This window comes from Dermacentor andersoni, chromosome 11 (assembly GCF_023375885.2).
Source record: "Dermacentor andersoni chromosome 11, qqDerAnde1_hic_scaffold, whole genome shotgun sequence".
Taxonomy (NCBI): domain Eukaryota; kingdom Metazoa; phylum Arthropoda; class Arachnida; order Ixodida; family Ixodidae; genus Dermacentor; species Dermacentor andersoni.
The window spans coordinates 70,722,926-71,011,283 of NC_092824.1; the positions used below are offsets into that span (position 1 = coordinate 70,722,926).

At 45.2% G+C, this 288,358-nt stretch overlaps 6 protein-coding genes, 1 long non-coding RNA gene and 1 other non-coding gene across 8 annotated transcripts; 1 reads left to right on the top strand and 7 right to left on the bottom strand.

Annotated features, from left to right (window-relative positions):
• Positions 1–204: 204 nt before the first annotated feature.
• On the top strand, positions 205–367 carry LOC126518407 (U1 spliceosomal RNA). Its single transcript, XR_007596379.2, has one exon. It is a non-coding gene; the product is annotated as a U1 spliceosomal RNA (small nuclear RNA).
• Positions 368–7,854: 7,487 nt separating this feature from the next.
• LOC129381533 (uncharacterized) lies at positions 7,855–25,535 on the bottom strand. Its single transcript, XM_072285207.1, has 6 exons — positions 25,138–25,535; positions 21,731–21,807; positions 20,765–20,891; positions 13,897–13,970; positions 13,043–13,169; positions 7,855–8,176 (listed from the first exon to the last, which is right to left on the bottom strand). Exons 1-6 carry the CDS (start codon positions 25,365–25,367, stop codon positions 7,855–7,857), a joined length of 957 nt encoding a protein of 318 aa, XP_072141308.1. The 5' UTR covers positions 25,368–25,535.
• A 4,931-nt stretch (positions 25,536–30,466) lies between these two features.
• LOC129381531 (uncharacterized) lies at positions 30,467–234,960 on the bottom strand. Its single transcript, XM_072285548.1, has 14 exons — positions 234,745–234,960; positions 231,304–231,374; positions 227,541–227,667; positions 223,480–223,556; positions 218,755–218,881; positions 216,293–216,366; positions 214,570–214,711; positions 213,357–213,430; positions 76,233–76,368; positions 41,728–41,804; positions 38,908–39,034; positions 37,043–37,116; positions 35,833–35,959; positions 30,467–32,634 (listed from the first exon to the last, which is right to left on the bottom strand). Exons 1-14 carry the CDS (start codon positions 234,864–234,866, stop codon positions 32,091–32,093), a joined length of 1,899 nt encoding a protein of 632 aa, XP_072141649.1. The 5' UTR covers positions 234,867–234,960; the 3' UTR covers positions 30,467–32,090.
• Positions 45,359–54,684, bottom strand: LOC129381536 (uncharacterized). The gene is made up of 5 exons (XM_055064475.2): positions 54,504–54,684; positions 52,707–52,783; positions 51,130–51,256; positions 47,819–47,892; positions 45,359–45,577 (listed from the first exon to the last, which is right to left on the bottom strand). The coding sequence occupies exons 1-5, from the start codon at positions 54,623–54,625 to the stop codon at positions 45,411–45,413; spliced, it is 567 nt and encodes a 188-aa protein (XP_054920450.2). The 5' UTR covers positions 54,626–54,684; the 3' UTR covers positions 45,359–45,410.
• Positions 115,043–122,808, bottom strand: LOC129381646 (uncharacterized). The gene is made up of 3 exons (XR_011891100.1): positions 122,735–122,808; positions 120,168–120,309; positions 115,043–115,168 (listed from the first exon to the last, which is right to left on the bottom strand). It is a non-coding gene; the product is annotated as an uncharacterized lncRNA (long non-coding RNA).
• Positions 141,450–155,983, bottom strand: LOC129381532 (uncharacterized). The gene is made up of 6 exons (XM_055064470.2): positions 155,862–155,983; positions 152,871–152,947; positions 148,244–148,370; positions 146,924–146,997; positions 145,350–145,491; positions 141,450–142,875 (listed from the first exon to the last, which is right to left on the bottom strand). The coding sequence occupies exons 1-6, from the start codon at positions 155,981–155,983 to the stop codon at positions 142,566–142,568; spliced, it is 852 nt and encodes a 283-aa protein (XP_054920445.2). The 3' UTR covers positions 141,450–142,565.
• Positions 172,835–186,089, bottom strand: LOC129386606 (uncharacterized). The gene is made up of 5 exons (XM_072285511.1): positions 185,592–186,089; positions 181,624–181,700; positions 177,702–177,828; positions 174,746–174,819; positions 172,835–172,983 (listed from the first exon to the last, which is right to left on the bottom strand). Exons 1-5 carry the CDS (start codon positions 185,771–185,773, stop codon positions 172,835–172,837), a joined length of 609 nt encoding a protein of 202 aa, XP_072141612.1. The 5' UTR covers positions 185,774–186,089.
• A 32,009-nt stretch (positions 234,961–266,969) lies between the features above and the next one.
• On the bottom strand, positions 266,970–283,231 carry LOC129381530 (uncharacterized). The gene is made up of 5 exons (XM_055064465.2): positions 283,095–283,231; positions 275,102–275,254; positions 272,894–272,964; positions 271,205–271,340; positions 266,970–267,723 (listed from the first exon to the last, which is right to left on the bottom strand). Exons 1-5 carry the CDS (start codon positions 283,223–283,225, stop codon positions 266,970–266,972), a joined length of 1,245 nt encoding a protein of 414 aa, XP_054920440.2. The 5' UTR covers positions 283,226–283,231.
• Between the last annotated feature and the right edge of the window lie 5,127 nt (positions 283,232–288,358).

A 288,358-nucleotide genomic window follows, 5' to 3' on the forward strand; every position in this document is an offset into this window, starting at 1 on the left:
GTTCTCACTTGAAGTTTAGCCAGGAGAGCACTGCTCTAATTTAATTTAAAGGTTTGTCAGCACGATGATCTTCTGTTCGATACGTCACTTTAAACATCTGTTGCGGCTTTGCCGCCTTCCCAGATTGGCTTTCCATTGACTTGTTTCCTTGTACCACATGCCATCGTTTCAGGCATGGCGTCGTTTTTCGACTGCGATCCCTGCATACTTACCTGGTACTGGGCTTGCGGTGATCACAGAGGCCACGGCCCCGTGTGGAGGCCACTCCATTGCACTACGGTTGGCTGAAGCACGCCACTTCCCCAAGTCGGGGTAGCTGGAGCATGCAATTTTTGGTACTGGGGCTTGGCGTGCGCGCCAGCCCCCATTATGAAAATCAAAAGGAAGATATGGTGTAGCGTTAAGCACGCGTCTGTTCCAAGAACTAGCGTAGTAAAAAAAAATGGCTGTGGCTTAGCTAAGGTTAAGCCCAGGATGCGAAGCATGCTAGCCTTTATTTTAGTTGTTGAACCACTGTTTAGCCTGGTGAACTGCTGTTGCTTGGCTATATTTGGTTCGGTTAGACGAAGAAACCACTCATGCGTTACTCTGCTTCGCCTTCAAAAGTGGAACGCAGTAGTAGTAGTAGTGATTTTAAGATAAAAGGAAGAGAAAAGTGCAGTGCCGTAACTGTCTCTCAAGGGAGGGCACCTCAACAGCACTGCACGGGGTAAGGGGAGTGGGGAGAAAAAGATTAGAGAGAGAACGAAAGAGAGCGAGAAAAAAAAAACAAAAAACAAGAAGGTTAAAGAAGAAGCAAAGCGGGGCTTACAGCCGCGCTCTCAGCTGAGTCTCGTCACAAAAGCCAAGGAGGGCAGCAAGCGCTCTCTTGGCGATGGCGGCGGGGGCTGCGGGAAATAGATCACCCTCCGTGCTGCACGGTAGTCCGACTCGGCGATATGAAGCACAGAGCGCGGTGCGCTCAACGTCGAAGGATGGGCAACGCAGGAGAAGGTGTTCCAGTGTCTAAGAGTGGAACGCGACAGCGTTCCCGTCGACCCGCCAAGGGGTGTAAGACAATGGGCTACGGCGCAGCGACTACGCGCCCCGCATTGGACGCGGTGAGCGTCGAGCAACGCAGCGTTCGGCGCGGCAACGAAATGTGCGCCTGAGCAAGCGACGCACGCCTGAGCCTTAGAAACAGCTCGTTTCTAAGGCAACACCGCATTCACTAGAGGCGCTTTTGTACCGCTTTGAAGCATCGTACTCGTGGCTCAGTGGTAGCGTCTCCGTCACACACTCCGGAGACCCTGGTTCGATTCCCACCCAGCCCATTTTGCAAGAGTTTAGCCAAAGCCACCTAGAAACAAGCGCAGCTGCTTATATACCGCCGCGAGCGACGGCGCGAGTTGGAGCCCCGTTTCTCCTTTGTCGTGACGTCACGGTGTCACGTGGTATTGAAGGCGACACCGCCGCGCCTGAGGAGCTGGGTTGAGCTCTAGTAATATGCTTCGTATAACAAGCAAAGCCAGTTCCGCGCTGTGAAGACATCCAAAACAGCGAAGCTGGCGGTCATTTTCTGAAATTTGAAATCGTTGTTAGCGCGATTTTCAGGAGTCTTTTGTCTCGTTCCCGTCGTTTTGCTGGATTCGAGCTTCGATTCCGGATTGCGCACACTTTTCAGTTGTGTGAGGTCGTGGTCAAACCACAGTCTCTCACACACCTTGCAACTGTGGCCGCCCTCACGGTAGAGGAATTTTCTCTTGAACCATCCGTCGGCATCCTCCTTGAGAGGAATCTGTCAGCGTCGACACCTTTGCTCGGCCTCCTACTCTCGAAGTTGGAGGGTTAGCTTGCCTCTATTAACGATCGGTTTGGGTTGCCTTCTCTTGAAAGTGGGCGTTGGCTTGCCGCCACCAGCGCTTGTCTTGCGTTTCTCGCTCTGGATGCTTGGGGTTTGCGCGACGTCGGCGCTGCCGCTCTCATGCGAGCTCCGGCATTTATTGTGCACTTCATCATCATCATCTGTACATTATCATCATCGCGTATGTGCCCTTCATCTTCATCGCGCGTGTGGGCGCATTGTCAGCGTGGACTGAGCCGAGGGTCCTTTGCCGTGTATCTCGGGCTCTATGAAGGTAATGGTAACGAAGAACGCCAGAAGAGAAAGAAAAGGACGATAATGGCAAGTAGGATAGAGCAGTAGTGGGTCAGGAGTTGCGGAGCCGGCCCCCCCTGCGTGACACTGGACAACGGACGGCGAAGGTTCGACTTAGAACAGCTCCACGGTAAAAAAAAAAAAGAAAAAAAGAAGAAAGAACATTTAGTGTCCATTTAGCGGTCAAGGCAACGTAGTTCCAGAATTCATTAGCCATGGTAGAATGATAAAAGCACATAGCGTTAGGGGCGTGAGTGGCACCGCTGTGATTGCGTGCCGCCCGGCACTACCTCATAGCCGCGTGCGCACATTTGTCGAATTTTCTTGTAGAGCCCCAAATAGCGTAGCTTTTAACTCAGTCTACGTCGGCTTATCGGGGTTTAAATCAAAACACCATCGCCGGGCTGGTATTTCGCAAAGCGTCATCGAAGATTGTAGCGTCGGTTGTCCGTCCTTGGCTTGCGCTTGAGGCGCAGGTATGCGAGTTGCGATTCTGCGGCGCGCTGCAGAAAGATGGCGCCGTTCAGATGCTCTTCGGCGGTGACATGCTGTAGCATGTTGAATTGTTGCATGTGGAATCTGAATTGTTTCTCGCACTGTGGTCCGCTTACAGCTACTTGACTTGGGCGATATGGTTCGCCTTAAGTGAATCGCTCGTCCTGTTTTGTCTGTTTACAATTGTTCTCTTCATCTTCTTCGCACTGCTTCAAGTTTTACTCGCGAAGGTTACGTACGGGAAGGGTGGCATCCCACTTCTTGTGTTCGACGTCCGTGCACATTCCAGCCGGCGTTATCAGGTTACCTCCAGCTGCCCGGATCGAGAACCATGTCGAGGTTGGTGGTTCGCGGTCTTGCGTTAAAGTTATTTCGCGACGTCGGATCATGGCTATTACGTCGCGTCGTCATGTCTTCTTCGGGCGGCGAGTTTTTTCCGTCTGAGTTTCGTTGAAATGGCAGTGTGCCGTTGCTTCATCGTGGAGGTTGATCTTGCGTCGGCGCCAGAGGATTTTCGGTATTTCAACGAACAGCAGCCGCACCTCCATCGTTTGCTGCTTTTAGTTTAGTGCGAATTGGCTCACAGACCGTCCACGGATTGGACAAGCGTAATGTAGCACTGCAGTAACAGGTTGTGCATTGGTGACGGCGATCTGGAAACCCGTCGGGGTCTCAACTGAGTTGCAGTCAAATAGACAGATTTCATGTGCTCACTCGCCTTGCTCCAGACGCAGAGAGTTGACAGCGAAACCTGGTAGTCCTACTTAACACTATGGGCATCGGCAATAGACGTGGCCGGCTTCCCCGCAGTGGTAGCCGAGCGGGCGGTGTTTGGGTGCACACCATACGTCTGTCTTTCTCGGGGCCTTGCGTGGCATGATGAGCGGGTGCGTTGGCGGCGGCAACTAGTGGCAAAATTGCCCAGTCACTGCCCTTTGGTGTGGGCGCGGAGGGAGACGCGGACGACGACGACGACGACGACGACGAATGTCATAACTTCCGGTTTCAGCTGCGGCGAATAAGAGATTCAAATCACTGCTGGATCTCCTCTCCGAAGATGTGCGCGATAAAGGTTACTCGAGGCTGCGTCGACGAGAACATGTCCCGCAGTTCTACGCTTACAACAGCGCTGATGGTCTTTCGGAGATTGTCGGAGCCTTGTCAAAGGATTTCTCACTTTTGCGAAAGCACTAGGCGGCTATGTTGCCGAATTTGCATTTCCAGCATCTGTTCGATGCCCTTGGCTTCCTTCAGAAATTTCGCACGGCATTGGCCGGCTTACGAATTAAATCCACCGTAAAGCTCTTGCTTCAAACCGCGCATGAGGAAACACGTTTTCTTCTCAGGCATGGTATAGTCGACCTAGCTGAAGAGACGGTTAGTCTCTTCCGTAAAGACCGCGGTATTCACATTCGGTAGCTGCGCACCTGTTTCGAGCAGAACTTCGACTCACTTTAGGCGCACGACGAATATTTGTAGGAAGACGCTGCGAATCCGCTTCCACGATATTAGGCTGGACTCTCGGTTCCCGAACCACGTCCTGGCGATGTCTTCCAATGAAATAGTCGTGCCGCAGCTTGTCGTCACACTTTCAATTGTTAACGTGGCGTCTCTAGCGCAGGTTTACAGCCACGATTCCGGATCTTCAAATGATGATCCGTGGAAGATCGGTGGCTCCCTTGGTTTTAACGCGAAAGCGTCAAGGAGCCGTGTCACAGAAAATCCGGCATTCCGCGTCGGCGTCCAACGTCCGACGCCGACGCAGGCTCTTCATGTGACGCAAGGAATTCACTGAAGTAATTGAATTTCGCAAGCTTAAATACGTGGAAAAACCGTAAACGACGACTTACAACCTACAAGTACGCTAGCTGTCGGATTGTAATTTGAATATAGGAGAAAACAATTTTGTTATGCGAAAACACAAACCCCTTTTCGAGCATTTCTACAAAGCACAGACAGGAGACGGCATCCACTATTGGCGCACACCGGCGCGTAAATATCTCAGAGTCCACGGAGCAGCGCGCCGGCTTCTTTAAGGGACTTCGAGATGGTGCTCGTCTCCGCCGAATCGCAGCCCCTACAAGAGGCCGCATTTGACCAGAAAGTCCGGCTTCGGGCATAGCGTTCACCAGAGCGTTTCCTGGCAAACGTTACGGTTACATACGCTGCAGTTGCCGGGAAGCGTGAGAAGTAGTCAGGACCTTTGAATGCTATCGCATTCCACTCTTAAAGCGAAGCTTAAGCGTCCTTCAATTTCTTGCAGAACGGTCGTTGCCGGCAACATGGGGGCCTTCCATGGAACTGCTCACTGGGCCATGATCTTCCCAGTCTTCTCGAGCACACGTCCGTACTCTTTCGGTAGTCGTAGGTTTCGGCTAGCTCGCTGGCCTATGGCGACGTTTACAGTGTTCGCGGCTTGAAAGGTGTATGAGGTAACAGCGAAGCACCTCTACGAGATTTCGCGTTGTAGGGACGGTAAATAACACAAGAAGAAGAATGGTGTGCGACGAAACACTTTATTAGGCAAAGCGCAACTCGGAGAAGAAGTTACACAAAGATAGTTTGGATCACATGAGTCGATCGTCCAGGAAGTGATTTACGGCTAACGAGCATTTCGCATATTCCTACACGATTCATGGAAGATTTAAGCGTAATCGTTGGTGCTTTCATGCCTTCCACAATGCAGAACTGTATTCGCGTTACGCGTGCAATTTGTTTACACGAGGTTCCACTACAACGTAGAAAAGGATATATAATCGACGAGAATGACAGAATGTTCTCATAGACGCTGACGCATCATGCGCTTGGCGGTAACTTAACATTTTTTAGCTGGTGAAACGCATTCACAAGAATATACACAAGTACGCATGTCAATATGTCTCAAAACTGCATCTCAGTTTTCCTGTCATTGTTCGCTCAGATGCGTTTGTCACAAATGGCTAAAAAGGTTCTACAGCTGTATCTAGAGAAAAGGGCTAGTCATAACAGACTGCTTCCTAGTGGATAAAAGACTGCCCTTTAAAACATTAAACACAATAAAACAACTAAAAACTTTGTAATGGGAGAACGTACGATACAGTGAAGCGCCAAATCATTTAAATACCGATGCAGTCTCACTACTGTCCTCAGCTTAGTTTATGGTATACAACCAAGATTTTCGGTAGGAATACACGAGCCAAACACAGAACGAAAACAGTAAATGCATTCAATAAATTTTAAAGGAAATAAGTTTTCCCACGCGTACAATGTGTCTATATGTTGTCGTAAAAACTGTCTCTGGGAGGAAAGAGGGCGTAAGGGCCTTATTTAATGACAGATTACTTTCGAGTTGCCAAGCACACAGTGCCTCTTTTTTCAAATACTTTTCAATGACACATGTTCCCTTCTATCCACGATGAAAAATCATGAAGCAGAGCGACCATTAGAGCTTGTTTACTAGCCCACTGGCAAAATGCGTGAAACAAAAAAATTCTCGAACAAAACGGGGAGTAAATGATCTCTTGCGGGCATTCTGACATTTCACTTACACAAAACACAAACTTGTAGCTCATGAGAGTTTGTCTCGGAATAACTTCGCTAAAGCTGCGTTCGCGAACAACACATGCAGTTATGGAAGCAGTAAGCGCTGGCTTCCCTGATGCGAGTTTAGCTGTGCCGATCTGCCTGCGATGGCGTCCAGTCTGTAGTGTTATATTTAATACGTAGTGATCGCTGCCCAAGTTTCCGAGTGTGTTGAGCCATTTGGCTCGCGTAGTGTGTGTGGTGAAGACGAGGTCGGCAGTGGTGTCGCTTGTTACGCTCTTCCCTTCCCTAGTCTCTATTGAGATGTGTACTTGTATATCTCTATCGGGCTACTACGTTTTACCGCCTAACAGTGTTATCGAACAGCCCAAGAATCGCCTGCTTCTATCGGAAGTTTCTCGAACGTTGTCGACGGTTCTATCCGCTGTCTGTTTTTACCGAACCTTGTGTTATCTGATTTCATAGCGTGACGCGAATCGTGTAGAACATTGTGGAAGACACACGGGTCCCAACGATTAGTCTGGAACATTCGACGACTGATGTATAAAAGCCGACGCACTTGACCCGCTGATCAGATTTTGACGTCGCAGACTGTGCTCGCCGATCTCGTTGTGCTTTAAGTGTAGCCTGTTTTCGTGGTGACAGGTCGCGCAATGAAACTTGGTTTCGTCTTTCACAGTATTGCTACTGTATTCTTTATACGTCACTAACACGTGACAATATGTTTGGGTCTGTGATGAATGTGAGGTGACACAGTTAAGTTAGCGTTTCTAGATGGAAATCCTTCCAGTTCGGCCTCTGGTACCCCCACAGCGTGTTCTGAGCGTTGAAATCGCCTATGATTACCAGGGGGCTGTCGTGTTCATGATGAGTTTGTCTATGTGTGCCCGCATTTGGCTTGGGGGGGGGGCGGTAAATGTTTAGGACAAGGCGCTATGTTTCTGGTTGCCTTTGTAGACGAGTTCGAGGAATACATGTAGTACGTCCGGGTCGTCTATGGTTTTGTGTTGTATGGTTGTGACGTTTCTGTCTACTAGTGTGGCTACCTTCCACTTGTCTTGACTTCTGTGGTATTCTTCGTAGCCATGCAGTGTTGGTCGGGTACCGGGCTCTTGTAGGACTGAGCCCCTGTGGTTTTGAGGATTGAGCGATCAATTGTGTCAGCCGCCCTTTTTTCCTTCCGTACCCGTGGCAGTTACATCGCCAAATTTCTAAGTTTTCTTTGACTTGGCTGTATGGTCTAGGTATTGTTGGATGTGCTCGGTGATGTTATGATGTGGCGTATTTGGTTCGGTCCTACCACAGATGTGGCCTTGTAGAGGTTCTGCCATAGTGTCTTTCGAATTTTTATACAATGAAGCTGGTCCTTAAGCTTGCTGTCTAGAGTGGCTTCCATGTGCTTTACTGCTGCCTCTGTGTGTTGTATTGCAGTCGGTGTTATTTGTTCCAAATGGGCGCGTGTAGCCTCCATGTAGGCTTCCATCTGGGTGCGAATGGCATAGAGATGGGTTTGTAGGTCAATGTCTGTCTTGTGTGGTGCCATCTCTTGTATCTGTGTGAGCTGTATCACTTGTTTGAGTTGTCTGTTTTCTTGTGTGAGTGTATCTGTGCGCGCAGGGTCGCGAGTTCCTGTTCAAATTTCATAGATAGGGTGTCTGTGCTTTTTTATACAAGGCGGAGGCTACTGCTGACCAGGTTACCTAATTTTCATTGGTCTTAGTCCTCTTGAGTGAGGCTTCCTTGGTCTTTCGTTGGTGCTGCTGGGGACCTCTGCCTTTGAGTGCCGCGGTAGTTGGTGCTGCCTGCTGATCTTTCTTAGGCGTCGACCGAGATCGCCGTCTGGGCGACCGAAAGTGAGGCTGGGGGCGAGAGCAGGAGTGGGATCTGGACCTTGGGTTGGGACCGGACTGGGCTCCGTAGATGCTCGAAGACAACGAGTAGTCAAATTCGGAGTCATCCCGCTGAGCACAACCACCACGGGTGAAGGTCAACCGCCTTGGTCGACTGAGTGACCGGGCGCCACTGTCGTTGGGTTTTTAGTGTGGTGTTGGAGTCAGGTTTACATCTGGGAGGAATGCACTTCGGTACACAAGTGTGTCCGGCGTCTGGGTTAAGGTGGTTGCCGACGTTGCACGCACAAACCATTGGGTTGGGTCAGACGTCCGGTTGGTGGCCGGTGGTTCTGCAGATGCAGCAGAATTGCCTTGCCGACTGGTTGTCTCGCCAAGGCATATCCCCTCCGTAGAAGTGAACAACACAGTAAGAGGAATCGTGAGACGAGAAACTATCTCTTTATTGGGGGGAACGTGAACCCACAAAATAAGTTACACTCGGGCAGAAAGATAGTTCCATGCACATGCATCGATCGTCCAAAAATTGATTTACAGCTAACGAGCGTCGCATATTCGTACGTGATTCATCGAAGATTCTAGCGTAATCGTTTGTGCTTCCATGCCTTCCAGAGTACACAACTGTATTCACGCTAGTCGTGGAATTTGATTACAAAAGGTTCAACTACAACGTGGAAAAAAATTGGAATCGACGAGAAACTTCGAGAATGTTCTGATGCATGCAGGCGCGTCATACGATGAGTGGCAACTTAACATTTGTTAGCCTGCGAAACGCATTCCCAAGAAGATACACAAGTATGCATGTCAATATGCCTAAAAAGTGCATCTCGGTGCATCTAAAAAGTACATCTCAGTTTTCCTGTCATTGCTCGCACAGACGCGTTTGTCACATCAGCCTAGAAAGATTCTGAAGGTGTAACTGGAGAACAGGGCGAGTCATAACAGACGGCTTCCAAGCGGATAAAATACTGGCCTTTAAAACTACAAAGGCACCACAATAAAAACTAAAAATGTTTGCACTCGGAGAACACATGGTCCATACAGTCAAGCTCCAAATTATTTGAATCTAATAGTCACTACTTCCATCAGCTTAGTTTATGGTATACAGCAAATACGTTCGGTACGAATAGAAAAGCCAGCGATAGAACCAAGGCAGACAGTGAATTCAAAGAATTTCAAAAGAAATAATATTCCCATGCGTACAATGTGTATATATTGTCGTCTCTGTCTCTGGAAGGCAGCAGGGCGTAAGAACATCAAATAATGGCAGAGATTACTATTTAGTTCACTAAAAATCAGTGCTTCCTTTTTAAAATGACTTCCAATGGGAGATGTTGCCTCCTATCCAGACTGGAAAATCGTTTACGAGAGCGTCCATTAGAGGTTGTTCACTTGAACAGTGAACAACCTGGGAAGAATATAGTGAACAACTTGGGAAAAATATATTCTCTAACGAAACCTGGAGTCAGGCACCTTGTGCGGGCATTTCGACCTTCTACTTACACAAAACACAAAATTGGAGCCCATGAGGTTTTGTCTTGAAATAAGTTAGCTAAAGCTGCGTTCGCGAAGAACACATGCACTTAGGCGAACAGTAAGCGCTGGCCACGATCTGCAGCACACTTCGACAATGAAGCACCCCAAATACTTCTGGCTACTACGTCTTGTCCCGTAATTTCTAAATGCTAGATGAGTACGTCAGCGTTATTTTCCTACGCGGCTTCACTCTCGCGTTGGTAAGCAAAATCTGCGGGCGAGATACTTGCGCACTCGTCAGAATACTACCGCTCACGTCACGCTATGCGTCACGAGTTGTGCAGTCAGTTGAACCTCGTCTCCAAGTGAATCTGAACCTAACTGGCAGACATTACTCTGGCACAGGTGTTCATCGAATGTTTCTTTCTCTGCGAAACGAAATCCGCACCGAGCACACTGAAACGGCATTTTATCCCCGGGCATACTTTGGCCGGGACGACTGAGACTTGAGTTGTACTTTAAGGAGCGATCGCAAATTTCGCAAACGAAAGCTTTGTCGTTACTATGCCAGTAGAGATTGAGTGCTTTCCTACATATTTCACAGACGTGGCGTTTTTCGTCGGCGTGAGTGAGCTGGTGTTTACGGAGATTTGCCAGCCGCGTGAATGACTTACTACACGTTTTGCAAATGTAGGGCTTCTCGCCTGTATGCGTGCGTATATGGTTATCTAAATGAGTAGACTGTCGGAACGATTGATCACATAATTCACATTTGTAGGGTCTCTCGTCTGTGTGCGTGCGGTAATGCGCCGCTAGATGATCAGCCCGGTGGAACGTTTTACCGCAGGTTGCGCATTTGTGGTTTTTGCCTTTTGTCTTCCGGCAGTGTTTTACGAATTCCGAATTATTCACAGAGTCACTTGCTTTGCAAGTGTGGACTGTATCACCAATGTGTTTGTTGGCGTGCCCGCGTGAGGCATCCTGTCTGCTGGAAACATATAAACGTGCACCGTACAACTCTTGCGGTTCCCTTCCTCCTGTTCCAGTAGCATTCCTGCAAGTGGACGTGAAATGGGGCTCAAAATGGGCGACTCTTGCTACCGGATGACAAAAACACATTTTTGCCAATTGAGAGTTAGACAGACTAAATCGCTCGTTGATAGTAAGGCGATTAGCACAATCTGAGCGCGAACTTGCTACATTAATATTTAATGCTCGTTTAGGCCTCTAGATTGGCAGAAATCGAACACTGGAGTTATTGGTGGTCTACAATGTTAAACTTGAAAACACGAACTATGGTCGGTGGAATGAATATTAATAAAAAGTGCTTTATTTATTACATTATATAGAGCCTAAATGTTAACCTGTGCAGGCGAGTAGAGCTATCTGAAAACAAAGGTTAGTTAATAAACTTACATGCTCTAAAGATTAAAAATAGTTGCACGTCTTGGATACGCTAACGAGGAGCATTCAGTCATATGTCCAGAGATGTGCCCTCGGAAGTGAGACGTATGGCACTAAAACAGATCGTATTGCTGAGCTAAAACAGGTTTCCTTTTTATACGAGCCCTTGTAGGTAAGGAGGAGTAACATAACTGCAAATGCTTAAAAGGCGTACTGTACTACTTGCGTTATCTATGACAAATACAAAATGGGGGAGGGGGCTGACTCCTCGTCGGACATATGTCAATACACACATATCAAATTCATATCGAATAATACGAGATATTTCAGAGTCTTCAAGCACAATGGATAAAATCTGCTGCCGAAGAAGTTTTTTTTTTAATATCCTATTGTGCAAATATACAGTACAAAGCTCATTGCAAAATTAATCAACGTAACATAAAACACCTGTATTTCTTTCTTTTGGTTCCTTGGCCATGAGATTTGTGTTCGTTAATTTCATGAAGTTTTCATGCCTAGAGCTTCGGAATTGTTCGCGCGCCATTGTTCCTACCGTTTAAGGCCGAAATGCTGAAAAAAAGAAAAAATTACAGACAGAACAGCACACGTGCACAAGTGCCTCGTGTGTGAGTTCTCTCCTGTCTGTTGTTTTTTGAAGTTAATGCTGTATTTGTACTGGATTAACATTCTTTGCTACATTGCTGTTAACATGCTATTTATTCGTTCACCTAATTTTATTCTAGTCATTGTTCACGTGACTCATGGAATGTTATGGTCTCCTTCAACTCATGTGGTGTAACATTGCACGTTTTTTCGAATCGTGCTCGCTTGGCCCGTATCTAGACCAGATTACGTAGTTAATTTTTACATTGAAAAAAATTTTAGGTGATTAAGTAAAAAAAGAAATGAATAGGTAAATAATTTCTTGAGTAGGGATAACTGGCCACAGCAGCGGCAGCACCGTTTTCAGAGGACCGGTCTTAGGCTGAAGAAAAGAGTTCTTCATTGACTTCCGTTTGAATTTAAGCCTAATTCATGGTATTTGATTGAAAAAGTTGAGTTCCAGCAGTTGCATCAATCACAATTTAGATCTAGGTTGTCAACTGGGAGTGAGTGAGTGAGTGAGTAAAGACTTTATTGAAAAACAAGGTATTGACGGATCTTGGCCTGCAGGTCAGGGTCGCAGCTGAGCAACACGGCCTCCCACTGCTCAGTATTACTTATTTCGTGATTTGTGTGATTTTCGGCTGGGCACGACCACATAATATGGAATAGATCCGCTTTTTGCTTACAATGCTTACATGTATTAGGGTATTGGTCCGGGTAGTAGTAGTGATAGGCTACAGGGTTGGGGTAGGTGTTCGTCTGAAGTCGTCTCCAAGCTACTTCTTGTCGCTTGTTAAGCGATTTGTGTGCTGGCGGGAAAAAATTTGAAGTCGCTATGTTACCAGAACAAAGAAAAGTTTTATTAAGTTAACTACACAAGATATATATATATATATATATATATATATATATATATATATATATATATATATATATATATATAGAGAGAGAGAGAGAGAGAGAGAGAGAGGGAGAGAGAGAGAGCAGATATTTTAGCTGCACCTTTTTCAGAATCCGTAGTGGACACCGTGCGTTGTGTATGTGTACATTTGCAGCTTGCGGGAGGTTTAGGTTGGGGAGGATTTTCAAAGCATCTGCTCATAAGATACTTTACCTCAAGGGGCTGAGTAATAAAGCAGTTTTGAGCACATTAGCTGTGTTATTAGGTGCGGTCTAGAGAATCGCTGCGTGAGCTCTATTGCGAAATTGCTTAGTAATTTTTTAGAGTTACGACGTAAATAGGAAACGGAATTCCTAAGAATATTATTGAATCTTTTTTCTTTCAAATGCCAGAAACTTGAATATTGGTGCAGTGTGTTGTTGACCAAATTGTTTTCTCATTTTAAATGTACTTAGGTCCTGAGCTAAAGCTTCCTGTTTGCGCCAGCTGCTTATTGTGTTAAGTGCAGATGGCAATTGGAATTTCAGGCGACAACACTTCCATCCGTCACACAACTTCGTTAGTTCAAGTAAAATTGAGCCGTAGACATCGTTCCGTGTCGTCTCAATGAGTTTCTCCATCGAAAAAAATTCATACAAAGGTTTGGCTCACCGAGCATCGTTCCCAAAAATGTCCAATGGTTCCAACATGCGCGCGTAGCATGTACTTGCCAGAAGGCTGCTGCTGTAGACCGGAAGTGTGAAACCAGTGCGTCCTGTTTCTGTGTTGTGTGTATGTCCTGAAAGCAGAGTCGCCGATTTCCCATTGTGCGACAACGAGGCTGGAGAATTCCATGACAGGAATGCGCAGGAAGCTCTGCAGCCGTCTGAAGTGATTTTCTAAATTCAAAGAACAAAGGTCGGAAGCCCCCCCCCCGTGATGTTACGAAAAATTTGTATTTATTTATGATGAAATCTGCACATCCTGGCAAATTTTATGGATGATCCGCTTGTCATTGCTGAGCCAAAGGACATTAGCAAAGTACGTTAGCAGAGCAGGGCCTCGAGGTACGAGCGAATTCGTGCTGGCTAAGCTTTCAGTGGATAAGGGCGGTTGGACTCTAGACTTGTGGGTGGAGTTTGCACTCCACTCTTAGGAGTTCACACTATGTTGGATGAGGCAAAGAATGCTTAGCAATAAAATGAGTTAAACGAAGCAAGAAAAGTTTAGGTCAACCGAATAACGAAAAGTTCTATGAACGACATTTACTCAACCACACCTCAGACAGCGGCGGGGCTGTTTAACATTGGTGGCACGTTGAAAGTCCTCTGGTGGTCAAAATAAATCCGGAGTCCTTTACTACGGTGTGCCTCATAATAAAATTGTGGGTTGGACACGTAAAACCCCAGAATTCATTCATTCATGCTGTTTAAATGCATTGTGCGCGATAACAAACGTTAGCTTCCTCAATCACCTTGACGGCAAGGCATGGTATACCCAGTGACAGAAAACCTTCCCGCACCTACCGGAGACGGTGGGCGTGCCATTAGCCGAGTAGCACTGCGTCTTCCATTGGTCAACACAGGTTGTCTCTGGAATTCTGCAACGCAAGACATATTCACATGGACACTGAGGCAATAGCGGTTGAACAAATATTCTAGCGGAAGCCAACGTTTCGACTAGAGGACACAACAGAACAGGTCAAGTTCCTTTGTGAAAACGTTTGCCTCGAAAATCCTTAAGGCACACAGGCATATAGCATTGAAACAATATGCTGCTATCTGTGACATCGGAATGAAAGAGGTCTCGTGCCAATATAGACGCAGTCTTCGCAGAAGGGCGAAGCTAGAGCATCTATAGCATGATATTAAAACAATAAGGAAACAAAGGCTAGTAGTATTTAGACAGTGTACATTCTAGTAACGGCTCACGTATTAACGAAACACATGTTATACCACGTGCCCAATCACACGCATAACACGTGACCTGAAGACCTCTAACATGCCCAGCATAAAAGATGGCGTGATGAGGAGGGCCGGTGAAGGAGACTGTAGGAGCCTTTCCCAAAGCGAACGTTTCCTGATGCCGCTGGCCTTTGCACGTGATTTCCGCCGCACAGATCAAGAGAGCGGGAAGCATTGCGTATCAAGGCGTCATAATTCTCTGCTCGCCGTCTCTTGGCAACCTCCCCCCTCCTCCCACCACGCGTAGAAGTCCACGTGACTTCCAAAAGTCACGTGGACTTCACGTGACTTTTGGACGCCTGTGCACGTGCAGTCACGTGCACAGGCGTGACTGCCTGTGCGCCATTTGTGCTGTGAAACTTGAGATTGAACGGTGGTGGCGAGCATGCGAGAGTGCCTTGAGATTTCCTGTCATGATCTTTCTCACATTATCACCTAGAGGGATATTTGGCGCCACCATCTATGCGACCTTTCTAATAGGCATCGTGCTACCATGGTAATGCCGAGGTACGGGTGTCCGAGGAGCCCTCTCTAAAGTGGCATGGCTTGAAACGTGGTCATGACTTCATAGACACAATTAATAAAATGAAATATCCGTGTAAATGTTTTCATTCAGCGGCACAACATTTTTTGGTAACGTTTAGTCACGTACAGTAGATAAGCGTACGCTAGAAAAATGTTGCCATGCTTACGCAAATCTTTTGTGTTCCTCAACTTCACTGGCTCGCAGGCACTCTATAGATTTAATATAATTGTACACATAGAGTTTCTCACCATAATACCTAGAGGGAAATCTGGCGCCACCGTCTATGGGAGTTTCTTAAGGGGGCACCGTGCCGTCATGGGAATGACGGTATATGTGTCTGCGAGGCTTGTGTTGGCTGGTGTAGTAAGAGGCTTCGTCTAAAACGTGGATATGGCTACACAAATAACACGTTCTCAAAGTAAAATCTTCATAAGATGTTTCCATTCACGCACATTACAGCTTTACTCACCTACAATGCATGACGAAGGGAACTAAAGCAAGAACAGACAGCAAACTGTTTCAAAGCGAGAGTGAATCTTGTCGTCTGTCCTCCAACTTTAGCGGCCCACTGATACTTCTTACGTAACACATAGTTGTACACGCAATAACAAGTTCTCATAGTTAAATAAAACATGTTTTCGCGTAATAATAAAGCTAATACTGTTGTTGACGTGCTGTTTTAGTAGGAAATGAATAATTGTGACAGACGGAACGGTACTTGCCAAGCGCGTCTTCAAAGTGTCCTGTCTCTCCGAGAACGATGCCAATCCGAAGTCACAACATACCGGCATTCCCATGCATACCACAGCGCAGCAGCGCCAGATTTCCCTCTAGGTAATGTAGTGAGAAACTATGATTGTACATCCAAGGACAAGCGCTTATGACTGAAAATAAAAAACAATTATTGTGTAACAATAAATAAAGAACAGTTCATTACGCACTATTTTAGCAGAAAAATTAAGCGTCATGAAAGACGAAGCGGTGCTGGCCACGAGCGGCTTCGAGATGTCCTGGCTCTGCGAGAACGATGCCGATTCTGTCTCCACATCCCGCATTCCCATGCATGCAACACAAAGGCGCTGCAGAAGTTTTTCTTCTACGTAATGTACTAAAAACCGATGCAGCTCCCGTATTTGCAAGCAATAGAGAACTTGGTGTCTTAAGCGCCTACTGAGATTTGTATCTCGCTAAAATAATCCGTTTACACAACTTACGCATACGGGAAGATTGGCCGACGCAGGCGCTCTTAATGCTATACATATTCCGTGGATGTGTGGCGCAAGGTATACAATGTATTAGTCGTATCGGAGAGTTGTGCTAATGCAGAAGCCATTGTTAAAGGTGCATACGGTAAGGAAACCGCAACAATGTGTACCGAGTGACGTTAGAGGCAGGGAAGCCAAATAATGTTGCCTGGCATGCAGCAACTAGCCAAGAATCCAATATTGGACATTGAACACTGACCTGGAACTTGACAGGCTATTTGTAATGTTGGGCCGCAGATCTCATAAGGTTGCGAAACAACATAGTTACGCTGGTTGTTCAGCGAGTATTAATTACGGATACGTGCACAGCCGTTTAACTATCTGGGAAACGGTAGCGTCACTTCTCAACGCGGCTCAACCCACCTGCGAAGGCCCGTTTTGCCACTCTTCGGCAAGCTTATTCTTTGTTGTGATAGCAAGTATATGGACACTCCAGACGCAGTTGTGCCGTCGGCGTCGCGATCGCTGTGTTCCGTATAAATTCCAAGGGCGATACTGCGGTCTCCGCTCCCACGACGCTGTGTGTGCGAGTGTAAGCGCGCGTTTATTTAACTGGTCACGCACATCTTTGAAATCATACCAGTGGCTTTAATGTGAGAATAATGGATGCGTAAGCCTTCGAACAATTCTGGCATCGGGCACACTTCTGCAATTTTACAATATAGCGTTAGTTTCAACCGGACCGCCAATCATTGTCGTATGACCAAGTGAATCAGTGAAACAATTGAGAACGCGCGATGATGCATAAAGCATAGCCCGGAACAAGCGTGCTCGGCGAGGCTTTCCTGCTTGACAGATTCTTTCCGTGCTACCTTGTACTGTTTTATGCTTTCCTGTCTTTTCATATTTGTGGCGAAGTCTTACACTGATAATTGCTTTAGGCCACGTCTTGTGGTGAAGTTGTTGGCACAGGCGAAGTCGAGACAAGCAAATTGACGTAGCTTTTACTATTTATGTCTTGCCCTCTCAGTGTAAAAAAAAGAAGGAAAAGCGAATTCGGACCAAAGTGGGTGGACTGGACTGGTCAGGGTGCTGGCACTTCTTTACACAAGCACTGCAACACGCCGTATTATCGGTACAGGACTCGCTTCTGCAGTTGGCCTAGCGGTTGACGTATCATAGCTACGTATCGATCAAGGTGAGAAATCATCCTCAATGACATGCGGAAGTACGGCAGGCTAAATTTGAAACAACAGGTACTTTGACATCATCAACGATAGGGAGGGCTTAATCACCAAAAGAAAAGAAATGGTAGGATTACGCAGTAGTTTCCTTGAAATTTTGACAGTTCATGTTCACGTACTGAGATATCTGCTGCTCAGCAACTGCTTAAATTACGGTTACTTAATAACGGTCTTCTTATGGCCTTTGATACGTTTTGTGGAGGTAAAAATACTAAACATTCAAAAACTGAAGTCTGTGGTTTTTATGAGGCAAGCCGGAGTGTGGAAGTACGGATTAATTTGGACCATTTTTCTTACCGCCTGCGTAGCCACCCTACATTGCCTCGGTAAACTTTGACATCCTCTGTTTCATTTTGAGAGTTTTCTTTTAGATGAACATGTTCCTCTTCATTATGTTCGTATATTTCACAGGGGGGAGTGAGCAAACAAGGTAACCAACGTGAACAAGGGCCGTCACATCTAACAGAGGTGAAACATGCTGCACGTTTTTTTTTTACTCTGTATGTCCAGTCGCGCCCTTGCAACTAATACGTATGTCATGGCAAGCTACGCCTCCCGAACGCTCAAAACTGCTGATGCAGTGCCTGTTTCAAGCATGAGAGCTAGCCCTTGCCGGGAGAAGTTAGGGAGTACAGGCATGATTTTTCCACGGGTAGCCATTCCTGCAGACGGTTAGTTTCTTTGGAATTGACCTTTTCTAAACGTGGGCTCATTCGGCGATGCCTTCTATAATGGCTGATGCTTGCTCCATGCCTGTGCGGCTTGTGCTGGGCGTTACGTGATCAATGCTGCTGCAGAACCCCTGGTGCAGGTAACTAGCTGTACCATTGTCAATGACACCTGTACGGTGCAAAAGTACAGTAAAGGTGTTCCTTCGGTGCAGTGCAAGGGATTCATACTAAATGAGTTATTCCTCCTTAACGACGGTGCGACGCAAGATGCTTTTAGTCGTGGAGGAACCGTACTGCACTGCTGCCGGAGTCGATGCTTTTACTATCTGCAACTATGTCTTGAATCAACGCAAGAACTTCGTGGCGATGGGGATGCCGAGCACGATTTTAATCCTTCTGAAGAATAGTAAGCTCTATCTCATACCGCGGATACAACATGAAAGTGTTGGAAGCAAAGATAGGACATGTCAATTTCCTGTGCGTGAAACCCTTGACCAAGTATATTTGCTGGATTATCTAGTTATAGGCGCATTAGATACGTCCTGGAGCTCTTGCCTTTAGCTAAACTATTACGAGTATTAGAGATAACTCGTTACAGACGAGCACAAAGAAAAATGGAGAGGAGAGATTTCTACCGAGGGATTATAATTTTTTTGTTTGAAGCCTGATCAGAGATTCTTGACCTCGTATAGTAAATACATTGGTTTGCCAACGACGTAGTCGCCTTTCAGAAAGTGGTTATTCGAACCCCATTTGGTGACTCCTGTGGCTGAAGTTCCTAAGCACAGGCGGTAAGCAATGTATATTTAGCAACTCATTAAGAAATCGAAAACGGTTGTCCTCGCCAATGTTCCTGTGTGTGCCATCAAATTAAAAAAAAAAAGATTGCTCATTGCGTTTATCTAAGCTTCGCGTTGCAGAAAACTTATCAGCTTGGAATAAAATACGGCAGCGCTATTTCACGGGGCAATGTCACTAAACGGTGCAACGGAAAGCGTGAAAGTGCATTAGAAGTGTGGGCTGTGTGGATAGCGCTGCAAGGATTGTAACTAGTGGCACATTTTTCCTATGTTCGCAGAAATTGCGTGTCATTGAAAAGAAGAAAAACGGGAGAGATTAAAAGGCGAGAATACGGCAGAACCCTCGTCAGGATGGAAGGAGGTTCCCTACAAGACAATGTAGGGACACACCGTATTGCGGAATACACCATTATTTTCAATCTGGATTGGAGAAAACCGGCTAAGAATGGCAATCGCATTATTACACCCCCGTGCCATACTGTCTACGCCTTCGTACGTCACAAAAAGCATTGAACGCGGGTTCCCAACCAGATCACTTTGACTTCCAACGAAGTACAGCTTGATTTAATAGGCGTAATTTAAAAAGCTCATTTTTATATTCTAGCATACTCACTTTTGCTAGTCACGCCGTTAAACCCACAGCGTGCATTAGTCCGTGTTACGAAAGAGGTTGCACAGATACCGGCAGAACTAAAAATGCTTGATGTATCCATAGAATGCTAATCACAGAAAAGGGCATTCAGTTTGGAAGGCCGTTGTATCAGCCAGGTGTTAACTTTCTTGTTAACACAGCAGTATCATTTTCAGCTGGTGCCACGCTAATTGGAAATCGTTGGGTATGGCGATTCTTAATCTATCAACGCCATTAAAGCTTGTTAAAGCTTCAGAAGCATATGGCGGGGATACTTGGTAAACGTTTGTACCAACATAGTGAAAGAACTAGCAAATAATTTTGTCTTATTACGTTTTGATTAAATTTGTAATGTTTACGCTGCAGTTGTTGCTTGGCTTCCTGGGCATAAAATAAGATCAGTATAAATTGATTTGGGCTGCCCCAAATTGTATGCTGTCTCTTCTCCATTTGGCCGCAGCGGGATGTATCGGTTGCTCGTAGCATGCTGTAGGTGAACAATTGTCACACTGTGCCGAAAGCCTAACACCGTTACGACCATCCGGTACAGACATCTTAAACGCCGCCATAATTGCACATTGTAGTGCAAATTGCACTGCAATGCTGTCAAAACATTCTTTTTCTCCACTAAGTTTGATCGGTTCAAGGGATAAAGTGTCATGGTAGTAGAGCAACGAACCCACTGAGATTCTGCTTGCTAAACAAAATTGTAGGTAAGTTGTTAATCGATGATGCCAGTGACGAGTGAATTGATTATGGCATGGAACGTAGAGTCACGGCTTCTGACGCGACGGCCTAGGAGCGTGCGTTCACAATTCACCGATATGAGGAGAACTTTGTACAAAAACTGGAACTGCATGAATTTCGTATAGATTTTCATGTATTCACATCAGTGCAGACAGCGACAGAGAACAACGACAGCAAAGGCAGGGAGGTCAATTAGACGAGCACCTGATTTGCTAACCTACAGTGAAGGTGAGGGAAAGGGGAAACATTTCTTTCTAAGAACAGTGGTGAAGCGGCTCATGAGGATACCCTCTTGGCGCCGCTGGTAACATGCCCCTTTATACGAAATACGTGCACCACTTCTACGGAACACGTTGGGGCTATCTCCCACGTTTTCGGTAAAAACGAGTGACCATCGCCTACGTAGCGTCGACGTTGCAAGTCCAGTCAGTTATTGGCCTGTGCTGCGTGTTCCATTGGTTACGCCAGGCGTGCTCAGAAATCCTGCAAATATAGCTGTTGGTGCTGGACACTTGCAGCTGTCGCAAAAGACTTGAAATTATTGTTTGTTAAAACAAAGTTTGGAAAAAGCAAAGTACTGATTTGTAAATAAAAATATAGTCTTACGTGGCACCGTCTTCTATTATGGCTGTTGATTCCTCCATGCCAGCGTGGTTTGCACTGAGCCTTTCATGATCGATACTGCTGCTGGAGCTCAGAAGCAGGTAACTAGTGCTTGCATTGTCAGTGGCACCTGTAAGGCATGAAAGTACAGCAAAGGCGTTCATTCGTGGCTGTGCAAGGGCAATTATTATGAAATGAATATTTCATTTTTATAGATGGGTCATAGCAAGTAGAATATAGTGGTACGGGAACCTTATTCCATGTGCTTGCGTATGCGGTGCTTTTTATTTCTGAAACTCGGTCTTAAATGCACGCAAGAACTTCGCGGTCTTGACGGAGCCGAGCGCGACCAAGATGGCGCAATGTTGAATTCTTGTGAAGATTATTACGCTCTATCTCATACCACGGACGGCTCACAATATGTCGGTTTCTTCTGCGTGCAACCCTTGACACAATATATTGGGCTGGATCAGCTAGTAATAGGCGCATTAGATACCTCATTACGTTCTGGCTTTTTGCTCAACTATTCCAAGCAGTCAACATAGCACGTTGCAGGAGAGGGCAAAGGAAATTTGAGAGGACGCATTTCAACCTCGGGAATACAAATTTTTGTTTGAAGCTTGCCCAAAAAATTTTCACCTCCTATGATACATACGTGCGTCATCCAACGACGTACTTGTCTTTCAGAGACGTAAAGCGCGAGCATTTGAAAATGCCGTAGAATACGGCTGAACTTTCCTCCAGATGGCCATCGACCTTAGTGTAATTAGCATTAAAACAACAAAGCTTATATTGTAGTACGTAAAATGTGTATATGTATATTACGTGTATTGTGTATTGTAATATGTAATAATGATTATCACATTATTACACCCATACGGCACAGTCTACACCCTCGGAAACCACAGATACTTTTATTAAACGCGGCTTCCCCACCGTAAAAAAGGCAAGTGACCATCGCCAACGTACCGTCGACGTTGTAAGTCCCATCGATTATTGGCCTGTGCTGTGTGTTCCACTGGTAATGCCAGACGTCGTCAGAAATGCTGCAATTAGCAAAGGCATTTGTGTTAGACACTTAGACTCGTGACAAAAAAGTTGAAATTATCGTTTATTAAAAGAACGGTCAGAAAGAGCGAAGTTCTGCTTTGAAACTACGCTAATTGCATAATTTCGTTCAGTAAAGGTACACCCTGCTGATTGGCATAGCAATAACTAAACACGGGGAAATATGTGGTGCAGGGCTCTAATCCACCATAGTCGAAAAGCTGGTTGACCTTGACTGGCACGAACACTGTTAGCATAGCTGTTAGAGTACTTACAACAAGTATCATGCCTCCTTATGTAGTTTGTTATACGTAATGCGTGCTCTACTTGCCACCGTGACAGAATCGCAACAGTAATTTTGGAAAAAAAATGTTTTGCTCCATGGAGCATTTTTTTGCAGTACGAAAACAGGTTTAAGTATAAGAATGGCACTGCATATGGTTTCTGCATTTATGATGCGAACCAGCGCTCATATAAAGAAAATTCCCCTTTGTACCCGCATGCTGTGGTTCGGCGTGGCCTTGGTGAGTGTATACCGTTTTCACGCTGATTACATTCATGACTCATGGATCCCGGTGACATTGGCTGGCCAAAATTACCAACGGGCAATGGAACCCCAATGTTTCAAAACTGCACAAATCAAACATTTGCTACCCAAAATCACATTCTTTGGGGATGCGAGGGCTTAGCCCCTCCCAGGTCACTACCTGCGAGCTTCCTCAAAACAGACGTGGGAGGAGCTGCTCAGAACGCCGGATCAAAAACTACAGTAAGCCCTCGTTGCCTGGGCCGAAAGGGTCGCTCCTCGAGAGGGGCCATCCTAGGACTCGGGCCTGCCAGATCATAACTGAGCAGAATCTCAATGAAGTTGTTACCACCACCGCCGATGCTATGAGGAATGGATCGTATTTTAGGTGATATTTGAAGTTATGGACTTAAATGACCTGTCCTGTATACAGATTTCTGTCTCTTAGGCAAGTCTTAGTTTAAACAATTCAGAACGAAAAGATGAGTTCGCATGAATTCAGGATCTACGACGATCGAGTTTATAAATATTTATCGGCAAGTGCCGATACGTTTGTGTCTACAATGCCTCTCGCTGCAGCGTATCCAAAAATTCCTTCAAGGGGTGCAAGTTTATTGTGAGAACAGCATGACAAAAAAGGACACTCACTTTCGCCTACGCCAAAGAGGGTCAAGGCGAAAGCGTGCGCGTTCGAGAGACATCCATCGAACTATTAGACAGTCTCATTCGAATGCGTTCTTACTTCTTATTACTTGTTTTTTTTCCCACTAAAGGTCGTGGGATCGAGCGTCCAACTAGAGCTACCTTAATCAACTGTGCCTTCATCAACTTCGCCCTAATTAAGACCAAAGGTCATGGGTTCGCCTCCCACCAGAGGTCGTGACTCCTAGTGCCTTAATTAACCGTATTTTATTTACCTGTGCTTTTCTTGCTTTATTAGCAGCAACGATGTGGAAGAATATGACAACGAACGCACGAGCAGTGGCACCCGCATTCCTATTTTCTGTACAATCGCAACGCAACCTTGAGGCAGAGGTGTACGGCATTCGCCTCGAAAATGTCCGATGATAGAATGCACAGCATGCGCGTAGCTGAAAGGCGACGTGCCACTGCGATTGTTCACAAGTGGTAGAATGTATGTAGAATACCATGACGTTCCACTTCTTTGTCGCTGTTGTATACAGTCGCCCAACATTGCTCTATTAAAAACGATTCGGAGCCCTGTCAGATAAATGTCACTGTTAGAAGAACCCTTAAAAATACAAAACCAGAAGTGGCCTCATCGACCAAATCACTCCGAGAGGGAAAAGGATCCGCTTGGGCCACAGCGCGTATGGTCTACGTATTATCGCGTATGTTAATACGTATTGATCGCCCTCAGGGAACACAGGCAAACGGACAAGCAGTCCTTTTAAAACAACTGGCTTTTCCTCCATCGCGCTTAGAAACTACCTACACGGTCACACTTTCTTTTTACGAGGCAAACTGCGGCATTTTTGTGCACATCTGCGTGTCGTCCAGAAAGTGCTATCGTGAGCAATACGACCAGGTATGTACAGAACAGCGCATGTCGGATAGCCACGAACTCTGCTATATGGGCGATACGCGGCTGCCGCTGTCGGAAAGTGCAAAGGAGGACGATGTTATATTAACTGTTGGCACTCCCACCGTGCGTCTCTTTATACAAAGCGCAGAAATTCACACGTCGCCAGCGCGCATTGATGAAGCTGTTTGATACTGTGTTTGCTGATAACTTTGTGCACCGAAGCGTGGCACATAGCAGCACTGTTCTGACGCGTAAGCAATCGAGAGCTACTTCGCTGGGAAATCTTGTCTGACTGTAACGCGTGAAACTATGCGCTCCATAACATATGCGTATGCATATGATATGCATATGTACTGCATATGCATATGCAGTATATCTGAAAAAAAAAAAAAAGTACCCCTACGCTAAACGCAGGAGCGGGCGCCTGTGAGCTGCGCTCTAAATATAGAAAAGCATGCGAGAAAACAATGACCTGCTGTAAGTCACTGCGACACATAACAGTCTTAACGGCTGTCGGCGGCCAGTTAAATGCCGTCTGCGACCGTTTTCGAAAAAAAAGAAGGTGTAGAGGGAGTGCCAACAGCTCGCGCAAGAGTGTCCGCCCCTTCCCTTTGTTTTCGACCGTGCCATCCGCGTATCTCGCTCTCGATGCTATTTGCCACCCGTTCGCGTGTTCCCACTCATACTGCTCACGATATTACTCACCAATTCGGCAAATAAAGTGAGGTAGTGCGCGTAAAACTGACCAATTCTTACGTTTTTCGCGCGAGATCCAGGACCTGATAAAACGCATGCCACAGTGGAAACTGCATTTAGACTTTCACCACCGGGGCTTGTGTAACGAGCACGTAAATGCAGGTGGGCACGAGCCTTGTTACAGTGCGCTTTCATCGAAATACGCCGGTCACATCTCGAATTGTACCCGGGGCTTCGAGTTACAACACCCTGTGGCGGGTGTGCAGTGCAATAATCATACATGAGCGCAAACTATTTTCTTCGTTAAATAAATTCGTTTAGCGGTGTGATAAGTTTTATTCCGAACGCGAAACAGCCGTCCTTGCGCTGTACATGACAATATTTCCGCACCGCCCGTTAATCGAAGCGTCTATATGTAAGTCCCCGATTGAAAAGCTCAAGTTGGCCGTCAACAAAGACCCGGTATAGGTGGGAACAAATGTAAAGATGTAGAAGCCTATTACCTGGGCCGTGTCTAAGGGTAACAGCATTCAATGAAAATTGACAAGTGGTAGAGCTCACGTTGGGTAGGCACCCGAAGATGCGCCCTGGTTGTAACTGCTTGCAATTGGGGCTGCTTCGTCGGTGAGGCTGAACACTGGAGGCGTATATTCGTTGCTTCTTTCGTAAGCCATGCCTGATGTTTCAGTGGCAATGAACTGGCGTGTATTCACGAATACGCGATGTTGAAGCTCCGCGCATGCGCACTCAATGCCTAAAACTAAGGGGAGCAAATAAAGCTTTTGGCACATGGGGGTTTAGAATAAATTGACACCGCCTATATGGAAAAATCGTGATGATAGTGGGCGCCGTTAGGTTGATGCAAAAGCAAAAATTGTTGAATAATAACAGAGGCACCCCCATTACCCGTAGTATCTTTCCGGTGAAACATCTAACCAAACTAACACTCATTTCCAAAAAAAAAATCGCGTTCATGTGATGACATGATTGCTCTTTTTCATGCTCTTGTCAAAGTGAAGTGGACAGCTTGCAGCGGAGAAGTTACTCGTGTAAGGACTGCTGAAAGCGTCGGAGGTGTACAAGTTAAATTAGCCATAACCAGTGGGTGATCACCAGACGCGACAATTCTGCTGATTATCAGGTTCTATACAAATGAAATAGATAGTTCGTATCACCGGACTAGGGACGCTCAATTTATTCGGTTATCCACAAAGTTCAGTGCTGGCCTCGCTACCACCTAGCAACAAGGAACTGCAGTTGCTTCACAGTTCCCATGCTTCTTCGGTGACGAACGCTCGTGGGTCGGGCATAGCTGTTGCACAGTCAGGCCTTGCACACTGGGGACAGTTTCGCGTCCCGGTCATTGATTGGGCCACAGTCGGAAATTGCGTTTCATGTCGACCACGATGAGCGCTGTAGTCGTTAAAGGAATTATGCTGCTGCCCGCTCCGAATCCCATAGATATGTGTCGCAAAAAGTTAATCAAATATGGTATACAACGAATCAAGCGAGACCGCTTTCATCATCATCATCATCATCATCATCATCATCATCATCATCATCATCATCACCATCATCATCATCATCAGCCTAGTTACGCCCACTGCAGGGCAAAGGCCTCTCCCATACTTCTCCAACTACCCCGGTCATGTACTGACCGCTTTATCACGCTGCAAATAAAATGCCACATGATGACAGAGCCGCTAACAGAAACGAGCCTAGTGTGTTGTCCAGCCACTTTTCGCTGTGCTCTGGCCGTGTGCGTTTTCAAACCTACGGATATCTCGCCATCGTTTGAACCACAATTGGGGCAGGCTTCATTTACTCGAACTTTCAGAGCATCATGAAAATGGTGGCGGTTTAAAAGAATTCCCGCCGCATAACACACGAATGAATTGTCAGAACAAGTCGAGGCAAGATGGGACGTTGATCATATGAAGTTTGTTGTACATCACGCTGGCTGTGGCGTGCCATTTCTATTCGCAGCAGCTACCTAATGCTGCATTAGAAATACACTATAGTGAGCATCAACACGTAATTTGAACAAGCTTAAGGCTCAGACCATGCTTATTTACTTACATCCGGTGCATGGGTTGAAAAAGCTCACTAAATAAAGTTTTTCATTTATTGATTATTTCATGTCGGCAATCACGTCTACCTTTACTGCGTAAGGAACAATAAAAAGTACACCACAGGCGCGACACATCGCTCGCAGTCTACATCCGGCGCACTAGGAAAAGTCACGCAGGTGACATCACGAGCGAAAAGCTAGCAGACTTTCAGCTATATCACGTAGGTGTGGCTTTGCCCACGAAAACAGTTAGGCAGACGGCTGAAAGAACTGCCTTATACTCACCAAGAATGCTTCGCATTAAAATACAGGTGCGCCATTGCATCCCTGGCTCCTGTTTCGCGTTGCCGTAAGTGCTGGGGGAACTGTCGACGAGCGAATTCCTGCACGCATAGATCATAACTTAACCGCCTAATTTGTGCCCAGAAAGATGCGCCCTAGGAGCTTGATTATCAAGAAATAGAGCAGCACAGTGAAGGTAGTTGCGACGCTTTAAACTGGAATGTCTGTCTACAGGATATCTTTCCAGCCCGAGTAAGAGCCGGTCTCACGGCACTGATACAGCCTCTGAGCCACATGCAGGGTTATGCTTTCGACCATCATTCGCGAGAGCTAGTCGCTGTTGCGGTATGTGTGCTGATTGTCGTCGCACGCGACTCAGACGGTGCATCGCATTGCTCGCCTACGTAAGTCCTCTTGGCGAAGCACGTGACCCGATGTATTTGCAAGTCGGACCTACGGATGCAAATTCGACTGCAGAGGTTGCAGACCAATCACTGGTCCCCTTGGCCTTCCCTGATTACTGCAATGCTCCTAGAAGTAAATTGAAAACGGCCTCCTAATGCGCAGACAGGTTACCGTTACAGGGGGGTGTTTTGTTAACGCTTTCCTCTCGGTGCTCTTTCTAACCCCTATCTCCCACCCCACTGTAGGGCAGCAAACACGAGACTGATATCTGTTTAAACTCTCTGCCTTCCCTCTTCATCCCTCTCTCTGGTGAAAGTGAAGTGCACAGTTTGCAGGGGATAAAATGTTCGTGTAAGGACTCGTGAAAGAGTAGAAGGTATACAATTTAAATTAGCCATAAGCAGCGGGTTATTGCCAGATACGACAATTTTGCTGACTATCAGGCTCTGTTCAAATGAAGCAGACAGTTCGTATCGCCGGACAAGGGACGCTCTGTTATGCATAAATTGCAGTGCTGCTTTCCCAACACCAAGCTATAAATAACTGCAGTTGCTTCGCAGTTCCCGCGCTACCGGGTCTCGGTAGTGTCGTGTTGATAATTTTCACGTGCCCCTTGTCGATGCAGGACATGAGCGACATGGGTTTGAGGGTTTCAATTGCCAATTTCTTGCCCGACTTGGGGATCATGATAATTGGGTCGTGTTTCCACATCGCCAGCACCGTACCCTGTTCCCAGTGTTGGTTGGGAAAGGTCGTGAGCGTGGAGATAGACTTGTCGCTCAGGTTTCCGATCATGGAGTTCGTGATGCAGTCCGTGCCCGCCGCTGTGTTACTGGTCGTGGCTGCGATTACTGGTCTCATTTCGTTTACTGTGATATGTTCCTCCATTAGTGGGTTTGTTTGTCCTGTGTAGGGTGTTGTACATGGTTGTGTGGGAGCGGCATCTCAATAGCATTTGACATTGACAGCATAGACGAGGTCTTGTTGGCTACCTGGGTAGGTGTGTAGTAACCGCTCCAGTGCCGTGTGTCCTTTGGGTTCGGCGGGGCCCAGGATGATATTAAGGATGTGCCAAGTTTTGGCCGTATCCAGCGTGCCACCGAACGAGTCGTAGAATCTATACCAGTCTTCTGCTTCCGCTGTGATTTGTGCTATACGTGTCCTTATTTTCCTGTTGTTCTTTTGGACTTTACGGCAGCGGGTGAGGCCCCTTTTGGCATACCACAGGTGTAGTAAGTGGGGACTCACGTCTGGGGTCTGCTCCGTGCTGTCGACTTCCTTTGTGTGGTGTTGTGTATGCCGACAGAGGTTGTCGCACCAGTATTCCAGGTTCATGATTGTGCCTGCGTCCTGTTCTTAGGCTTCCTTGATGAGAGTTTAGCTGTGCCGATCTGCCTGCATAGGCGTCCAATCTGTAGTGTTATATTTAGTATGTAGTGATCGCTGCTCAAGTTTTGGAGTATGTTGAGCCATTCGGCTCGCGTGGTGTAATGAATAGGAGGTCGGGAGTGGAGTCGCTTGTTACGCTGTTCCCGTCCCTAGTTGGTATGTTTGGGTCTGTGATGAGTGTGAGGTGACACACTCCTGATAGTGTTCCTAGCAGGGAAACCTTGCAGCCCGGCATCTGGTACCCCCACAGCGTGCTCTGAGCTTTGAAATGGCCTATGATTTCCAGGTGATTGTCTTTACCGAGGCGGAGGGTGTCCGTCAAGAGTTTGCGTTTGCGCGCCTTCGGCTGGGGGGGGGGGGGGGGGGACGCATGTTTAGCACGAAAGCTCTGTTTCTGGTTGCCTTTGTAGACGAGTTCAAGGAGTACATGTAGTAGGCACCCGTCGTCTATGGGCTTGTGTTATATGGTTGTGATGTTTCTGTCTACTAGTGTGGCTACCTTCCACTTGTCTTGACTTCTGTGGTATTCTTCATAGCCATGCAGAATCAGTCGGCTACGGGGTTCTCTAGGGCTATGAGCCCCGGCGGTTTTGAGGAATGAGCGACATATATTGTCATCGCCCTTTTTCCTTTGGTACTCACCGCAGTTACATCGCCGTGGGTAAATTTCAAAGTTTTCATCGACTTGGTTGTATGGTCTAGGCATTGTTAGATGTTTAAGGTGATGTTACGATCTGGCCCTAGCTGTTCGGTCCTGCCACAGCTGTGGCCTTGCAGAGGTTGTGTCGTAGTGTCTTTTGAAGTTTTATGGAGTGAAGCTGGTCCTTAAGCTTGCTGTCTAGAGTGGTTTCCATGTGCTTTATTGCTCTCTGTGCGTTGTATTGCAGTCTGTGTTATTCGTTCAAACTGGGCGCGTGTAGCGTCAATGTAGGCGTGCATCTGAAAGCGGATTGCATCGGCATGGGTTTGTAGGTCAGTGGTGGCCTTGTGTGGTGCCATATCGTGTGGCATTTGGGTGAGCTGTATCACTTGTTTGAGTTCTGTTTTCTTGAATGAGTGTTTGCATCTGTGCGTGCATGCGCGCGAGTTCCTGTTCAAATTTCACAGATGCGGCGTCTGTTTTTTTTTCATACGAGGCGGAAGCTACTGCTGTCCAGGATACCTCGTTTTCTTTGGTGGTAGTCCTCTTGAGTGAGGCTTCCTTTTTCTTTCGTTGGTGCTGCCTGCTGAGCTTGCTTGGGCGTCGACCGAGATCGCCATCGGGCGACCGAAAGTGAGGCCGGGCGCGAGAGCAGGAGCGGGATCTGGACCTTGGGTTGGGACCGGACTGGGATCCCTAGACGGTCGAAGACTCCGCGTAGTCTAAGTCGGAGTCTTCTCACTGAGCTGAACCACCACGGGAAAGGTCAGCCGCCTTGGTCGACTGAGTTACCGGGTGGGGCTGCTGTTGGGTTTTGAGTGTGGTGGTGGAGGCAGGTTTCCCTCTGCCAGGAATGCGCTTGGCTTGTTGCACACGGTTGCGGCCATTAAATGGGCCCCTCCGCAAAGAGCGCACTTCGGAACTCAAGTGTGTCCGGCGTCTGGGTTAAGGTGGGTGCAGACGTTGCACGCACAACCATTGGGTTGGGGCCGACTTCTGGTTGGTGTCCAGTGGTTCTATAGAAGTAGCAGAATTTCCTTGCTGACTGGTTGTCTCCGCAAGGCATCTCCCCTTCGTAGAAGGGAACAACACAGGAAGAACCGTGAGACAGGAAACTACCACTTTATTGGGCGAACGCGAACCCACAAAATAGGTTACACTCGGACAGAAAGATCCGAGCACATGCGTCGATCGTCCAAAAATTGATTTACAGCTAACGAGCGTCGCATATTCGTACGTGATTCATCGAAGATTCCAGCGTAATTGTTGGTGCTTGCATGCCTTCCAGAATGCAGAACTGCATACGTGTTGCGCGTGCAATCTGATTACAGAAGGTTCGACTACAACGTAGGAAAAGTGTATAATCGACGAAAAACATCGAGAATCTTGTGATAATGCAGTCGCATCATGCGTTCAGTGGTAACAAGCTTTGTCGCCTGCGAAACGCTTTCCCAAGAAGAAGATATACAAGTATGCGTGTCAATATACCTAAAAACTGCATCTCGCATATCCTGTCATTGCTCGCACAGATGCGTTTGTCACATCAGGCTAAAAGGATTCTACAGCTGTTACTAGAGAACAGTGCGAGTCTTAACAGACGGATTCCAAGTGGATAAAAGACTGGCTTTAGAAGCTCTAAGCCACCACAATAAAATAGCTAAAATTTTCGTAGTTGGAGAACACACGATATATTGAAGCTCCAAATTATTTTGATCTGATGCAGTCTGATTACTGTCATCAGCGTAGTTTATGGTATACAACAAAGATTTTTGGTATGAATGCAGGAACCAAAGGGAACAAAAACAGTGAATGCATTCAACAAATTTTAAATGAAATGTTTCTCATGCGTAGAATGTGTCCATATATAGTCCTAAAACTTGTCTCTGGAAGGCAACAAGGCGCAAGGACCCTAAATAATCGCAGATTACATTTTAGTTGGGAAGAAAAGAGTACCTCATTTTTAAATGATTTCCAATAGGAGATGTTCCCTTCTATCGACATTGGAATATCATAAAGCATAGGGATCATTAGAGCCTGTTCACTACTACGCTGTCAAAACACCTGCAAAGAAACTGACAGAACAGGGAGTCAAGGATATTGTGAAGGTATTTCAACCTTCTACTTACATAAAACACAAACTTGCAGCCCATAAGGATCTGTCTTGAAATAAGTTTGCTAATGCTGTGTTCGTGAAAAACAAATGCAGTTATGCAAACAGTAAGCGCTGGCTAGGATCTGCCGTATACATCGACATTGAAGCAATCCAAATATTTCTGGCGACGACGTCTTTTCTCATAGTTTGGAGAAACCAGATGACATCGTTCACATCGCTCATTTTACTAGGCCGCTTAGACGTCAAAAGCAGCTGGCTTATACACACGATGCGTTCAGTTAGCTCCTGGATCCTCTGAAAGAATATCAGCGTTGCTTCCCCGCACTGCTTCACTTTGACGTTGGTACGCAAAAGCCGCGGGCGATTTGGTTAACTTGCGTCCTAGTCAGACTATTATCTCTGGACACCCCTATGCGTCACGATGTATGTAATAAGTTGATAGTCGTCTCCGAATGCATCTCTACATAATTGGCAGGTAATATTCTGGTACAGCTGTCCATCAATGGCTTTCTGTGTGAGAGCGAATGCGCCCTGCGTACACTAATACGGGTTTTCATCCATGCATGTACCTTCGACGGTGACGATCGAGAGCCGAGTTGTTCTTGAAGGATGAATTACATATTTCGCAAACGAAAGCTCTGTCCCCCACAACACAAGTTGTGATGATGTTTGAGGTTTTTTTTGGTTCTGAATGGTTTAGAACACTTCTGACAGAGATGGGGTTTCTCGTCTGTGTGAGTGTAGATGTGCGTACGGAGATTCCACGAGTGCGCGAATGATTTACCACATGTTTTGCAAGTGTACGGCCTCTCGCCTGTATGTGTACGTTTGTGGTTATCCCGGTGATGAGATTGCCGAAACGATTTATCACATATTTCGCATTTGTAAGGTCTCTCGTTTGTGTGCGTGCGGTAATGTGTAGCAAGGAGTCTAGCCCGGTGGAACATTTTGCCGCAGGTTGCGCATTTGTGGTTTGTGCCTGTTGTATTCCGGCAGTGTTTCACTGAATTATTCACAGAATAACTTGCTTTGCAAGTGTAGGCTGTATCGCCCGTGTGTTCCTTGGTGTGCCCGTGTAAGGCATCCTGTCTGCTGGAAGCATTGAAACATGCACCGGACAACTCTTGCTGTTCCCTCCCTCCTGTTCCAGTAGCATTCCTGCAAGGAAACGTACAATGGGGCTCAAAATGGGCGACTGCTACGGGATGATAAAAAGACATTTGCCAATTGAGAGTTGGACAAACTAAATCGCGCGTTCATAGTAAGGCGATTCGCACAATCTGAGCTGGAACCTGCTACATTTATATTTAACGCTCGATTTGGCGTCTAGATTTGCAGCAATTGAACACTGGAGCTTTTGTTGCGTCTATTTCGTTAAACTTGAAAACATGAACGATGGTCCGTGGATTGGATATTAATAAAAAGTGTTGTTATATTTATTACATAATAAAAAGCCTAAATGTAACCTGTGCAGACGAGTAGAACTATCTGAAAAACGAAGATTATGTATGAAACTTACATGCGCTAAAGATTAAAAATAGTCGTACTTCTTGGACAAGCTAAGCAGGAGCATTCAGGCAAATGTCCAAAAGTGTGCCCTCGGAAGTGAGACGCTTGACACTGAAACAGACCGTATTGCCCGAGCTAAATCAGCAGTTTGCTTTTTATACAAGCCCTTGTAGGTAAGGAGGAGTAACATAATTGCAAATGCTTAAAAGGCGTACTGTAGTACTCGCGTTATCTCTGACAAGTACAGGGGGGGAGGGGAGGGGGCTGCTCCTCGTCGGACATATGGCAATACACAAATTTCAAATACATATCGAATAATATGAAGTGTGCCAGAGTTTTCAAGCGCCGTGGATGAAATCTGCTGCGGGAGGGTTTTTTTTTGAAGATCCTATTCTGCAAATATACAGTACAACGTTCATTGTAATGTTCGTCAATGTAACATGAAAAACCTATTTCTTTCTATTCATTTCTTGGCCATGAGATTTCTTGTGCGTTAATTTCATGAAGTTTGCATACGTGGAGTTGGCATTGTTGACGCGTCATCATTCCTACAGTTTAAGGCAGAAATGCAAGAAAAAAAATAGGAACAGAATACGAGACATGCACAAGTGTCTTGTATGCGTTCTCTCCTGCCTGCTGTTTTTTGAAGTTACTACCCTGTTTGTACTGGATGAAAATTGTTTGCTATGTTGCTGTTAATATGCTATTTATTCGTTTACCTGTATTTATTCTAAAAAAAAATTAAGTTATAAGCGGTTTACGTGCCAAAACCACTTTCTGATTATGAGGCACGCCGTAGTAGAGGACTCCCGAAATTTCGACCACCTGGGGTTCTTTAAGGTGCACCTCAATCTAAGCACGCGGGTGTTCTCGTATTTCGCCCCCATCGAAATGCGGCCGCCGTGGCCTGGATTTGATCCCGCGAGCTCGTGCTCAGACGCCCAACACCACAGCCACTGAGCAACCACGGCGGGTTATGTTTATTCTAGTCATTGTTCATGTGACTCATGAAAGGTTATGGTGTGATTGAATTTATGTGGTGTAACTTGGTACCTTTTTTCTAATCGTGCTCGCTCGGCCCGTATCTAGATCAGATTACGTACTTAATTTTTACATTGTAATCATTTTTTAGGTAAGTAAATAAATAAACAAATAAATTATAAATTTAGTAGTTGGGATTGCTGGCCACCATAGCGGGATTTGCGTTTTCAGAGGACCTGGTCTAGGCTGAAGAAAATATTTATTCAGTGACTTACGTTCGATTCTAAAACTAGTTGGGGGTATTTGATTTAAACAGTTAAATTTCAGCAACCGCATCAGTCACAACTTTGATCCATATCCATCCATCCATATCCATCCATCCATATCCATCCACATCCATCCATCCACATCCATCCACATCCATCCATCCACATCCATCCACATCCATCCATCCACATCCATCCACATCCATCCATCCACATCCATCCATCCACATCCATCCATCCACATCCATCCATCCACATCCATCCATCCACATCCATCCATCCACATCCATCCATCCACATCCATCCATCCACATCCATCCATCCACATCCATCCATCCACATCCATCCATCCACATCCATCCATCCACATCCATCCATCCATCCACATCCATCCATCCATCCACATCCATCCATCCATCCACATCCATCCATCCATCCACATCCATCCATCCATCCACATCCATCCATCCATCCACATCCATCCATCCATCCACATCCATCCATCCACATCCATCCACCCATCCACATCCATCCACCCATCCACATCCATCCACCCATCCACATCCATCCACCCACATCCATCCATCCATCCACATCCATCCATCCATCCACATCCATCCATCCATCCACATCCATCCATCCATCCATCCACATCCATCCATCCATCCACATCCATCCATCCACATCCATCCATCCATCCATCCACATCCATCCATCCACATCCATCCATCCACATCCATCCACATCCATCCATCCACATCCATCCATCCATCCATCCACATCCATCCATCCATCCATCCACATCCATCCATCCACATCCATCCATCCACATCCATCCATCCACATCCATCCATCCACATCCATCCATCCACATCCATCCATCCACATCCATCCATCCACATCCATCCACATCCATCCATCCACATCCATCCACATCCATCCATCCACATCCATCCACATCCATCCACATCCATCCATCCACATCCATCCATCCACATCCATCCATCCACATCCATCCATCCACATCCATCTATCCACATCCATCTATCCACATCCATCTATCCACATCCATCTATCCATATCCATCTATCCATATCCATCTATCCATATTTGCGTGAAGTTTGGGTTTCCAAGAATTTCCTCAGGATCTGCTCCTAAAATAGTATATTTCAGGGTGCTGCGTAATACATCTATTTCGTGCACTTTAGATGTGGTATTAGGTGCAGTTTAGAGAATCACGGCGTTCGCATTATTGTCGAATTTTTTCCGAATTTTTTATACGTGCGAGGCAAATCAAAACTGCAATTCCTTACAATATTATTAATATTTTTTTCAAATGCAGAAACTGGAATACTTGTACAGTGGGTTGTTCAGCAGATTGATCTCTCATTTTCAATGTACTTAGGTCTTGAGCTAAATCTTCCTGTTACGCCAGCGCCATATTGTCTTAACTGCAGATGACATTTGGCATTTCAGGCAAAAACGCTTTCATCCGTCGCACAATTTCGTCAGTGGAAGTAAAATTGAGCCATGGGCAGCGTTCCGTGTCGTGTCACTGAGTTCCTCCATCGAAAGGAATTCATACAAAAGTTTGGCTCACCAAGCGTAGTTCCCGAAGATGTCCGATGGTTCCTGCAGGCGCGCGTAGCTTGTACTGGCCACTGGGCTGCTGCTGCAGACCGGAAGTGTGAAACCCATGCTTCCGGTTTCTGTGTGGCCTGTATGCCCTGTAATAAAGGTGCCGATTTGCCATTGTGCGACAACAAGGCCGGAGAATACCGTGGTAAGAGCGCACAGGAAGCAAGAAGAAACCCTGACAACGCTGCGGCCATGTGAAGTTATTCTCTAAATTCAAACAACAAAAGGGGGAAGCCACAACGTAACGTTACGAAAAAGACCCACATGTGCTTCGGGAGTTCATTGCTGCATTCCTTCGTCTCTTCTGCATAGACGGGAGCTCGGTTGACCTTGCAAGGGCTGATTTTTCTTCTCTCGCTTCTTGGCGCGCTTTGATAATGGTTGTGCTCTTTGATAAGCAACACAGCGGCAGACGACGGTGCTGCCTGTCATACAAGAATATGGTACATGCAAATGCATGTACGGAACGATGGCTGCATAGTAGGTTGCTGCTGTTATTGAAAAATAAAGTGAAGTAAACATTTCGTATTTTACCTTTAAAATCTCTAGAACGATATTGGGCATATAAAAATATCAGTGAACCGCGAAATGCGATAAATGGTTCTAGAAAAAATTTGTCATTGGTTACGATGAAACCTGCACATCTTCGCAAATTTTATGGGTGATCCTCATATCAGCGCTGAGACAAAGGACATTTGCGTTAGCAGAGCAAGGTCATTAAGGTTCGAGCAGATTCCAGCTGGCTTGGCTTTCAGCGGGTAAGGGCGGTTGGACTCGGGACTTGTGGGCGGACCTTGCACTCCATTGTCACAGTATATTTTATGAGGCAAAGAAAGCCTCGCTATAAAATGACTTAACCGAAACAAGAAAAGTTTGGATCAACCAAATAACGAAAAGGTGCATGACTGAAATTTACTCAACCATACCTCAGACAGCGGCGATGATGTTTAACATTGGTGGCACGGTAAAAATCCTCTGGTGGTCAAAATAAATCCGGAGTCCCTCACTATTGTGTGCCTCATAATAACATCGTGGTTATGACACCTAAAACCCCAGAATTCATTCATTCGTGCTGCTTAAATGTATTGTGTACCATAGCGAACGTTAGCTTCCTCAACCACCTTGACAGCAAGGCATGGTATGCCAGTGACCGAAAACCTTCCTGCACGTACCGCAGTCGGTAGATGTGCTATCAGCCAGGTGATACTGCGTGTTCCATTGGTCAACACGGGTTGTCTCAGGAATTCTGCAACACAAGACAGAAATTCACATGAACGCTGAGGCAATAGTGGCTGGACAAAGATTGTAGCGGAAGCCAACATTTCGACTAGGGGACACAACAGATGAGGACAAGTTCCTGTGTGGAAACGTTTGCCTGCAAAATCCTTAAGGCACACAGGCATATTGCACTGAATCAATTTAGTGCGATCTATGATATCGCAATGAAAGAGGTCTCGTACCAATGTAGACGCTGTGTTCGCGGAAGGGCGAAGGTATTGCATCTACGATATGACACTAAAACAATAACGAAATTATGGTTATTAGTATTTAGACAGTATATTCCAAGACAAGCTCACGTATTAACTAAATCAGTGTTATACCACGTGCCCAATACACGCATAACACGTGATTTAATGACCTCTAACATGCCCGGTCAAAACGATGGCGTGATGAGGAGCGCCGGCGAAGGATACTGTAGGTGCTTGTCCCAGTGTGAAACAATCGCGAACGCGCAAAGCAGAGCGCAGAGCAATTGTGCTCGGTCAGCATTTCCCGCTTTATGTTTTCATGCCTTCATTTTTTGGGGAAGTCTTACACTTATAGTTGCATAACGCGACGTTTTGGTGAGAAGTCCTTGAACAGAGACGAAGTCGAGATGAGCATATTCACGTAGCTGTTACCATTTATTTCTTATTCTCTCAGTAGAAAGAATGAAGGAAAGGCGAATTCTGGGCAAACTGTGTGCACTGGGCTGGTCAGGGTGCTTGCACTTCTTTACACAAGCACTGCAACTTGCCGTATTATCGGTACAAGACTCGCTTGTGCAGTTGTCCTAGTAGTTGACATATCATAGCTACGTATCAATCAGAGTGAGAACTTCCTCCCAATGACGTGCGGAAGTAGGGCAGGCTAATTTAAAAGAACATCTACTTTGATATCATCAACGATAGGTAGTGCTTAATTACAAGAAAAAAGAAATGGTGAGATTACGCAGTACTTACCATGACATTTTGACATAATTCATGTTCTCTTGCTGAGATATGTGCGGCTAAGCAACTTATTCAATAACCGTTACCTAATAACATTCCTCTTATGGCCTTTGAGGCGTTTGGTGAAGGGAGTGATATTAAAAATAAGAACTGAATTCTGGGGTTTTTATGCACCAAAACTACGATCTCATTATGTTGCAGGCTGTATTGTGGGAGCCCGGATTAATTTCGACTGCTTTGCTTACTACCAGCGCACCTAAGCTACATTGCCTCGGTACACTTAGAAATCCTCTGTGTCATTGTCCGCGCTTTCTTTTTGATGAACATCTTGCTCCTCACTAGGTTCATCGCATCTCATTATGAGGCAAGCCTTAGTGTGGAAGTTCGGATTAATTTCGGCCACTTTTCTTACTGCATGCGTACCTACCCTACACGGCCTCGGTAAACATAGATATGCTCTGTTTCATTTTGACATCTATTTCTTAGATGAAAATCTTCCTCCTCATTAAGTCCATGTATTTCACAGGGGGGAGTGAGTCTCCAAGGTAACCATCCTGAACGCGTGCCTTCATGTCTAAAAGGAGTAACATGCTGCCTGTTTTTTTTTACTCTGTCCGTGTCCAGTTGCGCTCTTACAACTATTACGTATGTCATGTCAAGCTCCGCATGCCGAACGCTCAAAGCTGCTGATGCAGGGCCTGTTTCAGGCATCAGAGCTGGCCCTTACCGGGAGAAATTAGCGAGTACAGCCATGATTTTCCCCCGGGTAGCCATCCCTCTTGCAACTGAGTTTCTTTGGAATTAAACTTTTCTAAATGTGGGCTCACCTGGCGCCGCCTTCTGTAATGGCAGGTGCTTGCTCCATGCCTGTGCGGCTTGTGATGGACATTGCGTGATCAATGCTGGTGCTGGACCCCAGGGGCAGGTAACTCGTGTTACCCTTGTCAGTGACACCTGTACGGTACAAAAGTACAGCAAAGGTCTTCATTCCTCGCTTTGCAAGGGCAATTCATAGAAAATGAATGCTTCATTATTATCGAGGGTGCGAGGCAAGAAGCTTTAGTGGTGGGGGAGCCCTACTGCAGGGCTACCGGAGTCTATGCTTTTCCCATCTATAACTATGTCTTGAATCGACGCAATAGCTTCGTGCTCAGTGATGGGGATACCGAGAACGAGCTTAATTGTTCTGAAGATTATTACGCTCTATCTCATATCGCGGACACAATAGGAGAGTGTTCGAAGGAAAATAGGACATGTCGATTTCTTGTGTGTGCAACCCTTGACCCACCATATGTGCTGGATTATCTAGATATAGGCGCATTAGATACATGGACTTCTTTCCTTTAGGCAAACTATTACGAGCACTACACTTAACGCGTTACAGAGGAGGACAAAGCAAAATTGAGAGGGCACATTTCCACCGAGGGATTATAATTTTTTTTAAGCCTCATCAGAGATTCTTGACCTCCTATGACACATACATGTGTCACGACGTACTCGCCTTTCAGAAACTGGTTATCCGAACCCAATTTGGCCACTCCTGGGGCTGAAGTTCCTAAGCTCAGGCGGTAAGCAATGCATATTTAGAAACTCATTAAGAAATCGAAAAGGCTTGTCCATACCACAGGCCTTGTGTATGCCATCAGTAGACTATCAACGGAACATCAACAACGATTGGTCAATACGATTATCTAAGATTCGTGTTGCAGACAGCAGATTAGCTTGGAAAGAAATATGGGAGTCTTAATTCACGGGTCGATGCCATTAAGTGATGCAACGGAAAGCGTCAAATTGCTTTAAAAGTATGGGGTGTGCGTATAGCGCTGCAAGGACTGTAGCTTGTAGCGCATGTTCCCAAAGTGCGCAGAAATTGCGTGACATTAAAAAAAAGAGGGAGAACGGGAGAGATTAGAAGGCGTGAATACGGCAGAACCCTCGTGAGGATGCGAGGAGGTTCCCTACAAAACAATGAAGGGCACACCTTATTGCTGAATACACCTTTATATGCAATCTGATTTGGAGAAAGCCGGCTAAGAATGATAATCGCATTACGGCACCCAATGCCATAGTGTCTATGGCTTCGTACGTCACAAAAGCATTAAACGCCAATTCCGAACCGGATCACTAAAGATTTGAGTTGCATTATCTTCGATTTCCAACGAACTACAGTGCGATTGATTAAACGTAATTTAAGGAGTTCATTTTTAAAGTCCAGCACACTAACTTTTGCTAGTCACGCCGTTAAACTCTCAACGTGCATCAGTCAGTGTTATGAAATAGGTTGCACAGATACTGGCAGAACGAAAAATGCTTGATATATCCATAGAATGCTAATCAGCGCACAGAATAGAACATTCAGTTTGGAAGGCCGTTGTATCGGCAAGGTGTAGACTTTCTTGTTAACACAGCGGTATAATTTTCAGGTGGTGACACACTCATTGGAAATCGTTGTGTACTGGGATTCTTAGTCTATCGATGCGATTGAAGCTCGATGAAGTTTCAGAAGCATATAGTGGTGATACCTGGCAATGATTTATGCTCACAGTGCGAAATACCTTGCAAATAATTTTGTCTTATTGAGTTACTGTTTCATTAATTTTGTAATGTTTACGTTGCAGTTGTTGCTTTCTTTGCGAGTATAAAATAACAGTTTCAGTAAAAATTGATTTGGGCTGCCCCAAATTGTAAACTAACTTGCATGCAGTGGGATACGACGGCTGCTGATAACATGCTACACGTGAACAATTCTCACGCTCTGCCGAGAACGTTAGAGCACCGTTACAACCCTCCGCTATATTAGACACCTTAAACGCCACCCTAAATGCAAATCACACGCTGGGATGGTATCAAATCACTTTGTCTTCTAAGTTTGATCGGTTCAAAGAAAAAAAGTATCCAGTGGTAGCGCGATGGACCCACTGAAATTCTGCTTGCTAAACAAAATGGAAGACCAATTGGCATGCACTGGTTCGAGTGGCGAGTGAATTGATAATGGCATGGAACGTAGTCTCGGCTTCTGACGCGACGGCCTATAGGAGCGTGCGTTCCCAATTTCCTGATATGAGAAGAAATTCGTTCAAAAATTTCAACTGCATAGATTTCATATGAATTTGCATGTATTCATATAAAAAAAAATTAAATTATGGCGTTTTACGTGCCAAAACCACTTTCTGATTATGAGGCACGCCGTAGTGGAGGACTCCGGAAATTTCGACCACCTGGGGTTCTTTAACGTGCACCTAAATCCAAGTACACGGGTGTTTTCACATTTCGCCCCCTTCGAAATGCGGCCGCCGTGACCGGGATTCGATCCCGCGACCTCGTGCTCAGCAGCCTAACACCATAGCCACTGGGCAACCACGGCGGGTGCATGTATTCATATTAGTGCAGGCAGTGAGAGAATGCAAGGACAGGAAAGGCAGGGAAGTCAACCAGACGAGCACCCGGTTTGCTAACCCAGACTGGGGGTGAGGGAAAGGGGACACACATTTCTTTCAAAGGTCATTGGTGAAGTGGCTCATGCGGAAACAGTGTTCGCGCCGCTGGTAACTTGTCTTTTTATACGCAATAAGTACACTTCTGCCACGCAGCATTTTGGAGCTATCTTCCATGTTTGTTGTAAAGGCGAGCGACGATGGCCTACGTACCGTCGACGTTGTAAGTCCCGTCGGTTATTGGCCTCTGCTGAGTGTTCCATTGGTAAAGCCAGGCGTCGTCAGAAATGCTGCAATTATTAAAGGTGTTGCTGTTAGACACTTACAGCTGTGGCGAAAAAGTTGAAATTACATTTTTTTAAAACAAAGTTCAGGAAAGGTAAAATGCTGTTTAGTAAACGGGCTACTTGAAATGTGTCGCACTCACTAAAGGTACACTGCGCTGGCTGGAAAGGCACAAACTGCACACGGCACAACATCTGGTGCAGGACCCTCATCCACCATAGTCAAAACGGCACCTACCTTGACTTGCACGAACATTGTCAGCTTAATGGTCAAATTACAACGGGTATCATGCCTCCGGGTGTTGTTCCCTACATAACATGCGGGCTCCATTTGCCACTGTGACAGAATCTTAACAATTCCGGAACAAAACGTTTTGCTCTATGGAACATTTTTATGCAATAATAATAAAACAGGTTGGGGCATAAAGAAGACACTGTGCAGATGGTTTCTGCAATGCTGATGCAAAGCAGCGCTCTTCTTCGAAAAATTTCCCTTTGCACCCGCATGTTGTGGTTCGGCACCGCCGTGGAGAATGTAGTGTTTTCGCGCTAATTAATTTACGACTCATGTATCCCGGAGCTCTAAGAAATACAGCGCATTAGGGGCTTAAATACCTTGCTCTTAATACAAAACAGATTTTGTCTCATAGCCAAGTGTTAATTTTAGCAGTTCAGAATGAGAGGATGAATTCGAATGAATTGGGCCTCAACGAAGATAGCGTTCATAAATATTTCTTTGCAAAGATACTAAGTTTTCTTCTGGTATGCCAGTCGCAGCTGCTTATCAAAGAATTTATTGAGGGATGAACTTTATTGTGAGAAACGCATGAAAAAACATGACAGTCACTTTAGCGTACGCCATAGATGGTGGAGGTAAATGTCTGCGCGCTCAAGAGAGCCGTCGAATTACTCAACATTTTCGTTCGAATGCTGTCTTTCTTCTTATTACTTTTTCCCAATAAAGGTCGTGGGTTTGAGTGCCCTAATTAGGCTACCTTAATTAACTGTACCTTAGTCATACTCACCCTAACTAACACCAAATGTCGTGGATTCGACTCCTATCAAAGGTCCTGAGTTCAAATGCCTTAATTGACTCTACAATAATTGACTGTTTTTTATGGCATGGTTAGTGGCGTCGATGTGGCAGCGATGTGAAATACGACGACGACGAATGAGCCAGTAGTTATACAAGCACTCCAATTTTCTGTGCGATCACAACGCCACCTTGAAACAGAGATCTAAGGCTTTCCGTCTTAATAATGTCCGATGACGGATACACTGTACAGATGAGCGTAGCTGAAACGCGACGTACTATGCGATTCTCAAATGGTAAAGAGTACCGCAGCATATGGTGACTTTCCACTTCTTTATCACTGTAATACAAAGTTGCATAGGTTTGCTTTTTTAAAACTATTCGGAGCCCTTTACTATAGATTTCAGTGTTAAAAGAACCCTTAAAGACAATACCAGAAGTGGTTTCATTGGCCCAACTACTCGGAGCGGGAAAAGGGTCAGCTTGCCCAGCACTTTGTTTTCACATCAAAATACATTGGTCGCCCTTAGGCAACAGGCAATACGACAAGTAATCGTCCTAAACCAAACTATTGCGTTTGCTCCACCGGCCTTATGTTTAAGTTACCGGACTTTAATGTATCTGTTATATTTGTATCAAGTTGGTTAACACTGACACACATGCGTACAATTTATCTCTCCCGCACAGAACACGCAACAACCGACATGCGCATAATCTATTGCATCATTCAGCACCTGCGCGAATAGGTTAAATTCAAGTACGTTCATGTTTAAAGGCGCAGTGGATAAAATACGCCGACAATAAAATTTTCTGCTTCTTCAATCTCAGTCTTCAAATCTGCATTTCAACACTGCTTGCAATCTGCTTTACTGTAACATAGATAACCTGTATTTTTCTTTATTTCTTTTGCTTTCGTGGCACATGCTTGCTTTTCTTCATTAAAATAATGAACATTTCCAGCTATAAATCCTAACCTCTATATTTTATAAATTTGTATATGAGCAGTAGGAACAGTTGGGCGAGTTTATGTGCTAACATAAATATAAATCTGCCCTTGAGAGGCAGCGCGCCGTCCCTTGTTTCTTTTCCCTGTGTGCGCCCCTGGCGCTGTTTTCGAATTAGGTTTGTGTAGTGGCATTTATTCTATTACTTTTGTTGACGCGACTCAGCCAAATATGTGCGACGAATAAACCCACGTGACGTTCCTTTGTAAGTCTTCCTTAACTCTACTGGCTTATGTGGTTTCTATATCGCAATATGTAGTTAGTCAAAGGAAGTAAATAAACCACTCAATGTTAATCGATAAAATTAAGTAAATATTTATCATTTTGTAAAAAAAATAGAAATTTTTACTCAGGAAATATATAAATTAACATTTAGCCAGAATTCTTCGCACGATGAATGACGACCCTAATTCGATCAAAAGCACTGGTTCCTCGTCTGGGGTAGAACAACATAGAAACCTAAACTCTTTATCTTACAAAAAATTGCACCGACTATTTTAATACTTCCGAATGCCTAATTTGAGCCCAGCTATATACGTGTTATCATTTCCCGATATATTGGCTGGCGCGGACTGTTTCTCGTGCGGCATGTTGCAAACGGAGCCAAGTGAGGCGCGACTGCCTCGGTAATCAGGAGATCACGCCAGGTAGCGTTATTCACAGCAGCCGCCGCAGTCGTCACTTCAGTGTCGTAATCCCATTCAAACATTAAAAGTAAATTATGAGGTTTTACGTTCTAAAACCACGGCCTGATTATGAGGCACGCCGTAGTGGGGGACTCCGGAAATTTTGACCACCTGGGCTTCTTTAACGTGCCCCTAAATCTGAATAAACGGGTGTTTTCGAATTTCGCCCCATCGAAATGGAGCCGCCGTTGCCGGGATTCGTTCCGGGGACCTAGTAATATCATTCCTTCTTATTCCATCATCATTGCGTTAGCGTCATACAGTCATCATGCCTCCAGGCTCATAGGTTACCTTGGTTTGCGAAAGTCTTAACAAAGCGGTAGAATATTTGAGCATTTGGCATATAGTCGAATCCTCGAATATCTAAGATTTATCGCTGCACTCTAAAAGGAACGTCACTTAAGCAATATGGGCCATCACTGCCTTGCTCGATTGCTTTAGACACCCGCCGTTGTTACTCGGTGGCTATGGTGTTAGGCTGCCGACCACAAGGTCGCGGGATCGAATCCCGGCCATGGCGGCCGCATTTAGGTTGGGGCGAAATGCGAAAACACCCGTGTAACTAGATTAAGTGCACGTTAAAAAACGCCTGGTGATCGAAATTTCTGGAGTCCTCCACTACGGCGTGCCGAATAATCAGAAAGTGGTTTTGGCACGTAGAACCCCATTTGTTAACTTTATTTTGTCTTGAGACGGATGCCTTTCTCTTTACTAACTTTGCAAATGCATATGGCGTATTACGTATGCATTTGGCAAACTTGCAAGAGTGCGAAGCATGAGAAGCATGTTAGCACCACCTCCACCATCAGAGCTCTCCTCCATAGAAAAAGTTCGACAGTGGAGGCATAGTTGCACCACGGGTAGCATTACGCACCGTCTGTGATTTGCTTTATGCAAGGACATTTTTCCAAACGTGGGCGCACCTAGCAAGGTTTTCCAGAATGGCCGATGCTTCCATGCTAGCGCGGTTTGTACTGGGCTGTGCGTGATTGATGCAGCTGCTGGACACCATAGGTGGGGAACTGGTGATTCCGCTTTCAGTGACACGTGTATGACCTGAGAGAATAACAGGGGTGTTAGCTCGTCACTGTGCAAGGGTCATTCAACGAGCGTATTTCGTGCTGAAAAAAAAAAAAAAAGAAGAACGCGGAGATTTAGTTGAGGTTTAGTGATAGGGTAACCTGACTTCAGTGCTTCCATATGCGGTGCTCTTTCTGTGAATATGCTTTCAATACTTATGGCGAAATAGACATACTTGACGTAATTTTTGCAATGTAGAATTTCCCCTAAAATAAGTGCTGTGTTTAGTACACCAGAGCAGAACACAACAGTGTTCCATGCTGAAGATGAGATTACGCATTTTTACCGCAATAGCACTACGGGCCTCGTGTCACAGCTAATTCGGTGTCTGCGTCCGGCGCCGGCGTTCACCGTCTTGTGAGCAAAAACTCATTCCGAATCAGGCATACCGAATCACGCAGGCCTTCCATGTAGCGCGAATGCGTTACTGAAATAAATGAGTTTAATTAAAATGCGTCAGAAATATAGTAAAGTTCGAGTTACACACAACCTACTGACATGATAGGATCAGATTGTTATTTGAATATACGAGAAAACATTCTTTTACGCGGGAAGTCAAGCACAAACCAATTTTCCTGCATTTCCACCACTCTTGTACCACGGGCACTGGCGTACCCATTTCCGTGCAAAACCATCCAGATGGCGCTCGCCTCCGAGCATAAGCCTCCCACGCAAGAAGCCGCGTTTCAACCAGAAAGCTCGCTCTCGTGCATAGTGTATGCGGCCAGCGTTTCCCGGTAAACATTACGGTTACACAACATGCAGTTATCGGGAAGCGCGAGAAGCAACCAGGGATCTTTGAATGGTATCGCGTTCCACTCTTAAAGGCGAAGCTAAAGCGTCCTGCAAATGTCGTGTCTATAATCAGAGTCAAATCTGTGCTCTACATTTCCAGCAATAAGCTTATTTCAGGCTTTACTAAGGTGCCCATGGAAAAAATGCAAAATTCCGGAAGTTAGCTTTTGCACAAACCTATCCTCCCTTAAGCATAAAGGCCACGTTCTCCTTATAGTAAAGCTCCTTATTAGCGCAGAAAACTAAAGTTAAGCTCAGCGGATTCTGTCTAAATACATGACAAATACGCGGTAACTATTGCACTAAATTTGCTGATGTCTTTGCACTTAAAAGAAAACGTTGAATTATAGGGACTAGAGCAAAGTAAGTTTTGTTTTGCCTGTGAATGTTTTATAAAAAAAATTCAAAATGGGAGAATTTGTAACATATGAGCAATATCAAGCTTTCATATCTAATGGAGCAATAAAAAGGATAACACAGTTTTGGAAACACCTAATAATATATCTAAAGTGGTCAAAATGATATATTACGCGGCCCTCTGAAATATACTGTGTTGTGGGCAGGACTTTGAGAAACGCTCGTAAACATTCAAAATTTTTGTAAATCGGTAATTCATGAACCAATATTGGCCGCCTTAGGTGCTCTAGCACATGCAGTTTTAAAGAACAGCGATAAGTTTTTTGGCTGGGGGCAGACCTACGAATTTGTAAACTACGTCCTTGTCAGTTGTGTCGTCCAAGTATGGCTATCACCCTGTATGGCTTGCACGCACCAACTTTCCTATCAGCTACCGTTTTAATTCGCATTGGGGCTGTTCGTATGGGAACAGACACGGTGACGCTGGTAAAGTGTGTTCCCTTCTGCAGTCAATGCACCGCTGCCATGATCTATGTAAATGTTCTTTCCGTTGAGGGTTGTTAAGCGTCTTCGCGAGTGGTATCGATGGTCGAAGGCCTTGCCGTACAAACCCGTGACATCCCTGGCATCGTTGTGGCTGTGGGTAAGGGTGGTTGAACTCGGGTCATGTGGACGGAGCTTGCGCTCCATTCTTACGTTGTCACAGTATATTGGATGAGGCGAAGAATGCTTAGCAATAAAATGTCTTAACCGAATCAAGAAAAGTTCAGATCAACAGAATATCGAAATGCTGTGTGAATGACATTTACTCAACCATACATCATACAGCGCCGATTCTGTTTAACAATGGTGGCAAGTTGAAGGTCCTCTGGTGGCCAAAATAAATCCGGAGTCTCTCACTACGATGTGCCTTATAATAAGATCGTGGTTTTCACACTAAAAACTCCAGTATTCATTCATTCCTGCTGTTTAAGTGCACTGTGTGCGATAACAAACGTCAACTTCCTGAATCACCTTTATGGCGAGGCATGGTATAGCAGTGACCGGAAACATTCCCGCACCTACCGCAGTCGGTAGATCTGACACCAGCCGTGAGGTACTGCGTGTTCCATTGGTCAACACGGGTTGTCTGAGAAATTCTGCAACACAAGACAGATATTCACATGAACACTGAGACAACAGTTGTTGAACAAAGATTGTAGCGAAAGCCAATGTTTCGACTAGAGGACACCGCAGAACAGGTCAAGTTCCTTTGTGGAAACGTTTGCCTTCAAAATCCTTAACGCACACAGGCATATGGCGATCTACGGCATATGGCAATATACGGCGATCTATGACATCGGAATAGAAGAGGTCTCGTGCCAATATAGACACAATCTTCACGGAACGGCGAAGCTATTACATCTATAGCATGATATTATAACAATAAGGAAAGTAAAGCTAGTAGAATTTTTGTGTATTCTAACAACGGCTCACGTATTAACCACATCAATGTTATAACACGTGCCCAATGACACGCATACACGTAACCTAACGACGTCTAACATTCGCGGTCAAAAAGATGGCGTGATAAGGAGGGCCGGCGAAGGAGACTGCAGGTGCTTGTCCCAAAGCGAACGTTCCCTGATGCCGCGACCCTTTACACGTGATTTACGCCGCACAAATTCAGAGAGCGGGAAGAATTTCGTATCAAGGCGTCAGAATTCTCTGTTCGCCGTCTCTTGGTCACCTTGTACCCCCCCCCCCCCCTCCCTTACGCGTAGAAGTTCACGTGACTTCCGAAAGTCCGCCTGGGCGACACATGTGCAGTGAAACTGAGGATAGAATGGTGGTGGCGACGATGCTAGAGCGCCTCGAGATTTCCTATCATAATCTTTCTCACATGATCACCTTAAAGGCAAATTTGTCGCCACCATCTATGCGAGCTTTCTAATAGACATCGTGCTGCCATGGTAACGCGGGGATACGGGTGTCCGAGGAGCCGTCTCTAAAGTGGCATGGCTTGAAACGTGGTCATGACTTCATAGACACATATTTATTAAAATGAAATATTCCCAAAATGCTTTCATCCAGCGGCACAACATCTTTTGGTAACGTGTATTCGCCTACAGTAGACAAGCGTACTCTAGTAAAATGCTGCCATGCTTACGCAAATCTTTTGTGTTCCCCAACATCACTGGCTCGCAGGCAGTCTATAGATTTCATACAATTTTACATCCAAGCACAAGCGCTCATGACTGAAAATAAGAAATTATTGTTTAAAATTAAAGAAAGAACTGATCATTACATACTATTTTACAGAAAAACAAGCATCATTAAAGACGAAGTGGTGCTGGCCATGCGCGTCCCTCGAGGTGTCCTGGTTCTGCGAAAACGATGCCGATCCTATGTCTCCATGTCCCGCGTTCCCATGCATGCAACACAAAGGCGCCGCGGGTGTTTTTCTTCAACGTCCTGAACTAAAAACCGATGCACCTCCTGTATTTGCCAGCAATAGAGAACTTGCTGTCTTAAGCACCTTCTGCGATTTGTATCTCGCTAATATGGTTATTTACACAACTTACGCATACGGGGAGACTGGCCGACGCAGGCGCTCTTAATGCTATACATATTCCGTGCATGTGTGGCGCAAGGTATACAATGCATGATCCATATCAGAGGGTTGTGTCAATGCAGAAGCCATTGTTGAAGGTGCACGGAAACCCTCTTTGATTACGGTAAGGGAACCGCAACAATGTGTACCGAGTGACGTAAGTAGCAGGGAAGCCAAATGATGTTGCGCGGCATGCTGCAATTAGCCAAGAATCTAACATTGGACATTGAACACTGACCTAAAACATGTAATGTTCGGCCGAAGATCTCATAAGGTTGTGAAACAACACAGTTACGTTGGCTATTCAGCGAGTGTTAATGGCGGATACATGCGTACCCGTCCATCTGTGAAACGGTAGCGTCATTTCTCAACGCGGCTCAACCCACCTGCCAAGGCTTGTTCTGCCGCTATGCGGTCAGCTTATTGTTTATTGTGATGGCAAGTATATGGACAATCCAGACACAGTTGTGCCGTCGGCGTCGCGATCGCCGTGTGGCTCCGTATAAATTCCAAGGGCGACAGTGCGGTCTCCGCTCCCACGACGCTGTGTGTGCGAGTGTAAGCGCGCGTTTAACTGGTTACGCACGTCTTTGAAATAAGATCAATGGCTCTAATGCGAGAATGGACGCGTAAGCCTTGGACGAATCCTGGTATCGGGCACACATGCACTGTTATAATATTGCGTTAACGTCAATCGGACTGCCAATCAGTGCCGTATGACTAAGTGAATCAGTCAAGCAATCGAGAACTCGCTCGGATGCATAAAGCATAGCCCGGAACAACTGTGCTTGATGAGGCTTTCCTGCTCCACAGTCTTTCCATATCGCATTGTACTGCTTTATGTTTTCCTGTCTTGTGAGTCACGTGCCATTTTTGTGAAGTCATGCACTGAAGATCGCTTAAAATCGTCTCGTTGTGAAGTTCTTCCCACAGGCGAAGTCAAGACAAGCTTATTGACTTAGCTTTTGCTATTTATTTCTTGTCCTCTCATTGTAAAGAAGGAAAGGCGAATTCGGACCAAAGTGGGCTGACTAGACTGGTCAGGGTGCTGGCACTTCTTTACACAAGCACTGCAACATGCCGTATTACTGGTACAAGACTCGCTTGTGCAGTTGGCCTAGTGGTTGACGTATCCCAGCTACGTATCGATCTAGGTGAGAAGTCGCCCTTCGAGACATAAGGAACTACGGCAGGCTAAATTAAAAACAGGTAGTTTGAAGTCATCAACGATAGGGAGGGCTTAATTACAAAAGTAAGAAAATGGTAGGATTATGGAGCACTTTCCTTGACATTGACATATTTTGTGTTCTCGTACTGAGATATCGTCGACACAGCAACTGCTTAAAGTACGGTTACCTAATAACGTTCTTCTTATGGCCTGTCATACCTTTGGTGGAGGTAAAAATATTAAAAATTGAAAAACTGAATTCTTGGGTTTTTATTTGCGAAAACGACGACCTCACTATGATGCAAGTCTTAGTGTGGAATTCTTGCTGCCTGCGTAGCCACCCTACGCGGCCTCGGTAAACTTTGACATCCTCTGTTTCATTTTGATATCTATCTTTTATATGAACATCTTCCTCCTCACTATATTCATATATTTCACAGGGTGGAGTAAGTAACCAAGGTAACCATCCTGAAAGCGTGCCTTCACGTGTAACGGGATTCAGAGCTACCCCTCCCCGAGAGAAATTAGTGAGTACAGGCATGATTGTTCCCCGGGTAGCCATCTCTGTTGTCTCCGAGTTTGTTTAGAATTAAACTTTTCTAAATGTGGGCTCACCTGGCGCCGCCTTCCACCATGGCTGATGCTTGCTCCATGCCTGTGCGGCTCGTGCTGGGCGTGGCGTAATCAATGCTGGTGCTGAACGGCTGGTGCACGCAACAAGTGCTACCATATTCACTGACACCTGTATGGTAGAGAAATACAGCAACGGTATTCATTCGACCGTGTGCAAGGGCGATTCATAGGGAATGAATACATTATTATAGACGGTGCGAGACAAGAACCATTTAGTAGTGGGGGAACCCTACTGCACTGCTACCGGAGTCGATGCTTTTCCTTTCTGCAACTTTGTCTTGAATGTACGGAACAATGTCGTGGCGATGGGGATACCGAGCACGATTTTAATCCTTCTGAAGATCATTACGCTGTATCTCATATCATGGGCACAACAGAACAGTATTCGAAGGAAAACAGGACACGTCGATTTCTTGTGCGTGCAACCCTTGACCCAGCGTACTTGCTGGATTAACTAGTTATAGGCGCATTAGAAACGTCGGGAAGTTCTTGCCTTCAGCGAAACTATTACGAGCACTATACATTGCACGTTACAGACGAGAAGAAAGATAAATTGAGAGGACGCATTTCTACCGAGGGATGATAATTTATTGTTTTAAGCCTGATCAGGAATTCTTAACCTCCTATGACACATACACGTATTAGCCGAAGACGTACTCGCCTTTCAGAAACTGGGTATTCGAAGTCCATTTGGCGACTTCTGTGACTGAAGTTCCTAAGCGTGGTTGTTACCAAAGCGTTATAATTTGAGATCGTGGCACACTCAGCGGAAATTGCTGTGTACTATGACTGTTAATCTGTCAACAAGAATAATTTGTCGAACTTTCAAAAAGGGTTTGATTTGGTTAGTAGCTAAAGATTTATGCTAACAGAGCGCGAAGAACTGGGCAACAATTGTGTGTCTCATTGCGTTACATATTCATTAAATTGGTAAACTTTATGCTGCTGTTGTTGCTTGGCGTTATATGTTGCAGCGTCAAATGGTCGGTTGCTCGTAACATGCTATGCGTGAGCAATCTTGACTCTGTGCCGAAAACGTAACAGTACCGTTGTGACCGTCCGGTATATGCATCTGAAACGCCGCCCTAATTGCAGATCACTATGTGCATTGGCATGAAAACATTACTTTGTCTACTAAATCTGATCGGTTCAAGGGAAAAATTACGGTGGTAGCACGACGAACCCAGCAAGATTTTCTTTGGCAAATAAAATTGTATGCCAATGGTCGCGCACTGATTGAAATTAATAGTGGTTAAATGATCAGGGCATGCAACGTAGTAGGGGTCTCTGTTTCTGACACGACAAGCTAGGAGCGTGTCCTCGCAGTTTACCGATGAGAGAATTCCCTCGGAAAATTGAACTGCCTTGCTTTTGCATGAACCTGCTTGTGTTCACATTCATGAATACTATGGGCAGTGATAAGGTGGTTCATGTGGGAAAGTGACTTGTTGCCACTGGTAACGTGCCTCAGTACACGCAATAAATGCACAGCTGCCACAATGGACGTACGGGCTATCTCCCATGGTCGTGGTAAAGGCGAGAGACCATCGCCCACATACCGTCGACGTTGTAAGTCCCGTTGGTTATTGGCCTGGGCTGAGTGTTCCATTGGTAACGCCAAGCGTCGTCAGAAATGCTGCAATTAATAAAGCCGATGATGTTAGGAACTTACAGCTGTGACAAAAAGTTGAAATTATCGTTTGGTAAGAGAACGTTTAGAAAAGGCGAAGTACTGCTTTGTAAGACGCTAATTGCAATATTTCGTTCTCAGTAAAGACACACTGTACTGGCTCGCATAGGAAATGCTGCACGAGGCGCTATGTCTGGTGCAGGGCACTAATCCAGTATATTCGAAACGGCACCTACATTGACTTGCACGAACACTATCAGTTTAACTGCTAGAGTACTTACAACGTCAACGATTCTTACACGTGTAGTGGGGTATATAAAATGCGTACTCCAATTTCCGTGGTGACAAAATCCGAACAATTTCAGAATAAGATATATTGCTACATGGAACATTATTTGGATTAATAAAACAAGGTGAACGATAAAAATGACACTGCGGAGATGGTTTCTGTGGTTCTGATGCAAGCCCACGTTGATACTAAAAAAAATATATCACTCGTAGGAGCTTCCACCCCCCCCCTCCCCCCCCGGTCGGTCAACGCACGCGTGTTAGCCGGCGTGTCAAGGGCTTCTGACAACGCCGGCAGAGAAAAAAAAGGAGAAATGGAAAGGAAAAAAAAAGGGGGGGGATACGCCAATAAATCAAGCTAAGTGTTGTTGTCTATAGCTTGAAGTTTAGCATAGCGAATACATTCTAAAGCTCCCGTTGAAACGCTTATGCCTATTGGTTGCAATGTCTTGAACTTATGGATAAGGTATGATTCTCTGTATTTTCTTTCTCGTTCAGAACGGAAATTTCACTGTAAGATGTAGAGTTTAAGTTCTTCGAAGTTATGACCTGGTTGGTTCAAATGCTCGGCGACGGCGTCGAAACGTTGGCTCCTGCATTCACCTTGTTCACGTTTCGAATTTCCATCTCCCGCATTCCCCGTGTTTCAGCTGGAAGTCAGTGCGACACATAACCGTCTTAACGGAAGACGGCGGCCAGGGAAGTGTAGTCTGCTATCATTTTCGAAAAAAAGCAGGCGTATACTGGGAATGCGAATAGTTGGCGCGAGAGCAAGCACCCTCTCTCCTCTATTTTCAACAGCGCCATCCGCGTATCGCTGTAGCTTGGTTTCGAGGCTATTTGCCACCCTTTTGTGTGTTCCCACTTACATTGCTCGCGATAGTGCTCACCAACTCGGCAAATAAAGTCAGGCAGTACGCGGTAAACTAATAAATTGCGACGTTTTAGGGGCCAGAAACAGGACCTGATAAAACGCGTCCTACAGTGGAAACTGCATTTAGACTTTCACCACCGGGGCTTCTTTAACGAGCACCTAAATGCAGGTAAGCGCGAGTCTTTTTACAGTGCGCTCTCATCGAAATACGGCGGTAACATCCGGGAATGTTGCCGGGACTTGGACCTACAGCACGCAGTGCCGGGTGTGCAGTGGGAAAATCGTGCATAAGCGAAAAATATTTTATTCGTTAAATAAATTAGCTTCTCTTTGTGACAAGTTTTATCCCGAACGCTAAACAGCTTTGTCCTGAACATAATATTTACGCACCGCCCATGCATCGAAGCCACCTATATGCAAGTCTCCGATTCAAAAGCTCAAGTTGGCCGTCAACAAAGACTCGGTATAGGTGGGAACATCTGTACAGATGTAAAAGCCTATTACGTGGTTCATGTCTAAGGGTAACAATATTCAATGAAAAAATGATAAACGATAAAAGCTTACGCTGGGTAGGCGCCCAAAGAAGACGAAGCAGCCCAAGTGTTTTCACGGTTTGCGCTTGGGGTTTCTTCTTCCGTGAAGCTGAACACAGGAGGCGTGTATTCGTTGCCTCTTTCTTCAGCCATGCCTGATGTTCAGATGGCAACGAACTGGCGGTGTGTTCACGAATGTGCGATGTTGAATCTCCACGCATGCGCAGCCGATGCCCAAAACGAACGGAAGCAAATATTGCTTTTGGCAGTTCGGGATTTAGAATAAGTTGACGCCGCATATATGGGAAATTCGAGACGATAGGGCGCGCCACTAGGTTGATGCTGAAGTAGAAATTTTTCAATGATAGCAGAGGCACCACGATTACCCGCGACATCTTTCCGGTAAATCATCTAACCAAACTAACCCTCACTTCGCCCCAAAATTAGTGTTCATGTGATGACATCACTGCTATTTTTATGCTCTTGTCAAGGTGCGCCGTGGAGACGCCACTCTTTTGTATCGACTGTGGTTGGGCGTTGCCTTTACCAAAGCCTATGCATACCGCATTGAGATGATCGACACCGCTACCTGTGACCACTGCGGCCGTGAAGAATCGATTGACCATATTTTGTGCGCCTGCCCGCGGTACAGTCCAGAGGGAATGCCTTCGCCATGAACTTGACCAGCTGGGCAACCAACCGATATCGGAAAAAAGAATTTCACACCATCGAAAGGGCCTAACGTCACAGAAGAAGGCTGTGCAAGCACTATTGCGCTTTTTGCGATCTACTGGCCTTTGTGAACGTCTTTAACTGGAACACCTTTTGTGTGTGTGTGTGTGTGTGTGTGTGTGTGTGTGTGTGTGTGTGTGTGTGTGTGTGTGTGTGTGTGTGTGTGTGTGTGTGTGTGTGTGTGTGTGTGTGTGTGTGTGTGTGTGTGTGTGTGTGTGTGTGTGTGTGTGTGTGTGTGTGTGTGTGTGTGTGTGTGTGTGTGTGTGTGTGTGTGTGTGTGTGTGTGTGTGTGTGTGTGTGTGTGTGTGTGTGTGTGTGTGTGTGTGTGTGTGTGTGCGTGTTTTTTCAACGCTTTCTTCTCTGTCCTCTTTCCAACCCCTACCTCCCATCCCCACTGTAGGGTAGCAAACAGGAGACTGATATCTGGTTAACCTCCCTGCCTTCCCTCTTCATCTCTCTCTCTCTCTTGTGAAAGCGAAGTACACGGTTTGCAGGGGATAAATTGTCGTTCGTGTAAGGACTCGTGAAAGTGTAGAAGGTATACAAGTTAAATTAGCCATAAGCAGCGTGTTATTACCAGATGCGACAATTTTGCTGACTATCAGGCTCTGTTCAAATGAAGCAGAGAGTTCGTATCGCCGGACGAGGTACGCTCACTTTTCTCTGCTATCCATAAATTGCAGTGCTGCTTTCCCAACACCAAGCAATAAGGAACTGCAGCTGCTTCGCAGTTCCCGCGCTTCTTCGGTGACGAACGCTCATGCGTTGCGCATAGCCGTGGCTTAGTCAGGCCTCGCGCACTGGGGACATTTTCACGTCCCGGTCATTCATTGGGCCTCAGTCGTAAATTGCGTTTCATGCCGACCAGTATGAGAGCTGTAGTTGTTAAATCTAATATGCTGCTGATCACTCCCAACGTTATACATATGTGTCGCACAACATTTGTTCAAATATGAGATACATCGAACCAAGGGTGACCGCTTTATCACGCTTTGAATATGATGAAACATGATGACGGAGCCGAGCAGGAACAAGCCGAGTCAGTAGTCGAGTCAGTTTTCGCTGTGCTCTCGCCGTGTGCACATTCAAACTCATTTTTCTCGCCGTCGTTTGAACCACGAGTGGGACAGGCTTCATTTACTTGCGCTTTCAGTGCAATTTGAAGATGATGGCTGTATAACAGAATTGAAGCCACATCAAACACGATATAATGCTTAGAACAGATGAAGATGAGACGCTGATCGTTTGAAGCTTGTTCTGTATCGCGCAGGCTGTAGCATGCCATTTCTATTCGCAGCAGCTACATCATACTGCATTATAAATACACTAGAGTGAGCATCAGTACGCGGTTTCAACTCGCTCATGGCTTAGGCAATGCTTATTTAATTCCATTCGGTGCCAGCAACAAAAAAGCTCACTAAATGAAGTTTTTTATTTATTGATTATTTCATTTGGGCAATCATGTATGTTTTATTGCGAAAGTAACGGTGAAAGGTATACCACAGGCATGACATGTGATGACCCCAAAAGGTAGTGTTCCCAAGACGGCGCTTTGTAGTCTACTTCCGGCGCACTAGCACAAGTCACGCTCGAGACATCACGAGCGAAAAATGAGCAGACTCAATTATATCTTGTAGGCTTGGCTTCGCCCACGAAAACAGGCAGATGGCTGCTACACTCACCGAGAATGCTTCGCATTAAAATAAAGGCGCGCCATCGCATCCCTGACTTCTTTATCGCGTTGCCGTAAGTTCTGCGGAAACTGTCGACGAGCGAATTCCCGCACGGCTCGATCATAACTTAACCACCTATCTATTTTGTGCTCAGAAAGATACGCACTTGGAGCTTGATTATCAAGAAAGACGGGAGCACAGTGAAGATAGTTGCGACGCTTTAAACTGGTATGTCTGTCTGCAGTCTATCTTCTCCGTCCGAATAAGAGCCGGACTCACGGCACTGATATAGCGTCTAAGCTTTCGACCATCATTCGCAAGCGTCAGACGCTGTTGCGGTATGTGCGATGATTGTCGTATCACGTGACACGAACGATGCATCCCATCGCTCGCATACGCAAGTCCTCTTGGCGAAAGCAGTTGAACCAATGTATTTGCAAGTGAGACGAACGGATGCAAACTCTACTGCAGAGGTTGCATACCAATTATTGGTCCCGCTGGCCTTCCCTAGTTACTGCAGCGCTTTTAGAAGTAAATTGAAAACGCGGTCCTAATGCACAGAGAGGCTTTGATTACAGGTAGATTGTAACCACTTTTTTTTGCTGCGAGAGAGGTTGATGCATGCACTAGCACAGTTACGTGAATGCAAGTCGCAGCTTCTGTCATCCTACACCCATGTGGACCGTTTGGGAAAACCGTAGAAAAGAGAATTGCTGTTTTTTTTTTTACTAAACATTCTTGATCTACGAAAGTCTGTTCGTATCTTGCCAGAGTAATACAGATGCGGATCCCGACTTTTACACTAGAACGTATTCTTGCATTGTACCACGAAGTGACACACAGAGAGCCTAGAAGCAGACAGGACTAGCGCAAGAAGCTGCATCGTCATGTCCTGAGCTTCATGTTGATTAACGAGCTTCGACTGTGGTTGAAGAGGGAAGAGGGAAGGGACTCGGCGGATTGCACCACATTCGCTTGAGCGCGGCCTCTCTGGAAAGTCTTGTCTCGCCGGTGCAGGATACCGAGCACTATGCGTATGGTTCTCGGTGGACCAAGCGTCTCACCTTTTCTTCTATATTCATTCGGTAGCCACACTAGGTGCCCAAAGTAGGCATTGGATTTTGGCCAACTTACTCTCCTTTGCGTTTTATTTTCATTTCGGTGCCCGCGCCCCACAAAAGAAAAAAAAAGAAAACATTGTTGCGGAGCAGCGAATTGTCGCATGGTGAAAGTTCGATTTTGTTACTTCTTCCTTTGCGGAAAGTAGTGGGCCGCGGGACGCCTCAGTTGACGGATACGTTCATTATATTATTGCGATAGCAATTATATGGACACTGCAAGCTCATTCCTGCTGTCACCGTCGCCCTCATGTTTCGTATAAAGTCCAAGGGCGATATCGTGACCGAGCGCCGCATGCTGTATGTGCGAGTGAAAACATACGAGAAGGGGGGGGGGGGGGCTGGAATGGGTTAGCCGGCGATGGCGATTTATTCTTGTGTGCGCAAAGGAAAAAAGTGGAGAGCAAGCTAGTCTTGCGTCGCGCGATACATCGGGGGCAGTGGATGGAATGGGGGCGGTATCTAGGATTCTGTGAATCTGTGACTGCGCACACCATGACTTTTCCTTAGATACGTACATTTATTGGAGACTTATACGTATATTTAGATACCTTGTTGCGAGATTTTGTGTATACGTGCAGTGAACTTTGTTTCCAGTGACACTTTTTTGCCCTTTATCAAGCTCTATCTTAGCATTTGTATATCCCATTGTATCTTCGCATTTCTATGTACGAGGGCGAGTTAAATGAAAGTGAGCCTACCCACCCCGCGCCATAATGGTTCGGTTCATTATCTGCGAGGCATGTACGTAGAAGAGAGGGATGTCTCATATACAAAAGTGACACGCAGGTGTGAGGATAAAGGTTCTATAATGCTCTGATACATTCGTTTGAACATGGTTGCGTGACATATTGGAAACTCCAAAAGTTGAACAGTGCGGTGCCGTGAAGTTTTGGCTGCTGAATGTATTTCGTAAAAAGAAATTAATCGCCGTAAGGCTGCCGTGTACGTTGAACATCGCACTTCATTGGCCACTGTGAAGCGTTGGAGCAAACGGTTCAAAGGAGGACGTGAAAGTTACAAAGACGATCCAAGACGGGACTACAGCCATCGTGAAATCACCCTTAACAAAATTGCAAAAGTTGATGAGGTGATGAGATAAGAACGGAGGATAAGCACCGATGAACTGGCAGAGCGTCTGAACATATCTCATGATTCGGTCCACGCCATAATTGATTCATGAACATCTCTGTCACCAGCTTTTGTGTGCGCAGTGGATGCCCAAGATTTTGAACCACCGCCAGAAGACGAAGAAGTTCGGCGCTGCCATGACTGATCTGATCTGGTATCACAATGAGGGTGACGACTTCTTGCCTGCAATTGTGATCGGGGACGAACCATGGTGCCACTATTACGAGCCTGAAACACGACGGCAAAGCTTTCAGTGGAAACATTCGATTTAACCATGCCCAAAGAAAGCAAAGGCGTCATTTCCGCCGGAAAGGCGTTGACAATTTTCTTTTTTCGATCGTCAGGGGCCATCACTAATAGAATTCGCTAGATCTTGAAAGTCAACACTCCGGAACGGCTGCGTGTTGCGAATCAAGAACAAAGGGCGTGGAAATTTGGGTAATGGGGCCATCTTGCTCCACGACAGTGTCCGTCCCCATTTCGCTGATGTGGTTAATACAAAACTGGTAAAGTTCAAGTGCGAAACGCAGCAGCACCCGCCATACAGATCAGACCTGTCGCCTTGCAACTTCCAGATTTTAGGGCAACCGAAAAAGCAGCTCAAGGTAACCAGATTCGTGTCGGACGATGACGGGAAAGAGTCAGCTACAGAATTTTTGAAGCAGCCACCCAAGGAGGTTTGTGAGACGGGAATCATGCGACTCGTTAGTCAATGGAACAAATATCTAGATGCTCAGGGAGACTACTTTTAAATAGAGTACACCGCTCCAGTACTGTGTGTCCTTTGGGTTCGGCGGGGCCCAGGATGACATTGAGGATGTGCCACGTTTTGGCCGTATCCAGGGTGCCACCGAAGGAGTCGCAGAATCTATACCAGTCTTCTGATTCCGCTGTAATTTGTGCTTTACGGCAGCGGGTGAGGCCCCTTTTGGCATACCACAGGTGTAGTAAGTGGGAACTCACCTCTGGGGTCTGCTCCGTGCTGTCGATTACCTTTGTGTGGTGTGTATGTCGACAGAGGTTGTCGCACCACTATTCCGGGTTCATGATCGTGTCTGCGTCCTGTTCTTGGGGTTCCCTGATGAGAGTTTTGCTGTGCCGATCTGCCTGCATAAGCGTCCAGTCTGTAGTGTTATATTTAGTATGTAGTGATCGCTGCCCAAGATTTCGAGTGTGTTGAGCCATTCGGCTCGCGTGGTGTGCTGAAGAGGAGGTCGGGAGTGGAGTCGCTTGTTAGGCTGTTCCCTTCACTAGTTGGTATGTTTGGCTCTGTGAGGAGTGTGAGGTGACACAGTACAGTTAGTTTCTTAGCTGGAAATACTTCCAGCCCGGAATCTGGTCGTCTGGTCGGTGACCAGTGGTTCTAGAGAAGTAGCAGAATTGCCTTGCTGACTGGTTGTCTCCGCAAGGCATCTCCCCTTCGTAGAAGGGAACAACACAGGAAGAAGAACCGTGAGACAGGAAACTGACTTTATTGGGCGAACGTGAACCCACAAAACAAGTTCACTAGGACAGAAAGACAGTTCCGAGCACATGCGTCGATCATCCAAGAATTGATTTACAGCTAACGAGCGTCGCATATTCGTACGTGATTCATCGAAGATTCCAGCGTAATTGTTGGTGCTTGCATGCCTTTCAACATGCAGAACTGCATACGCGTTGCGCGTGCAATTTGATTACAGAAGGTTCGACTACAACGTAGAAAAAAGTGTATAATCGACGAAAAACATCGAGAATCTTGTGATAATGTAGTCTCGTCATGCACTGAGTGGTAACAACCTTTGTTGCCTGCGAAACACTTTCACAAGAAGAATATATACAAGTATGCGTGTCAGTATGCCTAAAAACTGCACCTCACATTTCCTGTCATTGCTCGCACAGATGCGTTTGTCACATCAGGCTAAAAAGATTCTACAGCTGTAATTAGAGAACAGTGCGAGTCTTGACAGATGGCTTCCAAGTGGATAAAAGACTGGCTTTTGAAGCTTTAAGCCACCACAATAAAACAGCTAACATTTTGTAGTTGGAGAACACACGATATAGCGACGCTCCAAATATTTTGATCTAATGCAGTCTCAATACTGTCATCAGCTTAGTTTATGGTATGGAGCAAAGATTTTCGGTATGAATACAGGAACCAAAGGGAACGAAAACAGTGAATGCATTCAACATATTTTGAATAAAATGTTTCTCATGCGTACAATGTGTCTATATATAGTCATAAACCTGTCTCTGGAAGGCAACAGGGCGCAAGAACCTTAAGTAATGACAGAGATTACGTGTTAGTTGAGAAGAAAACAGTACCTCATTTTTAAATGATTTCCAATAGGAGATGTACCCTTCTATCGACATTGGAATATCATAAATCACAGGGTTCATTAGAGCCTGTTCACTACTACGCTGTCAAACCACCGTGGTTGCTCAGTGGCTATGGTGTTGGGCTGCTGAGCAAGAGGTCGCGGGATCGAATTCCGGCCACGGCGGCCGCATTTCTACGGGGCGAAATGCGAAAACACCCGTGTACTTAGATTTAGGTGCACGTTAAAGAACCCCAGGTGGTCGAAATTTCCGGAGCCCTCCACTACGGCGTGCCTCATAATCAGAAAGTGGTTTTGGCACGTAAAACCCCATAATTTTTACGCTGTCAAAACACCTACAAAGAAACACTGACAGAACAAGGAGTCAAGGATATTGTGAAAGCATTTCAACCTTCTACTTACATAAAACACAAACTTGCAGCCCATAGAAATTTGTCTTGAAATAAATTTGCTAATGCTGCGTTCGTGAAAAACAAATGCAGTCATGCAAACAGTAAGCGCTGGCTAGGATCTGCCATATACTTCGACATTGAAGCACTCCAAATACTTCTGGCGACGACGTCTTTTCTCATAATTTGGAGAAACCAGATGGCATCGTTCAGATCGCTCATTTTACTAGGCCACTTTAAACGTCAAAAGAAGCCGGCCTATACCTACGATGCGTTTAGTTAGCTCCTGGATCCTCTGAAAGAATATCAGCGTTGTTTCCCGTACTGCTTCACTTTCACGTTGATATGCAAAAGCCGCGGGCGATTTGGTTAACTTGCGCACTAGTCAGACTATTATGTCTGCACCACCTTATGCGTCACGAAGTGTGTATTAAGTTGATCGTCGTCTCCGAATGCATCTCTACATAATTGACCGGTAATATTTTGGTACAGCTGTCCATCAAAGGCTTTCTCTGCGAGAGCAAATGCACTCTGCGTACACTAATGCAGGGTTTCATCCATGTGGCTTCGACGGTGACGACCGAGACCTGAGTTGTTCTTGAAGGATGCATTACATATTTCGCAAACGAAAGCTCTGTCCCCACAGCACAAGTTGTGATGATGTTTGAGGCTATCTTTGGTTTTGAATGGTTTAGTACACTTCTGACAGACATGGTTTTTCTCCTCTGTGTGAGTGTAGCTGTGTGTACGGAGAGTCGACGAGTCCGTGAATGATTTACCACATGTTTTGCAAGTGTACGGTCTCTCGCCTGTATGTGTACGTTTGTGGTCATCCCGGTGATGAGACTGCCGAAACGATTTTCCACATATTTCGCATTTGTAGGGTCTCTCCTTTGTGTGCGTGCGGTAATGTACGACAAGATGACAAACCCGGTGGAACATTTTGCCGCAGGTGGCGCATTTGTGGTTTTTGCCTGTTGTATTCCGGCAGTGTTTCACAGAATTATTCACAGAATCACTTGCTTTGCAAATGTTGGCTGTATCGCCTGTGTGTTCCTTGGTGTGCCCGTGTAAGGCATCCTGTCTGCTTGAAACATTGGAACATGCACCGGACAACTCTTGCTGTTCCCTCCCTCCTGTTCCAGTAGCATTCCTGTAAGTAAACGTACAATGGGGCTCAAAATGGGCGACTGTTATTACGGGATAAAAACACATTTGCCAATTAAGAGTTGGACAAACTAAATCGCGCGTCCATAGTAAGGCCATTTGCAGAAGCTGAGCGCGAACCTGCTACATGTATCTTTAACGCTCGATTGCCTCTAGATTGGCAGAAATCGAACACTGGAGCTTCTTTTGTGTCTATTTCGTTAAACTTGAAAACACGAACGATGGTCCGTGGAGTGGATATTAATAAAAAGTGTTATATTTATTACATTATATGAAGCCTAAATGTAACCTGTGCAGACGAGTAGAACTATCTGAAAACGATGATTATGAATGAAACTTACATGCTCTAAAGATTAAAAATAGTCGTACTTCTTCGACACGCTAAGGAGAAGCATTCAGGCAAATGTCCAGAAATGTGCCCTCGGAAGCGAGACGTTTGACACTGAAACAGACCGTATTGCCTGAGCTAAAACACGTTTGCTTTTTATACAAGCCCTTGTAGGTAAGGAGGAGTAACATAAATGCAAATGCTTAAAAGGCGTGCTGTAGTACTCGCTTTACAGGGGGGGGGGGGAGGCGGCTGCTCCTCGTCGGACATATGGCAATACACAAATATCAAATATATATCGAATAATATGAAGTGTGCCAGTTTTCAAACGCAGTGGATAAAATCTGCTGCGGAAGGGGTTTTTTTTGAAGATCCTATTCTGCAAATAAACAGTACAACGTTCATTGCAATGTTCGTCAATGTAACATAAAAAACCTCTATTTCTTTCTATTCATTTCTTGGCCATGAGATTTCTTGTGCATTAATTTCATGAAGTTTGCGTACGTGGAGTTGGAATTGTTGGCGCGTCATCATTCCTACCGTTTAAGGCAGAAATGCAAGAAAAATAATACGAATAGAATACGACACATGCACAAGTGTCTCTTGTATGCGTTCTCTCCTGCCTGCTGTTTTTGAAGTCACTGCCCTGTTTGTACTGGATGAAAATTGTTTGCTATGTTGCTGTTAATATGCTATTTATTCGTTTACCTGTATTTATTCTAAAAAAATTAAGTTATAAGCGTTTTACGTCCCAAAACCACTTTCTGATTATGAGGCACGCCGTAGTAGAGGACTCCCGAAATTTCGACCACCTGGGGTTCTTTAAGGTGAACCTCAATCTAAGCACGCGGGTGTTCTCGTATTTCGCCCCCATCGAAATGCGGCCGCCGGAGCCGGGATTTGATCGCGCGAGCTCGTGCTCAGACGCCCAATGCCATAGCCACTGAGCAACCACGGCGGTTTATGTTTATTCTAGTCATTGTTCATGTGACTCGTGAAAGGTTATGGTGTGATTGAATTTATGTGGTGTAACTTGGTACCTTTTTTGTAATTGTGCTCGCTCGGCCCGTATCTAGACCAGATTACGTACTTAATTTTTACATTGTAAACATATTTAGGTAAGTAATGAATAAACAAACAAATTATAAATTTAGGAGTCGGGATAACTGGCCACAATAGCGGGATTAGCGTGTTCAGAGGGCCCGGTCTACCTGAAGAAAAGACTTCTTCAGTGACTTACGTTTGAATTCAAAACTAGTTGATGGCATTTCATTGAAACAGTCAAATTCCAGCAACCGCAACCATCAACTTTGTTCTAGGTTGTCAAGTTTGAAAAATTTTGAAATCACAAAGTTGCGAGAAAAAAAGAAAAGGTTGACTATGTGAACTGCACGATATATATACATATACATATATACATATACACATATATATACATATACATATACACATATATACATATACACATATACATATACACATATACATACATATACACATATACATATATATACATATACACATATACATATATATACATATACACATATACATATATATACATATACACATATACATATATATACATATACACATATACATATATATACATATACACATATACATATATATATATATATATATATATATATATATATATATATCATGGTATCGCTGTTATATTATGTGCATCTCTTAGAGAATCCCAAGGTGATAACTTCCTTTTCATACATTTCCAGTTTGCGTGAAGTTTGGGTTTGCGAGGATTTCCAAATGATCTGCTCCTAAAATAGTATATTTCACGGTGCTGTGTAATACATTTGTCCTCCATTTTGTGCACTTTAGATGTGGTATTAGGTGCAGTTTAGAGATTCGCGGTGTTGGCTTTATTGCTGAATTGTTTCAGAATTTTTGATACGTGCGACGTAAATCAAAAGTGCAATTCCCTAAAATATTATTTTGTTTTTCGAATGCAGAAACTGGAATATTGGTGCAGTGGGTTGTTCAGCACAATAATCTCTCATTTTCAATGTACTTAAGTCCAGAGCTAAAGAATCCTGTTACGCCAGCGCCATATTGTCTTAACTGCAGATGACATTTCGCATTTCAGGCAACAACGCTTTCATCCGTCACACAAGTTAGTCAGTGGAAATATAATTGAGCCATAGGCAGCGTTCCGTGTCGCATCACTGAGTTCCTTCATCTAAAGGAATTCATACAAAAGTGTGACTCACCAAGCGTCGTTCCCAAAAATGTCCGATGGTTCTTGTGTGTGCGCGTAGCTTGTACTGGCCACTGGGCTGCTGCTGCAGACCGGAAGTGTGAAACCCGTGCTTCCGGTTTCTGTGTGGCCTGGCCTGAAATAGAGGTGCCGATTTGCCATTGTGCGAGAACAAGGCCGGAGAATTCGGCGATAGGAACGCGCCGGAAGAAAGAAGAAACCCTGACAGCGCTGCGGCCGTCTGAAGTTATTCTCTAAATTCAAACAACAAAAGTGGGAAGCCACAACTTAATGTTACGAAAAAGACGCGCATGTGTTTCGGGAGTTGTTCGCTGTTACACTCCTTCGTCTCTTCTGCAGTGACCGTAGCTCGGTTGACCTTGCAAGGGCTGATTTTTGTTCTCTCGGTTCTTGTCGCGCTTTGACAATGGTTCTGCTCTCTGATAAGCAACTCAGCGGCAGACGACGGTGCTGTCGGTCATACAAAAAAACGGTACACGCAAATGCATGTACGGAACAATCGCTGCCTACCAGGTTGCTGCAGTTATTGAAAAATAAAATGAAGTAAACATTCCATATTTTACCTTTAATATCTCTGGAACGAGATCGGGCTTATAAAAATATCAGTTAACCACAAAAAGCGATGAATGGTTCACGAAAGAAATTTGTCATTGGTTATGATGAAACCTGCACATGTTCGCAAATTTTATGGGTGATCCTCATATCAGCCTTGACACAAAGGGCATTTGCGTTAGCAGAGCAAGGTCATTAAGGTTCGAGCGGATTCCAGCTGGCTTGGCTTTCAGCGGGTAAGGGCGGTTGTACTCTAGACTTGTGGGCGGACCTTGCACTCCATTGTCACAGTATATTGGATGAGGCAAAGAAAGCTGAGCAATAAAATGACTTAACCGAAGCAAGAAAAGTTTGGATCAACCAAATAACGAAAAGGTGCATGACTGACATTTACTCAACCATACCTCAGACAGCGGCGATGATGTTTAACATTGGTGGCACGGTAAAAATCCTCTGGTGGTCAAAATAAATGCGGAGTTCCTCACCATTCTGTGCCTCATAATAACATCGTGCTTGTGACACCTCAAACCGCAGAATTCATTCATTCGTGCTGCTTAAATGTATTGTGTACGATAGCAAACGTTAGCTTCCAAACCACCTTGACAGCAAGGCATGGTATGCCAGTCACCGAAAACCTTCCTGCACGTACCGCAGTTGGTAGATGTGCTATCAGCCAGGTGATACTGCGTGTTCCATTGGTCAACACGGGTTGTCTCAGGAATTCTGCAACACAAGACAGATATTCACATGAACACTGATGCAATAGTGGCTGGACAAAGATTGTAGCGGAAGCCAACGTTTCGACTAGGGGACGCAACAGACCAGGACAAGTTCTTGTGTGGAAACGTTTGCTTCCAAAATCCTTAAGGCACTCAGGCATATTTCACTGAAACAATTTAGTGCGATCTATGATATCGGAATGAAAGAAGTCTCGTACCAATATAGACGCTGTCTTCGCGGAAGGGCGAAGCTATTACATCTATAATATGATATTAAAACAATAACGAAAGCAAGGATAGTAGTATTTAGACAGTGTATATTCCAAGACAAGCTCACGTATTAACTAAATCAGGGTTATACCACGTGCCCGATGACACGCATAACATGTAATTTAATGACCTCTAACACGCCCGGTCAAAACAATGGCGTGATGAGGAGGGCCGGCGAAGGATACTGTAGGTGCTTGTCCCAGAGTGAACGTTCCCTGATGCCTCTACTCTTCACAAATGATTTCTACCGCACAGGTCAAGACAGCAGGAAGACATTGCGTACCAAGGCGACAGACTTTTCTGCTTGCCGTCTTTTGGTCTTCGAAGCATCCTGGCTTTCCGAAAACGATGCCGATCCTAAGTCTCCACATTCTGCATTTCCTTGCATGGAATACAGAGGCGCCGCGGAAGTTTTTCTTCTACGTAGTGTACTAAAAATCGATGCGGCTCCTGTATTTGCAAGCAATAGAGAACGTTATGTCTCAAGCGCCGACCGCTATTTGTATCTCGCTACAATAGTCGATTTAAACTTACGCCTACGGGAACTCTGGCCGACGCATTCGCTTTTAAGGCTATACATATTCCGTGAATGTGTGCGGCAAGGTATAGACCGTATGATTTATATCGAAAACTCGTGCCAAGGCTGCCGCTTTTGTTCAAAGTGCACGGGAGCCCTCTTTGCATAAACTAAAGGAACTGCCGCAATGCGCACCGAGTGAAGTTAGCAGCACGGAAGCGAAATAATATTCCGCGTCATGCAGAAAATAGCCAAGGATCTATCATTGGCCGTTCATCACTCACCTGAAACATGAGAGGCTATTCGGCCGAAGATCTCATACGCTTACGAAAGAACACACTTACGCTGGCTATTCAACGATTGTTAATGACGGTCTCAGAAATTGAAGCCTAGTTTGGCAACACATCTCAACCCACCTGTCAAGGCTTGTTCTGCCGCTCTTCGGGAAGCTTATTCTTTATTGCGATAACAAGTATATGGACATTTCAGACGCAGGTATGCCGTCGGCGTCACCATCGCCGTGAAGTTCTGTATAAATTCCAAGGGCAAAACTATGGTCTCCGTTCCCACAACGCTGTATGTACGTTTGTAAGCGCGCGTTTATTTAAGTGGTCGCGCACACCAGACATCAGACTTTAATGCGCGAATAATGGACGCGCAAGCCTTTGAAGAATTTTGGTATGGGGCATACATTTGCAATTATATAATACCGCGTAGATGTGAACCGAACTGCCAATTCCGCGCAGTATGACTAAGCGAATCTGTGAAACAATCGAAAACGCGCGCGCGAAGGCGCAAAGCAGAGCCCAGAGCAAGTGTGCCAGGTCAGCATTTCGCGCTTTATGTTTTCATGTCTTCATTTTTGTGGGGAAGTCTTACACTGATAATTGCATAAAGCGACGTTTTGGTGTGAAGTTCTTGAACACAGGCGAAGTCGAGACGAGCATGGTACGTAGCTATTACCATTTATTTCTTTCCCTCTCAGTGCAAAGAAAGAAAGAAAGAAGGAAAGGTGAATTCGGACGAAAGTGGGCGGCCTGGACTGGTCAGGGTGCTGGCCCTTCACACAAGCACTGCAACTTGCCGTATTACCGGTACAAGACTAGCTTGTGCAAATGGCCTAGCGGTTGACGTATCATAGCTACGTATCGATCAAGTTGAGAACGCCCCCTCAATGACGTGCGGAAGTATGGCAGGCTAAATTTAAAGGAACCTGTACTTTGATATCATCGACGATAAGGAGTGCTTAATTACCCGAAAAAAGAAATGGTAGGATTACGCAGTACTTTCCTGGACATCTTACATATTTCGTGTTTTCTTACTGAGATATATTCGGCTCAGCAACTGCTTCAATTACGGCTACCTAATAACTTTTTTCTTATGGCCTTTGAAACGTTTGGTGAAGGTAAAAATATCAAAACTTTAAAAACTGAAGTCTGGGGTTTTATGCACCGAAACCACGATCTCATTATGTTGCAGGCTGTAGTGTGGGAGCACGGATTAATTTCGACTGCTTTGCTTACTACCAGCGCACCTACGCTACATTGCCTATGTAGACTTAGCCATCCTCTGTTTCATTGTACGCGCTTTCTTTTAAATGAACATCTCGCTCCTCACTATGTTCATATGTTCGTTCATACAAGGGGGTGAGTAACCAAGGTAACCATCCTGAAAGCGTGCCTTCACGTGTAACGGGAGTGCAACATCCAGTCTGTTTTTTTTTTGTTTTACTCTCTCCGTGTCTAGTCGTGTTCTTGCAAGTATTACGTATGGCATGACCAGCTCCGCCTCCCGAACGCTCAAACCTGCTGATGCAGCGCCTGGTTCAGGCATGAGAGCTAGCCTTTTCCGGGAGGAATTAGTGAGTACAGGCATGATTGTTCCCCGGGTAGCCATCGCTGTTGTCTCTGAGTTTCTTTGGAATTAAACTTTTCTAAATGTGGGCTCACCTGGCGCCGCCTTCAATAATGGCTGATGCTTGCTCCATGCCTGTGCGGCTTGTGCTGGGCGTTGCGTTATCAAGGCTGCTGCTGGATCCCAGGTGCTGGTAGCTTGTGCTACCATTGTCAGTGGCACCTGTACGGTACAAAAGTACAGGAAAGGTCTTCAGTCCTCCCTTTTGCGAGGGCAATTCATAGGAAATGAATACTTGATTATTATAGATCGCGCGATGCAAGAAGTTTTAGTCGTGGGGGAACCCTACTGCAGTGATACCGGAGTCGATGCTTTTCCTTTCTGCAACTATTTCTTGAATCTACGCAAGAACTTCGTGGCGATGGGGGATACCGAGGACGACCTTAATTCTTCTGAAGATTATTACGCTCTATCTCATATCGCGGACACAATAGGAGAGTGTTCGAAGGAAAATAGGACATGTTGATTTCTTGTGCGTGCAACCCGTGACCCACTATATTTGCTGGGTTATCTAGTTATATGCGCATTAGATACGTCGTGGAGTTCATTCCTTTAGCTGAACTATTACGAGCACTACACGTAGCACGTTACAGAGGAGGACAAAGAAAAATTGAGAGGGCGCATTTCTACCGAGGGATTATAATTTTGTGTTTTAAGCCTGATCAGAGATTCTTGAACTCCTATGACACATACATGTGTTAGCCAACGACGTACTCGCCTTTCAGAAACTGGTTATTCGAACCCCATTTGGCCACTCCTGCGGCTGAATTTCCGATGCTCAAGTGGTAAGCAATGCATATTTAGCAACTCATTAAGAAACCGAAAGGGGTTGTCGTCGCCATGTTTTGGTGTATGCCATCAACAGACTATAGGAGAAGTTTCTAAATGATTGGTCAATGCGATTATCGAAGATTCGTGTTGCAGACAGAAGATTAGCTTGGAAAGAAATATGGAAGTCTTAATTCACGGTGCAATGCCATTAAATGGTGCAACGGAAAGCGTCAAATTACTCTAAATGTGTGGGATGTGCGGATAGCGCTGCAAGAATTGTACCTAGCACTGCATGTTCCCCATTTGCGCAGAAATTGCATGGCATTGAAAAAAAGGAAAACGGGAGAGATTTAAAGGCGAGAATATGGCAGAACCCTTGTCAGGATGCGAGCAGGTTCCCTACAAAAGAATGGAGGGCACACCATATTGCTGAATGCATCTTTATATACAATCTGATTTGGAGAAAACTGACTAAGAATGATAATCACATTATTACACCCAATAGCATAGAGTCTACGCCTTCGTACGTCACAAAAGCAATTACCACAAATTCCCAACCAGATAGCTAAAGATTTGAGTTGCATTATCTTTGACTTCCAATGAACTAAGTGCGATTGATTAGGCATAATTTATGGAGTTCATTTTTAAAGCCGAGCATAGTCACTTTTGCTAGTCATGCCATTAAACTCTCAACGTGCATCAGTCAGTGTTATGAAATAGGATGCACAGTTACCGGCAGAACGAAAAATGCTTGACATATTCATAGAATGCTAATCAGCTTACAAAACAGGGCATTCAGTTTGGAAGGCCGTTATACCAGCAAGGTATAGACTTTTGTATTAACAGAGCGGTATGAACTTCAGGTGGTGCCCCACTTATTGGAAATCGTTGTGTACTGTGATTCCTAATCTATCAATGCGATTAAAGCTCATTAAATCTTCAGAAGCATATGGTGGGGATACTTGTGACAGATACATGCTAACAGAGCGAAAGAATTAGCTAATAATTTTGTCTCATTGAGTTACGTTTTCACTAAATTTTAATGTTTACTTTGCATTTGTTGCTTTCTTTATGGGTGTAAAATAACAGTTTCAGTATATATTGATTTGGGTTATTGCCCAAATTGTAAACTAACTTGTATGCAGTGGGATATGTCGGCTGCTCGTAACATGCTGCACGTGAACAATTCTCACGCTGTGCCGAAAACGTCACAGCACCGTTACAACCCTCCGGTATAGACAGACGGCGCCCTAATTTCAAATCACACGCTGCGATGGTATCAAAACATTTTCTCTTCTAAGTTTCATCGGTTCAAAGAAAAAAGTACCTAGTGGTAGCGCAACGGACCCACTGAGATTATGCTTGCTAAACAAAATTAGACCAATTGGCACGCACTGGTTCCAGTTGCGAGTCAATTGATCACGGCATCGAACCTAGTCTCGCATTCTGACGTGACCATCTAGGCGTGTGCATCCGCAATTGAGTCATATAAGTACAAATTCGTTAAAAATCTTGAACTGCACGATGTCATAGCAATTTGCATGTATTCTCATCAGCGCAGACAGAGAGAGAGAGGAAGGACAGGAAAGACAGGGAGGTCAACCAGACGAGCAGCCCGTTTGCCACCCTACACTGAGGGTGAGGGAAAGGGGACACACATTTCATGCAATGGACATTGATGAAGTGGCTCATGCGGAAACAGTGTTGGTGCCGCTGGTAACGTGCCTCTTTATACGCAATAAGTAGAGTTCTGCCTCGCAACATGTTGGAGCTATCCTCCATGTATGTTGTAAAGGCCAGTGACCGTCGCCTACGTACCGTCGACGTTGTAAGTCCCGTCGGTAATTGGCCTCTGCTGAGTGTTCCATTGGTAAAGCCAGACGTCGTCAGAAATGCTGCAATAATTAAAGGCGCTGGTGTTAGACACTTACAGCTGTGGCGAAAAAGTTGAAATTTCATTTTCATAAAACAAAGTTCAAGAAAGGTAAAGTGCTGTTTAGTAAACGGGCTACTTGAAATGTTTCGCACTCACTAAAGGCTCACTGCGCTGGCTGGCATTGCACAAACGGCACACGGGGCAACATCTGGTGCAGGGCGCTCATCCACCATAGTAGAAACGGCCCCTACCTTGGCTTGCACGAACACTGTCAGATTAATGGTTAAATTACTCACAATGGGCGCGGTGTCTCCGTCTGTAGTTTCCTATATAACATGCGGGCTCCACTTGCCACAGTGACAGAATGCTAACAATCCCGGAATAAAATATTTTACTCCATGGGAATTTTTTTTATGCAATAATAATAAAACAGGTTGGGGCATAAAGAAGGCAATGTGTGGATGTTTTCTGCAATGCTGATGCAAAGCAGGGCTCGTGATAGAAAAATGTCCCTTTGTACCCGCATGTTGTGATTCGGCACCGCCGTGGAGAATGTAGTAATTTTGCGCTAATCACATTCATGACTGGTGTATCCCGGAGCTGTGAGAAATATATCGCATTTTTGGTAGTGTTTGAAGTTATGGGCTTAAGTTGCTTGCTCTTAATACAAAACCGATATTTGTCTCATAGCCAAGTTCCAATTTGAACAGTTCAGAATGAGAGGATGAGTGTGAAGGAATTGCGGATCAAGGAAGATGGAGTTCATAAATATTTCTTTGCAAAAATGCTAAGTTTGCTTCTGCTATGCCAGTCGCAGCTGCTTATCTGAGAATTTATTGAAGGATCAAGTTTATTGTGAGAACAGCATGAAAAAAAAATGACAGTCACTTTAGCATGCGCCATAGATGGTGGAGGTTAATGTCGGCGCGCTGAAGAGAGAGCCATCGAATTACTCGACATTTTTGTTCGAGCGCATGCTTGTATCTTATTACTCCTTTTCCCAATAAAGGTCATGGGTTCGAGCGCCCTAATTAGGCTACCGTAATTAACTGTGCCTTAGTCATATTCGCTCTAATTAACACCAAATGTCATGGGTTCGACTCCTATCAAAGTTCTTGAGTTCGAGTGCCTTAATTGACTTTACAATAATTGACTGTCTTATTTGGCATGATGAGCGGCGTCGATGCGGCAACGATGTGAAAGATGACGACGACGAACGAGCCAGCAGTGATAGGAGCACTCCGATTTTCTGTGCAATCACAACGTGACCTTGAAACAGAGATCTAAGGCTTTCCGCCTTAAATATGTACTGTATAGCATGAGCGTAGCTGAAACGCGACGTACTACTGCAATTGTTCATAAATGGTAAAGAGTACCGCAGCTGATTTTGACTTTCCACTTTTTTATCGCTGTTTTATAAAGTCGCCATAGGTTTCTTTTTTTTAAACGATTCGGAGCCCTGTTACCTAAATTTAAGGGGTAAGAGAACCCTTAAAAGCAATACCAGAAATGGCATCATTGGGCAAACTACACCGAGTGGGAAAATGGTGAGCTTGCCGAACAGTTTGTTTTCTCTTTAAAATACATTGGTCACCCATAGGCAACATGCAAGCGGACAAGCAGTCGTGTTAAACTAACCTGTGGCTTTTGCTCCACCTGCCTGATGTTTAATTTACCGGACTTTAATGTCTCTGCTATCTTTGTAGCAAGTTGGTTAACACTGACACACATGCGTACAATTTATCGCCCCCGCACAGCACAAGAAACTAGCTACATGCGCATAACCTATTGGATCATACAACGCGTGCGCTAATAGGTTAAATACAAGTACGTTCATGTTTAAACGCATAGTGGATGAAATATGCCGACAATGCATTTTTCTGGTTCTTCAATCTCAGTCTTCAAATCTACATTTCAACACTGATTGTAATCTGCTTTACTGTAACAGATAACCTGTATTTTCCTTTATTTATTTTGCTTTTGTGGCACATACTTGTTTTGCTTGATTAAAATAATGAACATTTCCAGCTAATAATTCTACCTTCTATGTGTTGTACATTAGTATAGGAACAGTAGAAACTGTTGGGCGAGTTTATGTGGCAACATAATTGTAAATCTGCCCTTGAGAGGCAGCGCGCCGTCCCGTTGTTTCTTTTCTCTGTGTGCGCCCTGGCGCTGTTTCGGAATTGGGTTTCTGTAGTCGCATTTATTCTGTTACTTTTGTTGACGCGACTCAGCCAAATATGTGCGACGATTAAACACACGTGATGTTACTTTGCAAGTCTTAACTCTACTGGCTTTTCTGGTGTCTATATCCCAATATGTACTTAATAAGTAAAATGAGGTAAATAAACCACATTATGTAAATCGATAAAATTATGTAAATATTTATCATTTTGTAAAGAAAATGGAAATTTTTACTCAGGAAATACATATAAATTAACCTTTAACCAGAATTCTTCGCACGATCAATGTCGACCCTAATTCGACTAAGAGCACTGGTTACTTGTCTGGGGTAGAATAACAAACAAAAACCTAAACTCTTTATCTTACAAAAAAATTGCACCGACTATTATGATACTTCCGAATGCCTAATTTGAGTACAGCTGCATACGTGTTTTCATTTCACGATATATTGGCTGGCGCGGACAGTGTCTCGCGCGGCGCGTTGCAAACGGAGCCAAGTGGGGCGCGACTGCCTCGCTAAATGGGAGATCGTGAGAGGCAGCGCGTGGGTGACGCGTGGGCGCGATTCACAGCAGCCGCCGCAATCATCACATCAGCGTCGTAATCCCATTGTCGTCATGCCGTCGCACCACCCTGGTCGATGTATCGACGTCATTTTTGTTCGTTATTCGGCCGCAGTTATGCTGTCGCCATCGGCTCGGGATTATGCCGTCGTTGTCATGCCATCGTTGTCATTGCGTCGTCGTCACAAGGACGCAATCATGCATTCGTTGTCATTACGGTATAATCATCACGCCACCTATGCGGTTCGGTCGTCGCCACTATCGCTCTTTCATATGGTTGCTTTACCGTCGTCGTCCCGTAGTCCTTGTTATACCATCATCATGACTCAAGAATGCGCCTGTAATTGCCATGATGCCGCCGCCATTGTACGACTTTTCCATTACATCAATATCATTCCTTAAAATTAAATTTATGTTATGAAGACTTACGGGCCAAAACCCCGACCTGATTATGATGCAGGCCGTAATGGGGGACTCCGAAAATTTTCACCACCTGGGGTTCTTTAACGTGCACCTAAATCTGACTACACGGGTGTTTTCGCATTTCGCCCCATCCAAATGCGGCCACCGTAGCCGGAATTCGAACAGACGACCTAGTAATATCATTCCTTCTTATTACATCATTGGGTTAGCGTCATACAGTCATCATGCCTCCAGGATCATAGGTTACCTTGGTAAGCGAAAGTCACAATAAAGTGGTACAGTATTTGAGCATGTGGTATATAGTAATATCATAGAAAGTCTAAGAATTATCGCTGCACTCTGATATGAACGTCATTTAAGCAATATGGCCTGTCACTGCATTGTTCGAATGCTTTAGGGGCCCGCCGTGGTTGCTCAGTGGCCGGATTCAGATGGGGACGAAATGCGAAAACACCCATATACTTAGATTTAGACGCAGGTTAAAGAACCCCAGGTGATCGAAATTTCCGGAGTCGTCCACTACGGCGTGCCTCATATTCCGAAAGTGGTTTTGGCACCTAAGCCCCATAATTTAATTTAATTTTGTCTTCAAACGGACGCCTTTCTGTTTACTATCTATGCAAACGAATATGGCGTAGTACGTATGCATTTGACAAAATTGCAAGAGTACTGAGCATGACAAGCATGTTAGCACTACCTCCACCATACCCCGTGTTTAGAATAACGGTTGATATTGTGCGCGTTTCACGCATCAGAGCTCTCCTCCATAGGAAAAATTCGACAGTGGAGGCATAGTTGCACCACGGGCAGCATTACGCACCGTCTGTGATTTGCTTTATGCAAAAAAAATTTTCCGAACATGGGGCTCACCTAGCAATGTTTTCTGGAATGGTCGATGCTTCCTCCAAGCCAGCGCGACTTGTACTGGGCTGTGCGTGATTGATGCTGCTGCTGGACACCATAGGCGGGGAACTGGTGATTCCGCTTTCAGTGACATGTGTATGGCCTGAGAGAATAACAGAGGTGTTAGCTCGTCACTGTGCAAGGGTCATTCAGCGAGCGTCAATATCTCGGGCTGAAAAAGAACCCACGAAGATTTACCTGAGGTTTAGTGATAGGGTAACCTGACTTCAGTGCTTCCGTATGCGGTGCTCTTTCTGTAAATATGCCTTCGATACATGTGACGAAAGAGACGTGCGTGACGGAAATTATGCAACGTTGGATTTCCCCAAAAATATCTGCTGTATTTATTACACTAGAATAAAACACGATAGGGTTCCATACTAAGGACAACAGTACGCATTTCTAACGTGACAACGTTACGGGCCTCGCGTCGCAGAAATTTTGCTGTCTGCGTCCGGCGCAGGCGTTGACCATTTTGCGAGCAAAAAATAATTCCGAATCACGCATACCGATATACGCAGGTCATCCATGTGGCGCAAATGCATTACTGAAATAAATGAGTTTAAGTAAAATGCGTCAGAAACACCGTAAAGTACGACTTAACACAACCTACAGACATGATAGCATCGGACTGTAATTTGCATGTACGAGAAAACATTCTTTTACGCGGGAACTCAAAGACAAAGCCATTTCACAGCGTTTCTACCACTCCTAGAGTGGCGTGGCCTGCTCCGTGCAAAACCATCCAGATGGCGCTCGCCACCGAGAATCGGCAGCCCATGCCACAAGCCGCGTTTCTGTCAGAAAGCTCGCTTTCGTGCATAGCGGTTGCCGGCAGCGTTTCCCGGTAAACGTTACTCTTACATAAGCTGCAGTTACCGCGAAGCGCGATAAGCGGCCAGGGATCTTTGAATGGTACTGCGTTCCACTCTTAAAGGCAAAGCTAAAGCGTCCTGCAAATTTTTATGTGCCTAATCGGAGTGAAATCTTGGCTCTACATTTCCAGCAATAAGCATATTTCAGGTTTTACTAAGGTGTCGATAGAAAATATGCAAAAATTCTGTAAGCAAGTTTTTGCACTAACCTAACTTGCCGTAAACATAAAGGCCGCGTTCTCCTTATAGTAAAGCTCCGTAGTAGCGCAGAAAGCTAAACTTTAGCTCGGGAGATTGTCTAAGGACATTCTAAATACGCACTAACCATTGCACTAAATTTGCTGAGGTCGGTTGCACTTAAAGGAAAATGTTCGAATGTTGTGACTGGAGTAAACGAAGTTTTGTTTTGGCTGCGAATGTTTGTATAAATATTTTTTCAATATTGAAGAATTTCTAGAAGGTGAGCAATATCAAGCTTTCACATCTAATTGAGCGATAAAAGGATAAGACAGTTTTAGAAACAGGATCTGATAATATACCCAAAATGGTGGAAATTACATATGCAGCGCTCTGCAAGTTAATACTATGTTGTGGGTAGGACTTGCAAAGCGCGCGCAAACATACGAAAGTTCTGTAAGTTAGTAATTCATGAACCAGTATTGGCCACCTTAGGTGCTCTAGCACATGCAGTGTTATAGAGCTGTGATATCTTTTTGGGGGTGGGGGGGGGCAAAACTAGAAATTTGTAAACTATGTCCTTGTCAGTTGTGTCGTCCAAGTATGGCTTTCACGCTGTATGACTTTAGGGCATCAATTTTCCCAATCAGCTGTCCTGTGAATTCGCATTAGGGCTGTTCATACGGTAACCGACACGGTGACGCGCGAAAATTGTGTCCTTTTGTGCAGTAAATGCACCGCTGTTGTGTCCTATGTAAATGTTCTTTCCTTTGAGGGTTGTCAAGGGTCTTCGCAAGTGGTATTGATAGTCGACGGCCATGCCGTACATACCAGTGACGTCCGTGGCATTGTTGTGGCTGTTCATCGCGTTCCACAGATCTTCGAAGGAGTCATCCCAAATCCTAGAATTGGACATATGTATAAGTATCAGGCTCTTTGCTTACAGATAAGGAAGGAAATATCTGCAGAAAGTTTTGTGAAAGAACAATTTGTAAGAAGCCAACTGCTATTTTGTTAACGAAGGGGATACATGTAATGTTTAATTTATCCCTATGCTCACTTCTGGCTGGCACAAGGGGAACCCTGTGTAATACGTGGATTGGGGAGCGATCATCGATCGTAGTGAATACGTCTCTGACTTGCATGAACATGCAAATAAAGTTTAGTTTAGATTAGTTTAGAACTTATGTTTTTGTTCACTTACAACGATTCTGATTAGTGTTTTGTAGTTGGCTATACGTGTTCGGTTTTCAAGTTGTCGTGGAGCCAATAACTCATGGAGGAGAATCCCAATGATAATTTTCGAATAGGCAAACCGGAAAATTTTTGTCTAATGGTTCTATGAAATAGGGTGAGGCTCAAAAGAAGAGGGTGCATGAACTTCTTGCGTGCTTTGATTCAAAGCAGGGTTGTAATAAAAAGAGATGCTCCTTCCGCGGCTGATTGGATTCGCAATCGCCGCGGTGGTATAAGGATTTTCAAAGCAATTTCAATACAAATCGTGATCCGCGCCATGAGGAATCAATCTTATAAATAATTAAAATTACGAGCAACATTGCTTCCACAGAATAACAGTGAACCGATAGTTGCCTCTTAGGGAAGACTCATTTTGAGCGCTTGAAAAGAGAAGTACGCAGTCAGTTGAAATTGAGGATACGTGAGAAAAATGTGAGGCTTATAGCGCGTGAAAAGGCAAGGTTGAAAGGAAGACGTTACGTGTGTGTGTCAGGTATTGCTTTTGTTTTTGTCTTTTCAGGCGCTATAAGCCTCACAATATCACACCAACAAGCCCATATCCCTGCATTAGGTCAAAAATGTGTTCTTTCGAGTTTCCTCCACAGCTGCCTCTCCGAAAAATTAAGTTGAGCTGTGGGGCATGAACAAGCCGCAATTGCAGACATAAGCCTCAGAAAAAAGTAAACGCAAATGAAGTAACGGGCTTCTGCAGTTGTATACCGAAAATCATTCTTACTGGCGATTTCTTTACTGTAGCAGAAAAAAGTTGCCGAAGCTTACTCTTTAAAACCTGATATAGAACTCAAATATACTTATAAGTTTCCCTTCAGCTCTAAAAGAAAGAGACATCACCGAGCTGACAGCCGCGCGATGTGCAGCACGAGTGAACGGTGCACGAGAGTTTTTAGGTTATGCGTAAAAGAAGCTCTCGTAAAGAGGGCGAATCAGTCGTCCGAGACAGTCACCCAGTACGCGATGGCATTTCAGGAATCGCCCGCCCTACTACAGAGAAGTAGTGTATTTGCTCGCTTTGTATGCGATTGTCTCTATAGTGCCGGAATGGCGGATTGTGGTGGTGCGCTGGCCATGCCCATACGCTAGTTTGTTTACGCTCCCACGCTGGCTGCCAGGGCGGCCAGTCAGGTGAAGCAGTGGGCACTGACGGGCCATGTGGTGATCGCTGTGTCGAAAGGTACGTCGTGTGTACGCGAATCCCTGAGTCTAAAGGTACGTCGGACGTACCTGATTTGCTTCGGTTTTGCTAGCTGCGCGGCTCCCGCCTACCGATTTCTTGCGCACGTTTTTTGAGGACGTTCATTTACCTCAAAGGAGACCATTGGAAAAATATGCCTTCGAAATGTCACGGTGAGCAGCATTCGAAAAGCCTGACACGAATGAAATTTCGCTTCACTGCCTGGGTTTCTGTAACTGGCACGTAGACCCGTGTGTGTTTTTGCATTTCACCATCAGCAATGATAGGCCGTTGCTCCAGGAACAAGGGTGACCTCGAATTCGGCAGCGCAATGCCGCAGCCACTGGGCCACCGGAACAGGTATGCGACGCGGTGACCAAACACGAGCGACAAACATGTTCTTCGATGCAAGCACTTGCTTGCCGCAGTGACATTCCTTTGGATTTTAACGACAAACAGCCGCAGCTGTGCTTACCTTGACGATATTTTGGCATCACCCGCGCATCGACGTGCGAAAAAAGCTAAGAATGTCGCCCAGGTATGCAGGCTGAAGTTGTCAGTCAAAGGCCTGCCTTGAAGTAAGAACAAATCCATAGCTATCAACGCCTGCGTTCTGGGAAATACCTACGGGAACAATATTCGTCGAGAATTTTTACATGCGGCAAGACTCACGTAGTGCTACAGTAGGGAGTGCCCGAAGCGCCCTCGAAGAATTCCTGGATTGTGTTCGGAGTTACTTCTTCGCGGAAGGTAAACGCAGGAGGCGTGTGTCCATTGTTACTTTCTTCAGCCATGGCTGCTTCGGCGTCTTCGGAGCACTAGCCTCTGTTTCGTGAGAGAAGCACGTGGAATCGCAGCGCATGCGAACTTACGGCCGATGAGTAAAGGGAACAAACGAAACGATTGGCTCTTTGGAAGCTAGAAGACAGCCGTAGAGCTCATGTGACATAACAAGACGATAGAGTGGCGCCACTATCTTCTCGACGCTAAAATGCTCATCTTTTAACGGTAGCAGAGGCATTCTAATAAATCGCGCTGTCTTGCCACCAAATGATCAAAACAGTGTAACCCCCTCTCCCAGTTAAAAACCGTTGAAATGAAATGTATTTTTTAAGGGGAAAGCCTTTCATTGGTCATGGGTCGAAAATTTGACCGTCCTGCGTTATGGCATCAAAATGCAAGTGCATGCGCCAATATTTCTTCACCAACAAAAAAGAAACGAGTTCGATCACCTTTGTTCGCGTTGAACGGACACCCTTCTAAATAAGCAGTGTGGCCACAAAAGTGTGTGCGTGCGGTTTCTCCGGTTTTGTTCGTGCCTGGCGAGCAACGTACACGTACGTGTCTAATGACGTTTTGAGGAGTATCAGTACGTCTGCGTGAACTGGAAATGCATCTGTCGTTGAAAGTTAGCGCTGTCTGTTTGCCTAATTTGGCTTTCCGTGTCCCTCTGATTCTGTGCTAAAAGAATATGTAAAAGCCCATGTAGCTACCTTCGTCGAATAAAGCGCTAAAAATCATTCAGGGAACAAACGTGTGTCTCCCAATGATATTCATAGACTTGCCACGGCCGTTCTAGCGTGCCTTGAAGCACGCAGAAACAGTCGCGATGCCTAAGCCACCGAAAAAGAGGACTAGAGAAAAACGAGTTAAGAGAAAGCCAGGTATAATGGAAAGTAACAACGCACTGCAAACCGCTTTCCATGGAACTATCGCAGGCGTTTTCATCATGATCATCAGCCCTCTTTTCCCTCAAAGAAGCATGAAAGCCTCTCCCAAAGGTTTGCGGTTCCCGCAGTCCTTCGTGAAGTTAAAGTAATTTAAGGAATTTCTTGCGAGCGCACAGGCTTTCGCCTTCATTCTCTGTACCGTATGCTAAAGTTACTGTAATGTTTTACTTTTTCTTCTCTAAGTGAAGTGCGACGGCTTCCAGGGGAAAATTGGTGCACGCGAAATAATTCGGCAATGTATATAACGCAAACAATTTCATTTCCAGAACTCAACCTCTCAAAGCGGACGCAGTTTGTCCCCGGTCTGTGAGGGGGCGCTGCGGTCGAGGGTAAGGTGGTCGTCAGTTCTGGATGTTGGTGTTAATGAGCTGTTCTTTTACCCTTGCGTGGCCAGCGGGCGCGTTTGACATGGCGTTTTTTTTTTGTCTGTTGACTCCGTGAACACGTGCTAACTATCGACAGCTTGAGTGCATTCAGACCATCGAATTAAGAGCAATGGCCTCTACACTATGCACCTTTTATTTTTTTTGTGTATGGAAATATTGGAAGGTGCCTTGCGCCCGGCTGTAGCCACGAAGCCTAGGTGGCTTGTGATTGGTGTTCTATAGCTGCTGCTACACGCCTGGCACGTGAATGCACGTATTCTTTGTTCAGGCTTGTCATAAGATGCGAATGAAGAGCAGATGCCAGGTCAGGAATCCAGCGGCACATTCGGAGTTCTTTCCAGGGATGGCGTAACTGTCGTAAACATTTTTTCGCACTCGCTACATGTAGAGTTAAGAGCTCCAAGTACGGCACTCGCGAAGCCGTACTTGGAGCAGAACTTACTGCTGGGCGAGCTAGCTTACATCTCATAAATACATTGTTGCGCCAAAAAGGAAAATAAAGACTTATGAGGGAGAGTAAGGAACGACCCCCGACCGCTCTCACGACACTCAGCGCCCGACCTGTCGTTTCATGCTCCTCTCCTAAGTCTTTATTTTCCTTTTCGTGCAACAATGTATTGATTAGATCTTATTTCAAGCGTAGGCTTCGTGCAGCACGTCGCCACGCTGGGAAGTGATATAGAGGCACAAAGTCGATTCTAGACCTGAGGGATGTCAGGTGGATGCAGAAGAAAATACATTGTGACTTGGACAAATTAGACAACGAACAATGGAAATCACTCTTAACTGGTTGGACCCCCGCAAAGCACTGTCTCGTGTAAGGCGAAATCCACAGAGATTTCGCACTTGTCCTCGGCAACGCAACCACATTAAGGCACAGGCTCTCCACCAAGGCTGTCGAGAAGTGAATGCTGGAGAAGAATTTTGTGAGGAAATTGCAGGCGACAAAGTGCTACGAAAGCATCTTTAATTGTACGAAGTTCCCTTAACGCAAATTTCGACAACGGACGAACCTTTCTCCATGGAAGAATTGGAGGCTGCTCCAGCCATCGGTGAGGTGTGTGCAGTGCAATAAGCATACATAAACGAAAAATATTTTCTTCGCTAAGAAACATTGTGACAATTCTTATCCTGAGCGCTAAACAGCCGACTTTGCGCTGAACTTCACAATATTTTGTTACCGCCCGTGCATCGACGCGTTTATATATCTATGAAAGTCACCGCTTTAAGAGCTCAAAGTGGCTGTCAACAAAGACACGTTTGAGCTGCGAACAAATGCATAACTGTTAAAGTACATATTGTGGGTCCTGTCTGCGGGCAACAGTATTCAATCAAAATTTTACAAACTGTAAAGCTCACGTTGTGTAGGTACCGAGAGTAGACGAAGCGCGCTGGGTATCATCACGGCTGATACTTGGAGCTGCTTGGTCCCTGAAGCTAAACACAGGAGGTGTGTATTCGTTGCTTCTTTCTTCAGCCATGCCTTGTGCTTCGGTGCTTTAGCGGACTGGTGTGCATTCGCCGCTATGCGATGCTGAATCCCCGCGCATGTGGTCTCAGGGCCCAAAACGAACGCAAATAACGCTTTTGGCACTTCGGGATTCAGAATAAAATAACACCGCAATCTTGTAAAAACGAGGCAATAGAGGGCGCCACTAGCTTGACGCCAAAGCGCAAATGTTTGAATGATAACAGGGGCACCCCGATAACCCTTGCATTATTTCCGCCAAATCATCTAACCGAAGTAACCCTCACTTCCAAAAAAAAAGAAAAGCATTCATGTGACTGTATGATTATTTCATGCCCTTTCTTCTCAAATTGAAACGCCCTGCTTGCAAGGGAGAAATTGTTGCTCGTGTAAGAATTCGTAAAGGTGTAGGAGGTATAGAAATTAATTTAGCCCTAACAAGCGTACGATTACCAGATGCGACAATTCTGCTGACTCTTAGTCTCTGTTCAAATGAAGTAGTTCTTATCGCATGGCGAGTTGCGCTCGCTTTGTTCTGTTATCCATAAATTGCAGTGCCGCGTTTTCGCCCCATAGCAATACAGAGCTGAAAGTCCTTCGCACTGTCCGCGATTATTCGCTGACGAACGCGCATGCGTCGTGCGTAGCCGTAGCTCAGTCGGGCCTCGCGCACTGCGGACAGTTTCACGTCCCGCTCAGTGATTGCCCCACAGTCGTAAATTGAGTTTCATGCTCACCACGACGAGCGCTGTAGTCGTTAAAATAAATATTCTGCTGCCCGCTCCGAAATATATAGATTTGTGTTGCAGAACCTCTAATCAGATATGGAACACAACGACCGAAGCGTGAGCACTTATCACGTTGGAAATATGATGCCACTTGAGGAAGGAGCTGGAAACAGAAACAAGCCGAGTCAGCAGCCGAGCCAGTTTTTGCTGGGCTCTCAAGGTCCATCTAAATAGGTCGCGAAGCTTGGAAGAAGGAGCGTGCCAAAACCTATCGCCAGCAATATCGGCTAGTGGCGCACGATTGAAGTGCCACAAGGGGACGGAGGGAGGGGGGGGGGGGGGCAAACGTTGAAACTAGAAAACCTATGTGAAAAAAGTTCAAAAATTTTAATCACGCTGTCCTAGGAGTAAATATTCCGTTTCAAATAATTTTTCTGTACTAAAAGAACTGGTAATTCCTTTCTATTTCGCAATTTATCAGTTTTGTTGTTGATACCTATCAACCCGTTATTTTGGCGCAATACTTGACATGACTGCGCAAGGCAGCTATTACGTCGTGCTGAAGGGTGTTGCTCACTTGAACGCGGCGCTTTCGCTCAAGTTTTTCTTGCATTTCCTTGCGTGTTTGTTCAAAGTGTGCCGAGCGCTTCACTTTAAATTTTGCGTGACCTAACGGACGGCATTCATTGGCGAAAGGTGTTAAGTGGAGCCTTTCTATTAGCGCGGAAGCTCGCGCTGCCGCATCCGACGCGCTATGTCTCGTCGTTACGATAAACGGTGAGCGCTCCCCGAAGAAACTTAGCGTTATGTTCGTTAACTCTCAGTAACGCAGGCACAGAATGTCCTAAGTGCAGCAAAATTTGTAAGTGGAATGTTTTCCAAGCAATGTTTTTTTTTGTCCGATAACTGTGGGATATGGATATGAATGGTGTCGCACGGAATAGGGAACAATTCTTTGAAAATATTTCGCATACGTTGCTATACATTAGGACCTGTGTGTGGCCGTAATACTTTTCATTCATTGAAATATGTTTTGTTTGGTCATTTGTATTGGTTTCATTGTTCTAGACGAATAAAAGTGAAATTGATTTTGAAACCTCTGTGACACTGCCATTAATTTCCATCCCATTCGCTCACCTTCCTAAGTAACCGATTGGAGCAATTGCCGCCACTAACAGCCTGATTATGTTCACATTAAGACATACACCACTCTCATAGTTTAATGATCCGCTGGCGCTTCAGCTGAGGCGTATTCCAAGCTCGCCTCAGCCTCAAAAGAAAAGTAACCACTGGCGTAGCGGTTGAAACCTCCAACGCTTAAGGAATACAAACAGTCGCTCCAAGCAGCATGACATATTGACGGCACTGATATTTTCGGTTGTGACGTCCCTTTCTATTTTTCATTTGTTTGCTTGCTCTTAGATACTTCCACTCAGCGCATGCGCTGGAAAAGCTAACTAAATAAAGTTTTTCATTTATTCATTATTTCATGGCGGCAATCACGTCTGTTTTTTTTGCGTAAGGAAGCACATTGCAGGCACAATCTGTCACGATATTGCAGCAGTGCGTTGGGTAATTTTTATGGTGTCAAGATGACGACACAGATTCTGGCGGAAACGGACGCGGCATTTGGAAGGTAGCGGCTTGGTTATTCATAGGACGTTAGCTTCACTACTTCCGTATAGGCGTTGTCGCGGCGGTATACATAGTTGGCATGACCCTGTGTGGTCGATGTGTCTGGAACTTTGGAATGTGTCCGCGAGTCTGAAAAATTAAGAAAGGAAAGATGAAAAGAAAGAGCGAAAATGTAAAAAATAAACAAAAACCGGGGAACAAATTGGAGTCATCGCAAAAAAATCGGGAGGGACAGGTGTACATGGGAAAAGAGCTCGAATGGTTCGTATATGCGAATCGGGGCTGAACAGAATATGAAATCGATTTGTAAAGGAAAAGCAAAGAAGAAATGGAAATGAACAAATGGGTGATGGTTAAGAATCGAGGTTAGATGGTGGCATGGCGCGTGTCATGCATTTAATGATATAATTTCTTGTCTAAGTTACAGCTTTTAGCTATTCTAAGCTGCGACGTGATTCGGCATATTTACTATAGAAAGTTGAACGGAAATTCGTTTGTAGTATATAGATTCTGGATTCATCGAATGTATGGCCATGTTCGTTCGATGTGGTTGGCTACTGCTACATATAAATTTTGTATCTGCGCGATGGCCGTGGAGTCTTGTATGAAGTGCTTGTCTAGTCTCGTGTATGTATTGTACGTCACAATTAGCACATTCTCGACAGAAGACCGTTGTTTCACGTGCAGGTGAAACTCCAAGCTACCTTGCGAAGATACTCCAACGCTGTACCATTTACTATTATGTTAGATTCGATATCTTTGCATGTAGAGCTCCTGGGGCGGCCAGAAGCACCGGATGTTGGCTTCGTCCTTGTGCTTAATCTGCCATGTACATCAATGTCCTCGATATTATTGTTGCGTCTATAGGGTAACCGTGAAAGGGAGGGGGGGGTAAGTTTGTGGTTGCTGGTGTGAATTGAGCTTGCAGAATGTATTCAAGGCTTGCAGGGTGTATACGGTCACAACGAAGCCCTTCTACGAGATATCACGTGGTTGTAACGGTGAACAACACAGCAGCAAGAACTTTGAGTCACGAAATACTTTTTATTTGGTGTAACGGAACTACCAAAACAGGTTATACTCGGGCAGAATGATAGTACCGGGCACATGCGCCGATCGTTCGAAACGTGGTTTTTGCCTGATCAGCGTCGGCTATTCCAACGTGATTCGTCTAAGATTGCCCCATCATTGTTGGAGCTCGCACGCCTTTAGGAATAAACATCTCTATTGGCGTCGCGAGTGCAACTTCATTGCAAAAGATCACAAATAATTCACGAGAAAGTTCGATAATGTTCTGATACATGAAGGCCCGTCATGCATTGAGCAGTAACTTAAGATTTGTTAGCGGTTGAAACGAGTTCAGAGTAAAGAGATATACAAGTACGCATGTCAATACGCCTAACAGCTGTATCTTACTTAAAATGTCATTGCTAGCCCGGATCCGTTTGTCACAGACTAATATTTTACAGCTTCAACTAGAGAGCAGGCTGAGTCAAAACGTGCGAGTTGCGAGTGAATAAAAACTGCCCCTTAAAACTGACAGGTTCTACCAGGATAAAACAAGAATAACTAAAGCTTTTGTATCTGGAGAGCATATCATATAGGGAAGCTCTAAACCATTTGAATTTAAAAGTTTCACTATCTCATCAGCTTAGTTTATGGTAGTGAACAAATATTTTTGGTAGGCATGTAAGAGCCAAAGATAACCAGAATATTCATTGCATTGAAAAAAAAAATTACAAGAAATATTTTCCTATGCATACGATGTGGCTGTATATTTTCGTAAAAGCCCCTAAATGTGTTGTCTATCAAAAGCAACCTGGCTGAAGAACCTCAAATGATGGCAGAGATTGCTTTTGAGTTTACAAAATAAAAGTCCCTACTTTTTAAATGGTTCCTAATCATAGGTGTTTTCTTCTATTCAAACAACAGAAACCCCAATGAGATGGTTAATTAAAAGCAGTTTTCTAGCACACTGCAAAAAAAGGTTCCACAAAGCACTTAGTTATCTAAATGAGGTGTCGAGAATCATCGGCGGACATTTCAAGCTTCTAGTCACACAAAACTGACACTCGCAGCCCATCAGGGTTTGTCTTGAAATGAGTTTCCTACAGCTCTGTTTGTGAAGAACATAGTTCTTCAGACAGTGAGCGCTGACCAGGGCCCGCACTGTATTTCGACATTGAAGAACGACACAATTCTGGCGACGTCGTCTCCTCTTGTAAATTCTAAGAACAGCATTTTACTCAGCTGTGTCAGATGTCAAAAGAAGCTTGCCTCTGCACAAGATGTGTTTAATTAGTTGCATACGCCTGTGAAAGAATGTCAGCGTTGTTTTCCCGCACAGTCTCACTCTCGCGTTATTATGCGAAAGCCACGGGCGACTGCGTACTAGTCGGAATATTGCGGCTGCTCACCCCTATGCGTAACGAGGTGTGCGATCAGTTGAACGTCGTCTCCAAAGGAATTTCCACATAAGTAGCACTTATTACTCTGATAAAGATGTTCATCAAAGGTTTCTTTCTCTGCGACAAGAAATCCACAATGCGTGCTCTCAAACGGTGTTTTATCGCCGTGCATGCTTTGGCGGTGATGACTGAGACCTAAGTTGTCCAAAAAGGATAGATTACATATATCGCAAACGAAAGCTCCGTATCTACAATACAAGTTGAGATGACGCTTGAGACTTGCTTTGGTTTTGAATGCTGTAGTACATATATGGAAGACTTGGGGTCTCTCGTCAGTGTGAGTGAGCTGGTGGTTACGAAGAGTCGACGAGTCCGAGAATGATGTATGGCATATTTCGCATTTGTAGGGTCTCTCGTCTGTGTGCGTGCGGTAATGTTGAACAAGATAATTAGCCCGGTGGAACAGTTTACCGCAGCTTTCGCATTTGTGGTTTTCGGCAGTACGGTTACGGCTGTGTTCTACAAACTGTCTGATTCACAGAATATTGGTCCCGTGTTTTACAAAATCTGGCTGTGTCGCCTGTGTGTTCGTGGCGGCACTTGTGTAAGGCATCCCGTCCACTGGAAACACTGCCACAGACACCGCCCAACTCTTCCAGTTCTCTTCCTCCGGTTCCAGTAGCATTCCTGCAACTAGACGTACAAAGGAGCTCAAGATGGCCGATTCTCGTTACGGGAGGAGAAAAACAAAGCTGGCCAACATACAGGTAGAAAAAATAAATCGCGCGTTAATGGTAAAGCGACTTGCTGAAACTAAGTGCTAACTTGCTGCATTTAATCTTAGCACTTATTCTGGTCTATAGACTGGCAGAAATTGAACACTGGTGCTTTTGATTGTTGGTGAACTTCAAGATGAGAACCATCTTCGTTCGAGTAGCAAGCAATAGAAAACGGTGCTCTAATAATGCATCATACATAGCCTACATAAAAGAAGTGCTGGTGAGCGGAATTGCCTGGCAAGAAACTAAGCCGGTCTAGACATTTAAAATACACGTGCGTCTTCAACACGCTCAAAAGTAGTATTCAGGGAAAACTCCTGAAAGTCAGACATTTCGCACGGAAAATTACTGTTTTGCATCAGCTAAAATGCGTCCGCGTTTTTAGGACGCCTTTTCTTTTAAGAAGAGTAAAAAAAAAAGTACTGCAGCATGATACCCTTCTCTAACATGTGAAGGCGGAAGCTTGCAGCACCCGTGGTAGTGCATTAAGGAATGGGATCGGAGGGATCAACCTTCTTGCAAGAAATAACGAGCCGCTGTGTGAATAAACGTATGACGCAGTAGGTCGACCTCTTCAACCACACATGCTTGAACCTAATGCAATACCTGAATATCCTTTCGTTCTTTCTGCAATTCTCTCTGTCTTTGTTTCGTTCTTTCTTTTTTTGTTGTCTCCTTTGTTCTGTCGTGCCGCAAAGGCGCACTATTCGGGTTATTCCTGACAAGAATAGGTGGATTGACTCCCCGTTGGATATCATATGTCATAGCTCAATGCATGCGTATCAAATAGGAAGAACATATTTCCGGGTTAAAATATTTCTGCAGTCTTTGTATCAAGTCATTTAGATTCCACTCGCATTCCAACATTACATCGTTCCAGCCGAAGCCATGGAGCTTTTTGCTTCTTCATCTCGTTGTGCAAATATGCATTACGACGTTCATTGCAATGAACGTTGATGTAAAACAAATAACCTGCATTTCTCTCTTACCTCTGTCCATGGCCGACAGCATTTTTCTCGGTCAGTTAATTATGTCTGCAAGCGTTGAGTCAAGTCATTGTTGGTGTGACATCTTTTCTACCGTTTAGGGAACAAAAACATAAAATAGCCTGCAGAGCAAGGATGCCTGCGCCTAGTACGTCTTCTCTCTTGTCTGTTGCTGTTTTGAAATATCTACACTAAGCTCTATATGAACATTGTGCGCTATTGTTGCGGTAATCTGCTGTTCATCTGTTGACCTATATCTATTCTTGTTACCGTTGTTAACAGGAGTCATGCAACCTTATGGCGTGGTTCAACTCTTGTGGTGTTAACATGCACGTCGTTTTTAATCAGGCCAGCTTGGCCAGTATGGAGACTAGATTATGTAGTAAACATCTTACAGCTAGCTAAATAAATAAATATTAGGGCCAGTGAGTAGCAGGCCACGACCGCAAAAGTGGTGTTTTCGGAAAACCCGCGTAGGTCTAAGAGCAGAATTCTTTATTGTCTTCCGCAGGGATTTCAATAAAATAATTTCATTTGATTTAAATATTTAAATTTCGATAATTAACCATAATTTTGATTTGTGTTTTATTCTATGGAAAAATTCTCAAATAGGTAAGTTTCGAAAGAACAGAATCATAAAATGCACGAATTTAAGTTGCCGAAAAATATACCTACAGAAGTCCTATTAGCTGCTTCACTTGGAGAATGCTCAGTGGCCAACTTTGATATACTTTTGCAGTTTCCGTGAGATTGTTACTACGTGAACAAGGATTGCCAAAGTATCTAGCCATAAAATAGCATATTTTAGGGTGCTGTCTTGCACACATATTTTGTTATTGTTATTTGTGCTGTTTATTATTAAGTGCAGTTGATAGAATCCTGACATTGCTTTTATTGCGGAGTTGAAAAGGTGTAATCCTGATGCTTGATGTTCTGATTTTTACTTAAGTATATGACATCAGTCAAACACGCAACTGCTCCAAGTACATTAATAGCGAATTTCTTTTAAATTGCGCAATCTGCACCAATGCTGGTGCAGTGTGTTGTCGAGGAAACTGATTTGTCCTTTCCCATGCACCTACGTAGTAAATCCTGAGCTAAAGCTTCCTGTTTACGCCAGCGCCATAGGGTGTGAACAGCGGTTGAAACTTTGAATATGAATTGTCAGAACTTCACTCTCTCTCAAAAGTTCGTGAGTGCAAGCATAACACTACATACACAGAATTCGCTGTCGTCTCAGTGAGTTGCTCTGTTGAAAGAACTTCATGCAAAAGGTTGGCTCACCGAGCTTCTTTTTCCAATACGCCTGATGCTTCTTCCATGCCCGCGCGGATCGTGCTGGCCACTGCGCCATACCCGCTGCTGCTGATGCTGCTGTAGACCGGCAGTCGGAAACCGGTGCTTCCGTCTTCAGTATTGTCTGTGTGTCCTGAATGCACAGACGCCAATTCACCACTGTGTGACAAGTCACGAGGCTGGAGCGTTTCCGCGATATGAATGCGCAGAAATCATGAATTAACCCCGACTGCTCTGCTGGCGTCTGAAGTGATCCTCACAGGTTAAGCAACAAATGCTTGAAAACACAAGATAGTTTGGACGACTATGACAAACATGTGTTTTGGGAGTTCATTGGTTTATTCCCGGGTCATTTCTGCCTAAATCAGCGCTTGTTTGATATTGAAATACCCGATGTTTGTTTCCTCGCTTCTTGTCGCGCTTTGATAATGAAATGTCCCTTTGATAATTTACTCGGCTTGAGACGTCGGTGCTGCATCTGATACAAGTGAATATATTATGCATTAAGGGACGAATAGCTACATAGTAGCGTAGTGCAATTACAAGTGTTCATGACGGTGAGTCACTGGTATTGGACGCTCATTATCAATGATTTCCTCACTGAATGCGGGAGATTTTCAGAAGATCATTCGCTCTTTTGTGTGATTGTGGTCTAATGGCTACAGTACCCGCAGCTCTGTCCGACACCATGGTTGTGATTCTGTCATCGTGGACGCAGTCATTTTCTGTTCATTTAAATAACGCTAGATAAGAACGTACATATCCTACCTGCCTACCGACTTACCTACATAACACAAAGTGCTTATAGTGGGCAACAAACCAAGCGTAAACGGTTATACTAAGCAGTCAAGCTCAAACACAAGTTTCATGAATGTGCCATCCAATTTGGTTCGCTGACTTCCGCGACTTCAATCACCGTTGCAGTTAAAGCAGCTGTTTTCACCGCACATAAGTTTCTGTGCCATTGGTGGTATGTTGAAGCATGAATGTCTAGGGAAATTTAATCAGCGATTTCCGTATTAGATGTCTCGCAAAGTAATAATTTAACTCCAAATGGCGAGCTCTTTTTCTTCGATTACCTTTACATTTTCATTAGCGCTGCAAGTTCAGTAAGGTGCGAGCAGATTGCAGCCGTCTCGGCTTTCAGAGGTTAAAGGCGGTTAAGCTTGGGTCTTGCGGGTGGAGCTTGCACTCCATTCTTAAGTTGTCACCGACTATTGAATGAGGCAAATAATTATTAGCAATAATATGACTTAACGGGAGCAAGAAACGTCTAGATCAACCGAAAAACTAAAAGGTAGGCGAACGACATTTTCTCAACCACACCTGAGCCATCGACGATGCTGTTTAACATGGAGGGCACGTCCCCCACTACGGCGTGCATCATAATGAAATCGTAGTTTTGACACGTAAAACCCCAGAATTCATTCATTCATGCCGTTTAAATGTGTAGTGATCGATAGGAAACGCTACAGTCCTCAAACAGCTTGAAGGCGAGGCGTGGTATACTAACGGCTGAAAACTTTCCCGCACCTACCGGGGACGCTGGATACGCCATCAGCCATGCGGTACTGCGTGTTCCATTCGCCAACACTGGAAGTCTCAGGAAATCTGAAACACAAAACAGATATTCATATGAACAGTAATACTTGAGGTGATTAACAGTTGTACAACAAAGATTGTAGCCGAAGACAATGTTTAAAGAAGGGGTCGCAGCTGACGAGGACAAGTGCTCGTGTGGAAACGTTTACGTTCAGAATCCTTCAGTGAAACAGACGTATTGCATCGAGGCAATATACTGATAACTATGAGATCGAAATGCGTAAGGTCTTGGGCTAAAACGGAAGGTGGCAACTGTTACGCCTATAGCATGATATTAGGACTATAATAAAATAAAATTAATCAAACAATAATAATGTCCTCCAATGTGCGCGATCAATCGCATAGCATGATGGGGAGGACCGGCAGAGGAGACTGCAGGCGCTTGTCCGACAGCAAATACTCTTTCATGCCCATCCCGTTTCACGTGATTTCCGTAGCACAGATCAGCGGAGCCAGAAGCCATTGTGTACCAAGGCGCCAGTATTCTCTCCATGGGAGGCTAAGTTTAAAAGAATGTGTACTTTGAGATCATTAACGATAAAGAAGGCTTATTTACCAGGAAAAAAGAAATCGAAGCATTACGCAATACATTACTTGGCATTTCGACATATTTCATGTTATTTTTCGGCCCTATATCAGGCTCAGAAGCTGCTTAACTTACGGCTAAAAAAAATATTCGTCTTTTCGCTTCTGAAACGCATGGTGCAGGTGAAACTAGTTAAAATATAAAAACTAAATGCTGCCGTTTTACGCATGAAAACCTCGACCTGATTATGAGGCAAGCCGTAGTGCGGAAGCACCGACTAATTTCTACCACATTTCTTACTGCCTGCATGCCAACGCTACACCGCCCAGGTAAACTTAGACATACTATGTTTCGTTTTAAGGGCTTTCTTTTAGGTGAACATCTTGCTCCTCACTATTTTGATACATTCCACAAGGGGGACTGAGTAAGCAGGTAACCAGCCAGAAAGTATGCCTTCACGTGTAACAGGAGTGCAACATGCTGCCTAACTTTCTTTTTACTCTGTCCATGTCCAGTCGCGTTCTTGGAACTGTCACGTATGTTAACGCCAGTTCCGCCTGCCGAATACGCCAAACTGCTGATGCAGGGCCTCCGTCAGGCATAACAAGAAGCCCTCCGCCGGGAGGATTATTGAGTACAGGCATGGTTGTTCCATGGGTTGCCATCCCCGCTGGCGCTCTGAGTAGCTTTGCGATGAAACTTTTCTAAATGCGGGCTCACCTGGCGCCGTCTTCTAAAATGGCTGTTGCTTGCTCCGTGCCAGCGCGACTTGTGCTGGGCCTTCCATGATCGATACTGGTGCTGGAACATAGAAGCAGGGAACTAGTACTTGCATTGGCAGTGACACCTGTATGTCATGAAAATACAGCAAAGGTGTTCATTCGCCGCAGTGGAAGGGTAATTCAAACGAAATGAATAATTCATTCTGATATATGGCGCTAGGCGAATAGCTTTTAGTGGTACGGGAACCCTGTTGCAGTGCTTCCGAACGCGCAGCTTTCTTTTATTTCTGAAACTCCGTCTTAAATGCACGCAAGCACTTTGCACCCTTGAGATTATTACGCTCAATCTCATACCACGGATGGAACGGAAAAGCAATAGCTCGGTGTTTTTGCGCGTACAACTCTTGGCCCAATATACTTACTGGATTGTCAAGTAATAAGCGCATCAAATACATGATGAAGTTCTTGCTTTTAGCTTAAGTATTACGAGCAGGCGACATAGCACGTTGAAGACGAGGACAAATAAAGAATGAGAGGACACATTTCAAACAAGGGATAATAATTTTTTGTGCGAAGCAGGTTCGGAAACTTCACTTCCTATGACACATACTTGCGTAAGTCAAAGATTTACTCCCCTTTCAGAAACTGTTTATCCAAAGCACATTTAGTGACTTATGTAACTGATTTTCCTAAGTAGAGGCTGTAAGCAGTGTATGTTTAGGAGCTCACTACGAAAGCAGAAACGGCTTCCTTCCTTACGTCCCTGTGTAGGCAGGATATAGAATATCAGACAAGATTAAAAAAGATTGCGCAATGCCCATCTGCAAGAGTCGGGTTGTAGACACCAGTTTAGCTTGGAAAGCATACAGAAGTGTTAATTCACAGGACAATGCCACTAAACTGTGCAACAGAAAGCATCGAACTGCGTTAAAAGTGCGGACTCTACAGTTAGCACTGCAAAAATCGTAGCAAGGGGCACATCTTGTCTAACTGCGTAGAAATTGCCTGAAATTAAAAAAAAAATTCAAATGCTGGAAATTGAGAACGCCAATAGATTCGGCAGAACCCTTCTCCTCTGGACCACCATCCACCTTCATGCAATTCGCAATAAAGCAGTGCAGAGATGAATGAATACACCTTCATTCTGAATATGAAGCAGTGGGGGGGGGAGGGGAGTCTAATAAGAATTTCAGTCGCCTTATTACCCCTACACGGCACAGCCTACACCTTCGGACACGACAGAGTAAATTTTATTAAACGCGGCTTCCCAACCACCGCACTAAATATTTGAGTTTCAGCATCTCCGACGTGGAATGAACTGTAGTACTGTTTCATAGGCGTATATTTAGGGTGCTCATATTCATTTTCCAGCATCCTTATTTTTATCAGTAGCACCGCTAAAATCGCTACGCGCATTAGTCAGAGTTGTGAAGGAGGTTAAACAGATACCGGGAGAGCAAAAATTGCGTAAAGTATCCAGAGAATGCTAATCACCTTAGAAAAAAGAAGGACATTCTGCAAGGAGGGCCGGTGTTTCAGCATGGCGTAAATTTTCTTGTTACCGAAGAGTTGCAATTTTCAGGTAGTGGCACAGTAAGCGGAAATCGTAGGGTGCTATGAATCTGTCAACCCGTTTAAAGTTTCTGAAAGTTTGAGTACCCTATAGTTTCGTTAGTAAGTAAAGATTGATAGTAACTTAGCACAAATAACTAGCCAACAATTTTGGGTCTGTGTTACATTTTCAGTAAATTTGTAATATTCATGCTGCTGTTGTTGCTTGGCTTCCTTGGTACAAAGGAAACAAGAGTTTCATTATGAACTGTTTTGGGTTGTCCCGAAACAGTTCATAACGTAACATGCTATCTGTGAGCAATCGTCACACTTTGCCAAAAACGTGACAGTACCGTTACGACCTTCTGGTATGGGCATCTGAAACGCCGCCCTGATAGCACATCGCACTGTCAATTTGCAACGAAACATTTCCTTTGTCTGCTATGTTTAATCGGTTCAAGGGAAAAGTTATCACAATGGTAGCATGACAAATCCACCGAGATTCTCCTTGGGATATAAAATTGTAGACCAATTGCCACGCGCTGATTCCAATTACGAGTGAATTGATCGCAGCATGAAATGTAGTAGCGCCTCGGCTTGTGACAGGACAACCTAGGAGCGTGCCTTCGCAATTGACCGATGTGAGAATTCATTCCAAAGCTTGAACTGCACAGCTTTTGTATGAATTTGCATGCATTCACGTCTGCCCAAACTTCGTACTAAGGACAGTGAGAAGCCGGCTTCTGCAGTAACAGACTTGGCGCAGCTCGTTGTGTGCCGCGGTAAAAGCAATAAATGCACCGCTGCCACAATGGACGTAGAAGCTATCTCCCATGTTCGTAACAAAGTCGCCTACGTACCATCGGCGTTGTAAGTTTTGTCAGCTAGTGGCCTGTGCTGAGTGTTCCACTGGTAATGCCAGGCGTCGTAAGAAATGCTGCAATTAATAAAGGTATTGTTAGGCACTTGCATCTGCGACAAATGTTGAAATTACGTTTTATTAGAAGAACTTTTGAAAAAGGCAAAGTACTGCTTTTTAAACATGCTAATTGCAATGTTTTATTCACAGTAAAGGCACATTATGCTGACTGGCATAGCACGAACGAAACGCGCGGCGATATCTGGTGCAGCACACTAATCCACCACAATCGAAACGGCACCTACATTGACTCGCACGAACATTGTCAGCATAACTGTTAGAGTGCTTGTAACGGGTATCATGCCTCCGTATGTAGTTTGCTATATAAAATGCGTGCTCCACTTGCCGCAGTGACAGAGTCCCAACAACAATTTCGGAATTAAATATTTTGCTCCATCGAACATTATTTTGCAACAATAAAACAGGTTAAAGTATAAAAATGACACTGCACATGGTTTCTGCAATGCTGATGCAAAGCAGCGCTCATATGAGAAAAATTCCCCTTTGTACTCGCCTGTTGTGATTTGGCATCGCCGTGGTGAGTGTGGCATTTTCACTCTAAGTACATTCATCTCACATGGATCCCGGTGCCACTAGGAATATATCGTACTTTAGGCACTATTTGAAATCATGGGCGTAAGTGACTTGCCCTATGTGCAAAAGAGATTTCTGTCTCGTAGCCAAAAATTAATATGAACAATTCAGAATGCATGGATGAATTCTAATGAATTGAGGAACAACGGCGATTGAGTTCATAAATATTTCTCGGCAAGCGATGATAAGTTTGCTTCTACTATGCCAATCGCAGCTGCCTATCCGAGAATTTCTTGATGGAGGAAGTGTATTGTGAGAACAGCTTGAGGGTGAAGGTGAAAGTCTCCGCGCTCGAGAGACACCCATGGAATTACTCGATATTCTCATTCGAATGCATTGTTACTTATTACTTGTCTTTCAATAGCAAAGGTCGTGGGATCGATCGCCATATTTAAAGCTACCTTAAGCAACTGTGCCTGAATCAACTTCGCCCTAATTAAGGCCAAGGTCGTGGGGTTTGCCTCCCACCAATGGTCGTGAGTTGGAGTGCCTTACTTCAAAATTATATACATGTGCTTTTTCTAGCATAATTAGCGGCAGCGATGGGGATTAAGACAGCGTCTTCTATACGATGACAAGGTGACGTTGAAACAGATCTAAGGCTTTCGCCTGAAAGATGTCCGACGACAGGTGCAATGCACAGCATAAGCGTAGCTGAAACGCGACGTGATGCTGCGATTGTTCACAAATGGTAAAGGGTTCCGTGGAACAACATGGCTTTGCACTTCTTTATCGCTGTTGTATACATTCACCAAAGTTTGCTGTAATAAAAACAATTTGGAGCCTTGTTATCTAAATTTCACAAGGTAAAAGAACCCTGAACAAAACAAAACCAGAAGTGGCTTCATCGGCCAAACTACTCCGAGCGGTAAAAGGGTCAGCTTCCGCGACAGCGTGTTTTTTTCTTTAATACGCATTGTTGCGCCTGAGGCAACACAGGATAACGGACAAACAATCCTTTTGAAGCAGCTTTTGCCTTTTTGTCCACCGGGCTTGCGTTTTCTAATGATAAAGTGTTTTGCGGGAAGGAAACATGTTCACACTTTTTTATGTGGCAAATTACATTATTTTTGTGCACTTTGATCTGTCGTCCAGAAAGTACTATCGTGAACAATACGAGCGGGAACAGAACAGCATGTGTCAGGTAGCCTCAAAACCCTGCTATGGGCGATACCCGGCGGCACCTGTTTGATAGTGGGAAGTCGGACACTGTTATAGTAACTGTTGGCACTACCACCGTGTCTGTTCATTACACAAAGGGCAGAACCTTGCACATCTCCAGTGCACATTGATGACGCTGTTTGATATTGCGGTTACTGATAACTTTGTGCACCGAAGCGTGGCCAATAGCAGCACCCCTCCGATGCGTAAGCATTCTCGAGCTACTTCCCTGGGAAATATGCATGTCTGACTAACGCGTTACACTATGCGCTCCAGAAGATGTGCATCACGCCCTAGGGGGGTATCGGAACATACCTTGCGCTACACGCAGCAACGGGCGCCTAAGAGCTGCGAGCAGCGCTCTAAAAATATGAAAAGCATGCAAGAAAAAAATTGCCCACTGTAGTCAGTGCGACACATAACAGTCTTAACGGCTCTCGGTCGGCAGTGAATTGCCGCCTGCTACCGGTTTCGAAAAAAACAGAAGGCGCAGTGGGAGTACTAACATTGAGCGCAAGAGCACCCGCCCCTCCCCTTTGTTTCCGACAGCGCCATAACCGCGTATCGCTCTAGCTCGGTTTCGAGGCCTTTTGCCACCCGTTCTTGTGCTCCCCCGCTCACACTGCCCACGACAGTACTCACGAATTCGGCAAATCAAGTGAGGCACTGCGCATAAAACTAATAAATTCCTACGTTTTCGCGCCAGAACCAGGACCTGACAAAATGCATGCCACAGTAGAAACTGCATATAGACTATGACCACCGGGGCTTCTGTAACCAGCACCGAAACGCAGATAAGCACGAGCCTTTTTACAGTGCTGTCATCGAAATATGGCGGCCACATCCGGACTTGCACCCGGGACTTCAAGCTAGAGCTCCAGGGGGGGGGGGGGGGGGCAGTGCAATAATCATACATAAGCGAAAAATACTTTCTTCGTTAAATAAATTCGTTTTTCCTTGCGATAAGTTTTATCCCGAACGCTCAACAGCTGGCTTTGCGCTGTACATGACAATATTTCCGCACCGCCCGCGCATCGACGCGTCTATATCTAAGAAAGTTCCAATTTAAAAGCTCAAGAGAGTTTCTGTTGGGCCACTTAGTAGATGGTTACACTAGGAGAATGCTAGCAAGCTTGACAGTAGAAAAAAATTGAGAAGCAGCCACCTTTCTGTCGCTTTGTGTTCTCCTTCTAGATTTTTTTTCTGCTTTCAAGTTTGCTGGCATTCTCCCAGTAATAAAAGATCAAGTTGGCCGTCAACAAAGACCGCGTATAGGTGGGAACAAATGTACAGATGTACATTTGGGCCACGTCGAAGGGCAACAGTATTCAATGAAAAATTGACAAGCGGTAAAACCTCACCTTGGGTAGGCGTCCAAAGCAGACCAAGCGCCCTGGGTCTTGTCACAGCTTGTACTTGGGGTTGCTTCGGCTGTGAAGCTGAACGCAGGAGGCGTGTATTCGTTGCACCTTTCTTCAGCCATGCCTGATGTTTCGTTGTTTACTGGTCTGGTATGTATTCGCCACTGTGCGATGTTGAATTCCCGCGCATGCGCACTGAGTGCCCAGAACGAACGCAAACAAATAACGCTTTCGGCACTTCGGGATTTAGAATAGAATGAGATTGCATGTCTTGTTAAAAACGAGACCATAGAGTGCGCCACTAGCTTGACGCTAAAGTACAAATTGTTGATTGCTAGCGGAGGCACCCCGACAACCCTAGCTATTTTTCGCCAAATCATCTAACTCAATAACCCCCCTCCGCTTTTAAAAAAAGCGTTGACGTGACGATATTATCACTTTTTTGCGTGGTCTTGTCAAAGTGAAGTGCACAGCTTGCGAGGGAGAAACTGTTGCTCGTGTAAGCACTCGTGAAAGTACAGAAGGTATACAAGGATATTTAGCCCTAACAAGCGCATGATTACCACCTGTGACAATTCATCTAACTCTCCGGCTCTGTTCAAATGAAGCACACACTTCTATCACCTGACGGTGGCCGCTCACATTGTTCTGTTATCCACAAGTTGCAGTGCTGCCTTCCTACTCCCTAGAAACAAAGAACTGCAAATGCTTCGCACTTTCCGCGCTTCTTCGGTGACGAACTTTCATACATCGTTCATAGTCTTAGCTCAATGGAGCCTCGCGCACTGAGGAGAGTTTCGCTTCCCGGCCAGTTATTGGTCCACAGTCGAAAATTGCGTTTCATGCCCACGACGACGAGCGCCACAGTCGTTAAATAAGATGCGCTGCTGCCTAGATCGAACCTTTCAGATTCGTGTTGCACAACCTTTATTCCAACATGGGGTACAACGAAGCAACTGTGAGCGCTTTATCTTCTTGCGAATATTATGCCACATGATGACGGGGTGGCAGACAGCAACAAGCCGAGCCAGCAGACGAGCCTCGTCTCGATGTGCTCTCGCCGTGTGCGCATTCAAACCCACTTTTCTTGGCGTCGTTTGAACGACAAGTTCCACAGGCTTCATTTACTCGCGCTTTCGTTGCTATATGAAAATGGTGGTGCCAAAAAAGAATTGCCGCCACACAAAACACGACTGAATTCTGAGAAGAAATCGAGGGAAGTTGAGACGCTGATCGTTTGAAGCTTGTTGTACATCGAGCAGGCTGCAGCGTGCCATTGCTATTGGTAGCAGCTACCCGGTACTATGTTTGAAATACAGTATAGTGAGCATCAACGCGCGATTTGAACACGCTTACGGCTCTGGCAATGCTTATGTAATTCCATTCTGCTCACGCGCTGAAAAAGCTCGCTAAATAAAGCTGTTCATTTAATGATTATTCTCTGGTGGCAGTCATGTGTGTTTCCATTGCGCAAGGAAGGGAAAAAGGGCATCACAGGGACGGCATGTGACAGTCACCAAAAGTCGTGTTCCCAAGCCGGCGGCACGCGGCCTACTTCCGGCGCACTACGAAAGGTAACGCTAGTGATGTCACGTGCCAAAAGCCAGAAGTCTTTTAGTTATAGCTGGGAGGGGTGGCTTTTCCCAGGAGAACTTTTAGGCAGATGGTAGGAAAACCTACGCTACACTCAAGCGTGAATACTTCGGACTAAAATTCAAGTGCGCCGTGGCATCCCTGATTCCTTTCTCGCGTTGCCGTAAGTTCTGCAGGAACAATTGACGAGCGAATTCCTGCACGCATCAATCATCACGTAACCACCTATTTTGTGTACAGGAAGATCTGCACTTGGGGCGCATGATTATCAGGAAAGGCAGCAGCGCAGTTAATATAGTTATGGCTCTTTAAATTGGAATGTCTGTCTACAGGCTATCTTTCCAACCCAAATAAGAGCCGTGCTCCCGGCATCGATATGGTCTCTTAGCGATATGCAGGCTTGAGCTTTCTAACATTCTTCGCAAGCGTCAGACGCTGTTGTGGCATGTGGGATGATTGTCGTCGCACGCGAGTCGAACGATGCATCGCATTGCTCGAATACGTAAGTCCGCTTGGCGATGCACGCGACCCGATATATTTGCAAGCGAGATGTGGATAATTTGGGCAAACGGGAGAAAAGTGAATTGCTCGTTTTTTTTTAAAACTAAGATTGCTTGTTCTGCAAAAGTCGGTTCGTATACTTCCACAGAACTAGAGATGCGGATTCCCCTTTTTGCATTATAAGCTGCGTCATCTTGTCCTGAGATCCATGTTGATTCACGAGCTTCGACTTCGGGTGAAGATTCGAGAAGTTTTGAAAAATGCGCATGCGCGCTTTCATTCGCACAATGAAACAAGCTGGGTTTATTCCATCGTGTTTCCTACAACGTACTAGAGGAACTACGGCGCTGAATTCGTTGAGCCACCATGGCAATGGTGGGAAGTACAGAGGTTCCACTTCGTGTTTTTGGGTTCAGACGTCCTTGTGGATTCGTTTATTGCGTTTTGCATACATTCGTTATCGAAAATTTCAGAGCAATCCATACTTTTCTAAATAGAGAAGACGCTGGGAACACGCACAATTTCTACTAGTTGCAACGGTTTAGCTTTTCGAGGTGGCCGAATTGAAACGCGCCAGGAATATTAAGGCACTCGCTTGCCCGCAATAAATTCACGTTGATACGTGTATCCATGCCGTAATCGATTCAAAGACATGTACCATGTATTCAATGATTTATCACGCAGTACATTGTTGAACATACAGAGTTTACAAAATAACGAAGCCGTTTGAAGCCAGAAGGACGAAGTCTAGGCACATCGATGCACTTCCCATAATTCGCATGCTGGCTGAAGCGTCCCCATTGCAGCTTCCGTAGACGCTAGCGCGAGAGTTCCCTATAGTAGTTCTTGTATGAAACTATTGTTTATTCGTCACTTGTTATGTAGAGCTTACCAGGCATTTTGTGGCAATGTATTGGCGTTGTGCGTCTTTGAAACCGAACTCCTAGCGCGATATCTCGAAACTAATGTGAATACTTGAGAAAAAGTTGCTTTAAAGCCGACGTGCTGCAACCCGATGTTCAATTATCGAGCGAGTGGTTCAGGGTAGGCTGTCCTCCTTTTCTTTTTAAATGAAAGCAACGTTTTCAATTTAAGACGCAATGTTAGCAGGCATGGCTACTGCGAAGAGTACGCTTCTAAAAGTTATTTCACAAATGCAGAGTGTACTTTAAAGGTACACAGTGATAAGATGCCTCAGAAAGGCTGGCCAATGTTTCAAAAGGATGACCTATTTTCGTCGAATGCGTTTTTCTCATTGTTGGGTATTCTGCTTTTAACGGGTTAGTTGTGTGAGCTCCCGGGTGGTCGTTGTAGGTGGCAGCTGGGTATAAAGGAAGAGTTTGAAAAGAAAATGAGTGCTGTGGCTTGATTTCAAAGAGGACGGGACGAGAGTAGAAGACTGGGAAGGCAGCGGAAGGAAAGGAAAAAGAAAAAAAAAAAGACGTAGGAGGGTGTTAGGGGACGTAGAGGTGAGTATACTTCCATAGAACAGAACAGAAGCCATGGGAGTCGTAGGCGGCATGCGTTTGTGGTGTTAGAAAAGCTGGTCAGATAGCCTGTCAGCCTGTCAGTGCGCAAGCAACAAAAAGAAACGAGTTGAACGAATGACCTGAATGGGGTAGCAGAAGGACATCGGGTAGATTTACATATGTTAAGGTACAGGCACAGAGTCTAGGGGAGATGTATGGGGTAGAAGGTGAGTATGAAATGAGATATAATGGGGTGGAATGCGAGTAGACAAAAAGAAATAGAAACCTTGTCGACTTTCGTCTATAGACAGTCTGTAGACTTTGTATAAACAAAAGACCACATGTATAGAAAGGCAAGGTCGTATACAAAAATGTCTCTAGACGTTCTATAGGCAGTCGTGTGATTGTATGGACAACAGAGTAGCAAGAATATTGAGTGATGAAATACATTTTATTGGGCGAAACTGAACCGACAAAAGATGTACTCGGGCAGAAAGATGGCGCCGGACACATGCATCGATCATCCAAGGCGTGGTTTGTGTTTAATGAGCGTCGGCTATTCCCACGTGATTCGTCGAAGACTCCACCGTCATCGCTCGAGCTCGCGCTCCTTTAAGAATGCACAGCTCTATTCACGTCGCGCGTACAACTTGATCACAAAAGGTTCGACTACAACGTAGACAAAAGAGAGACAACCGCTGAGAAAGTTCGATAACGTTCTGATACATGCAGGCGTGTCATGCACTGAGCAGTAACTTAACATTTGCCAGTGGTTCAAACGTGTTTAAAGTAAAGAGATACACAAGTACGCGCGTCAATATGCCTAAAACCTGAATCTTACTTGTCATGTCATTGCTCGCACGGATGCGTTTGTCATATCAGACTAAGATTTTACAACTGTAAGTAGAGGGCACGCCTAGTTAAAACATTCGACTTTCTGGGGCATAAAATAAGCTGCCATTTAAAACTGATCTGCCATTTAAAACTGGCAGAGCTTCTGCCACAACAAAACAAGAATAATAAAAAAATTTGTGGGAAGAGAACATATCATATAGTGGAACTATTTGAATTTTAAAGTCTCCTTACTGTCATCAACTTAGTTTACGGTATAGAACAAAGATCTTCGGCAAGAATACAAGAACCAAAGAGAAAACTAAATTTTTGAAGCATTGAGAAATACATACTAGTGGAGATAACAACCTGTGGAGACAATGTCTCGTCTACTAACTTCAAAAGACCAGCTTATTAATCAGCGGTTTTATACGAAGAGAAGCCGGTCTCTGCATGCGATGTGTTTAGTTGGTTGCTGGCTCCTGTCAAAGAATGTCAATGTTGTTTGCCAGCACGGTTTCACTCTCACGTTGTTATACAAATGCCGCAGGGGATCTATCTAACTTGCGCACTACTCAGAATATTGCGGATGCACATCCCTATGCGTTACGAGGTGTGTATTCAGTTGAACCGCGTCTTCAAATCAATCTACACTTAAGTAGCACGTAAAATTCTGGCACAGGTGTTTGGGAAGGGTTTCTCTCAGTGCGAAACGAAATCACTAAGACAGTGTTTTATCCCCGTGCACCCTTTGGTGGGGATGTCTGAGACGTGAGTTGTCTATAAAGGATTCACCACATATTTCACAAACGAAAGCTCATTTGCTACAATACAATTTGAGATGACGCTTGAGATCTTGTTTCATGTTGAATGTTGCAGTACATTTATGGCAGACATGGGGTCTCTCGTCCGTGTGAGTGTGCTGGTGTCTATGGAGATTCGTCATCCGCACGAATGATATGCCACATGTTTCGCATGTGTAGGGTTTCTTGCCAGTATGGGTGAGCTTATGAGAATTTAGTTGATAAGAACTCCGAAACAATTTATCACATATTTTGCATTTGTAGGGTTTCTCGTCTGTATGGGTGCGCTTATGGAAACACAGGCGACGAGGACACCGAAAGGATTTATCGCATATTTCGCATTTGTAGGGTCTCTCTTCTGTATGCCTGCACTTATGGACATCTAGGTGATCAGCCCGGTGGAACAGTTTACCACAGCTTTCGCACTTGTGGTTTTCGTCAGTACGGTTGTGGCAGCGCTCTACAAACTCCGGCTGCTTCACAGATGATTGATCGCTTGCTTTGCAAATGAGAGCTGTGTCGCCCGTGTATTGGTTGTCGTGCCCGTATAAGGTATCCCGCCTGCTCGAAAAATTGCCAGAGACACCGGACTGCTCTTGCTGTCCCCTTCCTCCAGTTCCAATAGCATTCCTGTAAGTAGACAGATAAATGAGCTCAATATAGCCGACTCTTATACGGGAGAACAAAAACACATTTAGCCAATTGAGAGGTTGACCAAATTAATCGCGCGTTATTGCTAAGGTGACTAGCTGAACCTGAGCGCTAACTCTCTGCATTTAATATTGGCGCTCTATTTGGGCTCTAGTTCGGCGTAAATTGAACGCTGCTGCTTTTGATGGTCTTTGTTGCTAAACTTGAAAAGAACCATATTCGTTAATGTTGCAAGCAATACGAGAAATGTGAACCCTAATACGTCATGTATAGCCTATCTACAACAAGTGTAGGTGAGCAGAAATGCCTGGCAGCGAGTTTTTAATGAAGAAAAATAGCCGGTTTATATATTTAAAATACACGTGCGTACTTAACACATTCGTAAGGAGTTTTCAGGTAGAAAGTCCTGAAATGTTTCTCGGAAGTGAGACATTCGACATTGAAAAAGCATATTATGCATCAGCAGTAATGCGTCTACGTTTTTAGGACACCTTTAACTTTAAGAAGAGTACAAAAAGTTCTGCATGCAGCGTGTTACAATTCTGTAACACGTGAAGGCGAAAGCTTGTTGCCCACGTGGTCGTGCATTAAGTTATGCAATCGGATGAGTCAGACTCCTTTCAAAACTTAACGAGCGGCACTGTGAAGTAAACGTATGACGCAGTAGGTCGACCTCCTCAACCACACATGCTAGAACCTAATGCAATACCTAAAGGTCCTTTAGTTCTTTCTTTCTTTCGTTCTTTCTTTCCTTCCTTCGTCCTTTCTTTCGTTTCTTCATTCATTATCAGCCATTACATTATCGCTTGTTTACGGGGTATAAGCCACTCCTTAAGATGATATCTTTTGTCCGTGGGCTAGGGCCTCTTTTCCCGGGCAGGAGCAGCCGTTGCATAGAGCCACCTAAGGCTTTCGCCTTCATAATTGAAGATGGCGCAAAGGCACGCTATTCGAGTTATTCCTGACAAGTACATAGGTGGACTGACTCCTGGAAGGACGTTTTATGTCCTAACTTAATCTCGACCTGTAGAACACGACGAACAAAATTCCAGGTTCGAATTTTTCTGCTGTCTTTGTACCAGGTAATTTAACATTCGACTCGCATTCAAACATTAAACCATTGCTGCGGAAGGCATCGAGCAGCTGACGTGCCGATAATCTATACCCCCGTACGTAGCGAGCACAAATGCCTCATATCTTTCAGTGTTTTCAAGCACTGTCGATGAAATATGCTGCCGAGGAAGTTTGGTTCCTGCTGCTTCTTCATCTCGTTGTGAAAATATGCATTACAGCGTTCAGTGCAATCTACGTTGATGTGATATTAATAACATGTATTTCTCTGTTCTGTCCATGGTGGACAGCGTTTTCCGCGGCAAGGTAATGAAGTTTGCAAGCGTTGAGTCAAGTCACTGTTGGTGCGACATCCTTTGTACAGTGTGGGAAAGAGAGAAGAGCAGAGATGCCCGCGCCCAGTGTTTGCCTTCCATCTTGTCTGTTGCTCTTCTGAAATGCCTGCGCTAAGCCCTAGATGAACATTGTTAGCTATTGTTCTGCTAATGTACTGTTTATTTGTTTACCTATACCTATTGTTGTTACTATTTTTGACGTGAGTCATACAGCGCGGTTCAACTTCTATCGTGTTAACTTGTAAATCTTGTCAAGTCATGCCAGCTTGGCTGGTATCGAGACCGGATTATGTAGTAAACAAATTAGAGCTATGTAAGTAAGTAAATAAATAAGTAAATCATAGGGAAGGTGATTAGCAGGCCACGACAGAGGCAGTATCGTTTTCAGAGAACACGTGTAGATCTAAGAACATAATTCCGGATTGTCTTCCACGCTCTTTTAATGAAATTGTTTCATTTGATTGAAATATTTAAATTCCGGCAACTATATAAATCATAATTCTTATGTGTTTTTCTTATGTAAAAATTCTGAAATCGCTCAGTGAAAAAAAGAACAGAAGCATAAAATTTAGAAATTTAACTTCCCTAAAAGCTTTTTTTTACAACCATTTATACATGAGTGAAATTGTTAAACCGTGTGCACTGATCCCAAAGGTCGCCCAACAAAACAGTGAGGCGGTTGGTTCAGCGATTGTTCATGGCTGACACACTCACACACATCTAACTATTTGGGAAACAAAGAAAAGTCATTTCTCAAGTGTCCCGGCCTACCTGCTAGAGCCTAATCTGTCGCCCTAGGGCAAGCTTTCTTTTTGAGCCCACGCTACACTCCCTCGATAAACTTAGGTACACTTTCATTTTATGAGAGTTGATTTATATTATCATCTTGTTCGTCAACGAGTCTAACTGTGCCGCACATAGCAGCGTGTTGACAGGATGGTAAATCGGGAGAGTTGTTGTAGCCTCATGATCGCGCCGTTTGGTGGTCCCCTCATTTTTGCCATATAGTTTTATGGAATAATCACCAGAGAGAACCCTGGCACTAGTTTCTACGGGAGCTTCAATGGGAGCGGTTGAGCCAGCATGGAGATAATGGGAGGGGCATCGATTTGCCTAAACTTCGTCATTCCGGCTTCAAATGGCTCAGTGACGTTGTAAACTCCTTATTTTGAACAATGTGCTGCATAATAAATAATTCAATAAATATTATTAAAATTGTCCGACGGCTGGTTTGGAACACAGGACCTCTATGCACAGAGGTCGGATATTGAAACTATTACACCAAGGACGCTTGCATCGACAAGTGATGTAAAACGCCCTTGTGAATTTATTGCGGGCATACCAGTGGCTTCAGACACTTGGCGTGTTTCGCTTTTGCCTCCTAGGCAAGCTCAGTCATTTCCACTAGTAGTAATTGTACGTGTTCGCAGCATCTCGCTCACATCAAAGTGTAGATATTGCTCTGAAATTTATAAAATTGGAGGCAGACAACCCCGAATGAAGGTATACAGAACCCTGTCTGAATGATCAGACACATCTATGTACTTCCAATCATTCCCATGGTGGCTCAAAAATCGCTGCGCCCGAGTTCTCTAAAGTATACGGTAGGAAACGCTATGCTTTTTCCTCCGTCCGTGTCGAGTCGCTCTGTTGCAACCATGAGTATGTTAGTGCCAGCCACGGCTGCCCAATGCTCGAAACTGTTGAAGCAGTTCGTATTTCAGACATCAGCACTACCTCTCCCCTTTAACATTTAGAAAGTGCAGGCATAGTTGCACCAGAGTAAGAGCATACCCTGTAGTCTCCGATTTGTTCTGCAATTAAACTTTTCTTAATGCAGGCTTACCTGGCGCCGTATTCTAAATTGGCTGATGCTTCCACCATGCCAGCGTGGCTTGTGCTGGGCTGTATGTGATCGATGCTGCTGCTTGGCCCCAGGTGCAGGTAAGTAGTGCTACGACTGTACGAGACACCTGTAATGCATGAAAGTACATAACAGGTGTTTATTCGCAGCTGTTACAGGACAATTCATAAGAAAAGAACATTTATTTTTTTATCATCGAGACAAGAAGCTTTTAGTGGCAGAGGAACCTATTGCAGTGCTTGCGAACGTGGTGCTTTTTTCTACCTGAAACTTTCTTGAATGCCTGCAAGAACTTCAAGGCGATGAGGCAGCTGAACACTGTCAAGGTGGTGCAATATTGGCTTCTTCGGAAGATTATTACGTTCCACCTCATACCACGGACAGAACACGCTAATGTTCAAAGCAAAAATTAACATGGTTTCTTAATTGCGCAACACTTGACCCAATATATTTGCTGCATCATCCAGTAATAGGAACATTAGACGCTTCACGAAGTTCTCAGATTTTGTTCATCTATTACGAGAAGCAGACATAGCCCGTGTAGAGGAGGACAAAGAAAAAGTGAGGGGACACGTGTCAGATGAGGTATTATGAATTGTTCTTCCAAGCATGCCCAGAAATGTTTCACCTGCTATGATACGTACAGGATCCATTATGAAAGTAATGAGCATGATAATATTATGACGCGACTATCCATTGCGGCGTGGAAACCGGCCGGGAAATGGGGCGAGGGTACTACCCTGCCAACTAAACAGTTTCAGTATATGGGATATAGACCAAGGATCTGCAAATGCGCAAGGTCTGCACGAAGCTTGTGCCGAAAGTGTTGATGGAAGACGAGAAAGAACTTCGAGTTTTGAGCTGTCAAGAAGTGTTCGATTGGATTCTAAATGAGCCAGACTTTCTTCACTCTGTCGTAGCCGGAGACGAATCCTGAATGTTCCAGTATGACTCGGAATAGAAGAGGCAGAGCAGCGAGTGGCACTTAAAATCATTCCTCCACCCCAAGAAAGTGCGTATGAGCAAGTCTCGCATCAAAAGGATGCTCAATATCTTCTTTGATGCCTGTGGAATCGTCATTTTGAGTTTGTACCGCAGAGAGAAACTCAACTCAGCCTTTTACCGGGAGGTGCTCGAGAGATTGAAACACCGTGTCGCGCGCGTGAGGGCTGATACCAAAGACACGGGCAAGCTCCAGCATGACAATGGCCCCAGCCACACGTCCTTCATCGTTACCAAATTCTGTTGCAGTTCTGTTGCAACGCAAAGGTACCTATGTGTATACGGAATTTTAGGCTCACAGACAACTCCGCCGACGCCGACAGCGCATTTTCTTCGACACGTGGCCCTTAAGGCAATCGCGTTAATATATGAGACTACATTGTAGCACTGCTGCAAAGTACTAGGTAAGGACAAGCGAATCACAGTTTAGATCATCATGCAGTTAAATACTTCTATCAACAATAAACAGCCCCACGAAAAAAAAAACGTTGCTTCTAATGGCGAAGGTGTAGGAGCCTTGCTGCTGTTCTTTAGCGGCGTCGACACGATAGCAAACGGGAATGCCTGCTACACCGCTGCGACTAACAACCGTCGCATAGCCAGAAAATGTCTCCTGGCGCTCTTTCTATTGTGCCTTTTTTGCATCATCCTCTACCTGAGTGCACGTATTGGTTTCGTACTCCTCCTAATTCTACGTCAGGGATTGCTCACGGATAATCCGCAAACTGTCCTCAGCAGGAGTACAGTACCATACACGCGAGAGTAGTGTTATCGCCACAGCGATTCGCCCGTCAGATGATCCCAACCGTGAGTCTAAATTCATGAGACAACAGTGACATTTCTTGTATATGAAACTATGGAGAATGTAGAGCGCAGATTGACAGATGCAGAACCGTGCACCCATGAGCCAGCGGCGATGCTCTATAGATGTGTCGTATGCGACTACAGACAGATTGCTGAGCCACCTGCAAGATGAGGCGTGGTATATTAGCGGCGGAAAATCTTCCCGCACTTACCGTAGACTGTAGTTGCACTAGCCTGGCAGTACTGCATAGTCCATGGTTCAGCGCCGGTGGCGTCAGGAATTCTAAAATGCAAGAAAGATATGCACATGAACAGTGGGGCCTGCGATGGTAAAAAACGTAGCTGAACATTGTAGCTGAAGCCAACATCTCGACAAGGGGGTGGAACTCATGAGGATTAGTCCCCTTTCAAAGAGAGACGTTTGCCTGCAGAATCCTTTAGGCGCACATACGTGTTACTCGGAACAGGTACACTCGCGTACAGCGTATGCATTCTTTACTGCCTGTTTCTCTTTCGAAATATCTGTTCTAAGCAGTAGGTGAACATTGTTCGCTATTGTGTGGGTAATGGGTTATTTGTATACCTATATTTATTGTTGTAATTGTTGTTCACATGGCCAATGCAATTTTATGGGGCGGCTCAACTCATGTGGTTTAGATCGTACGTCTATCCCAAATATGCCAGTTTGGTCGGTATCTAGACTAGATTATGTCCCTAATGAGTTATAACTTCGTGGGAAAATTATTAAAATATAAATAAAATGTAGAAATAAATAATGAATGAAATCTTGGGAAAGTGAAGAACTGGCCACAACAGCCGCAGTAGCGTTATAATAGAATCCCTCAAGGCAAAGAAACAAAGTTCTTTATTTTCTTTTGTATGAATTTAGTGAATCAGAATTTTGGCTTTGGTTTCCAACTTGAAAAAAAATTTGAAATCACAGATCTTATAATCTACGGGTGAATAACTATCAGTTACGCGAGGATTTCCAAAGTATCTACTCATAAAATAATAATACATCAATCGTGGGCACGTAATATGTGACATTAGGTGCAGTTTGGATAATCGTGACATTTTTTTAAAGCTCAATTAAGTTGCAGTTCTCGTACTTGAGTCTCTCAATTTTTCTTAACAAAACGAAAATGCGATTCCTTTAATTACAATATTATGACATTTCTTTAAACGCCACAAGGTTTACCAATGTTGTTGCGGTGGTTGCAGAGCAAGAGGGTTTCTTCTCTAGCATTTATGACCTAGGTAGGAGATCCCCAGATATAGCTTCCTGTTAAAGCCTGCGCCTTATTGTGAGAACAGCTGATACTTGGAGCTTCAGGCATCAGAACTTCAATCCCTCGCACAAGTTTGTCAGTTCAAGCATAACTGAGCCATGGACGGCCTTCCATTTCGTCTCAGTGAGTTGCTCGATTGAACCGAATTCTTACAGAAGTTTGATTTACCTAGCATCGTTTCCCGGAATGCCCGATGCTTCCTCCGTGCCCGCGTGGCTTGTAAGGGCCACTGCATCGTTGCTGCCGCCGCTGCTGCAGACTGGAAGTGTAAAACCGGTACTTCTGGTTTCTGTCTTCTGTGGATACCCTGAAATCAGAGGCGCTGGATCCACACGGTGTCACATTCTCTGCTAGGAGCGCGAGAGGAGCAATAAGTTTTCGTAGAGTGTTGACGCTCATAAATCCTAACAGCACTGCTTCTGTCTGGAGCGATTCTCTAAATGCAGCAAGAAAACACGGAAGGCACAACGTGACGCGACAAAAAAGACAAGTAAGTGTATTGGTAGTTCATTGTTTTATTCCTTGGTCTCCGATACCTAGACTAGAGCAAGGTTGATCTTACAAAGCCTTATCTTGGTTTGCTTGCTTCTGGTGTTTGGATAAAGCATTAATCTCCGCGATAGGCTACTAGGCGTCGGCCATCGCTTTGGCTTGTCACACAACAAGATTGAACATGCATGTATGCACCAATGGCTACATACTACTGTTCTGCTGTTATAGAAAAGTTTAATGACGGGAAAACCGCATGGTTATATAATGATTTATTGGACTCGTATTGGCTGCACATATTTCATTATTCTCACTAAATGAGAAAGCTTTGTGGAAGATCAATGGCTGTGGCTTAGGCAGCCGCGAGCTTGATGTAAACTCTCCATATTTTTTTCTTCCAAACCACTCGCACGAGATCCGCCTTGTAACATATGTGCTTACCTAGAAAGGCAGGGAAGGATTCATGAAAGATAAAATTCTCATCCGCCAGGCCAAGAAAAATTTGTCCTCATCCGACATGCTGCTAAAAAGCTATCTTTTTTAACTTCAATGTTTTCGTTCTTAGAAACCGGCATAATTTTTTCCCGTACATCTGTGGTATACCTGGGTAGAGGACAATTCTTTCTTCAAGAAATTTTGCTTAGCTTCGGACACCTGGTCATGTCGAGGACGAATCCAGGGTAGCTTCCGGTTTATAAATCGTTGTTTTTTATCTGCAGAAGAAATTGTCGAAATACCACGCAATGGACGAACTTACGTAACCTGGAGGACACCCAGCAGTGTTTGCAGTTGCGCGAATTAATATGTTAGGTAAATGTTGCTTATTGACGCAAAAGCGGCTAAGGCTAGGCAGCACCAAATAAGAGGTGTTTTAAAATCCAGTTCAGGAAGGAAAAGGCTGTGTTAATGAATATTTGATGTAAAAATCCAGTGTCGCCTAGAAATTTACGCAATTCAGATAATGGGACTAGCGGATCATCACCTAAAGCTAGAGGAGGGTGTAACGGCTGTGTAGTTCATATAATTTGAGCAAAAGTCTTCGTCTTTGCATTTAAATGTGTGCACATGTCAGCAATATGTGCATAATTGTTAGTAGCTCTTGAACTTGATCGCATGTTGATGTGTCTTCTTTCGTAAGTAAATAATTATGTGCGGGGTGTGTGTTCCCCATGTGTAGTCTGCATAAAACTACTTTGATGAACCGCTCCTGTTAATAACATGACTTCCACTTGCCAACTATGGGTTTAGTGAGATGTAGCTTGTTGTCGGCACAACGGTCCTATTCGTGTGGCCATTTTGCCGTTAAGGCTTTTCAAATCGCAAGAATGCTATCTATATATGGAAGTGTTGTGTTTGTTATCTCTTTGTACGCTGCCATCAATGCACATCTATCAGCTGCTTCGTTACCTGTTATCCCATCATGGCTTGGAACCCAGCAGAAACGAATTGAACTCCCGTATTTGTTAATCGCCACCTTGTTTAAAATGTCTCCTATCAGGGGTTCACACTCAGCTTTCACACGTAGAGCCTTCAGTGTGCTTAAAGAGTCAGTCTATATGGCTGCATTTTTGCGTTTATCAGTAATAATCTTTTTAACAAAAACCCATATAGCGTAGACTTCGGCCGTGAAAACAGAGGCGTGCCCTGACAATCGAATACTCCTTTCCCAATTTTCCGTTATGGCCCCCACACCCACGTGTTTTTGTTTTAGAGCCATCCGGGTAATATTTCATGTTATTTTGTTAAAGGTCCCCTCACCAGGTTTGGCTGTCGTAAACATACAAGCGCGGCTCGTAGATGAAGTAGTGGCTACCGCGTCTCCAACGTATAAGCGGCTGCGTGGCAGGAAACAGCTGCAATTTTCAACAGTAGGCCACGTGCCCTTCCTCTGAAATGAGCAGAGCTTTGGGGGAGCCGGTCAAGCTCCCACGAACAAATGCTTCTGTGCAATGCGAATTGCTTGCAAGGGCACCGACCACGGGAATTCGGTTGATCATCCTATGACGGAATGCGCACAAACAGGTGTGCCGTACGACAAATACGTATCGAAATAAAATAGGGGGCGGGGCTCGTCACGTTGACATGACGTAGGGCCTTCGCTCCTGTAGGGGAGAAGACAGGCAAGGAACGCCGCTTGAGGACGCCATTCGAGGCAGAGGGGGAGAGAGTCTGTAGGCAGTAACACTCGCCTTCTGATGGCACAGTAGCAAGACAGCTCGATGTCATCTATCCCCTGCCATAACGAAAGCGCTTGAAAAATTTTGTTACCAAAACGCTCCCTTGGTGGCGCCTTGGAAATTCCCAGTATATAAATGAAATTTCCAATGGCGCCCGGCCTCTTTGATGAGAGGATCCTCTAGCAAGCATTCAACGTGAAGAATAAAACATGCGGTTGGCTTGCTACGCGTTACGAACCTTGTTACTGTGACCCAATTCCAACACGAAATTCAAGACAAATCGAGAAGCCTCCATTGCCTTTTCGAATGAATTGATCGTGTTGAAAACGAATTGATTTGAGTCATGTAGAATCTGCGTAGTGTTGTCTCTATTAGCACTCGATTCATCTGCACGAATTTCACGCCGACTGCATAAACAGCAACCGACATAGTGGCGCTAGTAAGGTCTCCGCAGGACCAATAAAGGCACCACCGTCATGATCGATTGAAATGCTGCCTCCTCTGTGGGTTGGTAAGCATCTTGTGGGCGGTATCGATGGCTAAAGGCCATGCCGAACATACCATTGACGTCAGTGGCACCGGTCCGGCTGGGCAACGCCATCCACGCATGACTGATGCATTGCTCAGAAATCCCAGGATCAGGCATTGGTATTCGCCTTCGACTCTGTGCTTCCAGGAGGAGCAGAATACACCTGAAGAATGTTTTTGGAAAACAGAATTTGGAACAAGGAAACTGCTCTTTTGTTAATCAAGGTATTGCTTGTAAAGAATCATTTTATTAAAATTATCACTTGCTATTGGCACATGGTTCGTGGAAGATTCCAGCGGAATCGCTGGTGCTTGCGTGCCTTTCAGAATGCAGAAATGTATTCGCGTTGCGCGTCCTATTTGATAATGAAAGTTTGGACAAGAGTAAAGAAAAAAAAGATAGAATCGACGATATTTATGGAGAATGTTCTGATGCATGCAGCTGCGTCATGCAGTGGGCAGTAACTTCAGATTTGGTAGTTGGTGAAATGCGCTAACAGCAAGAAGGCATACAACTGCGCGTGTCAATAATATAACTAAAGCTGTATCTCACTCGCAGGGATACGTTTGTCACGTCAGGCTAAAAACATTGTACAGCTGTAACTAGAGTGGAGTGCAAGTCAAAAGAGACGACTTCCAAGTGAATACGAAACTTCACTTTAAAACTGACAGAGGTTACTACTCAATACAGGAACACGTAAAATATTCGTATTCGTAAAATATTCGATAGTCTAATACAGTCTCACTGTAATCAACAGCATGATAAAAAACAAATTTTCGGTGTGATACAAGAGCCAAGGAGAGAACCAAAACAGTACGTGCATTGAAAAATCTCAAGGCAAATAAATTTCCTCATGTTTATATCTATATATTTCGTAAAAGCCGTCTCTGTAAGGCAGCAAGGCCTAAGAACCTCAACTATTGACAGATTTTTTGAGTTTACAAGAAAACAGTGCCTCCATTTTAAATAGTTCCTAATGAGAGGTGTTCCCTGCTATTCACACTGCAGAATAATTAAAAGGATGGCTAGGTAAAGCTTGTTTACTAGTACTGTCAGACCGCTTGCACAACTAAACGAGGTGTGAAGGATCTTGCGCCAACATTTCAACCTTCTAGTGACACAAATCCGAACTGCAGCCCATTAAGGTAGGTCTAGAAATAAGTTTGCTAGTGCTAGGTTGGCTAACAACATAGTTCTGTAAACAGTGAGCTCTAGCCGGGACCTGCCATATACTTCGACAATCAAGCATTCCAAATTCTGTGGGAGACGACGTTCTGTCTCGTAATTTGGAAAAATCAAGCGGCATCCTATGCGTCTTACATTTCACTCAGCAGTTTTAAACGTAAAAAAAGCCTGTCTCTCCACACGATGAGTTTGGTAAGTTTATCACCCCTGCGGGACAATGTCAGCGGTTATTTTTTCCTGCACGGCTTCATGGTCACCTTCCTATGCAAAGCCCGCGGGCGATTTACTGCACTTCCGCACTGGTCACGCTGTAATGACTGCCTACCCGTATGCGTCCCGAGATGTGCAATCAGTTGAGATGCATCTCTCAAGCAATCTCCACTGAATTCGCACATACTATTCTAGCAAAGATGTGCGACGAGGTTTCGTTTCTTTCCGAACCCAAATCCACATTGCTTGCACTCGTACGGCATTTTGCCTTCGTTAATTCTTTGGCGGTGCCTTCGGAGATATGAGTTGCGCTTAAAGGACAGATTACATATGTCGCAAACCAAAGGTCTCTCGTTACTGTGTGATATGAGATGACTCTTAAGTTCCGCTACTATTTTGAATGGTTTAGTACAAATTGGGCAGATATGGGGTTTCACGCCTGTGTGAATTCGTTGATGATTACAGGAATTCGACTTGTCCGCGAACGACTTCTCACATATTTCACATTTGTATGGTTTCTCGCCGGTATGCGTGCGGTAATGTGCAGGTAGATTATGAGCCCTGCTTATAAATTTGCCACACGTTTCACATTTGTGTTTCGACTTCTTCACAGACAATTGACTCCATGCTCTGACACCGCAGGACTTTTGCTGTTCCATTCCTCCTGTTGCAGTGGCATTCCTGCAAGTACATGGACAAAGTAGCTCAATATGGCCAACTCTTGTTACGGGACGACAAAAATACCCTTTGCCAGTTTAGAGGTCGCCAAACTAAATCGTGCGTTAATGGTAAACCGACTCGCTCAGTTCGAGCTCTAAGTTGCTTCATTGATATTTAGCGCTCCAGTTGGGCTGTAGATTGGCAGAAATTGAACACTGTTGCTTTTGGTGGTCTGTGAAGTTGAACTTCGAAAGAAAAACTATTTTCGTTCGAGTTGAAATACAGAAGCCTTCCTTCAATTATCACATCATGTATAGCCTACATAAAAAAGGTGCAGGTGAGTAGAAACGTCTGTCAGTGATGGTTAGTTAAAAAGCTAGCCGACCTGAGTATTAAAAATGCATCTCAGTCTTCAACACGCTCACAAGGATTATTCAGGCAAAAGTCCTGAAATGTGCGCTCGGAAGTGATACATTCGGCATTGAAAAAGACTTGCGTCAGCTAAATTACGTCTGTGTCTCAAAGCCCAGCTTTTGATTACGCGTTCCTGCAGTAAGCGTCGGCGGCGCAACCTAGTGAACGAGCACAACAGCGAAAGATGAAAGACGCGAGCCGAAAACGACGGGGAGGTGGAGACCAACGAGATATGCTCCTTCAGTGGCGTACGCGCGGGAAACAGGTTTCATGCGGACGCTCCCGACTGCTCCTTTCGTACAAGCATCTGATCTGAGCCAGAACGCTCGTTTCGTACTATCGTCAATTAGCGTCTGCTCTCGATTGCGCTTGTTTGCTTTGCTTTGTTCGGTTGCCTTGGCTTGCGATTGTTTTGCAATCTGATTGTGTGCGGGACGCGAATTGTGTAGTATTTTATGGAATCCAACAGGACCAGCGATTGCACTGGATCATTCAACCAGTCATTTATGTCTCTCAAAATCTTTGCCTCAGTATATCCCGAAATGAGAACACGTATTAAGCTGTGCTGAAATATTGCGTTATAGGCTATCGTATTCTCTGGTGAATATTTTAGGACGCTTTGTGTGCTAAGACGAGTAAAAACGTTCGGCACCAAGGTACGCTCTCCTAACACCTGAAAACGAAAGCCTGTTGCACGCATGCTAATGACTAATGTTGCACGATCGAACGGGTCAGATTTTTACAACACATAATGAGCCGCAGTATGAAGTAAACGTTTGGCACTGTAGATCGACCTTCTCAAAGTCATATGAGAGAACCTAATGCAATGCCTAAAGGTATTTTCATTCTTGTTTTTATTGGCTCTTTCTGTCCGTAGTTCGTTCTTTCTATTGTTTCTTTCTTTCCATTGTTCCTATTTGGCGATTACATCTTTGCTTGCTTACGCGGGTATGAGCCATTCCTGATATTTTTTCTTTGTTTTTTTTGTTATTTTTCCTTTGTTATTTTGCCTTTTGTATTTCTCTGTTTTATGATCCGTACCATTGAACTGCACCCGTGCATAGACCGCTGGGCCATCCTTATCATTAAAGTCCTCTTTCACTGCCGCTTTTTGCGGGCATGAGCCATTGCAACGAGTCACTTAAGGCTTTGGCCTTATTAATAATTGGAAATGGTACAAAGGCGAATTATTCACGTGATTTCTAACAAGTATAAATGGGTTGACTACCTTCCGGACATCACACGTCTTAACTCAAGCCCTGCATGTCGAATAGGAAGAAAAACTTCCGGGTTCAAGTTTTCCTGCAGTGTTTGGGCGAAGTCTTAAAATTCGACTCGAATTCTAAATGCGCACAGGCCCTGTCGCAGGCATCTAGCAGGCAATGCGCACGTACTAACATATCCCCCAATCGCAGCCAGCAGAAATAGGCCAAATACTTCAGTATTTTCATGGACAGTTGATGAAATATGCTGTTGAAGAAGTTTCTCTTTTTTGCTTCTTATCGTCTCGTTGTGCCGATCGTAAGCATTGCAACGCTCATTGCATCTTCGTTGATGCAATATAAGTAACCTGTATTTCTCTCCCTTTTGTTTCCGTGGCCAACACCATTTTTCTCTATGAGTTAAATGCTGCAAGCGTTGAGTTATAGGCGTTGCTGATACGACATATTTTCTTCCGTTTATGGAAGAAAAACAAACAAACAAACAAACGGGCTGTAGAGCAGAGATGTGCGTGCAAGCTGTATGTCTTCTCTCCTTCCTATTGCCCTTTTTAAATTGGTTGCTATTGTTGCGGTAATGTGCTATTTACTTGCATACTTGTAATTATTCTTGTTGTGGTTGTTCAGAAGAGTCCTGCAAAGCTGTGCTTTGGTTCAAGTCGTGGTGTTACCTTACACATCGTTTCTAATCATTCCAGCTTGGCCAGTATCCAGAACGGATTATTTAATAAGTAAATTAGAACTATCAAACAATCAAATTTTGTTTGCTTGAACTAGTTTAATTCCAGCAAAAGTATCCATCATAATTTGTGTTTAGGTATGCAAGTGCAAAAATTATTAAATCACTAAATTTAAGAACGGTGGAAGCATACAATGTACAAGGTTACCTACCGGACAAGATATATCGCAGTTCTATTAGCTGCATCTCCTGGAGAATCCCAAGTGAACAACTTTCTTTGTATCTATTTGCAGTTTGCTTTAAATTGTAACAACGTGGGCGAGCATTGGCGATGATTTACTCATAAAATAGAAAATTTCAGGTGCTGTGTAAAAGATGAAATTTGTGCACTTTAGATGCGTTATTTTGTGCCGTTGATAGAATCATAGCATTGTTTTCATTACCTAGTTAGGTAGATGTAATTTTGTGTCTTGAGTTTCTCCATGTTTTCTTAAATATATGACAAATTGATAATGTAATTTCTCGAGTTGTGATAATACTATTACTTTAAATGCCACAAGCTTCAATACTCGTACACTGTGTTGTCAAGCAAATTTATATCTCCCTTTCAGTGTACATAAGCAGTGGATCTTGAGCTAAAGCTTTTTGTTTGCGCCGATACCAAATTGTCTGAACAGAAGCTGATATTTGGCATTTAGGTCATCAGAACTTCCACCCATCGTACGTGTGCGTCAGTGCAAGCGTAATTCTTGGAGGAATTCGGGTATAAAAGAATTCTTACAAAAATTGCTCACCTAGCGTCGTTTCCCGAACTGTCCGATGCTTCCTCTGTGCCAGTCCGGCTCGTACTGGCCACTTCGTAATCGCCGCTGCTGCTGCTGCTGTAAACTGGAAGTGTGAGACCTGTGCTTTCGGTTTCTGTCATGTCTGTATGCCCTGAAACCAGAGGTGCTGATTGAGAAGCAAGAAGAATGGGAAGCAACAAGTTTTTTTTAGATCGTAGATGCTACCCTGGCGCTTGTATTGGTTGCTCATTCTCACAATTTTGCACAATAAATGCAAAAGCTTTTAGGAAGATCAGTTGCTCTGGCTAAGGTAGTTCTGAATTAAACTGCAAGTTTTACCTTCGAAATTGGTAAGGCATAATCCTGCTTAAGCAAAATTAGTTAACCCCAAAAGGCAGTGAAACGTTCATTGACGAGAAAATTGTCAGCCCCCTGGCCATGTAAAATTCGTACTTATCAGGCTTCATGAAGAAAAAGAACGTTTGATCTACTGCAAAGCTCTCACTCCGAGAAACCCGAACAGGTTGTCTTTGTACATTCCTGGTGTTGTGGCAGTTTCGGATGCCTATGGTAATGTCAAGGATGGATCTGCGGTCGCGTACATATTTGTAAAGAGCTTTTTTCTAGAAAAAAAAAAAACATCGTGGAATTTCAACGCACCGTGGGAATAAAGGTGATGCGAAGTATTTTCTATTGCTATGGAGCATTTTTGGGGTTCCGCGAAGCCTTACGAAACGAACCAGCGTTTTCGAGTAAATCAAGTAGTTGAGTGCGTGACGATGGCAGCACGATTACTACGTCGAATACGATCGTATGACGACAGCGTCAAGATTACCGCAGCCGTGTGGCACGAATTTATACCTGCCAATGATTGGGTTCAACAGGAGGGCTTAATAGGTATCATCGAGAGACCGGTATGGCGACGTAATCTGCGTTAGGAATTAGCCTTATACAACGGTATAAATTGCTTTTTTATGTATGTATCACACCATTAATTTTGAAACGATGACACCACTTATATCAGAAAAATTTATTTTCGAATCTGTTCAACCTTGCCCGATCATAAAGTGGCTACAAGGCCGCACATGTTTTACGAAGCACACACCATACGTTTCACAGATATGGGTGCCTCTAGAACGATAAAAGCACGCCTGCGATCGCGGTCTAATTTCTTTTACATCGTGGACAATTGGGGAACCAGCCTTTTTGCTCGATGGATGATGTGCGAGTCGGTCATTGGTGACGTACTAATAGTGCTTTTATTGAAACAGCCCCAGACAAGTACCTGCCTACCATAATTCGTTGATTTAGGTAAGGTGATATCACACTTATGGATAACTTTTGGTTTTGTTGGAGTTCCACAACTCAGTACTACAACGACGCCAAACAGACGAACACAAAAAAAGCCTGCCTGGAATGACAAGTTCTGCCGGCGTTAAATGAAACGCGAATGGCAGAGCGTGTGGTGTGTAGTAAGGGCATAGTGCGGCAGTTCAGCAATCACGATTGAAAGGCGCGAACATACTGTTATATAGCAGTGCGGGAGGACGCTCCCCCTATAGTGAGATATTGTCGTTTATGTTCTGGTTCTCAAATCTGAGAGCGAGAAATGAAAAGAAAGAGAAAGCAAGAGCTAGAATACCAAAGTATAGACCGCGTTTTAGCGGACACTGCAGCCATACAGTGTGCGCAATATCGGTGTCCGATGAAACACGAACAGCGGTTTGTCGGCTATAGTTTGCATCGTCATCATTACTGCGCCGTCGTCATTTCTCGCCTCTAAATAAAAGGTAACCGGAAGAGGAAACAAAACATCACAGTATATTGGGAGCATCATCGCTCAGTGCGGTGAAACCGGATGTGCGTGCCTGTAAATTGTGTTGACTGCATAGCGCGTACTTTACTTTCAGTTATGCGCTCTGCTGTTTGCCTTTCATTTCACATCCTTAGTACATACCCTGTCTTACGTCGTCTTCGTCCACGTCTGCTGTTCTTCGTTCCATCCAATGGTCACGATTATTTTGCAGGATCCTATTTTCGTGCAGTCTATGGTAAGAACTTGGCTCGCAGCCCAGTTCGATTCATAATGCAGTTACCCACTTCACTAAACAGGCCCAAGAAGAAGCATTGCTACTAATCCAAGGTTTTAAGAGCCTTATCGCCGATTTCTCTTTTCACGACGACGGCATGATATCTTGCACAGTAAATCAAGAGCGCATGCTTCGCAGTTGGGACAAACATCTCAAATGGCCAGGAGGTTTCTTGAGGTGAATGTTGCATTCTTCTTTTTTTTGCAACCCTCTACCTTACAAATATACATATTGCTTTCATACCTCTGGTAAATGTGCATCCGGAATTACGGAAAGGTAATCTACGAACAATCCTAGTGATTAGAAGAATTTTGGGACTATGAAACCATACAGAATCTTCAGCTCAGATTGCGCAGAACCATGTAGCTCCGAGCCAGCGTTAATGCTGTTTGAATGGGTCATGTGCCCTAGCAGACGTTACATTAATCAATCACCTTCAAGGCGAGAGGTGGCATAACAGCAGGTAAAACACCTTCTCAAACCTACCGAAGACGGTGGACATGCTTTCAGGCAGTTGGTAGTGCGTCTTCTCTTGGAGAACCATGGTGCTCTCGGAAATCCTAGAACACAAGACCGATAGTCACATGAACTGTAGGCTTCAAGTGGGTAACCGTGGTCGAAAAAAGATTGCAGCTGAAGCCAACGTTTCGACAAGGGCACGTAACTCATGAGGTACAATGATATATGCAGACACGCCAATGTAGCCATGCAAGCATCTGGTACTCAGATATATTGATCTGAGGCAATATACCGCAAGCTACGAGATCGAAACGGAAAAGTATTTTGCCAAGACGAATGGCGAAGCTACTACAGGTATAGCAAGGTATTAGACCATTAAACAAAGTAGAGCTCGTGGCATTATAGACCGTGTAATGTCCAATAATAACTCGCTTACTAACCAAACACTTTTTTTTGGCATGTGCGCCAAGACATGCACAATAACCTAGCGACTACGAACACTGGTAGTCACAACAATGGCTTTACGAGGAAAACCAGTAAACTACAGCTGCTTGTGCAAAACTGAGGATTCCCTGATACCGCTCCCTTTTACACTTGATTTCCGTTGCACAGATCAAGCCACCTACAATACTTGGTGATCGGGAAGCCAGTGCGTCCCGAGGGGTTCTCTCCTCGCCGTCACTTGGTCACAACGCCCCCCCCCCCTTTTCCGGAGTCCACGGGACTTCCAAGAGTATGCCTCGGCCTCACATATATCGTGAGACTTGGGACAGAACGGTGTTGGTGACGATGCGAGCAGGCCTCAAGAGTTGCTGTGGTGAAGTTTCAGACAATATTACCTAGAGGGAAATCTGGCACCCTCGTCCATGCCAGTTAGCTAACGGGCGTTGGGCCGCCTTTAAAATTCCGGGAGATGGGTGTCCGAGGCATCGTCTCCAAAGGGGCATGGCCTAAACATAGTCATGGCTTCACAGAGAAGTGTGTCTTCAAATGAAGTATTTGTAAAATCTTTTCATTAACCACCATTTGGTCTTTCAGTAAACTTTGCCCACCTACAGTACATAAGCATGCGCTGACAAACTGTTGCAATGCTATCGCAAATCTTGCTTTTCTCCAACTTCACCAGGCCGCTAGCACTATATGCGTTGCACATCCCACCCCATGTCACCATAATTCAATAACATTTTATTTGTGTAATTAAGAAGATACTGCTCTTCACGTACTGTACTGCTCTTTAATTACTGATTTCTTAAACAAATGAACCCTCATTTAAGACAAAAAGGTGCTTGCCTGGCCCTGATTACAGGTCTCCTGGCTCCTCGAGAACGTTGCTCACCATAGTCACCACCTCCCGCATTCCCATGCATCCAACGGAACGGCGCAGAGTCAGTTTTCATCTATTATATGGCTCCTGTATTTACACGCCACAAAGAGAATGCTCTTTCTTAAGCGCCTACTGCGATTTTTGTTCGAGGTAAAAGAGTTAATTTACAGAAGGTGCGATTACGAGACGACTCGCCTGTGCAGGCGCTTCAAAAGATAGACAGATTCCGTGGATGCGTGCGCAAAGGTGTACACTATTCATGGTGGCTGGAGCTTCAACTTGTGGCATCTTGGAATGCAGCAAGCTGTTCAGAATGTAAGAAAGGTCGTTGATCTCTCGCCAGAAACTCTCGAGGCACTTAACGTGTTCCGCTTATCATCTCAAACTTGTGCAAAAAAAAACAGCGACGCTGACCATTTAGCGATTGTTCATGGCGGAGACATGCACACCCATCTGGTAACCGCGTAGCGTCATTTGTCAACGCATCCCGACGGAGCTGCCAAGGCCTGTTTTGCCGCTCTACGGCGTCCTATTTTTTTCTCAGACGCCAACCTTGACGTGCTACGAAAGGTCCACCACGTGAAGAAGATAACGTAGGGAAACTGTTGCCGCCACCGCACCAAGTTTGAGTACATGATGCGGTAAGGGATAATGGTGAAAGGAAGCATTGCACTGCTTGTAGTTTTGTTATAAAATATTGCCGCTTTGTAGTGCCCCTGCACACCGACTAAGTATGAAAACTGGGTGTTACAAATATAACTCTTTATTGGGGGAAGTTCCGCCCATCAAAACATGTAACTCTGAAGCACAATGACAGCAGTCAGCAGTGTCGGCGATTGATGAAAACTGGATCTGCGAGGCAAGTGCATTGTCTTTTATGCAGGGGATCCCAGCTAAATTTAGCCAGAGGTTAAAAATATGCCGATGCACTCTAATGCGACGTGACCAATTACATGTTGCTGACTGTTGAATAGAGTAAGTCAGCTTATTTTTATTCGGCTTAATTGTATGGTGGGGATAAACCTTCATTATAGAACCAGCACTTTATGACGACCGGGCCTAAGCCTCCCATGAGGGGACGTCGAGGGCTTGCCTCGCCGCCGCCTCACGGGCGTGCTGGGTCGCCCAGGTCTGGTCGTCGAGGGCTGAGCTCCGCAGTGCTTCATGGAACCTCGACGAGAGGGTCGTGGTGTTAATGTGTGTGTACTGTGCTGGGCACTCCCACAGCATATGCGGAAGCGTAGCCGGTTGAGTGCCACAGCACCGACAGTAGGGGATAGTGTAAACGTATGGGAATATGAAGTGGAGGCGGGTGGGTGAAGGGCGCGTGTTTGTAGCAGAGGCAGGGTGGTATGCTGCGCCCGGCTGAACTTGGGGTGAGTTGGGGGGAAGGTTCGGCGACTGACGTAAAAGGCCTTAAAGAGACCATGATAAGGGGTCAGATTGTCCGCGGTGTCCAACTCGTCTTCAGTGATTCCGGCGCGGCTGACTAGGCCTCTCGCAATGGAATGGGTGACATCGTTGAGATTTGGAAGGTATGGGTGGACAGCGCCCGCATGGGCTGGGATCCATGTCAGGGAAATCATGCTATCTTTAGAGTGTGGTTCCTGGCAGAGGATGCGAAGAGCTTGAGGAGAAATACGGTCTTTGCTGAAGTTAGTAACGGCTGAGCGAGAGTCACACACGATGGTGTGACAGGTGGGATCTAGAATGACCAGGATAAGGGCCAAATTTTCAGCCGTCTCGGCAGCGGGGGTACTGTCGCTGGAGTCGAGATGTAAGACTCCATTACGTGTAACGGTCACAAATCGTGTGCTATGGGAATATTGGGCTGCATCAACAAATGTGATGTTAGGTATGTGAGCAAGAGCTTATATGATAACTTCGGTCCGAGCTTGGCGCCGGGCCATGTTATATTCGGCGTGCATGTTTCTAGGGATATGGTCTTGTGTAGATCCAGCTACGTATGTCAGTCGGGATGGATTGTTTCGGGCCCTGTTGCTGATGATAAGTGAAGCTAAGCGTGGATGGAATAAAGCGTACCGTTTCCGTATGGGTGAGCCGTACAAGCTGAGAGCGTTGTTGGGCTTCAATGAGTTGGACAAGAGTGTTGTGAACTCCCAGTTGGTTGAAGAGTTCAGTGCTGGTGGAATGCCGGAGGCCAAGTGCTTGCTTGTAGACCTCTCGTATGAGAGTGTGGAGCTTCGTTTGCTCAGCCCGGTAACAGTTGAGGTATGCAGCAACGCAGGAAATGTGACATGAGAAAGGACTGCACGAGGCGGAGAAGGCTTTCTTCTTTGAGCCCCCCCCGTCGGTTGGACATACGTTTAACATGGCGTAGGGTGTTTTGAGACTCGGCACAGATATTGTTGAGAGCCAAGGCGTTGGAGCAGTTGGTAGAGATAGTGAGACCGAGGATCCAGATACTAGGGACGCAAGCCTACATATCACACGGTATTTTTTTTTTCGAGGGCATCTGCAGTACGCAGAAAGACACTAATGCCTAATAGATAGAAAGTTGGAAATTGTCTAATCGGACGCTTTGCAAAGCGCTCTACAACTTTCTTAGCGGAATTTTCTTGCCTGACTTTGTTGCTTCCAAAGTTGGTTAATTATTCTTGACTAATCAGGCAATTAAGCAGAACAACAAAAATAGTGCGACTTACTCTATAGAAGAGTCAGCATTGCATTTGGTCGCGTCGTCTTAGAGTGCATCGGCACGTTTTTAAACTCGGGGTAAAACAAGCTGGGACACTCTTGTGTATGACTCGTCGAAGGTTCCAGCGTAATCGCTGGTGCCCGCTATCCTTCCAGAAGTTACTACCCAATTCGCCTCACGCATGGAATCCGATTAGGCAGACAGGTTGCGGTGAAACTAAACAGATGCAATCAAAGATAATATTCGAATAAGTTCAAAATAAGGCTGGCCCTTCTTGCGCTGAACGACAACACTGAGTTCTTAGCGGGGCAATGCAGTCCCCGGAAAAAGATGAATAGTGTTACGTCTCAACACCATCAATGGAGTTCATTGAACGTTTTCACACGTGTCGTACCAGTACCTCCTATCCAGACGTCAACGCGGCGTGGACAACGACTAAATGCACTCACGCCACAATTACCTAGACACCTGAGAAAAGGCTGACAGGGAGGGAGCCACAACGACTAATTGAAAGGCGCCGTTAATTAGACGAGTCAAATCACCCCGCTTCCGTCGGCACTTATTCAGCCGTCAACACAGCGTGTTAACCGGCTTTTGCAGAGTTCCACGAAAAGCCCTCAGCCCGCCCTTCACCTAGCAGCCAGAGTAAAGAAGTCTCGGGGGGGGGGGGGGGGGAGGACGAGCGAACTAGGTGCCAGCAGTTGATTTCTTTCCACAGATCCCACATCAGTTTCTTCGGTGTCGGATTTACTGCGGGTATGTCGAGCATGGGCGTAGTATCGCCACGGAGTCGACGATGGTGATTTGCTACTGGACAGTCTTCAGATTGCCTGGGTGATTTGCCTAGGGGAGACGAAAGTATTAAAAGCAGACTATTTTCGAGAGTGAGGACAGCTGGTCCTGATTTGAACTGAGAGGTTTAACTCGCCCCTGTACTGGCGAAATCTAGCCAAGCACATTGACGTGACTTTTACCATTTATTTCTTGCTCTCACTGGAGAGAAAGAAAGGAAGCGCCAACTGATATCAAAGTAGGGTCGTCTGGGCTGGTCAGGATGCTGTCACATGGTTACAAAAGCACTTAAACTTGCCGTCTTACCGGTATAAGATACGCATGCGCCCTCTGCCTAACGTATCAAGTGTCAAAGTTACGTATCATGCGAAGTGCAAAGTGCCTCTCGACAAGTAAGGTCGGCTCGGTAACGGATTAACATAGTGCTGCCTAATAATTCTTTTCTTGTGGTCTTTGGAACGTTTTCATGGAGGCAAAAATATTTAAAATATTGCCACCTGCAGTAGTGGGGACACTGCAAAAGAGACGCGAAAAACACGAAGGAAGACGGGCGTGTTCTAGCACCACCCGCTCGATAGCCTGATCCCGCCGCCGCTGTTTTTCAGGGGCCAGTGTTCCTTATCGAACGTCGCCAGTCCTCTTTGGAAACACGTGACTATATAAAACCTAAACTCTGGGTTATTACGTACCGAAATGATGGTATGATTGTAAGGCACGCCATAATGGTCGACTTTAGAATAACTTCGAACACTCTGCTTACTGCCGGCGTACCCATGCCGAATTGCCTCGGTAAACTTGGACCTAACCCTGCTTCATATTGTGAGCCTTAGATCACCATCTTTCCTTCACAGCCTTTATGTATTCCATAGCGGGGAGTGAGTAAGCAAGTTACAAACCTGCAAGTGTACGGCACATTGTAGCGTCTTAACACGGTGGAAAATCGGGTGAGCTTGTGTAGTTTGCTGGTTGTGTTCCCTCCTTACTCTGTGCTAGTCCGGTCGCGCTGTTGTAACCATGAAGAATGTCAAGGCAGGCTGCTCTGGCCGAACGCTCAAAACTGCCAATGCAGTACTGTTTCAGCCATCAGAGCTAGACCTCCCAAGGAGAAATTACGAAGTAGAGGCATGATTGTTACACGGGTAGCCATCCTAGTCGTCTTCGAGTTGCTCTGCAGTGGAACTTCTAAATGTTAACTTACGTGGCGCCGCCTTCAAAATTGCCTGATGCTTCCTCCATGCCAGCACGGCTTGTGCTGGGCCTTGCGTGATCGATGCTGCTGACGCACCCCAGTTGCTGGTAACTTGTGATACCATTGTCAGGGATGCCTGTATGGCATAAACATATAGTAAAGTGTTCATTTGCCGTAGTGCAAGGGCAATTCATGAAAAATGATATTTCATGCTCATTGTGCCAGGCAAGAAGCTTTTAGTGGTTGGGAAACTTTACTGTTGTGCTTCCGTACGCAGTGCTTTTTTTCTTTCTGCAACTTTCTTGAATGCATACAAGAATTTCGTGGCGATGAAGAAGCCAAGCAAAATGAAGATTGTGCAGTATTGGTTCCTTCTGATGATTATAACGTTTTATCTCAAACAGCGAGCAGAACACGACAGTGCTCGAAGTGAAAAACGACATGTCGGTTTCTTGTGCGTGGAAACCTTGACCCAATATATTTTCTGTGTTATTCACTAATAAGCACAATAGATGGCTCACGAAGTTCTTGCTTGTTGTCCATCTATTACGAGCAGCAGGCATAGACGACAAAGAAAAATTGAGAGGTCGCATTTCTACCGAGGGATAATAAATTTTTGTTTGACGTATGCCCCTAATTTATTGACTATGACAAATAGGTGCGTCATCCAACAACCTACTCACGTTTCGGAAACTGGTTATCCGAAACCCATTTGGTGACTCCGGTAGCTGAAGTTTGTAAGCGCCGGCTCTAAGCAGTACGTGTTTTGCAGCTCATCACGAACGCTAAAACGGCTGTCCTCGCCAATCTTCCTGTGTAGGCCATCAACGGGCTATAGGACATTATCAAATAGATTTCTCAATGCGCATGTGTAAGAGTCATATTGCAGACACCAGATGAGCTTGGAAAGAAATGCGGAAGTGTTAATTCACGGGGCAATGCCATTGAACTGTGCAACGGAAAGCGTCAAAGCGCGGTAAAAGGGGGGACTGTATGGATAGCGCTGCAAGTATTGTACCTAGGTGCACATTTTCGCTACACCTGCGCAGAAATTCCGTGAAATTGAGAAGAAAACACGCGAGACCTACAAGGCAGAAATTACGGCCTCAAAATGACCCTCGACGCTACTGCAATTTGCCTTAAAACTGCAGAAACACGCTGCATTGTTGAATAAACCTTTATTTAGAATACGAAAGGGAGGGGGAGTATGCTAAGAATGTTTACGGCGTTGTCGCACTCACATGCTTGAGTCTCTGCGCCTTAGTACGTGACAGAAAAGATCAAACGCGCATTCCCAACCAGCGGAACTCAAAATTTGAGTTTCATCATCTTTGACTGCGGAGGAACTACAGTGTGATTGCATAGGCGTAATTTAAGGAACTCATTTTTATTGTCTGGCATTGTGAATTTTATCCGTCGCGCCGTTGAAGTCGCAACGTTCGTCCGCGGCGAAAGAGGTTCCAAAAATACTGGCCAAAAATGGTGCTTAATGTATGCAAGGAATGCTAATCGCTTTACAAAAAATAAAATTCAGTTTGGAATGCTGGTGTTTCGGCATGGCGTAGATTTTCTTGTTAACAAGTCATTACAATTTCGCGGTAATAGCACATGCATTGAAAATTGTTGGGTACTGTGATTGGTGCCCTGTTTACGCAAATAATGTTACAGAAGCCTATAGTTGAGTTATTTGGTAACCATTTATGGCATAAGAGCGTGAACAACTACCTAACAATTTTGTGCATCCTTGTGTTACATTTTCATCAACTTGTGAAAGTTGTTTACGCTGCGGCTGCGACTTGGCTTGCTGGGTATGAAAGAACCAAAGCATAAATAAACTGTTGTGGGCTGCCCCAAATTGCATGCCGTAACTTCTGCAGTCGGCCGCAACGGGATACGTCCTCTGCTCGATACATGCTATGGGTGAGCGATTATCGCACTGTGCCGAAAACGTGACCGTACCGTTACGACCCTCCAGTGAAGACATCTGAAACGCCTCCCTAATTGCCCATCTTACTCTGCATTCGCATCGAAGCACTTGATTTGCCAACCAGCTTGATCAGGTCAAGGGAAACATCATCACGATGTGAGCAGGACAAACCCACTGAGATTCTGCTTGAAAAATAAACTTGTAGACCAATGGTCAAGTCATGATTCCATTTACGAGTGAATTAGTCACTGCACGGAATGAACAGTCTCGGCTTCTGCCAATATTTAGGAGTGTCCTTTACTAACCCACCGATACAAGAACATATTCATTCACCAGCCTCTACTGGATAGGTTATGTATGAATTTGCACGTATTCAGGTAAGCACAAATTTCTCAGCAAGGACTGTTATAAGCTGGCTCATGCGGAAACCGTTTTGACGGCACTGGAAAAGTGCATCCTTGTACGCAATAAATGTACCGCTGTCACCGGAACAGTAGGGGATACCTCCTGCTTTTGTTATGAAGTGTCTTCACAAGTTCCACCGGTGCCAAATGGCCATCGCCTACGTACCGCCGACGTTGTAAGTGCCCTCGGTTATCAGCGTGGGCTGTGTGTTCCACTGGTACTTCCACACGTCATCAGGAATGCTGCGTTTAATAAATTATTGATCAGACAATTACTAGCTGTGACAAGAATGGTTGAATTTATGTTTTATTAAAACAATGTTCCGACGAAGTAAAGTCGTGTTTCGTAAACGCGCTACTTGCAATGGTTCGTTCTCATTAAAGACTGACTATGCTGGCTGGCATGGGACGAACGGAACACCTGAGGCCTTGCACGGAGCAGAAAGCTCATCCACTATAGTCAAAACGGCACCTTCACTTGCACAAATTAATTATAATGGTTCCATTACCATGGCTTACAAAGTTACAATGGTTAGTACTTTAAAGTACTTACAATGGTTCCTACGTAGTTTTCTTTATAGATTGATTGCTTCACTTGCCACAGTGAGAGAATCCTAGCAATAATTTCAGAGTAAAATCTTCATGCATGGAACATATTTTTTGCATCAGTAAATCAGGTTAAAGTATAAGAATGATACTGTGCAGATGGTTTCTGCAATTATGATGAAAACCTGCCCTAATATTTGAAAAATTAGTATTTGCACCTTCCTGATGTGATTCGGCATCGCCGTGGTGAACGTGGCGTCTTCACGCCAATTACGATCATGACTCATGGATCCGGCGGCTATGACTCATATGTCATAATTTAGGTATTATATAAAATTATGGGCTCAGATGACTTGGTCTGAAGAATACGAACAGATTCCTGTCTCTTAGCCAAACAATAATTTGAACACTGACGAACAAAACGACTAGATCGAATGAAATAATGATGAACTAGAATGGTGTTCAAAGATATTTGTTTTCAAGCGCTGCTAAGTTTACTTCTGTGTCACTCGCCCGAACCTATCTCAGAATTTTTTGAAAGATGAAGTTTATTGTGAGAACCGCATGAAAAATATCCTACAAAAGATACAATGTTTAACAAGAAAACGGCTGCAGTGCGACGTCCTACTGCATTTGTTCACAAATGCTAAACGGTACCGTAGAATATCATGACTTTCCAATTCTTTATCGGTGTGGCACAAGCTACCCCAAGTTATATAGTGATTTGAATAAGAAAACGATTTGAAACCCAGTAATCTAAGCTTCACTTGTCAAAACATTAAGAATAGAAACAAATACCTTCATCGCCCAAACAACTCCAAGCGGGAAAAATGTGTTTTCTCTTTAATGCGCATTTGTTGCCGTTAAGCAACTCATGGAAATGGAAGAGCAATGGTTTTAAACCAACAATATTTTTAAATCAACAAAAACTAAAGCTTTGAAACGGGCAGTACCTTCTTGGTCACAGTTTCTTTTTAATTGACAAATGACAGTATTGTTGAGTACCTAGACTTGTGCCTTGTGTAGTCTAGAAAATACTTACGCGGCGGCGCAGCAAATGTGCACTGCGGTTCAAACTAATTCCGGGGTTTTTCGTGCAAGAGCCACGGCTTGATAAAACGCATGCCACAGTAGTGGACCGAACATAAATTTTGACCAACGTTGCTTCTGTAACGATCACCACCTTCTGTAACACCACCACCACCAAGCACCAACCTTTTTCAAGTGTCCTTTCATCAAAATTTGGCGGTCGCACCTGGGATTAAATCCGGGACTTAGAGCGATAGCATCCCGTGGCGGGTGTGCAGTACAATAATCAAACACAAAAAAAAATATTTTCTTCTTTAAGTACGTTCGCCTAATTTCCTGAGAAATCTTAGCCTGAGCGCTAGACAGCTGACTTTGCGCTGAACATGGCAATATTTTCACACGTCCAGAGCATTGATGCGTCTAGGTCTAAGAAAACCTCCGACTTAAAAGCTCAAGTTTCCTGTCGAAAGGACCCGTTTTAGGTGGGGATAAAAGAACAGATATATACATGCCTATTTTATGGGTCGTGTCTAAGGCTAACAGCATTGACTGAAAAATTAAGCTGTGAAACTCACGTTGTGTAGGCGCCCAAAGAAGATGAAGCGCCTGTGGTACCACCGGAGCTTGTACTTGCAGTTGCCTCGTGCGTCATAATAAACTCAGGAGGCGTGTATTCGTAGCTTCTTTCATCAGCCATGTCTGATGTTTCGATGCCGTGGAACTGGCGTGTATTCACGGATGCGCAATGTTGAATGACCGCGCATGCGCACTCAATGCCAAGAAAGAACAGAAACTAATAAAACTTTTGTCACTTCATGATTTCGATTAAAATGATACCGCACAGCTGGGAAAAACGAGGCGTTTGAATTTGCCACTAGCTTGAAGCGACTGTGCAAAATTTTGAACGTAGCAGAGGTGCCCCAATAAACCTTGCATGCTATCTTTCCGCCGAATGTCCTACCGGAACTCACTTACAAAAAAAAAAAAAAGAAAAACAGAAATGTACATTTATCGGCTGATATCGCTACCCTTCTTTCATGCTCCTCTCAAAGTGAAGTGCCCATCTTGCTGGCAAGAAATTGTTGCTCGTGTAAGTGCTCGTGGAAGCGCAGGACGTATACAAACTAAGTTAGCCCTAACTTGCGTATGATTACTAGCTACTACAATTCCGCAGGCTGCTGTGGCACTCTCTGGTACAGTTGAAATAAAGGAGGTAGTTCTTATCACCCTACGAGTGGCGCTCGCTTTGTTCCGTTACCCACAATCGCAGTGGTGTCTTCGCGAACCCCTAACAATACAGAACAGCAACTACTTCACACTTGCCGCGCTTCTTCGATAACGAAAGTTCACGCGTCGTGCAAGCCATAGCCCGAACACCGGGCATAGTTTTGTGTGGTTGCTCCAAAGTCATAAATTGCGTTTCACGCCAGCACGACCCAGCGGTGCAGTCGCTAAACAAAATACGTTACTGCGCCAATCCGCCCCTCGCATATTTGTGTTGCGCAAATTTTAACCAAAAATGGATTACAAAGAATCAAGTTCGCAACCTTTATAATAGTTACAAGTATGGAGCCACAACAAATAAGGGGCCGCGAGTAGAAACAAGCCGAGCCAGCAGTCGAATCATTTTTCCCTGTGTTCTCGCCTTGAGTGGATTCACGCGCGTATCTTCGCCGTCGTTTGAATTACAAGGGGGACAGGTTCCATTTACTCGTGCTTCCACTGCTTCATGAAAATGGTTGCGGTACAAAAGTTCTCGCCACTGCAAACACGACTGGATAATGATAACAAATCGAGCAAACTTAAGACGTCCATCGGTATTGAGCTTGTTCTACATCATGCAGGCTTCATTGTGCTTTTTGTATTTGCTTAGCGGTGCCTGCTGAAAATAAGTTATAGTGAGCACCAACAGGTGGCTTTAACACGCTAATGACTCAGACGACGCTCATTTAATGAAGTAAATTAAGTCTGTCTTTATTGCGTAAGGAAAAGTGAAAAGTCACGCCAGCACACTGATTGCAGCGCAAGAGCACAAGCCGTCTCTCTGAAGGATAGCTGTCGACATATGCAATTCACTGACGTCACATAAAAGCGCACAGATGCTAATTAGGTGATACGAGCGCAGTCCAATAAATAATTTCTTCCTGCTGCCATATGCTGGTGTTATTTTTGTTTTTGCTACCTGTCGATGATGCGATGATGACATACGTGAAACCGTGAAGCCTCCGTACAGGAATGTGTGCTCTAAATGCAAAACGGAACGACATTTATTTACCTGCTTAGTATATCCAAGGCTTTCTATGTACATTCTTCGATAAACAATGACATCAAATACAAGCATAGCTGGACATTGTTCACGTAATTACGTAATTCAACTTATGCAACACTTTTGTCTTTGCGTGATGTCTCGTAAATACTTCTATTTATAACACATCTTACTTGAAAATGAACGATTACAGTGTTTCTACTTGTTTGCGACAAAGCTGATGCTTGCTATAGCATGTTAAACACAACTAGTTATTATAAATCTAGGTTAGAAATTATTGTCAAGAAGAAATGTACCGCAGCCAATGTTGCCTTCGATGATCTGCCTGACCAAACTAAAAAAATGAATTCCCATAAAGCTTCGATTTTGATACTTCGCTCAACTTTCTCACCAGCCTGCCATTGTGTCGGCCCACTCTGCGATTTGCCTTTTTCATCTGATGAAATTTTCCGTGCTAGAGAGTCGGCGAAGTATACCCGATGTTTCGTTTTGTTACTTTCGCGTATTTTTGCAATCCTCATTCAACCATGGGACCCGTTTTCTGCATGTATTGCCATTCGTTTGTGGAACGAACGTTATTGATGCGATAACGTTAAGAGTACCGTGTCGCAGAAAATGCGGTGTCGGCGGCGTCCCCTCAAGCGAAAGTTCCCACGCGTTTATTAATGTGTATGTATATGCCGCACCTCGCTTTATGGCGCGCTGTGTATGTGAATTATATTTCAGCATCATTCTGTCAGAGAAGTTGATCATACCTTCTCTTACATTTTTGCAAGGTATTTCCTCGGAAGTTATAGAATGTCAGGCCACAAAAAAATGTCATGAAGCAAAACATGGGCACCGTATGCCCTATTCTGTGAAATCTTATAAGAGTTAAATATTATGAGCGCGAAACAGCAACGGAAACCTGAAAGTGACGTAACTTCTTTTCTTTGTCTTTTTGGCGCGGCGGTGTCTTCCGCATCGGCCCACGCAAGAGGCCGCGCTTCTACCAGAACGCTCTCCTTCGTTCATAGTGTTCGGCACCAGAGTTTCTCGGTAAATATTACGGTTATATAGTTTGCAGTTGCCGGAAAGCATGAGAAGCACTTGTGGATGTTTGAATGTTATCACGTTCCATTCTTAAAGGCGAAGCTTAAGATTCCTGCAAGTATTTAAAAAAAATTAAATTGTGGGGTTTTACGTGCCAAAACCACCTTCTGATTATGAGGCACGCCGTAGTGGGGGACTCCGGAAATTTCGACCACCAGGGGTTCTTTAACGTGCACCTAAATCTAAGTACACGGGTGTTTTCGCATTTCGCCCCCATCGAAATGCGGCCGCCGTGGTCGGGATTCGATCCCGCGACCTCGTGCTCAGCAGCCTAACACCGTAGCCACTGAGCAACCACGGCGGGTTGCAAGTATTTGCTGGAACAATACTAAAAGCGCTTAAATATGCTACTGCGTCGTCTGTGCTAAGCTCTCATATATAATATCCCGTTAGGTATGGCGATTCTTTAAAAATCTGAGACCACCTTAGCACTTCTTGTGAGTTCTTAATACAAAAGTGTTGTTGTCCAATTGAAGGCCTTTGAGTGAGCCTTGAAGTTACGAAACTCCTCTCGGGCAAGAAAGTGCGTTTAGACGCTTGCCCGACGCTTTCGAGATAACAAAATACCGGTGCACTTCGACCCGAGACGTCTTGCTACTCTCTGACTGCCATAGAATCTATGGCGACGCTCCCGAGCAAGTTGTGGTCATTTGGAGGCCACCGCTTTCGTCATGCTGCGTGTGGCAGTGTAAATTCCGGTTCAACTAGCCGGATGTCACAAATCACATTGCACAAGGTTAGAGTACTGTTAGACTGCTTTCAACGGGTATGACGCCTCCGTTTGTAGCTTGTCATTTAAAATGCGCTCTGCACTTGCCAGAGTGATAGAATCCTAACAAAAATGTCGCGATTTTATGCAATAATAAAACAGGTTGAAGCGTAAAAGGAGTGTTTGGATGGTTTCTGCAGCTATGATGCAAAGCAGCGTTCATATTAGAAAAATTACGATTTGTACCCGCCTCTTGTGAGTCGGCATCGCCGGGGTTAATGTAGTGATTTCAGACTAATTACTTTCATCACTCATGTGTGCCGGAACTATGAGGAATATATCGTATTTTAGGTAATATCTCAAATTATGGGCTTAAGTCAGTTGCCTATATTCAAAACAGATTTCTGTCTCTTAGCCAAGTTTTAGCTTGAACAATTAGGAACAAAAGGATGAACTCGAATGATTTAAGAAACAACGAGGATGGAGTCCACAAACATTTCTCGGCAAGCGATGTTAAGTTTGCTTCTACTATGCTCATCGCGGCTGCCTATATGAAAATTTCTTGACGGATCATGTTTATTGTGAGAACAGGATGAGAAATATCCGGTGATAGATACAATGCGCACCAAGTGTGTTGCTGAAACACGACGTCCTACTGCTATTGTTCACAAATGGTAAAGGGTACCCTAGCATACCCTACCTGTCTCCTGCTTCATCGCTATAGCATGAAGCAGCACAAGCTTGGCCCATTAAAACGATTCATAGCCCTTTAATCTAAATTTCAGGGGTAAGAGAACCGTTAAGAAAACACAACCAGAAGTGGTTTTACCGTCAAACTACCACGAGTGGGAAAAGGGCCAGCTTTCGAAACAGTACGCGTTCTCTTTAATAAGCATTGACTGGCGTTAGGCAACACATGCAAACGGACAAGCAATAGTTTTAAACCAACTTGGGGCGCTTCTTCCACCCCGCCTATGTTTCTTAAAAAAGCTTTATACAGGAACAGCATAACCTTGGTCCCACTTTTTATTTTATTTGGCATATTACAGTACATTTTTGTGCACTCTAATGATTCGTCTAGAAAGGACTTGCCGGTTCGCCAAAGTAAGTGTGCAGTGCGCTTAAAACTAACGAATTCAAAGGGGTTCTTTCGTGGAAGAGCCATGGCTTATGCCGCACTAGTGGGACTGAGCATCAGTTTTTACCACCAGGGTTTCTTTAACGACCACTTAAAAGCAGGTAAACGCGTGCCTTTTTACAGTGCACTTTCATCGAAATACGGCGGCCATATCCGGGATAGAACCGTGGACTGTGAGCATTGGGACCCAATGGGGTGTGTGCAGCGCCGTAATCATTCAAAAAGACAAACATTTTCTTCGTTAAATGCATCTGCTTCCCGTTGTTACAAGTGTTATCCTGAACGCTAAACAGCTGAATTTGCGCTGAACATCGACGCTATTTTCGCACCGCCCGTGCATCGACTCGGCTTTATCACAGAAAGTCGCCGATTTAAAAGTTGAAGCTGGCTGTCAACAAAGACCCGTTCTAGCTGAAAAAAATGCATAGCTGGTAAATCCTTCAATATGGGCCTTGTGTGCCAGTAACAGTATTCAATGAAAATTGTACGAGCGCTAAATGTCACTTTGTGTAGGCGCCCAGAGTAGACGAAGCGCCCGGGGTATGGTCACGGCTTGTACTTGGAGCTGCTTCGTATGGGCAGCTGAAAACAGGAGGCGTGTATTCGTTGCTTCTTCCTTCAGCCACGCCTGGTGTTTCGATGCTTTAACGGTCTGGTGTGTATTCGCCACTGCGCGATGCTCAATTCCGGCGCATGCGCACTGAGTGCCCAGAACGACCGCAAATAACGCTTTTGGCATTTCCGGATTTAAAACAAAATGACACCGCATATTTTCATAAACGAGACGATAGAGCGCGCCACTAGCTTGGGGCTAAAGCGGAAAATTTTGAATGATAACAGAGGCACTCCGATAACCCTTGCATTGTTTCAGCCAAATCATCTAAGCGAAGTAACCCTCGCTTCAAAAAAACAAAAAAAAGTTCATACGACCATACGATTATTTGGTGCTCCTGTCAAAGTGAAGCGCCCTGCTTGCAAGGGAGAAATTCTTGCTCGTGCAAGAATTCCTAAAGGTGTAGGAGGTATAGAAATTAATTTAGCCCTAACAAGCGTACGATTACCAGATGCGACAAGTCTGGTGACTCTTACGCCCTGTTCAAATGAAGTAGTTCTTATCACCCGGCGAGTTGCGCTCGCTCTGCTCTGTTACCCGTAAATTGCAGTGCTGCGTTTTCGCCCCATAGCAATACAGAACTGAAAGTCCTTCGCACTTTCCGCGATTCTTCGCTGACGAACGCGCATGCGTCGTGCGTAGCCGTAGCTCAATCAGGCCTCGCGCACTGGGGACAGTTTCAAGTCCCGCTTAGTGATTGTCCCACATTCGTAAATTGAGTTTCATGCCCACCACGACGAGCGCTGTAGTCGTTAAATTAAATATGCTGCTGCCCGCTCCGAACTTTATATAGTTGCGTTGTACAATCTCTAATCAGATATGGAACACAACGACCGAAGCGTGAGCGCTGTATCACGTTTTAAATATGATGCCACATGAGGAAGGAGCCGGAAACAGAAAAAGGCCGAGTCAGCAGTGGAGCCAGTTGTTGCTGTGCTCTCAAGCTTGGAACGAAAAGTGCGCGAAAACCTATCGCCAGACATGTCAGTTAGTGGTGCACGATTGTGCGACAAGGTGAGGGGGGCAGGGGGACAAACACTGAAACTAGATAACCTATGTGAAAAAAAAAGCTCAAAAATTTGTAATCATACTGTCGTACGAGGAAATATATCGTTTCAAAAATCTGCTTTACTATAAAACAACCGAGAATTTTTTTCCATTTCACCATTTATTTATTCTTTGTTGGTGACACCTATCAACCCATGACTCTGGCGCAAGACTTGACATGACTGCGCAAAGCAGCTATTACGTCGTGCTGAATGGCGTTGCTCACTTGAACGCGGCGGTTTCTTTCGTTTGTGTTTATATTTCCTTGCGTGTTTGTTCAAACTGTGGCGTGCGCTTCACTTTAAATATTGCGTGACCTAACGCACGGCAATGATAGGCGAAAGGCGTGAGTGGAGGGGTTCTGTTATCGTGCAAGTTCCCGCTTAGTCATCCGGCGCCCTGTGTCTCGTCGTGAAGATAAATGCGAAACGCTCCCCGAAGAAAGCTTGGCTGTACATTTGTTTACTCACTCTAACAAAGCCACAGAGTGTCCGACGAGCAGCAAAATTATTAAGTCGAATGTGTTTTTAAACTATGTTGTCTTTTCTGATAACTGTTTGATAGGAATATGAATTGCGTCGCAGGGAATCGAGAATTCTCCGAAAAAATTTCGCATATGTTGCTACACATTACGACTGTTTGCTTGCCATAGTAATTTTCATCCATTGAAATAAGTTTTGTTTGGCTAATTATATTGGTTGCTTTATTCTAGGCGAATGAAATTGAAGTTGCTTTTGAAACCTCTGTGACACTGCCGTGTATTTCCGTCCAATTTGCTCACCTTCCTTAGGAACCGACTTGAGCAATTGCCACCAATTACAGCCTAATTATGTTCACATTAAGGCATACGCCACTCTCATAATTTAATGACCCGCTGGCGCTTCAGCTGAGGCGAATTCAGAGCTCGCCTCAGCCTCAAAAGAGAAGTAATAGCTGGCCTAGGGGTCGAAATGTTAGACGCTTAAGGAATTCAAGTATGCACTCCAAGCAAAGTAAGACAATGACGTCACCCCTATTTTCAGATGTCACGTCACTTTTTATTTTTAATTTTTCTTGCTGTTAGAGGCACCGGTTGTTGGCTTCGTCCTTGTGCTTGTTCTGCCATGTACATCAATGTCATTGATATTGTTCCGTCTATAGGGTACCCGTGAAAGGGAGGGGGGGAGGTAAGTTTCTGGTGTGAATTGAGCTTGCAGGGTGTATTCATGGCTTGCAGGGTGTATACAGTCACAACGAAGCACCTCTACGAGATATCACGTGGTTGTAACGGCGAACAACACAGAAGCAAGAACTTTGAGTAAGCAAATACTTTTTATTTGGCGTAACGGAAGTAACAAAACATGTTATACTCGGGCAGAAGGATAGTGGCGGACACGTGCGACAATCGTCCAAAACGTGGTTTGTGCATAATCAGCGTCGACTATTCGCACGTGATTCGTAGAAGATTGCACCGTCATCGCTGGTGCTCGCACGCCTTTAAGAATGCACATTTCTATTGGCGTCACGCGTACAATTTCATTACAAAAGGTCATCACAAAGAATCGACGAGAAAGTTCGAGAATGTTCTGATACCTGAAGGCGCGTCAAGCACTCAGCAGTAACTGAAGATTTGTTAGTGGTTGAAAAGAGTTGAAAGTAAAGAGTTAAAGTGCGCGTATCAATACGTATAAGAACTGTGTCTTACTTGACTAGTCATTGCTCGCACGGATGCGTTTGTCACATCAGACTAAGATTTTACAGCTTTAACTAGATAGTAGGCTGAGTCAAAACATGCGACTTCCCAGTGAGAAAAACTGCCCCTTAAAAATGACAGGTTCTACCCGGATAAAACAAGAACAACAAAAATTTCGTACATCGAGAGCATATCATTTAGGGAAGGTCCAAACGATTTGAATTTAAAAGCCTCAGTACTGTCATCAGCTTAGTTTATGACAGTGAACAAATATTTTCGGTAAGAACACAAGAGTCAAAGAACCAAAATATACGACGCGTCGAAAAAAAAATTTGCAGGAAATAAGTTTTCCTGTACCTACAATGTGGCTGTATATTTTCGTAAATGTCCCTACAAGCATTGTGTGTTGAAGGCAACAGGGCTGAAGAACCTGAAATAATGGCGGAGATTGATTTTGAGTTAAAAAAACAGTCCTTACTTTTTAAGTGGTTCTTAATGATAGGTGTGTTTTTTTATTAAAACAAAACCACCAATAGGATGTGTAATTAAAGCTCGTTTTCTAGTACACTGCAAAGACGCTTCCACAAAACATTCCTCTAACTAAACGAGGTGCCAAGAATCATGTGCGGACATTTCAACCTACTAGTTGCACAAAGCACACATACTGACTATCAGTGTTTGGCTTGAAATGAGTTTCCTAAAGCTATGTTTGCGAACAACATACTTCTGCAAACACTGAACACTGACCAGGACCTGCACTGTACTTCGACGTTGAAAAACGACGAATTCTGCTGGCGGCGACGTCTTGTCTGGTAATTTTTTTAATCCACCTTTTTACTGAGCCGTGTCAAATGTCCAAAGAAGCCGGTCTTTGCACATGATGTGTTTAATTGCTCACGCATGTGGGAGCTTGTCAGCGTTGCTTCCCAGTACGGCTTTACTCTCGCGTTGTGAAAGCAGGGGCGATTTACTCAACCTGCGCACTAGTCAGAGTATTACGGCTGCTCATCCATATGCGTAACGAGATGTGTAATTAGTCGAACCTAGTCTTCAAAGGAATCTCCACATAAGTAGCATGTACTTTTCTGGCACAGGTATCCATCAAGGTTTTGTTTGTCTGCGAAACCATATGACTCAGCCAGGGTTTTATCCCCGTGCATGCTTTGGCGGTGATGACCGAGACCTGAGTTGTTCACAAAGGATAGGTGACATATTTCGCAAACGAAAGCTGCATCCTTACTATGCGACTTTAGATGACGCACGAGATTTTGCTTGGTATTGAATGGTTTACTACACTTATGACAGACATGGCGCTTCTCCTCAGTGTGAGTGAGCTGGTGTGTACGAAGACTGGACAGGTCCGCGAATGATTTATCACATGTTACGCAAGTGTAGGGTTTCTCGCCTGTATGCGTGCGCTTGTGGACATCTAGGGCATCAGAACGCCCAAACTATTTGTCACATATTTCGCATTTGTAAGGTCTCTCGTCTGTGTGCGTGCGGTAATGTCGAGCTAGATGATAAGCCCGGCGGAACAGTTTTCCACAGCTTTCGCATTTGTGGTTTTCGGCAGTACGGGTGCGGCAATGTTCTATAAACTTCGACTTCTTTGCAGACGATTGATCGCTGGCTTTAGAAATGTGGGCTGTGTCGCCTGTGTGTTGGTTGGCGTGCCCGTGTAAAGCTACCGGTCTGCTCGAAACATTGCCAGAGATACCGCACAACTCTTCTTGTCCCCTTCCTCTGGTTCCAGTAGCATTCCTGCAAGGAGACGGACAAATAGCTCAATAGGCGCGACTCTTCTTAGGGGAGAACAAAAACTCGTTTTGCCAGTTCAGAGGTTGACAAACTAAAACGCGAGTTAATGGTGAGCCGACTTGCTGAACCTAAGCGCGAATTTGCTGTGTTTAAACCTAGCGCTCATTTTGGGCTCCGGATTGGCAAAAATTGAACATTGCTGATCTTGATGGTGTGCTTTGCTTAACTGAAACATAAGAACCATTTTTAATCAAGTTGCGAGCAATACCAAAACTATGCTTGACTCAATTCATCATGCATAACCTACATAAAACAAGTGCAGGTGAGGAGAAATATCCAGTGGTTATTGTTAGTCAAGAAACTTAGCCGATCAATATTTTTAAAATACACGAGCCTCTTCAACACGCTCAAAAGGAGTATTCAAAGAAAACTCCCGAAATCTGTCCATGGAAGTGAGACATTCTGCATTGAAAATGACTGTTTTTCATCAGCTAAAATGCGTCTACGTTTTTAGGACGCCTTTTATTTGAAGGAGAGTAAGAAAAGTGGTGCAGCTTTGTACACTTTTCGAACATGTGAAGACGAAAGCTTGTTGCAGCCATGGTAGTGCATTCAGGTATGCGATCGGAGGGATCAGCCCTCTTGCAAGACATAACGAGCCGCCATGTGAAGTAAACGTATGACGCAGTAGGTCGACCTCTTCAACCTCACATGCTTGAACCTAATGCAATACCTAAAGCTTATTTCGTTCCTTGTGTCGTTCTTTCATTCTGTCTTTCTTTCGTTCGTTCTTTTTGTTCGCTTGTTTTTTTCTTACCTTCGTCCTTTCTTTCTTTCCTTATTTCTTTCTTGTTTCTTCATTGATTTTCAGCCATTGAATCTTTGCTTCTTTACGGGGTATGAGCCATTCCTGATGATATTTTTTATCTCTGGACTAAGGCCGCTTTTTCAGGGTAGGAGCCATTGCAACGGGCCACTTAAGGCTTTCGTCCTAATAATTGGAAATGATACAAAGGCACACCATTGGCGTTATTCCTGACAAGTATAGGTGGATTGACCAATGCTTCAAGTACTCCTGTTTTTTGTCGTACAATGAATGAAATAAGCTGCCGACGAAGTTTCCCTTTTTGCTTCTTCATCTCGTGCAAATATGCATTACAAGGTTCATTGCAATCGACGTTGATGTAAAACAAATAACCTGTATTTCTCTGTTCTGTCCACGGCCGACAGCATTTTTCTCGGTCAGTCAATTATATCTGCAAGCGTTGAGTCAAGTCATTGTTGGTACGACATCTCTTGTACCGTTTAGTCAAGAAAAAAAAGATAAAACGCGCTGTAGAGCAAAGATGCCTCCACCTAGTGCGTCTTCTATCTTCTATGTTGCTCTTTTGAAATATCCACGGTAAGCTCCAGATGATCATTGTGCGGTATCCTTGCAGTAACCTGCTGTTTATTTGTTTACCTTTATCTATTCCTGTTAACATGAGTCATGCGACCTTATGGTGTGGTTCAACGTGTGTGGTGTTAACATACACGGTGTTTCTAATCATGCCAGCTTGGCCAGTATGGAGAGCAGATTATGTAACAAACTTACAGCTAGCTAAACAAATAAATAAATAAATGTTAGGACAAGTGATAACAGGCCACTACAGCGAAAGTGCTGTTTTCGCAAAACCTGTGTAGGTTCAGGAGCAGGACTCGTTGTCCTCTGCGGAGATTGCAATAAAATAATTTCATTTGAATGAAATTTGATAACTCTATCACTCCTAATTTTGATTTATGTCTTACTCCGCGGGAAAACTCTCAAGTGGTTAAGTTTCAAAAGAACAGATGCATAAAATGTACAACTTTAACTTGCAAAGAAATATACCTCCCGAAGTCCTACTAGCTGCATCTCTTGGAGAATCCTCAGTGGCAACTTTGACATACTTTTCCACTTTGCGTGAGTTTTTTACTACGTGAACAAGGATTTTCAAAGTGTGTACCAATGAAATAGCATATTTTAGAATGCTGTCTTAAACACGTATTTAGTGCACTTTAACTTTGTTATTTAGTGCAGTTGATATAATCCTGGCATTCATCTTATTGCCGATTTGAAAAGGTCCAATTCTGATACTTGATTTTCTCGCTTTTTACTTAAGTATAGGTCACCAGCCAACTAGCCAGTTGCTGCAAATACACTAATAGCGCATTTTGTTTAAATGCCGCAAACTTCACTATTGCTGGTGCAGTGTGTGCTCGAGGAAACTGATTTCTCTTTTCCCATGTACCTAGGTAGTAGATCCTGAGCTAAAGCTTCCTGCTTACGCCAGCGCCATACTGTGTGAACAGCCGCTGATATTTGGAATTTGAATGGTCAGAACTTCAATCCCTCTCATAAGTTCTTGAGCGCAAGCATAACTCAGCCATAGACGGAATTCCCTGTCGTCTCATTGAGTTGCTCTATTGAAAGGAGTTCATGCAAATGTTTGACTCACCTAGCTTCGTTTCCCAATGTGCCCGTTGCTTCCTGCATGCCCGCGTGGCTTGTGCTGGCCACTGCGTCATCTCCGCCGCTGCTGCTGCTGTAGACCGGCAGTCTGAATGCGTTGCTTCGGTCTTCAGTATTGTCTGTGTGCCCTGAAAACACAGACGCCAATTCACCACTGTGTGACAAAGTCACGAGACTGGAGCGTTGCGGGATATGAACGCGCAGGAATCAAGAAGAAACCGTGACAGCTCTGCTGCCCTCTGAAGTGATCCTCATAGCTGAAGCAACAAACGCCTGAAAAGGCAAGATAGCTTCAACGATGAAGATAAACATGGGTTTCGGGAGTTGTTCATTGTTTTATTCCGGGGTCATTTCTGCCTAAACCGGCCCGTGGATCATATTGAAATGCCTGATGTTTGTCTCCTCGCTTCTTGTCGCGCTTTGATAACGAAATGGCTCGACATGAGACGTCGGTGCCGCATCTGATACAAGCGAATATATCATGAATGCACGGACGAATGGCTAACATACTAGCGTGGTGCTAGTAAAAATGTTCATGCCAGTAAGTCACTGGTATTGGACGCCCATTTTCAAAGATTTCCTCAATGAATGGTGGAACTTTTTGGAAGATCATTAGCTCTTTTGTGTAATTGGGGTCTAATGGCTACAGTAACGGGCCGCTTTGCCCGACACCACTGTTGCGATTCTATCATCGTGGGCGCAATCATTTTCCTTTCATTCAAACAACGCTAGATAAGAACGTACATATCTTGCCTGCCTACCCACTTACCTATGTAAGGCAAAGTGCCTATAATCGGCCACAAACCAAGCGTAAACGGTGATATGTACGCAGTCAAGGACAAACAAGTTTCATAAATGCGCCATCCAATTTCGCTCGCTGACATCCGTGACTTCAATCATCGTTGCGCATTTAAAGAGGCTATTTTCACCGTGCATAAGTGTCTATGCCATTGGTGGTATGTTGAAACCAGAACGTCTTGGGAAATTGAATTAGGAAAACTCATATCAGCAGTCAGGCAATGTTAATACGTTAACTTCAAATGGTGAGCTCTTTTTCTTCGATTTCCTTTACATTTTCATTACCACAGCAACTTCAGTAAGGTGCGAGTGGATTCCAGTCCTCTTCCTTTTTAGAGGGTAAAGGCGGTTATGCTTGGGTCTTGCGGGCGGAGCTTGCACTTCATTCTTAGGTTGTCACCAACTATTGAATGAGGCAAAGAACTCTTAGCAATAAAATGACCTAACGGAAGCAAGAAACGTTTAGATGTACCGAATAACTAAAAGGTACACGAACGACATTTTCGCAACCACACCTGAGCCAGCGGCAATGCTGTTTACCATTGAGGGCATGTTAAGCGTCCCCTGGTGGTCATAATTAATCTGGAGTCCCCTACTACTGGCGTGCATCATGATGAAATTGTGGTTTTGACACGTAAAACCCCAGAATTCTTTCATTCACGCTGTTTAAATGCACAGTGCTAGACAGCAAATGTTACACGTTTCCATCACCTTGAAGGCATGGAATGGTATACTAACAGCTGAAAATTTTCCTGCACCTACCTGAGATGCTGGATGTGCCATAAACTGTGTGGTATTGCGTGTTCCATTGGCCAACACTGGTAGTCTCAGGAAATCTGAAACACAAGACAGATATTCGCATAAACAGCAAGACCTGAGGTGGTGAACAGTGGTACAACAAATATTGTAGCCGAAGCCAATGTTTAGAAAAGGGGTCGCAACTGACGAGGACAAGTGCCCTTGTGGAAACGTTTGCGTCAAGAATCCTTCAGGCAAACAGACATTGCACTGGGGGAATGTACTGCTAGCTATGAGATCGAAATAAGGAAAGTGTTGGGCTAATACGGAACGTGACAACTGTTACATCTATAGGGTCATATTAGAATTATAATAAAATGAATAATAAAATAAATTAATAGCAATGACGTCCAGTGTGCGCGATCAATAAGATGGCATGGCGGGGAGGACCGGCAAAGGAAACTACAGGTGCTTGTCCTATAGCGAACATTCACTGATGCCCTCCCCGTTATACGTGATTTCCGTAGCACAGATCAGAGAAGCCGGAAACCATTACCTACCAAGGCGCCACCGTTCTCTGCACGGGAGGCTAAATTTAAAAGAGTATGTACTTTGATATCAATAACGAAAGGGAAGGCTTATTTACCAGAAGAAATCAAATAGTCGCGTCATTACGCATTACATTACTTGGCATATTACTTGGCACATGTTTCATGTTTTTAATTGCTGTATATGAGGTTCAGCAACTGCTTAACTTAGGGCTAAGAAAAAAGTTTCGTCTTTTCGCTTCTGAAACGTATGGTGCAGGTGAAAGAATTTAAAATATAAAAACTAAATGCTGCCGTTTTATGTACGAAAACCGCAATGTGATTATGAGGCAAGCCGTAGTGGGAAGTACCGATCAATTTCGACCGCGTATTTTACTGCCTGCGTGCCAACGTTACACCGCCCAGGTAACCTTAGACATGTTGAGCGTTTCATTTTGAGCGCTTTCTTTCAGATAAACATCTTGCTCCTCACTTTCTAGATACGTTCCGCAAGGGGGGTGAGTAAGCAGGTAACCAATCAGAAAGTGTGCCTTCATGTGTAACAGGAGTGCGACATGCTGCCTAACTTTTTTTTACTGTGTCCATGTCCAGTCGCGCTCCCGGAACTGTTACGTATGCTACCAACAGCTCCGCCTGTTGAATGCTCCGAACTGCAGATGCAGTGCCTCTGTCAAACATCGCAACAAGCCCTCGCCCCGGCAAGGATTATTGAGTACAGGCATGGCTGTACCGCGGGTTGCGATCCCCGCTGGGTCTGAGTTGCTTTACAATGAAACATTTCTAAATGCAGGCTTACCTGACACCGTCTTCTAAAATGGCTGTTGCTTGCTCCATGCCAGCGCGACTTGTGCTGGGCCTTCCGTAATCGATATTGGAGCTTGGCCCCAGAAGCGGGAAACTAGTGCTTGCATTGTAAGTGGCACCTGTATGGCATGAAAGTACAGTATAGGTGTTCATTCGCAGCAGTGGAAGGGCAATTCATATGAAATGAATATTTCATTGTGATAGATGGTGCGAGGCGAATAGCATTTAGTGATTCGGGAACCCATTTGCAGTGCTTCCGTACGCGGTGTTCTTATTTCTGAAACGCCATTCCAACAGTGTTCACGAGACGTCATTCTCGGCATGGACTTCCTGAACCAACACGGCGCAATCATCGACCTGAAGTCGAAGTCGATAGCGCTGTCGGAAGGTCGTGCGATACCGCCGGAGAGTTTTCGTAGTCACTACGCCTTATGCGTGCTTGAAAGTCGAATCGGCATCCCGCCCCGCTCCAGCACTGTCATTTCCATCGGCACCAAAGCACCTGCCGACGTAAAAGGCGTCATCGAGAGTGACCAACGTCTATTGCTAGACCGTGAAATTTGCGTCGCAAGAGGGATTGCTCGACTGCACTGAGGAAAAACTAAAATGTTGCTGGCAAACTTCAGCAAGGAGCAGTTCAGCGAACTTCAACAAGGGCACTACGATCGCGTACATCGAGGAAATTCTGGAAACCAGTAATGCGTTTGTTCTATCGAATTCTGCCGCATCTACCCCGACGACCATAGTTCCCGAAATAGACTTCGACATAAATCCAAGTCTCCCCGTGATTAAGCAGCAACAGCTCAGAAGTTTGCTACGATGATACAAAGGCTGCTTTTCGACGTGATCGAGGATTCGACAAACGCCAGTCCCAAAGCATCGCATAATCATCGAAGAGTGGGCTCGACCACTCCGCTAGAGCCCTTGCCGAGTTTCGACGCGAGAACGGGAAGCTATAAGAGAACAAGTCGACGAAATGCTGCGCGACGACATCATCCAGCCGTAGAAAACCCCGTGGGCATCTCCCGTAGTCTTGGTGAAGAAAAAGGACGGAAGCCTACGCTTGTGCGTCGATTATCGTCGACTTAATAAGATCACGAAGAACGTATAGCCCCTTCCACGTATAGACGACGCATTAGATCGGCTCTGCAACGCAAAATACTTCTCGTCGATGGATCTCAAGTCTGGCTACTGGCAAATAGAAGTCGACGAGAGAGATCGCGAAAAGACCGCCTTCATCATGCCAGACGGCTTCTACGAGTTCAAGGTCATGCCATTCGGACTGTGCTCCGCGCCTTCAACGTTCCAGCGCGTCATGGACACGGTGTTAGCAGGATTGAAGTGGCAGACCTGTCTTGATTACTTGGATGACGTCGTCGTCTTCGCCGGAAATTTCGACGATCACCTTAGGCGGCTCGCGACAGTACTGGAGGCCATCAAGTCATCAGGGCTCACTCTGAAGCCAGGTAAGTGCCGCTTCGCTTACCATGAGATTCTGTTTCTAGGCCACGTCATCAGCAAGTGTGGAGTCCGCCCCGACCCGGAGAAGACTGCTGCCATTGCGAAGTTCCCGCCGCCAATCAATAAGAAGGCAGTGCGTCGATTCCTTGGCATGTGGGCTTACTACAGGCGGTTTGTCAAGGACTTTTCACGCATTGCTGTGCCGCTGACACAACTAAATGTGATCTTGAGTTCAAGTGGGAAACGCCGTAGGCCGACGCATTTGAAGAACTCAACGACGCCTGAAGTCACCCCAGCACTTGCGCACTTCGACGAGGACGCCGATACCGAAATCCACACTGACGCCAGTAGCCTAGGCCTCGGTGCCGTCCTAGTCCAGAGAAAAGACGGACTTGACCGCGTGATACCTTACGCTAGCCGGTCGTTGTCAAAAGCGGCAGGCAATTATTCTACAACCGAAAAGGAATGCCTCGCCATCGTTTGGGCTACAGCGAAATTTCGCCCTTACCTATATGGCAGGCCATTCAAAGTCGCCAGCGACAATCACGCCTTGTGTTGGCTAGCGAATTTAAAAGACCTTTCAGGACGGCTGGCGAGGTTGAGTCTAAGGTTGCAAGAATATATCACTGTAATCTACAAGTCAGAACGGAAACACTCTGATGAGGATTGCCTATCACGCGTCCCCATTGACTCGCTGCCGCAAGATGACGAGGACGACGACGCCTTCCTTTGCATATTAAGCGCAGAAGACTTCACTGAACAGCAACGCGCAGACCCGGAGCTGGAAAACCTTCTCGAGTATTTGGAAGGGCACACCGACGTTGTCCCTTAGGCATTTAGACGACGATTATTTTCGTTCTCGCTTCAAAACAACCTACTCGTAAAGAAGAACTTCTGACCAGTCCGCGCCAACTACTTTGTTGTTGTTCCCTCAGGGCGGCGTCCAGAGGTATTGCACGCCCTGCATGACGATCCGAGCGCTGGAGACCTCGGATTTTCCCGGACACTGTCGAGGATACAGGAAAGCTATTATTGGCCGTGCACCTGACCGCCGATGTCGCCCGTTATGTAAAAACATGCCGAGACTGTCAGCGACGCAAGACGCCACCGACAAGGCCAGCGGGATTACTACAGCCAATCGAACCTCCTTGCCGACCGTTTCAGCAGATCGGGATGGACATGTTGGGACCCTTTCAGACATCAACAACCGGAAATAAGTGGATCGTCGTGGTGACGGACTTCTTGACCTGCTTTGCTCAAACGAAAGCACTGCCGAAAGGTAGCGCAGCCGAAGTGGCGAAATTCTTTGTCGAGAACATCCTGCTTTGACATGGCGCCCAAGAAGTCCTCATCACCGACAGGGGAACGGCCTTTACAGCGGAGCTCACCTAAGCCATTCTGCAGTACAGTCAGACAAGGCACAGGAGGACAACTGCCTACCACCCACAGACGAATGGTCTTACGAAGCGCCTGAATAAGACCCTTGCCGACATGCTAGCAATGTACGTCGACATCGAACACAAGACCTGGGATGCCGTCCTTGCCGTACCTAACATTCGCTTACAACACGGCGGTCCAAAAAACAACACAGATCACGCCGTTTAAGCGGGTTTACGGCAGGAACCCGACGACGATGCTCAACGCCATGCTGCGGCACGTCAATGACCAAGAGAATCTTGACATCGCTACCTATCTTCAGCGCGCCGAGAAGCCCGACAGCTCGCCCGCCTGCGGATCAAGAACCAGCAGCGTACCGACAACCGACACTACAACCTCCGACGACGCTTCGTTGAGTAGCCGCCCTGCGACCGTTTTTGGGTTTGGACCCCAATACGCCGAGGAGGACTGAGTGAGAAACTATTGAGACGCTATTTCGGACCCTACGAGGTCATTCGACGTATTGGCCCACTGGACTTTGAGGTCGCGCCAGACGGCATTTGGCATTCACAGCGGCGTCTCGCACTATCTGAAGTGGTACACGTGGTGCGTATTAAACCATTTTACGGACGCTGACGAACTTCCTTTGTTGTTCTCTTTGATACGGGTGTTTTCATTTATTTCGTGTGCAGCGTCGTGTCGATGCTTTTTACGAGAGGGGTATTGACACGTGTACTTGTTTCTCTTTATCGGGCGACACGTTCCACCGCCTAACAAACGTTATCGCACAGCGCGGGACGCGCCTTGATGTATTGGAAGCTTCTGGAATGTTATCGACGCTTCCATCCGCTTTCTTTGACCGAACCTTGTGTAATCTGATCGCATGTGTACGCGACGCGTATAATGTCGAACTTTGTGGAAGGCACGCGGGCCCACCGATTACTCTGCAACATTCGACGACTGATGTATAAAAGCCGACGCGCTTGACCCGCTGATGAAATTTTCGACGATCACCGACTGTGTTCGCCGCGGTCGCCGTTCTTTGAGCGTAGCCTGTTTTTCAGGGCGCAAGTTCGCCCAATAAAACGCTAGTTTCGTCTTTCTCAGTTTGGCTGCTTTCTTCAGTCACTAACACATCACAATAAGCTGTTTTGCGTTGCCCCAAATTGTACGCTGTAACTTCTGCATTCCGCCGCAGCGGGATGTGTCGGTTGCTCGTAAAATGCTGTGCGTGAGCAATCCTCACACTCTGCCGAAAACGTGACAGTACCGTTACGACCTTCCGGTACAGGCATCTGAAACGCCGCCCTGATTGCACATCGCACTGTGAATTCGCAACAAAACATCTTTGTCTGATAAGTTTGATCGGTTCAAGGGAAAATTATGGTGGTAGCACGACGACTCCACCGAGCTTTTCCTTGGAATATAAAATTGTAGACCAATTGTCATGCGCTGATTCCAATTACGAGTGAATTTATCACGACATGGAATGTAGTAGGGCCTCGGCTTCTGACAGGAGAACCTAGGAGCGTGCTTTGCAATTGACCGATATGAGAATTCAGTGAAAAACTAGAACTGCACAGCTTTTGTATAAATTTACATGCATTCACGTCTGCACAAACTTCGTACTAAAGGCAGTGAGAAGCCGGCTTACGCAGAAACCTTATGCAGAAACCGTATTATGCAGAATCCGTATTTGCAATAAATGCACGGCTGCCACAATGGACGTAGGAGCTATCTCGCATGTTCGTGGCAAAGGCGAGTGACCATCGACTACGTACCGTCGACGTTGTAAGTCCCGTCGGTTATTGGCCTGTGCTGAGTGTTCCACTGGTAACGCCAGGCGTCGTGAGAAATTCTGCAATTAATAAGGGTATTGGTGTTAGACACTTACAGCTGTGACAAAAAATTTATATTATGTTTTATTAAAAGAACGTCCGGAAGAAACAAAGTACTGCTTTGTAAACGCGCTAATTGCAATGTTTCATTCTCACTAAAGGCACACTACGCTGACTGAGATACCACGAACGAAGCCTGGGGCATTGTCTGGTGCATGGCACTAATCCACCATAGTCGAAACGGCACCTTCCTTGGCTTCCACGAACATTGTGAGCATAACTGTTAGAGTACTTACACCGGGTATGGTGCCTCCGTATGTAGCTTGCTATATAAAATGCGTGCTCCACTTGCCACAGCGACGGAATCGCAACAACGATTTCGGAATAAAATGTTTTTCTCCATGGAACATTTTTTGCGGCAATAAAACAGGTTAAAGTATTAAAATGACAGTGTATATGGTTTCTGGAATTACGATGCGAGGCTGCACTCATATGAGGAAAATACACCCTTTGTACTCGCCTGTTGTGATTTTGCATCGCCGTGTGGATCCCGGTGCGATGGATCCCGGTGCTATGAGGAATATATCGTACTTTAGGTAGTATTTGAAATTATGGGCACAAATGACTTGCCCTACATGCAGAAGAGATTTCTGTCTCGCAGCCAAATATTAATTTGAACATTTCGGAATGAAAGCATGAATTCGAATGAATTGAGTAACAATGAGGATGGGGGTCTTAAATATTTCTCGGCAAGCTATGCCCAGTTTGCTTCTACTATGCCACTCGCAGCTGCCTATCCAAGAATTTCTTGATGGAAATAGTTTATTGGGAGAACTGCATGAAAAAAAAAAGCACATGCCAAAATGGTAAATGCGAATGTATCCGCGCTCAAGAGACACCCATGGAATGAATCGACATTCTCATTGGAATGCATTATTACTTCTTATTACTTGTTTTTTACCACTAAAGGTCGTGTGAATAAGCGCCATATTTAAAGCTACCTCAATCAACTGCGCCTTATTCAACTTTGCCCTAATTAACAACAAAGCTCGTGGGTTTGCCTCCCACCAGAGGTCGTGAGTTCGAGTGCCTTAATTACCTCAATATTAATTACATATGCTTCTTCTGCAATGATTAGTAGCAACGATGGGGAAGAAGACAGCCTCTTCTGTACAATCACACCGAGACCTTGCAGCGGATATCTAAGGCTTTAGCCTTAAAAAAGTCGGACGACAGATGCAATGCACAGCGTTAGCATAGCTGAAACGCGACGTGCTACTGCGATTGTACGTAAATGGTAAGCAGTGCCATGGAATACCATGGCTTTCAGCTTCTTTATCGCTGTTGTATACAGTCGCTAAACTTTGGTGTAATAAAAACAATTTGCAAACCTGCTGTCCAAATTTGAGTGGTAAAAGAACGCTGAAAAAAAAATAAACAAGGGGCTTCATTGGCCAAACTATTACGAGCGGGAAAAGGGTAAGCTTGCACGACCGCGCGTTTTTTCTTTAATACGCAATGTTCCCTCTTCGGCCATACAGGCAAAGGGACAAACCATCCTTTTAAACACATTTTTGGCTTTTCCTCCACCGGGCTTACATTTTCTAAAGATAAAGGGTTTTTCGAGAACTACGCACTTGTTCACACTTTCTTTTATGCGGCAAATCACAGTATTTTGTGCACGTTGACGTGTCGTCCAGAAAGTACTATCGTGAGGAATACGATCGAGAACAGAGGACGCGTGTCAGATAGCCTCGAACCGTGCTATGGGCAATACACGATGGCAGCCGTCGGAAACAAAGTGGAAAGGAGGACGCTGTTCTAGTAACTGTTGGTACGCCCCCCGTGAATCTCCTTATAGAAATTGCAGAACTTCCCACATCACCAGCGCACATTGATAAAGCTGTTTGATATTGCGGTTACTGATAAATTTGTGCACCGAAGCGTGGCCAATAGCAGCCCTACTCCGACGCGTAAGCATTCTTGAGCTACTTCCCTTTGAAATCGGCCTGTAACGCGGGACACTGTGCGCTCCATAATATATGCTTCACGTCCTATGGGGTATATCTGAAAATACCTTACGCTAAACGCAGGGACGGGCGCATAAGAGCAGCGCTCTAAAAATATGAAAAGTATGCAAGAAAAAAATGACCAGCTGTAAGTCACTGCGACACATAACAGTCTTAACGGCTCTCGGTCGGCAGTGAATTCCAGCCTGCTACGGGTTTCGAAAAAGAAGGCGCAGTGGTAGTGCTAACATTAAGTGCAAGAGCGTCCCCCTCTCCCCTTTGTTTTCGACAGCGCCTTCCGCGTATCGCTTTAGCTCGGTTTCGACGCCTTTTGCCACCCGTTCGTGTGCTCCCGCTCGCTCTGCTCACGATAGTACTCACCAATACGGCAAATCAAGTGAGGCAGTGCGCTTAAAACTATTAAATTCTTTCGTTTTTTGCGCCGGAACCGGGACCTGATAAAACGCATGCCACAGTGGAAACTGAATATATACTATCATCACCGGGGCTCCTGTAACAAGCACCGAAATAGAGGTAAGCGCTAGCCTTCTTACAGTGCGCTTTCATCGAAATATGGCGCTCACATCGGGACTGCAATCTAGAGCACAAAGTGGGGGGTGTGCATTGAAATAATCATACATAAGCGAAAAATATTTTCTTCGTTAAATAAGTTTGTTTCGCTTTCTCATAAGTTTTATCACAAACGCTAAACAGCTGAATTTAAGCTATGCATGACAATAATTACGCACCGCCTGTGCACGGACGCGTCTATATCTAAGAAAATCCCTGATTTAAAAGCTCAAGTTGGCCGTCAACAAGGACTCCGTATAGGTGGAACAAATGTACAGATGTAAAAGCCTATTACCTGGGTCATGTCTAAGGGTAACAGTATTCAATTAAAAATTGACAATCGGTAAAAGCTCACGTTGTGTAGGCTCCCAAATCAGACGAAACGCCCTGGGTGTTGCCATGGCTTGTACTTGGGGCTGCTTCGTCCGTGAAGCTGAACGCAGGAGGCGTGTATTCGTTGCTTGCTTCTTCAGCCATGCCTCATGTTCTGGTATGCATTCGGTCTGGTATGTATTCGACACTGCGCGATGTTGAATTTCCGCGCATGCGCACTCAAGGCCCGGAACGAAGGTAAACAAATAACGCATTTGACACTTCGGGATTTAGAATTAAATATGATTGCATATCTTGTCGAAACGAGACGATAGAGTGCGTCGCTAGCTTGGCGCAAACGTGCGAATTTTTGAATGCTAGCAAAGGCGCCCCAATAACCCTAGCTATCTTTCCGCCAAATCATCTAACCCAACAACCCTCCTCCCCTTTAAAGAAAGCGTTCACGTGACGATATTATTACTTTGTTTCATGCTCGTGTCAAAGTGAAGTGCACACCTTGTAGGGGAGAAACTTGCTCGTGTAAGGACTCGTGAAAGTGCAGGTGGTATACAAGGATAATTAGCCTTAACGGATTACCACATGTGTTTCTTCTGACTCTCAGGCTGTGTTCAAATGAAGCACATAGCTCTTATCGCCTGACGGAGGGCGCTCACTTTGTTGTGTTATCCGTAAGTTGCAGTCGCCCCGTTTACGTGAATACGACAGTGGCGCATCGCATTTGCAAGCGCATTTGGGAAAGCCGATGCGACGCCGTTTACATGTAGCGCATTACCTCTCGCGAGAACGTAGCGCCACATGGTGTCGTATAAGGGGAGTGCAGCCGACTTCCGGTGTAACTGGTTTCCGGTAGTGGGCCGAGTGCACTTTGGTGGCTGAGTGCCGACTTTACAGGCTACCGAGAGCCTGACGTTTGTTCAAAATGCTTCAGAATGCAGCGTTCCGTCTCCAACTTATGCTACGTTTGTCGGCATGGACTAAGGTTGCTGTCTCGCAGCTGTACCAGCGGGGCAGTCCAGCAGCTAATTCCTTCCCATAATTCCCAATGCGACAATCCTGCGTTCGCATGCTCCGGGAGAGTCGATTCGCTACCGTAAATCTCCCCTCGCCTGGCGCACTAATGCGATAGGCCTTCCTACCGCATTACCACTGTTTACATGAACGCGATGCGCTAGAAATGCGACGCGACACTGTCGCATTCATGTAAACGCGGCTAGTGCTGCCTTCCCACTCCCTAGAAATAAAGAACTGCACATGTTTCGCACGTTCCGCGATTCTTCGGTGACCATCACTCGTGCGTCGTTCATAGTCGTAGCTCGATCGGGCCTCGCGCACTGCGGGCAGTTTAGCGTCGCGACCAGTGATTGGGCCACAGTCGTAAATTCCGTTTCGTGCCCACCACGACGAGCGCAGCAGTCGTTAAATAAAATACGCTGCTGCCTAGATCGAGCCTTTCAGATTCGTGTTTCACAACCTTTATTCCAATGTCGGATACAACGAACCAAGTGTGAGCGGTTTATCACGTTGCGAATATTATGCCACATGATGACGGAGCGGCAAACAAAAACAAGCCGTGTCAGTAGTCGAGCCTCTTTTCGCTGGGATCTCGCAGTGTGCGCGACCAAACCCACTTTTCTCCGCGTCGTTTGAACCTCAAGTTGGACAGGCTTAATTTATTCGCGCTTTCAGTGCATTATGAAAATGGTGGTGCCATAAAAGAATCGGCGCCACATAAAACAGGACTGAATTCTGAGAACAAATCGAGGTAAGATGAGACGCTGATCGTTTGAAGCTTCTAGTGCATCGAGCAGGCTGTAGGGTGCCACTTATGTTGGTAGCAGCTACCCGATCCTCTATTACAAATACAGTATAGTGAGCATCAACACGCAATTTGAACACGCTTACACCTCTGGCAATGCTTATCAACTTCCATCCTGACCATGCCTTAAGAAAAAGCTCACTAAAGAAAGGTTTTCATTTATTGATTATTTCATGGCGGTAGTAATATCTGTTTCCATTGCGTAAGGAAGGGAAAAAGCGCACGACATGTGACGATCCCAAAAAGTCATGTTTCCAAGCCGGTGGTTAGTCGCCTGCTTCCGGCGGACTCTGAAAAGTCACGCTCGTGACATAACGTAAGCAAGCAGGCTCATTTATATCTTTTACGTGTGGCTTCGCCCACGAGAACGGTTGGGCAGATGTTAGGAAAAACTGCGCTACACTCAACGAGAATGCTTCGCATTAAAATAGAGGTGCGCCATGGCATCCCTGACTGCTTTTTCGCGTTGTCGTAAGTACTGCGGGAACGGTCGACGAACGGATTCCTGCAGGTGTCGATCATAACGTAACCACCTATATCTTTTGCGCCAAAGGATATGTACTCCCTGCATGGTTATCAAGAAAGGCAGCAGTGCAGTTAATATAGTTACGACTACTTAAACGGCCATGTCTGGCTATGGCTAATTTTCTACGACGAATAACAGCTGCACTCCCGGCACTGATATAGTCTGTAAGCAACATGAAGGCTTACGGTTTCGAACATTCTTCGCAAGCGTCACACGCTGTTGTGGCATGTGCGATGATTGTTGTCGCATGCGAGTCGAACTATGCATCGCATTGTTCGCATATGCAAGTCCTCTCTGCGAAGCACGTGACACAATGTATTTGCTAATCAGGCGATCGGATGCAAAGTCCTCTGCACAGGTCGCAGGCTGCCAGGATTGGGGGCTCAATCCCATCGCTCGTAATCAGTTGTCAAGATTGGAGTCGGGCATGAATTAGATGGTAGCTGGCTCATGCCGTCGCCCAACTTATTCACGCTGAGGTCATTGTTAAAGGGAAGGACTGCTTCTCATCGAGGACGAGGAATATGGGTTTATTTACAGTATCTACATAAAGTCGTTGCAGTACATCAGTCTAGCATGACTGCGAGAGAAAGTGCATCAGTCTAACATGACTCCTTGAGAAAGTACGCTGAACAGCCGCACAACAGCGGTTTATAAACACTCGTCCTTCCTCGATCCCAATGGGAGGGAAACATTCGTCCAGTCATCGTAAACAAGCCGCCTCTCTGCGGGACGGCTTACACACGCACACTTCCGCACAGGTTCATGGTCCGGAACCGACGTCAGGCGGACTTCGTAGAACTCCGGGCTTACTTCAGGACAGGCGCGTTTTATTCCCCGAGATGACCCCGGCAGCGCGGCCGCCATGGTGTCCATTGTCCTGCGCCTTGAACGGCGCGTGGGAAGAGGCCTCCGTAGAGGTTTCCGCGGGCACTCCCCCGCTCATAGCAGATCAGGTAGGTGGTGTTGTGTTCAGGCACAAAGCCTGCTTCGTCGAACGTGTTTAGTCACAACGGCGACGAGGCTAGAGCGTTACGGTGGCGTTCCAAAAAAAAAAGTGCATTCAAATTCAAATTTATTTACCAGACAATATGCTGGAAGGTCCACTGGGCTAAAAGCCGTAAAAACGGCTTGACGGGGCCCAGGTAACCGTTACATGGCAGCGGCTATACAAGGTGCAGAGGAAAAGTTGCCGCCGCTGTCGCAAATGGCTGGCAAAACATGCACTTCAGCTGGCCGTTCTTAAGAAGGCCCATTACTGCCCTCCTTAGCCTTCCCTGGTTAGTGCAACATTCCTCGAAGTAAATTGAAAACGGCTCCTAATACACAGAGAGGCTAGAGTTACAGCAACACCAGAACCATTTCTTATGCCCTGAGAAACTTCGGTGCACGCATTAGCACATTTACGTGAAATAAATTCGCGGCTTGTGCCATCGTAGACCCACGTTGACCATTTGGGCAAACAGGTTGAAAGAGAATTGCTGGTTCTTTTTAATAAAGTTTCTTGGTCTACAGAAGTCGGTTCACATACTTCCTGAGAAGTACAGATGCGGATCCCGCTTTTTGCATTAGAAGCTGCGACGTCTTGTCTTGAGATGAGTGTTGATTCATGTGCTTCGATTTCGGGTGAAGAAGCAAGACGTTTTGAAAAATGCGCATGCGCCTGTTCGTTCGCACAATGAAACAAGCTGGGTTTAGTCCATAGTATTTCCTACTAAACAATAGAGGGAATTCTGGCGCTGGATTCGTTGAGCCACCATGGAAATGATGGGAAGACAAGGGCTTGTCTGGTTTTCGTGCTTTTGCATTGAGACGTTCTTATGGATTCGTTTATAGCGCTTTGCATGCCTCCATTATTGTAAATTTCAGAGCAATCTATACTTTTCTAAGTGGAAAAGATGCTGCAAACACGCACAATTTCTACTCGTTGCAGCGGTTCAGCTTGCCGAGGTGGCCAAGTCGAAACGGGAGAGTTGTCTTAAGGCACTAGCTTTCCCGCGATAAATTCAAGTTGATGCGTGCGTCCTTGATGCAGGCGTTTCAATATTGCGCGTCCCTGCTAGAGGTCCTATGTTAGAATCCAGCCGTCGGACAATTTTGATGTTTAATTACTTTTTAAGCAGTGAAATACTGAAAATGGCGGGTTGACAAAGTTATGAAGCCGTTTGAAGCCAGATGGCTGAAGTCTATAGGCAAATCCATGCACTTCCCATAATTTCCATGCTGGCGGAACTGCCCCATTGCAGCTTCCGTAGATGCTAGCGCTAGAGTTCCTTATAGTAGTTATTTTATAAAACTATTGTTTATTCGTTACTAGTTATCTAGAGCTTACCAGGGATGTTGTGGCAATGTATTTGCGTTGTGTCTTGTAAACCGAATTCCTAGCACGATATCGACAACCCAGGACCACTCGAAAATAATGTGAATGCTTGAGAAGTTGCTGTAAAGTTGACCTGCTTCAACCGGGTGTTCAATTATTGAACTAGTTGTCCAGGGTAGTCTGTCCTCCCTTTGTTTAACATGAAAGCAACGTTTCTGATTCAAGACGTTATGTTAACAGGCATGGTTGCTGCCTGTTCACAGGGATAAAGTGCATCGGAAAGGCTGGACAACGTTACAATAGAAGGGCCTATCTTCGTCAAATGCGGTTTTGTCATTCTTTCCAATTCTTTTTTAACAGGTTAGTTGGGTGATGTTACGGGTGGTCGTTGCCGGTGGTAGCTGGCTGGAAAGCGAGAGATTGAAAAGAAAATGAGCGATGTGGCTTGATTTCTAAGATGAGGGGACGAGAGTGGAAGACTGGGAAGGCAGCAGAAAAAAAAAGGAAGAAAGAAGAAAATGGACGTAGGATGGTGTTGGGGGACGGAGAGTTTGGGGAATCTTCAGAGAAGCAGAACAAAAGCTATGCGCCTCGTAGGCGGCATGTGTTTGTGGTAGAAAAGCTGCTCATAGGGTCAGCCTGTCAGTGCGCAAGCAACAAAAAGAAACGAGGTGAACGAATGACTTGAGCGCTGTACCACCTGTGCGTAGGGTAAATTTGCAGATGTTAAGGTGGCGACATAGAGTCTGAAGGCAATGGATGGGGTGGAATGCGAGTAGACAAGAATAGAAACCTTGTCAACTTTCGTCTATAGACAGTCTGTATACTTATATCAACAAAAGACAAAATCTATAGAAAGACAAGGTCGTATACAAAAAGTCCCTAGACTTTCCATAGGCAGTCTAGAGTCAATAATGTAGAGACAATATAGGGTAGCAAGAATATTGAATGATAAAATACCCTTTATTTGGCGAAACTGAACCGACAAAAGAAGGTATACTCGGGCAGAAAGATGGAGCCGGGCACATGCGTCGATCATGCCGTGGTTTGTGTTTAATGAGCGTCGGCTATTCCCGCGTGATTCGCCGAAGATTGCACTGTCAACGCCAGAGCTGGCACGCCTTTAAGAATGCACAGCTCTATTCACGTCGCGCGTACAACTTGATCACAAAAGGTTCGACTACAACGTACACAAAAGAGAGACAACCGCTGAGAAAGTTCGATAACGTTCTGATACATGCAGGCGTGTCATGCGCTGAGCAGTAACTTAACATTTGCTAGCGGTTCAAACGTGTTCGAAGAAAAGAGATAAACAAGTACGGGCCCCAATATGCATAAAACCTGAATGTTACTTGTAATGTCATTGCTCGCACGGATGCGTTTGTCATATTTCACTAAGAATATTTTACAGCTGTAGGTAGAGAGCACGCCTAGTCAAAATATTCGACTTTCTGGGGGATAAAATCTGCCATTTAAAACTTGCAGAGGTCTGCCACAATAAAACAACAATTACTGAATATTTTATAGAAGGAGACCATATGACATAGTGAGGCTCCAAACTATATAAATTTTATAGTCTCACTACTGTCATCAGCCTATTTTATGGCATAGAACAAAAATCTTAGGTAAGAATATAAGAGCCAAAGAAAACTAACATATTGAAGGCATTGAGAAAAACATGTAAAGACATTAATTTTTCTATGCATGCAATGTGGCTGTACACTTTCGTAAGAGCTCCCATGTATGGTCGGTAGAAGGCAACAGGCCTTAAGAACCTCAAATAATGGCAGAGATTAGTTTCTATTTGACAAAAAGAATAGACCCTAATTTTTAAATGCTTCCTGATGAGAGGTGTTTCCTTCAATTCACAGAACAGAATCACTAAAAGGATGGCTAATTCATAACGGCTGCCGAGTGCACTTTAGCTAAACAAGTAATCAAGGATCTTGTGCGAACATTTCAAGCTTCTACTTGCACAAAACACATACTTGCAGCCCATCAGGGTTTGCCTTGAAATGAGTTTGCTAAAGCTGCGTTCGCGAACAACATAGGTCTGCAGACAGATAGCGCGGTCTACGACTTGAACTCTACTTCGACATTGAATCTCGATAAATACTTGTGGCGACAATGTCTCGTCTACTAAATTTTAGAAAGGAGCATTTATATCAGCGGTTTTAAATATAAAGAGAAGCCGGTCTCTCCATGCGATGCATTTAGTTGGTTACTGGCTCCTGTCAAAGAATCTCAATGTTTTCCTGCACGGCTTCACCCTCACGTTGTTATGCAAACGCCGCGGGCGTTTTATCTAACCTGCGTATTGGTCAGAACATTACAGATGCACACCCCTAGGCGTCACGAGGTGTGTATTCAGTTGAACCACATCTTCAACTGAATCTACACCTAAGTAGCACGTATTCCTCTGGCACTGGTGTCCGTCAAGGATTTCTTTCTCTGCGAAACGAAATCACTCATACGGTGTTTCATCCCCGTGAACTCTTTGGTGCTGATGACTGAGACGCGAGTTGTTTTACAAACGAAAGCGCAGCAGTCGCTACAATACAAGTTGAGATGACGCTTGAGATCACGTTTTGCTTTGAATGCGGTAGTACATGTAGGGCAGACAGGGAGTTTCTCGCCCGTGTGAATGTGCCGGTGTCTATGAAGATCCATCATCCGCATGAAATATTTACCACATGTTTCGCAAGTGTACGGTTCCTAGCCAGTATGCTCGCGCATAGGGAGATCCAGACTACTATCGTGCCGTGAGGATTTGTCACGTATTTGCCTTGTGTAGGGTCTCGTCTGTATGCGTACGCATATGTCTACTTAAGTGATGAGAAAGCCTAAACGATTTACCACATGTTTCGCAAGTGTAGGGTTTCTCTTCTGTATGCGTGCGCATATGGACAGTTAGACTACAATTGTGCCGGAACGATTTCTCACATATTTTGCATTTGTACGGCCTCTCGTCCGTATGCGTGCGTTCATGGTCATCTAGATGTTGAGAACGCCCAAATGATTTACCACATGTTTCACAAGTGTAGGGTTTCTCGCCTGTATGCGTTAGCTTATGTTCATCTAGGTGATCAGAACGCCTAAACGATTTATCGCACATTTCGCACTTGTAGGGTCTCTCGTCTGTATGCGTGCGCTTATGGACATTTAGGTGACCAGCCTGGTGGAACAGTTTACCACAGCTTTCACATTTGTGCTTTTTGACATTACGGATGCGGCAGCGCTCTACAAACTCCGACTGCTTCACAGATGATTGATCGCGTGCTTTACAAATGTGGGCTGTGTCGCCCGTGTGTTGGTTGTCGTGCCCGTGTAAGGCATCCCGCCTGCTCGAAGTATTGCCAGAGACACCGGACAGCTCTTGCTGTCCTCTTCCTCCGGTTCCAGTAGCATTCCTGTAAGTAGACGGACAAAGGAGCTCAAAATAGCAGGCTATTTTTACGTTCGAACTAAAACACATTTTGCCAATTAAGAGGTTGACAAAATAAATCGCGCGTTATTGCTGAGGCGACTAGCTGAACCTGATCATTAACTTGCTGCATTTAATCTTGGTGCTTTATTTGGGCTTTAGTTTGGCATAACATGACCGCTGCTGCTTTTCATTGCCTTTGTTGGTAAACTTGAAAAGAACCATCTTCGTTAGAGTTGGAAGCAATCTGAAAGATGCTTGCCCTAATACATCATGTATAGCCTATGTGAAACCAGTGCATGTGAGCAGAATTGTCTGGTAGCGAGTTTTAATGTAGAAACATAGTTTATATATTTAAAATACATGTGCGTATTTCACACGCTCACAAGGAGTGCTAAGGCAGAAAGTCCTGAAATGTTTCTCGGAAGTGAGACATTCGACAATGAAAAAGCCTATTCTGCATCAGCTTAAATGCGTCTACGTTTTTAAGAAGTCTTGTAAATTAAGACGGCAGCATGTTACACTTCTGTAACAGGTGAAGACGAAAGCTTGCCGGTCACGTGGTCGTGCATTAAGTTATGTGGTGGGAGGGGTCAGACTTCTTTCAAAGCGTAACGAGCCGCACTGTGAAGTAAACGTATGACGCAGTTGGTCGACCCCCTCAACCACACATGCTTGAACCTAATGCAGTACGTAAAGGTTCTTTCTTTCCTTCCATCCTTCTCTCCTTCTTTCTTCGATCATTATCAGCCAATACATCATTGCTTGTTTACGGGGTGTGAGACATTCCTCATGATGATATCTTTTGTCTGTGGGCTAGAGACGCTTTTTCCGGGTAGGAGCCGTTGTATAGAGCCACTCAAGGCTTTCACCTTATTAACTGAAAATGGCGCAAAGGCACGCTATTCGCATTATTTCTGACAAGTATATAGCTGGAGTGACTCCCAGAAGGACATTTTATGTCCTGACTCTATCTCTACCTGTAGAACACGAAGAAAAAGATTCAAGGTTCAATTTATTTCTGCTGTCTTTGCATCAGGTAAATTAACATTCGACTCGCATTCGAACATTAAACCATTCCGGCATCGAGCAGCCGAGGTGCAGATAATCTATTCCCCCATACGCAGCGATCACAAATTCCTCACATCTTTCAGTGTTTTCACTCACAGTCGACGAAATATGCTGCCGGGGAAGTTTGTTTCCTGCTTCTACATCTCGTTGTGAAAATATGCATTACAGCGTTCAGTGTAATCTGCGCTGACGTGATATTAATAACATGTATTTCTCTCTTCTGTGCATGGTGGACCGCATCTTTCTCATTAAGTTAATGAAGTTTGCAAGCGCTGAGTCAAGTAATTGTAGGTACGACATCTATTGTACAGTTTAGGGGAAAGATTAGAGCAGAGGTGCCCGCGCCCAGTGTTTGCCTTCCATCTTGTCTGTTGCTATTTTGAAATGCCTGCGCTAAGCACTAGATGAACATTGTTAGCTATTGTTCTGCTAATTTACTGTTTATTTGTTTACCTATACCTATTGTTACTGTTGTTCACATGTGCCATAAGGCGTGGTTCAACTCCTACCGTGCTAATTTGTAAATCTTTTCAAATCTCGCTAGCTTGCTGTTATTGAGACCAGATTACGTAATAAACAAATTAGAGCTAAGTAAGTAAATAAATAAGTAAATAAATAAATAAATAAATAAAGAAATTTTAGGGAAGGTGAATAACAGGCCACGACAGAGGCAGTATCGTTTTCAGGGAACACGTGTAGGTCTAAAAACAATTCTTGTTTGCCTTCCGCATACATTTAATGATATTGTTTCATTTGATTGAAATATTTAAATTCCGGCAACTGTATAAATAATAATTTTTGTGTTTTCCGATTTGAAAATTCTGAAATTACTAAGTGAAAGAAGAACGGAAGCATAAAATTTACAAATTTAACGTTCCTAAAATATGTATTTAACTTCACCGACGTTGTATTAGCTGGATATCTTAGAGAATCCTGAGGGGACCACTTTTCTTTACAACCATTTGTAAATGCGTCAAATTATTAAACCATGTGCAATGATCTCAAAGGTCACCTAACAAAACCGTGAGGCCGTTAATTTAGCTATTGTTCATGGCGGACAAACTCACACGGATCTAACTATCTGGGGAACAAAAGTCATTTCTCAAGTGTCCCGGCCGACCTGCCAGAGCCTAATCTGTCGCCCTAGGGCAAGCTTTCTTTTTGAGCCCACGCTACACTACCTCGATAAACTTAGGTACACTGTTTCATTTTATGAGCGTTGATTTATATTATCATATTGCTCGTCAACGAGTCTTTAGCTGTGCCTCACATAGCAGCGTGTTGACAGGATGGTAAATCGGGCGAATTGTTCTAGCCTCATGATCTCACCGTTTGGTGTTTCCCTCATTTTTGCCATGGAGTTTCATACAGTAATCACTAGAGAGAGCCCTGGCACTCGATTCTACGGGAGCTTCAATGACAGCAGTTGAGCCAGCATGGGGATAATGCGAGCTACATGGATTTGCCTAAACTTCGTCGTTCCCGCTTCAAACGGCTTAGTGACTTTGTAAACTCCTTATAATCAACAATGTACTGCGTAATAAATAATTCAATTAATATTATTAAAATGGCCCGGCGGCTGGTTTGGAACAAAGGACCTCTAAGCACTGAGGTCAGATATTGAAATTAATAACCATGGACGCTTACATTGACAAGCGATGTAAAACGTCCTCATGAATTTATCGTGGGCATGCCAGTGCCTTGAGGCGCTTGGCATTTTTCGCTTCTGCACCCTCGACATGCTGTCTTTCCACTAGTGGCAATTGTACGTGTTCGCAGCGTCTTGCTCACTTCGAAGTGTATATATTGCTCTAAAATTTACGATAATGGAGGCAGACAAAGCGTAATCAACGAATACTCAACCATGTCCGAATGATGAGACAAATCTACACTTCCAATCATTCCTATTGTGGCTCAACCACTGCAGCTCCAGAGTTCTCTCAAGTACATTGTAGGAAACCCTATGCTTCTTCCTCTGCCCGTGTCGAGTTGCTCTCTTGCAACCAGGAAGTATGTTAACGCCAGCTCCGCCTGGCAAATGATCAAAACTGCTGAAGCAGTTCTTGTTTCAGACATCAGAGCTACCCCTCCCCTTTAACATTTAGAGAGTCCATGCATCGTTGCACTACAGTATGCATACCCTGTATTCTCCGAGTTGTTCCGCAATGAAACTTTTTTTTAATGCAGGCTTACCTGGCGCCGGATTCTAAAATGGCTGATGCTTCCACCATGGCAGCGCGGTTTGTGCTGGGCTGTGCGCGATCGATGCTGCTGCTGGACCCCATGTGCAGGTGAGTAATGCTACGACTGCACGAGACATCTGTCTGGCATGAAAGTACATAACAGGTGTTTATTCGCCGCTGTTAAAGGACAATTTATAAGAAAAGAACATTTGTTTTCTTGTCGAGGCAAGAAGCTTTTAGTGGTAGAGGAACCCTATTGCAGTGCTTGCGTACGCGGTGATTTTTTCTGCCTCAAACTTTCTTGAATGCATGCAAAAAGTTCGAGACTATGTGCGAGCTGAGCACTCTCAAGATTGTGCAATGTTGGCTTCTTCGGAAAGTTATTATGCTCCCCCTCAAACCGCAGACACAACACGCTAGTGTTCCAAGCGAAAATGAACATGACGGTTTTTTGAGTGCGCAACCCTTGACCCAGTATATTTGCTCCATCATCCAGTAATAGGCGCATTAGATGCTTCACGAAGTTCTTGGTTTTTGTTCATCTATTACGAGCAGCAGACACAGCCCGTGTAGACGAGGGCAAAGAAAAAGTGAGAGGACACGTCTCAGACGAGGTATTATAAATTCTTCTTTGAAGCATGCCCTGAAATTAATTACATGATATGATACATGCGCGCTCTATTATGAAAGTAATGCACAGGATATTATTATGACGCAACCATCCATTGCGCCGCGGCAAAACCGGTCGGGGAAATGGGGCGAGGGTTCTGCTTTGCCAAAGCAACATTTTCGGTATATGGGATATAGACCAAGGAACTGCAAACGTGTGAAGTCTGCACGAAGCTAGTGCCGAAAGGGTTGATGGAAGATCAGAAAGAACTTCAAATTTCGAGCTGTCAATAATTGTTCGATCGAATTCAATATGGGCCAGACTTTCTTAACTCTGTCGTATCCGGAGGCGAGTCTTGAATCTTCGAGTACGACCCGGAATCGAAAAGGCAGAGCAGCGAGTGGCACACATAATCATCCCCCCGCCCCAGGAAAGCGCGTATGAGCAAGTCGGGCATCAAAACGATGCTCATCATCTTTGACACCCGTGGAGTCGTCCATTTTAAGTTTGTACCACAGGGAGGAACTCAACTCAGCCTTTCTCCTGGAGGTTCTCAAGAAATTGAAACACAGCGTCGCACGCGTTAGGGCTGACACCAAAGACACGGGCAAGCTCCACCTTGACACTACCTCCAGCCACACGTCATTCATCGTTACCAACTTCCTGCCCCGGAACAACACCCTGGTGGTCCTCCGTCCCCTTACAGTCCCGACTTGGCTCCGTGCGACTTTTTTTTGTTTCCCCGACTGAAGAGGGCGCTGAGAAGAAAGCATTGGAAGACCGTGGTAAACGCGCAAAAGCATGTTGCAGCGTTTGTGAGGGACATTGCCGTCGAGGACTTTCAGGGTGCCTGCTTGGCAGATACGTCTCGGCAAGTGCATTGATGCAGGGGGAAATATTTTGAAGAATTTTAACCATTTGTGTGGGTGCGGTGAATAAGTACATTTTTCTCCGAAAATGGGCATTACTTTCATAATGGACCATGTAGATGTGGCAGGCAACAACGTATGTGCATTTCAGAAACTGGTTAGCCGAATCCCATTTGAGGACTCCTGTAGGTGAAGTACTTAAGGAAACACAGGCGGCAAGCATTGCATCTTTAGGAGCCCATCACGGAAAGAAATAAATGCTGATTATCCTGGAATCTAGAGTAGAGGCAAGTGTGAAATGGGTGCCAGAAAAAAGCATCGTTGAAGTAATGACGCTTACTCACAACCATCTTAACACTCACAGCCATCCGCGGCTCGCCGGACGCTGCCGACGTGGTCACGCAGCGTTGCGCCATCTCTCGAAGGAGACGGCGCAAGATCCGCGCCGCGTAAGTCACGGACCGCTGGCCTTGAAAACAGCACAGGCAACCCTAACTCAGCACCGAAAATCACAATCAGCGGCATGGTACACTGTATTTGCCTTTTGAGCGCCGCTATTAGAAACGAAAATTGAACTTCAGCGTACAAGAAATTACAGCTTGAGTGATATTGCGAGCAAGTAATAGTAAAAAAAAAAAAAGCAGTGAGAATAAGCACCCTAGCTAGGCACCGCGCCCCAGCCTATGTGACAACCTTGAGCTCCTTGCTCGGCCTGCCGAACACCCCACAGTTGATCGGCGAAGTGGTGGCTGAGAAGGGCCCCCTTTAATCGCCCCTCCGGTTCGAGACTAGCATGCGCACCCCGTTCGTCTGGGACTCCTGCTCCCGCTACCGGTGCAATCGGAAGCAATACTTTTTTTTTAACTTGTTTGGGCAGTAACTAGCCTATGTAATGCGGTCCTGTACGAGGAGTAAGATGCCGTTTTTTGTCTTACGTTGTGACTGGTTGACTAGATGATTTCATTTTGCTCTCGCAACGATGCCCATTTGTTATTTTGTTCTCGCCCCATCCACGTCCTATTCACGTCTCATTCACGGCTCTGTAGTTAGGCTCAGATTCTCTTGAAGGTTGCCGACAACGCGAGCTACACGTATTTCATGCTCCAAATGGCTGTCATCCCCTACATCTCTGTGTAGGCCATCGACAGACTATCAGACATTCAAATGCTGGCAGAGCCAACGCTCTGTGGGAAGCGGTGTTATGCGAAGCAGTGTGCGGGGAGCCTATCAAGTTATTGAAACGACCATGAGAGCACCAAGACGCAGGTGGCTGTTTGATGACCTACGTTAGACAAATGTCATGATATTCATGTCTTGACGGATCATTTATGTTCTTATGATCATTTATGTACTCCTATTGCGTGGGCCGATTCTCGAGGTTGCAAAGATCCGCGCCTTAAATAGCAAAACCTAATTATCAGGTTTTGGTTATTGTTTCGCACTTTAATAGTTCAGTTTTAGAAGATTCGACAATAAAAGCATGCGTTGTGGGTGTTCTTTTCGGGGCATTTGTTTGCGGGCTGTCATTCTCAAAGTTCCGGGGAACAACTTTGTAAAGAATGTAAGACAAGGTTTGAGAATCTTTATTGATAGGATGGGGTGGCAATATAACCTGCATATACCGCCTGTAATATAAAAAAAAATTAAATTATGGGGTTTAACGTGCCAAAACCACTTTCTGATTATGAGGCACGCTGTAGTGGAGGACTCCGGAAATTTCCACCCCCTGGGGTTCTTTCACGAGCACCTAAACCTAAGTACACGGGTGTTTTCGCATTTCTCCCCCATCGAAATGCGGTCGCCGCGGCCGGGATTCGATCCCGCTACCTCGTGGCTCAGCAGCCCAACACCATAGCCACTAAGCGCCTGTAATATAGTAAGGGGCCATATACACAGATACCTGAATGGTAAAAAACATGCTTTTTGCCGCAAGTTAAAACAGACAGAACTAAGACACATAAACAGCACGGTTGGCATGTGATGCGTCTATGTTTAGCTGTGTTTCTTGCTTTTGTGTGTGTTTGCGGCAAAAAGATGTCTTTTGCGGCAAACTTGCGGCAAGAAACATGTCTTTTAGCAAGCACCTACTAGGCAAACAAGCAGTTCTGTTGCAACACAAAGGTACCTATATGTATACGGGAATTTTGGCTCACGGACAACTCTGTCGACAGCGCATTTTCTGCCACACGTGACCCTTAATGCTATCGCGTTAATATTTGAGACTACATTGTAGCACTGCTGCGAAGTACTAGGTAAGAACAAGAACCGCAGCGCATTTGAACTCATCATGCAGTTAAACACTACAATCAACAATAACCTGTCCAAAGAAAGAAACGTTGCTTCTAATGGCAAAGCTGTAGGAGCTTTGCTGCTATTTATTTTCAGCGACGTCGACATCATAGCAAACTACGAATCCCTCCTACGCATGTGTGACTAACCCCCCCCCCCCCCCCCGAATAGCCAGAAAATGACACCTGGCGCTTGCTGCATTGTTCTTTTTTTTTTTGCACCATCGTGTACCTGAACGCACGTATTGATTTCGTACCCCTCCTAATTCTACGTCACGGATTGCTCACGCATAATCGGCAAGAATACAGGACCATACGCGCGCGAGTAGAGCTATCGCCACAGCCGTTCACTTGTCGAACCATCTCAACAGGGAGCGTAAGTTCCTGAGACAACCGTTACATTTCTTGTATATGAAACTATGCAGAAAGTAAAGCGCAGATTGACAGGCGCAGAACTGTGCACCCGTGAGCTAGCGGTGATGCGCTATAAATGTATCGTATGCGACTGCAGACAGATTGCTGAGTCACCTGCAAGGCGAGGCGTGGTATACCAGCGGCTGAAAATCTTCCCACACCTACCGTAGACTGTAGTTGTGCCACTAGCATTGTAGTACTGCGTAGTCCATGGCTCAGCAGGGGTGACGTCAGGAATTCCAAAATGCAAGAAAGATATGCACATGAACACTGTGGCCTGCGGTGGTAAGCAAAGGTAGCTGAAGGTTTTAGCTGAAGCCAACGCTTCGACAAGGGGGCGGAACTCATGAGGATAAATCCCCTTTTAAAGATAGCTGTTTGCTTGCAGAATCCTTCAAGCGCCCAGACATGTTGCTCGGGAGCAGGTACATGCGCGCCCTGCTTATCTATTTTTACTGCCTGTTGCTCTTTTGAAATATCTGCGCTAAGCACTAGGTGAACATTGTTCGCTATTGTGTGGGTAATGCGCTATTATTTGTATACCTATATTTTTTGTTGTTCACATGGCAAATGCAATTTTATGGTGCGACTCAACTGATGTGGTTTACATTGCACGTCTTTTCCGATCATGCCAGCTTGGCCGGTATCTAGACTGGGTTATGTTCTAAATAAGCTAGAAGTTCGTGATAAAGTTATTAAATTGTAAATAATATGAAGAAACCAATATTAATTAAAATGTTGGGAAAGTGAAGAACTGGCTACAACAGCCGCAGTAGCGTTTTAAGAGAATCCATCAAGGCTAAGGAATAAGGTTCCTTATTATCTTCCGTATGAATTCAATTGAAATTTATTGCATGTGATTGTCACAGTTAAATTCCAAAAATTCGGTCAATCAAAATTTTCGTTTTGGTTTTCACTTCGAAAAAATTCTTAAATCGCCAATCTTAAAATAGATACGTAAAATATTTGTCATTTATGCGAGCATTTCCAAAGTATCTACTCATAAAATAGTTCATTTTAGAGTGCTGGGTAATACATCAATTTTTGGCACTCTATATGTTACATTAGGCGCAGTTTAGATAATCGGGAAATTTTTTAAAGCTCATTTAAGTTGTAATTTTCATACTTAGGTTCAATTTTTCTTTAGTAACAGATCTAAAATCGAATTCCTTTATTTCAGTATTATGCCATTTAGAAAGAACGCCATGAGGTTTAACAATGTTATTGCGGTGGTTGCACAGCAAGATGGTTTCTTCTCTCGCATTTTCAACCGAGGTAGCAGATCCCCAGATTAAGCTTCCTGTTAAAGCCTGCGCCGTATTGTGAGAACAACAGCTGGTACTTGAAGCTTCAGGCATCAGAACTTCAATCCCTCGCACAAGTTCGTCAGTGCAAGCATAACTGAGCCATAGACGGCGTTCCATGACGTCTCCATGAGTTGCTGTATTGAACGGAATTATTACAGAAGTTTGGCTCACCTAGCATCGTTTCCCAGAATGCCCGATGCTTGCTCCGGGACCACGTGGCTTGTGCTGGCCACTGCATCGTTGCCGCCACCGCCGCTGCTGCTGAAGACCGGAAGTGGGAAACCGGTGCTTCTGGTTTCTGTGTTGTGTTGGTACCCTGAAATAACAGGTGCTGGATCAACACTATGTCACATTCCCTGCTAAGAACGCGAGGGGAGTAACTCGTTTTCGTAGAGGCTTGTTGTTAATAAATCATAACAGCACTGCTTCCGTCCGGAGTGCTTCTCTAAATGCAAGCAGGAAAAGCCCAAGTCACAACGTGACGCTAAGAAAAAGACAAGTGCTCCGCGATGGGCTACTAGGCGTCAACCATCACATTGACTAGTTACACAACAGGGTTTAACAGGCATGTAGGGACCAATGGCGACATGCTAGTGTTATGCTGCTATTGAAAAAATTAACGACGGGAAAACCGATTGGTTCTATAGTAACATATTGCACTTGTACTGGCTGCTTATTTTCAGTTTCTCTCACTAAATGGGAAAGCATTTCGCAAGATCAACGGCTGTGGCTTAAGCAAGCAAACTCTCCCTCTTTTGCCTTCCATATAACTCGCTCAAGATCCGCCTTATAACATCGGTGTTTTCCTCCATAGGCAGGTAAATGTTCATGAAAGTGAAAATTATCAACCACCAGGCCAAGGCAAATTTGTCCACATACGACATGCTGTTAAATTTATTTTTTTTTGTAAAATGGTAAACTTTCATTCTCAGAAACCCGCATAGTTTTTTTTTCCCCGTACATCTATGGCATACGCAGGTGCAGGACCATTCTTCCTTCAAGAATTTCAGCTTAGCTTAGGACACCTAGTCATCTCGAGGACGGATCCAGGGTAGCGACCACTTTTTTAAGCCTTTTTTATCTGGGGAAGAAATTGTAGAAATACGACGCACTGCGCGAACTCACTTGACCTGGCCGCCCAGCAGCGTTTGGAGTTGCACGAAAGCTTATGTGTTGGCGTATATCGAGTAGTTGAGTGTTCGACGATAGCGTCCAGACTACCACGCTGAAGGCGCTCGTATGGTGGCAACCGCATGAAAACTGCAACCATTGGGCACGATTTTCTACAAGGGAGTTATTGGGATGTGATGAGGTACTCAATGAGTGGAACACACACTGTGACGGGATCTCAGCTAAATGATAGCGTTATACAATAATGCGCAGTTGTCTGTGTCCGAGCCTGCAATTTCTACATTCCATGCAATTATTATGACTAATTTGCAGGTTTTTTTTATTTCGTCAAGTCTATGGCAGCAACCAGATGCGCAGCCGAGTTCAACTCATCATGCCATTATGCACTTTAATAAACAGCTCAAAAAACAAGTATTGCTACTAATGCAAGACTTTAGGACCGATACCACTGCTTTCATTCGTCGCGACGTTGACATGATATGTTGAACAGCAGACTGGGACAAGCTGCCTCGTAGTTTCGACAAACGTATCTCACATGGCCAGGTAGTGTCTTCTAGCGCATGTTACATTCTGCCTCTTTATTTGGGAACACTCTATCTTACAAATGCACATATTGCTACAACACGTCTGATAAATGGGCATCAGAAATTACTCAAGGAGAATCTACGAACCATCCTAGCGATTAGAACAGAATCGTACAAGTGTGTGCAGCCTGATCAACGCAGTGAAAAATCTGTTAGATCTTGTCATGGATCTTGTCATGTTGTTCATGGAACAGCAGTTCAATTTAGAATATTCCGCTCCAATTTGCATGCGCAGAACCGTGCACCTGAGAGCAATCGGCGATGCTGTTTACATGTCGTGTGCGACACCAGACATCAGGGCCTCCTCAATCACCTGCAATGCGAGGCGTGTACATCAACATCTGAATACCTTCCCACACGTACCGTAGACGGTGGATGTGCCTTCAGTTGGGTAGCACTGCATGTTGCGTTGGTGAACCCACGTGTTCTGAGGATTTCTAGGACAGAAAACAAACGAACAGTAACGTCTGAGGCGGTTAACAGTGGCAAAACAAAGGTTGTTTTTGAGGCCAACATTTCGGCATGTTGATGCAACTTATGAGCACAAGTCCCCTTCTTGAAACTTTTGCGCCCTGCAAACATAAGCTACACAGATACATTAATCTGATACAATATGCTGCCAGCTACGAGGTCAAATTGAACAAAAATATTATTTGACAAGATAAAGGGCCAAGCTATTGCATCTATACCAAGGTATTAGATCAATAAACAAAGTCAGTATCATGGTATTACAGACAGTGTATATTCCACTAACGACTTCCTCATTAATCGAACACTGAATGCTACATTTGCGCGAAAGCAGCCTAATAGCTAACCTAACGACCACAAATACTAGCGGTCACAGCGATGACTTTATGAGCAGAACCTGCGGAGGAGACTACAGGTGCTTGTCCCAAAGCGATCGTCCCCTGATGCCACTCCCTACTACACGTGATTTCCTATGCATAGATCAGGCAATGTAAAACAATGTGTGAGCGGGAAGCCAGTGTGCACCAAGGATTTCTCTGCTCGCCGTCTTTTGGTCATCCTCCCACTTCATGGGCCTTCCAGGAGTCGGCCTGGACCACTCATGTATCGTCATACTTAGGACAGAACGCTGTTGGTGACGATTAGGAGCAGGCCTCGTTAGTCCCTGTCAAAGTTTCTCGCAATATTACCTGGAAGGACATGTGGCGACACCGTGTATGCAAGTTTCATGACGGACATCGTGACGGCTAGGGAATGTCGGTGTCTTATGGGGGTCGGAGGCGTTATCTAGAATGTGGAATAAGCTGAAACATGTTTATATCTGCCTTGCTATAGATTTCATCCAATGAAACATTCGTAAAATGTTTCTAATCGCCGGCAGTAAATCTTTTGTTAAAGTTTTCTTACCTACAGTACATTAGCATACCTTGACAAACTGTTGCAATTCTTGCGGAAATCTCTGTTCTCGAACTTGAGCGACCTGCTAACACTCCATTGTTTCACGTAATTGGAAATAAAAGCATAAGCCCTCCTGATTGAGTAATATTTTTGTGTATGTAGCAATAAAGAAAAGGCAGCTCGTCACGTAGTGACTTAGGAAAAGAAATGCACCATATGGAAAGGCGGAAGCTCGCTTGGCAGGCGCGCATTTAAACTGTCCAGGCTCTGCGACACCAACGCCGATCCTAAGTCACCCCATCGCGCATTACAATGCATACAACAAAATAGTGCTCGTCTAGTCGGAACCTGCATAGCTTCTGTTTTGCAAGCAATAAAGATCGCGTTCTTTCTTAAGCGCCTATACTGTTATTTGTCTTCGGGTAAAAAATCAATTTACACAACTTATGGGTGTGCGAAGAGTCGCCTACGCTGGCGCTCTTATGAATACACACATTCCTTGCATGCGTGTCCGAAGGTATACACTGTATTATGTACATCCGACAGTGCTCCTAATTCAGGCGGCTGTTCTGAGGTTTCACAAAAACACACTTTGAATACGGTAACAGAACTGACGCAATGTGTACAGAATGACGTTAAAAAAAGGGAAGCCAAGTAATACTCCCCGCATGCAGCAAGTAGCCTAGAACCTAACATAAGCCATTGATTGGTCCCCTGAAACTATCGAGACAGTGTGGAATATGTTCAGCCTATGATCTCAAATCTCGCCCATCAAAACAGTGACGCCGGTCACTTAGCGATTGCTCGTAGCCGGTACACGCATGCAAATCTAACTATCGGAGAAACGAAGAAGTCATTTCTCAGGCGTCCAGGCCAACCTGCCACAGCGGGTTCGGTCGCTCTAGGGCAAGCTTTCTTTTTTGAGCAGACGCTACATTCGCTCGGTAAACTTAGATAAACTGTTTCATATTATGAGCCTTGATTTAGATTAAAATCTTGCTACTCCTTATCCATATGAATTCCATAAGGTGTAGTGAGTAAGCCGGCAACGAGCCTTCAACTGCGCCGCATATTGCAGCGTGTTAACAGGATGGAAGATCGGGCGAGTTGTTGCAGCTGCATGATGGTGCACATGTTTGGCGTTTCCCTCATTTTTGACATAGTTTCATACAATAACCAGTAGAGGGAACCTTGGCGCTAGTTTCTACGGGAGCATGGAAATTATGGGAGCTCCATGCATTTGACTAAACTTACTCCTTCTGGCTTCAAACGGCTTAGTGACTTTGTAAACTGGTTATCTTGCACATTGTGCTGCGTAATAAACAATGCAAATAATATAACAATTTTCCGACGGCAGCATTTCAACACAGACCAAATATTGAAAACTATTACGCCACTAACGCACGCATCAAGAGGCGATATGAAGCGCCCTTATATAATTATTGCGGGCAAGCCAGTGCCTCGAGACGCTTGGCGCGTTTCTATTTGGCCAACTCTACAAGCTCAGTCGTTTCCATTAGTACAGATTGTACGTGTTTGCAGCGTCTTCCGCAGTTGGAAGTATATAGATTGCTCTGAAATGTACGGCACTGAAAGCAGACAAAGCTTAATAAACCTCACAACAACCTCACAATAATCAGACAAATCTATGTACTTCCCATCATGCCGATGGTGGTTCAACGATTGCAGTGCCCGAGTACTCTAGAGTATATTGTGGGAAACCTCACGCTTTCTGATCTGTCCGTGTAGTGTTGCTCTCTTGCAACCAGCAAGTATGTTAACGCCAGCTACACCTGCCGAATGCTCAAAACTGCTGATGCAGTTCCTGTTTCAGACATCAGAGCTAGCGCTGCCCTTGAACATTTAGAGGGGGCAGGCACAGTTTAACTGCGGTAAGCATTCCCTGTAGTCTCCGAGTTGTTTAGCAATTAAACTTTTCCTAATGTCAACTTACCTGGCTCCGTACTGTAAACTTGCTGATGCTTCCACCATCCCAGCGCGGCTCGTGCTGGGCTTTGTGTGATCGATGCTGCTTGTGGGCCCCAGGTGCAGGTGACTAGGGCTACCGCTTGAAGAGACACCTGTATGCCATGCAAGTACATAAAAAGTTAATTCGCAGCTGTGCAAGGCGAATTCATAAGAAAGGAACATATTGTGGTCGAGCCAAAAGCTGTTAGTGGTGAAGGAATCCTATTGCAGTGCCTGCGTATGCGGTGCACTTTCCTTTCTGAAACAAAGTCTTGAATGCATCCAAGACTTCGTGGCCATAAGGGAGATGAACACTGTCAAGATTGTGAAAATGTTGGCTTCTTCAGATGATAATTGCGCTCGATCAGATACTGCGGGCAGAACACGATAGTGTTCGAAGCGAAAATGAACATGTCCGTATCTTCAGCGCGCAACCCCTGACCCCATATATTTGCTGCATCATCCAGTTATAGGCGCATCAGATGCTTCACAATGTTCTTGCTCTTTTTGATCCATTACGAGCAGCAGACATAGCCGTTGTAGATGAGGACAAAGAAAAAATGAGAGGACGTATTTCAGACGAGGTATTATAAGTTTTTCTTCGAAGCCTGTCCAGAAATTGTTGACCTTCTAGGATTCATACATGCGCCTGTCAACGACGTTCTCGAATTTCAGAAGCCGGTTATCTGAATCCCATTTCAGGAATCCTGTAGATGAAGTTCTTAAGGAAACGCAGGCTGCAAGCGATGGATCGTTAGGATCTCATTACGAAAAGAAAAATCGCTGATGCTCCTGGAATCTCGACTATATGCAACTATGAAATGGCTCCCAGAAAAAGAAGATTGGTTGAAGTAGTTGTGACGCTTACTCACAACCATCTTAACCCTCATAACCATCCGCTGCTCGCCGGACGCTGCTGGCCTGGCCACGCAGCATTGCGCCATCTCTTGGAGGCGGCGCAAAGTCCGCTCCGCGTAGCTCACGTACCGCTGGCGTTGAAAAAAGCACATATAACCATATCTCAGCTCCGAAAATGAGTCAATTGTATGTTGCGCTGTTCTCTGTTGAACGTCGCTATTGTAACTGACCAATTAAACTTCAGCGTACAAGAAATTACAGCTTAAGGGATGCAAGCAGGCAAGAGTAAGAAATAAGAGTGTGCGAGTGAAAACTTTATTCAGAATGGCTGCTGATTTGGGCGGGGTGGAGCTATAACCACCCCAACCTAGGTGCCGCCTCGAGTCCTTTGACACGGGCGGCATCCTGGTGGGCCGGATGGCCCAAGGTTGATTGGTAAGGTCGTGGCAGAGAAGGGCCACCTCCCATAGCGTCCAGCGGTTCGAGAGTGGTATGTGTACCCCTTTCATCGGGGACTCCTGCTCGCTACCGGTGCAATCGGAAGCAATATTTTTTTTTAACTTCTTTGGCAGTACCTAGCCTATGCAATGCGGTTTTGTACAAGGAGTCGAAGGCAGGAGACAGCATTTTCTTACATTTTGACTGGTTCCCCGGATGATATTGTTTTGCTCTCGCAACGATGCCCATTTGTTCTCGTTTTGTTTTCGCCCCATTCACTTCTCATTCTCGTCTTGATTTCCTGGATAACAGCTGCGGAGGTTTGCACGAGGTTTCTTGAAGTTTGCCGACAACGGGAGCTACATGTATTTCACGCTTGAAACGGCTGCCTTCCCCCTGCATCCCTGTGTACGCCATCGACAAACTATCAGGCAACATTAAAAGATCTGGCACATCCTGCGCTCTGTGGAAATCGGTGTTGTGCGAAGCAGCGTGCGCGGAGCCTACCAAGTTCTTGAAACGACCGTGAGAGCATCAAGATATTGGCGGATGTTTGACAAGCATGTAATGAAATTCACTCGTGACATGACACACCCCTTAGAGCATAACTGTTAAGCGCTTGTTCCCCCATGATCGTGTCCATGTGTAGGCACAAAATCCCGAAGACAGTGTGGTCCCGGGCCGACCCGCAGCGGAGGTGAAGCAGGCGGCGTTAAGAGCTCCCCATACATGGGCCGATCCCGAAGATTGCGCAAACCGGGGAGTCCTGCGGCGGAAGTGCCATATCTTGTCATATTTTGCTAATTGTGGTAGATCCCAGGTTAACGAAACGACCATGAGATCACCAAGATGTAGGAGGCTGCTTCATAACCTTCTTGACACTCATGTCATGATGTACATATTATGCCCAATCATTGATGTTGCTCATACATTCGTGTCATACTATGCCAATTTTGATGCCTACCAATTTAACGAAACTACCATGAGAACACCAAGACGTAGGCGGATGTTTGATAGATCGATAGATTGACAGATGGATAGCTGCTGTCAGAGTAGCAAATTTTGACGAAAAAATGCTTTGAATTTAAAAGATTACTCAGTGCGCATATATAAGGGTCGTGTTGCAGTCATCATATTAGCTGGGAAATTAATGGAGAAGTGTTAATTAGCGAGGCAATGACACTTAACTGTGCAGCAGAAAGCATAAATACACGCTTGCGAAGCGCTGGCACTTAAGATTTCAGTTTTAGCATCTCTAAATTTTAATGAACTATAGTTTTCTATATAGGGCAGATTCATTTAGGGCAGATTCATTTTCGAATGTTTTTAATTTTATAAATAGCACCGTTAAAATCGCAACTAATATCAGTCAGAACAGTGAAGGAAGTTGCATGGATATTGGAAGAACAAAAAATTCTTCATGGAACCAAACACTGCTCATCACCTTACAATAAAGAAAACATATTTACTTTGGCAAGCAGTGGTGTCTTCATGTCGTTGACTTTCTTGTTACCAACATGCTACAATTTCGAGGTAGTGGTTCACTTATAGGAGGCCGCTGAGTACAGTGTTTGTTAATATGGGCATAGGGTTAGAAGTTGTTAAAGCTTGAGAAGCGTATAGTTATGTTAGTTAGGGTAAATTCATAGTCTCAGAGTGTAAGCAACCTGCCCACAATTTTGTATCTCATTGCGTGACATTTTCATTTAAATTATAATATTGTATATGCCGTTGTTGCTCGGCTTGTTAGAGCCTAGAGCTTCAATATAAACTTTATTGGGTAGGCCCAAATCATATGCGTAACTTATGCAGTCAGCGTAGCGGGATACGTCGGCTGCTTGTAGCATGCTACAGTTGAGCGATTCGCCCGTGTAGTACCGTTCTGCTCCTCCGGTATAGCCGTCTGAAACACCGCTTTAGGTGCTCATGTTGCTCCGAATTCGCGTCAAAACATCATTAAACTGCATCTTTGGGGCATTACATGGTGAAACCTTCCCAATAATTTCGTTACCCGGGGCTCTTTAACGTGCGCCCAATGTACTGTGCATGCCTTCTTGTACTTCGCCCCGATCGAACTGCAGCCGCCGCAACCGCCACTTTACCCCTCGACGTTGTGCTTAGCAGCGCAATGGCAAAGCCACTAAGCAACCACAGTGGGTATCTAAGCATTGTCTTTGTCAACAAAGTTCGATTGGTTTAAGAGAAACGTTATTATGGTGTCAGCACGACGAACACACCCAGAGTCTGCTCGACAAATAAGATTATAGACCAATGGTGAAGCGCCGATTCCAATTATGACTCAACTGATGACTCCGTAGAATGTATAGTCTTGGCTTCTGCTTGGATCACCTAGGAGTGTGCCTTCGCTACTTCACTGATGTGAGAATAAATCTATTAAAAAATTAAACTACACAGGTTGTGTATGAATTTGCATGCATTCACACGTGCACAAATTTCTTATTAAGGAGAGTGATAAGGCGGCTCCGGCGGAAACTGACTTGGCGGCTTGAGTGAAGCTCGTCTTTATGAGCAATAAATGCGCCACTGCCACGGTAGACATAGGGCATCTCTCGAGTATTTGTTGTAATGGCGAATTACCATCGCCAACGTACCGTCAAGGTTGTAAGTCTGGTCGGTTGTCGGCTTGTGCTGCGTGTTCCACTGGTAACGCCAGGCGTCGTCAGAACTCCTGCAAATAATAAACGTATTGGTATGAGATACTTAGAGCTGTGACGAAAAGCTGAAATTATCATTTAATAAAAGCAAGTTCCGAAAAAGCAAAGTTCTCTTTGGCAAACGCGCCACTGCCAATGTTTTGGTCTCGCTAATGACACACTGCGCTGGCTGGCATAGGAGCAATACAACTCAGGGCAGTGCCCGATCCATGGCACTCATCCGCTATATTCAGAACAGCATCTTGATTTGCACGAATACTGTCAGCTTAACTGCTAGAGTACTTACAAGGGGGCAGCCGGATGGCTAGGTGATTGGCAGGATCCAGCACACTGACACACTATGGCACCATGATCCAGGGGTGTAGGAATGAGGCTTTTATAGAAGTTTGAGGCGCTGCCCGTCACTACCCCACCTTGTTTGTGACAGAATTTTAAGAACCTTCATTGTTTTTTGGCATTTGTTTTTAATGTACTTCAGGACTCTGACTATTTGTGATATAGAGCAAGGAACTCAGCTAGGTCGTCGATATCCACCAGTACACTCTTTTCTTATACTTTCCCTCCCTTCTTCCCTTCGTCCAGTGCAGGTTATCCAACTTGACTAAATGTTGGGGGACCTTCCTGTCTATCAATCTTCCATTTCCTCTGACTCTCTCAGGAGTGTAGAGAAGCCTAACTTGGGGCCTAAAATGATGCCTTAAATTTTGTGCTCTTTGTTTTGATTGGTAAGTATTGTACATGCACCTCAATATGGGGGTCTGGCAACGCGCCCCTCTTTTGAAGAAAAAGGAGGGAGGAGCTTTTCAAGAAATGTAATTCAAGTAAATCCTCCTGCACATTTTTGTCGATGCTTTCTTCATGCAAATCTGAACTTCGCGTTCGCAGATTGCGAGGTTACTTCATTTAAATTCAATTTGCTCGTCATCAACACAGGCGGAATAAAACATACGTTGTGGAGTAAACAGTCGTACCGAAATCTTTTTTACGATAAAAATGGTATAATTAAGTGTTCGAGCCTCTTGTAACCCAGTCTCCTGGAATAATGGCAGGGACAGAGAATTGCCAGCTCTGTAAATAACTTTATACTACGTTAAGCATGTTGCCTCGAATGCCCATTTCCGAGAGATGTCGCAAACTTCCGTGGGGCCAGGTGGGGTGTCAAGCGTTTTCGATATCAAGGAACACTGACAGAAAGAACTGTTTTTGAACAAAAGTTTCCCGGATGTAAGCCTGAATCCACATGAGGTGGTCAGGTAAATTATCATTGATAATGTTAAGCAATTTGTTTCATTAAATAAAGTTTTTTCCCACGTTTGATCATTTTTTCAAATAGCTTACACAAGCAGATTCTTAACACCATTGGCCGGCAACTTGCAATAGAAGATTTATCCTTACCCTGGTTCCAGATGGACACACGAATAGCCTCTTTCCGTGCTATGGAAATGTATATTGTTAGCCACATGGTGTTCAAAAGGGGTCACAGAGCAATTTGTGTATCAGGGTGAAGGTGTTTTATTATTGCGTACATAGGCTGATCAGTTCCCGGACCAGACTTCTCACAGGTTCTTTAGGACGTTCCACTCTAGGTAGGGCAGGAGTGCACATGATACTATGCTTATGTCTATCACAGATAATGCTTTATCTGAAGCGAACATTTTTTGGCTCGTTATTAATAAAGAGGTGTCCAACGGAGAAATAAATTACAGCGAGAATTACAGCGACAATCTCCCCAAAGGGGACTATGCGCATTTTCGTCGCCCAAGACTATATAGATTTCGGGACGTTCATCATAAGGCTCTGAAACTCTTCCTTGAAGTTGATGGTTGGGAGGTATGCAAATCGAAGTGATTGTCAGCATCTTATCGAGCAGCAGTGCTACACAGCAACTGCTTCAAAGGTCATTTGGAGTTGCAATTGATGGCAGGGAACTGCTTTGGCTGCTATTATAGCCACACCACTCGACGAGGAGAGAACATCATCGCAGTCCTTCGTTAAAAATCACATATTGTCGATGAGAGTGTGTGTAGTTATTAACTGTTTCCTCAACACACAACAGTTAAAAATTGTGGAATTATGGGGTTTTACGCCAAAACCATCATTAATATATGAGGCACGTCGCAGATGGGGACTCCGGCATAATTGGACTACCGGGGCCTCTTATGGTGCACCTAAATCAAAGTACTCAGGTATTTTCGCAGTTCGCTCCCATCAAAATGCGGCCGCCGGGGTCGGAGATTATTCCCACCACCTCATGCTTAGCTGCCGAACACTTTAGCGACTACGCAGCCACGGCGGGTCACACCACTTTAGGACTAAGTTTTAAATAAGTTCTTTGACATCTAGATTGCGTAGAATTCCCCTTACATTCATCTGCAATATTTGTGTGTACATATTGCAGAAGACGTTTGTGCTGCGTGTGAAATGTAAGAGAGTTAAATTTGCTTACAAAGTCTTTTTCGTTCCACATGATGCGGGGTTAGTGTGGGTTACACGACTCCAAGTGAAACGGTGGCGCCGTTAGACAAGGAATCGTGTTCAGCGCCGTTCTTGCAAGCAGTGGTTTGGCAACGCCTCGCCTTGAGTGACAGTATATTTAAATGCAACGAACGTAGAAGTGGATGAGCTCTTCTTGGATGGCGGAACAATTCGCTGGCTGCACCCGCCGAAGGGGCTGGTTGCCCAACATTGGCCACACTCTTCGTCGGGGAATTTGCTGCAGCGCGGCCAGTGTACACGCCGCGTCAGCATACCTTACGGTATGGAGAAATGAGAAGCTGTTTCGCGCGTCCTTGAAGCGTCATCACGCGTCCTTCAAACGTCGCTGCGTCTGTGGTACGTCTCCGCTGCGTCTGTGAAATGTCTCCGCTGCGTCTGTGAAACGTCTCCGCTGCGTCTGTGAAACGTCTCCGCTGCGTCTGTGAAACGTCTCCGCTGCGTCTGTGAAACGTCTCCGCAGCTTCTGTGAAACGTCTCCGCAGCTTCTGTGAAACGTCTCCGCAGCTTCTGTGAAACGTCTCCGCTGCTTCTGTGAAACGTCTCCGCTGCTTCTGTGAAACGTCTCCGCTGCTTCTGTGAAACGTCTCCGCTGCTTCTGTGAAACGTCTCCGCTGCTTCTGTGAAACGTCTCCGCTGCTTCTGTGAAACGTCTCCGCTGCTTCTGTGAAACGTCTCCGCTGCTTCTGTGAAACGTCTCCGCTGCTTCTGTGAAACGTCTCCGCTGCTTCTGTGAAACGTCTCCGCTGCTTCTGTGAAACGTCTCCGTTGCGTCTGTGAAACGTCTCCACTGCGACTGTGAAACGTCTTTACTGCGACTGTGAAACGTCTTCACTGCGACTGTGAAACGTCTTTACTGCGACTGTGAAACGTCTTTACTGCGACTGTGAAACGTCTTCACTGCGACTGTGAAACGTCTTCACTGCGACTGTGAAACGTGTCTTCACTGCGACTGTGAAACGTCTTCACTGCGACTGTGAAACGCCTTCACTGCGACTGTGAAACGTCTTCACTGCGACTGTGAAACGTCTTCACTGCGTCTGTGAAACGTCTTCACTGCGTCTGTGAAACGTCTTCACTGCGTCTGTGAAACGCCTTCAATGCGTCTGTGAAACGTCTCCACTGCATCTACGAAACGTGTATCCACGCTTCTGTTAAACGTCTCCACGCATCCTACGAGTGTTTTCAGTAGTCTTTAAAATGTAATCAGGCCTCTTTGAAGCGTCATCGGGCGTCCTTGAAACGTCATCAGGCACCCTTAAAGCAGATGTTTTCATTTGCTTTTATAGTGATTACCTATTTTTCTGTTTATTATCCGGGATAATATCTGGGGTGAGCGGTACGATCGCTGTCGAAGTTCCTGAATGGCTAGGTTGCTTTATGTCAAGAACTATTTCGCAATGTTGACTCACCTCGCGATGTCTTTCGTAGTGGACGATACTTTCTCGATGCCAGCACGACTAGTACTGGGCCAGGCGTGATCGGCCCTGCCGGTGGTCACTACAGGCGCGTAATTGGTGCTTCCGCTGTAACTGGCTTCTGCATGGCCCGAAAAAACAGCAGACGTGTTCACTCGCCGCTGTGCAAAGGTCATTCAAAGAGCAAGAAAATTTCACACTGAGAATGGTGGCATGAAAACGTTTAAGTTGGGCTTTAGTGGTAGGGAAGGCTGGCGGCTGTGTTGGCGTATGCAGCACTTTTTCTTTCAGAAATTCTGAAATTAGGCGCCAAGTGCAAGCAAGAGACTCGTATGGACGAAAGGGCCAAGCTCGATCAAATTTACAGAACGTTGATTTTTTCTAAAAATAAATACGCTGTAATTATGACTGCACAAGAGAACACAATCGTGTTCTACGCAAAAGACGACAGATCACTATATTTTAGTGCGCTGCAAAGGTCAAATCTCTCTAATTTCCAGCAAAAAGTGTTTTCCATGCTGCACTAAGGTCGCAATGAAACGTACAATTAACTTAATAAGCAGACTTTGGCACTCACCAAACTTGCCTTTACCAAGAATCACGCGTTCTCGTTATCATAAAGCTGCTTAGTTAGCAACGCGCAAAAGGAAACTTCAGCGCGGGGGCTTCTGTCTAAGTACTTGGGAGCAGAATATTGTTTTTCTGGGCACGGAGGGCGATCAAAGCCAGAGGGTTCTTGGAATAAGGGACCCTCCCACCTCGACTGACAAGTCACTGCTTCAAATAAAGGTCTCATTCTGTTACACTTGCACTAACTTTGATGCAGGCTATCGAACGTGAAAGAAAATGATGAAATCTTGTGACTGCTTTAAACGAATTTCGTGATCAGGCTGTCAAAGATCTTCTATAAAGTATTATTTAGGCGAAATTTATGAAAAACAATATCAAGCTTGCAACTCTAATTGAGCAATAAAAACGATATCATAATTCGTAAAAGAACGTTTAATAATACTGGCGAATCGACAAAGATAATACGCAGTGGTCTGAAATTTACCAGAATGTTGTAGCTACGACTTTTGAAAACGCTTTGAAACATTTGTCATTTCTTGTCTAATTGTAGATTTCTAAATCATACTTGGTCGATTTAGGCATTCTAAACAAGGGGCCCGCCGTACTGCGATATTTGTTTTAGCATTAGAGTAACTCAGTTGCTGACGTTGTGTTTCAAATCTTTAGAAACATGCCAAAGTCCGGCAATTTTGGCATACCATCCAGGTCCTAAATATGGAGTCCCCTAACTACAGTCACTAGAACTATCTCAAATGCAACGAACATCGTTTACGTCAGTCTAAGAGCTGTTCCTCAAAGCATTTTTGCATTTTTCTTATCGAGTAGGAAAATCTGAAATGCCAAAGAGACGAAGCTTTCCATTAAAAAAATGTTTTGAAAGGTTGGGTGGGGAAGTGAAAGGATGGCTGGGTATATACAATGATGTCACCAACCCCCATGTTGACGCTCTCATTATATTGTACCCGATATCCACTACCTTGTATAGGTCAACAGGTTGTGTGCAAAAGTGCATCTGCAGGTTCTGCATATCGCCTATTCATCATTAGTAGAAGACAGTCTGATCTGGTAGTGGACAAAGGAATAGGGGACAGAAGAAGTGTAAAACTGCAGTTAAGCTTGAACATCCAGGAAATCCTTGTCTTGATGGGACAGACGCAAGCTTCCACCGATAGTGGACTGTTCTTTATGAGCCTGGCTATCCTATGCATGTATTTTACCTACATCTGTAGCTGCTGTTCCTAAGAATACATTTATGGTTAGCTGTGTATGTTTAACAACTAATTTTTAACAAAGAATGGCTGTGATCGTCTGCTTGCCTTCGATACCTATCACACTGATTAAAATAGGCCGCTCAAAGCGCATATGTGAGCGTGGTGTTTCCGGCATCTGGTAAGATCAGAAATACTTGCAGAATCACAAGTTGACAAGGCAGTATCGTTGAAAAATGGGACAGCAATGATCCCGCCACGTTGCGTTATATATAGTGACCGCAAGCTTTACAGAATACTAATAAGGCGTTGCTGGTTTTTCGCAAGGAAGGCAGAGAGTCGTCTTAAAGGTCCCCTCACCAGGTTTGGCTGTCGTAAACACACAAGAGCGGCTGGTAAATTAAGTGGCGGTTACCGTGTCTCCAACGTCTAGGAAGGTGCGTGGCAAGAAACAGTTGCAATTTTCAACAGTAGGCCACGTGCCCTTCCTCTGGAAGGAGCCGCAATTCGGCAGAGCGGGTCAAGGTCCCAAAAACAAATGCATCTGTGCAATGCGAACTGCTTGCAGCGGCAACGACCACTGCACGGGAATTCGGTTCATCACCCTATGAAGGATTGTGCACAAATAGATGTGCCGTACGACAAAAACGTATCGAAATAAAAAAGGGGGCGGGGCTCGTCAAGTTAACATGATCCAGGCCCTTTGGTACTGTAGGGGAGAAAGCAAGGAAGGAACGCCGCTTGAGGACGCCATTTTAGGCGGAGGGGGAGATCGTCTGTAAGCAGCAACACGCGCCTTGCTGATGGCACAGTATCACGACAGCTCGATGTCATCTATCCTCTCCCATAGCGAATGTACTCGAAAAGTTGTATTACCGAAACGCTCCCTTGACGGCGCCTTGACAATTTCCAGTGTATAAATTAAATTTGCAATCGCACCCGGCAAGAGACCCTTTGATGACAGGATCCTCCAGCAAGCATTTAACGTGAAGAATAACACATGCGGTTGGCTTGCTACGCATTGCAAAGCTTGCTACTCTGACCCCATTCCAACACGAAATCCATAACAAATTGAGAAGCGTCGATTGCCTTTGCGAATGAGTTCATCGCGTTGATAGTGAATTCATTCGAAAGTTGAGGCACGTAGAATATGATTAATGTCCTTGTTAGCACTCAGTTCATCTGCATCAGTTTCACGCTGACTGCACAAGCAGCAACCGACATGGTGACGCTAGTAAGGTGTCGGTATGGCCTATAAATGCACCGCCGTCATGATGAAGGGAAAGGCTGCATTCTCTGTGGGTTGGTAAGCATCTTTGCGAGTGGTATCTATAGTTAAAGGCCAAGCCGTACATACCATTGACGTCAGTGGCATCGGTCTGGCGGTTCAACACCTTCCACTCGTCATTGATGTACTCGTCAATATACCTGGAATGAGATATGTATTGGCCTTTGAATGAGCTCCCGCTTACGGCAGAATATATCCGAATAGTGTTTTTGGCAAACAGAATTTGGAACAAGGGAACTACTGCTTCGCTAATGAAAGGTTCTATCCGTAATTATCATTTTATCAAAATGATCACTTTCTGACCGGCACGTGGGAAACGGCACGCTCTTAAATTACGTAATTTCTTAAATCTTGACATGATCCATGAAATGTAAGAAAGCAACGCATGATGCTAGAACCAAGTTAAGAAGGTGGTAAGCTGCAAGATTACGAGATTATTACGTGCTGCCATCCCCTTCGAGGTGTTCATTTTAGACTACGTGCGTATAGAACTACGACGTCATACGAGTCAACACATTGCGACACAACGGCCGCGCCATGAGTGGCGTGCGTAAACGGCTCGCGAGAGCTTAAAATTATGCTTTAAATAACACAACGTTATGTTAGGTTTGGCTACGTTGTATTAGCTCTCGTGATGGCACAGTAGCACGACAGCTCGATGTCAGGAGCCTTGCCAGTCGGCCGAATCGGTCGCCCAGCCACGTCCGGAATAGCTGTGCTAGACTGCGACCACGCATCTTAAGATTTGTGGTTGGCAACTGCTCTCGCCATTTCACGATTACGTTCGCACGCTCTGCGAACGCGGCCGTTCGCAGTTCCGCCGAAATTACGCGGTCGTCGTGGCGTCCCGGTAGTACTTTCGGATTTACCCGAACATGCCGTAAAAATTAACACAGCGTTCACTTCAAAGAGAAATGGCGTTTTTCTTCAAGCGCACCTTTTGTATTTCGGGAAAGAGAAGTAACAGCAAAAACTTCAGAAGTGTGCCCACTTGGTCACACATCTCTTGCGTTTTGAGCAAATTGTACTACTCGTGCGATATTTGGTGAGGCTCCTGGACTATGCTCACTCGACCTCCAAAGGAAGTGCGACGTACTGTTCTAACTATTTATATCCTCGTGTTTCACGTATCAAAACATCGATCTCGCTATGACGGCTTCTTGGAGGGATTGCGGTATTAAATTTCACCACCTGGGCTTCTGTTATCTGCACCTAAGTCCAAGTACCGGAGCCTTCTGGCGTTTTACAATCACTGGTGAAAGACCATACGCTTGGTACATTACCCGTGATGTCGAGCTAAGCAGCGCAACATCCCAGCCAATGGGCTACTGCTCTGATTTTGCGATGCTATGATCAAACGCATTCTAAATATATATATATATATATATATATATATATATATATATATATATATATATATATATATATATATATATATAATTTGATAAAAATATTTGCCTCTTGTAGAGGCACTTCTCTTTACCATGACCATAAACAGACGACGCCACGCTGCCTGTAAGTTGTCCTCCAAAACGCCCATTTCATTGTAGAAACAAATGTATAGCTATTAAAGTCTGTATTCCAGGTTGTTTCTGCGGCTGACACTATCGAACGAGAATTGCACGAACGGGAATACTCACGTAAGGTAATCGTCGTCGGAAGTGTCTAAGGCACCCTCGCTGCTTTCACAGCTTTTATCCGGGATCGCTCCGTCGATGAAGGTAAACGCGGTAGGCATGTGTCCACAGTTTCCTTGTTCAGTCATACCTGATGCTGACGCTCTCGGGTACTAGCGTCTTTCTGAAACAGAACGTTGTTTTATGATCCCGCATGCGCAGTTTGTGCAAAGGATGAAATAGAACCAATAAAAGGTCGTGCATTTGGGCAACTCGATTAAAGTCGCAAAGCCCATCTGGCAAAAAGAGGCGACAGAGTGCGCCACTATGTTGACGCTAAAGTGCTAATATTCGAACACTAGAAGAGGCGCCCCAGTGACCCGTGCTGTGCTGACACCAAATCGTCGGAGCAAATTTAAGTAAAGCCGTCGCCCAGCCAAAAACCGTAGACACGAACATGCGTTATTAATGTTTCTTTCTTTCAGGAGTAGTGCTAAGGCTACTCGCGAGATATTGGCAGTCGTGACGCAATTAGTGAATACACAGAATGAACAAAAGACGACCCAACGTTTATACGAGGGCGAATCAGAAAGTCTTTTCCCCTATATATTTAGGCCGAATTGCGCCTGTAAATGCGAAGTCTACATGTCCATTCCCAGCGGCGGACCTTTTTTGGACCGGCCCAGACTTATCTTCCGGTAGCTCCACGGCACGGCGCTGCTGTCAGTTGTTGAAGATAGACGAATGTGCTTCACACATCCACGTAGTACGACCAACAATGTGCGATTCGTTTCCTATGACGCAAAGGATGAACGCCCATCGAAATCCACAGGGAAATGCAGCCCACATATGTGGGAAGGTGTCTCACTTTGAGGAGTGTGAGGTGGTGGTGTGAGTTCAGCGCAGTAGAAGGTAATCACAAAGGAGAGAGCTGTTAATTTCTCTGCTCTACAGTTCTTTAGCTACACCAAATGATTGGGGCGTACTGCACCCAACTCGCATGCGAGAGTTAGGGGGTTTAAATCCCGATGCGGCCGCAAACCAGCCGATTTTTCTAATGGGTAAAGATGTCCCCTGGCCTGAATCTGGGCTTATTGCGTGTGTGCGTCTGGAAGCGGAGCAATATAGAGATCCGTGGGTGTGCTTTCCAGGCGCCTCTTGTACCACCACGGATTACATTATGTAGAGGTAAAAGCTATTGTTGAACAGGTTAGTGGACATGTGGCGCACCTATTGCGCAATTAGGACATCCGTGATGTGCGGTCCTTGGCTTTCAAAACGAATTTCCTTTTTTTCTTATACTTTTACATTGTGCTAAGGCCGCTGTTTTGCACGCTGTGTCGGGAGGTGGTTCAGAGCGTGCATATACATGGCAGGAGCATGGTAGAGGAGAGTAAAGGAGACGAGAGGAACGCGCTTGCGTCGCACGAGTCGCCCAAGTGCCATAGCTTGATGGCATCCTCCTGCTTTTAATGCACTGCGCATTTCTTGCTCCGATTACGCTTATATCCGTGCGGTATAAAGCAGCTACAGGGTTTCGAAAATAAACAGGTAAAGCTAGCCAATGTTTCTTTCAGTGCCTTTTCTCTCCTTATTCAGTGTAGCACGGTTTTCCTGCCAGCTGTAGGACCATTTTCGCCAAATGCCCAGATAGTGCCAGAGGTGCCGGTGAAACATCGCGGAATCACTTAACGCTTGAAATATACCCTCTACACATCCGCTCTCGAGTGAAAGTTGCCTTTCACATGGGCAGATTGTGGACAATGGCGTTAGGCCTGGGTGTCTAGCTATACAAGCAACGATAGACGTTAGACATCCAAGGCACGTATAAGTGACATCGGTTCTCTCTGTAAAAACAGGCTTGCTCCTGCTCGCTTCCGTGCGTTTTTAGTTGTGCATAGAGCCTTAACGTAATGCTACAGTGCTATTTCTTGCCAAAATGCCTCACACCAAAAATGTTTTCCACTCAACCGAGTTCCACGAAAATAGGCGGAAGCATGCCAAGGCCGCTTGAAGTCATCATGCGGCTCAGACACATCAGATCCATCTTGCCGTACTGGAACAAAAATTAATTACCGAGCGTAAACGATAGGTGGCCTGAGCAAGCAAGCTACGTTACCTCAATAAATTGAAATATGTCACCTACAACAACCACCGTGTATTTCCAGTTGCACATGTGATCGGCCGGCACCCCGTTAGAGCGGTCACCGTTTTCGCTCCAGAAAGTAATATGGGCTGTGGCTGCCAGAATTTCTTCCTTCTAGTACGGCAGGCCCTGCCGTCAGTTTGCATCGTCATCTACGAGGCATTGCTGCGTGAATTGCAAAACTCCTGCGCAAGCAATGGTCGTTTCCTATGTGTTTGCGTCGCCACATTATTGTACTAGACAATCATAATCTCTCCATATGATCAAAGGGACAATCCTAAACAGAATGGCAAAATCTTGATGTCTGAACCATGCAGACAGGACCAAATTTCTCAACGCTCTCTTGCCGTACAAGTTTAATGCTTGACAGACGCAGCTGCCGTAGGAAGGAAAATTTGAAAATACGCGCACGGCTAACGCAGACAAGAGCAGGAATTTCTTTCGGCCACTAGAGCTGATAGAGCATCGAATTTGACTACACGCGGGAATTCGGTACGTCAGCCTCAAGGAGTGAGTCTACAGTTAAATGTAGGGAGCATTGTTCAATGAGGCCGTTTTGCGGTTAGAACCATACGATTGCCTCAATGAATGCCCTCATTGGTGAGACAGATTTCTGAGTTCGCCAAGAGCACGAACTTGCTCGGGTCGTATAGCAACGTGCCCTGTATTGACGGTTATTCATTGTAAGAAAGCCAAAACAACGAAATACACTTCTGGTAAACGTTGTCCTTCCACTAAACTTCGTTGTTACTGGCTCAATAACGCCTTTCACCTCTTTGTCAAATGATGGGCCTTTCCAGCAAGAGCTTACCTTTCAGACGAAGCATGCGTTCTCTGAAATACGTAAACGCAAGTTAAGTTTTCCTTTTTTTAACCTTTGTGTGCCTCAAATAGGGGTCTTTTATTTAGATTGATGTATGTTCTGCCACTAAATTTACTATATCGAAAATTTAAGCATAATACTTCCACACAGCTCTCACTTAAAAGGTGAAAGTTTGAATGCCAGTCATCTGCTTTGAGAGGCGGACACTTCTGGTATGACCGCACCGGACGATGATGCTGGCCATTCACTGCAACATTTGGGCTCTATTTCGTTTCACTTCAATTTGAAAGTGACCAAACAGAAAGTCAAAGAAAGCAGATGCGAAACTATTGTAGTATAATGCGAGCATCATCGCCCAGTGCATTAAGACTAGCGAACGACGCCCACATTTCATTCAGTTATGATTAGGACACGGGCTCCGCTGTTCGCGTTTCATTTGGCACAGATAGTGAATCTGCAACTAAAGCGATGCCAGCCAACACAGATGCCTTCAACCTGGATAAGAGTGTTCTTTAAGTCTGGACTACGTTTCCGCTAACCTTCCAGTGACGGTGAGGAACACAGTGGCAAGAACCGGGAGTCACGAAACCAACTCTTTATTGAGCAAAACTGAAAAATTGTGGGGTTTCGCGTGCCAAAAGCACATTCTGATTATGAGGCACGCCGTAGTGGAGGACTCCGAAAATTTCGACCACCTGGGGTTCGTTAACGTGCACCTAAATCTAAGTGCACGGGTGTTTTCGCATTTCGCCCCCATCAAAATGCGGCCGCCGTGGCCGGGATTCGATCCCGCGACCTTGTGCTCAGCAGCCTAACACCATAGCCACTGAGCAACCACGGCGGGTATTGAGCAAAACTGTGCCCAGAAAATAAGTTTCACTCGGGTTGAATGATAGCACCGAGCATATGCGTCGATCTCCGGAAAACTCATCTGCTACTCAAGCGCGTCGGTTTGCATAAAAGTTTACTCGAAGATTCCAGCGTAATCGAATGTGATCAAGCGCCTTGCAGAATCCAAAACACAGTTCTCGTCACGCATGCAATCTGATAACGCAAAGTTCCCCTAAACATAGACAGCACATTAAATCGGTGACGAAGAGCCGGAATGTTCTGATAAATGCAAGCGTGGCATGCGCCGAGCGATAACTTAGCCTTTGTTAGCCGGTGAAACGCGTACACCGAAGAACAGTGCATGTGTCATTGCGTCCATCTTAAAAGGTATCGTCTCATTACTATGAGCGCTACACGAGAGCAAAAACAAAAAAAGTAGTAAAAAAGAAAGATAACGAAATTACAGAGTACGTCAGCTACGGGCCTGAGCTTGACTCAACTTGACTATGGGCCTGATTTCCCGGCCTGAGTGGTGCCGCTGTGATTGCGTGCCGCCCGGCACTACATCGAAGTTACGTGCGCATATTCAGTGAATTTTCGGGAGTGTGCAATAACATCGAAGTAGCTTTTCGCTCAGTGCATGTCGGCTTATGGGGTGGAAACCCAAACGCGGTCGCCACGGGGCTATTCCACAAAGCGTCTAAGATTGTAGCGTCGGCTGTCCGTCTTTGGCTGGTCCTTGATGCCTATAGACGGGCCAGTTGTTGCGTTTTTTTGGCACGCCGCAGAAAGCTGGCGTAGTCAAATGTTTCTACGGTGGTGAAGTGTGGCAGCGCCCCATTGAGAGCCGCAGTTATGAACCTTTCCTTTAACTAGCTTGAACGCCGTGATCTCAATTGATTCTTTCGTTGCTGTGTTTAAGCGCAGGTTGCGTACACAAGGGTGGCACCGAAGGTCTTGAGTTCGACCTAGGTGCACATTCCAGTCATCTTTGTCAGGTGACCTCCAGGTGCCCGGATTTGGGAGTCTTGTCATCTAGTCATAACTTTCCCCCACTGCGCTGTTAACGGTTGACTCATAATGGAGCGGTCGGCTCCGTCATGTCGATGTGAAGCGGTGCCTACGTGGCCATAGCAAAGCACGTCGATGTTGGTGGTTCATCGTTCGGCCTTAGTTTTTGAGTCTTTGCGCAATCCTCGTTCAACCAGTCTCCTGCACGTATTACCATTCGTATGCGGAAAGAACGTCTTTAATACGATTGCGTTAAGGTTCCCGTGTCGCAGGAAATACGGTGTCGGCGTCCGGCGCAGGCATTCTCCAAAGCGAAACTTCGCGCTCTTACATCATTGTATATGTATATGCCACACCTTGCTTATAACATGGTGTATATACGGGTTATATTGCATAACAGTTCTCTCCCTAAAGTAGCTCATACCTTGTCTTACATTCATCACAAGGTATTCCCTCGGAAGTTTAAGAATGGCTGCCCACAAACAAATGTCATGAATAAAAAAACACCGACAGCACGTACATGTCTTTTATGTTCAATCTTCTTAGACTGAATTATTAAAAGTTCCAAACAATACGAGAAACCTGATTATTTCTTATTTCTTCGGCGCGGCGGTGCACAACCTCCGGTGTCATCCCACGCAAGAGGCCGCGTTCCTACCAGAAAGCTCGCCTTCGGGCATAGCGTTCGCCGCCAGCGTCTCCACGAAAACATTGTGCTTGCGTAAGCTGCAGTTGCCGGGATGCGTGAGGACCAATCAAGGACCTTTGATTGCTAGCGCGTTCCACTCTTAAAGGCGAGGCCTAAGCGTCCTCCAAATGTTTGCTGAGACAACCAAGAAAGCGCTAAAGTATGCTACTGCATCGTTTATACTAAGCTTGCTTATGTGATAAGGTGTTAGATATGGTTATTTTTTAAACGACCGAGGACACCTAAGCTCTTCTTTGCGAGTTCTGAATACGAAAGCATTAATATCCAATTGAACGCTGTGTTGGGCGGTCCTTCCAGTTATGAACTCATCGCTGCAAGGCGAGTGCGCTAAGACGCTTGGCCGACGCCTCCCAGATAGCCCAAGACCGAGGCGCTTCGTTCCGTGAAGTCGTGTTACCTCGCCCGACTGCCATAGAATCTAAAGTGGACGCCATCGAGTAAGCAGCACTAATTTTGACGTCCCTGCATTAGTCACACCTGGCAATGGCTTGGCAATGAAAATTTATGTCCAAGTAGCCTGATGCCATAATGGAGAGTGCAAAGACCTGTTATCTAGGAGGCGATGGTATAGCCCAGTGTGTAAGACAGTCGGCTTCGGAGCTTGGAGTTGTACTTACGAAACGCATTATCTCGAACGCTTTTCTTTCGAATTTATTTGTTCATTTTTTTAACATTACCTCCTTTCCAGCGATTACCGAGGCGAAGTTAGGAGGCAGGCGAGAGCCTGACCTCGGAGGACTCAGGCACCCGAGATCGAGAGTTCGGGAACGAGAGAACTAGAGTTCTCGGGTGCGAAAGCATCATTTGATGCTTTCGCATCAAACTGCGACCAGTCATCTGAAACTAGATCTAACATATCGACATGGGGAAATGAGGCGAGTTGTTCAATTAAAGTAAATGCTGCTGGAAAGGGTCGTTGCTCAAGGAGTATTAAACATTCCACTCCAAGTAGGGGAGGAGCGGGGCTTGACAATTGCTAAATCAATGGAAGAATAGAAATTGTTTGATACATGGAAATAGCTGGCCTCTTCTTTATCTAATAAGCATGTACCGGAAGTTACCGGTACGCTTTACATTATCCGACCTTTCGCGCCCCACCGAGATTCCCCCTATAAATTGCGCATCACATAACTCACCAATCACAAAATCTAATTTTTATTAAAATGGATATAATGTGAAGAGGATAAATTGTAACAAATCTATCAATTAGAATTACACGCATAGACACTGCCTCGAGAGGCATATTAGGTTGTACATGTGAAGTGACAGACTTGCCTATACAGTGAGTGTCACACCACCGAATGAGGTAACGCCATCTTCACGGTGTTTTCAGATGAATAAGTATCCCCGGAGGATGTTTGGTTGCGCTTAGTTTAAATCCCTCAACTGGACTCAAAACACCTGAGGCTGATATTTAGATAATAGTTTTGGTAAGTCAAGAAAGGTTGTGACTTAGTTCTATTGATTTGAATACAATATTTATAACGCCATGGAAGTACAATTAAAAGGAAACTGTTCCATGTACCAGGGAGAAATTGAACTTTGTTTTCATTTTGCTTTCCCATGATCATTATTTTTTTTTTGCCGCGGTCAAGTGAACAATACCGAACACCTTCCTTATACGTTCTTTCTTGAGAGGGAGCTTTAGCTCGGGCCTAACTCCGACGCGGCCTATATATTCAAATACATGTATAATGCAAAAAACGTTTTTCTGAGATAGACCCTGGGCCATTTTTAATGAAATTTATTGCATTTGAGAGAGAAAGTTAAATTCTAGTGACTGCTGGAAGCGGAATATCGATTTAGGTGCTGTATTGTGTTAAAAACATCTTCAAAAATTCGAAAGCTTGAATGATATAGATGCACGAAGTTTACAAATTCATAGCTCGGCGTCAAGGACAGATATCGTGGTCCGTAAACGGCAACCTTTAGATCATTGAGAGCGGGCAAATTCGATATCTCAATTTAACAACTTACGTGAATTTGTTACGTTGCGCACAAGGGTTCTCCAAAAGCTGCATTTTATCATAGCGAATTTTATTTACATTCATGTATAACATATAAATTTTGACCGCTTTAGATGTACTATTAGATACAATTCACTCAATTGTATTATCGTTTTTTGTTGCTGAGTAGCAGAGTTGTAAACGTGATAGTTTTGTGTATTCAAAATTTTTCATTTTCACCAATTTTCAATAAAAATTGACGACGTAAATGAAAAATTTAAAAGCAGCAGTCACTAGATGGCGAGTTTTGCTTTTAAATGCACAAACCTCGTCAAATTTGGTGCAGTAATTGCCGAGAAAAACGAATTCTCCTTTTACACGTATCTATATAGGAGCGCCCGAGCTAAAGCTTCCTCTTGATGAGATATTCTCTTCGACTTTCGTGGGGATGACTTCTTTTTTCTTTTTTTGTCCTGTTTGCAGATGACCGTGAATATGCAGCATAGCCACCACCACAGTTCACGTCTTTGAACGGGTTGTGCCAGCACACTGGTCCGAGGGGTGGCCTCGGAGAGCACGTTTTGCACCGGTGAGCTAGCCATGGCAACTCTGTGTGTGATGCTCATAGATTTGACACTGGAAGCACTGTCACGTATTTGGAATGCAATACATCCCGCTTCTATGGTCCGTGACACAAAGCTAGATGCAAAGGTCAGCATGAAAAGCTTCGTGGAAAGTTTTTATTTTTGGTACGCCGGATGTTGATTCGCTGTGCATTGGTCACCTTCTGTTCTTTTCAGCCCTCTAAGAGGACAATTTCCTTCAGATTGATGAGGTTACCCTCAAATATTGCTTTGAGCGCGCTATTCATGGAAGAGTTGTGTATGGTGGTGATTGGGATACCTCCCAATTGAGCAAGACTGATTGACTTTCCGTACTGCTGTTTGTCACAAACCTCGAGCAGGAGTTCTCCGCTGACCATTTTTTATTACGTTATCGCCCACGCCTATGGTGTCAGTGAGAGAATTGCGATCAACAAAAGGAGAAAGCGTTCTAGCTTGGTTCGCAGTTTTCTCGCAGTGTGCTAAATGAAAACCGTGGAAAGTCTTTCGTTCGAGTGAAGGAGTTGGTAAGCCTTCATCGGCGCATCTCCTTATTTTTGAGAGCGACGATCAGATAGTCATAGAAAAGATGTGGTTCTAATACCCTTGTATTTTGTTCGAATAGCAATGGCAGCCTCCCAGCACGGAGCCCAACTAGGGGACACTGCCGGACTTTTCATGTAGCAAGGCATACGCGAGCCGTACATTGGTACTGTAACTCGATTAATTATGCCCAAGAATGGGCACACTACCGAATGGTGAACTGAGCTGCCTGAGAAACACAACAATTGGCAAGCGAGGAAATGAGAGGAGAATAAGGAAAGGCGAAAAAAGGAGCAGCTATCGAAGAGGTGCACGAGGTAAGGCGACCGCTTAATTTTCTCGGATGGGTCAGTCCGGGGCATACGTGAGGCCTAAGACAAAAGCGCGTGATGCCTCTGCCGACGGGCCTTAAAAAGCGTTGGCACTCAGCACGGGCTCCACGGTCCTCAGCGACTTTCTACTGCACACGAATAAGTCGCGCATGATGAGGCACCGAAGGGTGCAATCCCCATTTCCTAGAGTCTTTCGTGTGAAGGCACACCAAACACCTGCTCACACATCAGCACTTGCTGCGTCAACTGTGTGAAAACGACAGCGTCGTGTACACACAGTGGAATGGACAATAAAGCGTCAGGCTAAATTAATGGGATACTTTTTCTGGTTGTCGAATAGCATCGAGATGCAACGACTGCATTGCCATTGGCGCTGCTCTTCATAATTCCAGCTTTCCAAGACGTTCTCAGTCAACACTCCTACTTGCGGTCGCTTTATATTATTTGCCGACGAACGAAGCTGCACATGCTTCCACTCATTCTTTTTACACTTCTGTGTATTTCGTACACATTCGAGATCGTCACAGTCTTTGTTTTTGGGCACTAGGTAATGGTCTGCTACTAGCCTCTTTATCATATTGCGCACATCTTGAAATAACAGGCCGGGAGGCACAAGCTTCCTCTCAGTTTAGGACTCAATTTACATTACGGATTTGTTCTGTAAACCATTTTTATGGTCCTTTCTAAAAACCAATCTAGTGAGGCACGATAGACAAGCGTTGGTTATTGCTCTAGTTACTTTTGTGTACGTTGATTCGTGCAGAAACATGTACTTCGACGATCGCAGGCAGTACTACAAGATCAAGTGGGCGTCGCGTGGTGAGGGATCCAAAAACAGCTTTTATTTTTGTTGACAACTTGGGTTGGAGTCTCCAACCTATACAGTTCTTCCTCACACGCGACATGACCTTATATATTTCGCGAGAAGTATGTTGTCTGTTACAGTCTTGTAAGTTAAAACTCATAAAAATTCCCCAAACACATAGCGGTGGCCCTACATCACGGCAACTCCCCGATTCCGACTCGCAGCAATTCTCCGATTCATCTTTCCGTGCTTTGGTCTATTACGTATGCACATGACTTCTCGGGGTGATGTTTAAGTGGTCAGTTATGTATTCCCCTCGGTTAGGATCCACTGCATGATGTCGTATATATTTTATATCGACAACTAAATCAACGAGTAGAATACGTGTTCCTGGCTGAAACAAAAGTCTCTGTCCGCATACCATGCCGAGCTCTGCTGGTGCCATTGCAAGTTTCAGGATATATTGCGCTATGCCCGGTGGCATATGTGTAGACATTTTCGTCTCGCTTTACAATTGGCAACCATAACAGAATCGAGGACATGGTAACCACCCGTTGTACAGAAAAATGTCATTTAACCGGGAAATTCGGCGTGAACGGTAGCCGGAAAATATGTTTTGTTTATCAATGTTTCTAAATAGCAACATAACGATTCGAATATCCAAGGAAATGTTTTCGTTTCCTGCTTTACTACTTATTGAACATGCTTTCCACATCTCCATGTATAGTGTCGCAAACAGAACAAAGCCTAGTCACGCACCTCGCTGCCTTTCATTCCGTGTCCCATTTTCTCACTTGCATTAATGCGCTAAAATATTGTGCTATGGGCGTCAATTGAGACGCGAACAGTGGACAGCTTGCTCGAATTATAAATGTAGGTACAGTGCGCGCCGTCGGCCAGTCACCGCCTTTGACAACTGCGCACACCCAGTTGCACCGCACTACGCGATGACGCTCACCGTATACTGCAATATTGTCGCTTATGTTTTTTTGACGTTTGCTTTCTCGCTTGCAAATAAAAGCGGACACGCGCTCCGCCATTTGCGTTCAATTTGACGCCGCTAGTACACCTGCAATTGGTGCACTGCGACTGAACGCAGATGCCTTCCAGCTAGATCAAAGGTTTTTACGCGCACGAGTACAAGTCCCCTTGGTTGAAATCAGCGAGGTTAAGTCGGAGGCTGCCGAGCTGGGAGAGGGAACCGAGTGCAGGGAAAGGAGAGCGCTTGGAAGTAGAAAGGAAGAGTGCGTTGCTGCGGGGTGACGTAAATGTAGGCGCGCTGGCTTCGTATTACCTGGATGTTGCTCCGGGCATTGCGCGCGAAATGCCCGGAGCAACAGTATCTGTTCGTCTGTCCATCGAGAGGCCCAGCGCCAAGCGAGCAAGGAGGAGCAGCGATGCAAGCGGTGGCAGGCCGAGCGTGAGTCGACCGACCCCGAAGTGGTCGGCAGGCGCCGGGCACGAGCTAAATAATACAGGGAAGTGGCGGTGGTTGGGCATGCCAATTACAATCCCAAAGAACGAGCCAATCTGGTGTGTCTGGCAAAGGGACATAGCCCCTAGAAACTCCGAATAAACCAAATAAATTTACGGTATAATAATCGTAATTCCGCAATATTGTCACGTTGTTGGGAGGGAGAGGCATGCAGTAGCAATAAGCGTTAGTCAGGGAACCAGTTCTTTATTGGGCGAACATGTGTCGACAAAACAAGTCACACACGTGCAATATGCAAGCGCCGAGCACATGTGTCGATTGTCCCAAAGCTGATTTGCGACTCAAGTGCGTCGGCTGTTTATGAAGGATAATTCGAAGGTTCCAGCGTAATCGCATATGCTTGTGCGCCTTCCAGAATGTACAACACTATGCGCGTCATGCATGCATCTAACTACCATAGGTCCCACTACAACATAGGCGACAAATTCAATCAGTGAGGATGACCGAGAATGTTTTGATACATATGAGCGCTTCATAGCTTTTCACTCAGTCAACGTCGATGTGTTGGGGTCCAAGCCCAAACACGATCGCTGGGCTGCTGCTGCTCCTCATATCTTCGTCGAAGATTGTAGCATCGCCTGTCCATCCTTGGCTAGTGCTTGATGGGTAGGCAAGCAGGTTGTAGCACTTCTTCGGCACGCTGCAGTAAGGTGACGACGTCGAGATTTTCTTCTGCGGTGACATGCGGTAGCATTGCATGTCGGCGTTATCAGCTGACCTCCAGCTGCCTGGATTCGGAGGCATTATCATGTAATCATAACTTGCACCGACTGCCTTGTGAACGATTTCCTCATGGTGTAGCCGGCTACTGTGTGCACTGAAGCGGCGACTGTGTGAACATCGACCGACACGTGGAGGTTGCTAGTTATTATTGCTGCGTTTCTTATTTCGTGACGTCGAATGAAGTCTGAATCGCATAGCCTCCCAGTTAGGCCTCATCCTCTGTAGGCAGTGGGATTTTTTTCCTTCGGAGGTTCGTCGAAACCACAGCGTGTCGTTGCTACGTCGTGCAGTCTACTGAATATGTGTTCATGAAAATATTGGCCACGTAATGGGCCATTCTACTGAGGGCACTGCAGCGAGAGGACGATCGGGAAAATAGCCGGGCTCTCTCCCGAGTTGCCATCAAGTAGTTGGGAATCTAACGTGGTCGCTGGACTCGCTATTCAAGACGAGAGTTAGCGCGCGAAGCATGGTTGTGTGTCTTGCTCAGGGAGTTGAGTGAGCTGATGGGCGGCTGGCTTGGTGGCGGCAACTGGCGACGGAATTCAAGAGTTCCAGCACTCTGGTGCCGGTGCGGAAAGGGACGTCGACGGCGGATGACAGCGACGTAGTCATCACTTGCTACTTGAGCTGCGAAGACCCAGGCGCTCACAATGGCTTCTTGATATGCCCTCAGACGACGTCCGCAATTAAGGCTATTTGAGACAGCGTCGAACCGAACATCCTACGAACGTATTCGAGTACAACGACTCCAATCGGCTTTGGAAGCTTGCCGGAACCTAGGGCCAGTATTTTTCACTTCAGCGAAAGCACTAGGCGGCTATGTTGCCGAGTGCGCATTTCCAGCGTCCTGTCGAAGTGGCTTCTGATAGAAATTTCGCGATGGTAATGGCCGGTTTACGAATTAGTCCGGCGTTAATCTCTTGCCTCAAACCGCGCATGAGGAAACACGCTTTCTTATGCGACATGTCAGGTCGGCGTGCCTAACAAACGGTTGATATCTTCCGTGAAGATCGCGATGTGCTCATTCGGTAGCTGCACACAAGTTTATATCATGGTTTTAACCGGCTTCTTGCTCACGGCGCTCGTGTATGTTTGTAGGAAGCCCCTGCAAAGCAGCTCCCCCGCTGTTATGCCGGAGTCTCGTTTTTTAAACCACGTTCTAGCGGTGTCTTTTAATGAGAAATAGTCCTGGCGCAGCTAGTCGTACTTTCATTTGTTATATGTGGCGATTTATGCTTCTGTTTGCAGTCAGCTTTCCGCATCCTAAACGATGATCTGTGGATAACGGTGGCTCCATTGGCTCTTGCAGCGTGATCGTTGCTGGCGACACAAGGGTTGTCATTTGGACTGCTGATTGGGCCATGATGTTCCTGGCATTCTTGGCCACATGAGCGTACACGGGCGGTTGTAGTATGTTGTGGCAAGCTCAGTAGCCTATGACAATGTGTATGTTGTTTTCATATCTTGCTGGGTGTATCCGGTCACAACAAGCACCTTTACGAGATGCAACGCTGTAGTGACGGTGAACAATGCACTAGCAAGAAACTTCAGTCACGCAACTAACTCTTATCGGGGAACGGGAAGGCACAAAACGAGTTAAATTCGGGCAGGAAGATAGCGACGAGCGTAGACATCAATCGCCGAATCAGTGATTGGCGTCTAACGTTTGTCGGATATTCATGCATCATTCGTTGAAGATTATAGCGTAAGCGTTGGTGCTTGCAAGCCTTCAAGAATGCACTCTTGAATTCGTATTGAGCATGCAGTTTGGTTATGAAAGGTTCGACCACAGCACAGAAAAAAAAATATGATTGGTGAGAAAGATTGAGGAGGTTCTGATACACGAGGGGGGGCGTTCTTGCGCTGTGCGGTAACGTAACATTTGTTAGCCGGAAAAATGCGTCCACTGGAAAAATATATAAAAGTAAGCATGTAAACATAAATGAGAACTTGCGTGTCATGTCAAACATTGATTGTCACTTCTGCACAGAAATGTTTGTCACATCAGGCTAAAAAGATTTTACAGCTGCTACTAGAGAGCAGTCCGAGTCAAAACAGACGACTTCCGAGTGGATAAAAAGCTGTCCATTAAACTTCAGAAGTCCTGCCACAATAAAACAACTAAAAATTTTCCTAGGGGGCGACCATGTCATATAATGAATTTACAAATGATTTAAATCTAGTGCTGTCTCACTATCGTCATTGTATTATATTATGGTATAGAGAAAACATTTTCGGTGTGAATACGGGCGCCAAAGAACGGTGAATGCACTGAACAAACTTTCTCAAGCAGATACTTTTCTAACTCGTACGATGTAGTTAAGCATTGTCGTAAAAGCATCTGCAAGTGCTTTCTCTTGAAGGCTACTTTGGCTCTAGACCTTGATGAATGGCAGAAATTACATTTTAGTTGACAAGAGTACAGTACCACCTTTCTCAAATGCTTCCTAAAAAGAGATATTCCATTCTGTTTACGCTGCAATATTATTATGAAAATGGTTCATCAAATCTTCTTCGCTGGTACACTGTCAAAAGACCTGCACAAGAAATTTCTCAAACCAAATGGGGGTCACTGATCTTTTGTGGAGATTTCAGCACCTAATTACACAAAACACTATCTTGCAGCCAATTAGGGTTTGTCTGAAAGTCAGTTTGATAAAGCAACATTCACGAACAAGATAGTTCATGAGGCAGTGAGCGCTGGCCAGGACCTGCAGTATCTTTCGACATCGAAGCATCACAAATACTTCTGGCGACGAGGTCTTGTCGCGCAATTTCGAAAAACCAGACGGCATCGTTCACATCCTGCGTTCCTTCTGGCACACATGCCTATCGCGTGTTTCTTGGTCTGCAAATCGACATCCGCACTGCGTACAGTCATATGGTGTTTTATCCGCGTGCTTTCTTCGGCGGTGACGAAGGAGACTTAATTTGTGCATAAAGAATTGATTACAGATTTCGCAAATGAAAGCGCTGTTTCCACATTGCGTGTCTACATGTCTGTTGAGGTTATATTTGTTTTCAAATGATTTAGCACATTTCTGGCATGCATGGCGGTTCTCCTCTGCGTGAGTGCGCTCATGTTTACGGAGATTGGACGGCCACTTTACGTTTTCCCGCATGTTATGCAAAGGTATGGTTTCTCATCTGTATGCGTGCGCTTATGGTCACATAGATGACCAGCCTTCCGGAACATTTTTTCACATATTTCGCATTTGTAGCGTCTCTCGTCTGTGTGCGTACGCTGATGTTCAGCTAGATCACAAGACCGGTGGAACTGTTTGCCACAGGCTTCGCATTTGTGTTTTTTGCCAGTGAGGTTGTGGCAGTGTTCGACAGCCTTAGACATCCTCAGAGACGATTGATCACAGGCTTTGCAAATCTGGGCTGTGTCATCCGTGGGCTCCTTGGCGCGCCCGTGTAAAGCGTCTGGTGTGTTCGAAACGGTCCCACAGACACTGCACAACTTTCGCAGTTCCCTTCCTCCGGTTCCAGGAGCATTCCTGCAAGGACACAGACAAAGCAGCTCAAAACGGCCCACTCTTTTTACGAAAGGAGAAAAACACATGTTAACAATTGAGAGGTTGACAAACAAAATCTTGCGTTAATGATAAGGCGTCGCATTTAATCTGGGCGCTCGATTGTGGCTCTAGTTTGGGTAAATTGAACACTGCTGCCTTTGATGGTCTGTATGGCTAAACTTGAAAATAAGAAGACCCGTGCATGTCTCACATGGGCGATTCATAATGATGTAGTATGTAAAGCGTGGTGTTGGTATTTCTTCCCACTGGAACGGAGAAGAAATGCCTGGTAAGGGTGGTTAAATAAGGAATTAGCAGATCTAAACACGATGATATTTTTCTCTCACTGCACAAGAGCCCCTTTCTTGTCGGTATAAACCATTGCAATTAGCGATTCGAGTCTCCACCATAAGAAATGGAAATGGCGCAAAGGCGAACTATTCGCTTTAATTCTGACAAGTGTATGTGGAATCAAATGAAGTCCTTCACATCGAATACAATAAACCACTTCCGGGTTCAAGATTGCCTGCAATGTTTGTATGAAGTCATTTAATATTTGACTCGCATTCGAATTGCACACCGCTCCTAACTAAGGTATCGTGAGAACGACACACACGCAATCATTTCCCCCATACGTAGCAAGCACAAATACATCAAATGCTTCAGTGTTTTCATGTACAATGGATCAAATATGTTACCGAAGAAGTTAGTATTTTCTATTGTTTTTCTGGGTAAGATAATGAACACTGCAAGCGTTGTGTTAAGGCACTGCTGGTACGACATCTTTTCTACCGGTTAGTGAAGAAAAATACAACGGGTAGAAGAGCAGAGACAGCGCGTATGGTGCATGTCTTTTGTGCAGCCTGTTACTCATTTAAATCTCTACGCTAAACACTAGATGAACATTGGTCGCTATCCTTGCGTTAATGGCTTTTTACTTGTATACTTTTATTTATTCTGGTAGCGGCTGTTTACATAATTCATGAAATGTTATGGTTTGGTTCGATTCGTGTGGTGTTACCTTGTACGTCATTTGGAATCATACCAGCTTGGCCGGCCTCAATACCGGATTATTTAATGAAGAAATTAGAACTATCAAACAATCAAATTTCCTTTGATAGAGCCAAATGAATCCCGGTAAATTATTCGTTAATTATTCAGGGTTCCAAGGGGGAAACTTATGAAATCACTAAATATCCATTTCAACACTGATGGCAATTTGCTTTAGTGTAACATAGATAACCTGTACATTTCTTTATTTCTCTTGCTTTAGTGGTACATACTTGGTTTTATTCATTAAAATAATGAACATTTCTAGCTATTACTTCTACCTTCTATATGTGGTACATTAGTATATGAACAATTGGAACTGCAGGGCAAGTTTACGAGGTAACCTAATTGTTTTTCTGCCCTTGAGAGGCAGCGCGCCATCCCGTTGTTTTTCTCTGGGTGCGCCCCTGGAGCTGTTTGAGAATTAGGTTGGTGTAGTCGCATTTATTCTGCTACTTTTGTTAAGGCGACTAAGCCAAATATGTGCCAGGATTCAATCCACGTGATGTTACTTTGTAAGCCTTTCTTAACTCTACTGGAAAACACGGGGAAGGCGGGAGTACACAAGTCCACTTGTCGAAACGTAAGCTCCAGCTTTCACCTTGTTCTCGTTTTGCTCATTAACTCTACTGGTTTATGTGGTATCTATGTCGCAATATGTACTTAAGTAAAAGGAGGTAGATAAACCACATAAAATAAATCGATAAAATTAAGTAAATATTTATTTCATAGAGAACAGCAAAATTTTACCTGAAGAAATATATAAATCAACATTTAGGCAGAATTCTTCTCACGATCAACGTCAACTTTAATGCGACTTAAAGCACTGCTTATTTTCCTGGGGTTGAGCAGCACGTACAAAGGTAAACTCTATTTACCGTACAAGAACGTTCCCCGACGATTCTGTTAATTCCTAATGCCTAATTTGAGGCCAGCTCTATACGTGTTTTCATTTAGCGATATATTGGCTGGCGCGGACAGTGTCTCGTGCGGCACGTTGCAAACGGAGCCAAGTATGGCGGGACTGCCTCGCTAAATGGGAGATCGCGAGAGGCAGCGCGTGGGTGACGCGGGGGACGCGATTCACAGTAGCAGCCGCTGTCGTGACTTCAGGGTCACAATCCCATTGTTGTCTTGCAGTCGCACCACCCTGGTCGATGTATCGACGTCATTTTTTGTTCGTTATTAGGCCGCAGTTAGGCTGTCGCCATCGTGTCGGGATTATGCCGTCGTTGTTATGCCAACGTTGTCATTGCGTCGTCGTCACAGAGACGCTATCATGCATTCGTTGTCATACGGTATAGTCATCTTGCCACCTTGGCGCTGCAGTCGTCGTCATTGTCGCTTTTTCATGCGGTTGTCTTACCGTCATCGTCATGTCGTCCTTGTTATACCATGATCATGACTTAAAATTGCACCTGTCATTGTCGCCATGTCGTCGCCATTGTAGGACATTACCACTACATCAATATCGCTCCTTAAAATTTAAATTAAGTTATGAGGTTTTACGTGCCAAAACCACGATCTGATTATGAGGTACGCCGTAGTGGGGGACTCCTGAAATTTTGACCACCTGGGGTTCTTTTACGTGCACTTGAATCTGACTACACGGGTGTTTTTGCATTTCGCCCCCATCGAAATGGGGCCGTCGTGGCCGGGATTCGATCCGGTGACCTCATAATATCATTCCTTCTTATTCCATCATTGCGTTGGCATCATACAGTCATCATGCCTCCAGGCTCATAGGTTACCTTGGTAAGCGAAAGTCATAAAGCGGCACAATATTTGAGCATTTAGCATATAGTCGAATAATTGAAAGTCATCGCTGCAGTTTGAAATGAACGTCACCCAAGCAATATGGCCTGTCACTGCATTTCTCGATTACTTTAGACACCCGCCGTGGTTGCGCAGTGGCTATGGTGTTAGGCTGCTGACCACAAGGTCGCGGGATCGAATCCCGGCCACGGCGGCCGCATTTAGATGGGGGCGAAATTCGAAAACACCGCGTCCTGGCGTGCCTGGTTTAGGTGCACGTTGAAGAACCCCTGATGATCGAAATTTCAGGAGTCCTCCACTACGGCGTGTCTCATAATCAGAAAGAGGTTTCGGCACGAAGAACCGCATAATTTAATTTTGTCTTTAGACGGACGCCTTTCTATTTACTATCTTTGGAAACGAATATGGCGTACTACGTACGCGTTTGACAAACTTGCAAGAGCGCTGAGCACGACAAGCATATGAGCACCACATCCACCATGCCGTGTGTTTTGAATAACGGTTGATTTTGTGCGCGTTTCACGTATCAGAGCTCTCCTCCATAGCGAAAGTGCCACAGTGGAGGCGTAGTTGTACCACGGGCAGCATTACGCACCACCTGTGATTTGCTTTGTGCAAAGAAATTTTTCGAAACGTGGCTCACCTAGCGATGTTTTCCGGAACGGCCAATGCTTCCTCTATTCCAGCGCGGCTCGTACTGGGCTGTGCGTGATTGACGCTGCTGCTGGACACCATAGGTGGGGAACTGGTGATTCCGCTTTCGGTGACATGTGTATGGCCTGAGAGAATAACAGAGGTGTTAGCTAGTCACTCTGCAAGGGTCATTCAACGAGCGTGAACATGTCGTGCAGAAATAAAAACACGGAGATTTAGTTGAGTTTTAGTGATAGGGTAACCTGACCAGTGCTTCCGTATGCGGTGCTCTTTGTGGAAATATGCCTTCAATACATATGACGAAAGACGTGCGTGACGGAACTTATGCACGGTTGAATTTCCCCCAAAATATGTGCTGTATTTAGTACAGCAGAATAGAACACCACAGTGTTCCATGCCGAAGATGAGAATAGGCATTTTTAACGGGATAGCACTAAGGGCCTCGTGTAGCAGATAATTCGGTGTCTGCGTCCGGCGCCGGCGTTGACCGTCTTGTGAGCAAAAAATCATTCCGAATCAGACATACCGAATCACGCAGGTCTTCCGTGTAACGCCAATGCGTTACGGAACTAAATGAATTCAAGTAAAATGCGTCAGAAGCATAGTAAAGTACGACTTACAGGCAACCAACACATGTGATAGCACCAGATTGTAATTTGAATGTACGAGAAAACATTCTTTTACGCGGAAACTCAAGCACAAAGCAATTTTCCTGCGTTTCTGCCAATCTTGTACCACGGGCAGTGGCGTATCCACCACCGAGAATCCACGGCCCACGTAATAAGCGGGGTTTCTTCCAGAAAGCTCGCTTTGTTGCATAGCTTTTACCGCCAGCGTTTCCCAGTAAACATTACGGTTACATAAACTGCAGTTACCGAGAAGCACGAGAAGCAGCCAGGGATATTTGAATGGTATCGCGGTCCACTCTTAAAGGCGAAGCTAAAGCGTCCTGCAAGTTTTGTTATGTCTGTAATCGGAGTCAAATCTTGGCTCTACATATGCAGCAATAAGCATATTTCAGGCCTTACTAAGGTGGCGATGGAAAATGTGCAAAATTTCGTAAGCTAGCTTTTGCACAAACCTAACTTGCCTTAACCGTAAAGGCCGCGTTCTCGTTACAGTAAAGCTCCTTAGTAGTGCAGAAAACTAAAGTTTAGCTCTCGCGATTCTGTCTAAATATATGAAAAGTTCGCGGTAACCATTGCACTAAATTTGCCGAGGTCTGTTGCACTTAAAAGAATCAGTTCAAATATAGTGACCAGAGCAAACGAAGTTTTGTTTGGGCTGTGAATGTTGTTATAGAAAATGTTCAATATGGAACAATTTCTAAAACATGAACAATATGAAGCTTTGAAATCTAATAGGGCAATAAAAACGATAACATAGTTTTGGATACATCTGATATTACCTCTAAAGTGGTAAAAATGATATAACATGCGGGGCTATGAAATATGATACTATGCTGTGGGTAGGACTTTTGCAACAGGCTCGTAAACAGCGAGCGAGTGAGTAAAAGAACTTTAATTGGTCCACTATAGACGTAAGCAAACTCCACGTCACCTGGCTAGGCCCACTCGGGGACCATCAGGTGAAACCTGACGGCCCTCTCGCGAGCCCTCTGGACTGCCAGGATTTTAGAGGTCTGATCCTGGGCCCTAATTAGCTGCATCATTTACTTTTGGGTGAAAGGGAGACCGGCAGAGGGGCAGCCCCACAGGACATGTTCGAAGCCCGCATAATCACCAGACAGAGGGCAGTCCGGGCTTGGGAACCGTTCGGGGTACATTGTGTGCAGCGCTGCGGGGCTCGGGTAAGTGCTTGTTTGCAGAAGTCTGAGAGTGACTGCCTGGGCCCTGCACAGCGAGGAGTGCGGCAAAGGTACGAGTCTTCTTGACAGATAATTATATTTGCAGATTTCGTTGTACGAACAGAGAGGCTCGGGTCGCCCCGGAGAGGACACGTTGCCCATCGCACGGTCAGTTAAACCTCGTGCAGCCGAGCGCGCCTCCTCGTTGGGGTTGATCGAGGCACCCTCAAAGGTTCCAAGGTGCGCAGGGAACCAGGTCAAAGAGTGATATTTCACGTCTTTGGCACTTTGGATGATACGTAGGTCCTGGGGAGCCACCATTCCCATCTGAAAGGCCCTGACAGCGGCCTTAGAATACAAATATATCGTGTCATGTACACTGTCCGTCAATGCAAGAGCAATAGCAACCTGCTCTGCAACGCTGGAATTAGAAGTGCGGATGGTAGCGCAGCGAAGGATTTTAGAATCACAGTCGATGACCACTGAGGAGAAGGCCTCTTCAACGTACGAAGCAGCGTCTACGAAGCATGTTTGGTCCTTGTTCAAACGGTCACTGGCGAGCAGAGCGTTACTCCTGGCTCGTCTTCGTCCTTTATTGTAGGCGGGATGCATATTTCGTGGCATCCAGTGTATGTAAATCTTAGATCTTACGTCGCTGGGCAGCTTCACAGGGACGAGACTGACGACCGTGGGGTTACGTCCCAGCTTGCCAAGTATGGCTCGGCCCTCTGTGGTACCGGAGAGTCTGAGGAACTGGGAAAATTCTTGGGCTTCAATGTTTTCTTCGAACGTGTTGTGAATTCTCAAATTGAGGAGGTCTTTTGTGTGCGTTCGAATGGAAAGGCCGAGGGCAAGCTTGAAGACTCTTCTGAGTAGGGCATTGATCTTGTTGCGCGCCGATCCGAGCCAGTTGTGCATAGCCCCTGAATAAGCGAGGTGGCATAGCACGAAGGCGTGGATAATCCGGATCAGATTGTCTTCCCTGATTCCGCGGTACCTGTTGGCGATTCTTCGGATCAGGCCGAGGGCGCTTTCGGTCTTGGAAGAAGCGCTTGAGGGCGGCTTCATTGGCCCCGTTTGACTCGATAAAACATTCCTAAGAGCCTGATAGTCTCTACCCGCGGTAATAATGTAAAGTGACTCTCTGTTGCTGGCTTCCAGGAGCGGTGTGAACCGCCTCTGGGCCTCTTCTTGTAGAGCAAGAGCTCGGAATTAGCGGGCGAGCACCTTAGCGCGGTGGGGATAAGATACCGCTCCGTCACATCGATGGCCTCTTGCAAAGCACCCTCGACCTGACCCTCACACCCGCTGGAGCACCAGATGGTGATGTCCTCCGCGTATATAGTGTGGTTAATGTTAGGGATTTTGTTGAAGGCTTTCGACAGGTTCATCAGGGAGATGTTGAACAGCGTCGGGGAGATCACCGCCCCCTGAGTTGTTCCTTTTCGCCCAAGTTGGATTTCGTGGGTCAAAAACTCGTCAATCTTGAGTCTAGTGGACCTTCAGGTTTAAAAGCAATGGATGGAAAACATGGGGACTGATTATGTGTTCCGAGCTACAACTGTACAAAGCGCTCTTCATGGATTTCTAGCGTTGCAGCACTCCGATGTTGTTAAGGACCCGGAAGACAAATTTCAGAGTGCTTGGGGGCATGCAATTTCGTTCATTCATTCATTTGTTCGACTAAAGTCACATAAAGCATATAAAGGAACATAGGACGAGGAGGATAGAAGATTGCCTCGGGCTCCTCCGCGTCCACTTTCGGTAATATTTCAGACTATATTGAGACTACATGTAGCACTACTGGGCAGTACTAGGTAAGGACAAGAGGTGCAGCACAGTTTAATTCATCATGCAGTTAAACAGTTCAATCAACAATAAGCAGCCCCTAGAAAAAAAACGTTTCTTCTAATGGCAAAGGTGAAGGAGCCTTGCTGCTGTTTTTTAGCGACGTCGGCACGATAGCAAACTGGGAATCCCTGCTTACTCTCAATTACTGGCTTACTAGTACTGTCCTAGCAGGAGTACAGTACCCTACAGACACGAGTAGCGTTATTGCCATAGCGATTCCCACATCGGATCATCTCAACTGTGAGCCTAAGTTCACGAGGCAACAGTTACATTTCTTGTATTAGAAACTATGCAGAATGTAGAGCACAGATTGACAGGTGCAGAACCGCGCACCCGTGAGCCAGCGGCGATGCTCTAGAAATGTGTCGTATACGACTGCAGACAGAGTGCTGAGTCACGTGCAAGGTTAGGCGTTGTATACCAGCGGCTGAAAGTCTCCCCACACCTACCGGAGACTGTAGTTGTGCCACGAGCTGCGTAGTACTGCGTACTCCATGGCTCAGCGTCGGTGGCGTCAGGAATTCTAAAATGCAAGAAAGATACGCACATGAACAGTGCGGCCTGCAATGGTAAACTAAGGTAGCTGACGATTTTAGCGGAAGCCAACGTTTCGACATGGGGGCGGAACTCATGAGGATCAGTGCCCTTTCAAAGGGAGACGTTTTCTTGCAGAATCCTTAAGGCGCACAGGCGCGTTGCTCGGGAGCAGGTTCACGCGCACCCTGTGAATGTATGCTTTACTGTCTCTTGCTCTTAAGAAATATTTGCGCTAAGCTTTAGGTGAACATTGTTTGCTATTGTGTGGGTAATGGGCTATTTTATACCTATATTTATTACTATTGTTGTTCACATGGTTAATTGAATGGTATGGTCCTGCTCAACTCTTCTGGTTTACATTGTAAATCATGTCAGCTTTGCCGACCTCTAGACTGGCTTATGTCCTTATAAGGTTAGAACCTCGTGGGCAAATGAATAATGAGAACCCGTCAAGGCAAAGGAACAGTGTTCTTTATTATCTTCCGTGTGATTTCCGTTGAAATATATTGCGTTTGAATGATGCAGTTAAATTCTAAGAATTGACTGAATATTAATTTTGGTTTTGGTTTCGAACTAGAAAAAATTCTGAAATTACCAATCGTAAAATAGACGCGTAAAATAGTTGGCATTCATGCGAGCATTTCTTAAGTATCTACTCATAAAATAGTTTATTTTTGAGTGCTGTGTAATACATCAATATTGGGCACTTTAAATGTGATATTAGGGCAGTTTAAATCATCGTTATATTTTTGAAGCCTAATTAAGTTGTAATTTCCATACTTGAGTTTCAATTTCCTTAAATCGAAAATGAAATTCCCTTAATTTCAATATTATGATATCTTTTAATACGACACAAGGTGTACCAATGTTGTTGCGGTGGTTGCGGAGCAAGACAATTCATTTTCTCGCATTTACGCCCTAGGTAGCAGATCCCCAGATAAAGCTTCCTGTTAAAGCCAGCACCATATTGTGAAAAGAAGAACTGATGCTTGGAGCTTCAGGCATCAGAACTTCAATCCATCGCAGAAGTTCGTCAATTCAAGCATAGCTGTGCCATATACGGCGTTCCATGACGTCTAAATTAGTTGATCTATTGAAAGGAATTCCTAAAGAAGTTTGGCTTACCTGGCATCAATTCCCAGAATGCCCGATGCTTCCTCCGTGCCCGCGTCGCTTGTACTGGCCACTGCGTATTTGCCACCGCCGCTGTTGCTGTAGACTGGAAGTGCGAAACTGGTGCTTCCGGTTTCTCTGTTGTGTGTATACCCTGAAATCAGAGGTGTTGGATCCACACTGTGTCACATTCCCTGCTAGGAACGCGAGGGGACCAATAAGTTTTCGTAATAGTCTTGATGCTAATAAATCCTAACAGCAGTGCTTCCGTCTGGAATGCTTCTCTAAATGCAAGCAACAAAAGCTGGAAGGCCCAACGTGGCGCTACGAAAAAGACAAGTACGCGTATTGGGAGTTCTTCATTGTTTTGTTCCTTGGTCTTTGATGCCAAGTCTAGAGCATGGTTGATCTTACAAAGCCTGATCTTTGTTTGCTCCCTTCTGGTGTTTGGATAAAGCATTATCTTCTCGATAGGCTACTAGGCGTTAACCATCGCTTTGGCTTATCACACAATAAGATTGAACGTGCATGTGTAGACCAATGGCTACATACGGGTGTTCTGCTGTTATTGAAAAATTTAACCACAAGAAAGCCGCATGGTTCTATAGTAATTTATTGGACTCGTATTGGCTGCTTATCTTTAGTTTATCTCACTAAATGGGAAAGCTTTTTGTAAGATCAACGGCTTTGGCTTAGGTGAACCCGAACATAAGCTCTCCATCTTTTGCCTATGTGTTTATCTCGAAATGCAAGCAAAGGTTCATGAAAGAGAAAATTGTCATCCGCCAGGCCAAGAAAGATTTGTCCTCATCCGCCATGCGGTTAAAAAACATTTGTTTTGTCAACTGCAAAGCTTTCATTCTCAGAAACCCGCATAGTTTTCCCGTACATCTATGGTGTACGTGTGTGCACAATTCATTCCTTCAAGAAATGGAGCTTAGCTTCGGACACGTGGTCATGTCGAGGATGGATCCAGCGTAGCCTCAGGTTTTTAAAGCCTTTTTTATCTGTAGAAGAAATTGTCGAAATTGTTATACAATAATGCACAGCTGTCTTCGTCTGCGTCTGGTGTTTCTACATTCCCTCCAATTATTAGGACTATATTGTAGGATTTTTTTTCTTCAAGTCTAAGGTAACAACTAGATGCGCAGCCGAGTTGAACTGATCATGCGATTACGCACTTTAATAAAGAGCTCCAAAAACAAGCATTGCTACTACTGGAAGGCTTGAGGTGCGTTACCACTGATTTCATTCGTCGCGACGTGGACATGATATGTTGAAGCGCAAACCTGGACAACCTCTGTCGTAGTTGCGAAAAATCTATGTCACATGGCCAGGTAGCGTCTTATAGCGCATGTTGCACTCCGCCTCTTTAATTGGGAACGCTAAACATTATAAATGCACATATAGTTACCATAAGTCTGGTAAATGGGCATCAGGAATTGCTCAAGTATAATCTACAAACTATCCTATCGATTAGAACAGAATCGCACACGTGCGTGCAGCTTGATCAACGCAGCGAATAGTCTGATCTTGTCACAGGGGAACCTAATTTCATGGAACGACAGTTCAATTTAGAATATTGTGCTCAGATTTACATGCGCAGACCCGTGCATCTGAGAGCAAGCGGGGATACTGTTTAAATGTATCGTGTGCGATACGAGACATCAGCTTCCTCAATCACCAGCAAGACGAGGCGTGGTAGACCAACATCTAAAAACCTTCCCACACGTACCCTGGATGGTGGATGTGCCTGCAGTCGGGTAGTACTGCGTGTTGCTTTGGTGAGCCCGCGTGGTCTGAGGATTTCTAGAACAGCAAACAAATGAACAATAAGGCCTGAGGTGATTAACAGTGGCGTAACAAAGGTTGTTTCCGAGGCCAACATTTCGGCAAGTTGATGCAACTCATGAGCACAAGTCCCCTTGAAACGTTCGCACCCTGCAACAATAGGGTACACGCATTTATTGATCTGATACAATATGCTGCCAGTTACGAGATCAATTTGAACAAAAAAGTTATTTGGCAAGACAAAGGGCCTAGCGATTACATCTATACCAAGGTATAAGATAAATAAATAAAGTCGATATCATGGTATTACAGACATTGTATATTTGAATAACGACTCGCGCATTAATGGAACACTTAATGTTACATTAGTGCGAAAACACGCCTAATACCTAACCTAACGACCACAAATACTGGCGGTCACAGCGATGCCTTTATGAGCAGAACTTGCGAAGAAGGCTACAGGTGCTTGTCCCAAAGTGAACGTTCCTTGACGCCACTCTCTATTACAAGTGATTTCCGAAGCACTGATCAGGCCACCTACAACAATGCATGAGCGGGAAACCAGTGTGTAACAAGGATTTCTCTGTTCGCCGCCTCTTGGTCACCCTCCTACTTGCAGATGTTCAAGGGACTTCCAGAATTCTGCCTGGGCTACAGATGTGTCGTCATACTTGGGACATAAGGGTCTTGGTGATAATTACGAGCAGGCCTCGATAGTTCCTATCATACATTTTCTCGCAATATTACCTAGAAGGACACCGTGTATGCGAGTTTTCTGTCGGACATCGTGATGCCTATGGAATGTCGGGATATTATTGAGGTCCACGGCGTTATCTAGAACGTTGCATAACCTGAAACATGTTTATGGCTGCCTTGATATAGATTTCTTCAAATGAAACATTCGTAAAATGTTTTTATTCACCGGCAGTAGATCTTTCGATAAAGTTTTCCCACCTACATTACATAGCTTACGCTGACAAACTGTTGCAATGCTTACGGAAATCTCTGTTCCCGAACTTGAGCGACCTGCTGACACTGTGTGGTTTCACATACTTGGACATAAAAGTACATGCCCTCCTGATGAGTAATATTTTTGCGTATACAGCAATACAGAAAAAGCAGCTAGTCACGTACTGATTTAGGAAAATATCTTAACTGTCATTTTGCTTCGCTTGCCAGGCGCGCTTTGAAACTGTCCTGGCTCTGCGAGAACGATGCCAATCCAAAGTGACCCCATCACGCATTACAATGCATTCAACAAAACAGTGCAGCGCCAGTGTCTCTTCTAAGTAATATAGTCGGAACCTGCATAGCTTCTGTTTTGCAAGATCACGCTGTTTCTTAAGCGCATACTGTGATTTGCCTTCGGGTAAAAAAGTCAATATACTGAACTTATGGGTGTGCCAAGAGTCGCCCAAGCAGGCGCTCTTATGTATAGACTGAATACACTTGGATGCGGGCCCGAGGGTATAGACTGAGTTATGTATATCCGAGTTCCCAACAACACACTTTGAATGCGGTAAGAGAACTGACGCAATGTGCACACAATGACGTTAAAAAAAGTGAAGCCAGGTAATACTCCACGCAAGCAGCAAGTAACCCAGAACCTAACATAAGCCATTAATTGGTCCCCTGAAACTGTCGAGACATTGTGGAATATGTTCGGCCTATGAACTCAAAGCTCGCCCAACGAAACACTGACGCCTGTCATTTCGCGATTGTTCATGGCGGACAGTAACCAATAACTCTGGCGCTAGTTTTTACGGGAGCATGGGAATTGTGGTAGGTACATGGATTTGCCCTAACTTCCCCCTCCTGGCTTCGAACGTCATAGTGACTTTGTAAACTGGTTATTTTCAACATTGTCCTGCGTAATGAATAATTGAATAAATAATATTAAGATTGTCCGACGGCAGGATTCGAACACAGCACCTCTATGCACATGGGTTCAATATTTAAACTATTACGCGATGGACGCATGTATCAACAAGCAATGTGAAACGCCTTTATATAGTTATTGCGGGCAAGCCAGTGCCTTGAGACGCTTGGCGCATTTCGCTTTGGCTACCTCGACAAGCTCAGTCGTTTACATTAGTACACATTGTACGTATTTGCACAGTCTTCCTCACTTCGAAGTACATAGTTCGCTCTGAAATTTACGATAATGAAGGCAGACAAAGCTTAATAAACGGCTCCGCAACAACGTGTGAATAATCAGACAAATCTATGTACTTCGCATCATTCCGATGATGGCTCAACGATTGATGTGTCAGAGTACCCTCAAGTATACTGTAGGAAACCCTATGCTCCCCTTGAACATTTAGAGGGGGCAGGCACAGTTGAACTCCAGTAAGCATTCCCTGTAGTCTTCGAGTTGCAATGAAACTTTTCTTAATGTCGCCTTACCTGGCTCCGTATTGTAAGCTTGCTGATGCCTCCACCATTCCAGCGCGGCTTGTGCTCGGCTTTTTGTGATCGATGCTGCTTGTGGGCCCCAGGTGCAGGTGACTAGGGCTACCGCTGGAATAGACACCTGCATGTTATCAAAGCACATAAAAAGTGTTCATTCCCAGCTCTGCAAGGCCAATTCATACGAAATGAATTTTTTTATCGTCGAGCCAAAAGCATTTAGTGGTAGAGGAATCCTATTGCAGTGCTTGCATATGCGGCGCACTTTTCTTTATGAAACTCGGTATTGAATGCATGCAAGACTTCGTGGAAATAAGGGAGCTGACCACGCAAGATTCTGCAATCTTGACCTCTTCGGAAGATTATTACGCTCCGTTACATACCTCGGGCAGAACAAGACATTGTTGGAAGCGAAAATGAACATGTCCGTTTCTTCAGCGCGCTAACCTTGACCCAATATATATGCTGCATCATCGAATATTATGCGCATCAGATGCTTCACAATGTTCTTGCTCTTTTTCATCTATTACAATCAGCAGACATAGCCCGTTGTAGACGAAGACAAAGGAAAATGAGAGGACGTATTGCAGACAAGGTACTACCAATTTTCCTTCGAAACCTGCGCAACCTCTGCCGAAGTTTTTGACCTGCTATGATTCGTACATGTGTCTGTCAACGACGTACTCTCATTTCAGAAGCCGGTATTCGAATCACACTTGAGGACTCCTCTAGATAAAGTTCTTAAGGAAATACTGGCTACAAGCGATGTATTTTTATGAGCTCATTACGAAAAAAAATTGCCCATGCTTCTGGAACCTCACGTATATGCAAGTATGGAATGCCTTACTGAAAGGAAGACTGGTTGAAGTAATTACGACGTTTACTCACGACCATTTTAACCCTCATAACCATGCGAGGCTCGCCCGACGGTGCCGGCCTGGCCACGCAGCGTCGTGCCATATTTTGGAGGTGGCGCAGAATCCGCGCTGTGTAACTCACGGGCTTCTGCCGTTGAAAACACAGGTAACCATATCTCAGCGCCGAAAATGAATTAATTGTATGGGGTGCTGTATTTCTGTTTTCAATGTCGCTATTCGAACTGACCAATTAAACTTCTGCGTACAAGAAATTGCAGCTTGAGTGATGTTGTAAGCAGGCAAGAGTAAGAAATTGAAGTGAGTGATTGAAAACTTTATTCAAAATGTTCGGCGAATTTTTCGGAGTGGAGCTATAACCACCCCAATCTAGGTGACGGCCCGAGGCGTTTGACACGGCTGGTATCCTCGGCGTGCCAGACGCCCCAAAATTGATCGGTGAGGTCCTGGCTGAGAAGGGCGGCCTCCCATAGCGCCTAGTGGTTCGAGACTGACATTTGTACCCCTTTCACCTGGGACTCCTTCTGCTCGCTACCGTTGGAATCGGAAGAAATATATTTTTAACTTCTTCGCGCAGTAACTAGCCTATGTATTGTAGTTCTGTACAGGGAGTTGAAGGAAGGAGAGTGCATTTTCGTAATTTTGACTGGTTCCTCGGATGATCTCGTTTTGATCTCCCAATGATGCCCATTTGTTCTCGTTTTGTCCTAGCCCTATTCACCTCCAATTCTCGTCTTGATTTCCTGGATATCGGCTCCGTAGTTTTTCTCAACGTCTGCTGTAGGTTGCCAAAAACTGGAGCTGCATGTATTTTATGCGTGTGTGCGTGTGTGTGCGTGTGTGTGCGTGTGTGTGTGCGTGCATACCTTTGTGCGTGTGTGTGTGTGTGCGTCACTGCGTGTGCGTGTGTTGTAGAAAAAGATGAAGAGATAGAAAGGAGAAGGCGGGAGGGGCCAAGCCTCGTTGCTCGGATACGCGGTGTCGCAACACACCAAACGCCTGCTGACGCAGGCGCCCCTGCGGGGCTACGTGTATTTCATGCTTCAGGCGGCTGTCATTCCCTACATCCCTGTGTAGGCCACCGATAGACTATACGACAACATTAAAATCTGGCAGATCCCATGCCCTGTGCGAGTCGATGTTATGCGAAGCAGTGTGCGCGTAGCCTACGAAGCTGATGAAGCGACTGTGAGAGCGCTAAGATGTAGGCGGAGGTTTGATGACCTACATGACAAGCATGTCATGAATGGCACCCATGACATGACCAATCAATTACAGGAGAGCTCTTAAGCGCTAGTTCCCCCAGGATCGTGTCCGCACGGAAAAACAAAATCCCCAAGACCCGCAGCGGAGGTTAAGCAGGCGTTAAAGACTCTCCATACGTCAACCCGCTGCAGCTGTGCAGTTCGCCATTAAGGAGCCCACATACACAGCCTCCTTGGTCATCCTTCTTCACAGAATGGAAGGGCAGCGAGTTTTTATTTTCGTCATACACTCTTATACTATGCCAATTTTGGTACATACCAAGACGTAGGCGGCTGTTTCATGACGTACATGACGCGCAAATCATGAATTTCCTGTCATGACCTGTCATTTCTGTTCGTGATACAGTCTTGACATACTATGCCAATTCTTGTAGATACCAAGTGAACGAAACGACCATGAGAGCACCAAGATGGAGGCTGTTTCATGACCTACATGACATTCGTGTCATGATATCTAATTATGCCCTATCATTGATCATTGCTGATACGTTCTAGTCATATTATGCCAATTTGTGTGCCTACCAAGTTAACGAAACGACCATGAGAGCACTAAGACATAGGCGGCTGTGTGATGACTTACGTTAGACGCATGCCATGATATTCATGTCAAGACCGATTATTTATGTTCGTCATAGACTCTTTCATACTGTGCGTATTTTAGTTAACGAAACTGCCGTGAGACCTTCAAGGCGTTAGACAGACAGACAGACAGAGACAGACAGAGACAGACAGAGACAGACAGAGACAGACAGAGACAGACAGAGACAGACAGAGACAGACAGAGTAGCAAAGTTTGACCAAAAAATGCTTTGCATTTAAAAGATTAGTCAATGAGCATATTTCAGAGTTGTGTTGCAGTCCTCATATTAGCTTGGAAAGCAATGAAGAAGTGAAAATTTGCGAGGCAATGACACCTAACTGTGCAACAGAGCATAAATGTACGTTACAAGTGGGGACAGTGTAGTTAGGTATGCCAATGTTCTAGCTAGGGACACATCTTTCTTAACTTCCCAGGAATTGCGTGAAATTAAAAAAAGGAAAGCGCGAGATTTAGTAGCAATAATTACGGTGAAAACTTCCTCATGACGACCAACGATGATAGGGCAGTTAGCATTAAGCCAATGTAGGGACAGACCGCAAAACTGAATACACGTTCATTTACAATTGAAAGGGAGGGGAGTGTCTAGTAAGAACGCTAATCGCGTCTTCGCATTGCCAACCTCCGGTACTAAAGATTTCAGTTTTAGGATCTCTGAATTTTAATGAACTATAGTGTTGTTGCATACGGGAATATTTAGGGCAAATTCATTTTCGAACGTTTGTACTTGTATGAGTAGCACCATTAAAATCGCATCTAATATCAGTCAGATCAGTGAAGGAGGTTGCACAGGTACTGGGAGAACGAAAAATGCTTGAAGTAAGCTAATAGTGCTAATCACCTTACAAAAAAAGAGAACGTATATGGTTTGGGAAGCAGTGGTGTCTTCATGTCGTCGACTTTCTTGATACTAAAGCGCTACAATGTCGAGGTAGTGGTACACTTATAAGAGGCCGCTGAGTACTGTTCTTGTTAATATGGGCATAGGGTTAGAGGTTGTTTCAGAAGTCTTTACTTGGGTTAGTTTGGGTAGATTAATGGTCTCAGAGCTTAAGTAACTTGCGCACTATTTTGAATACCATTTCGCGACATTTTCATATAAATTATAATATTGTATATGCCGTTGTTGCTCGGCTTGTTAGAACCTAGAGTTTCAATATAAATTTTCGTGGGTAGCCTCAAATCATATGCCGTAATTTTCGCAGTCAGCCGTAGTGGGATACGTTGGTTGCTTGTAGCATGCTGCACTTGAGCGATTCTTCCGTGTAGTACCGTTCTGCTCCTCCGGTATAGCCATCTGAAACACCACCCTAAGTGCACACCTTACTCTGCATTCGTGTCAAAACATCATTAAACGGCAATTCTGGGATATTATGGGCCGAAATCTGAGGAAACATTTGGTCGCCTGGGGCTCGTCAACGTGCGCCCAATGTACTGTACACAGGTCTTTTTGTATTTTGCCGCTATCGAAATGCAGCCACCGCAACCACCACTTTACCCATTGACGCTGTGCTTAGTCGCGCAATGGCAAGGCCACTAAGCAACCATGGTTGGTATCTACGCAACATCTTTGTCAACAAAGTTCAACGGGTTTCAGAGAAAAATTATGGTGGCAGCACGATGAACACAGATTCTGCTTGACAAATAAAAATTGAGATCAGTGGTGAAGCGCCGATTTTAATTGCTGCTGAATTGATGACTGCGTAAAATGTACAGGCTGGGCTTCTGCCCCGATTACCTGGGAGCATGCCTTTGCACTTCACTGATGTGAGAATAAATGCATTCAAACATTGGTTCTGTATGAATTTGCACGCATCTGCAGAAATTGCCTACTAAGGAGAGTGATAAGGCGCCTCCTGCGGAAATCGACTTGGCGGCTTTAGTGAAGCGCGTCTTCATGCGCTATAAATGCACAACTGCCACAGTAGACATAGGGAATCTCTCCAGTATTTGTTGCAAAGGCGAATGACCATCACCTACGTACCGTCGAGGCTGTACGTCTGGTCGGCTATCGGCCTGTGCTGCGAGTTCCGCTGGCAAGGCCAGGCGTCGTGAGCACAGCTGCAAATTAAAAAAAATTATTGGTATGAGATACTTACAGCTGTGACAAAAAGTTGAAATTATCTTGTGTTATAAGCAAGTTCCGAGAAACCAAAGCTCTGTTCGGTAATTGAGCTGGTTCCAATGTTTCTGTCTCACTCAGAGCCCTTACAACGGGTCAGCCGGATGCCTAGGTGATGGACAGGATCCACATCATCGAATCACTATAAGTAGCCGATTGATACTTTTTGGCCCCGTAATCTAGGCGTATTTCAATTATGCATTTGTAAATGTTTGAGGAAGTTCTTGCCACTATACCCCACGTTCTTTGCGACAGAATTTTAAGAATGTTCATTGTTTCTTTTGGCATTTCTTTTCAAGGTACTTAGGCACTGAGTGACTATAGAGCACAGAACTCTTACTGCATCGGCGGTATCCACAATAGATTTCCTCTCCTCTTATTCTTGACCCCCCCCCCCCCACTTTTTCCCTTCCGCAAGTGCAGGGTAGCCTACCGGGCTCATTGTTGGGTAACCTCAATGCCTACCACTTACCCTATCTCTTTCTCAGGCGTAGAATAAAGGTAAACCTGCCGTAATAGTTCTGCGGAAACCCGCAAGGTGGAGAGAAGAAACTTAGGGAAAAACCAAACATCCACCTGTTCGTAGCAGTTGCTACAAAGGAAACCCATACGGGTTCCTCGAAAGAAAAGCCTCACAGTTGAAGAAAAATTCGTCCTGGTCCGGGACTCGAACCCGGGACCACCGCCTTTCCGGGGCAGCCGCTCTACCATTTGAGCTAACCAGGCGGCTAGCAGATGGTAGGGCGAAGCCGAATTTGTCGACAACACGAAGCAAAGGCAAGAGTTTGACGTAATAGTTCTGCGGAAACCCGCAAGGTGGAGAGAAGTAATTAAGGGAAAATCAAACATCCACCTGTTCGTAGCAGTTGCTACAAAGGAAACCCATACGGGTTCCTCGAAAGAAAAGCCTCACAGGTGAAGAAAAATTCGTCCTGTCAGGACGAATTTTTACTGTCAGGACGAAAGGTTAACTTCGTGCCTAAAATGCTGCCTTAAAATTTAGTGCTCTCTATTCACAGGTAAGTGTTGCTCATGCACCTCAATATGGGAGACCGGAACGACGCCTCTATTTCTTGAAAAAAGGAAAGAGGGGCTTCTCAAGAAATGTGGCTTAAATCAATTCTGTGCTGATGTCGACGCTTTGGTCAAGCCATTTTCAACTTGTCTTTCGTAGAATGCAAGGTCACGCGAGTTAAATAGAATTGGCAAGTCATCAACATAAATGGATTAAAGCATACGTTGTGGAATAAATGAACGGGCTAAATTCATTTTTCACAACAACAATGATACAAATAAGTCGCCCACACCCTGGTAACCCAGTATTCTCGATGAATGAATGACCTGCACGGAATATTGCCAGCACTAATATGATACGTTAGGTTCCATAAATAACTTTCTACTACATTAAGCATGTTGCCTCGAATGCCCACTTCCGAGAGATGTCGCAAACTTCCGTAAGGAAAGGTGGGCCGTCAAGCGTTTTTGATATCAAGAAAGAATGACAGAAATCACTGGTTTTAAGCAAAAGGTTTACGTATGTAAGACACAATCCGCACGAGGTGGTCAGTTGCAGATCGACTGTCTTTAAAGCATCGTTCATAAACGTCAAGTAGTTTGTCTCGTTCAAGAAAGTAATAGCCCACGATTGATCATCTTTTGTAATAGATTAACCGAGCAGCTCCATGATGCCATCCACCACTAACTTGCCATAGAAGATGTATCCTAGGCCTGTTTCAAGATGGAGACATAAATAGCCTCTTTCAGTGCTAGGGAAATTTATATTGTTGCCCACATTGTGTCCAAAACTGGCGAGAGAAATATGCGTATCAGCGTGAATGTGTTTTATTATTGCGTACATAGTCTCATCAGTTGCCGGAGCAGGCTTTTCACGAGTTATTTAAGACGTTCCACTCTAGGCAGGGCATGAATGTGTATGATGCTATGCTGATGTCTTTCGAGGAGAACGCTTTATCTCAAGCTGAAGGATTTCGGCTCGTTATCAATAAAAAGGCATCCACAAGATACAAAATTACAGCGAGGATCTCCCCAAAGGGGGCTATGTGCATTTTCATCACGAAATACTATGTGGGTTTCCAGAAGTTTACATAAGGCTCTGAAACTGTTTCGCGAATTACGTTTGTTTCCTGAACACACATAGCTTTTAAGAATTGATTAATTCTGGGGTTTTACGTGCCAAAGCCACGATTTGATTATGAGGCACGCCGTAGTGGGGAACTCGGGAATAATTTGGTCTACCAGGGGCTCCTTAATGTGCACCTAAATCTGAGCACATGGGTGTGTTCTCATTTCGCCCCCATCAATATGCAGCTGCCGTGGTAGGAATTTAATCCCGCGATCTTGTGCTTAGCAGCCAAACACCATTGCCACTACGCAACCACAGCGGTTCGCAGCACTTTTGCACTCAGTTTCTAAATAGGCTGATTGACAGCGTATATATTGTGTAGAAGTCTCCTTACATTCCTCTGCAACATTAGTGTGTACATATTGCAGAATACATTTGTGCTGCCTGTCTAATGTAAGAAAGACAGCTAACTTAGTTTACAGAGTCCTTTTGGTTCCATATGACGCAGGGTTACTGGGGATTAAACGGCTCGAAGGGAAAGGGTGGTGCCGTTCGACTAGTAATCGTGTTCAGCACAATTCTTGGAAGTGTTGGTTTGGCAACGCCTCGCTTTGAGTGACAGTATCTTGAAATGTCACAAACCTAGAAGTTGAGGTTTTCTTGGATGGCGGAGCAACGCTGGGCTGAACCCGCCGAAGGGCCTAGTTGCCCAACATTGGCCACATTCTTCGCGGGCAAGGCTGCTGCGGCACTGTCCCTTTATACACCGCATCAGCATGCCCTGTGGTATGGAGAAATGCGACGCGTCTTCTTGCGTCCTTGAAGCGTATTCATGCGTCCTTGAAGCGTATTCATGCGTCCTTGAAGCGTATTCATGCGTCCTTGAAGCGTATTCATGCGTCCTTGAAGCGTATTCATGCGTCCTTGAAGCGTATTCATGCGTCCTTGAAGCGTATTCATGCGTCCTTGAAGCGTATTCATGAGTCCTTGAAGCGTATTCATGAGTCCTTGAAGCGTATTCATGCATCCTTGAAGCGTATTCATGCATCCTTGAAGCGTATTCATGCATCCTTGAAGCGTATTCATGCATCCTTGAAGCGTATTCATGCGTCTTTTTGAAATATTTTCACGCGTCCCGCGTCTTTGAAACCTCTTCCCGCGTCTTCTCTGCCCGCGTCTTTGAAACCTCTGCCCGCGTCTTTGAAACCTCTGCCCGCGTCTTCTCTGCCCGCGTCTTTGAAACGTCTTCCCGCGTCTTCTCTGCCCGCGTCTTTGAAACGTCTTCCCGCGTCTTCTCTGCCCGCGTCTTTGAAACGTCTTCCCGCGTCTTCTCTGCCCGCGTCTTTGAAACCTCTGCCCGCGTCTTTGAAACCTCTGCCCGCGTCTTTGAAACCTCTGCCCGCGTCTTCTCTGCCCGCGTCTTCTCTGCCCGCGTCTTCTCTGCCCGCGTCTTTGAAACCTCTGCCCGCGTCTTCTCTGCCCGCGTCTTTGAAACCTCTGCCCGCGTCTTCTCTGCCCGCGTCTTTGAAACCTCTTCCCGCGTCTTCTCTGCCCGCGTCTTTGAAACCTCTGCCCGCGTCTTTGAAACCTCTGCCCGCGTCTTTGAAACCTCTGCCCGCGTCTTTGAAACCTCTGCCCGCGTCTTTGAAACCTCTGCCCGCGTCTTTGAAACCTCTGCCCGCGTCTTTGAAGTAGACGTTCTCTTTTGCTTTTACAGTAATTATCTATTTTCTATTTTCTATGTGGCATAAAATCGGGAGTGAGAGACCCGGTCGCTATCGCAGTTCGCCCAATGGCTGGGTTGCTTTATGTCAAGAAATATTTCGGAATGTTAGCTCACCTCGCGGTGTCTTTCGTAGTGGACGATAGTTTGTCGATGTCAGCGTGGCTCGTTCTGGGCCAGGCGTGATAGGCACTAGTGGTGGACACCACAGGTGCGTAGTTGGTGCTTCCGCTGTCAGTGGCATCTGCACCGCCCAAAAAAAAAAACAGCAGAGGCGTTTACTCGTCGCTGTGCAGAGGTTATTCAAAGAGCATGAAAAATAAATGGTGGCTTGCAAAATGTTTTAGTTGGGCTTTAGGGATAAGGAAGGCTGGCTGCTGTGTTGGCGTGTGCAGTGCGCTTTTTCTTTCCGGAACTCTGGAAATCGGAGCTCAGTGCACGAAAAAGATTTACATTGACGTAAGAGACAATCACGTTGAAATTAATGGAATGTTTATTTTTCTAAAAATAAATACGTTGCAAACAATACAGCAGATTAGAACACGACCATTTGCTAAGCGAAAGACTACAGGTCGTATTCTTTTAGCGCGCTACGAAGGCCAAACCAATGTTCCCAACTTCAAGCAAGAGGTGTTTTCCATGCTTCATTAAGGTCGTAAAAAAAACCTACATTACAATCTATAAGCGGGATTTCGTACACGCCAAACTTGCCTTTACCATAAAGGACGCGTTGTCGTTTTTGCAAAGCTGCTTAGTTAGCAACGCGCAAAAGGAAATTTCAGCGCGGAGGCTTCTAAGTACGTGAGAGCAGAGATATTTCTCTCGGTCACGCTTGCACCAGATTTGATGCAGGCTACCGAATGTGAAAAAATATGATGGAATCTTGCACCTGCCATAAACTAACCTTTTGTTGAGATGGTGAGTGTCTTTATAAAAAGTATTGAATGCGCCAAAATTTGTGAAAGAATATTATCAAGCTTGCAACTGTGTAATTGAGCAATAAAAACGATATCATAATTCTGGAAAGTACATTGACTAGTACCCGTAAATTGAGAAAAATAATACGCAGCCGTCTGAACTTTACCACAGTTATAGCTAGGACTTGAAAACTGCCCGGAAACATTTGTCACTTCTGTAAATTCTAAATTCATAAATCAAACTCGGCCGCTTTAGATACTCTATATCTTGCGGTTCACAGGACTGCTATACTTGTTTTAGAATTAGAGTTACTAAACTGCATAGGTTGTGTTTCAAGTTTCGGGGAACTTGCCAATTTCCGGGAATTTTGGCATACTACTGCAGTCACTAGAGCATTCTCAAATGCAACGAACATCGTTCATGTCAGTCTACGAGCTGTTACTCAAAGCATTTGGGCATTTTACATGTTGAGCATGAAAATCCCAAATGTCCCCCGAGGCGAAGCTTCCTATTAAAAAAATGGCCAGGCTTGGCTTGGTTAAGCCAAGAATGCGTTGCATATTGCGCGGTCTTTTTTTGAGGGCGAGGTATTGCTTGGCGGCACTGGATTTTCTCGGCAATACTTGGTTATACTTGGATTTACTCGGTAATACTTGGTTTAGCTATTTTAATTCTTGGTCATTCTGTGTACAAGTACCAGTAGTGAGGCGAGAAGTGCTGTAGCGGCTATATAGGTGGATGCCGGTGAAGCTAATGCAGAATGTACAAACGCAGCTCCAGCACCGGCTACAACGGTGTTCTTGGCACCCATGGAGTCAGGTGGTGGCTGCGGCCGCGCGCGACCGCCCGAGTTGGGGCGCAACGTTTCCTCCGTGACGTCAAACCCGGCGGAGCGCCCCTAGCGGGAGGAAAGGGAGTCAGGTGGTGGCTGCGGCCGCGCGCGACCGCGCGAGTTGGGGCCCAGCTTTTCCTCCGGCTGTCGTGACGTCACGTCACGTGGTTGCGCTAAAGGTCACTGGTGGCTGCCCGGCCGCGCCCAAGGGCTGAACTGAGTGATTGCAATATGCAACGCATAAAAGAAAATTGTTTCGAAAGCATGGGTAGTGCAGCGAACGGATGACTGCCGAATGATGTCACCAACCCTCATGTTGACACTTTCATTACTATTGTACCGCGATATCAACTAACTTACGTATGTCAACGGGTTGTGTGCGAAAGTGCACCTACAGGTTCTGCATATCACCGATTCATTGTTAGCAGAAGATAGCCTGATCGGGTCCTGGACGAAGAAAAAGTTGACAGAACAAGCGTAATAACTCCATTCAAGCTTGAATAGCCTGGAAAATAAGGTCATGATAAGATAAATGCAAGCTTAAACCGACAGTGAACTATTCTTCAAGAGCCTGGCTCTCCCACGCATATATTTACCTACGTCTGTAGCTGTAGTTCCTAAGAATGCATTTACTGTTAGCAGTGCACGTTTATCAAATAATTATAAACAAAAATTGCTGTGATCCACTGCACCCCTTCGAGACCTTTCACACTGAATAATATAGACCACCCAATGCACATATTTGAGGGTCGTGTTGCCGGCATCTAAGAAGGGAAAGACTTGCAGAATTACAAGTTGACAGGGCAGTATCGTTGGATAAAGTAACAGCAGCAATCTCGCCACACTCCGGCAAACATAATGACCACGTGTTTTCCAGAATACTAATAAGGTGTGGCTGGTTTTTCGTAAGGTGGGCAGATAGCTGTCTTAAAGGTCCTCTCAGAAGGTGTGGCTGTTGTAAATACACGAGCACGCCTCGTACATTAAGTGGTGGCAACCGCGTGTGAAACGTATAAGCGGCTGCGTGGCAGGAAACAGTTGCAATTTTCAACAGGAGGCCACGGGCACTTCATCTGGAAGGTGGTGAGCACGAGGTCGCGGGATCGAATCCCGGCCACGGCGGCCGCATTCTGATGGGGGCGAAACGCGAAAACACGCTTGTACTTAGATGTAGGCTCACGTTAAAAGAACCCAAATGGTCAAAATTTTCGGAGTCCTCCACTACGGCGCGCCTCATAATCAGAAGGGGTTTTGGCACGTAAAACCACAATTATTTTTTTCGTCTGGAAGGAGCCGCGCTTTGAGAGAGCCGGTCAAGGTCCCGCTAACAAATGTATCTGTGTAATGCGAACTGTTTACAACGACACTGACCACTGCACGGGAATTTGGTTGATCATCCGATGACGGAATGCCCACAAACATATGTGTCGTACGACAAAAACGTATCACAATAAATAATAGAGCAGGGGCTGGTCACGTTAACATGACGCAGGCCCTTTGCGGAGAAGGCAAGGAAGCAACGCCATTCGAGGCAGAGAGGTAGACTGTCTGGAAACAGTAACACTAACCTGCTGACGGCACAGTAGCACGACAGCTCGATGTCCCCTATCCTCTCCCATAACGAATGCACTTGAATAATTGTACTACCGAAACATTCCTTTGACGGCGCATAGGGAATTTTCAGCGTATAATGTAAATTTGCAATGGCACCCGGTAAGAGGCCCTTCAATGACAAAAACTTCTAGCAAGCATTTAGCGTGAAGAATAAAACATGCGGTTGGCTTGCTACGCATTGGTAAGCTCGTTACTCTGACCCCATTTCAACACGACATGCAAGATCTATCGAGAAGCGTTCATTGCCTTTACGAAGGAATTCATCGCGTTGAAAATGAATCCATTCTAAACTTGAGGTACGTGGAATACGCGCATGTTGCCTCTATTAGCACTCAATTCATTTGCTTGAATATCACGATGACTGCACAAGCAGCAACCGACATGGTGACGCTAGTATGGTGTTGGTATGGCCATTAAATACACCGCCGTCATGATCGATGGCAATGCTGCCTCCTCTGGGCTTTGTTAAGCATGTCCGCGAGTGGCATCGATGGTTAAAGGACATTCCGTACGTACCATTGACGTTCGTGGCATCGGTCTGGCGGTTCAACGCCTTCAACGCGTCATCGATGTACTCGTCAATATATCTGGAATGAGACATACATATTGGCTTTGGTTCGGTGCTCCTAGTTATGGCAGAATATACCTGAAGAGTGTTTTTGCCAAACAGAATTTGGAACAAAAGAAGTGCTTCTTTGTTAATTAAGGTAAAAGCTGCAATGCATCATTTTATCAAAAGTATAACTTTCTGGCTGGCATAGGTGAACGGCGCACTCTTAAATTGCATAATTTCTTGAATCATGGCATGGCGCATGAAATATAAGAAAACGAATGATGCTAAAACAAAGTTAGAAAGATGCTAAGTTGCAATATTACGATATAATTATGTAGGGCCATCCCCTCGAAGGCGCCCATTTTAGACTACGTGCGTATAGCTGGAAAGCGCTAGTCATACACATTGTGACAGGATGGCCGCACCATGAGTAGCGTGCGGAACTGGTGGACGAGAGCTTAAAATTATGCTTTGGGTAACGCAAGGTTATGTTAGGTTTGGCTTCATTATGCTAACTCTCGTACAAAGGCCTTGCCAGTCGGCCGAATCAGTCGCCCAGCCACGTCCGCAACATCTATGCCAGCGTGCGACCACGCATCTTAAGATTTGAAGTCGGCAACTGTTCTCGCCATTTCACGATTACGTTCGCACGCTCTGCCGACGCGGCCGTTCGCAGTCGCGCCAAAATGACGTGGCCGTCGCGGCGTCCCGGCAGTGCTTTCCGATTTACCCTAACATGCCGTAAAAATGAACACAGCGTCCACTCCAAAGATATATGACGTTTTTCTTCAAGCACACCTTTTATATTTCCTGAAAAACAAGTAACAGCAAAAAGTTCAGTAGCGTTCTCACTTGGTCACGCATCTCTTGCGTGGAGTGTGCTCACTCGACTGCCAATGGAAGTTTGACGTACCGTTTCATTTACTTATATCCTTGCGTTTCACGTTTCAAAAGCCTGATCTCGCTACGACGAACACTTGGACGGATCACGGAATTTAATTTCACCACCTGGGTTTCGGTAATGCGCACATAAATCCAAGTTACAGAGCCTTCTTGCGTTTCACAATGACTGGTGAACTGCCACTGCGCCTGAATTATTACCCGTGATGCCGAACTAAGCAGCTCAACATCCCAGCCAATAGGCTACTGCTACAAGTGTGCGATGCCGTAGTACCCCGAGATCACGTGCACGCACCCTACATCTTTCTCTGCTTTAGTCAGGACAGGATAGGCAGTCAGCATCCGTGTGACAGCGTCCGCTCTTGTAGTTAAAGGTAAAGCTGTACTCTTGAAGGCGCAAAGCCCAGCGGGCCAACCGGCCTGACGGGTCACGCAGCCCAACGAGCCAACTGAGTGAATGATGGTCACTCACTATCGTGAATGCGCGGCCATGTAGATACGGACGGAACTTCTGAATGGCGAAGACCACTGCTAGACACTCAAGTTCAGTAATGGTGTAGTTTGTCTCCGCTTTTGTAAGTGCCTGACTAGCGTAGGCAATCAAATGCTCACGGCCACCGCAGAGCTGAAGAAGCACAGCGCCAACACCCACACCGCTGGCGTCAGTATGCAGCTTAGTTGACACCTCCGCTTCAAAATGCCGCAGAACCGGTCCAGAACCCAACAAAAATTTCAGCTGTTGAAACGCCGACTCGCAGTCAGCACTCTACAAGTATGGAGTGTCTTTGCGAAGAAGTGACGTGAGAGGAGAGGGAAGCTGTGCGAAATTTTTGATAAAGCGCCGGAAATATGAGCAAAGGACCAAAAAGCTTCGCAGATCTTTCAACGTGTGTGGCTGTTGGAAGTCGCGAACCGCTGCTGTCTTTTCAGGGTCTGGTCGTATACCGTCTTTGTCGACGAGAAAGCATAGTACGAGAGCTTGACGCTCACCGAAATGACATTTCTTCGAGTTTAAAATAAGGCCAGATTGCTAGTTACAGTCAAGAACGACCCACAGGCACTGATTGTTCTCGTGAAATGTCCGGCCGTAGATAATGACGTCTAAATAGCACATGCAAATTTCTCTTTTGAGTCCACGGAGCACGGTATTCATAAATCGCTCGAATGCCACTGGAGCTTTGCATAAACCAAAGGGCATAATGTTGAACTCAAAGAGATCGTCAGGTGTGACGAAGGCTGTCTTCTTGTCTAAAGGGTGCATGGGAATTTGCCAATATCCTGAACGTAAATCAACAGAAGAGAAGTACGACGCGGAGTAGAGACAGTCGACGGCACCATCTATTCGTGGTAGGGGGTACACGTCTTTGTTGTGACAGTGTTTAGGCGGCGATAGTCCGCACAGAATATCCATGAGTTGTCTTTCTTCTTTACTAGGATCGCAAGAGCAGCCCAAGGACTACATGATTCCTGGATCATTCCTTTCTGTAACATTTCTTCGACCTGCTCGGCAATGACTTTTCTCTCTGAAGGCGGACTTTTCTCTCTGAAGGTGAAACGCGACAGGGCTTCTGACGAATTGGCGTCGCTTGCCCTGCAGGCAAGTGGTGTTGCATACGAGACGCCGGTGGTGTATGGGACGCTCGTTGGACTTGAGCAAAATCAAACACTGTGGCGTAGCGAGCGAGCGCTGCTTCAAGCAGACACTGCTCACTAGAAGACAGTTACTTGTTAATCATGCGCTTAAAGTCAGCAGAATTATCAGGGTTGGAATCGGGGTGGGATTTCTTTTCCACAGTTTACATTACGACGAGTCCGACGCTGACAATGGCTTGTTCGGCAAAACTTGCCAGTTTAAGTCCTAGCGGCAATGTTATAGATTGGGTTGAAACGTTCACTGTCCACAAACAAGCACAACCACCAATGGTGACAACGAGGGTGCGAGGGACTATCACATTTTTTTTGAGCGCATTGTTATAATCAGGTTCGGCTAAACCACAACAACAACCTGTACGAGGGCGAGAAGTATTGACAGGTACAAACATTGTCGTCTGAGGGGGCAAACACACATCTTGCGACACGGAGAGAACGTCGGCGCCATCACTGGTGTCATCTGTCATTGAAGTTCGCACGTCGCGGCGAAGAGAAATCGAGCCACTTCCACAATCCAAAGTTTCCCACCCCTCACGCAAGAAATCCATTCCTAAGATAATGGCACGTGTTGTACTACGTGGAAACACAGCAAATTCACTTCGAAATGTCTGGTCCCCTATCGTAACTCAAACAGAACAGACGCCAAGTGGGTGTAACAATATATATATGGATACTGTGATCGAAAAACAGGAGGCACTTCTCTTCACCGTGGTCATAAACAGCCGCAGCCACGCTGAACCTAAGTCGTCCTCGACAACGCCCACTTCAATGTAGAAATAAATGTATAGCTGTATTAGAGGTTGTTTCTGCGGCTGACAATATCCTAATAAATTTTCACAAGCGGGAATACTCACGCAGGGTAATCGTCGCAAGTGCCTGAGGCTCCCTCGCCGCCTTCACAGCTTGTACCCGGGGTTGCTTCTTCGAAGAAGGCAAGCGCGCGAGGCGTGTGTCCACCGCTTCTTTTTTCGGCCATCCCTGGTGACGACGCTCCGGAGCACTAGAGCCTTTCTGAGACAGAACGTTGCTGAATGATCACGCATGCGCACTCTGTGCCAAGGATTATAGAACCAGTGAAACGTCGGGCATTTGGCAACTCGAATGAAATCGTAAAACCCATCTGAAAAAAAAAAGAGACGAGAGAGTGCGCCACTATGCGTCGACGATAAATTGCTAATATTCGAACACTAAAAGAAGCGCCTCAGTGACCCGTGCTGAATTGACACCGAATCATCAAACCAAATTTCACTAAAGCCCTAGCCCAGCCAAAAACTGCAGGCACTAACGTGTGTTTAATAATGTTTCATTCTATGAGGAGAAGTGCTAAGGCTTCCCAGGGAGATATTGGCAGTCGTGGCGCAAATAATGGATACATAGAATGAGCCAAAGCCAATACGACGTTTTTAGAAAGTCTTTTCCCCTATATTTTAGGCCAAATTACGCCGGTAAATTTGAAGACAACATATGTGAAGTCAACATTGGCTTTATCCCTGGGCGTGTAACTATTCGAGCGACGACTGACTTTAGACATCCAAGGCACGTATAAGTGAAGTGAGTGCTCTCTGTTAGCAAAGGATCGCTCCTGCTCGCTTCAGTATGTTTTGGGTTGTACATAGAGCCTTCACGTAATGCTACAGGACGGTTTTTGCGAAAATGCCTCATCCCAAAATTCTTTTCCACCCAACCATGTTCAAGGAACATAAGCGTTAGCGCATCGAGGCCACTTGCAGTCATGCGGCTCAGACAGCACAGACCCTTCTTGCCGCCCTGGAAGGAAAAATATTTACCGAACGTAAACGATAGGTGCTCCGAACCGACAAGCGACGTTACTCCAATTTAATAAAATAATTCATATACAACAACCGCTGTGTAGTTCCTGCTGCACATGTGACCAGCTGGCACCCCGTTACAGTGGTCACCGTTTTCGCTTCAGAAAGTAATATGGGTTATGGCTGCCAGAATTTCCTTCTTCTAGTGCGACAGGGCCTGCCGTCAATTTGTATCCTCATCCACGAGACAGTGCTGCGTGAATTGCAAAAGTCATGCGCAAAGAATGCTCGTCTCTCATCTGTTTGCGTCCCCAGATTATTCTACTAGACAATCATAATCTCTCCATACGATCAGAGGAACAATCTTGAACGGAAAGAGAAAATCTTGGTGTCTGAACCGTGCAGACGGGACCACATTTCTGAACGGTATGTAGCGGTATAAGTTTAATGCTTGACAGATGCAGCTGCCGTAGGAAGGAAAAATTCAAAATACGTGCATGCCTATAGCGGACAAGGGAAGGAATTTCTTGCGGCAACTAGAGCTGATAGAGCATCGAAGTTGACTACACGCGGTAATTCTGTACGGCAGCCTCAAGAAGCGAATCCACAGGTACATTTAGGGCGCATTGTTCAATGACGCCATTTTGCGGTAAGAACTAAACGATTGCCTCAGTAAATGCCCTCTTTGGTGAGACAGCTTTTGAAATTCGCTCAGAGGATGAGGATACACGAGTCGTATAGCAAGGTGCTCTATATTCACATTGATTCATGGCAAGGAAGCAAAAATAACAAAATACACCTCTAGATAACGTTGTTCTTCCAGTAAACTTTGTTGTTACTACCTTAATGGCGCCTTACAACTCTGTCGAATGATTTGTTTTTCCATGAAGAGCTTACCTTTCAGACAAAGCACGCGTTCTCTGAAGTACGTGAACTCAAATTAAGTTTTCTTTTTTTCCAACGTTGTGTGCCTCAAATAGGGGCGCTTTATTGAAATTCATCCCCTGCCGCTAAATTTACTATATTAAAAATTTAAGCAAGGTCCCTTCGCACAGCTGTAACTTAAAAGTTGAAAGTATCTTAAGCCGCGCACGCTCGTACGCGGCGATGTCCATAGAAGTTATCTTCGCTCAAGTTTTTTTTTTAGGTGTTAGCAAATCTTCATCGGAAGCAGTCTACAATGTTGTGCCTACTCGTGGTTAAGGATAAGTAAAGGGGAAGAAAATTATGCCCATCCAGTGCACATGTCGGCATTGTGTAAGGACAGATGTGTACAGGGTGAAGTATAAGACTCCAATGACAGGTGTAAGGTTGACTTCTTTTTTTCTCGGTTCATCCTTGTGCCTGTGGCGTGACGGAAACTGCTCTGCCCATGCATGCAAAGCGGTGTGAAGCACGCACCGATTCGGAAACACAGCAGCAGCCACAATCAACAACAAAACCCGGGATGGTTCACCTAAAAAGCTTCAGTTGCATGGCTTCTCCCAGAACTGTCCTTCGATGTGGCTTAGGCTTCGTGAATGGCTACGTGGCCCGTGCTTGGACTAATATTACTGCTCCTGGACATGCGAAACGCGTCTGTCATGTTTCTGTGTTTATCCATGTCCTACGCTACGAATGAAGAACGCTTGCCAAGCCGTGGACATTGAAGTTAGCTTGCTATCCTTGGGAGTGATGACGCCATAGCCGTAAAACATGTTTCACACTCAGCACCAGTGAGGTGAGCTGATAGATAATATGATGGAATAAGTAACCAAGGTCTAACATGCTGCTCGGCGAATGCCTGAAGAATGAAATCTGACTAGTCCGGCTATCCGACCACGCCGCCAAGACTCAAGGTCCGGCCGCCAGCTGAGGAAGGGAGGCTGCGGTCGGGCTAACACCCCGGCCGCCCATCTCTCTTGACCCAAACCAGGACTTTGAATAAAGTTTCCTGTCTCTCTATCACCATGATTTAATTGCAGAGTGCACGAACGATTGATTAAAAGCCTTAGTGGATTAATGCACAAGTAAGCCAGTTGAAAACGTGGCGACATGAACGTGCCAAGGGGTACACAAGTGTTCTTCGAAGAGTAGAGCAGCTGTAATAGATAATGAAAAAAGGCAAACATGGTTGAATTTTCGGCGTAGAGCTTCACACATGCTCGAAGTGTTCACCAAGAGTATATGCGTGATCTTCCAGGCTCCTGCCTCAGTCATTCACCAGGGTCTACGGATGAGTTTCCTACCATTGTAAGCTTGTTAGCCCATACAAGACTTGCATCTCTTGTGTGCAGGACCTTATTCCAGAGAGAAACTGCCCCAGCTTATTCTCCAGCTTGCCTTTGCGTCAGCCTACCCTTTAGATTACCTTCTTGAATTCGATAAAATTTTACTTGTTTGGGTATCGACGAAGTGTTCCCCATGCTTTGATTGGCTTTTCTCGCGTCTCTTCTCAGTCCTCATTTCCTCAATCTTGCATATTCTTTAAGGCGTCAGTAATAAAAGTGCTAATGTTTGCTACTGCGTGTTGCTCCATTGAAGTAGACGCTACTGTGAAGTGGTCATTGGCGAAAAAGGTTTTATAGCATTTCAAGTAGCGAAGAAGCCCGGACGAACCGAGCGCTGAATCAATAGAACAATATCAATTTTATGATACATTACAATATATGGCCTCTTCTTTATTAACCACTCACCGGAGGTTACACGAACTGGTTCCATGCACTTACCTTTGGCATCTAGAGTCTCCCTACAAATTGTTGAGCATTCAACTCGCCAGCCATAAAATCTTGTTTTTATTGATATGCAGTTAGAGTGGTTAAAATTTCTTCTGTTTATCTTTAATCTATCAGTTGGAATTACATTATAGACATTGTCTCGAGGGGCGTTTTAAGTTGTTGATGATAAGTGACAGACTTGTCCACACAAGTATTGCCACACCACCCAATGCGGTAATGCCGTCATCATGGTATATTCAGAAGATGGCCGATCGCCGGAGGAAGTTTGATTGGTCATAGTTTAAATGCCTCTCATGGACTCAAAAATGCCTTATGCTTGTGTTTAACTAATAGTTTAGTAAGGTCATCAGGGTTTTAACTAGCCGTCTCGCATTGCAATACATTATGCGCAATGCCATCGTAGTACCAGTCCTCTTGAAGGACTGTGGTAGTACTAATAAAAGTAAAGTGTTCCGCGTGCCAGGGTAGAACTGAAGTTTGTGTTTGCTTGCCTTTTTCTTGGGCAATGATCTCTCGTTTTTTTTTTGTTTTTACCGCGATCAAGTGAACTGTGCTCGTTCTTCGGCACCAACTGCTCGAAAGTTGTGTCCCTTGTCTTCTGGCAGGTGCTGAGTGCCCGCGCTTGCAGGCTGTTTGCGCGTGTTTCTGGCGTCGCCTGGTGATGGGAGGCGATGTAGCCCGACGGTCTCGGAGTCGCCCAGCTTTCTCGCAGTGAGTGAAGATTTAACTACTGCCGCAGGTGGCTAGCTCCGCAGAGGCCGGGCAAGTGAAGTTGGCCTGTGCAACTTTACCCTCCCCCTACCGCTCCCCCCTTCCGCTTGCGATTCCTTTCAGCAAATGCTGTGTAGTGAAAAACTGAGCATCTTTTATGGGCTTACTCAAGTGAGGCATTCTCTTTGACATTGAAGGTGATGACCTTCTCCTCCTTTTTCATTTTGCAAGTGATTCTGGTTACGCTGCGTGGTCACCATCGCAGATCAGTTCTTGCAATGGCGTGTGTCAGCACACTGGTCCGAGGGAGGCTTTGGACAACACGTTTTGCACAGGTGAGCTGGCCACTGCAGCAATATCTATCGACGCGCCCTTTTTATATATCAGTGTTGTATGCTGGTGATCGGAATACGTTCAAGATTCATAAGACTGGTTAGCATCTCGTACTCTTGTTTGTCACGAAACAAGAGCTCGCGGTCTGCGCTGACCGCCGAGGGGACTTAAAAGATCGTCTTTCCTTCGGACACGGCTAAGCCGCGCACGATGAGAGAAAGGAGGGTTCGACCCTCGTCTGCTGCACTCTGGTGCCATGGCAAACCAAACACCTGCCGACAAATGAGCACCTGTCGAGGCAACTTTATGGAAACTGCAGTACCGTGTAAACACAGCGCAATGAACGTAGAACTTCACGCTGATGCAATGGAATACTTTTTCTAGTTCTTGAATTTTATCGAGGTGTGTCGACTGCATGGCCGTTGGCTCTTTATAATTCCAGCTTTCTAAGACGTCCTCAGGCATTGCTCCTCATCGCGGACCACCTACATGATTTGCCGACGAAAGAATATGCATATTTTATGGCGGTTTTCATTTTACGCTTAGAGGAATTTCGGGAACATGAGCAATCGCCATGGTTTTAGTTTGTGTGAACTGACGGTCTGCTATTCGCCTCTATCTTACATCGAACAAATAGAAAGCACATGTCTGGGAGCACCTACTTCCTTTTAAGTAACGACGCGATTAACTTTACTTTCCTCTTCTGTATAGCATATTTTGGTGGTTCTTTCATGTAATGTACCCAGTGAGGCCCAATTGACAAGCAATGGTTATTTAACTTATGTTTGAATGCTTTTATTAGAAGAAAGTTCTTCATATCAACATGTCTAAATACCAACGTGGCGATTCACATATCCAAACAAAACCACGTTTCATGCGTTACTAGGAGACTGAACATGCTTGCCACATCTCCGTGTGTAGTACAGAAAACTGTGGAAAGCCTACGTTACCGCCTTTTCCTTTCTTGTCTCCCTCCCCCCATATTTTCTCTTGTCACAATGCGTTAAAGCATTCTGCTATCGGTGCCAAATGAGACGTCAACTGTGCAGTGCGCTTCCGAAGCGTATCTCAAAGTTTAGTGTGTACAAAGCGGTAGTCCTCAGCATTGAGAGGCGCATACATCTGGTTTGACCTCACCGGGCATGGATTCCCGCCCTATACTGCGATATGTTGTCTTCTATTTTGTTTCTCTTTAATTTCAAAGGGATAAAAGAAAAATCAAAGAACACAGGTGCGAAAATATCGCAGTATAGGACGAGCAACATTGCATAGTACAGTAAAACAGGATGTGCGAGCCTGTCAGTGGTGATGACTATCCGACGGCGCCCACATTACCTTTAGTTAAGCATTTAAGCAGCGGGTCTCAAGACCAGCTGCTCGTGTTTCAGTTGATAGAGATAGTACATCTGCAAGTAATGGGAGGCAACGCAGGTACAGTTCACTTGGGCAAGAGGTTTTTTACAGTGGAGATGTTAGCCCAACGCTGGTTTTCTCTTGACGTTCACAGCTTCGCAAAGCTGGGGGAGAGATTGTTGAGAGAGTGTGAAAGCAGAGTATAAAACATAGTTCCGCGCAGCATGACGCGGCGACTGTGAGTGGAGCCTGGCGGGGGAGAAGGAGCGCCACAGCGGGGACACAGGTGGTGTGACGGCATTGCTCTCCGAATTAAAAAAAAATCGCCCGCTCGTTGTGTTCGACGCTTCGCCGTGCTCCCTCACTGGTTACATAATCAAGCGTCTTTCCCTTTTCTAGATCAATATTAATATCGCTTCGCCGGATTTCAAAAAGCTATCAGGTACCCGGCATGGAAGCTAGCATGCATAAGATCTACGGCGCGGCGGTTGCCGCCGCGTCGCGTCGCTGCAGCGTCTTCCAAACGACACCCACGCATATGGCGTCACAACAAATCGCATCTGTTGCGGCGGGCGCCTGAAATGGGGCGCCATTCCAACCTAAACCTCTCACTGAGGAAGACGGCATGAATTTTTCCGCAGCCTTAAATTCCCCCAGCCCCTTCTCGCCTCAGTAGTTTGCGCAAACAGAGCCACACACAAGTTTCTTTTACTGTCGTCTAAAGTTCCGCTAAGACGCGGTTTAATCGTCGATACTTTCACGTTGCAGTGACGGTGAAAAACAGTAGCAAGAACGGGGAGTCACGAAACCAACTCTTTATTGAGCGAAACTGCGCCTACAAAACAAACGTCACACGGGCAGAATGATGGCAGTGAGCACATGCCTCAACCATCGGAAACCTCATCTGCGGTTCAAGCGTGTCGGTAATTATTAATTGTACAGTCGAAGATTACAGACTAATCGCATGAGCTGAAGCGCCCTACAGAATGTGAAAGACTATTCTCGTCACGCATATAATCAGACTACACAAGGATCCACTATAACATAGACAGCAGACGAAATCAGTGAGGATGACCCAGAAGGCTTTGATACATGCAAGCGCGTCCTGCGGGAAGCGATAACTTAAGACTTCAGGCGGCGAAACGCGTCAATATCAATGCACCCAACTTAAAACGTATCGTGCCAGGGCTACGAGCGTCAAACAAGAGGTAAAGATAAAAGAACCTGCAGTAAATAAAATTAACAAAGCAACGGAATCAGTGGGTTAGCTATGGTAGAACCACTTAAGGTGCACAACATGGACTACTTACGGGCGTGAGCGGCGCCGCTTCATTGCGTGCTACCCGGCACTACATGAAAGTAGCGTGGACCCAGTTAGTGAATTTCCATGTAGAGGCCGAAATAACGCAGCTTTGCACACAGTCCACATCAGATTAAAGGGGTGCAAACCCAAACGTGGTCGCCGTCCTGGTATACGACAAAGCGTGATCGAAGATTAGCTCTAACTGACCATACTTCTCTGGTGCTTCATGCGTAGGCGGGCGAGTTTTGATCCTCCGACTCAAGAGCGATTCTGCGGCGCAAGGGCGTCCTAACACATCATGTGTTCGACGTACGTGCTCATTCCAGTCGTCCTTGTCAGGTGATCTCCAGCTGCCCGGATGTGGGCCGCTGGCCAACCACTCATAACTGTCATCAACTGCGGTGTTAAGGATTCATTCATTAAGGAGTGATCGGGTGTTGTGTCCACTAAAGCAGTGACTGCGTTGTGAGAACGTTGATGTGGGTGGTTCATGGTGTTACCTTACTTATTGCGAGGTGTCTGGCCACGGCTTGATGGCGCTGTCCCACTGTTTTGCGGCCTCGTCAGGTATCCTTTAGGAAGCGTGGTTTTTTGCTTCTTCGGAGCTGCGTCGAAATGGCAACATGTCCTTCCTTCTTCGTGTGGACTGGTCTTGCGTTTTCAGAGCAGGACCTTTGCCAGTGCAACCAGCACCAACCGCACCTCCTTTGGTTGCTGTGTTTAAATTTACGGGATACGGACGACATATCGGCCACGTATTGCCTCAGCGTACCCTCGACGCTGCGGTGAAATGCACTGCCTTGGCGACGGCGATCGAGGAATTCGATGGGGTCTGCATTCAATTGCAGCTAAACAGTAAGGAATTTCACGGGGTCGTTCGTCTTGCTGTGAATCCAAAGAGTTTACTGCAAAATTTTTATTAGCGTCTCGCGGTATGGACATAAGCTATTGACGTGCACGTCTTCGCTATTTCTGCAGATGGAGCAGTCGTCACATGCGGGCTGAAGGGGCACGCAGACGCACGAAGACGGTGACGTAGGCCATCACTCCAGGCTTCAGCTGCGACAATTCAGTAACCGCGAATGGCTTGCTGGAACTCCTCTCAGACGACGTCAACAATTGGGGCTACTTGAGGCTGCGTTGAAGCGAACACCTTAAGTAGTTCTTCACGCGCAACTGTTCTGGCGGTATTTCGGAGTTCGTCGGAACCTATTGCTTGAATTTTTCACCTCGGCGAGAACACAAGGCGACAATGTCGCCGAGTGCGCTTCTCCAACGTCTTTTCGATGCCCGTTGCTTCCGTTAGGAATTTCGCAATGGTCTTGGCCGGTTTACGTATCAATCCCGTGTTAACCACTTGCTTCAAAACCGCAGATGAGGAAAAGCGCTTTCATGTCTGACACGTGCGGGTTGACGTGGCTGAATGAACAGTTGATTTCTGCCCTCAAGATCACGATGTTCACATTGCACTTCAACCCGCTCCTTGAGCATGACGCTCTTGAATATTTGTGGAAATGTTGTATGTATTGCTGAAATGGTGTAAAAAATGTAAGCTGCGAAACCACAGCTTGACACCGTTTCAATTGTTAAGGATAGCAGTTCTTGAGTAGGTTAACCGCCAGCTCTTCAGATCTCCAAACAGCGATCCGCGAATGATCGGTGGCTCCCTTGGCTTTTGCACCTCACGACGCTGCACGGGCACTCATTGTGGCAGTTGTCTGGACAACGATCTTGCTAGTCTTCTGGGGCATAGGTCTGTACTCGGGCGGTAGTCGTAGCCTGCGGCGAGCTCCCTCGTCCATGACGACGTTCACGTTATTTTCATGGCTGGTATGGTATATTGGGTCTCCACGAAGCACCCCTACGAGATGTGATGTAGTGACGGTGAACAACACAGTCATAAGAACCGTGAGTCATGAAGGACTCTTTATTGTGCGAACTGGAACCAACAAAATAGGTTACATTCGAGCAGGAAGATAGTGCAGGGCACTTGAGACGATCATTGAACAAATGATTAGCGATTAACGAATATCGGCTGTTGTCAATTTTTTCGCAGAACATTTCAGCGTCCTCATTGGCACTCACGTGTCTTCATGAATGCACAATTGTATTCGAGTGTACGCGTGCAATTTGATTACAAAAGGCTCGACTATTGCAGAATGTTCTGATACATGCTGGTGCCTCATGCCCTGAGCTGTAACTTAACATTTGTTATTCAGTATAATCTGTTCACTGGAAAAAGATGTACAAGTATCTCAATCGTCCTGTCATTGTTCGGTGGGATACGTTTGTCATATCAGCATAAAAAAATTCCACAGCTGTATCTAGAGTGGAGTGCAAGTCAAAAGAGACTACTTCCGAGTTAATAAGAAACTACACTCTAAAACTGAGAGAGGTTCCACTTCAATACAACAATCATTGAAATATTCATACTGAAAGAACCTATATAGTTAAGCTCCAATAGATTTGACTCTAATACAGTCTCACTGTTGTCATCAGCATGATAAAGAATAAAAATCTTTGGTATATTTACAAAAGCCAAAGAAAAAACAAAAAAATTACGTGCATTCAACAATTTGTAAGGGAAATAAATTTTCCCATTCCTATATGTAAATATTGTCGTAAAAGCAGTCTCTGAAAAGCAGCAAGGCCGAAGAATCTCAATATAAGCAGAGAGTAGTTTTTAGTTGAAAAGGACACAGTGCTGTAATGTTCAAATGGTTTTTAATGAGAAGCGTTCCTTGCTATTCGCACTGTAAAATGATTAAAAGGACGGTCAGGTAAACCTTGTTTGCTAGTAGACTGTCAAAACGCTTGCAAAAAACTAAACGAAGTGTCAAGGATCTTGTGAGAACGTTTCAACTTTCTAGTAGCACGAAAAATAAAATTGCAGCCCATTCGCGTTTGTCTAGAAATTAGTTTGCTAATGCTACCTTCGCGCACAATAGTTCTGCAAACAGTGAGCTCCAGCCAGCACCTGCAGTATACTTCACGTTCAACCATCCCAAATTCTTGTGGAGATGACGTTTTGTATCGTAACTTCAGAAACTTAAGCAGCATATTTTACGTCTCACATTTCACTCAGCGGTTTTAAGCGTAAATGGAGCCCCCACACGATCCGTTCACTTAGTTTCTCACCCATGTGGGAGAATGTTGGCGTTATTTAACTGCACGGCATCACGGTCACGTTCATATGCGAAACCCGTGAGCGATTCACTTCTCCGGCGCACTAGTCATGCTGTTACGACTGCCACGCGTATGCGTCACGAGATGGGCAATCAGTTGAGATGCATCTCTAAACGACTCTCCACACAATTCGCACCTACTACTCTGGCACAGATGTGCGTCGAGATTTTCTTTCTTTACGAACCAAAATCCACACTGCTTGCACTTATACGGCATTTCAACCTCGTGAATAGTTTTGCAGTGTCTTCTGAAATTTGGCTTGAGCTTAAAAGAGGCATTACATATGTCGCAAATGAAAGGTCTGTCTGTACTATGTGATTTGAGATGAATCTTAAGCTTCTCTTTGTTGTGGAATGGTTTAGTACATATTTGGCAAATATGGGGTTTCAGTCCTGTGTGACTCTGTTGATGCCTATGGCAACTCCACCTGTGCGTGAACGATTTATGACATATTTCGCATTTGTAGGGTGTCTCGCGTGTATGTGTGCGGTAATGTACAGTTAGATTAGAAGCCCTGCTACACAATTTACCACATGTTTCGCATTTGTGGTTCGACTTCTTGACAGACAATCCACCATAGGCTCTGAACATGGGGGCTGTACCGCCCGTGTGTTCGTTGGGTTGTCCGTGTGAGGCATCCCGTCTGCTGGAAACTTTTCCACTGACACTGCAGGACACAGGCTGTTCTCTACCTCCGGTTGCAGCAGCGTTCCTGCAAGGATATTGACAAATTAGCTGAAAATGGCCGACCCTTTTTAGGGGAAGACAAAAACTGATTTGGACTCATTGTGAGTTTGACCGACTAAATCGCACATTAATGGTAAGGTGACTCGCTCAATTTGAGCGCTGAGTTGCCGCACTGCTGTTAACGCTCGATTTGAGCTCTGGATTGGCAGAAATTGAACATTGGTGCTTTTGGTGGCCTGTGATGCTAAACTGGAAATTAAGAGCTTTCCTCGTTCGAGATGCAAGCATAACATAAACCTTGCATTATCTAATACACCATGTATACCCCTACAGGAAACAGGTGCAGGAGTGTAGAAATATTTGTCAGTGATGGTAAGTTAAATAACTAGCCGGACTAAGTATTAAAAATACAACTCCCTGATGAACACGCTCACAAGGAGCATTCAGGAAGAATTCGAGAAACGTGCCCTCGGAAGTGAGACATTTGGCTTTGAAAAAGATTGTTTCGCGCCGGATAAAACAGCTCTGTTTTATGGCGCCGCTCTTAGTGACCCGCTCCTGCGGCAAGCGTCGGTGGCGTAACAGAGCGAACGAACACAACAGCGAAAAATGAAAGAGCGAACGCGGAGCGGCAGAAGACGCGAGCATTGAACGGTCGAGAGGCGGAGCCCAATGATAGCGGCCCCTTCAGTGACACGAGCGCGGAAAACTGGTTTCAAGGGGACCCACCCGACCGCTTGTTTCGTACTAGCATCTGGTCTCAGCCAGAGCATACAGCTGATTTATTTGAAGTAATAAGTCAACATTTATACGTACAAAACTAGGCACGCATGCGCCCGGTCATACATCGATGATCAGGTACAAATTCCGGACAGCCAACATACGCACGCGTTGTACCTGCCTTGCAATCTACCTTTATGCAGCAATGCCATATGCGCCAAAGTGTTTGTCTCCTCCTCTTTCTGGTCCTGTCGTGTAGCGCTGTTTGAATTTTATTGTTACCATGCAACACCAACTCGCCCAATCCGCTGCCCTTCTCAGCCAGAGCGCGTGTTTCACGCTGTGACAAGCTCGTGTCGGTTCTCGCTTTCGTTGTATGGATTGCTTTCTTCGGTTGTCTTGGCTTGCCATTGTTTTCCAATCGGATCTTATGCGCGACGCCAATTGTGTAGGATTTTATGCAAGCAAATCAGCAGCAGCGATTACACTGGATCCTTCGGTCAGTCATTTACAAAAGCCGTGGCGCTTTACGTCTGCTACGTTTCACTCTTAAACCTTTGCCTATATATATCGCCAAATCAAAACACGTACAGAGCTACACTCAAATTTCGCATAATGGGCTATGCTAATGGTTGGTGAATTTTTCAGGACGGATCGTGTGCTAGGAAGACCAAAAAGGTTTGGCAGCATGTTACACTCTTCTAACACCTGAAGACAAAAACCTGCTGCACACGTGCTAATGCCTAAAGTTGTACGATCTGATGCGTCAGACATAATCAGCCGCAGTACGAAGTAAACGTTTGGCACTGTAGGTTGTCCTCCTCAAGGTCACATGCGAGAACCTGATGCAATACCTAAAGGTAATTTCGTTCTTGTTTTCAGCGGCTCTTCTTTTCAGTCGCTCGTTCGTTCGATGCTTGTTTCTTTCCTTCGTCCATATTCAGCCATTATATCCATGCTTGATCATGGGGGTGTGGGCCATTCCTGATGATGATATTTTTCACGCACCGCACTAGAGCCGCTTCCTCGCGGCTATAAGCTATTGCCACTAGCCACTTGAGGCTCTCGCTTTATGACATGGAAATAGCGCAAAGGCGAACTATTCCCGTTATTTCTGACGTGTAGGTGGACCGATTTCCCGTCGGACATCATACGTTTTAACTCGAGCCCTGCATATCTAATACGAAGAAAAACTGCCGTGTTCAAGTTTTCCTCCATAGTTTGCATGAAGTCATTTAACATTTGACTCGCATTCCAACTGCACACTGTTCCTGCCGAAGGCAAAGTGCAAACGACACACAACTAATCTACTCCCCCGTACGCAACAAGCGCAGATACGGCAAATACTTCAGCGTTTACAAGCAGACTGGATGAAATATGGTGCAGAAAAAGTTAGTACTTTCTGTTCTTTTTCTCAGTATGTTTATGAACGCTGCACGCGTTCAGTTAAGATATTGCTGCTAAGACATGTTTTCTAAAGTTTAGTGTAGAAAAATACAACGGGCACTAGAGCAGAGACAGCGTGTACTTTGTGTGCCTTTTCTACAGCCTGTTGCTCGTTTCAAATATATACGCTAAACACTAGATGAAGATTGGTAGCTATTGTTGCGGAAATGTGGTTTTTACTTGTATACTTGTGTTTATTCTTGTTACAGTTGTTTACATGGCTGATGCAATGTTATGGTTTGGTTCGAGTCATGTGGTGCTACCTTGTACGTCTTTTCTAATCATGCGAGCTTGACCGGCATCGAGAAGGGATTATTTAATAAAGAAATGAGAAGTAACAAACAATGCGATTTCGTTTGATAGAGCCAATAAATTCCGGCTAGTGTATCCGTCATAACTTTTATTTAGGCGTACAACAAAGAAAAATTTTGAAATCACATAGTTTCAAAAGAATGGAAGCTTAGATTTAAAAAAAACATTAAAAACATTATCTATCGCAGTTATATTTTCTGCATGCCTTGGAGCATCCTAAGCCGACAACTATCTTTATATTTATTAGCAATTTGCTTGAAATCGACAAATAATCTGAGGTCTGGCGAATGATCAAGCGATAAAACAAAAAAAATTCAGAACTCTGTAATACATGAATGTACTGCAGATTACATGTGTTCTTGGTGCACTTGATTGAATCGTGGTGGTGTTTTCATTGCCGAGTTATAAAGATGTAATATTGTTACTCGAGAATCTCAACGTTTTCTTAAGTATTTGACGAATATAAAATAGAACTGCTTCAGTTACGATATTATCACACTTATTTAAACGCACAAGCTTGAATACTCGTACGATGTGTTGTCAAGCACATTGATTTTTCTTTTCCAAAGTATTTAGGTATTAGACGCTCAGCTAAAGCTTCTTTTTTTACGCCGACATGGCTGAACAGCAGTTGATATTTGTCATTTAAGTCATCACAACGTTTATCCCTCGCGCAAGTGCGTCAGTGTCAACGTAATTCTTACAGGAATTTTACAGGAAAGCAGGAGAACCCTGTTTCATTTCATGAGACTTGGCTCTGACGAGCGTCTCTCCTTCACAATGTTTACATGTTCCATAATGGGGAGTGAGTGAGCAGGCTACAAACCTGCAAGGGTACCGAACATTGCGGCGTGTTAACAGGATCGAAAATCGGGCGAGCTTGTTTAGTTAGTTTCGTAGTTGCGGCATAAAGTGTGGGTCGGACCGGGCACTGGTGTCCGGTCACGTTGTTTTGGAACCATGAAGTGTGGCAAGGCAGGCTGCGCCTGCCGAACGCTCTAAATTGCTGACGCAGTACCTGTTTCAGCCATCAGAACTAGCGCTTCATAGGAGAAATTACCTAGTAGAGACATTGTTATTCCAGGTAACCATCCCTAGCCTCTCTGAGTCGCTTTTTAATGGAATTTTTCTAAATGTGAACTTACGTGGCGCCGTCTTCAAAAGTGGCTGATGCTTCCTCCATACCAGCACGACTTGTGCTGGGCATTGCCTTATCGATGCTCCTGATGGACTCCAGAGGCTTGCAACATGTGCTGCCCTTGTCAATGACACCTCTATGACATAAAAGTATAAAAGAGGTGTTTATTAGCCGTAGTGCAAAAACAATTCGTGGGAAATGGATATTTCGTGCTTATGGCGCAAGACAAGAAGCATTTAGTGGAAGCGAAACTGTACTGCTATGCTTCCATACGCGGTGCTTTTTCTTCCTGCATCTATGTCTTGAATTCATGCAAGAACTTCGTGTCGATGGGGAAGCCGAGCACGATCAAGTATGTGCAGTGTTGGATTCTTGTACAGACTATCACGTTTTGCCCTAAAGTGCGGGGAGAACATGTGCACGACATCGCTCGAAGTGAAAAACGACATCTCGGTCTCTTGTGCGTGAAGCCCTTGACCCAATATGTTTGCTGTGTTATCCACTATTAAGCACATTAGATGCCTCACTTAGTTATTTCTTATTGTTCATCTTTACGAGGTTCAGACATAGCTCGACTCAGACTATGACAATGCAAAAAAAGAGGATGCATTTCTACCGACGTATTTAACATTTTTCTTTGACGTATGCCGTTAATTTATTGAACTTCTGTGACACAGGTGCTTCATCAAAATATGTACTCACCTTCCGGAATGTGGTTATCATAACCCCCATTTGGTGACTCGCGTAGCTCAAGTTCATAAGCACCGGCTGTAAGCACTGGAGATTTACCAGCTCAATAAGAGCACTAAAACGGTTGTCCTCGCCAATCTACCTGTGTAAGCCATCAATAGACTATAGGACAACTTTCAAAAAGGTTGCTGAATGCGCATATGTATGAGTCGTATTGCAGATAGTGAATTAGCTTGGAAAGAAATGCCGAAGTGCTAATTCAAAGGGCAATGTCACTAAACTATGCTACTGAAAGCCTCAAGGCACGTTAATAGGGGGGATTGTATGGACAGCGCTGCATGTATTGTAGCTAGGTGCACATCTTACCTATAATGGCGCAGGAATAGCGTGAACCTGAAAGGAAAACGTGAGAAACCTAAATGGCGGAAATTACGGCAGGAACCTCCTCAGGATGACCATCGATGCTACTGCAATTAGCATTAAAACTGCAGGGAGACGCCGTATTTTTGTATGCCCCTTTATTTACAATATGAAGGGGGCGGGGCAGTTGGCTAAGAATGATCACGGCATTACTACACCCACTTGTCTTAATGACTATGCCTTCGTACGCTACAGAAAACATTCAACGCAGAGTCACAACCACAGGAACTGAAGATATGAGTTTCATCTTTGACTTCAAATAATTACAGTGTGATAGCATAGGCGTAACTTAAGCAACTTGTTTTTCACTGACTGGCATTTCGTAAGTCAGAATGTTCAGACCGTTAAAGTCAGAATGTTCATCAGGCCTGCGAAAGAGGTTGCGCAGATACTGGCAGAACGAATAATGTTTGACGTATCCAAGAAAAGCTAAACACCTTACAACGAAGAACGTTCAGTTGGGAAGGCCCGTCTTTCAGCATGGCGTAGATTTTCGCGTTTACAAAGCATTACAATATTTAAGTAGTGGCACACTCACTCGAAATCGTTGGGTACTGTGATTGTTACTCATTCAATACCAATATTTCCAATTGCAATACCAATTCAATACCAATACCAATATTTGGCAAGAACTTAAGGCAACAGAGCGCAAACAACTAGCCAACAATTTTGTTTCTCCTTGCGTTGCATTTTCATACAACAATTTACCGCTGTTTATGCTGCGGCTGTGGCTTGGCTTGCTCGGTATGAAAGAACCAAGAGCTCCACTATAAACTCTTTTGGGGTGCCCCGAATTGTGCTCTGTAACTTCTGCATTCAGCCGCAGCGGGATATTACTGCTACTCGTAACATACTATTGCTGAGCAATTCTCACACTCTGCCTAAAACGTTTCGTTACCGTTAAGACCCTCCGGTATAGACATCTGAAGCGCCGCACTAATAACATATCGCACACGGCATTCGCATGAAAGCACTTACTTTGACAGCCAGCTTGATCGGTTTAAGGGAAACATTATGACGATGTTAGCAGGTCAAACCCACTGAGATTCTGCTCTGCAAATAAAATTGTCGACCTATGACGGAGCGATCATTCCATTTATGAGTGAATTAATCACTGCATGGAATGTACAGTCTCGGCTTCTGCCCTTGTCACCTAGGAGCGTGCTTTACCAGACCACCGATACAAGAAGAAATTCATTCAAAAACTTCGTCTCCATAGATTATGCATCAATTGGCATACATTCAGATACGCACAAATTTCTTAGTAAGGACAGTTATGAACCGGTTCATGCGGGAACCGTCTCGGCAGCACTGGGTAAGTGCATTTTTATACGCAATAAATGTACTGGTACCATGGTAACCGTAGGGGCTATCTGCCATGTTTGTGGTAAAGGCGAGTGACAATCGCCTACGTACCGTCTACGTTGCAAGTCTCGTCTGTCATCGACGTGTGCTGCTTGTACCCCTGGTAACGCAAAGCGTCGTCGGAAATGCTACAATAACGTATTGGTCACAGTTTCTAGCTGTGACAAAAAAAAAAGCTCAAATTATGTTTCTATAAAGCAAAGCCAGGAAAAAGCAAAGTCGTGTATTGTAAACGTGCTACTCACAATGGTTCATTCTCATTAAATACCGACTATGCCGGCTGGCATAGGACGAACTGCACACACGGGGCATTACATGGTGCATAGCACTCATCCAGCGTAGACGAAACGGTGCCTTGACTTGCACGAATACTGTCAGTTTCAATGTTGAAGTACTTACATATTTGTTCTATGCAGTCTGCCATTTAAAATTCTTGCTCCACTTGCCAGAGTGACAGAATCCTAACAGTAATCTTGGAATAAAGTATTTTAGAGCATGGAACATGTTTTTGCACCAATAAAACCGAATGAAGTTTAAGAATGACACATGTGCAATTAGCTTCTGCAATTATGATGAAAACCAGCGCTGATATTAGAATAATTAGTATTTGCGTCTTCCTGATGCGATTCGGCAACGCCTTGCTGAATGTGGCGTATTCACGCCAATTACAATCATGACTGAGATCCGGCAGCTATGAGGAATATATCGAATTTCAGGTAATATTTGCAATTATGGGCTCAAATGTCTTGCTCAGAGGATTACAAGCAGATTTGTGCCTCTTAGCGAAGTATTACTTTGAATACTTAAGAACAATATAACGGGTTCGAAGGAAATTATGATGAACTAGAATGCACTTCCGTAAAGTTTGTTTTCAAGCGATGCTAAGTTTGCTTCTATGTCACTCACTGGAGCCTATATGAGAATTCTTCGAAGGATGAAGATTATTGTGAGAACACAGGAAAAATATCCTAAGATTGATGCAATGCCTAGCAAGAAAGTAGCTGAAATGCCACGTAGGAACTGCATTCGTTCACAAGTGGTTTAAAGGTACCGTAGAATATCGTGACTTTCCGCTTCTTTATCGCGGTGGTATTAACTTACCCCAGTTTAGTATCGGAAAGAAAAAATCTGTTTACAACTAAGTAATCTAAATTTAAGGCTCAAAAAACATTAAAAACAGAAATAAATACCTTCTTTGGCCACAGAACTCCAAGCAGCAAAAGCTTGTTTTCTTCTATTGCGCATTTGTTGCCCTTAAACAACACATGGAAACTGAAGAACAATCGTCTTAAACGAAGTTCCGGCTTTTCGTGCACGGGGCCTACTTTTTAATAAAGGGAAGCTTAAAGCGGGCAGCACCCACTTGGTCACATTTCTTTGTTAATTGGCAAATAACAGTATTGTTGCGCACTTTGATGAGTTGTGTAGAAAACACTTATGGTACGGTACACCAGTTTTTCACTGCGGTTAACACAAATTCCGAGGTTTTTCGTGCAAGAGCCATGACCTGATCAAACACATAGCAAATATAGGGGGAATGCGCAAAAAGTTTGACCATCGGGGCTTCTGTAACGAGCACCTAAATGTAAGTAATCGAGAGCCTTGTTACAGTGCGCTTTCATCGGAATACGGTGGTGCCATCCGGAATCGTACCCGGGACTTCAAACTATAGCACCCCATCGCCTGTGTGCACTGCAAGAAGAATACATCAACGAAAAATATTTTCTTCTGTAAGTAAACGTTAGCTTTATGTTCTGAAAAATCTCATCCTGAGCGCTAAACAGCCGATTTTGCGCTGAACATGGCAATATTTTCGCACCGCCATTGCATCGACGCGTCGATGAATGAAAGCCTCCGATTTCGAAGTTCAAGCTGGCTGCCGAAAAGACCTGTTTTAGGTGGTTACGAATGTCCAGATGTTAAAACCTAATATGTGGGTCTTGTCTAAGGTCGACAGTATTCAGTGAAAAAATTGACAAGTGGTAAAACTCACGTTGCGTAGTCGCCCAAAGTAGATGAAGCGCCCTGTGTACCTTCACGGCTTGTACTTGGTGTTGCTTCGCCCTTCATGCTTAAGTCAAGAGGCATGTATTCGTTGGTGCTTTCTTCAGCCATGCCTGATGTTTCGATGTCCTATAACTGGCGTGTATTGTCGACTGCGCGTTGTTGAATCACGGCGCTTGCGCACAGCAATGCAAAAAAAAGAACGCGAACTAATAAAACTTGTAACTTCGGTGTTTTGATTAAAATGATACCGCATATCTGAAAAAGAAGAGGCATTTGAGTCCGCCACTAGCTTGACGCTAATGCACAAATTTTTGAACGCAAGCAGAGGCGCCCCGATTACCCGTGCTATATATCCGCCAAGTCATCTTTCTATAGCTCACTTACTACGAAAAAAAGTACACTTATCAGGTGATATCGCTACTTTTATTTCATGCTGCTCTCAAAGCGAAGTGTACATCTTGCTCGGAAAAAATTGTTTATCGTGTAAGCACTCGTGGAAGCGCAGGAATTATAAAACTAAATTAGCCCTAACTAGCGCATGATTACCAGATTTATGGTGTTGGGCTGCTGAGCATGGAGGTCCCGGCGTCGAATCCGGGCCCTAGCGGCCGCATTTGGATGGGTGCGAAATGCAAAATCACCAGTGTACTTAGAATCAGGCGCACGTTAAGGAAGCCCACATGGTGTAAATTTCCGGAGTCCTCCCCTAAGGTGTGCCTTATATTCAGAAAGTGGTCTTCGAAAGTAAAAGCCCATAATTTTCTTTGATAACCAGATGCTATGATTCTGCTGACTGCTGTGGCACAATCTGGCTCAGTTGAAATGAAGCAGGTAGTCCTTATCACCTGACGAGTGGCGCTCACTTTGTTCTGTCGCCCACAAATTCCAGTGCTCTGTTCGTTATCCCCTGGCAATGCAGAACTGCAGCTGCTTCGCACATGCCGCGGTTCTTCGGTAGCGAAAGCTCAAGTGTCGTGCGTAGTCATATCTAAAGTCAGACCCCAGACATTGGGGACAGTTTTGTGTGATTTCTCTACAGTCGAAAATTGCCTTTCACGCCCAGCACGCCGAGTGGTGGTGACGTTAAACAAAATACGCTGCTGGCCACTCCGCACCTCATAGATTTGTGTTTTACAAGCTTTAATCAAAATATGGATGAAAAAGAACCAAATTCGAAACCTTTATAACAGTTGCGAGTAGGTAGCCACAACAAGTAAGTCGAGTCAGTTTTTCCTGTGCTCTCGCCGTGAGCGCATTGACACTCCAGTTTCCGCCATCGTTTGACTTACAAGAGGGACAGCTGCCATTACCTCCTGCTTCCATTGCTTCGTGAAAATGGTTGCGGTACAAAGGGTTCTGCCGCGGCAAACACGAGTGAATACTGAGAACAAATCGAGGAAATTTATGACGTCGACGGTTTTTGAGCTTGTTCTACACCGCGCAGGCCTCAGTGTGCTATCTGTATTTGCTGTAGCTGTGCCAGTTGAAAATACGTTATACTGAGCATCCCCAGGCGATGTTAACCCGCTTGTGGCTCAGACAACGTTAATTTAATTAGGTAAATTCTGTGTGTTTAGGTTGCGTAAGCAAGAGTGGAAAGTCTCGCCAACAGGGTGATTCAGCCCAATAGCAAAATCAGTTTCTCAGAAGGGTAGCAGTCTACATACGCAATGTATTCACGTCACATAGAAAGCCCACAGATGCTCATTAGGTGACACACACGCAGTGCAGTAATTGGTTTCTTTAGGAAACACACAGGTGGGCTAATTAGTACTGTATAACTTCAGGCAAAGCGCAACAAGGCACGTAGGACAACAGAAGTGAAGCATTGTGTCTTTGTTCACTTCTATTGTTCTACGTGCCTTTCTTCACTTTTCCTCAAGTAATTTATTTCTGGCTGCTAACAGATACCGGTTATATTTTTGGTTTCTAATACCTTTCGGAAACGGCACACATGAGAGTGTGTAGCCTTCGCAGAGGAATATGTGCTCCAAATGCTACACGGAAGGGCCTTTATTTCCGTGTTTAATATATTCAATGCTTTATAAATTAATCTGTCCAAAAACAGTGACATCAAGTGCTAGCGTAGTCGGACATTGTTCACGTGATTACGCAATTCCCATGAGTAAATGTTTAACTCAGCTTACGCAAGACTTTTCCCACTGCGTGACGCTGGCTGGCAAACACTTTTACTTATATAACATATTACTTGAAAAATGATTGATAACCGTGCTTCTACGTGTTTGCCACAACTTTGATGCTTGCGAAGCGTGTTAAACACAGTTTATACAAAGCTAGGTGAAAAATTCACTGGTTATCAAGAAAAAACGCACCGCACCCAAAGTTGCCGTTACCATGACCTGCCCGCGAATCCACAAAAATATATAATGCGAGATACCTCCGCGTTCGAAACTTTCACCAGCTTGCTCTTCAGCCTGCCACAGTTTCGGGTGCTGCATGACTTACGTTTTTCATTAGATAAAATTTTTCGTGCTTGGGTATCGACGAAGTATGCCCAGTGCTTTGTTGTGTTTCTTTCGCGCCTAGCTGCAATCCTCATTCCCCCCGGTCACAGATCGTTTGCGTCTATTGAATTTTTAACATAGTAGCGTTAGGGGGCCATACGCATGACAGAAAATTCGGGGCGCCGACGTCCCCGTGAGCGAAAATTCTCGCATGTTATAGAGCATCGCACGCGCATTGCGAAGACGTGGGATCCTGCACCCCCATTGGCAAGTCGTGTTTTTTATCCACTTTCAATCTCATTATATTAGTAATTTATTTAATTCGATTAGTGAGCAAAAGTTTCTGGGAAAGATTCTGGGTGTGTGCGTATTTTTGCAAGAGACAGTTGCCTTTCCTTCATTTGCCCCTTATCTTCCTTGTCGCAATATGCTGAAATGTTCTGCTATCGGTACCGAATGAGGCGCAAACAGAGGAGTGCGTTTCTGAGCGGAACACAAAAGATTAGTGTGCACCCTCTGCCAGGCATCAGCTTTGAGAGGCGGACACTTCTGTTATAACCTCACCGGACGATAATGCTGGCCATTCACTGCAACATTTTGGCCTCTATTTTGTTTCACTTTAATTTGAAAGTGACCAAACAGAAAATCAAAGAACGCAGATGCGAAAATATCGCAGTATAGTGCGAGCATCATCGCCCAGTGCATTAAGACTAGCCCACGACGCCCACATTTCATTCAGTTAAGATTAGGACACGGGCTCCGCTGTTCGAGTTTCATTTGGCACAGATAGTGAATCTGCAACTAAAGCGATGCCAGACAACACAGACGCCTTCAACCTGGATAAGAGCTTTCTTTTAGTGTGGACTACGTTTCCACTAACCTTCCAGTGACTGTGAGGAACAGTGGCAAGAACCGGGAGTCACGAAACAAACTATTTATTGAGAAAAACATAAAAATTGTGGGGTTTCACGTGCCAAAACAACATTCTGAGGCACGCCGTAGTGAAGGACTCGGAAAATTTCGACCACCTGGGTTTCTTCAACGTGCGCCTAAATCTAAGTATACGGGTGTTTTCGCATTTCGCCCCCATCGAAATGCGGCCGCCGTGGCCGGGATTCGATCCCACGACCTCGTGATCAGCAGCCCAACACCATAGCCACTGAGCAACCATGGCGGGTATTGAGCAAAACCGTGCCCAGAAAATAAGTTTCACTCCGGTTGAATGATAGCACCGAGCATATGCGTCGATCGTCGGAAAACTCATCTGCGACTCAACGTGTCGGTTTGCATAAACGTTTACTCGAAGATTCCAGCGTAATCGAACGTGCTCAAGCGCCTTACAGAAAGCAAAACACAGTTCTCGTCACGCATGCAATCTGGTAACGCAAAGTTCCACTAAGCATAGACAGCACATTAAATCGGTGACGAAGAGCCGAAATGTTCTTATAAATGCAAGCGTGGCATGCGCCTAGCGATAACTTAGCATTTGTTAGCCGGTTAAACGCGTACACCGAAGAACAGTGCATATGTCATTGCGTCCATCTTAAAAGGTATCGTCCGATTACTATGAGCGCTACACGAGAGCAAAAACATAAGACGTAGTAAAAAAGAAAGAAAACGAAATTACAGAGTTCGTTATCTATGGGCCTGAGCTTGACTCGACTTCACTATGGGCCTGATTTAAAGGCCTGAGCGGTGCCGCATTGATTGCGTGCCACCCGGAACTACATCGAAGTTACGTGCGCATATTCAGTGAATTTTTGAGAGCGTGCAATAACATCGAAGTAGCTTTTCACTCAGTCCATGTCGGCTTATAGCGGTGGAAACCCAAACGTGGTCGCCACGCTGCTATTCCACAAAGCGTCTAAGACTGTAGCGTCGGCTGTCCGTCCTTGGCTGGCCCTTGATGCCTATAGACGGGCCAGTTGTTTCGGTTCATTGGCGCGCCGCAGAAAGCTGGCGTAGTGAAATGTTTATTCGGCGGTGAAGTGTGGCAGTGTCGCGTTGAGAGCCGCCGTTATTTTCCTTTTACTTGACTAGCTTGAACGCCGTGATCTCAAATGATTCTTTCGTTGCTGTGTTTAAGCGCAGGTAACGTACGCAAGGGTGTCACCGCAGGTCTTGAGTTCGACTTAGGTGCACATTCCAGTCTTTCTTGTCAGGTGACCTCCAGTTGCTCGGATTTGGATGTCTTCTGATGTAGTCATAGCTTTCCCCCACGGCGCGGTTAACGATTGACTCATGACGGAGCGGTCGGCTCCGTCATGTCCAATAAAGCGGTGAGGACGTGGCCATAGAAAAGCACGCCGATGTTTGTGGTTCATGGTTCGGCCTTAGTTTTTGAGTCTTTGCGCATTCCTCGTTCAACCAGTCTCCTGCACGTATTACCATTCGTATGCGGAAAGAACGTCTTTAATGCAATTGTGTTAAGGTTCCCGTGTCACAGGAAATGCGGTGTCGGCGTCCGGCGCAGGCATCCTCCAAAGCGAAACTTCGCGCTCTTAGATTATTGTATATGTATATGCCACACCTTGCTTATGACATGGTGTATATACGGGTTATATTGCATAACAATTCTCTCCCCAAGGTATCTCATACCTTGTCTTACGTTCATCACAAAGTATTCCCTCGGAATATTAAGAATGACCGCCCACAAACAAATGTCATGAAAAAAAAAACACCGACAGCACATACATGTCTTCTATGTTCGATCTTCTTGGACTGAAATATTAAAAGTTCCAATACCAGACACCTGATTATTTGTTATTTCTTCGGCGCGGCGGTGTACAACCTCCGGTGTCATTCCACGCAAGAGGCCGCCTTCCTGCAAGAAAGCTCGCCTTTGGGCATAGCGTTCGCCACCAGCGTCTCCACGAAAACGCTGTGCTTGCGTAAGCCGGTGTTGCCGTGAAGCATGAGAACCAATCAGGGATCGTTGAATGCTATCGCGTTCCACTCTTAAAGGCGAGGCCTAAGCGTCTTGCAAGTTTTTGCTGAGTCAACCAAGAAAGCGCTAAAGTATGCTACTGCATCGTTTATACTAAGCTCGCTTATGTAAGAACGTGTTAGATATGGTTATTTTTTAAATGATCGAGGACACCTAAGCTCTTCTTGTGAGTTCTGACTACGAAAGCGTTAATCTCTAATTGAACGCTGTGTTGAGCAATCCTTCCAGTTATGCACTCATCGCTGCAAGGTGAGTGCGTTAAGACGCTTGGCCGACGCCTTCCAGATAGCCCAAGACCGAGGCGCTTTGTTCCGTGAAGTCATGTTACCTCGCCCGACTGCCATAGAATTGAAAGTGGACGTCATCGAGTAAGCAGCACTAATTTTGACGTCCCTGCATTAGTCACACCTGGCAATGGCTTGGCAATGAAAATTTCGGTCCAAGTACCCTGATGCCATAATGGAGAGTGCAAAGACCTGTTATCTAGGAGGCGATGGTATAGCCCAGTGTGTAAGACAGTCGGTTTCGGAGCCTGGCGTTGTACCTACGAAACTCATTATCTCGAACGCTTTTCTTTCGAATTTATTTTCTGTCTTTTTTTAAGCATTTCCTCCTTTCCAGCGATTACCGAGGCGAAGTTAGGACGCAGGCGAACATCATTTGATGCTTTCGCATCAAAATGCGACCAGTCATCTGAAACTAGATCTAACATATCGACATGGGGAAACGAGGCGAGTTGTTGCATTAAAGTAAGTGCTACTGGAAAGGGTCATTTCTCAGGGAATGTAATAACATTCCACTCCAAGTAGGGGAGGAGCGTGGCTTGACAATTGCTAAATCAATGGAAGAATATGAATTGTTTGATAGATCGAAATAGGTGGCCTCTTCCTTGTCTAGTAAGTATGCACCGGAAGTTACAACTACGTGTTACATGAGCCGACCTTTCGCGGCCCACCGAGATTCCCCCTATAAATTGCGCATCAATGAACCCACCAACCACAAAATCTAATTTTTAATAAAATGAAATTAATGTGAAGAGGAGAAATTGTAACGAATCTATCAGTTAGATTTACTCGCATAGACACTGCCTCGAGAGGCATTTTACGTTGTACATGTGAAGTGACACACTTGCCTATACAGTGAGTCTCACAACACCGAATGAGGTAACGCCATCTTCACGGTGTTTTCAGATGATTAAATATCACCGGAGGAAGTTTGGTTGCTCTTAGTTTAAATGTCTCTACTGGACTCAAAACACCTGAGGCTTATATTTAGATAATAGTTTTGGTAAGTCCAGAAAGGTTGTGACTTAGTTCTATTGATTTGAATACATTATCTATAACGCCATAGAAGTCCTATTAAAAGGAAATTGTTTTATGTACCCGGGAGAAATTGAACTTTGTTTTCATTTTGCTTTGCCATGATCAATAATCTTTGTTTTTCTTTTTTGCCGTGGTCAAGAGAACAATACCGAACACCTTCCTTATACGGACTTTCTTCAGAGGAAGCTTCAGCTCGGGCCCAACTCCGACGTGGCATATATATTCAAATAGATGTAAAACGCAAAAAGTTTTTCTGAGATAAACCCTGGGTCACTTTTCATGAAATTTATTGCATTTGAGAGAGAAAATTAAATTCTAGTGACTGCTGGAAGCGGAATATCGATTTAGGTCCTGTATTCTCTTAAAAACATTTTCGAAAATTCTAAAGGTTGATTGATATAGATGAACGAAGTTTACAAATTCATAGCTCTGCGTCAAGAACAGATATTGTGGCTCCGTCAACGACAACCATTAGATTATTGTGAGTGGACAAATTCGACATCTCATTTTACAACTTACGTGAATTTGTTACGTTGCGCACAAGGGTTCTCCAAAAGCTGCGTTTCCATCATAGCGAATTTTTTCACATTCATGCATAACGTATCAATTTTGACCGCTTTAGATGTACTATTAGATACAATTCACTGAATTGTATTATCGTTTTTCGTTGCTGAGCAACAGAGTTGTAAAGTTCATAGCTTTGTTAATTGAAAATCTTCGATTTTTACCAATTTTCAATAAAAATTGACGACGTAAATGAAAAATTTAAAACAAGCAGTCACAACATGCTAAGTTTTGCTTTTAAATGGAACAAACCTCGTCAAATTTGGTGCAGTGATTGCCGAGAAAAACGAATTCTCCTTTTACACGTATCTATATAGGATACGTGTCCTGTCCCTTATACATTGTGGTTGCATGTGTTTGCGCTGTAAACAGTTTTCATGTCAAGTATGCACCAACTCGCCCAGAAAGAAGTTTTAATGAACTATATAGGAGCGCCCGAGCTAAAGCTTCCTCTTAATGAGATATTCTCTTCGACTTTCGTGGGGATGACCTCTTTTTTCTTTTTTTTTGTCCTGTTTGCAGATGACCGTGAATATGCGCCATAGCCACCATCGCAGTTCACGTCTTTCAATGGGTTGTGCCAGCACACAGGTCCGAGGGGTGGCCTGGGACAGCACGTTTTGCACCGGTGAGCTAGCCAGGGAAACTCTGTGTGTGATGCTCATAGATTTGACATTGGAAGCATTGTCGCGTATTTGGAATGCAATACATCCCGCTTCTATGGTCCGTGGCACATCGCTAGATGCAAAGGTCAGAATGAAAAGCTTCGTGGAAAGTTCTTACTTTTTTGGTACGCCGAATGTAGATTCGCTGTGCATTGGTCACCATCTGTTCTTTCCAGCCCTCTACGAGCACAATTTCCATCTGATCGTTGACATTACCCTCAGATATTGCTTTGAGCGCGCTATTCATGGATGACTGGAGTATGGTGGTGATTGGGATATCTCCCAATTGAACAAGACTAGTCGGCTTTCCGTACTGCTGTTTGTCACGAACCTCGAGCAGGAGTTCTCCGCTGATCATTTTTATCACGTTATCACCCACGCCCATGGTGTCAGTCAGCGGATTACGATCAACAAAAGGAGAAAGCGTTCTAGCTTGGTTTTCAGTTTTCTCGCAGTGTGCTAAATGGAAACCGTGGAAAGTCGTTCGTTCGAGTGAAGGAGTTGGTAAGCCTTCATCGGCGCATCTCCTTATTTTGGAGAGCGACGATCAGGTAGTCATAGAAAAGATGTGGTTCTAATACCCCTGTATTTTGTTCGAATAGCAGTGGCAGCCTCCCAGCACGGAGCCCAACTAGGGGACACTGCCGGACTTTTCATGTAACAAGGCATACGCGATCCGTACATTGGTACTGTAACTCGATTAATGATACTCAAGAATGGGCAGACCACAGAATGGTGAACTGAGCTGCCTGAGAAATGCATAACATTTGGCAAGAGAGGAAATGAGAGGTGAAAAATGAAAGACGAAAAAAGAAACAGCTATCGAAGAGGTGCACGAGGAAAGGCGACCGCTTAATTTTCACGGATGGGTCAGTCCGGGGCATACGTGAGGCCCAAGACAAGAGCGCGTGATGGCTCCGCCGACGGGCCTTAAAAAGCCTTGGCACTCGGCATGGGCTCCACTGTGCTCAGCGACTTTCTCCTGCACATAACTAATCCGCGCATGATGAGACACCGAAGGGTGCAATCCCCATGTCCTGGAGTCTTTCGTGTCAAGGCACACCAAACACCTGCGCACACATCAGCACTTGCGGCGTCAACTGTGTGAAAAGGACAGTGTCGTGTACACACAGTGGAATGCACAATAAAGCGTCAGGCTAAATTAATGGGATACTTTTTTCTGGTTGTCGAATAGCACCGAGATGCGACGGCTGCATCACCATTGGCGCTGCTCTTCATAATTCCAGCTTTCCAAGACGTCCTGAGCCAACGCTCCTACTTGCGGTCGCTTTACCTGATTCGCCGATGAACGAAGCTGCACATGCTTTGACTCAATCTTTTTACTCTTATGTGCATTTCGTACACATTCGAGATCGTCACAGTCTTTGTTTTTGGGCACTAGGTAATGGTCTGCTACTAGCCTTTTCATCATATTGCGCACAACTGGAAAGCACATGGCGGGGGGCCCAAGCTTCCTCTTAGTTTACGACGCGATTTACTTTACGAATTTGTTCCTTAAACCATCTTTTTATGACCCTAACCAAACTAGTGAGGCCCAGTGGACAAGCATTGGTGGTTGCTCTAGTTACGTTTGTGCACGTTGATTTGTGCAGAAACATGTACTTCGACGATCGCCGGCAGTACTACATGATCAAGTGGGTGTCGCGTAGTTAGGGATCCAAAAACAGCTTTGATTTTTTGTTGATAACTTGGGTTGGAGTCTCCAACCCATACAGTTCTTCCTCACACGCGACATGACCTTCTATTTTTCGCCAGACGTATGTTATCTGTTAGTCTTATAATTTAAAGCTGGTAAAAATTCCTCAAACGCATAGCGATGGCCCTACATGGCGGCAACTCCCCCCAATTCCAACTCACAGCAATTCTCCGATCCGTCTTTGCGTGCTTTGGTCTTTTACGTATTCACATGACTTCTCGGGGCAATCTCTAAGTGGTCAGGTATGTATTCCTCTCGGTTAGGATCCGCTGCATGATGTCCTATATATCTTATATTGACAACTAAATCAACGATTATAATACGTGTTCGTCACTGAAAGGAATGTGTCTGTCTGTCCGCCTACCATTCCTAGATCTGCTGGTGCCGTTGCACGTTTCAGGATATGGTGCGTTATGCCCGGTGGTATATGTGTAGACATTTTTTTTTCTCTTAATTGGCAACCATAACAGAATCGAGGACATGGTAACCACCCGTTGTACAGAAAAATGTCATTTAACCGTGAAATTTGGCGTGAACGGTAGCCGGAAATTATCTTTTTTTGTTTAACAATGCTTCTAAATAGCAACCTAACGATTCGCATATCCAAGCAAATGTTTTCGTTTCCTGCTTTACTAGTTATTAAACATGCTTTCCACATCTACATGTGTAGTGTCGGAAACAGAACAAAGCCTAGTTCGGCATCTCGTTACCTTTCATTCCGTGTCCCATTTTCTCCTTTGCAATAATGCGCTAAAATGTTGCGCTATGGGCGTCAATTGAGACGCGAACAGTGGACAGCGCATTGGAATTATAAATGTAAGTACAGTGCGCGCCGTCGGCCAGTCACCGCCTTTGACAGGTGCGCACACCCGGTTGCACCGCACTGCGCGATGACGCTCGCCCAATACTGCAATATTGTCGCTTCTGTTTTCTTTGACGTTTGCTTTCTCGCTTGCAAATAAAAGTGGGCACGTGCTCCGGCATTCGCGTTTAATTTGACGCCGCTAGTACACCTGCAATTGGTGCACTGCGACTGAACGCAGATGCCTTCCAGCTAGATGAGAGGTTTTCACCCGCAAGCATACAAGTCCACTTTGTGAAATCAGCGAGGTTAACTGGGAGGGTGCCGAGCTGGGAGAGGGAACCGAGTGCAGGGAAAGGAGAGCGCTTGGAGGTAGAGAGGAAGAGCGCGTTGCTGCGGTGTGACGTACAAGGAGGCACCCTGGCTCCGAATCCCCTGGCTGTTGCTCCGGTTATTGTGCACGCTATGGACGTATCTGTTCGTCTGTCGATCGAGAGGCCCAGCGCCAAGCGAGCAAGGAGGAGCAGCGATGCAAGCGGTGGCAGGCCGAGCGCGAGTCGACCGACCCCGAAGTGGTCGGCAGGCGCCGGGCACGAGCTAAATAAAACAGGCAAATGGCGACGGCTGGCCATGCCAATCACAATCCTCAAGAAGGAGCCAATCTGGTATGTCTGACAAAGGGATGTAGCCCCTAGAAACTCCGAATAAACGAAATAAATTTACGGTACAATAATCGTTAATCCTCAATATTGTGTCGTGGTAGGGAGGGAGAGGCCCGCAGTAGCAATAAGCGTGAGTCATGGGAACCAGTTCTTTATTGGGCGAACATGTGTCGACAAAAGAAGTGTCACTCGTGCAATATGCAAGTGCCAAGGACATGTGTCGATTGTCGTAAAGCTGATTTGCGACTCAAGTGCGTCGGCTGTTTATGAAGGATAATTCGAAGATTCCAGAGTAATCGCATATGCTTGTGTGCCTTAGAGAATGTACAACACTATGCGCATCACGCATGCATCTAACTACTGTAGGTGCCACCACAACACAGGCGACAGATACGGTCAGGGAAGATGACCGAGAATGTTTTGATACATATGAGCACTTCATAGCTTTTCACTCAGTCAACGTCGGTGCGTTGGGGTGCAAGCCGAAACACGATCGCTGTGCTGCTGCTGCTGCTCATATCTTCGTCGAAGATTGTAGCATCGCCTGTCCGTCCTTGGCCAGGACTTGATGGGTAGGCAAGCAGGTTGTCGCGCTTCTTCGGCACGCTGCAGTGAGGTGACGACGTCGAGATTTTCTTCTGCGGTGACGTGCGGTAGCATTGCTGGTCGGCGTTATCAGCTGACCTCCAGCTGCCTGGATTCAGAGGCATTATCATTATCATCATCATCATCATCATCATCATCATCATCATCATCATCAGCCTGGTTACGCCCACTGCAGGGCAAAGGCCTCTCCAATACTTCAACAACCCCGGTCATGTACTAATTGTGGCCATGCCGTCACTGCAAGCTTCTTAATCTCATCCGCCCACCTAACTTTCTGCCGCCCCCTGCTACGCTTCCCTTCCCTTGGGATCCATTCCGTAACCCTTAATGACCATCGGTTATCTTCCCTCCTCATTACATGTCCTGCCCATGCCCATTTTTTTTTCTTGATTTCAACTAAGATGTCATTAACTCGCGTTTGTTCCCTCACCCAATCTGCGCTTTTCTTATCCCTTAACGTTACACCTATCATTTTTCTTTCCATAGCTCGTTACGTCGTCCTCAATTTGAGTAGAACTGTTTTCGTAAGCCTCTAGATTTCTACCCCGTAGGTGAGTACTGGTAAGACACAGCTATTATATACTTTTCTCTTGAGGGATAATGGCAACCTGCTGTTCATGATCTGAGAATGCCTGCCAAACGCACCCCAGCCGATTCTTATTCTTCTGATTATTTCCGTCTCATGATCCGGATCCGCCGTCACTACCTGCCGTAAGTAGGTGTATTCCCTTACGACTTCCAGTGTCTCGCTGCCTATTGTAAATTGCTGTTCTCTTCCGTGACTGTTAAACATTACTTTAGTTCTCTGCAGATTAATTTTTAGACCCACTCTTCTGCTTTGCCTGTCCAGGTCAGTGAGCATGCATTGCAATTGGTCCCCTGAGTTACTAAGCAAGGCAATATCATCAGCGAATCGCAAGTTCCTTAGGTCTTATCATGTAATCATAACTTGCACCGACAGCACTGTGAACGATTCCCTCATGACGGAGTAGTCGGCTCCTCTGTGCACTGAAGCGGCGACTGTGTGAACATCGAGCAACACGTCGAGGTTGCTAGTTATTATTCCTGCGTTTGTTATTTCGTGGCGTCGAATGAAGTCTGAAACACATACCCTCCCAGTTAGGTCTCATCGTCTGTAGGCGGTGTGTTTTTCCTTCGGAGGTTCGTCGAAATTACAGCGTGTCTATGCTCATAAAGAATCGATCACAGATTTCGCAAACAAAAGCGCTGTTTCCGCATTGGGAGTCTACATGTCTCTTGAGGTTATATTTGCATGAAAATGATTTACCGCATTTTTGGCATGCATGAAGTTTCTCCTCTGCGTGAGCTTGCTCATGCCTATGCAGACAATCCGGCCGCGTGTATGATTTACCGCATGTTTTGCAAATGTAGGGTTTCTCACCTGTGTGTTGGCGCTTATGGCTATATAGATGACTAGACGCCCGGAACCATTTATTACATATTTGGCATTTGTATGGTCTCTCGTCTGTATGGGTGCGCTTATGTTTATCTAGATGATTAGACTGCCGAAACGATTTAGCACATATTTGGCATTTGTGGGGTCTCTCGTCTGTATGAGTGCGCTTATGGATTTTTAGATGATGAGAATGCCGGAACGATTTATCACACATATTGCATTTGTAGAGTTTCTCGTCTGTATCCGTGCAGTGATGTTGAGCTGGGTGGTGAGCACGGTGGAACTGTTTGCCACAGGCTTCGCATTTCTGTTTTTTGCCAGTGAGATTACGGCAATGTTCGACAGACTTAGACATCTTCACAGACGATTGACCACAGGCTTTGCAAATCTCGGCTGTGTCATCGGTGCGTTCCTTGGCGTGCCCATGTAAGGCGTCCGGTCTGCTCGAAACATTGCCACAGACACCGCACAACTCTCGCTGTTCCCTTCCTCCGGTTCCAGGAGCATTCCTGCAAGGATACGCACAAACGTTCAAAAACGCTCACTCTTGTTACAGCAGGACAAAATCACATCTTGCCAATGGAGAGGTTGACAAACAAAATCTTGCGTTAATGATAAGGCATCGTTCTGAACCTTAGCGCTAACTTGAAGCACTTAATCTTGGCACTCGATTGCGGCTCTAGTTTGCGTAAATTGAACACTGCTGCCTTTGATGGTCTGTGTGGCTAAACTTGAAAATAAGAAGACCCGTACCTGTCTCACATAGGCTATACGTAATGTAATATGTAAAGCATGGTTTTGGTATTTCTTCCTACTCGAACGGAGAAGAAATGCCTGGTAAGTGTGGTTAAATTAAGAATTAGCAGATCTAAACACGATGATATTTCTCTTACTGCACGAGAGCCCCTTGTGGTATAAACCATTGCAATTAGCCATTCGAGGCTCCACCTTAATAAATGGAAATGGCGCAAAGGCGAACTATTCGCTTTAATTCTGACAAGTGTATGTGGAAGTAACTGACGTCTTTCACGTCGAATGCAATAAACAACTTCCGGGTTCAAGATTGCCTGCAATGTTTGTATGAAGTCATTTAATATTTGACTCGCATTCGAAGTGCACACCGCTCCTAACGAAGGTACCGTGAGAACGACACACACGCAAGCATTTCCCCCATACGTAGCGAGCACAGATACATCAAATGCTTCAGTGTTTTCATGTACAATGAATGAAGTATGCTACCGAAGAAGTCAGTATTTTCTTTTGTTTTTCTGGTAAGATAACGAACACTGGAAGCGTTGTGTTAAGGCATTGCTGGTACGACATCTTTTCTACCGGTTAGTTAAGAAAAATACAACGGGCAGAAGAGAAGAAACAGCGCGTATGGTGCATGTCTTTTGTGCAGCCTGTTACTCATTTAAATCTCTACGCTCTACACTAGATGAGCATTGGTCGCTATCCTTGCGTTATTGGCTTTTTACTTGTATGATTTTATTTATTGTGGTAGTGGTTGTTTACATAATTCATGAAATGTTATGGTTTGGTTCGATTCGTGTGGTGTTACCTTGTATGTCATTTGGAATCATACCAGCTTGGCCGGCATCAAGACCGGATTATTTAATGAAGAAATTAGAACTATCAAATAATCAAAGTTCGTTCGATAGAGCCAGGTAAATCCCGGCAAATTATTCATCCTGACGTTTATTCAGGCTTGCAAGGGGAAAACTTAGGAAATCAGAAAATATCCATATCAACACTTATTGCAATCGGCTTTACTGCAACAAAATAACCTGTATACTTCTTTATTTCTTTTGCTTTAGTGGCACATACTTGTATTTATTCATTAAAGTAGTGAACATTTCTAGCTATTACTTCTACCTTCTATATGTGATACATTAGTATATGAACAATAGGAACTGTAGGGAGAGTTCACGAGATAACATAATTGTAAATCTGCCCTTGAGAGGCAGCGCGCCATCCCGTTGTTTTTCTCTGTGTGCGCCGCTGGCGCTATTTCAGAATTAGGTTTGTGTAGTCGCATTTATTCTGCTACTTTTGTGAGGCGCCTAAGCCAAATATGTGCCACGATTCAACCCACGTGAAGTTACTTTGTAAGCCTTTCTTAACTCTACTGGAAAACACGGGGAAGGCGGGAGTAGACAAGTCCACTTGTCGAAACGTAGGCTCCTGCTTTCACCTTGTTTTCGTTTTGCTCATTAACTCTACTGCTTTATGTGGTATCTATGTCGCAATATGTACTTACGTAAAAGGAGGTAAATAAACCACATAAAATAAATCGATAAAATAAAATAAATACTCATTTCATAAAGAATAGCAAAATTTTACCTGAAGAAATATATAAATCAACATTTAGGCAGAATTCTTCTCACGATCAACGTCGACCTTAATGCGACCTAAAGCACTGCTTACTTGCCTGGGGTTGAGCAGCAAATGCAAAGGTAAACTCTATTTACCGTACAAAAGCGTTCCCAGACGATTATGTTACTTCCTAATGCCTAATTTGAGGCCAGCTCTATACGTGTTTTCATTTCGCGATATATTGGCTGGCGCGGACAGTGTCTCGTGCGGCACGTTGCAAACGGAGCCAAGTGAGGCGCGACTGCCTCGCTAATCGGGAGATCACGCCTGGCAGCGTGATTCACAGCAGCGGCCGCAGTCGTCACTTCAGTGTCGCAATTCCATTGTCGTCATGCAGTCGCACCACCCTCGTTGATGTATCGACGTCATTTTTTATTCGTTATTAGGCCGCAGTTATGCTGTCGTCGTCGTATCGGGATTATGCCGTCGTTGTCATGGCATCCTTGTCATCGTGTTGTCACACAGACGCTATCATGCATTCATTGTCATACAGTATAGTCATCGTGTCACCTTAGCGGTGCGGTCATCGTCATTGTCGCTTTCTCATGCGGTTTTCCTACCGTCGTCATCACGTCGTCCTTGTTATACCATGATCATGACTTAGGAATGCAGCTGTCATTGTCGTCATGTCGTCGCCATTGTACGACTTTACCGTTTCATCAATATCACTCCTTAAAATTTAAATTAAGTTACGAGGTTTACATGCCAAAACCACGATCTGATTATGAGGTACGCCGTAGTGCAGAAATCCTGAAATTTTGACCACCTGGGGTTCTTTAAAGTGCACTTGAATCTGACTACAAGGGTGTTTTTGCATTTCGCCCCCATCGAAATGGGGCCGCCGTGGCCGGGAGTCGATCCGGTGACCTCGTAATAGCATTCCTTCTTATTCCATCGTCATTGCATTAGCATCATACAGTCATCATGCCTCCAGGCTCATAGGTTATCTTGGTAAGAGAAAGTCACAAAGCTGCACAATATTTGAGCATTTGGCATATAGTCGAACAATCGAAAGTCAACGCTGCACTCTGAAATGAACGTCACTTAAGCAATATGGCCTGTCACTGCATTGCTCGATTGCTTTAGACACCCGCCGTGGTTGCTCAGTGGATGTGGTGTTAGGCTGCTGACCACAAGGTAGCGGGATCGAATCCCGGCCACGGCGGCCGCATTTAGATGGGGGCAAAATGCGAAAACACCCGTGTACTTAGATTTAGGTGCACGTTGAAGAACCCCTGATGATCGAAATTTACGGAGCCCTCCACTACGGCGTGCCTCATAATCAGAAAGAGGTTTTGTCAAGCAGAACCCCATAATTTAATTTAGCCTTGTCTTTAGACGGACGCCTTTCTCTTTACTATCTTTGCAAACGAATATGGCGTAGTACGTACTCATTTGACAAAGCCGCAAGAGCGCTGAAGACGACAAGCATCTTAGCACCACCTCTACCATGCCGTGTGTTTTAAATAACGGTTGATTTTGTGCGCGTTTCACATATCAGAGCGCTCCTCCATAGCGAAAGTGCCACAGTGGAGGCGTAGTTGTACCACGGGCAGCATTACGCACCACCTGTGATTTGCTTTGTGCAAAGAAATTTTTCGAAACGTGGCTCACCTAGCGATGTTTTCCGGAACGGCCAATGCTTCCTCTATTAAAGCGCGGCTCGTACTGGGCTGTGCGTGATTGCCGCTGCGGCTGGACACCATAGGCGGGGAACTGGTGATTCCGCTTTCGGTGACATGTGTATGGCCTGAGAGAATAACAGAGGTGTTAGCTAGTCACTGTGCAAGGGTCATTCAACGAGCGTGAACATGTCGTGCTGAAAAAAAAAACACTGAGGTTTATTTGAGGTTTTGTGGTAGGGTAACCTTACTTCAGTGCTTCCGTATGCGGTGCTCTTTCTGGAAATATGCCTTCAATACATGTGACGAAAGAGACGTGCGTGACGGAATTTATGCACTGTTAAATTTCCCCCAAAATATGGGCTGTATTTAGTACAGCAGAATAGAACACGACAGTGTTCCGTGCCGGAGAGGACAGTAGGCATTTTAAACTCGATAGCACTACGGGCATCGTGTAGCAGATAATTTGGTGTCTGTCCGGCGCCGGCGGTGACCGTCTTGTGAGCAAAAAGCATTCCCAATCAGATATACCGAATCACGCAGGCCTTCCGTGTAGCGCGAATGCGTTACTGAACTAAATGAATTTAAGTAAAACGCGTCAGAAACATAAAGTACGACTTAAACACAACCAACAGGTATGATAGCACCAGATTTGAATTTGAATGTACGAGAAAAGATTCCTTTGCGCGGAAACTCAAGCGCTAGGCAATTTTTCTGCGTTTCTACCACTCTTGTACCACGGGCAGTAACGTAACCACTTCCGTGCAAAACCATCCAGATGGCGCTCACCACCGAGAATCCACGGCCCACGTAAAAAGCTCGGTTTCTGCCACAAAGCTCGCTTTCGTGCGTAGCTTTTGCCGCCAGCGTTTCCCAGTAAACAGTACGGTTACATAAACTGCAGTTACCGAGAAGCGCTACAAGCAGCCAGGGATCTTTGAATGGTATCGCGTTGCACTCTTAAAGGAGAAGCTAAAGCGTCCTGCAAATTTAGTTGTGTCTGTAATCGGAGTCAAATCTGGGCTCTACATTTGCAGCAATAAGCACATTTCATGCTTTACTAAGGTGGTGATGGAAAATATGCAAAATTCTGTAAACTACCTTGTTCACAAACCTAACTTGCCTTAACCGTATAGGCCGCGCTCTCGTTATAGTAAAGCTCCGTAGTAGTGCAGAAAACTAAAGTTTAGCTCGCGCGATTCTGTCTAAATACATGAGAAATTCGCGGTAACCATTGCACTAAATTCGCCGAGGTCTGTTGCTTGTGCTCTAGCACATGCAGTTTTACAGAGCTGTGATATCTGTTTCTTCTCTGCGGGGGAGGTGGGGGGGGGGGGGGTGCAGAGCAACGAAGTTGTAAATTATGTCCTAGTCAGTTGTGTCGTCCAAGTATGGCTATCGCGTTGTATGACTTTCACGCACCATCTTTCCCAATCAGCTATCCTGTAAATTCGAATTGGGCTGCTCATACGGAAACCGACATGGTTACACTCATAAAGTGTGTCATCTTGTAGAGTAACTGCAACGCTATCGTGGCCTATGTAACTGTTCTTTCCGTTTGTCCTTGTCGACCTTTATTGTTTCCGTTTTTATTGCGCTAAGTTACTACTTGAATTTCCGTTGAAGCTTGTTAAGGGTCTTCGCAAGTGGTATCGATGGTCAAAGGCCATGCCGTACATACCCGTGACGTCACTGGCATCGTTGTGGCTGTTCAACGCGTTCCACGGGTCTTCGAAGGAGTCGTCACAAATCCTAGAATTAGACATATACATGTGTATCGGACTCTTTTCTTCCAGGTAAGGCGGGAAATATGTAATAAAGCTTCTGTAAAAGCAAAATTTGGAACAAGCTAACTGCTATTTTGTTAATGAATGGGATACACGTAATGTTTCTTTTTACCCAAATGCTCACTTGCTGGCTGGCACAACGAGAACCCTGTGTAATACGTGTAGCGGGGAAGGCCTCTTTGACTTGCACGAACATGAAAGCCAAGTTTAGTTTAGTGTAGAACTTTAGATTTTGTTCACCTACCGCGTTTCTGATTAGTGCTTCGTAGTTGGCTATAGGTGTTCGGTTTTCAAATTGTCACGGCGTCGACTCGTGGAGGAGAATCGCAATGATAATTTCCGAATAGGCGCACCGGAATTTTTTTATTTAATTGTTCTATAAAATAGGGTGAAGCTCAAAAGAAGAAGCTGCGTGAACTCATTGCATGCTTTTATCCAAAGCAACGCTGTAATAAAAAGAGATTCTCCGTCCGCGTCAGATTGGATTCCAAATCGCCGTGCAGGTATTAGGATTTTCACAGCAATTTAAATGAACAGCCAATCATGGATCCGTGCCATGAGGAATGTATCTTATAAAAAATGAAAATTACGAGCAACATGGCTTCCTCAGAGTAATAGAGAACCGACAGTTGTCTCTTAGGGAAGACTCAGTTTGAACACTTGAGAAGAAAAGGACGCAGTCAGTTGAAGTTAAGCATATGTGGCAAAATGTGTTCTTGCCAGTTTGCTTCACGTGTGGCCCGTGGGGCTGCCTTTACGAAAAATTAAGTTGAGTTACAGGGTATGAGCAAGGCACAATTGCAGAGATAAGCCTCAGAAAGAAAACGTAAATGAAGGGACGTGCATCTACAGTTCTAAACCGCAAATCATTCTAATATGCGACTTCTTTAACGTGGCAGCAAAAAAAAAAAAAAAGTTGTCGAAGGTGTACGCTTTGAAACCTGCTTTAGAACTTAAATATACTTATAACTTTTGCTTCAGCTAACGAAGCAAGGCATCACCAAGGTGACAGCCGCACGATGATGAACGGCACGTGTGAACGGTTTGGGAGTGTTTTTAGGTTAGGTGTTAGACAAACTCGTATAGCGGGCGCATTGGTCGGCCGGTACAGTCACGCATCACGAGATGACATTTCAGGAATCGCCCGACGTTTATGCGCAGGCGCGAGTAAAAGCGGGTGCGAGAGGGAAAAGATGGGGGCTCTTGCTCCTTGAATATCTGACGTAGCCTAGGTACTACGGAGGAGCAATTTCTTTGCTCGTTTTGTACGGATTTGTCGCTCCAGTGCCGGCATTGCGGAACGAGGTCGCGTGCTGGCCATGCCCGTGTACTAGCTTGTTTATGCTCCGACACTAGCAGCCAGCGCGGCAAATCAGGTGAAGCAGTGGGCACTGACGGGCCATGTGGTGAGCGCTGTTTCTAAAGGTACGTCGGACGTACGCGAATCCCAGAATCTAAATGTATGTCGGACGCGCCTGGTTTGCTTCGGTTTCGCTGGCTCCGCGGCTCCCGCCTACCGATATATTGCACATATTTTTCTTAAAGACGTTTATTTAGCTCAAAGAGGACCATTAGAAAAATATGCCTTCGAAAGGTCGCGGCGTGCAGCATTCGAAAAGCCTGACACGAAGGAAATGATGCTTCACCGCCTCGGTTTTCATAACAGGCCCGTAGATCCGTGTGTGTTATTGCATTTCACCATGAGCGACTATAGGCAGTTGTTCCAGGACCATTAGGGGTGTCCTAGAATTCGGCAGGGCAATGCCGTAGCCGCTGCGCCACGGGAACCGGTGTGCGATGCGGTGACCAAATACGAACAACGAACGTGTTCTTTCATAATAGCATTTGCTTCCCGCAGTGACATAACTTTGGACCTTAACGATAAACAGCCGCAGCTATGCTTCCTGTGACGATATTTTCGCATCACCCGTGCATCGACGCGCGAAAAGAATCTAAGAATATCTCCCACGTACGCAGGCTGAAGTTGTCTGTCAAAGGCCTGCTTTGAAGTAAGAACAAATCTATAGCTATCAACGCCTGCGTTCCGGATCATACCTACGGGACAATATTCATCGAGAATTTTTACAAGCGGCAAGACTCACGTAGTGCTACAGTCGGAAGTCCATGAAACGCCCTCGAAGAATTCCTGGCTTGTGCTCGGAGTTGCTTCGTCGCTGAAGGTAAACGGAGTAGGACTGTGTCCACTCTTACTTCCTTCAACCGTGGCGGTTTCGGCGCCACCGGAGCACCAGCGCCTGTTTTGTGACAGATGCGCACGGAATCGCAGCGCATGCGCAGTCAGTGCCGATGAGTAAAGGGAAGAAACGAAACGATTGGCTTTTGTGAAAGCTCATGTGAAAAAAAAAAAGATGATAGAGTAGCGCCACTATCTCGACGCTAAAGTGCTCATCATATAATGGTAGAAGAGGCGTTCCAATAACTCGCGCTGTCTTGCCACCAAATGATAAAAACCATGTAACTCCCTCTCCCAGATAAAAACCGTTGGCATGCAATGTCGTTTTTAAGGGGAAGCCTTTCATGGGTCATGGGTCGAAAATTTGACCGTCCTGCGTTATGGCATCAAAATTAAAGCGCATGCGCCAGCATTTCCTTACCGATAAAAAAGAAAAGGGTTCGATCACCTTCGTTTGCGTTGAATGGACACCCTTCTAAATAAGCAGTGTGGCCATAAAAGTGTGTGCGTGCGGTTTCTCCGGTTTTGTTCCTGCCTGGCGAGCAACGTACACGTACGTGTCTTATGACGTTTTGAGGAGTATCAGTACGTCGACGTCAACTGGAAACGCTTCTGTCGCTGATAGTTAGCGCTGTCTGTTTGCCTAATTTGCCTTTCCGTGTCCCTCTCATTCTGTGCTAAAAGAATATATAAAAGCCCATGTAGCTACCTTTGTCGATTAAAGCGCTACGAAATCATTCAGGGAACACGCGTATGTCTCCAGAAGGTATTCACAGACTTGCCACGGCCGTTCTAGCGTGCCTGTAAGCGCACAGAAACAGTGGCGATGCCTAGGCGACCGAAAAAGAGCACGAGAGAAAAACGAGTTAAGAGAATGCAAGCAATAATAGAAAGTAACAACGCATTCGAATGACAGTGTTCAAGTAATTTAAAGAATTTCTTGCGAGGGCCCAGGCTTTCGCTTTCAACCTCGTTACCGTATGCTAAAGAAACCGTAATGTTTTCCTTTTTTTCCTTTTAGTGAAATGCTATGGCTTCCAGGGGTAAATTGGTGCACCGGAAACAATTCGACAATATATATGACGTAAATAATTTCATTTCCAGAACTCTCATTCCAGTCATCCGTGTCATGTGACCTCCAGCGGCGGGCATTTGGGGTCCTTGCCATGCAGTCATAACTGTCAAAGACGGCGCGGTTCAGGATTCGTTCATCAGTCGGGTACTGTGTCCACTAATGCGGCGAATGCGCGGCGACAGCATCGATGTTCGTGGTTCATAGACTTGGTTGTTTCGCAATGTCGAATCGTAAAAAAAAAATATGGGGTTTTACGTGCCAAAACCACTTTGATTATGAGGCACGGCGTAGTGGAGGACTCCGGAAATTTCGACCACCTGGGGTTCTCTAACGTGCACATAAATCTAAGCACACGGGTGTTTTCGCATTTCGCCCCCATCGAAAGGCGGACGCCGTGGCCGGGATTCGATCCCGCGACCTCGTGCTCAGCAGCCCAACACTATAGCCACTGAACAACCACGGCGGGCGAGTGTCGAATCATGGCTGTATCGCGCTGTCCGGCTTTTACGTGGCGACGTCGGGTATCCTTTAGGCAGCATGTTTGTTTTTTCTTCGGAGCTTCGTCAAAATGGCAGCATGGCGCTCCTTTGTAGTTGAGACTGATCTTGCGTTGGGCGGGGGAGCACCTTCGGCACTTCAACGAAGAGCAACCGCAGCTCCATAGGTTGCTGTGTTTAGTTTACCGATAAATGTACCCAAATATCCGTCACCTATTGGCATAGTGTACTCTGGGCGCTGCAGTCAGATGCAGGCCATGGCGACGGCGATCGGCACAGTCGTGGGCATCTCCATACAAATGCCGCCTAACAGTCTGCAATTTCACCCGGACGTTCATCTTGCTGTGAATGCAAACAGTTAATCACGAAACATCGTATCATCCCACGGTAAGGGAACAAGCAATAGACGTGCCCGGCTTCTCAGTGGCAGCAGAGCGAGCAGTAGTGATATGCGGGCGCGAAGGGGGACGCAGACGGTTGAAGAGAGGGACGTAGGCGATCATTCCAGGTTTCAGATGCGGCAATTAAGGGACTGCGAATGGCTGCTGGTTCTCCTCTCGGAGGACGTCAGCAAGTAAGGCTTCTTGAGGCTGCGTCAAAGAGAGCATCTTAAGTATTTCTTCGCGTGAAACTGTTGTGGTTTTTAGGAGTTCGTTCGTTAGGAGCCTATAGTGTAATTTTTCACCTCGGCGAGAACACCAGGCGACGATGTTGCTGAGTGCGCTTTTCCAACGCCTTTTCAATGCCCCTGGCTCCTGTTGGGAATTTTGTAATGGTCTCGACTGGTTTACGTATGAATCCAGTATAAACCACTTGCTTAAAACCGCAGATGACTAAGAACGCTTTCCTGTCGGACATGCGCGGGTCAACGTGGCTGAATTTCTGCCCTGAAGATCACGGTGTTCTCATTACACTTCGGCCCGCTCCTTGCCCATGACGCGCGTGAATGTTTCCGGATATCCACTGAGAAACTGCGAAACTGCAGCTTGTCACAGATTCAATTGTTAAGCATAGCGGTTCTCCCGCTGGTTTCCGGCCAGCTTTCCAGATCTCCCAACGCACGTGTGCGTGTATTTGTTTTACTTGTTGCCGTAGCCAGATAGATGTACTACCTGTTTCGTCTGCTTGTTGCCCCCGGACGCTTCTTTGGCTTTTGCAGCACACGTCGCTGCGAGTGACATGGCAGTCGTAGCCTGTGGCGAGCTCTCTCTCATCCATGACGACGTTCACGTCATTTTCACGCCTGGTAGGGTTTATTCGGTCACCACGAATCACCTCTTCGAGATGTCATGTTGTAGCGACGGTGATCGACGCAGTAAGGAGAGTCGTGAGTCACGAAACACTCTTTATTTCGAGAACCGGCACCCACAAAACAAGTTACATTCGGGCAGAAAGATAGTGCCGGGCACGTGAGTCGATCGTCGAACAAATGATTTGCGATTAAGTAGCGCCGGCTATTGACACATGGTTCGTAGAAGATTCCAGCGGAATAGTTAGTGCTCGCGTGCCTTCCAGAAGGCCTCAATGTATTCGCGTTGCGCGTAAAATTTGATAACGAATGTTTGGACAACAGTAAAGAAATAAAAGAGAATCGATGATAGTAATAGGGAATGTTCTGATGCATGCAGCTGCGTCATGCAGTGAGCAGTAACTTCAGATTTGGTAGTCGGTGAAACGCGCTCACAGCAAGCAGGCATACAACTGAGCGTGTCAATAATATAACTAAAACTGTATCTCACTCGCAGGGATACGTTTGTCACATCAGGCTAAAGCATTCTACAGCTGTAAATAGAGTGGAGTGCAAGTCAAAAGAGACGACTTCCGAGTGAATGAGAAACTGCACTTTAAAACTGACAGAGGTTCTTCCTCAATAAAACACCTAAAATATTCGTATTCGTAAAATATTCGATAGTCTAATACAGTGTCACTGTTATGAACAGAATGATAAAGAACAAAAATCTTCGGTATGAACACAAGAGCCAAATAAAACCAAAACATTACGTTTATTGAACAACTTGCAAAGCAAATAAATTTCCTCATGTTTATGAGTCTATATATTGCCGTAAAAGCTATCTCTAGAAGGCAGCAAGGCCTAAGAACCTCAAATATTGGCACATCTTTATATTTGAGAAGAAAACTGTGCCTCCTTTTTAAATGGTTCCTAATGAAAGGTGTTCCCTTCTATTCACACTATAGAATCATTAACAGGTTGGTTAGGTAAAGCATAACTAGCCCATTGTCAGACCACTTGCAGGACCAAACGAGGTGTTAAAGAACTTGTGCGAAGATTTTAACCTTCTAGTGACACAAAACACACTTTCAGGCCATTAGGATTTCTCTAGAAATGAGTTTGCTAATGCTAGGTTGGCGAACAACATAGTTCTGCGAACAGTGAGCTATAGCCGGCACCTGCAGTATACTTCGACATTCAAGCATCCCAAATTCTGTCGGAGACGACGTTTTTCTCGTAATTTGGAAAAATCAAGTGGCATCCTTTGCGTCTTGCATGTCACTCAGCAGTTTTAAGTGTCAAAAGAAGCCCGTCTCTCCCCACGATGCGTTTTGTTAGTTTATCACCCCTGCGGGAGAATGTCATCGGTTACTAATTCCTGCACGACTTCATGGTCATGTTCATGTGCAAAACTCATTGCCTATTTACTTCAATTACTGTTACGACTGCCCACCCGTATGCATCACGAGATGTGCAATGATTTCAAATGCATCTCTAAACGAATATCCACTAAATAGGCACCTAATATCCTGGCAGAGATGTGCGTCGAGGTTTTCATTATTGGCGAACTGAAATCCACACTGCTTGCTCTCCTACGGAATTTCACTCTCGTGAATTCTTTGGCGGTGTCTTCTGAGAGTTGAGTTGTGCATACAGGAGAGACTACATATGTCGCAAACGAAAGGCCTGTCGTTGCTGTGTGATTTGAGATGACCATTAAGTTCCCTTGTGTTTTTGAATGGTTTAGTACATATTTGGCAGACATGGGGTTTAATGCGGGCGTGAACTCGTTGATGCCTACGGCAATTCGACTTGTCCGCGAACGACTTCTCACATATTTCACATTTGTATGGCTTCTCGCAGGTATGCGTGTGGTAATGTCCAGGTAGATTATGAGCGCCGCTTAAAAATTTGCCACACGTTTCACATTTGTGGTTCAACTTCTTCACAGACGTTTGATCACACGCTCTGACACTGCGGTTCTCTTGCTGTTCCGTTCTTCCGGTTGCAGTAGCATTCCCGCAAGCACACGAACAAAGCAGCTCAATATGGCCGACTCATGTTACGAGACAACAAAAGCACCTTTTGCCAATTTAGAGGTTGACAAACTAAGTCGAGTATTAATGGTAAGGCGGCTCGCTCAATTCGAGCGCTAAGTGCCTTCATTGATATCTTGCGCTGAATTTGGACTCTACGTTTACAGAAATTGAACGCTGGTGCTTTTGGTGGTCTCCGATGCCTCAACTTGACAATTAGAACAAATCTTCGTTCGCGGTGCAAGCAATACGGAAGCCTTCCTTTATTTAATACATCGCGTATAGCCTACATGAAACAGGTGCAGGCGAGTAGAAATGTCTGTCAGTGACGGTTAGTTAAAAAGCTAACCGCCCTAAGTATTAAAAATACATCTCCGTCTTCAACACGCTCACAAGGAGTACTCAGGCAAAAGACCTGAAAAGCGCCCTCGGAAGTGAAACATTCATAATTGAAAAAGACTTCTGCGTCATCTGAAATACATCTCCGTTTGATGGCGCAGCTCTTAATGGCCCGCTCCTGCGCCGAGCGTCGGCGGTGTAACCGAGTGAACGAGCACAGCAGCGAAAGACGAAGGACGCGAGCCGTGAACGACGGGGAGGTGTAGACCAACGAGATATGCCCCTGCATTGGCGCACGCGCGGGAAGCCGGTTTCATGCGGACCCGTCCTACCGCGGCTATCGTGCTAGAATCTGGTCTCAACCAGAACGCTCGTTTCGTACTATCGTCAATTAGCGTCTTCTCTCTCGCGAGCTTGTTTGGTTTGCTTTGTTTCGTTGTCTTGGTTTGCGATTGTTTTGCAATCTGATTGTGTGCGCGACGCGAATTGTGTAGTATACTATGGAAGCCAAGCAGGACCAGCGATTGCACTGGATCATTCAACCAGTCATCTATGTCTCAAAATTTTTCCCTCAGCATATATCGAAATAAGAACACGTATAAAGCTGCGCTCTAACTTTGCATTAAGGGCTATCGAATTCGTCGGATCATATTTTAGGACGTTTTGTATGCTAAGAAGAGTAAAAAAGTGCGGCAGCATGCTCCACTCTTCTAACACTTGTAATCGAAAGCCTGTTGAACGCATGCTAATGACTAATGTCGCACGACCGGACGGGTCAGACTTTTTGCAACACATTATGAGCCGCAGCATTAGGTAAACTTTTAGCACTGTAGGTCGACCTTCTGAAACTCATGCGAGAACGTAATGCGATACCTGAAGGTCCTTTCGTTCTTGTTTTCATTTTCTATCTTTCTTTCCGTTTTTCGTTCATTTCGTTCTTTGGTTCATTCTTTCCTTTGTTCCCATTTGGCGATTACATCGTTGCTTGCTTACACGGGTGTGAGCCATTCCTGGTAATATTTGTTCATTGTTTGTGTTTTGCAGTTTCTCCCTTCGCTTTTTTTTTATTTCTTTGTTTCACGATTCCTACCATTTAACTGCATCCATGGATAGGACACTGCACCATTGTTTTCATTAAAGTTCTCTCTCACTGCCGCTTTTTGCGGACGTGAGCCATTGCAACGAGCCACTTAAGGCTTTCGCCTTATTAATAACTGGAAATGGTACAAAGGCTAATTATTCGCGTGATTTCTAACAAGTATAGGTGGACTGACTCCATGCCGGACATCATACATCTTAATTCAAGCCCTACATATCGAATACGAAGAAAAACTTCCGGGTTCAAGTTTTCCTGCAGTGTTTGGGCGGTCTAAATATTCGACTCGAATTCTAAATGCGCACCGGTCCTGGCGAAGACATCGAGCTGCCCACGCGCACATAATATATCCCCCAATCGTAGCCAGCAGAAATACGCCAAATGCTTCAATATTTTCATGAACAATTGATGAAATATGCTGCTGAAGATGTTTCTCTTTTTTGCTTCTTATCGTGTCGTTGTGCAAATATGCATTACAACGCTCATTGCAATCTTCGTTGATGCAATATAAATAACCTACATTTCTTACTTTCGTTTTCGTGGCCAACCGCATTTTTATCGACGAGTTAACAACCACTGCAAGCGTTGAGTTAGGGCATTACTGATACGACATATTTTCTTCCGTTTATGGAAGAAAAGCAAACGGGCTATTGAGCCGAGATGTGCGCGCCGACTGTGTGTGTCCTCGCTCATTCCTATTGCACTTTTTAAGTTTGTTGCTATTGTTGCGGTAATATGCTACTTACTTGTATACTTGTAGTTATTGTTGCGCTTCTTCACGATACTGATGCAATGCTATGGTTTGGTTCGAGTCGTGGTGTTACCTTACACGTCGTTTCTAATCAATCCAGCTTGGTCGGTATCCAGACCGGATTATTTAATAAGGAAATTAGAACTACCAAACAATCAAATTTCGTTTGCTTGAACTAGTTTAATTCCAGCAAATGTATCCATCATAATTTTTGTTTAGGTATGCAGGTGGAAAAGTTATTAAATCGCTAAATTTAAGAACAGTCGAAGCAAACAATCTACAAAGTTAACTACTGAAAAAAATATATCGCTGTTCTATTAGCTGCATCTCTTCGAGAATCCCAAGTGGACAACTTCCTTTGTATCTATTTGCAGTTCGCTTGAAATTGTATTAATGTATGCGAGCATTGGCGATGATCTACTCATAAAATAGCAAATTTCAGAGTGCTGTGTAATCGATAAATTTTGTGCACTTTACATGCATTATTTGGTGCAGAACAGAAACGTAGCATAGATTTCGTTGCAGAGATCTAACGAAGCAATTTTGCTTCTTGAACTTCTCAATGTTTTCCTAAGTATATGACAACTTGAAAATGTAATTCCTTGAGTTATGATACCATCAAATTTTTTAAAATGCCACAAGCGTCAATACTCGTACACTGTCTTGTCAAGCACATTCATTCCTCCCTTTCAATGTACTTAGGCAATAGATCCTGAGCTTAAGCTGCTTGTTTTCGCCGACACCAAATTGTCTGAGCGGCAGCTGATATTTGGCAGTTAGGTCATCAGAACTTCCACCCATCGTACGTGTGCGTCACTGCAAGCTTAATTCTTGGAGGAATTCAGGAATAAAAGAATTATAACACAAATCGCTCACCTAGCGTCGTTTCTCGAACTGTCCGATGCTTCCTCTGTGCCAGTCCGGCTCGTACTGGCCACTGCGTAATCACCGCCACTGCTGCTGCTGTAGACTGGAAGTGTGAGACCTGTGCTTTCGGTTGCTGTCATGTCTGTATGCCCTGAAACCAGAGGTGTTGATTGAGAAGCAAGAAGAGTGGGAAGCAGCAAGTTTTTTTTTAGATCGTTGATGCTACCCTGGCGCTTGTATTGGCGTCTCATTCTCACAATTTTGCTCAATAAATAAGAAAGCTTTTCCGAAGATCATTTGCTCTGGCTAAGGTAGTGCTGAATTAAACTGCAAGTTTTACCTTCGAAATTGGTAAGGCATAATCCAGCTTAAGACAAATTAGTTAACCCCAAAAGGCGGTGAAACATTCATTGATGAGAAAATTGTCAGCCGCCTGGCCATGTAAAATTCGTACTTATCAGGCATGATGAAAAAAAAAGTATGTTTCATCTACTCCAAAGCTCTCACTCCAAGAAGCCACAAAAGGTTGTCCTTCTACAGTCCTGCTGTTGTCTCAGTTTCGCATGCCTACGGTCACGTCAAGGATGGATCCACGATCGCGTACAGATTTGTAAAGCGCTTTTTTTCTAGAAACAAAAAAAGAACATCGTGGAATAACAAAGCACCGTGAGAATAAAGGTGATGCGAAGCATTTTCTATTGTTATGGAGCATTTATTGGGTTTGGCGAAGCCTTACGAAACGGACCAGCGTGTTCGAGTAAATCGAGTAGATGATTGCACGATTACTACGTGGAATACGATCGTATGACGACAGCGGCAAGACTACCGCAGCCGTCTGACACGAATTTATACCTGCCACTGATTGGGTTCGGCAGAGGGGCTGAACAAGTATCATCGAGAGAGACCGGTATGGCGACGTAATCAGTGTTAGGAATTAGCCTTATACAGCAGTATAAAGTGCTTTTTATGTATATATCACACCATAGTGTTGAAACAATGAGGTCACTTGTATAGGAAAAAATTAATTTTCGAATCTGTCCAACCTTGCGCGATCATAAAGTGGTTACAAGGTCGCACAGGTTTTACGAAGCACACACCATACGTTTCACAGACATGGGTGCCTCTAGAACGATAGAAGCGCGCCTGCGATCACGCTCGAAATTCTTTTGCATCGTGGACAATTGGAGAACCGGCCTTTTCTCTCGATGGAAGATGTGCGAATGGGTCATCGGTGACGTACTAATTGTCCTTTTATTGAAACCCTCAAAGAAGTACCTACCTACCATAATTCGTTGATTTAAGTAAGGCGATATCACACTTATGGAGAAGTTCTGCTTTTGTTGGAGTTCCGCAACTCAGTATTACAACGGCGTGAAACAGACGAAGACAAAAAACCTGCCTGGAATGACAATTTCTGCCGGCGTTAAATGAAACGCGAACGGCGGAGCGTGTGTTGTGTGGTAAGGGCATAGTGTGGCAGTTCAATAATCACGATTGAAAGGCGCAGACATGCTTTATGATAGCAGTGCGAGAGGACAGTCCCCCTATAGTGAGGCGTCGTTTATGTTCTGGTTGTCATATCTGATAGCGAGAAATGAAAAAAAGAGAAAGCAAGAGCTAGAATACCAAAGTATATACCGCGTATTAGCGCACACTGCAGCGATGCTATATGCGCATTAGCGGCGTCAGATGAAACACGAACAGTGGTTCGTGTGCTATAGTTTGCGCTGTCATCATTACCGCGGCGTCGTCTTTTCTCGCCTCCGAATAAAAGACAACCGGAAGAGGAAACAAAGCATCACAGTATAGTGGGAGCATCATCGCTCATTGCGGTGAAACCGGATGTACGCGCCTGTAAATTATGATGACTCAATAGCGCGTACTTTACTTTCACTTATGTGCTCTGTTGTTCGCATTTCATTTGACGTCCTTAGTACATACCCTGTCTTACGTCGTCTTCGTCCACGTCTGCTATTCTTCGTTCCATCCAATGATCACGATTATTTTGCAGGAACCTATTTTCGTGCAGTCTATAGTAAGAACTGAACGCGCAGCCCAGTCCGATTCATCATGCAGTTACCCACTTCAGTAAACAGCCCCAAGAAGAAGCACTGCTACTAATCTAAGGTTTTAGGAACCTTACCACTGATTTCTCTTTTCACGACGAGGGCGTGATATCTTGTACAGTAAACCAAGAGCACCTGCTTCGCAGTTGGGACAAACACATCTCAAATGGCCAGGAGGTGTCTTGTGGTGCATGTTGCATTGTGCTTTTTTCGGCAACCCTCTACCTTACATATACACACATTGCTTTCACACGTCTGTTAAATGTGCATCAGGAATTGCTGAAAGATAATCTACGAACCATCCTAGTGATTAGAAGAATTTTGTGACTATCAAACCATGCAGAATCTTCAGCTCAGATTGCGCAGAACCATGTATCTCCGAGCCAGCGGTGATGCTGTTTGAATGGGTCATGTGCCCTAGCAGACGTTACATTCACCAATAACCTTCAAGGCGAGAGGTGGTATAACAGCAGGTAAAAAACCTTCTCAGACTTACCGAAGATGGTGGACGTGCTTTCCACCAGTTGGTACTGCGTGTTCCCTTGGTGAACTATGGTACTCTCGGAAATTCTAGAACACAAGACAGATAGTCACATGAACTGTAGGCATGATGTGGGTAACCGAGGCCGAAAAAAGATTGCAGCTGAAGCCAACGTTTCGGCAGGGGCATGCGACTTATGAGGTACACAGATATATGTAGACACACCAATGTAGACATTCAAACATCTCGTACACAGATATGTTGATCTGAGGCAATATAGCGCAAGCTACGACATCGAAATGAAAAAGTACCTTGCCAAGACGAATGGCGAAGCTACTACAGGTATAGCAAGGTGGTAGACCATTAAACAAAGTAGAGCTCGTGGCATTGTAGACAGTGTAATGTCGAATATTAATTCGCTTATTAACCAAACACTTATTGTGGCATGTGCGCAAAGACACGCATAATAACTTAGCGACTACAAATACTTGTAGTCACTACAATGACTTTACGAGGAAAACCACTTAACTACAGGTGCTTGTCCAAAACCGAAGGTTCCCTGATGCCACTCCTTGATACACTTGATTTCCGAAGCACAGATCAGGCCACCTACAGTACTTTGTCATCGGGAAGCTAGTGCGTACCGAGGAGTTCTCCGCTGGCCGTCTCTGGTAACAATCCCCCCGCCCCTTCTGCAGATGTTCACGCGACTTCCAATAGTCTTCCTCGGCCTCACATGTGTAGTGAGACCTAGGACAGAAAGGTGTTGGCGACAATGAGAGCAGGCCTCAAGAATTTCTGTGGTGAATTTTGTGATAGTAATGCCTAGAGGAAAATCTGGCGCCACTGTCTATGCCAGTTCGCTAACTGGCGTTGTGCCACCTTTGAAATGCCGGAATATGGGTGTCAGAGGCGTCGTCTCTAAGGTGGCATGGCCTGAAACATGGTCATCGCTTCACAGATAAAGATTTCTTCAGATGAAATATTTGTAAAATGTTTTCATTTACCACCATTTGGTCTTTCAATAAACGTTACCCATCTTCAGTACATAAGCATGCGCTAACAAACCATTCTAATGCTAACAAAAATCTTGTTTGTTCTCCAACTTCACCAGCCCGCTAACACTCGATGCGTTTCATATAATTGTACATCCCAGCACAAGTCACCGGTTTTTCAATAACATTTCGTTTGTGTAATGAAGAAGATGGTGCTCTAAACGTACTTTACTGCTCTTTAGTTACTGATGTCGTAAACAATTGAGCCCTTATTATAGACGAAACGGTGCTTGCCTGGCCCTCATTCGAGGTCTCCTGGCTCTGCGAGAACGATGCTCATCCGTAGTCACCACAACCCGCATTCCCATGCATCCAACGAAATGGCGCAGTGCCAATTTTCGTCTAATATAGTCAGAGGCTCTATGGCTCCTGTATTTACACGCAACAAAGAGAACGCTCTTTCTTAAGCGCCTACTGCGATTTTTGTTCGAGGTAAAAGAGTTGATTTACAGAACTTGCGATTACGGGACGACTCGCCTATGCAGGCGCATTAAAATATAGACATATTCTGTGCATGCGTGCGCAAAGGTGTACGCTATTACGGTGGCCGGAGCTTCCACTTGCGGCATCTTGGCATGCAGTAAGCTGTTCAGAATGTGAGAGTGGCCGAGCGGTATTGCATTGTCTTCGGGATCGGCCCACGTATGTTGAGTGCTCAACGCCTGCGTCTTTGATCTCTCCCCAGAAACCGTCGAGGCACTTCTTAACGTGTTCCGCCTATCATCACAAACTCGTGCGAAAAACAGCGTGTAGTATAGTGTCGCCCCCTGTCAGATCTCTGTGTCATCGTACATGTGTGTTTTGTAGTTGTTTAGCTAGATGGCGCACCCCCCTTCTGTCATGTGACGAGCTTGTACCAATCGGGAGGTGTCATCTAGCGTGTGAAGCCTTTATAAGTAATAAACAGCCGCGGGTCGGCGGAGTCTTCGTTCCGGTTTTCATCGGGAGCAGTTAGCTCCGTGTCTCCTTCACTGCGCCGGCGCTAGCCGCGCGTTCGCCCGTCGGGGCCCCCCGCTTGCCTGCCGCTGCCGACACAACATCTTTTGGCGACGAGGATGGGATTCCCGCAGCGGTTCCGACCGAAGCCCCGGGACACCAACGAGCTTCGTAAGTGAAGCGACCCTTCCCGTGTCCGCACGGCAGGCAAACGCCGCCGACGCACTTGGCGTCGCGAGGCTTCCGAGCCTAGGCCTTCTTGCCCCCTTTGTTCTTCCTTGCCCATTCCTGCGGCGAGCTCCGGCTTGTTTTCTGCACTGTCTCCTGCACGCTACCGGGCATGGCGTCTTTCACGGCGAACCTTCCCGTTTTTCTGGAATTGCCCGGGCCACCGTTAATCCCTTGGTATCGCTGGAAAAAAATTTTTCAGGCCCACCTCGAAGCGGCCGGCGGTGGCGACTGGACGGACGCACGACGAGCGTCCGCGCTCGTCAGCGCTCTCGGGCGTGAGGGACAACGGAAGTACTTTGCAGACGAGGAGCAGGAAGCAGCAAGGCAGTTAACCAGCGCAGCGTCAGCTTCAAGCGAAGCAGCAAGGCAGTCAACCGGCGCAGCGTCAACGTCAAGTGATGCGGTCCCGCCAGCGTCAGAGTTTCCGAGACTCTTGGAGCGGCTTGACCGGCTGTTCGCCGCGTCAACAAATGTCCTGGCGGAACGGCACGAATTCACCAGTCG

Coding starts and splice junctions, on each gene's coding strand:
- LOC129381533 (XM_072285207.1), bottom strand. CDS start 25,367: ATGTGCCAAAAGCTTTATTTGCTCCCCTTAGTTTTAGGCATTGAGTGC. Junction 20,892..21,730: donor TGGGACTTACAACGTCGACG/GTACGTTGGCGA, acceptor CATGCCTTACAG/GTGCCACTGACAATGCAAGC. Junction 13,170..13,896: donor TGGCACGCCCACCGTCTCCG/GTAGGTGCGGGA, acceptor CTCTGCTTTCAG/GACATACACACAACACAGAA.
- LOC129381536 (XM_055064475.2), bottom strand. CDS start 54,625: ATGGCTGAAGAAAGAGGCAACGAATACACGCCTCCTGTGTTCAGCTTC. Junction 51,257..52,706: donor CGGGACTTACAACGTCGACG/GTATGTGGGCGA, acceptor TCTACCATACAG/GTGTCAGTGAATATGGTAGC. Junction 47,893..51,129: donor ATGGTGGAAGGCGGCGCCAG/GTGAGCCCACAT, acceptor CTTGTGTTGCAG/AATTTCTCAGACAACCCGTG.
- LOC129381532 (XM_055064470.2), bottom strand. CDS start 155,983: ATGGCTGAAGAAGCAAGCAACGAATACACGCCTCCTGCGTTCAGCTTC. Junction 146,998..148,243: donor ATTTTAGAAGACGGTGTCAG/GTAAGCCTGCAT, acceptor CTTGTGTTTCAG/ATTTCCTGAGACTACCAGTG. Junction 145,492..146,923: donor TGGCACATCCAGCATCTCAG/GTAGGTGCAGGA, acceptor CTGTGTTTTCAG/GGCACACAGACAATACTGAA.
- LOC129386606 (XM_072285511.1), bottom strand. CDS start 185,773: ATGACCTTTGCACAGCGGCGAGTGAACACGTCTGCTGTTTTTTCGGGC. Junction 177,829..181,623: donor CCAGACTTACAACCTTGACG/GTACGTTGGCGA, acceptor CATGGCATACAG/GTGTCTCTTCAAGCGGTAGC. Junction 172,984..174,745: donor AGGCACATCCACCGTCTACG/GTACGTGTGGGA, acceptor CTGTTATTTCAG/GGTACCAACACAACACAGAA.
- LOC129381531 (XM_072285548.1), bottom strand. CDS start 234,866: ATGGCCGAAAAAAGAAGCGGTGGACACACGCCTCGCGCGCTTGCCTTC. Junction 227,668..231,303: donor CGATGCCACGAACGTCAATG/GTACGTACGGAA, acceptor TGGGCGGTGCAG/ATGCCACTGACAGCGGAAGC. Junction 218,882..223,479: donor CCAGACGTACAGCCTCGACG/GTACGTAGGTGA, acceptor GATAACATGCAG/GTGTCTATTCCAGCGGTAGC.
- LOC129381530 (XM_055064465.2), bottom strand. CDS start 283,225: ATGACAGCAACCGAAAGCACAGGTCTCACACTTCCAGTCTACAGCAGC. Junction 275,255..283,094: donor AGTTCGAGAAACGACGCTAG/GTGAGCGATTTG, acceptor GTCACAAAACAG/GCGCTGGTGCTCCGGTGGCG. Junction 272,965..275,101: donor ACTTCCGACTGTAGCACTAC/GTGAGTCTTGCC, acceptor GTCTAATTCTAG/GATTTGTGACGACTCCTTCG.